The sequence below is a fragment of the Giraffa tippelskirchi genome, chromosome 4 (assembly GCF_054371585.1).
Source record: "Giraffa tippelskirchi isolate mGirTip1 chromosome 4, T2T-mGirTip1v1.2.pri, whole genome shotgun sequence".
Taxonomy (NCBI): Eukaryota; Metazoa; Chordata; class Mammalia; order Artiodactyla; family Giraffidae; genus Giraffa; species Giraffa tippelskirchi.
Window position 1 is genome coordinate 83,152,492 of NC_137278.1, and position 288,358 is coordinate 83,440,849.

The window sequence follows — 288,358 nt, forward strand, 5'->3', positions numbered from 1 at the left end:
ACATTTGCAGTGGCGAGGAAAAGTTAAAATTTTACATAATCTCCTGCTCCTTCTGCCTCTGTAACTGAGCTTGCTCCTTGCAAAGTCTGGATCATGTAGGTCACATAGTCTCAGAAAGTGGGGACTTAACATACTAGGAACTGGAGCTAATCTCACTCACCCTTGTCCTGCTCTTTGCAACTGCCCAGCCCCTGCAAACCTGCAGACCTGCTTGATCATGCCTGTCCCTGTATAAAAATTCTGTAACCCCTTTGTCTGGGGCTCAGAGCTTGGAGTGTTAACTCCTCTGGGCCTGCTGGCATAATAAACCTGAGTTCTCCAACTCTCCGAGTGTGGTGTGTGGTTTCTTGATTACTGGTTTCTGCAACATTTCTGGAGGCCCCAGCGAGATTCCAACCACGCCAGCCCCTTGAGCTGCCAGACTGGTGGCTCAGCAGGGCTAGAGTGAAGGAACCCGGAGTCGAGCGAGGAGGCGTGCCACCTACGGTGTTCCGGGGTATTCCGGGTTCTCTCTCGGACCGGTGTTCCGACTCTCCGGACGGGATGGCCGAGCCCGTACTGGACTAATCGGAGGGACGGACCAATTCACCAGAAACGGCCACAGGATATGGTAAGGCCCTGGGGCTGGTCCCCAGTCAGGACCTACCCCAAAGGGTAGAAGAGGAGACTGATCACCTCCTTGGGCTCCCAGGAAGAGAGCAGCAGTCAAGGAAACCTGGGGACTCGGGAGAAGGGAGGCATTGTGATAGCCTCTGAATGATTGTGAGTGCATGATTACTGATTGAACAGAGTGAGAAAAAACTTTTTTTGGAAGCTGCAAAATCACTTCTTTTTTGCATATACAATTAAAAACAACTAGCTTGTTAAAAGGCCTGCCTAGGGAAAAGCTTGAAGTTAACCCTTTCCATATCCTTGAAATACACAGCCAACTTGGCCTGAGACCTCAGCCTTGGGCAAATTAGAATTTGCAAAGAAAAGAAAAGCATTCAAAGAAATATTTTAAATCTCAAACAGAAAACTCTGTGATCTCTGTCTGTCTGTCTGTCTGGATTTATGTATGTTTCAGTGTATGTCTTTTGTTTTTTTCTGATAATATTGTTGAAGTTGTAAATTAATTCTAATTTAATTGGCCTAAAAAAGTAAACGCTTACAAATCAAACAAGTCTATATACAAGAAAAATTAACCTAAATAAATTTCAGATTCATGTAAACTGGGAAATATTCAGTATTAAATATCTAGTACTAATGTTTGTTTGCTAATCTAGTAAGGAAGTAGGATGTATGTTTTTAATAAAGAAGATATAAAAAATAAAATTACATTTTATAAAGGAAAAAGAAAGTAGGTCTGAATTACAGGTGGCTGTTACAGAAAGTGATTAGAAATTTTGTGGAAAGTGGACCCTGAAAAAAACTTTAGTGCATGGTTAGGACTGGCTACATTTAAAATAAACTTAATTAAGTTTACCTAAATGAGTTTAAAGTAAGCTGGTGCAAAAACTTGAATTTGGCCTTTCTCTCTGTTAAGAGGACATACTTTTTTCAGATGCTGAACTGCTTTTAATAATAGACTTAAGTTTCTTTACCTCTTAATTGATCTGTTCTATATTTACCTTTGAAATCTTTTGTTAACTTTGGCTAAGTGAATAACTATTATTTCACAGTAACTTATATGATCCTACCTGACTGAGTGTTATAAACCCTTTGACATTTATTGACAAAATTTCCTAAATAACTTGACTTCTAGCTAACTTTGGGATGCTTCAGAGTGCCCCTGAGGCATCCCAAAGAGCTATTAAGTTACCTGGGTTCACTGGACATGTTAAAATACATGAGAAGTACTGTTGAAGGGGTGATAAATCTTTTCAGGATATACTGTATGGTTGATGTTACTAATATAGATATCCTAGAATTATGTAAAATTCATATAAATTTGATATGCTCTGATAAAATATGGTCAATTATAATTCTAGTTATTGTATTAAAATATTATGACCAGGTTTCTTTGTCAATTGCAATATAATCAGATTTTAAACATGCCTTCTATGGTTTTACTCTCATGCTTTTAGAAGAATATTGCTAGTTCTTCAAAATTTATGGAAAATATTTTCTAAGATTAAGCAGATAAGCAAATTTTGTTATTAACAGTAAGCTGGTACCAGACTGGAATTTGGTCTTTTCCCTGTTTAGAGAACAAAGTTTTCTTAGAATACAGCTTTCGATAACAGATTATGAATTTCTTTGCCTTTAAGTGATTTACACTTGTTTTTAAAATCTTTTTGTTACTTTGGTAAAGTAAATAAACATTATTTGAGATTATGGTACATGTAGACAAAACTCATTCTGCTTCAACAACAACAAAATAACCCCTCACGGTTAGACTGTTGCTATCCCGATGTCCTGAAAACATGGCAATAGTCTGCTCCTAAATTAGGAAATTAAAAATGGATAAACAACAGCTGAAAATCAAAGAGCCAGGGCTATGGGAAATCCAAGATGGCCACTTGGCTTTTTCCAGCTCCCTGACAGACCTCATTTTTACTTGATGGGTTGAAGCCTTCCCTGGCTACAGTGTTAATGCCCTCACAATGAGTTCTCCAAAAAGAAAAAAAAAATTATGTTTCACTGAATATTAAGTTCTAGTTTTGTTAATTAAGGTCTGTGTTTACTAAGACTCACTTCTGAGATAATTCCTTGTTATGTTATATTGCTAAAAGGTTTAATTAAGTTATTAAAAAGGACACTGTAAGATTGTTTCTAAAGCTTATCTCAGTAACCAATCTTTGGATAAAGGTCAGATGCTTCATGATGTACAACCAGGAGATGAACACTTGGTTATAATCGTTTAACTGAATCAGATGACCTGGGGTATACTGGGCTATACCCAGTGAACGTTCTTGACTTAAATTCTTGCTTGCGACCTTACTAATAACTGCTAGCTATATTATTTTCTACGTAGCTTGTTTCAGAAGATTATTTCTTACATTACCAAATGTGTGACTGAGCCTGTGATAAAATGCTGATATGCAGTTCCATATTAGATCAATAATTGTAATAATGTACCTCTAGATATGGAAATAAGCAACAAGAGGAAATATTTTCCTGGACCAAGAGGCTAGTAAGACAGGTATGGTCCAGAGACTTTTGCTTCTTACAAGCCCTGGTCTAGTGACAACACATTGAGTGGCTTGTCAATGGAATCTTTATTAGACCTGGGAATGAGCCTTCCCAGCACTGTGGGACACAATGACCATGAAATGCCCCCAAAACATGGTCAGATATGTGGCTAGGAAGGGGTCCTGCTGACTGAAAGTTGGCCCTTGCCAGCTGCCTCTACAAAGATTAAATCATGACCACTACAAGATGCTGACCTTCAACACCCCCTTGAAAGGAGTTCAGGATGGAGACAAAAATAAGGCACTCTGTGCTCTGGAAAAATAGAAAAAAGCAGGCCTTCAGATAGTCAGATGTTTTCAGGTAAAGATTTTTATGAATCCAAATTCTTGCATCTTCTCATACCTAGAGAAACACTAATGTCACGAATCAATGTCTGGACCTGGTTCTCCTGGCTAGCCCCTCAGCAGCTTTCCTACGTCTATTAATCTTTGGGCCACATATCTTTAACTCTTGTTAAGTTTGTTTCTCCAAGTAGTAGTACAGCAAGAATATCCCTCAGCCAACACCCAGACAATGCTAGAACAAGCTGCCTTTGCATTCTGTGGACTCTCATCTCCTTCTGTAAATGCACCCTGAGGTCCTCAGGCTATTTTCCCTTTGAGATCTTATATGGGAGACTACCCCAGTGATAAAAAAGCTCAAGGGAGACCACCAGCAACTAGCTGACCTAGAGATGTCCTGACACCTCCAGGTCCTGGAAGTCTTTTGCCATATAGTCTGAGAAACCTTAGAAAGGACACCCATTCCTTTGGGCAATTGTGTTCATCCCTATCGGCCAGGAAATGAGGTATGGGTTAAAGATTGGAAAAAAGAACCATTTCAGCCAGTTGGGACAGGTCCTCACATGGTCGTCCTGGCAACCCCTACTGCTGTTAAAGTTACAGGCGTCATCCCTTGGATCCACCACACCAGAGTCAAGAAGGCAGTGGCTTCCTGTAATGAGGACACCTGGAAAGCAGTTTGGGACCCCCAAAATACCCTCAAGGTCTGGTTCCAAAAACAATGGCCCTCACCCACGAAGGATGCTGAGTCCTGCCGTAGTCACTCCGGGAGCTGATTAGTCAATGCACGGCAGAAACTTGAGAATTCTTCAGCCTTGCTCCAGCTGTGCTCCAGCAGCTAACTGGTCAACACACGACGGAAGCTTGAGGATCTGGCTATCAAAATATCAATGGATTTTCATTGTCAACTCTGGCCTCTACCCCTGATTGGCATTATTGCTATGCTCTTTGCTACAGAACTAGCTTCAGTCACACCCCAGGACTGGGATTTGGATCAGAAGCTGTGGGTAGCTGTCTGTTATCTCACTGTAGTGGGAAGCCTCATTCTTATTAGATGTCTCTTATGATCAACTCTCCCTACTAACTAAATCGCTCCCAGTATAGCTGACCCCCCCTTCACGATAGGCTCAGTTGCTATAGCCGTGACAACCCAAAGATGGGGAGAAAACCTTTTGCTAGTGTTCAGTTATCTGCTATGTGCAGGCTACTCTGCAGCCTTTTGGTGCCCTTGCTGTAACAGATGGTGCTGTTCCTTATCCATCAAGCACCTGTCAACATTACAGTCAACCCTTGAAAAATTGCTTACTTAACCATCAGCTAGAACAATGTATAGATAGCCAATCCTATAGGCCAATCACCTACTGCCTTCATAACCATGCGATGTATATCCAGGGGCCTGGGTGCCAAAAATGTTTTCCAGTTATGCCCCCTGCTGCTGCTACCTTTTCCCCACCAGAGGATCCAAACCCCAGGCTGTATCCTGACACCATTGCATTGCCATCATGCCCCTGTGCCTCCGTCTACCCCAAATGCCATGCAGATGTTACAACCTAAAACAGGTGTCTGTCTGCCAAATAAATGGAAAAACCTACCTGACAGGGACAATAATGCAGACAAATGAAATCATGGACCAACTTTGCCCTAAAAAATCAGGCTCTGCCTGTTGACAGTATGACCCAGGTTATAGAGTTAACTCCCACTTAGACCCTCATCTGTACCAGGTTCTCAATGCAACTCATAGCCTTGTTAATGACACCAACCCCTAGCTGGCCAGGGATTGCTGGTTTTGCTTATGCTTAGGAGCTCCACGCTACTCTAGCTACACCAGTACCGTTAAATAATGCAACAGCCATGGGAACTCCTATAGATTCACTTTACAAGGGCAAGTCTTAAGGATAATTGAGTTAACTCAAAAGGCTCCAGAATGCTTTACAAATGATGGAGGAACTGAACCTTAGGCAATTTATCCAGGGACGAATGTAATCAAACTTTAAAAGGTGAGTGGCCCACTCATCCTCCCACAAACACAATATGGTGCCGCCCCCACCAAGGCCTTTTCTTTGTTTGAGGGACAGATGCTTACTTTTGTCTACCAGTCAACTGGATGGGTATCTGCACCTTAGCTTTCCTCAGCCCCTGGATGAATATTGTCCCTAATAGTCAGACTCTCACTACCTTTGACAACACATACGCAGTCAAAAAGAGTCATCTAGTTTTATACCTCTACTAGCTGGTCTGGGAATTATGGCTGAGATAGTTATGGGAATAGGAGGAATTGCTTCGTCAACCACCTTCTACCATACTTCTATCCTTCCAAGGACTTCACAGACGACATTGAGAGAGTAGCCAAATCTTTAGTGGCATTACAGGACCAACTATATTCCCTAGCTGAGGTGGTTTTACAGAACAGAAGAGGGCTAGACCTACTGACAGCTGAAAAGAGAGGACTCTGTCTCTTCTTGAATGAAGAATTCTGCTTTTATGTAAACCAATCAGAAATAATCAGGGACATGGCCCAACAGGTAGGGGAACAAATCATAAAAAGGAGAGAAAAACTAGCTAATTCCTGGGATAATTGGAACAATATCCAGAGCTGGGCATCGTGGTTTCTCCCTTTAACAGGTCGTCTCTCCGTGGTCTTCGTGGCACTCTTGTTTGGCCTTTGTATCCTCAATGCAATTACCCAGTTCATAACCTCTCAGATTGAATCCATAAAGTTACAAATGCTAATAGCTCAATATAGCCCCCTAAACGATGGGGAGCTCTGAATGTCCTACCGAAACATGAGATGATGCTTTCTACAATGAGTGATAGAAGCATCAAGAGGGGGGAATGAAGAGGAAAAATTAAATTTTACATAACCTCCTGCTCTTTCTGCCTCTGTAACTCAGCTGGCTCCTTGCAAAGTCTGGATCACATAGGTCACAGAGTCTCAGAAAGTGGGGACTTAACGAGGAACTGCAGCTTATCTCACTCACCCTGAGAGCGGGTTTGCACTCACAAGGGTGCAAATGCAAGGGTGCTTTTGGCATTTGCCCAGCCCCTGCAAACGCAAACCCGCTTAATTATGTCTGTCCGTGTATAAAAACTCTGTAACCCCTTTGTTCGGGACTCAGAACTTGGTGTGTTAACTCCTCTGGGCCTGCCAGCATAATAAACCTGAGTTCTCCAACTCTCCGAGTGTGGTGTTTGGTTTCTTGATTTCTTGATTTCTGCAACAGTAGTTGAGAAACAATTTGTGCACCAAGTTAAAGAAGCAAGCTTAATATTATATGAGTTTGCTAGTCTTTCAACTGCAGCAGCTATGTTTACTTTGAAATCTGTGAAATTAGTCAATCGCTAATTAAAGAAAGTTCATTACCAAGCAAATCCAAAAAAAAATGTAATTCACCTTTGAAAGATGGCATTTTCATTACGGAAACAGCAGAAAAGGACTTAGGAAACTAATGAAAGCACAGAAAATGCAAATTACTGCAGCTAATTGTTGTGTCTTCAAACATTTTCTGAATTATTAATTTACAAAGGAGTAAATCTCTTCCTTTATATAAGATAAATGATATCCTTCCCTCATGGTTAGCATTAACATTATAATGTTTTATTCTTCTTTTGTGTAGTTGTATCAAAAATTTTGTTGAGAGAACGAAGAATAAGAATCAAAGAATTCCAATTTTCTTCTAGGTTCTAAACTCTTCTGTTAAATAGCTAGCTATATATTAATAGCTAGCTGTATAAAAGAACCAAACTGAAGGCACACATATTAGTCAGTAAATTCTAAGAGAGAACATCACTTCTGCTTTGTTCACTGTGTCATACCAAGCATTTTCAATGTTTGGCACAGAGCCATTAAAAGAGCTCTTATCAAGGTAATCAACAATTTCAAATCCATAATAAGACCTCATCTTACCTGACATTTGACACAGTTGACCATTCTCTTCTTGAAATACCTTTGTTTGGCTTCTGGGATAAACACCTATTTTCTTCCTGTTTCACTAGATCTCTCTTTATGATTTATTGGCTTCCTTGCCAATTTTCAACATTGCAGGACCCCAGGTGTCACTCCCTCATTCTCCTATTTGGTGATATCATCTAATCTCATGCTTTTAAATATCATCTAGATTTTGAGACACTAGATCTGATCTTTTCCCTGAGTCCAGACTTGTATATCTAACTGTTGAGTCAACATTGCTTCTCAGATATTTGGGATTTCAAATCAACATACAACATTGTGAATGGATCTCAAAAGCATTGTGCTAAGTGGAAGATGTCAGAAACAAAAGACTACACACTGTATACTGTGTGATTTCATTTATATGACAAAGTTATGATGATTCCCAGTGGCTTGTGGTGGGGGATGGGATTGACTACAAGGTAACTTTATGGAGTGATGGAAATCTTCTATATCTTAATGATGTTGGTAGGGTGATGGTTATATGATTATACACTTTTGACAAATTTATTGAACTACATCCTTAAAATGAGCAAATTTTTTCACACAAATTGTTTGAATTAATTATTCTTCAATACATCTGGTTTTAAAAACTGCCCAAATGTCTTCTCATTACAATTAAGATAAAATCAAAATATTTATTCTTCTTGTTTCAATCACATCAGTTTTTGTTCCTCAAAATGACTAAATTCACTCCCATTTCTGTGCTTTAACTCTTCTCTTTGTCTGGACATTTCTTTCTTTGGGTATTTGAATGGCTACATTTATTTCAGTAGCAAGTCTTTCTTTTGTTTTCTAAATAAGTCTTCTCTCTCCTTTAAGTCAAACTCTGTCTATCCCATTACCCCATTTTAAGCACTTAGCACCAGTCTTATTTACCTACATATTTATCCGCTTCCTTGTTTATTTTCCCTCTCTAGTCAGTGGTCTGCAACTGTCTGGAAGAAAAGGAAATTATTAATTGGATTCACTGCTGAATATCCCAAGATAAGGCCCCATATGTGGCATATTGTCAGCATTGAGTACAATCTGTTGAATGAATGAATGAATAAATAAATGAATGAATAGCAGGAACTTAATACATGTTTGTTGACTTGCTGACTGACTGAAACTTAAACCACAATTATAAACACTGACACTTGATATTTAACTAAAGCATCATAGTACAAAGAATGTGGGTCAGTAATGCTAATGAAGTGTGTACATGAAACATACACGTCCATCAATGGGCATTTATTGAAGCCTTTCCATGTGAATGGCACTGAGCTACAGGTGGCAATCACTTATTTTGAAGAAAACATTCTGTCAATTGTTGTGTCCACACAATTGTTTAAACTTTCTCAAGTGAATAATTTTCAGGGAAAATCTTGGTTCAAAATTCTGCAAGAAACCTGTGGAAAGTGTGGACATAAGTTATTTTAGTTCTGTTTTTGCATGAAATTTTGACTTATCGGGTGGCTCAGATGGTAAAGTGTCTGCCTACAATGTGGGAGACATGGGTTCAATCCCTTGGTCAGGAAGATCCTCTGGAGAAGGCAATGGCAACCCACTCCAGTACTCTTGCCTGGAAAATCCCATGAATGGAGGAGCATGGTAGGCTACAGTCCATGGGGTCGCAAGGAGTCGGACACGACTGAGCAACTTCACTTTCACTTTTCACTTTTGCTCTTAATCCAGTTGTTAGGAGGGTTTCATGGATATTTTTGCTAGATTTGAGAAATTCTGAAACCAAGGGTTATTTTCTCTAATAAATCACACTTGGTATGGTAAAAAAAAAATACTCTTTGTTTTTGTAAATAGGTACATTAAAAAAATGTAGCCAACTCTATTTTGAGGAACATAAAGGGTAGTTCTGCCTTGGATAGCTGAAATTATAAGTAACTAGGCAGTAAGTGATCACACCACTGGCACTTAACTGATCATTTTGATAAAGCTCATCGAAGTACATCACAAATAAATCTGAACATATGTGTTTTGTGTATAAACAAATTTGAACTCAGAGTAGAACGCCGTGTGCTAGTCTGAATGAATAGTACTCAGAGATAGAGCAGTGAAATCACCAATAAGAAACACGTCCATGCACACACAGTGGAAAACAGAACTCTTCTTTACTATAGCTGTGGTCTAGTCTTAATTCTTGGAACTTATGTTAATTTATTTTTTGGTTTTGTTTTTGATAGACATATTGGCTCAAATGAATCAAGAGGACAAAGCCTCTTCCTGGAATTTAGGGTTGCTGCTGCACTGAACCCAGTGACTCATTGCAGCAACATCACTCCTTCCTGGCAGAGGATGAGGTTGAAGCAGGTGAGGATAGAGTGGAAGTGGGAGAGGAGTTCAGCCATGCTGATTGTCATCTCTACTCCAGATCCTCCAACTCTCCTTTTTCTAAAAAGTGAATCACTCATACTTGGTGATAGAGACACTGGGTTCCTGGTAATCATGTCTTCTGAAGTAGCACCGGGTCAAGGAAAGTAACAATTCAGCAATTTCATGTATTAGATGATGGTATGTCAGGGAGAGACTTAAAAGTGTCAAATCCTGATCCTAAATGCTTTGCTGTAATTTATATTATACTGTTTTCCTTAGAGTCTGGGTTTAGCTTCACTCAGTAGCATCTGAAGAAAAACAAGTACCTGATTTCATTTAATAATTAACATGTGATTATGTGAAATTGGTAAAACTATGGTATTTTCCCCTTGCTTTTAAGGACAAAATAGCATGTACTACGTACATAGTGTGGCTACATATTTTGTGTTGAACCTTCTGTAGGTAAATGTTAAAGATTTTTTGATGCCCAGTGCCCTCAGATCTAAAAATTGTGGTGAAAGAATAGTACTTTTGCTACCCTGCCAAACAACCATCTCTTGCTTCCTGAACTCATAATTATCAACATACAAGTTTAAAAAATAGTGAAAGCCCCAGTCACTAGTTTTTAGAGCCCTGCCCCCTGAAAAAACCAACCAAACACTGACTTTTTAAGGCCTCCTTTCTAGAGCTGACATTATTTATCCATTTCGATTCATGACCTTGACTGAAGGAGTTTCTTTAACTCTGGATACGTAAACATAGCATTATTTGAAAATAATTGAAATGACTCTACAGAGTGAGAATCATGACAGTATCCTATTCATTTTTTTTTTAAAGAAGAATAAATAGAACAACAAAAGAAAGAAATAGTAAAAATAGATGCTACTTGTACTGCCAGAGCATGGACTTTTAAAATAATCTCAGGAATTCCCTGGTGGCCCAGTGGTTAGGACTACCCACTTTTGTTGCTGAGGGCCTGGGTTCAATCCCTGGTCGGGGAACAAAGATCCTGCGAGTTGCTTGGTGTGGCCATTTTCACAACGTGTAAAGTAAGTGCTACTGAGACTCAGAGTGGTTAGTTTCCTGTTCCCAGGATCAAATATACAGAAAATGCCAGGATCTGAAACAAGTATTTGCTCAGTTTATTCTACCCCCACTTCACTTTATATGTATGATGTACAAATGATACTGTTGCAATTATACTTTTATCTCTTTTAAGGTTCAAATTTGTGTCTTTGTTTTAGGTGACCTTAAGGATTGTCTTCAGTGTCTTATTTCATGGGGCTGCTCCTTTCCCTGTATCAGGACCCTCATTTCTAACTGCAAACAAATGACTGCTCTCTAGATTTGGAATAGCTTGAAGTTTCACAGTGTAAATATACCGCTTACTAACCTGTTGAAGGGATGCAGTTCTTTCTTTCCTATTCTTTCTTCCTGTTATCTCCTGACCTCCAGCACTTAGCATTCTGCTAGTGACTTCTTTTTGGGTTTCAAGATCCTAAAGATCTCTCTCTGAGCTCCCTGGTGGCTGTCCTTGAGTTCCTTCTGGTCAACATTCTGCCTGCCTGGGGTGGAGTTGGGGAGGATGTGGTGAGGGGAGAGACTCTCCTAGGTTGGACCAAAGCTGACAATAAATGGTTGCCATCACAGCTCTTGTGGAATGCAGCTAAAATCTTTGTTTTGCATATAGCAGCTTTTGCTTCTTGCTTCAATCATTTTATGTTCATGAATTGTGAAAGCCCCATGGACAGAAGTGCCTGGTAGGCTACAGTCCATGGGGTCGGAAAGAGTTGGACACAACTGAGTGACTAACATACATGCTTTTCAATCATTTAATGCCCATGAATTGTGTGAGCTACACAATGAATGTAGATTTTAAAACACAACAGACCATCCAAACTGGATTGTCTATAATGTTTTGATTAAAGACATTTCTGTTACTATTTCTGCATTTTTCCTCACATTGATAAAAATTAAAATCTGAAGCACATACCATAATGAAAATAAGTATCTAAGGCATCATCTAAATAATCAAGATTAAATTCAAGCTGCCACCGTGTATTGTATTTTACTTTTCTGAAAGTCAGTTCCCTTTGAAAGATACTTTTGATAAATTTCATCAGATATTTTACTAATCCTAATTCAATGTAACAAACATTTTTAGACTATCTATTATCTGCTTTATTCTAAGCTAGAAACTGGCCTTATGAAGTAAGTATAAGAGTTTCTCTACTCAAGAAGTTTACAGTCTAATTAGAATATCCTAATAAATAGGTGTTTGTGTGTATGTGTGTTTGTACATGAGACAATCAGATAAATACAGCATAATATATGGTTATGCTTTAGAATGTGGTGTTTAGATGACAAGTATGATAGGAAGTCACAGTATTGAAAGCATTTTGAGAGTTTCTTCAATGTGCTAGCCATTCTAATCCCCTCCTCTCAGCTGTGAAGTTTTGACTCAATTTGGAAAAAAATAATAACCTCAACAAAACAATTTTAAACCTGTGGCTTTTTGGTATCCTCTGTTATTACTTTTCTCTCCATGTAATAAAGGGGCAATGTGTTCCTTTATCCTCTTCTTACTCTGGAGTCACTGAGCCATTTTTTTATTGTCTTTTTTGTCTTCCTGCCAGTTGCATCTCATTTCTTATTTTGGTTTTCCTCACTGTTCCAAAAGGCTGATCTAAAGCAAATTATTTAATTTCCTGGGGAAAAAAATAGTTTCTTTCTTATTCTTATCACTTTGTCCTTCATCTTTAACTTTAAAGATTAATTTACCAGTTGGTATATTTTTATCAAGTCCCCATTTAAGGATGATGTAAGGTGACACATACCTCTTTTCTTCAAAAATATTTTTTACAATTTTAGAATTGCAAGTTTCCAACATTTGTGTGTAACATATTTCTAAAAAAAATCCATGGGGAAATTTGACGTAAATCTACAAATATAATATTTAGAATGTTAACTGTAATAAAACCTGAAACTACATCTTTAGATGAAAACTTTTTTTTTGATGATATCATAAAACCCCATCTTATGCTATATTTAAACTTTTGTAAAGAGTAAACTTTGGAGAAATAATCTGAAAATGTGTCTAGCTAGAATAATGGAAAAGTGTGGTACATCATGAATCAATATAAATTTATTTTAGAGGAAAGCAAAATGACCAGGATGGACAATGAAATGTTTCAAGCACTATAAAATGTATTGAGTTCCAAAAACCAGACAATTTTGTATAAAATAACTTTAGAATTGGTTTTCCCCTGGATAATAAACAATGGTGAAATGTACTAAAAATACAGAAAAACATTATATTTTGAGAAGCATATTAAATAAGAGAAATGATATTGTCATAATTGATTCCATAAAGACTCTCAGAAAAGCAAACTTGATATAACCAGTCTGAAGCTTAAAATGGGGAAACCAGCTATCAGGGGTCAATGAGAAACAACTTAAAAATGGCATCAAAAAGTTTGGAAAAAATCTCTAAATAAGACTAAAAACAACCCCCATAACACATTGGCATATATGATTAAGAGGAGGTTTTACAGTGTTTACTCTATTTATTCTGGTAATGTGGCTACTACTGGTCCATGTATTTTCCATGACTCTGTTCAAAGTGACTCCTCCTAGAAGCCTAGAAACTTCTACCTCTCTCTTGAGGCTTGAACTTTTACTCTAATTTAGATTTTCCTGGTCTTGACATTTTTATTGATATGTTAATATTTTGATTTTATTTCATATCTTTTTTATGAATAAATTTTAACATATAATATATGCATAAGATATGATGAATGGACTATAGCCTTAGGGTCTCAATGATCAGATCTCTCTAATGCCATTCAAGTTTTTCCTTATCTAGAAACATAACCTAATTAATAAATGTAAATTTAAAAATAATGAATAATTTTACCCAAGCTATTCTTTTAGAATATGATTTAAGATATAACACAGACTCACAAGCTAATTCTTATCAATTAATCTACGGGTTTAAGGTAATAATTTTGAAGGTAGGTTAAATGATTTATCTGGAATCTTTTACACTTGTTTGGGTGGTGGCTCTTCCAGACATTAGTTTCGTGATATCAGGTACTTTATTTAATCTATGCCTCTTTTTTATCTGAAAATGTGAAAATTAATGGTGCCCATATTGTAGGACTGTTTTGAGGATTAAATGAGGTTTTTAAAGTGTTTGGAATAGTAAGCAAGTATTTAAACATTATTTGTTTGTGTATTATTAGTCATCTCCTAATGCAGTAACTATCTCTCCAGCTATGTCAAATATGTTATTAAAAGCTATCCATTATCCATTGTTTTAGATTTCAGTTACTGAATTTTTCTTTTATTGAAATTTTATTTACTTTAAGATCTCATTGTTTATTTCTTTTGTTTTTTGTTAATACTTGTTCATACTTTCAAAACAAAAAATTTCCTTAGATATATTAAGCACAGTTACTTTATATTCTATGCTCTTTGAAAGCCTCAAGTCTGACACCACTTGAATTTAAATTCTTGGCTTGAGGAGTTTTGGATTATCCAGGAAGAATGGATTTAGACTAGGAACTCATACAAGGGCTGATTTTGGTTGAGAATTTTCCAGGAAATTTTTCTCTTTGTCCTTCTTCACCCAATGCCAAGGTTCAAGATGGGTGGTTTAACTTGCTATTGTTTGGAGCCATGAGTGGGAACAGACATTTCTGCTTCACTCTTTTTCTGAGATCTGAAGGCTCTTCTTTATACAAGAGTCTCCCCATCTTTTGGTGAACTTCTGTCTCAGTTCTCTTAAAGTCCTTGAAAAAAAAAACAACAAAAAACTCAAGTGTGCCTGTATTCAGCAAATGCCCTTTGAGATTAAATTGGCTTTATCTTATTTTTTCCCTCCCAGTTCTTGAACTTATCCTTAAATTTCTTTCTTTTCTTTCTTTTTTTTTTTAACCTGGGGTTCAGAACATTGAGCATGAAACATATCCTCTTAAGTTTTAAAGTTTACAATATATTATTGTTGGTTATAGGCCCTCTATTGTGGAGCAGCTTGCTAGAACTGATTCATCTTACACAAGTGAAACTTTATACCTGTTGAACAGCTGCTTCCCATCCCCCCACCCCTTTCCCTGGCAACTTACCATTCTACTGTCTGCTTCCGAGAATCTGACTCTTTGTTAAGTGAAATCATGTAGCATTTATCCTTATATGACTGGCTTTTTTCACTATAATGTCTTCCAGGTTTATCTAAGTTGTTCCGTGTGGCAGAATTTCCTCCTTTTAAAGGCTGAATAATATTCCATTGTATAAATATATCACATTTTCTTTATCCTCTTACCAATTGTCAGACATTTAGGATATTTCCTATCTGCTTTACTGACTATGCCAAAGCCTTTGACTGTGTGGATCACAATAAACTGTGGAAAATTCTGAAAGAGATGGGAATACCAGACCACCTGACCTGCCTCTTGAGAAATCTGTATGCAGGTCAGGAAGCAACTGGACATGGACCAACAGACTGGTTCCAAATAGGAAAAGGAATACCTCAAGGCTGTGTATTGTCACCCTGCTTATTTAACTTATATGCAGAGTACATCATGAGAAATGCTGGGCTGGATGAAGAACAAGCTGGAATCAAGATTGCCGGGAGAAATATCAATAACCTCATATATGCAGATGACACCACCCTTATGGCAGAAAGTGAAGAAGAACTAAAGAGCCTCTTGATGAAAGTGAGAGAGGAGAGTGAAAAAGTTGGCTTAAAGCTCAACATTCAGAACACTAAGATCATGGCATCCGGTCCCATCACTTCATGGTAAATAGATGGGGAACAGTGGAAACAGTGTCAGATTTTATTTTTCTGGGCTCCAAAATCACTGCAGATGGTGATTGCAGCCATGAAATGAAAAGACGCTTACTCCTTGGAAGGAAAGTTATAACCAACCTAGACAGCATATTAAAAAGCAGAGACATTACTTTGCCAACAAAGATCTGTCTAGTCAAGGCTATGGTTTTTCCAGTGGTCATGTATGGATGTGAGAGTTGGACTATAAAGAAAGCTGAGTGCAGAAGAATTGATGCTTTTGAAGTGTGGTATTGGAGAAGACTCTTGAGAGTCCCTTGGACTGCAAGGAGATCCAACCAGTCCATCCTAAAGGAGATCAGTCCTAGGTGTTCATTGGAAGGACTGATGTTGAAGCTGAAACTCCAATACTTTGGCCACCTCATGTGAAGAACTGAGTCATTGGAAAAGACCCTGATGCTGGGAAAGATTGAGGGCAGGAAGAGAAGGGGAGGACAGAGGATGAGATGGTTGGATGGCATCACCGACTCAATGGACATGAGTTTGGGTAAACTCTGGGAGTTGGTGATGGACAGGGAGGCCTGGAGTGCTGCGGTTCATGAGGTCGCAGAGTCGGACACGACTGAGCGACTGAATTGAACTGAACTATCTTGGCTATTGTGAATATGCTACAATAAACATGAGAGTGCAAGTGTCTTTTGAAAGTACTTATTTCAGTTCTTTTGAATATATACCCAGAGTGGAATTTCTGACTCATATGTTAGTTCTCTTTTTAACTTTTTGAGGAACCTTCATAGTCTTTTTTAATAGTGGCTGTACCATTTCACATTGTCACCAACAACGTACAAGAACTCCAGTTTCTCCATATTCTCACCAGTGCTCTTTGTCTCTTGTTGTTTTTTGAGAATAGCCATTCTAACAGGTGTGAGGTGATATCTTATTGTGGTTTTCATTCATGTATCCCTGGTGATTAGTGATGTTGAGCATCTTTCCTACCTGTTGGCCACTTTTATATCTTCTTTAGAGATGTGTCTATGCAAGTCTTTTGCTCATTTTTAATCAGGTTATTACCATTTTTTGAAATTGAGTTATATGAATTCCTTACATAGTTTGAATATTAACCCCTCATCAGATATATGAACTAGATATTAATTTATTTGCTGTATGTGCTTCGGTTTATTTCCAGCAACTTTAAATGTTGTTCTTTTTACATAATTTTCCACCAGTTTCTCTGGGATTTGGGGAGGGGTGATTCCATGTAGCTCTTCATGTTCTCCTTCCATAAATGAAACCCTTGTATTTACCTTTAAATGATATAGTAAATACATATGACAGAGATGGTATAAATATATGTGAACTAGAATACTGATATTCATTCAATCTCTATATGCTCTTTGTTTATAACATCGCTTGCTTTCTTTGGGCTTCTCTGGTGGCTCAGATGGTAAAGCATCTTCCTGCAATGCGGGAGACCTGGGTTTGATCCCTGGTTTGGGAAGATCCGCTGGAGAAGGAAATGGCAACCCACTCCAGTATTCTTGCCTAGAAAATTCCATGGATGGAGGAGCCTGGTAGGCTGTAGTCCATGGGGTCACAAAGAGTCAGACATGACTGAGCAAATTCACTTTCACTTTGCTTTCTTTACCCCTCAAAGTGACCAAGTTTTGATAGTTCATATTGTTTTCTTTACCTTAAAAAACATTTTAGCAAATAAATATGGAGGCTGAAATATATAATATTAGATCAAGGACTGTTTCCTAAAGATAGCCTTCTAGGACTCAGTTTTTTTACTCACATTATATTAAGACTTCTCCATATTGCAGCATGTAGTTGTAATTTAGTCAGTTTTACTTCACTATAATATTCCACTGTGGATTTATTTATAAATCCTTTCTCCTTTTGATGGATATAGGTTGTTACCAGGATTGGAGGATCATTTGTAGTCAGTCATACTGGTCAGGCTAAACAATTCTTTGAAGCAAACGAGCTAGAAAAGCTAAAAAAACAACAGCTACCTCATATGGAAAGGCTGATTGATAGAAATACTTCCTTGGGCAGTGTGGAGTTGATGTGCATGATGGTGCCAATAGGTAGATAGGGTTCAGAAAATTAGCATTTTGTAGGCACATTAAAGATTTTTTTTCTTTACGTTATTGGAACAAGATGCCACTGGTGACTTTTAGATACAGTGATAAGGTACAGGCAGAAGGTCTCATAATTTTGGGTATATACTTTGGAAACCTCACTTTGGCTGTGTGTGGTTAATATAATAAGTGTGGGGTTCAGTTTTGCTAATTGGTTGAGGGAAACTAGTTAGGAGGTTATTGTTGAAGTCAAGAAGAAATAGATTATGGCTTGAATCAGAGTGGTAGCAATAGAGATGACGTTTGACTCCAAAGATCATTATAATCTATGGTTAATTGGAACTTGCAATTGGATTGGGTACAGGAAATTAGAAAAAAAGGAGGTCCAAGGAACTTCCAGTTTCCTGACTACCACAACTGGATGAATGCAGGTGTTATTGATAGAGGAATGGAATGATCCTCAGAGAAGGCCACTTTTGTTGTCTTTAGATCTGAAAGCTAGTGACCTACATAAGTAAATCCTGTCTTGTGGTTTTCCTCCTTGGAGACAACGAAGGAATGTCTCTTTTGTATATTTAACATTTATTCATCTCTCTTATCATGGCAGCTGTTCCCACGTGGATGAAAACATGGCACTGACAGTTTCTGTCTCCTGAAGAGAGAGTGCTTTGGCTGTCGCTTGGGTGCCAAGTTTAAACATCCAAGGGAATGTGTTCAGGGGCCCAACTTACTCAGGTGGCTATCCTTAGACTAATTAATGGTTACTATGTAAGAACATAGCAGATCCAGTGGGGCCCGTGTGAGTGGAATGGGGTGAGAAGAATTAGGGGATTGTGGGCATATGCTCCAGAAAGTGTCCATGATATACTTGTTGGGAATAGCGGAAAAAACAATACACTCCTCAGAGGCCAAAGCTAGTTTGGTAATGTTTGCCTGATCTTGTTTTGGGTGGAACATAAGCACTCATAGTACTTTCCTTAGTATCATAAAGTACTGTAAAGACCTTGCCTTAGTACTTATCTAAACACAAGAAATAATATAAAGTATTCATTTTGTGTACTGAAGTCTGGGATAAATTGTACTTTCTGGGTTATGGCACATAAAACATTTTATCTTCCTACATTATAATTTCCCTTCTGTAGTTTTCTGTCCTTATTAAAAAAAAAGAAACTTGGTTATAGTAAATGTGGTATGATGCCATTTTACTGCACCAGGAAACTGTCAGTTTATTCTATGAGACTATGAATTTTATGTACTTCCTATCGTGTATAAGGAACCCCCAGAGTTTCAGCTCCTTATTCGAGTAATCTCTGTTCTCTCTCACCGCATCCTCTAAAATCTTGCTCACTTTACTGTAAGAAGTGTTAAATTATTTCTTTGATCCAAAACTGATTCACCTGGGTAATCATCCCATCATTCCACTGGGGTTAAATGAGTATAAAGAGTATGGTGATACTTAAGAAGGGACCTGAAAAGATAAACAGGTTATGACTAAGATGAAAAAACTGAAACACAATTACTTGAGTATAGATGACTTAGGCAAAGGGGAAAAGCCAATAATCTTATGTTGAAAGATTTTGGTCAATAATTTAAAAGCTTTTCTATTTGCATAATCATTTTGCATCAGTGTAGGATTGTTTATCTTTCTGTATGGCCCATATTGATAAATTGTAAGTTGTACTTCCTATAGTGAAGGAAGGATAGTGGCACCATAAGATATCCTTTCCTCTTCAAGTAAACATACTAGTTTATGACTTTTTAAAAGGTAAGAAGGTTACTTATATTATTTTGTATTTTGATTTTTATTTACATATGTTCTTATGTTTCCATCTCGTTATGTTTTCCTTGAGAAACTCAAGGTGGTGTTGGTTTACAAGAATATTGAAATTATCATCGAGAAGATGAGTACCCGTTGATTCTTGATCTGGACCCAGGTAACTGGGAGTTCTTTACCCCCTATCCTTAGAATCCACTTTTTTTCTGCAATGGGAATTGTTTTCAAGGATGCAGCCTTGAGAGTACTGTATTGTTGAGACTGTCTGAACAGTATATGTGATTGAGCCCAGTTAAGGCCTCTAATCTTTGAGATTCTGGTGGGCAGGTTCAATGATCTATTCATCCTGCTGTCTGCCAAGACAAGCCTCCTATGAAAGTTCTCTTGTTTATTAATACTGCCATCTACCAATCTGAAGTGCTCTGTCTTTTTCATCTCTCCTTGCCCTCCTTGTATGGGGGCTAGTTTGAGATTTCACCTGGGAGACTGTCCAGGTTTGTGAATAAACAAAGAGATAAAAAATGTCTTGCAGTTTAGAAAAATAGAACAGTGAAAGTCTCATATTTATGTGTTTTAAGCCATTTGAGATTTTTTTTCCCTAAATTATAGCAACTCAATTGGACACGTATGATATATTGTCATACAGCTGAATGACAAAGAAAAAAGGAAAACACTAGCTAGGATTACTTTTCTACTCTCATTTTATCTTGGGGTATCATCTGAATATTTTCAAATGCCAGATTTAAATAAGTCGTATTTCATATGTTTCTCTCACTCTCTTGTTTTTCATTCATTGTAGTTGCGGGGATATTTTGAGTCAATATTCTCTTAGTTTTTAAAAATTATTCCTTGAGTTAGAAGCAATGCTTATACTAGGAGAAATTTATAAACTCTCCTATTTTGTGCATTTCATAGGTACTGAAGAAAGGAGATTCAGTATATATCTTTCTCACTGATCATGCTTTACATCTACTGTTCATTCAGTTATTCATTCATCAACATCTGTTGAATAACTGTGATGTTTATAGGAAGGGGTAAACAGCAAAGAGATGCAAACCTTGCCCTTGTAGCAAAACCAAGCAAAACTTTGTATGCAAATCAGTTATTACAATAGAGAGTGATTAATATATTGGTGTGGAATGGAATACAGAGCAACAGTGCATGAGCCTTGCAGGGTTTGAGGAGACAAGTCAGGTGAGTGTCCTGTGGGAAGTATTCGAATGTAACATTAGGCGATAAATTGCTAACCATGTGGAACAAAGAGATAGGGTATTTCAGTTAGGAAGAATCACGTGCACAGGTGTGGAAAAGATAAGCTCCTTGGGAATAATGTGTGGGCTTCCCATGGCTAAAACTTCAGATGCCTCTGAGGGGTGGCAGGTGAAACCAGAGAGAAATATAGCAGCCAAAGAAAGTTCAAAGGTGATGGGAAGCAAAGTGTGGGTGTGCGTGTATGCTAAGTTGCTTCAGTCGTGTCTGACTCTTGGCGACTCTATGGACTGTAGCCCACCAGGCTCCTCCATCCATGGGATTTTCCAGGCAAGAATACTGGAGTAGGTTGCCATTTCCTCCTTCGGGAGATCTTTCTGACCCAGGGATCAAACCCATGTCTCTTATGTCTTTCTGTTCTATCCATTAAAAACCATTATTAACCTTTCTTTAATTTTGTAAAATCTCTCCCAAGCAATTGTTTACCTTAGAAGCCATCAAAAGTCAGATTTGTACAGCTTTGAATCTTCCTGATCAACAACCAGTTCTCCATTTCACTTTGTAATGGCTACGCTAGGTCTAAATCTGATAACTATTTCTTTAAAGTTTATAAGCCAAATACAATTCCTTTTCTTCCATCTTAAATACCAGGGACTGCTATTGTGAATTGATGAACCCCTGTGATTTGTGAAATTACCTCTATTGTTACCATCTGACAAATTACTAACCGATACACATCACAAAAATGCCAGGCACTTCGGCTCGTCTAACTGCTTTTCTTCCTTCCCCCCATGATTACTGTCATTTTTTTTTTTTTAGTTCTGTGTTAAATCACCATCTAATTATGCATCATCACAGCAACTCATAACAAGTTGAGCATGTCTCGCTCCTAAATTCTAAAAGCAACTCTGTTGAGCCAGGCTCACAGTGAGAGTGTTGTCACTTTTCTTGACCTTGCTTTACCCTCTGGGGCTTTGGGATTTTTGAGTTTTGTGATTATGGTAGGAACCTGCTCAGAAAGTGGTGTGCTTTGGAAAAGTTCGTTGGTCATTTGGGTAAGGAGACGAATAGGGAACAAAGTCAAAATCATCTCCCAGCTGTTTCACTGCCAACTTCAGATGACCTGATTTGTTTTCTTATTTCTAATATACCTTTTAATAAAAAAGCATTGACTGATGGAAAGCTGGAGGTTGAATTGTGAGTCTTTAGCTAAATATGATAATTTTTAAAATAAATGCTTTGTAGAGCTACAGGCTTCCCAGGTGGCTCAGTGGTGAAGAATCTGCCTGCAATGAAGGAGATGCAGGTTCGATCCCTGGGTGAGGAAGATCCCCTGGAGGAGGAAATGGCAACCAACTCCAGTATTCTTGCCTGAAAAATCCCATGGACAGAGGATGGGTTACAGTCCATGGGGTGGCAAAGAGTCAGACATGACCTAGCACAAGCACGAGTAGAGCTACAGGTTAATTAATCTGTTTTCTCATCTATTAAATTAGCATAATCCTTCCTATCTCACAGAGAAGTTATGAGGATAAAGTATCCTAAGTTATTGCTTGGTGCTCACTTGTTAAAGGCAGACTATTCAACATAGCTTTCAGGGAACATTGCCTTTTCTCTTTGTATAGTTATGATAGGAATTTGAATCTTAGACATTATTATATTATTATTAACTGGGAAATTTCAGGTGGTAGATTTAGGGAGTCCAGCAGAGAGTATCAGTTTTGATCCTATTGAATTTCCATTTAGAATGTGGAATCTAAGTTGACTAGGGCATGAGAAAGCCATTCTCCTCCTGTGGTCCCCAGTGTATTTCAGGGGCTCCATGAAGTCTTTTTTCATTTCTCATATATTTTTATCTTGATGCCTCTATAAAAATACCAAAGAATTTCAATAGGTTCATTTATAATCATAATCTCATCTGGGTTCATCACCTGTTCTCATTTATCAGCATTGCCAAGGAAAAGTGTACATTTTTATTTTTATTTAATGAAGAACCAGCTGCTTTAACAGATGTTTCATAAATTTAGAAGATACCCTGCACTTCTCTATCAGTGAAAGAACACCTTAAAGCTCTCGACATACGCAACAACTGCTGTAAGTACTTTGCTTTCTTGACCATTAAATTTCTTTGAATAAATTATGAATTATTCAACTCCTCAAATCCGTAATCAATATACAATGGCAGATTGCACAGGCCTGTTTATCTTTCCCTTTGTGTTTTATCTTGAAGACCATTATTCAAAAAGTGTTGGCTATAATGCATGGTAATTGGTGCTTCTGTAGATTAGCTTAATCTATAACCCATCAATATATGTATTATTATTTCCATTTAAAGGGGAAGAACCAAAGGCCTAGTGATGCTAAGGTCGTTAAGCTAGAAATAGTAGAGTCAATATTCAAACTCAAATCTCTCTGACTTCAAAACACATGTTCATTTTATCCCTACCTACTCTACCAGCTCGGAGAAGGAAATGGCAACCCAGTCCAGTGTTCTTGCCTGGAGAATACCATGGACAGAGGAGCCTGACAGGCTACCGTCCATAGGGTCACAAAGTCAGACAAGACTGAAGTGACTGAGCATGCAAGCACCCTACCAGCCATGTGTATTTCCATGAAAATTTTCTAACAAATGCATAGGAAATATTCTCTTATAATTCTCTTAAGAGATATGCTGTTCAAGGGACTCACAAAAGTCCTTCTTAATTACCTCAGATTATTGATGCTGATTAATAAAAGAAAGAACTGGGGCTTTTACAGAAACAGCAGAAACAAAAAGGACTTTATATTGTCATATATCCTTAAGAAGTTAGTACATGGGAAGGAGGAGGACTCTGAGATGTGCCAGTGGCGAGTGACCAGTTAGTGTGGGAGGATTCTGCTGTATCCTAGAGTGAGTTATGGACTTGAAACATCATCCTTGATTTCTAGGGACACATTCCCATTCTTAGAGTTCACTGTGCTAAAGATTAGAGATTACTTTTCATGCTCAGATCTTCCAAGTTACTCTGCATCTTTGAAGTCCTAGCTATGCTTGGAGGTGGGAAGTTAGAATATAGTTTACAATTTAATTTCAGAAACATTACCATCTTATTCTGAGCCAGCCTCACACAGATGCTTATTTTATTGAAGCCATCATGAATGTTTTGTTTTGCAAGAAGAAAACCTTTTATTTTTATTCTCATCAAATTAATTAGAAGAGAAGCCAAATATGATTTCCAATTATCTCCCTGAATTTTTTTTTTTTTACTGTCAAAGCTGAGATACTTTCCTGTTGGTGTCTTGATCATTCTATAGAAACAGGTGACCTTGTTTTCTCATTTGCTTCTCTTAAACATTTCTTGCCAGATATCTACTCACTCAGTATCCATCCATCCATTCATTCATCTGTCCAATGCATCCATCCATTCATCCATTAACCCATCTAGCTATTAATTCATTTTTAATTAATTAAATCAGTCATCAGTCATCGTTCAATTTTCACTTCCTTTTTGGACACTGTGTTTATAGTTTATTGAAATATTTTGTAAAAGTACCAGTAATTAAAATGACATGGTTTCTATGTGCAGGTATTTATTTTATTGTAGGAATTAGAGGGTATTATAGAACATCACATATTATCAATACTCATAATATACAACTGTGTCTATACATTCATCAAATGTAATTTGGTAACATGTTTCAAAATTTATAGTGTATCTGCTTTTTGACCTAGTGAATCTGTTACCAGTAATTCATTCTAGAGACATGTTTGTATGTATAGACAAAGACATATGAATGAATATGAAAATAGAAACATTGTTAAACTATAGGTAACATAAATGTCTACCAATAGAAGCCTGCTAATAAATAAATATTTCCTGATAATACTATTTTAAAACTCAATTTAAATTTTTCCCAGATTTACCCCTTTGGTATTAGTTTTGTGAGTTAATTAAATTTAACAACAAATAATAACTTCTCCTATATGATAATTAGCTCTCCCCTTTCCAAACAGGATACCTGTCTGCTCTATTTTTTTTTTCAATAAATTTATTTATTTTAGTTGGGGGCTAATTACTTTACAATATTGTAGTGGTTGTTTCCATACATTGACATGAATCAGCCATGGGTTTACATGTGCTCCCCATCCTGAACCCCCCTCTCACCTCTCTCCCCATCACATCCCTCTGGGTCATCCCATTGCCCCAGCCCTGAGCATTTGTCTCATGCATAGAGCCTGGAATTGTGCCCCAGCCCTGAGCATTTGTCTCATGCATCAAACCTGGAATGGTGTTCTGTTTCACATATGATAATATACATGTTTCAATGCTATTCTCTTAGAACGTCCCACCCTCATCTTCTCCCTGAGTCCATTCATATAAATGAATTTATATATTCATTTAATGTGTTATAGTGTGAATTTACCACATGGTAGGCAGTGTTTGATGTGCTTGGATACAATATTCCTTCCCTCAAGGATCTTATAGAGAAGAGAGACAGAAAATTTACAACAAATTATATGAAAGACAATAAGTAGTTTAGAAAAAATGAGCAAGGCAAACTGTTTGGACCACTGGAGATGAGGAGAATGCTACAGTTTTATATAGGATCATTAGGACAGATTTCATTGAGAAGGTGACATCTGGGAACATATTTTAAGGAGAAGAAGGAGTTAGCCAAGCAGACATCTAGAATGTTTAAGGTCAGTGTAGTTGGATTGAGGAGTGAGAGAAGAATAATAGGAGATGAAGTTAGATGAATAATGGAAAGCCACATCATACGGGGCCTTGTAGAACATTTGAACGACTATAGCTTCTGAGTGAGATGGGGGACCCTTGGAGATTTTGAGCAAAGGAATGACGGGATCTGATTTATGTGTTGAATGGGTGCTATGCTGAAAAGAGATTGCAGGAGTAGATCCACTTAGAAGATTATTATCATGCAGATCAGAGATGGTGGTGGCTTGAATGAGTGTCATTGTGAAGGTGGTGACCAGCAGGTGAAGTTGAGAGTGGAGTTGTCCCAACAGTACTTGATGGAATTGGAAAGACAGGAGCCAAAGATAATTCCTCATCAATTAAAATGGTAAAGGCTGTGGGTGATCAGTTTGGGAAGGAGGATTAGGTGGTCACTTTTGGATATCTTAAATTTGAGATGTCAGATATCTAACTGGAGACTTCAGCTAGGCAGCGAGGAATACAAATCTAGAGTTTAGAAGGGGTTAAGGCCGCAGTTTTAAATTTGGAAGCCATTGGCATGTGATGAGTATTTAAAGCCATGAGACCTGATGAGATCACAAAAGGAATGAGCATAGACGTCCCAACATTGTGAGGTTGGGCAGAAGAGGGGGAATCAGCAAAGAATACGAGAAACCTGTGCTGTACAGCAGCTTCCCACTAGCTGGCTATTTTACACATGGTAGTGTATATGTATGTCAATGCTACTCCCTCAATTTGTCCCACTCTCTCCCTCTCCTATTGTGTTCACAAGTCCATTCTCTACCTCTGCGTCTTTATTACTGCCCTGCAAATAGATTGATCAGTACCATTTTTCTAGAGGGGTGGGGAGAGTGGGAGGGAGGCTCAAGGGGAAGAGGATATATGTATATATATGGATGATTTACATTGTTGTACAGCAGAAATTAACACAATACTGTAAAGCACTTATACTCCAATTAAGTAAAAGAAAGAATGTGAGGAACCACTAGTGAAGTAAGAAGAAAACAAAGGGAGTATATTCTGGAAACCTAATAAAAAAAGAGTTTCAAGGAGAAAGAAGAGATCAATTCTGCCAAATGTTATTGAGAAGTAAAGTAAGCTAAGGACTAAAGGCGGGTCATAGGGGTCATTGACATAGTGGTCATTGTAGTATAAACATTACAGTCTTAATAATGACTATGAAAGGATTTTTGTTTTAGAGTTGAAATCGAGGAAATCATGGTTAAGATATTAAAGGGAGCGTATTAGCAGGATAACATTAAGAAAAGTTGTCGTTTGAGCCAACAGATATTTGGAAACATTTAAATAATAGTACAAAGCAGAATTATATAGATTATATCATAATACTGTTCATTGTTTATAGTTCTTTATGTGAAAAGAATAAATTTGTATCAACAAGGACCTACTGTATAGCACAGGGAATTATATTCAATATCTTATAATAACTTATAATGGAAAAGAATCTGAACAAGAATATATATATATATATATAGGAAGGGCGTGTATTCTGAAACCTAATGAAAAAAGTTTCAAGGAGGAGGGAGAGAGCAATTCTGCCAAATGCTATTGAGAAGTCAAGTAAGCTAAGGACTACTTGACTTCCAGAATACACATATATATATTTTATATACATACATGTAGATATATATTTATGTACATATATTTATGTATAACCAAATCAGGCTTTCCTGGTGGCCCAGACAGTAAAGAATCCTCCTACAATGTGGAAGACCTGGGTTCGATCCCTGGATTGGGAAGATTCCTTGGAGGAGGGAATGGCAACCCACTCCAATATTCTTGCCTGGAGAATCCCCATGGACAGAGGATCTTGGTGGGCTACAGTCCATGGGGTTGCAAAGAGTCAGGCATGACTGAGTGACTAAGCACATAACCAAATCACCTTGCTATACATTGTAAACCAACAATTGTTGTTCAGTCGCCCAGTCCTGTCTGACTCTTTGCGATCCCACGGACTTCCGCACAGCAGGCCTCCCTGTCTCTCACCATCTCCTGGAGTTTGTCCAGGTTCATGTCCATTGCATCGGTCACACTGTCCAGCCATCTCATTCTCTGATGCCCTCTTCTCCTCTGCCCTTGATCTTTCCCAGCAACAGTGGCTTTTCCAACTAGTCGTCTGTTCGCATCAGATGACCAAAATACTGGAGCTTCAGCTTCAGCATCAGTTCTTCCAGTGAATATTCAGGGTTGATCTCCCTTGAGATGGGCTGGTTTGATCTCCTTGCTTTCCAAGGGACTTTCAGGAGTCTTCTCCAGCACCACAATTCGAAAGCGTCAATTCTTTGGCATTCTGCCTTCTTTAAGGTCCTACTCTCACAATCGTATGTGACCACTGGGAAGACCATAGCCTTGACTATATGGACCTTTGTTGGCAGAGCAATGTCTCTGTTTTTCAGCACAGTATCTAGGTTTATCAACTATATACTTCAATAAAAAAAAGAAAAAAGAATAAGTTCGTGATTCAAATTTGTGATGTCATTACTTCTGTGCTTGTTTAGTCTATTCCCTATCCTTATATTTTTTTTGCATATACTTTCAGTATTTATTATTGCAGATATTAGCAAATGCAAATATATACTTATCTTCCCTATATTTGTTACTCAGATGGTAGCATACTATAAAGACTTTTCCATACTTACTTTCTTTGCTAAACAATATAACTTAGAGGTCTTTCCACATCAGTTTAAAGAGAGCTTTCTCATTATTTATGGTTGATGGCATTTCATTGTTTATTTAAACAGTTTTCTTTTGATAGACACTTGAACTTTTACTTAACTTTCAAAAGTAGATAATGCTGTGAGCTTATATGTTTCATATGCGTTCAGGAATATCTATAGGATAAATACCCTGAACTGATTGTCTGGTCAAAGTTTTTGTAAATTTTATGTGCACTGTCAAATTTCCCTCCCTAGAGATTGTACAATGCTGCATTCCCACTGGCCAAGATATGTGGACATGTGAGTTCCTGTTACCCTAAAGCCTTATCAACAGAATGTGTTGTCAAATTTTTGAATTTTTGCCAATGTAGTAGATGAAAAATGATATCTCTTATGGTTGAGACTGATTTGTGGTTTTTTTTTTTCCCCCCTGTGAGGTTTCTGAGCCTGTCTTTACCCATTTTTCTATTAGATTTTTGATATCTTTCTTTTAGATTTTTAGGAACTTTTTATATATTGGGAAGATGAACTCTTGACTGTGATATGTACTTTAAATATATCTTAAATATATATATTTTCTTATTTATTTTCCAGCTTCAATTTTTTTTTGCCATTTAGATGTTTTTCTTTTAAATGATCTATGCATTTGAATTTATAACTTATTTATAGCTTATAGATTTTAAGTCGGTTAAAATGTCTTCTCCATTCCAAGATCGTAAGGGATTTGATGTTTTCTTCAAGTATAATTTTGATCCATTGGGGTTTGGCCTGGTATGTGAATGGCCAGATAGGTACCCAGAGGCTCTAACTCCGCTTATTAAAAGTCCATCTTTATTTCCATTGATTGGAGAGTCAACCTTTATTAGACATCAAAATCTCGTATGTTTGGAGCTAATCTTAGCTTTTCTAGTCTGTTCTATTGGTCTGTCCACATAATCTTCTACTATTTCATGGTTTTAATTATTGTGGCTCTAGATTATGCTTGAAATGAGGTCTGTTTTCATCCTCTTCTCTTTTAGAGTTCTCATGGCTGTATACCATGACTTGAATACTTGTGGAAACATTTGGTATACTTGTAATTATGACACTAAGCAAAATAAGCTGTAAGAATTATTTTTAGCTTGTAGTTATTAAAATCTATTTCATCATCTTTTTATTCTATTAATATTCCTTGAGCCCTTACTATGTGCTCAAGTCACTTTCTACATACTTGGGAACATCTGTTTGTGCTCAGTCATGTCTGACCCCATGGACTGTAGCCCACAAGTCTCCTCCGTCCATGGGATTTCCCAGACAAGAATACTGGAGTGGGTTGTCATTTCCTTCTCCAGGGGGTCTTCCCCACCCAGGGATCGAACCTGAGTCTCCTGCATTGGCAGGCAGATTCTCTTAACCACTGCACCACCTGGGAAGTGGGAGGGAACATCAGTGAGGGCAACACTTCTGCCCTCTTGTTGCTTTGTAACTGTGTGAAGTAGTCCTGAGTCTTTTAAGAAAAAGTTCTATTTGATTATTTTTCACATCATCTGAGATTGAATTAAAGCAGAATGTCAACTTTGCCATCTCAATATTTTATGAAGGAAGAAATCTTCAAAATCTGATGCAACATCTATAATAAATCATCTTTGTCCAGAATAGTAAAGCATATAAAGAGTGTGAATAAAAGAAGAAAGTGCTAGCGAAAAATGAGATACCTTGTTCTTCCACTTATCTCAATTGAAATTAAGTATCCATTGGTATCATAAATTCCCAGTATTATGACCACAAATACATTTCAGCAGTTGACAAGGCTAAAAACTGATTATTCATGCACTGTATCAAGTGTTTTGATTCCTAAGCTGTTAATAATAAAGCTGTACTAGTAATTTTGTTTTGATTGAGTTCAAGATTTATTCTCAAATCCAGGGGCTATGATAAGATACCTGGCATCAACCTTGGCTTTGGCTGAATGCTGCTTTTAACACTTGATCACTTAGTATGCCATAAAAACAGATATTCTGAGGTCCTTTACCATCAATTATTTTTTTCTGAAGACAGAAGCCAAAATATGAGAATAACAGAGGTATAATGCTTGCATATCAGTGGCATGTTAGGATCATGACAAACTTTTCATTAGTTAGGAGTGTTCTCAGCCCCAGATAAGCTGTCCACTGAGCAAAACACACGGAGGCAACTTAGTGGAATTTTGCCCTTCTGCCATATAGGATATATCCCTTTAGCAATAACTACAAACCTAGGATAAGTTGTTTCAGGCCTTGGAGTTGAAAAATCAACTGATTTAAGGATGTGTTAAAAAAAATGTTTAAATAGTGTCTAACATTTAAAACTTCTGTGCAAAATAATTTTTATAGATCTTTATGCTGTCGCTTTTTCCTGGAACCTCCATTTCACCTGCCTTACCTTTCACATCTCAAAAATTGCCTCTTCAAGAGCACTAGAGCACTTTTCTTCACCAGAAACTAGCTCCTAGGGAGTTAAGAACACATCAGTAGTTATCCATAGTATGCTGATTGTGTCATAGTGCTTGAATTAATATGGTGGTTCTCAAATTTGGCCTCTATTAGACTCATCTGGAGGGATTGTTAAGGTACAGATTGGTGGGTTCTACCACCAGATTGCTAACTGAGTAAGTCTGGAATAGGATGCAAGAATTTACATTTCTGACAAGTTCCCATATGATGCTAATATTATTTATTAGCATCATTTTATTTTAGCAACAACTTTATCTAAAGGCAGAATTCTACTATAATATTGGTTTGCAGAATATAGGGGTCCCCACTGATGTTTCTGTTCTTTTCATTAATAGGCCCCCCTCCCCTCTCCCCCCCATCTTCCCCTTCCCAAGTCAGCCTGGAAAGCAAGAGCAAGGTTTGCTGGGTTGACTTTCCTTTACAAGGAAGGATACTCCAAATGGTCCCCTTGCCACAAGGAACTGAAGAAGTTGAGGATAAGCCTGGACAAATGGTCCATTGATTGTAGAGTCAAAATATAGCTTAGGACACTAGGTGCCAGAAGCAAATATTTAGAAATAGATCTGAAAGTAAAGGTTAAAAATGTTGACAGCAACGTATGCATTTAGTTTTCTTCTCATTTCTATTTCTAGGTTTAAAGGTTTTCTTATTGTCTGCCCAGATATTTGTTGACTTGAGAACTGATGAAAGGACAGAGATGAAAAAACCTTTTGTCTGTGACCTTACTCTTTGGCTTATGTTCATTAAAATGATAAAACTGGATGAGGTAATTTTTATTCTGCTATTTTCTTTTCTTTTTCACTCTTCATTCTACTTTTAGATGGCTCTTTCTCTTACTTTACTTTCCCTAGATGCATCTTCCATTGTTAGTACTATCTGTAGTTCAAAAGTCTTTTCAGATGGAAAGTTCTCTCTGGTGTTTAATATCTGGCTTTTAATTTTTAATGTCTTTCTTTTTTCCCCCAAACCTACTACTTGTATTTTTCTTTTCCTTGAATTTGATCTTACCAGCAGCTGGCATTGTCTCCTTTGTTTCATCCTGCTTGTGTAAATATTGTCAAAGCACTCACCTCTGTTTTACCCCAGAGGAGAAACTAGTGGATAAAGAATATGCTACACCTTTTCTTTCCTTCAAAGAACAGATAGATATTTTGCTTGAAATGTCTCTTGTAAATTTCTTTATATTTTCCTTTAATAATTAATCTCGTCTTTGTTATTTAAAAAGCAATGTCACCCTCTTCTAAGATTTGTTTTATGTTGAAAACAATAAATTCACAGAATTCTGTGAATTCCTACCACCTATAGGAAAGGAAAATATCATAAGGAACAGAAAAAGACCATAAGCAAGGAAGAGAACACCATTTCACCTATTGTATTTCTTCTCTTTTTATTTAGGACAATTGTGTAAGATTTCAAATTTTTTATAAATGCTTTAAATCTATATTGATATGATTCTTAGCCCTAAGTATTTAAGTAGTAATAATATTAGACTATATTTCCTAAAATATAAAAAATATCTATTTTTAAAGTAGCAATGGGGTTATCTCTAGGAGACATCAGCTCAATGTGTTCTCTGCAATTTTTGGTCAGTGAGGTTTTCTGTTCTAGTTTTAATGATAGCTTTTGTTTGTGGCATAATTGGGTATCTTGTTAACTCTGTACCTTCCTAGGATCCAACCAAATTATCTTTATATTAATTTTGTTAAGACTTTTCCAGCAGACAGGGAAGGGTAATATTAATGACTTGTAATATTTTGACCTTGTTGACAGTGTGTGGACCAGAATAACCAAAAAAAATTATTTATGTAGAGTAGTTGCTGACAACTATCCCTGTGCCTCAGAACTATCTGGAGAGTTAAATAAAAACTACAGATGCCAGGAGGGAGGATCAAGATGGTGGTGTAGGGGTACACTGAGCTCACCTCCCCGCCATGAACACATCAGAAACTGAGATGCCAGAGCTTAACCCTCAGAAATTTAATTTCGGTTAGCTTTGGGGGAGGTGGCAAGGAGTGAGTATTTTAGAAAATTTCTAAGTTGACTCTAACATGCAGTTGGAATTGTGAACCATTGATTTTTCATCAGATTGATAAACTGTGGATGTACACACAGGTGTGAAAACATCTTCATGGCACTAGGCAAACCACAACTTCTCAACATCTTTTTTTATTTTTTTTTTGGTATATCCCTTGAAGTCCTAGGAGATGACTTGAACTCTGATGCCACAATGGTTAAGTTTGTCCTTGCCTTTTCATTCACATGGTTGTTATATGCTGTTCCTTTTAGAATAAATATAAATGTCCAAATTATTGATGAAAATCAGTGTCAAGGGATTAAAGAGTGGGGAAGGCAGAGGGCATCGATTACAATTGGACAATGAACAAGAATGCATGTGCTTTTGTTTCTGAATTTGGCCAAGTGTGTTGCTAATCTAGTGATATCCATCATGTCAACCTCACCTACAAACTTATTGTTGTCTGTCTATAGAGATGTGACATTAAGTAGCCCATATACTGTGTTATTTATTTGTTTATAGGTTAATTGTTCAGAATATTGATCTTCTGTTCTCATTTTCCCATTCTTTCTCAAGCACCCTTTCAAATCAACAGACATAAACTAGGACAAATTCTTTCACACAGGGGACTCTTAAATGATGCTGATTCTTTACTTGGTGCCTTTTAAAAAAATCACTCTTGCAAGAAAGAATAATCCAATATAAATTTTGCTACCACTCCAGAAACTCCTGCAAGGTTGTAGGCCCTCATTTTTAGAGAGAGGCAGGGAACTAATTGGATTTACTGAGTGGTGCAGTGATAAAGAATCTGCCTGCCAACACAGGAGATGTAAGAAACGCAGATTCAATCCCTGGGTCAGGAAGATCCCCTGGAGTAGGCAATGGCAACCTTCTGCAGCATTTTTGTCTGGGAAATCCCATGGACAGAGGAACCTATGAGGCTACAGTCCATGGGGTCATAAAAAGTCGAATGTGACTGAGCACAAGGAACTAATTGGAAGACACCAAATTTTTGACCACTTGCCCTTTGGATTAATTCAGCAGTGGATATAGAGAGGGAGGCCTTTAAGTTGCCAAAAAATTCTACACATTTTTCAAAGAAATTCCTTGAAGAGAAATAATTCAACTATGTGAGAGCTTCTGTGGAACTCTAAATCTGCCTTTAATAATGCAATAAAAAATTAAAAGCTTAATTCTGAACAGTGGGGATACAGACTGCGACTTGACTCCCCCCTTTTTTTACTTCCCATAGTTGTAATTACACTGTAACTTCCGCCTAAATTTTGTAATGCATTTGTTTTCTTTATTTAGCAAAAAGTAAATTCAGAGCCTGCTGTGTGGCCAGTGGTTGGGTAGGTGAAGAGAAGCTGGGTTAGGGGCTTGCAATGGATTTTAATTCCCTTGATGGGGTTGTGTGTAAACAGAATTGCAAGCCTCAGGCTGGAGGGCTTGCAGGGAGGCAGCACCTGGCCTCTGGGCCCAAGAAATCACACAGAATCTGAGGTGACCTCTAAGAATGAGGGTAGAAAAACTATTATATTCTAAGAACTAGAAACTGAATATGAAGAGAAGGAAGATTCCAAAATTGAGGCCTCAGTAGCAATGAGGGATCAAAAGCAGGAGACAGAAATGTCAATACAGAAAGGAATTCGAGGAGCAAAGATAGCTAACATAGGGGGATGAGAGCTGGCAGAGACATTGGAAGTGAAATGGAATGAGGGAAGATGAGCCAAAGTCCTAGAAGAATTCAGCCAGGCAAGAGCAGATTGCTTTAGTTGTCTGAATTTTGCTCTTGACCTAATGCTATTTTTTACATCTTCTTTTTCCTTTTGGTATTATAATTAAGAAACATATTTTACTCTCACAGGGTCTAATAAACACTTGATATTGGACAAAGACAGTTCCACGGGTGGGCAGTTTATTTCTTGAAAGCACTGTTGGCAGCCTCAGTCAGATGAGATTTTAGGGACATTTTTTAACTGTAACTTCCAGATTTTTTTCTTGTACTAAGGATCTATGTATCTCTAGGATCATATTTGCACTCATGTGCTTTGGTTGAGTGAAATGTGTTTTCTTAGCCATTCACAGGGCACAGATAGAATGGTAAAGGCTAATATGGAACTTTCTGCAACTTCAAAGATCATAGCCATTACTGAAACAGTGGTATCTAATTACAACCAGTGAGAAATGTGTTCTGCTACAAGCAACAGAGAGTCCCTCAAAACTGGATTAAACACATGAAGATTTATTTGTCTCTGGTACCAAGAAGTCCAGGGATGGTCCCTCGTGATGCCATCAGAGTCCTGGTTCTTTTCCTTCTGCACGTCGTTGGTGTATAGGCTTTACTATCATACTTTTGGATGTATGGTCTCTAAGTGACTCTCACTTCAGTGTTCCAGGAAGTATGATGAGGAAACAGTGTTGTGTGGCTTGTATGAAGTTGGGAATCATTTCTTTCCAATAACAGAAATCCTCAGTTTGAATATCAGTTGCTGTAACTATGTCATGCAGTCATTTAGAATTGCAGGCAAGTACAAGAAAGTGAGTATTTTTATTTTGGCATTTTGTCAGGTTAGATGGTGGAAAGGATTTGGATACACAGCTACCAGTGTCACAGAAAAGCTTATGGGTAAATGCAGGAGTAGATGCATTCTTAATATTTGAGATTTAGACCAAATACTGGGCTTTCCAGGTGGCTCAGTGGTAAAGAATCCGCCTGCCAAGGAGAAGATGAGGGTTCGATCCCTGGGTCAGGAAGATCCCCTGAAGAAGGAAATGGCAACTCACTCCAGTATTCTTCCCCGGGAAATCCTGGGACAGGGGAGCCTGGCAAGCTGCAGTCCGTGGAAGTGCAAAAGAGTTGGACACGACTTAGCAACTAAACAACAACAACTGTGTCTAAATTAATAGTGCGATAAATCAGATAATCTCTGCATCAAGCATAGTCCTCCGAATGCAGTTGGATCACCTGGCTCTCTTTATTTATTTGTTTTTTGATTATTTATTTTTTGGCTGTGTTGGGTCTTAGTTGCGATGCACGAGATCTTCTGTTGCAGCACAGGGGCTCTACTTGTGGCTGGGGGCTCAGTAGTTGCCGTGTGTGAGCTTAGTTGCTCTGTGGCATGTGGGATCATAGTTCCCCAACCAGGGATCGAACTCGTGTCTTCTGCATTGCAAGGTGGATTCTTAACCACTGGACCACCAGAGAAGTCCCTCACCTGGGCATCCTGCCCTTGAGAGCAGATCAAAACCATGTATTGGATAAGATCCTGTGGCTTTTAGTCTCCTAGACTGGCTTCAGATTACTCACTAGACTTGCTATCATCTTTTTATTTCCTTGGCTGTTGTATCACTTGAAATTATGGTCTCATTTCTCAGGACTGTCTCAGACTCTGCTTCTTTTGGTGACCTGATTGTCTAGATTACTGGCTCTGGTTCATCCTACCCCTTTTGTTTTATTATGGTCTTTTGATCCTTTAGCTCTGAAGAAAGACATTCTCATGCCCTTGGGACAGAAGCCACGAGTGCTCCGTGATTTTTAAGTGGGTAGAGTTTAGGTGCAGCAGCAATATGGTTTAAATGATGGTCTGGAATACTCTGCTAAAGATGTGTTTGTGTAGAAAGGGTTTAGTTTTTGCTTAGATTCTCTGTTTATTCAGATGGAGGTCAAGGAGACTCATACATAAAGTGTTTCCTATTTGCTTCCTGGACTGGCCGCTGCCATAGATGTAGTAGGCTGGGCCTCTGTGCATGAATACAGTTTATCCTGAGATTATAGAGCAATGTTTGGCAACCTGGTAGCAGTCTAACTTTCTGACCTCTATGTTTTTCTAGCTGCAGTTTTTCTGAATAAAAAAGTAGGCACATCTAAAAAATGTAGAGCAATATTTTTGTTTTTTTTTTAAATGAGGAGGATATATATAGTAATATTTTTTCTTATTCAGAAAAGAGATCATATTCTTCTTTTTATGAGTGATTGCTTAATCCAAACAACATTGAGAGGGTGTATTAGACCTAAGAAGGGAGGTGAAGCGGAGATGGAGAAGGCGATAGCAGGGAATATTAACAGGACAGCACAGTTGGTTACACAGGGAAGGAATGTTTCCATGTTGTGCCGACCTGGGTTTTCTTGTCTTTGATTTTCTGAAATGCTGGCCTGATTCTCATATTTATAGAACTTTACCTTTGACTTAAGAATGGCTGAATAAGGGGTAACATTGATATAAGATCAGAAATCACTCAGAAGAGTTGAAGCCCAAGTATGACTTAAATCTGAGACATGGCCAGGTATCATAAGAAGTGGAAAAGCTGAATCAGCTATATGATTTCTCCAGGTGAAAGGCCACAAAAATCACAGATGTTTAAACTTGGAAGGAAATGTCTCAGAAATGCTTTCTGGTGTACAGTCTGAATATTCTTTTGGAATTAAACAGTATCCCCAGGGAAAACAAGAATCTTAGATAATTTTCTTTAAAAACATTTATTTTAGTCATGAAAAGTAATGTATCTCTCTTATAAATGTAAAGAATACAGAATCTTTCTCACTTTTTTAAATCAACTTTTTCCTTGGACTGATCTGTCCTTTAGGTTTATTTCGTTTACAAACTGATTAAAACTGAGTTAGTGACCTTCAGTTAGGTTATTGGCTTCTGGTCTTTCTCTAGAACCTACCCAACTCTTTAATGTGGTCCTCCCCTTCAGTCTTTTCTTCCGTTGGAGACCACTACCAATTGGTAGAGAAATTCTAGAATGTGTGTTGTTCATTCCCACAGTCTTTTTGCTACTGAGCCTCATTACCGCAAACAGATTGCAAGTAAATCATCTTTAATATTCTCTTGACATGTATTCATTTTGTGTGTCAGTTGGTAAATACCATTATGAAATAAATATGGCATTGTTAATTAAATATAGCTCATAGTTTGGTCATTTTCCCCGTAAAAGTTAGAACGAATAAAAACACATTCTTATATTTTGGTTGATCTGTTACCATCAGGCTAATCATATGGAAAAAAAAAAACAACAAAAAAACCCCAAACTTACATTTAAGTTTGGAGGCCACTGATTCTTGCCTTCCTATTAAGAATTGTTTAATGAGGTTAAGTCAACAGTGCTACATGAAACAAAAGTGTTATGTCCAAAAGGACAGGCTTTTTGGATTCTCCTAATGGGAATCTAGTAGTTGATCTTGAGCACTGTTTAAGATAGTGAAGAATTGAGCTCAAGGGGACCTCTACAATTTGAGTCAAATCCAGCAATATTTAACAAAAGAAGTTTGAACTCAGTATGCACTCAGTAACTGATAGCTGTTTAAGAAAGGAGATGTTGCTCTTTTTACTCATTCAAGAAAGAATGAGTATTTCTCTCTGAGTAAGGAATGAGGGGATGTGGTTAGGATAGATGACAGAAAGAGTTCCTTCTGACTAGGATTTCTTTTGTGGTTTTTGAGCTCTCTTTTCCATGAGGGAAGTGGTTTTCAGCATGTAGAGCCATGAGCATCTAAGTGCTGTTTTATCAGTAATGTGATAGTGTCTGTAATCTGGGTTCTACTATGGACACATGAGTTTCCCAGGTGGCTCAGCGGTAAAGAATCTGCCTGCCAATTAGGAGACATGGGTTCGATCCCTGAGTCAGGAAGCTCCCCTGGAGGAGGAGATGGCAACCCACTCCAGTATTCTTGCCTGGGAAATTCCATGGACATGGGGCTGGCGGGCTACAGTCCATGGGATCTCAAAGAGACACGACTGAGCAACTGAGCACAGCACAGCGTGGATAGCTGATTTACTTGTAATTTAAAAAATTGAGAACCATGGTAAAATTGGGGGAACTAGCAAGTGAGAACAGATGGGGTAGATGACCTGTGGGGTCTTTGAGACCTTTAATGAGAATGATGCCATGGTCCAACATATGAATGAAAATGTTAAAAAAAAAAAAAAAAAAGACTTCAATTTCTGCCTCAAAGTGAACTTATAAGATTTTTAAAAGGCTGATTTACCTGTAAAAAAATTCAGTGAACAATAAAACCATGCATCATATACTAAAAGAATCAGAATCCTTTATGTCAAATATCTCCCGAGAACCCAAATGTTACTGGAAACTTAGTTTCTTTAAGTACTACATCTCCCCCTCTTGCTGGAAAAGACTGGTGGATGGGGACCCAAGGATAGCCCATGTCTGCTTTGGCTATTATCACAAGGTTTGGAACAAAAACACTAACCAAAACACTTTTCTCACTTGTTTATTTGAATTAAGAAACACAAAGAGAAGTTTCCAGTTACTGGTGAAACCTGAGGTCAAAGGGTGAGGATCCTGAGAGCTGGAGCAAACTTACGAATCAGTACAAACCATGAGGCTTCTCTTCAGTGAAGAGCTGAGAATGGAGCAAGCATCCACAGAGAAAATTTCCCTTATATGCCCTAAGGGAGAGATTATAGGTCTTCTCTGCTTTTAGTATCTGGAAACCTCTTGAAAATCCACCATCAGTCTTGAGATTCAAGATACTTCCTGTATTTTTAAAGTACATTTCACTTTCCTTCAATTTTATTTCTTCTTTTTGCAGCCAAACTAGCCATACTAGAGTAATCTGTTTTACTTAAACACAAATAATTTTTGCAGGGATGCATTCAAGAAGCAATATTTTTCACATTCTATATTTCATTGCTTCATTTTACTTCTACAACAAATACATTTTTCCTAATATACAGCATTTATTATTAGTGTGAATAATTTTAAAGGATACATTAGAGACATAAAATTTTGGAAAATGAATGCAAAATACATTTGAATACTTTGATCCATATCAATTTTCTAAGATTAATTTTTATTTTTAGTAATTCCAAGATGGGCTTCCCTGGTGGCTCAGTGGTAAAGAATCTGCCTGCCAATGCAGGAGATGTGGGTCCAGTCCCTGGGGTGGGAAGACCCCTTGGAGAAGCAAATGGCATCCCACTCCAGTATTCTTGCCTGGGAAATTCCATGGACAAAGGAGCCTGGCAGGCTACAGTCCATGTGGTCACAAGAGTTGGATAAGACTTAGCGACTAAACAACAACAACAATTGCAAAATATGCAATATGCTCTTTTCTGAGTTACAAGTTGTATTCACTGGTTAATGGGGATGGTGATGAACAATTTAATGAGGGGGGAAGATGTCAACTTTGTAAATGTGTAGAAGTAACTAGATATTTGAAGCATATGTTCAAGTTTCTGTGTGTATAGATATTGCCTCATTGACCTATAAAATAAACCGTTTTATTTTATTGAATAATGGCTTCCAATTTGAGACTTACATATTTACTTTAAAGTTTTTCTCTTACTATTGATGGGATTTCATCTTGTCCCCAGATGTGGCTTTGGCAGCTGCATGTGGAGGAGGCACAGGTTGACACCCAGCTCTGAGTCTTCCCTTCCCAACAATCCAATTTCTCTGGTGTTGTGGACAAGAAGGAAGTCTGTGGCAGGCATAAATCTTTTGTTGTGCCCATGTGTCAGATTGGAGGTGGATCAGTGTCCTCCCTTAGGCTTAGTCAGGTTCTAGCTGATGCTGGTAGTACCTGCTGGCATAAATGTTTCTGTCCAGATGGTGTGCTTGGTTTCCTTTGAGTGGCATTTACCTTTATCCTCTCTCTCTCTGTCACTGAAGGATCCCCTAGAGAAGCAGATGTGTCTCATCTTTCTTCTCCAGCAGTAGCTACCTCAACCGCTTCTTTGGATTGGACATCCCATCTATTGGTTCAGCAACTGCCTGGGCATTCTCAGCCCATCTCTGCCCTTTTCTGTGGAGCTGAGATGTTTATCTTCCTTCTCTGAGGGTTGTTGGGAGCTGGGACAAGGTGTCTAAAAACACCAAACCCTTAAACTCCCATGGCATGGGCTGCTCCAGGGGTCTCCATCATTCAGATCTCTAAACCAGAAGGAGGCATCGTTCTTTATGTTTAGGATTAAGCTCTAAACTTTAAATCGGTGAAGTACCCACCTCCTCCTCTCCACAGTAGGGGAAGCAGACCAAAAGTGGTAATACAACAAACCTTCAGAGTTCTCCAAAGAACTCTCTCTCAAGAATCCCTTAGTATGATGCTCCTTCTCAGGACATCACCAGCAAGGGCTTGAGGACTCTGTGGCTCAGTTACCCTCCAGCCAGAGAACTAGATGTCTTTAACTTTTTCTGGAAACTCCAGTCTTCATGAATGGCAACCTTGGCTTTTCAGAGAGGAGCATCCCTGATTCCACTATCTTTTCTTCACAAACACTGCAACACCCATCTCATATGGCTCCCCTCTCTTCTTTCAGGATACGAGGATTAGTGAGTGGGGGATCGACCACTTGGTGAAAACTGCACTGTGCCTCTTAACAAGTCCTGCAGTGGGGTGGCTGGCTCCAGCTCCAGCTGAGGACAGCTCCTTGTCAGCAGGGGATAACTTTTGCCTTTTGTCCAGAATAACACAGAAAACCCCACTTTACCTATAAATTAGAGACAATATTTATCCCCAACTCTTAACATTTTATTCAGTGTTTTTCAAATAATTGGAACTTAGTAAGCCTTTGTTAAAAATAAAGATGGGAACAGTTTGGATAAGGCCAGCTTTAATTTCAAGAAAAAAAAATTAAGAAGCTTCCAAGAGAGATGGAAAATGTCTGATAAAATGAAAGGGTATATAGAGGTTAGAATGGATTTATGAGAAGATATCAGGTCCAAGTAATCTGACATAATTCCCTGCTGACATTCTCTGATGAAAATTAATGATTGGAAGATGATGTAGTAAGATACTGTACACAATTTAACTCAGGCAAAGTTGTGCATTTTATAAAATAGTGGTGGAAAGGGATTTGGGAATCAGTATTAAACAGCTAACGAATAGAAAAAATTTCAAGTTTTAGGCTATGCCTATACAGGATGAAAATATCAAATATTCCAACTGTGTCTTTTTTCTAAACTTATTTGACTTTTATTTGACTGACTTGACAAAATTGACTTGCCATTTTTAAGCCATGGAAATAGAGTTGTGATGTGCTATTGGAGGAAACAAAATAAATGCAGATGGGCTTGGCTATTTATGATATGTTTTTATGTTTATATTACTGTTTGTGGGGTTGACTTGTGTAATACAATTACTCATTCACATTCCCTTTAAAATTTCCCAATTTTTTAAAAATGGAGAATTATATTCAGAGTAGAGTAGACTTTAGGAAGATTTGAAAAGAAGAAATTGTCAGTTTCTGCTGACTGTAGGTACCCTGGCCCTCCAAAATTTAATTAAGACTCTCATTCCTTTTAAGAAGAATTCCTTACTAAATTCCTAGTGCATTGGCTCTTCAATGTGTCTCCCAATAGACATGGTAAACTACTTAAAGGTTGTACCCTATTCATCTTTGCATTGCCAGTAATGAGCACAGAACCCAGCACACAATAATAGCTTAATGCATGAATAATTATTAGATGCCCCCATACTAGTCTTACATTCTAACCCAGGTATTTCATATACCTAGAGTGAGAACCTAGTTGTCCAGTGTTCTAATAATGTTGGTTTTTCTCTAACCTCTGATATGATTACTTAGTTCTTGATTCATGGATGAATTCATAACTGGTATTAGGATTTTTCTCTTGCAATGCACCTTGTTTGGGACATCTCTGACTTCTCAGGCCTTGCCACCCACCAGTCAGCAGAGAACCCCACCACCATGCCAACATTTAATATTTTTATATGTCAATTCACTACTGAAAAGCAATGTTTGATTTTCTTTATTACTGTAGTAAATAGTGATATTTTTATGTACTAATTTGCCATTTGTATTTATTTTTTGTAAATTGCCCAATTGTTTCTCTGTTAATCTTTCTCTGATGACACCATGCTTATGGCAGAAAGTGAAGAAGAACTAAAGAGCCTCTTGATGAAAGTAAAAGTGGAGAGTGAAAAAGTTGGCTTAAAGCTCAACATTCAGAAAACTAAGATCATGGCATCTGGTCCCATCACTTCATGGCAGATAGATGGGGAAACAGCGGAAACAGTGGCTGACTTTATTTTTCTGGGCTCCAAAATCACTGCAGATGGTGATTGCAGCCATGAAATGAAAAGACGCTTACTCCTTGGAAGGAAAGTTATGACCAACCTAGATAGCATATTAAAAAGCAGAGACATTACTTTGCCAACAAAGGTCCATCTAGTCAAGGCTATGGTTTTTCCAGTAGTCATGTATGGATGAGAGAGTTGGACTATAAAGAAAGCTGAGCACAGAAGAATTGATGCTTTTGAACTGAGGTGTTGGAGAAGACTCTTGAGAGTCCCTTGGACTGCAAGGTGATCCAACCAATCCATCCTAAAGGAGATCAGTCCTGGGTGTTCATTGGAAGGACTGATGTTGAAGCTGAAACTCCAATAGGACTCAGGGAGTTGGTGATGGACAGGGAGGCCTGGTGTGCTGTGGTTCATGGGGTCGCAAAGAGTTGGACACGACTGAGTGGCTGAACTGAACTGAACTGAAGATGTTTGTATTTCCTTATGATTCTTTGCATTTTAAGAATATAGAATTTTATCTGTCATATGAATTGCAAATTCTTTTTCACAATTTAAAATTTTATCATAACTTTTATTTTTTTGGTGCTTAGACATTTAACCACCATTGCAATGAACATGAACTTAGGCAAACTTCAGGAGATGGTGAAAGACAGGGAGGCCTGGTGTGCTGCAGTCCATGGGGTTGCAGAGTTGGACATGACTGGGTGACTGAACAACAAGAAGACATTTAATAATTTTATATAGAAAAAATTCCTTTTTAGGTTTATTTTATGATATTCTTTTATTGTGTCTACCTTTGCTGTCATTTCCTAAAAGTAATTCTGGAATTATATTCTTGCAGTTTCATAAACTTTTAAAAACATTTAAATCTTTAATCAATCTGGAATTAGTAAGAAGATTCTTTTTGTCTCTAATATTTGGTCTAAAATCTCACTCGTAGTAGGTGCTTAATAAATATTTATTAAATTTAGTTGTCTCCTTTAAAAAAATTTACAGTGGAATCCCTTAGACTATAATAATTACCATCACCTGGAAACTTGCCTGGAGGCTACAGTCCATGGGGTTGCAAAGAGTCAACTGAACACAGGCTGAAAGAACTTGTTACAAATGCAAATTACCCAGCCCCACCCTAGACCTATGGAAGCCCAGCAATCTGTGGTTTAACAAGCATCCAGGTGATTCTGTTGCAGGTTAAATTTGAAAGCCCCTGGAATAGAAAAGGTATAAGGCTACTTCCAGCCAAAATTTCTGAGAATTACGTGTTTTTCCCTGTTAATAAAGCCCACTGCTGTGGAACCATGAGTCTCCTCTTATTTTTAGTAGAGTAGGAAATAGAGAAGAATGTGTTCAAGGCTCTGAATGGTTTCCAGCCCTCTTTCTCCATCAAAAATGCCTGCCTCTGTTGCCTTTTTTGAATCTGCAGTCATAGAGGAGGTTTGCCAGCCCCCAGGGCTCTCAGTGCAGAAGTACTGGGTACTGACAGTTAGACTTACAACCTTGAATGGCTGCCCAGACCCCTGGCTTGTCCTGGGCCATCATGTGGTATCCCTGGCAGCAGTCCTCTTGCAGTCCTTGTGCCCTGACCCTGGCACTCCTGGACCCAGAGCTGCAAATCTCTGAGGCTAAATAACTCTTCTGATCATGATCCAGTGATATTAGCGATCTTAGAGTCTGAGCAAGTATTTTTCATTTATTGTCCTCCAGTCCTACCTACCGGAGAAGGCAATGTCACCCCACACCAGTACTCTTGCCTGGAAAATCCCATGGACGGAGGAGCCTGGTAGGCTGCAGTCCATGGGGTCGCTAGGAGTCAGACACGACTGAGAGACTTCACTTTCACTTTTCACTTTCATACATCAGAGAAGGAAATGGCAACCCACTCCAGTATTCTTGCCTGGAGAATCCCAGGTACGGGGGAGCCTGGTGGGCTGCCGTCTATGGGGTCGCACAGAGTCGGACACGACTGAAGCGACTTAGCAGCAGCAGCAGCAGTCCTACCTACTGTTGTCCACCAGCTTGAAAATATTGTTCTTTCCTTTTGTCCACGGCAGCCCTGGAAGACTCTTCAGGAAGAATTTCAATAGACAGTAGATTGGGGTTCACATTTTAATATGATAATATTTATTTTTCTTCACCTTAGGGTTAGGATGGATCAATCTTCGGAAGGAACTCTTTGTCTCTGTCTCCTGGGGAAATGTTTCAATCCTAACCCGGGAAGTGGACTGGTGGGAGTGGGTGGTAGTCATATTTCTTCAAGGATGGAATAAATGACTCCTTATGCAGCAAACAAACAAACAACTCATTGAGAATAGGTTAGGAATTCAAGCTCTTTCAATATAGCCTGGACACATATTTCTCTGACATCAAAACTGATGTTAACCATGTCAAGAATATGATGGTGTGATTAAGTGCTTGTGTAGACGGTCATGGTAAACAAGGCTGAGGTAGCAGGCACAGGGCTTCAAGCAAGAGGAATAAGAGAATGTCCCCTACATCATAGACTAGGCCTAGTTATCTCTTTTGAATGTGTGTGTGTGTGTGTGTGTGTGTGTATTCATACTTTGAAAAGTCCCACAATGTGCTGTTGCTTTCCTGGGAACCTAGAAATGGCACTCCAACTTCTTAAGGATAAGACATTGCTGCAAGGCTGCTGACCTTGGAGAATATTCTGACCTGGTAGACAATGAGGGGAGTGCCTAGGGGGCTGCTTGCCCACCAGGATCTTCTTTGGAAAGGAATATTTGGCCTGACAACTCAATCACTGCTGCAATTTCTGGCGCTGTTAGTACTGAGTAACATGTGTCTGGGGCTAGAGAGGGAGGGAGGGCTTGGAAGGAGGTGTGCTGATCATTTCTTGAACTCCGCTTTCTCTTCCTTTCTGTTGCTGCAGTTAGGTTTGTTCGTTGGCTATCTATCTCTAATGCAGTGCGCTGACGGGCACTGTCTGTTGCATGTGTCAGAGCCACCTGGTATGGGCAGCCTCGTTCCCTGACTTGACACATCATCCCTCACCCTACCTCAGATCTTGTCATCCTACACTGTCTGCTCTGCCAACAGCTGATAGCGAAGTGACTACAGGGAAGGCAGTGACAGCAATAGCTATTTGGCATTTATTTTACCTTTGGTTTTTGCTTCACAGAAAACTCCAAGATTAATAACGTCTGAACTGCAGAGGAGCATTGGGTTTGAGGAAGGTGGGACACTTTACCCTTTCTCTTCCTACAATACGTGAAATTTGGGACAAGTGGTCTCTTGCAATGATTTGATGCCTCCTTTGTTTAGACATCTGTCCATTAATGGAGCAGCATAGACAGACAGATGCATGGAAAGTTGTCTGTTGTCACTAAGGCTCAGAGACTATATATTTCTGTTCCCTGCAAATCATTCGTAAGACCATTTATAGATTCAGAGGCAAAACAGAGAATTAGGCTCTTCTGTCATCTGCATTCTTGCTGCCTCCTTGTTCTCATTACCAAAGTGAATTTCCATAGGACCTATTTACACAGCTCACAGCTGTACAGCTCACAGCTGTATAAGGAGAAGCAGGTGAGAACAGATGCTTCCCTGCCCTCTAGGAGTTTGTCATCCAGGGAAAATTGGCCTAGAGATGAATCTTACTTCTGTATCCTTTTGTTCTCCGTTACCTGCTGTATTGGGCTTCCCTGGTGGCTCAGTAGTAAACAATCTGCCTGCTAATGCAGGAGACATGAATTCGATCCCTGAGTCAGGAAGATCCCCTGGAGAAGGAAATGGCAACCCACTCCAGTATTCTTACGTGGAAAAATCCATGGACAGAGGAGCCTGGTGGGTTATAGTCCATGGGGTCGCAAAGTTGGACACGACTTGGAGTCTAAACAACAATACAACCTGCCGTATAGTTTGTGTTTGAGGATGGAGTGCATATACTTTATGCTTAGGTCTACATCCCAGGCCTGTCTTGATCATTTACTAGCTGTGTGACCTTGGGCAGCTCATTCAACTCTCCTAAGTCTCTACTTTCTCATTTATAAAATGAGTACAACAACAAAGCCTGTTATAGGGTTTTTGCAAGATTCGGCTTAGTGTTTGTGAACTAAGCCTACAGTGTGTTCAATTCCTGGCAGTTGCTGCCATTTTGGAAAATGAATCTATTGCTGAAACAAAGTGAAAGTGTTAGTGGTTCAGACGTGTCTGACTCTTTGTGATCCCATGGACTGTAGCTCGCCAGGCTCCTCTGTCCATGGAATTCTCCAGGCAAGAATACTGGAGTGGGTTGCCATTCCCTTCTCCAGGGGATCCTCCCAACCCAGGGATTAAATTGGGTCTCCTGCATTGAGGGCAGATTCTTTACTGTCTGAGCCACCAGGGAAGCCCAGGAATCTTCTGCTCTGTGTGTGGATGTCGCATATCTTGTGATGTGTGTGGATGGATTCAGGGCCCTGGATGAGTACAAGGAAGTTAAGTTTTAGAAACCTATTACTATATACTAAATGTATAGGTTAGTAGTCTTCTCTTCCACTGCCCTGTCTATATCCTTTCTCTACTGAATCAGGTCATAAACCTGCCACGAAATACTTAAGTTACCCATATAGCTATTATCTATGTGATATATTCATAGTACATGTTATTTGGAAGGTTAGCCTGAACATAACATCTCAATTAACCAAATTCTGGTTCTGGCAATTTAAAGATGCTAGATTTTGATTAATTCCCCTCAATGAAAGTTTGTAATGGTTGCAGTTACTGTGTGATGTAGCTTATGGAGAGGGTTCCATATGGATACTATTTTTTTAATTAAAAATCATGACTTTAGATATGTTCTCTACTGCATTTATGTATGTAATAATTTAAGTTGATAGTGTGTTTGTGTGTACTATGGTTATCCACTAAGTAAAAGGAAAAACACTATTACAGATTAAATGGTAATTATGTTTAATCCTTTTACACAATTAGCTATGCTTATGCTGGGTACAGCTCAAGTAGAATGATTGATAGATGAGGTGAGATTTTTTTCTTATTGTGGTTTTACCAACCTTATAACTCCATGGGCCAGTTCTCCAGTACGGTCTCATCAGATACATGCTCTTTTGATTTTTTTATGAGCAGGAAAATGAGCCTTCTGGTGGTCTCATGTTTTTGCCTCAGTCAGTTCTCCAAAAGTTTCTTACAGTACTTTCATAGAATTCGTGCTTCTCAAAGTCCTTTCACTTGAACTCCATGACACTGACCCCATTTCTAGTTTCCCCCTGACTCCTCCATATATGAAGAAGAATGCCAACTGCCCAGTGATGTGAGGGAAAAGTGGGGGTAATTCTTTGGAATGTTAAGCATTTTTCCTTAAGAGTTTGAAGGTCCAGTATATTTTGAAAGCATAGGGCCATTTTTGGAAGAAGAGAGGGACGATGGAATTCACAGTGTTGGCATTCTTTCACATTCCAGAAGCTGGAGCATGTGTGTGTAGGGGGACTTCTTAGTTATATCAATCATATTCTACCTCTGTTGTTTGCTGATTGATGTATGAATTACGGAAACAAGATTATAAGCAACTTGAAGTCAAAGAATCTTTTTTAGGAATTTATTTGCCTCAAGATACTTAGCATAGAGTAGAGAAATTAAGTTCTCAGTGGATTCTTGCTGAATGGAATTTAGAGAGACTTTCTGTTTCTCGTTGCCTGCATAACATCAAGTTGCCTGTAATTGGCTCATGGGAACTTGTTCGTTATGTCTGCTCCATAGGTAGTAAAGCAAATGTGTATAAGAAGAAAGGCCAGTGAGAAACAGACAGTCAGGTTAGGATAAATGGGCCATACCCTTTTTTGATACATCATGACTTCAAATTACTTTTAGTAATTGAAGCCCATTAAATTTTTGCACAGTGGTGAAGTGAAAACTGCTTCAAAATATGTGAATTGCTTAAAAATAATGTCTCATTGAAGTTACACTGAAGACAAGAAAAATTCCTGAGACAGAGCTGATGTCTGCTGCAAGGTAGCATGGGGCCATTCAGGGTCTGTTTTAAGAATGAACAACTTCCTAACCAGAGCTGGAGGTGCAGATAAGTAAAACTGACGGTCTGCCATGTACATGCCCGAGAAACATACTTTGATACTGAGATCTGAGAATATTTATGCAGTCCTACCACTGTTAATGTTATCACTTGGTGGCTAAAGAGTGTTGATAAGCAAGAGGCTGTGGGAAAAGAGGTAGACCAAGTATTTTTAAGTGAACACAGTATCTCATTACTAAATATATTCTATCCCTACTTACCAAGATAAATTCAACCCTTTGGGCCAGGAATGGTCATGGAAATGATAATTTCTCTTGTCCAGGTGGTCTATTTATTTTGCTCTTCTTTAGTTTCTCTAAGGTAGTCTGGGACAAAACTGATCACCTGGTAGAATTTCCTTGAAGCAGTTGTGGTCTCAGTCGTGGAGTGAACAAGGGATGTGCTGACTTGTGTGTTTCGGTGGGCTTGGTAGAAAATGGCAGCATCTTTGACATGTGATCCTTGGTTCCACCTCTCCTGATGCTTTGCTCATGACTGACACCTGGGGTACTTGTTTTCCTGACAAATATCTAATCACAGTAGACCTCTTAGGGACATTCCCATGAAAGGGAAGACAGACCAATTCTGTCCTTCTATGAAAAAAAGGGTGATTATGGTCGTCCCAGTGATCAGGTACAGTTGTGAGAGCTGGACCGTAAAGAGGGCAGAGCACCAAAGAATTGATGCTTTCAAACTGTGGTGCTGGAGAAGACTCCTGAAAGTCCCTTGGACAGCAAGGAGATCAAGCCAGTCAATCTTAAGGGAAATCAACCCTGAATTCTTGTTGGAAGGACTGATACTGAAGCTAAAGTGCCTGTATTTTGGTCATCTGATACAAACAGCTGACTCATTGGAAAAGTCCCTGATGCTGGGAAAGATTGAGGGCAGAAGGAGAAGACGGCATCAGAGGATGAAATGGCAGGATGGCATCACCAATGCAATGGACATGAACTTGGGAAAACTTTGGGAGATTGTGAGGGGCAGGGAGGCCTGGCGTGCTGAAGTCCATGGGGTCGCAAAGAGTAGGACACAACTGAGTGACTGAACAACAACAATGGAGATTTGTGTGAAAAGCTAAAATGTGACATGTTTGTGACTAAAAATATAGGCTGGCAATGTCATCTTTAGAGTGGGAAAGTTTTATTTTGTAATTTCCATAACTCAAAAGATTTGGTGTATTTTTCCTCTAAGTTTTAATTTATTGATGTTCTGTATCTGCTTGTAAAATACTGACCCTTTGGAAAGTATTATTTTGATGCTGACAGACAGGTAAAAGCCAAATTTTCTAACTAGAGTCTTAAAGACTCTATCATTATAGTAACTTGAAGGAACAATAAAGTAAACAAGAACTTTGTGACTTCATAAATGGGAATATAAATGATGGTTTAGAAACCCTATAACATCAGGCCCTCTTGTTGTGGGTCCCTTTGGTTTGCTGGTACATCTATGTGGTACATTTTAGGCATTTGACAACACTTGGCTCTTTAGCTTAAATATTAATGTAAATTTAGAAAAACTGTACTCCTGACTTTGAAATGTGATTATAAATTCTAAATTTTGATTATAAAATATCATTCAGTAAAAAATACAATGTTTTAAAACTTATTTGATTTAACACATTGTCTCAAATATTATAGATTTTTCTAAAACTTAAACTATTTAACAAAAAAGCCTACCTAAAAACCCTGTTTAGAAGATCTCTAATCTCTTATCATTTTACTGACATTATTTCCCACTATTTCTTGTGAAAATTTGAGTGCCAGATTCCATCAGATCTTTATCATTTCATGTAAGCCTCTCCCACACAAAAACAAGGAACTGACTCATAACTGTTTCACATAAATTCATACACAAAAATATAAACCCTTATTTGAAAGTGAAAAGTGAGTGAAGTCGCTCAGTCGTGTCCCACTCTGCGACCCCGTGGACTGTAGCCTACCAGTTTCCTCCATCCATGGGATTTTCCAGGCAAGAATACTGCAGTGGGTTGCCATTTCCTTATTTGTAAAGCTAAATATTAATACAGTCAGCCTCAGGAAATTCTTGTTTTTGCAAGACTCCATGGGTAATAGGTTTTAGCCTGATTGCAAGTATATGGCTGAAAAGACACCCACCGGAAGCACAATAAGTTTTGAGACTCTCAGGTACCCTCTCTGTAGTTGGTTTGATTCTCCAATTTTAACTTCTTTCTGACACTGGACCTGGAGTTTTCCCTTAATTCCTTGATTTCATCCTGTACTTGTGACTTAGACTTGGTGACATGAGTCAGACTTCTAGGATAGGATTCCTGTACTCATCTTGAAGCTACTGCATCAGCTCTGCCTCAGATCCCAAGACCAGATTTCCCAGGTCAGCATGTGTCTGGACCTGAATTCTTTTTTTTTTCTCACTGCTTGACTTGACTAAGCTTGGAGTTGGCTATGCTTTGTGTCCTGGTTTCACTAAAACCCCATGAGCACATAACTAAACCCTTTATGGTCACAATCCAGGAATTAAAGAAGTAAGCTCTGGAAAGCAGAGGAGGGAGGATCAAGAGAACTCTGAGAGTGAAAATTTTGGTATAGTCAATAACACCTACATATTTTTTTTTTGTCCTTACTAGATTTTATTTTTATTTTTTAAATTTATTTATTTTAATTAGAGGCTAATTACTTTACAATATTGTAGTGGCTTTTGCCAAACATGAATCAGCCACAGGCGCACATGTGTTCCCCATCCAGAATCCCCCTCCCATCTCCCTCCCATCCCATCCCTCAGGCTCATCCCAGTGCACCAGCCCTGAGCACCCTGTCTCATGCATCGAACCTGGACCAGTGATCTACTTCACATACGATAGTATACACGTTTCAACGCTAGCCTCTCAAATCATCCCACCCTCACCTTCTCCCACAGAGTCCAAAAGACTGTTCTTTACATCTGTCTCTTTTGCTGTCTCGCATATAGGGTCATCGTTACCATCTTTCTAAATTCCATATATATGCATTAGTATACTGTATTGGTGTTTTTCTTTCTGACTTACTTCACTCTGTCTAATAGGCTCCAGTTTCATCCACTTCATTAGAACTGATTCAAATGCATTCTTTTTAATGGCTGAGTAATGTTCCATTGTGTATATGTACCACAGCTTTCTTATCCATTCTTCTGCCGATGGACATCTAGGTTGCTTCCATGTCCTGGGTATTGTAAACAGTGCTGTGGTGAACATTGGGGTACACGTGTCTCTTTCAATTCTGGTTTCTTTCAACCAGAGGACATTTTCTTAGTCTTAGTTTAAATATTTGTTACTGAGTTTACTTAAATTGCAGCTTCTTTCCTAATTTTCTTTTAAGGTTTTAACTGACAGGATAGAGTGACATCCTTGCTCTTTAAATTTTGGGGAAAGAATGGAATAGAGTGGTTGAATGAAGGGAAAGAAGAATCATTGTAAAGAAGCCCAGTGATTTGAAACTATGTGGCTTTGACTGGGACCTTATTTGATACTGGGTGGCTCACTAAGTAATATAGGCAAATCAATGGACCTTTTCATTAATTTGGCTCATAAAAAAGAGTCAATCAGTATGATACCTAAGGGAATATTCACATAAAGTCAGATTCAAATATAGCTAATTAAAAGGAATTTCCAAGAGTAGCTCAGCATAATGCCAAATTAAAGGGCAAATGCACTTGAGGAGCTAGGAGCACTAAGGGGATTCAGGGAGAAGTTGTGGTTAGTACCAGCAAGAGCCTTGGGGAATGAGACTCAAGGTCAGAGATTAGAATCAAGAGAAGTTAGATGAATTTTACTAGTCCAAAGGATAATACTCAAAGACGATAGAATCAAATATCAAGAAGAATCAGAAAAAGATATGTTGAGTATTCTAGGGACTTCCCTGGTGGTCCAGTGGCTAAGATTCCAGGCTCTCAATGCAGGGGCCCCAGGTTCAATACCTGGGAACTAGATCCCACCACAACTCAGGTAGAACTAAAGATCCTACGTGTTGTAGCTAAAAGATTCTACGTGGCTATCATGAAGATTGGAGATCTGGCATGCTGCAGCTAAGACCTAGCACAGCCAAATAAATAAATATGAATATTAAAAGAATGTTCTAAGGCTCTGGTTCCTGCTTGTGTTGATGACCTAGGGAGCTACCTAGGGTAGCATACAGGACAGAAGGACTAGGAAGCCACAGAGGACCAGGAAACTGGGAGAGAGGTAAAAATGTAGCCAGGAAAGGACTCCATATTGACAAACAAGAGGAAATGAATTTAGTAATAGTCTGGCAGTACCAGCAGAAGACAGGAATTTTGGTTGGGCATCAATATTAGTATGTTGAAAAATGTAGGCTGAGGTTTAGGTGAACTCTGGGGTGAATCTTGAAGTAATCATTCACAATAGACACTGAGCACAAACTCTGAGTGAACTGACCAGTGCTGTTCACACATGTGTTTTGAGCATCTACTGTGTAAGCCACACTAGAGTTGACATTCTGAGAAAATATGGAAGTGAATGAGACATGTCTTTGTCCTTGTATAGTCTGACACCTCACAGGCACTTAGGTATTTTTGACTATCTTCTTTTTTGTGTGTCCTGGTCACAGTTGGAGTACTGGAACCAGCTCAGCTCATACAGGCACAAGAGATGTTTGTTAGCATCTCTTCCCAACTCTATGTTAGAAGCTTGAAATTGACCATGATGGAAGTATTTTCATCACAGGTGGAATTTTAGAATTAGTGATTATCTAGAGGATATGAATGACTTTTTGTTATTTTTCCTATGAAAAGTATAAGCACTGTGTTTCTTTCTGTCCTTATGAAGGGTTCCCTTCATAAGCTTTGCAAGCTGGATCTTGGCTCCACCACCTCTCAGGTTAGACATGCAGGGTCATTTTATACCTGCAATTTCAGATACATTAATTTTCTACCTTTGAGATTAGAGCAGGAATAACCTCAGTACTCTGGTAATGCCAATTACCTCTGAAACAGCCAGACTGAAAACAGATAAGAGTCCCTGATGACTGATTAAAATATGGTATCCTGAAAATTAAATGTCTAGTTTGAGTGTAAATGTAGCACAAAGATTTGTTATCTGAATTGACTCAGACTGAATGCTAATATTGGGAAAACTCACTAGGAATAATGTAACTATTACATTCAAGCAGTAGGAATAAAAAAGAAAGAACTTGACGCTTCTGGGGCATGTTAAAGTCAAGAAAATTGGGATTGAAATCTTATGATGAGCTTTTAAGTTATAAAACTTACTAATAAGAGGGCAGAAGTCAAAATAGCAGAACTAAGGATGAAATTACAATTTCTAGGATGATACCCTCTTAGTCTAATTTTACCATTTGACTCAAAATTTTCATAAAAGTACAAAAGAACTTTATGTGGTGGGCTTATTTTGTTTTGGTCAGTGCTTTTGTCTCTGGGTGCCGTCTAGAATTTGGATAATTACCTATTTTTCAGGCATAAAATTGGAAAAGATTTCATGAGATTAGAAAATGATTGGTCTAATGGAATTGATATCAGACTTGGCAGCAGGCTTTAAATATCCAGTTTCTATTTTAATTAATGAAATATCAACATATGGATAATGTTGAGGAATGGAATAAAGAATGGGAAAGGGATATTTGAATTTTCACTTGTTTAAGCCATATCATAGATGCTAAAATGTAGGAAATGTCTATATAAATGTTATAAAAATATCAAATGAACTCATTTTTAAGTTAATGTATTCTTTATTTTTATTGAAGCATAGCTGATTTACAATATTAGATTAGTTTCAGGTATACAACATAGTGATTCAAATTTTTATAGATTTACTCCATTTAAAGTTATTCTAAAATATTTCAGTATATTTGCCATGTGGTATAATATATCCTCATAGCTTATTTATTTTATACATTGTAGTTTGTACCTCTTTGTTCCCTAGCCCTATCTTGCCTTCTTCCCTACCCTTTCCCCACTGATAACCACTAGTTTATTCTTTATATCTGTGAGTTTATTTCAGAGTATAGTTTGCTCCTGCACATGACTTTGAAGTCAGTCTGTCTCCTTTAGATCACAAGTTTACTTAAATTAGAGCCCCAGGTAGTTTTCACTCACAGGTTTTTTCCAGACCCCTCTCATATTTATTGGACCTTCATTCCAGTCACAGCTTTAAGCAGTGAGACTTAGTTTGGTCTATCATTCATGAGACATTTCTGCTCTTTTACTAGAATTGAAGACATTGGGCTACTTCTGCTAACTTCTACTCCTGAACTCCGAAGCAACAGAAATTCTTTCATATATTATATATTGGGTTGGCTGAAAGTTAATTTGGGTTTTTCTGTAAGAACTTAGGGAAGAACATGAATGAACTTTTTGGTCAACCCAATATTTATATAATATATAAAAATTTGCATATATATATATATGAATATCTAGCACTTAGCTTCTAGCAGAATGTATGGCATCAGCCATATATTAAATACTTATAAGATTGAGGTTGATTGACTATGTTATGAACTTGGTTACTAACTTATCATAGTAAAATTTTAAGCTATTATAATGTTTTTCCAAATGAGTTTTTCTTTGTTAAGCACTGTAATTCTGTGTTTAGTTAAAATTATACTGAAGCAAATTTATTTTCATGAACATATACTTTTATATTGGTAATCCAAACTCCATTCTTTAGCTTCAAATGAGTCAAAAGGATTGTATGAGATTTTCAAGATCTTAAACAAGGTCTGAAAGATTCAACAAAGATATTAATACAAAATAGCACAATTATAGGATAAAATTTCCTTTTGGGAAAACATAAAAATCTTTTTTTAAGGAAGTCATTTGATAATTTTACACTAATATATTCACAGTTGGTGATCAAACTTGTGGAAATATTCTGAAAACCTCAAAAATGTGGTAAACAATGTAATATTTATCTGAAAGTTAAAGGAACTGATGTCAGAAAAAGAAAATGATAATTGTGAAGCCATGAACTTTGCACATAGTTGCTTAGTTGTGTCTGACTCTTTGCAACCCCATGGACTGTAGCCCGCCAGGCTTCTCTGTCATGGGATTTCCCCAGCAAGAATACTCAAGTCGGTTGCCATGCCCTCCAGGGGATCTTCCTAGCAGGGTTTGAACCCACGTCTCTGGCATCTCCTTCATTGCCAGGCAGATTCTCACTGAGCCACCAGGGAAGCCCTTGTACCCAGAGTTGCTCTTAATGATCTAATATTATTTTAAGGCAAATTTAATTTTAACTTTGAACATATGGACTGTTATTTAATAAATTTTAGAAAAAATAAAAGAATTGAGGAAACAAAGGTAGTGGGGGATAGGGAAGTTCATAATACCCTTTGACTCTCAAAAATAATTTGTGGTGCATGAGGTTATGTTAAATGAATGAATCAATGCAATGTTTATTTTATTACTATCAGAAAAAGTGCAAGTACTTCCAGTATAATCACAGAGTAGTCAATTAAAAACTCCATATACCAAGAGCCATGAGAACATCACTGTATTAAAACCAAGTATGTTATCATATTTTTCTGAGACTGCCATAATGGTTCTGGAGGCCAGAAGTTGGCAGGGCTGAACTTCCTCTAGAACCTCTAGGAGAGACTATTCCTTGTCTCTCTCAGCTTTTAGTGGTGTTGGCATTCCTTGGCTTGTGGCTGCATCATTTCACATCATTTTTTCTGTGTGTCTCTAAACTCCATCTGCCTCTCTCTTGTAAGGATATTGGTGATGGCATTTGGTGTTTACCCAGATAATCCAGGATAAACTCCTTTTCTCCTCCTTCGAGAGTCTTAACGTGATCACATCTTTTGCCATATTAAGTAATATTCATTCTTTTGCCATGTAAGGTGCTATTCACAGATTCTAGGGGTTAGGATGTTGTATTGATTTACATCTAGGGTTGCCATATCAAAATACTGCAGATGACATAACATAAACAACGGAATTTTATTGTTTCATAGTCCTGGAGGCTAGCAGCCTAACGTTAAGGTGTTGGCAGGTTTTTTTCTTTTGTTTGTTTGTGTTTATTTTGGCTTCGCCGGGTATTAGGTTCGGCACTCAGTATCTTTTAGTTGCAGCATGTGGTATCTTAGTTCCCTGACCAGGGATGGAACCCACACCCCCTGCATTGGGAAGTCTGAATATAATCACTGGACCACCAGGGAAGTCGCTGTTGGAAGATTCAGTGCCTTCCAAGGCCTCCCTCTTTGGCTTGCAGACAGCCCCCTTCTCATCGTATCCTCCTGTGTTCTTTCCTCTTTGCAGATGTGCCCCTGGTGTCTCTTTGTGTGTCTAAATTTCCTTTTCTTGTAAGGATGCTAGTCTGATTGGCTCACCCTAAAGGCCTCATTTTAACTTATTTTCCTCCTTAAAGAACTTATCCCCACATATAGTCACATTCTGACATACTGGGAGTTTGGGCTTCAACATGTGAATGTGGGGGGCCCAATTCAGCCCATACTATACATGAACATATCTTTCTGGGGCCACCATTCAGCCCATTACAAATGTGTAACTTTCAATAGAAATCATAAAGGAAAAAGCTAAATATAATCTACTATGCTCTATTCACCAGTGCAGGCAAGTGTAATACATTTATGAGGTAGTCTCATTAATAGAGTTAAAATTTCAGAGAAAAACAACTCTATCAGGAGTTTCTGACAATTAACTAGAAAAATCACGTTTCTCAGTGAGGCAAGATTAAATGTTAGCATATTGCAAAACCTCATGCTGATATTTATTTGGGAACACAAAAGTTTTCCCTTTCATTTATGGATTTATAGATATACTTGTGAAGATTGCAATGGAAAAGAATTCTCGGATACGACTTAGTGGTTGAACAGTAACAAGGTATCCGTTAAAAGCCCTCAGAGATGGGACTTCCCTGGTGGTCCAGTGGTTAAGAATCTGCCTTACGATGCAGGGGACACAGGTTTGATCCCTGGTCGGGGAAATAAGATCCGACATGCTGCAGAGCAACTAGAAAGTCCGTTAGCCACAGTAAAAGATCATGCTTGACACAATGAAAATCCCACATGCCACAGCTGAGACCCCACACAGCCAAATAAATAAATATTAAAAAAAAAAAAAAAAAAAGAAAAGAATTCTCCCTTGGCTAAAGGAAAACATGCAATTTAAGTTGAGGTGTAATTTATACTATACACTGCAATTGCCTGACTTTAATGAGAAAATAAAGTAAATTTCAATATACTTTCTTGGGAATCATTCCAGCTCTCAATAATCTGTTACAGTGGGATGCCAGGAAGTGGCTGTTCACAGAAAGATGGCCCAAAGTCCATGTCTATACACACAAGTCGGCTGCTTTCTTGGTAGCACTATCTTTGATTATAAAGAAAGTGAACTACTGCTATTATATATATTTGCAGAGATATATCATGCACATACCATGTACATGCTACTAGGACATCTAAGAACATAAAATTACAAATATAAAAAAATCATACTAATTTTGTAGAAGGTCATTGTTTTTGTACTTTGCTTCCTTTATATTATCCTGTCCAGACCTCAGGCTCTTCTGTTTTGCCTTTCATTTCTAATCTGTATGGTTCTTCTATTACCTTCAGAATTATGAACACAGACTTGGGCTGCAAATATAGAGCAAACCAATTTAGTGTGTTTCAGAATTCATGATAATTTAAACACATACAGGGTTGAATAGTGTCCCCAACCCCTAACTGTCTACCTGGAACCTCAGATTGTAACCTTATTTGGAAATAAAGTCATTACAGGTGTAATTGGTTAAATTAAGATGCAGTCATACTGGATTAGGGTAAGTTCAGTGACTGGGGTCCTTGTAAGAAGAGTAAAAAGAGACAGCCACACTGGAGAGAAGGCAATGTGAAGACTGAGGCAGAGATCTAAATAATGGATCAACAAGTCAAGGAATATGATGGGTTGATAGCAACTACAAGAAACAATCTTCCCTCAAGCCTTTGGAGGGAGGATGGTCCTGGTGATGCCTTGATTTCAGAATTCCAGCCTCTAGAACTGTGAGACAATAACTTTCTGTTTTAAGCCACTCAGTCTGTGGTAGTTTCATATGGGACACCTAGGAAACTAATACATGAGCATGATAATTTGAACTTATTAAGAAAGTGTATTCCAGATAAAATGTATTAGAGAGATGAGTGTAGACAAAATATAGTTAGCATCAACCTGAAGTAGAAGCATTCTTTTTACAACTTTTTAATAGATGGTCACCTAGCCCCACCCAGAAGTAAAGGATTACATTTGGGTGAAGTTCTAATTATTAGAATTAGTGACCTAATGTCTGCTTTCCTCTGCTTCTACTGATTCTAGTTGTTCCCTCTAGTTAAAACTCTTGACCCCCTTTTTAAAAAAAGTTTCATGTGTGGTATAATTCACATAACATAAAACATACTATTTTAACCATATTTAACTATACAGTTCAGTGTTTTTGTTGTTGTTGTTATTTAGTCACTAAGTCATGTCCAACTCTTTGTGACCCCATGGACTGCAGCACACCAGGTTTCCCTGTTCTTCAGTATATATAATTCAGTGTATAGTGTAGTGTATAGTCCAGTGCAATTCTCACCATCATCTAGCTCCTGATGGCTGTATAATAAAAGATTAATTAACCAAGTATACAAGATGCAGGGTTAAAAACTTTAAATTTCACCTTAGGCTTCAAGAAAAACAATTTTTATGCCCAAGTTATGGGAAGAATTAGCTACAGACTTCACTGGTCTAGTCAAACTGCATCACAGAAAATGTATTTGATCTTCAAAAGAATGTTAACTAAAATAAGGTAAACTGAAACAACCACCTTCTTAAATTGAAACTCTGTCCCCGTTAAACACTAACTCCTCATCCTTCCTGCCCACACTCTCACCCCTCCGACCCTTGGCATCTACCAGTGTACTTTCTGACTCTTTGAATTTGAATATTCTAGGTACCTTGTATGAGTGGAATCAATAAGTCTGTATCTATTGTTTAGTGGCCTGGAGAAGGGAATGTCAGCCCACTCCAGTATTCTTGCCTGGAGAATTCCATGGACAGAGGAGTCTGATGGGCTATAGCCCATGGAGTCGCAAAGAGTCTGACATGACTAAGTGACTAACACTAACACACTAATATTTATTGGAATGCATTTTTAAGGTTACCTTAAAAAGTATATTAAAAAGCAGAGACATTGCTTTGCTGACAAGTATCCATATAGTCAAAGCTATGGTTTTTCCACTGGTCATGTATGGATGTAAGAGTTGCACCATAAAGAAAGCTGAGCACTGAAGAATTGATGCCTTTGAACTGTGGTGCTTGAGAGTCCCTTGGACTGCATGGAGATCAAACCAGTCAATTCTAAAGGGATCAACCCTGTATGTTCACTGGAAGGACTAATGCTGAAGCTGAAGCTCCAATACTATGGAGCTTGAAGCTTAGGGTGAAATTCAAAGTTATATATATAATAGCAGTAGTTCACTTTCTTTATAATCAAAGATAGTGCTACCAAGAAAGCAGCCGACTTGTGTGTATAGACATGGACTTTGGGCCATCTTTCTGTGAACAGCCACTTCCTGGCATCCCACTGTAACAGATTATTGAGAGCTGGATGCGAAGAGCCGACTTATTAGAAAAGACTCTGATGCTGGGAAAGATTAAAGGCAGGAGGAGAAAGGGACAACAGAGGATGAGATGGTTGGATAGCATCACCGACTCAATAGACATGACTTTGAGCAAGCTTCAGGCGATGGTGAAGGACAGGGAAACGTGGCATGCTGCAGTCCATGGGGTTGCAAAGAGTCAGACATGACTGAGTGATTGAACAACAACAAAAATATATGTCTGGGCTCCCCTGGTGGCTCAGAAGGTAAAGAATCTGCCTGCAGTTTGGGAGACCTGGATTTGATTCCTGGGTCAGGAAGATTCCCTAGAGAAGAGAATGACTATCCACTCCAGTATTCCTGCCTGGAGAATTCCATGGACAGAGGAGGCTTGTGGGCTACAGTCCATGGGGTCACAAAGAGTTGGACACAACTGAGCGACTAACACTTTCACTTTCTTTCACTTTTAATATGTCTTGACCTTTTTCTGGATGTCTTGAAATATCTTAAAAAATCTTCAATTGCCTCTTATTTTGCTCTTTTTTTTTGGGGGGGGGTTAATCAGTTCAGTCTCTTCCAATATATGGAATGGATTCTAAACTACTAGCTATTATGTTTTTCCTCCCCTGTGTATACATATTGGTAAACATACTTTTGAGGATCAAATGCATTTTTTGCGATGCTGTTTGACTGGACTAGTGAAGTCTAGAACTAATTCTTCCTATAATTTGGGCATAAAAATTTTATCTTGAAGCTTAGGGTGAAATTCAAAGTTTTTAACCTGTGCCTTATATACTTGGTTAATTAATCTTTTATTATACAATTAATACATGAGTTTAGTTATTTTGGTAAAAGTTCCATACCATAGATAAATATGTAGAATAAAATAAAAGAGACCCTTCTTCCCACTCCTCCCTCCTAAATACTCTTCCCAAGATAAACATTCAACAATTTAGATCCTTATTTTATGTACTTAAGTATGCACACACACATACTTGTTTGTGTATATATATATACTAATATATACACATCTGTAGTCTTATAAAAATAGGATATTGCTTTGGGTGTTTTTTTCTACATCTCAATTAATTCCCTTATACTTTTCTGAGTTAAATGATTTGCCTGGAACATTTTAAAGCCACATATATTGCTATTGAAATTTTGATACTAGAGTAAAAACTTTGATATTGAATTCAAGACATTTAAAAATGCCATCTTTTTATGTTTTCATTTTGTCAATGAAAATGAAATGACAGCATTGGTTGGGGCAATCAGTATCATTTAAAATTTTAACTTCTGTGTCTAACATATTGATTATCTCCTTCAGTTTTGTACTTGTTAAATTTGAAAAGCATACTACCTCCTACCCTTTGCAGATGTCATTGAAGAGAAATATTGACCAGAATTAGACTAAGGGTGTAGTTCCACTATTAGAGATTTACTTCAGGTATTACTCCATCCTTAATCAATATTATTAACACACAATTATTTAAATAGTATCAAATCTAGGTACCATGCAGTTAGTTATATCAGTTCAAGTTTTTGAGATAATGTGATTTTACATTTCTGGCCCTTGCCCTGTGAGCTAGTATAGAAAGAGATCTATTTGTGTCATTGTTTCTCTAAATAAGACTAGAAGACCTGGACCGAAAAAACTCAATCACTTAAATGCCGCAGCAAATTGTGAAAAGTGTAGTTTAGTTTCATAAATCTTTACCTGTGACTTGCTAAAGTCAAAGTAGGGAGAAGGCAAGGGCAAATGTAGTAAAATTTAGTTTATAAGAAATGGTTAAAAATTTGAAAAAACAGGCATATTCTCTTTATCATGACAGCTATGGGAAAAATCTCTCTTAACAGTAATGTCTCAAAATTTGCTTTTTGAACCGTTGAGGAAGATGATTTTATACCTACCTTCTGGATGGATGTAAATGATGTGTTTACATGTTTGTTGCCTGAACAATGAACAGTTTCTCCACACTGGGTTTTGCTGCCAAACTGATTTATTTAGTAGTGATAAAAAAACTTTCTGTATCAGTTAGGAATCCTGGGTGAGTGATCAGACCTGACTGTGAAATTATTGGAAGGCTATTGGGGGGGAGGGAAATACTCATGAGAAAAAGGGGTGAGTGTTAGGTAGGGGTGCTGTCTAAAGAGTCAGGGAGCATAGAAATCTGTCCACAGCAGAGTGACCAGGGCAGAGCACTGCTTCTACTGCCAACCTTGCAGCTTATATCATGAGCTTTCTCCTAGTTATATCCTGAAGAAGGATCCGTTCTTCTCTTCTTTATAGTCGGAAGTAGAAACCAGATTATATGAATTTTCCAGGGCTGTAGTAATAAAATCTTATAGCCTGGGGTAGGGGCTTAAGCAACAGAAATTAATTTTCTTGAAGTTTTTGAGGCTAGAAATCCAACATCAAGGTTTCAGCAGAGTTGGTTCCTTCTGATGGCTGTGATAGAAGAATCTTTTCCAGGCCACTTTCGTTGATTTGTAGATGATCAGGTAACTGAGTGCTTAAGAATTGATGCTTTCAAACTATGATGCTGGAGAAGACTCTTGAGAGTCCCCTGGACAGCAAGGAGATCAAACCAGTCAATCCTGAAGGAAATCAACCTTGAATATCTATTGGAAGGCCCAATGTTGAAGCTGAAGCTCCAGTACTTTGGCCACTTGATGCGAAGAGCCGACTCACTGGAAAAGACTCTGATGCTGGAAGAGATTGAGAGCAAGAGGAGAAGAGGACGACAGAGGATGAGACAGTTGGATGGCATCATTGACTCAATGGACATGAGTTTGAGCAAACTCTGGGAGATAGTGAGGGACAGGGAAGCCTGGTGTGCTGCAGTCCGTGGGGTCACAGTGTGTTGGAAATGACTGAGTGACTGAACAACAAAGTTTCTCCCCATGTCTTCACATAGTCTCTGCTCTGTACATGTCCGTGTCTGAATGTCCTCTTCTTAAAAAAGACAACATCATATTGGATTAGGGCTGACTCTAATAACCTTATTTTAGTTTACATCTTTAAAGAACCTATCTCCAAATATAGTTACCTTCTAAAGCACTAGGAGTTTAAGACATCAACGTATGCTTTTTTTGTGTGTGTGTGTGGTGGGGGGGAGGCACAATGTAGCCTATAACATTGACATTGCCCTTCTACTGACAGTCCCGCGTGCAGGAGAAGTGACTCTCCCAGATAAAAACTGGGGTGTTCTACAAAGAGGAATGGATTCAAGGCAGCAAAAAATGATAAATCTCTTTCTACTTCTTTTTTTGGTAACTGTAGTTATGGAAGTTAATTTTTTTAAATTACAAGAAAATACTATGTACAGAAGACTTGAAAATCTAAACAAGGAATCAACCACATGTAATATTCAGTGTTGGTAAAGGTACAAGAAAATGAACATGTTCTCCCTGCTGGTGGGAATGCAGGCTTTTATCCACCTGGCTATCATTCTGCTTTTATACGCTGCTGAAGTGGAGTTGTGCCACTTAAATCTCTCTTCAAGAAAAAAATTTGCTATTCAGCTGCAAGGAGTGCACTTAGCAGACCATTTCCTGCTGTTATTGGCTTCAGGATTCAGTTCAGCTTTCAAGCTATGGCTCTGCCCTTTCTGGGCAGCTTCTAGCCAATGAGTAATGTGGCAGGGGGTACTAGGGTGTGGCCATTTCTGTCCAACACTGACCTCCTCTAACAGGGGATCTTTACTTTGGAGCTGCTTTTTGTTTGTCTCAGACTTGGTCAAATCTGCATGGTGATCTGAGCTTTACTTTGCCCAATCATGCTGCTTCCTTCTTTAATCTTTTATCTGCATTCATCCTACCCAAAACGTCTTGAGCTCCTCATTTTGTCTGTCTGCATCCCAGAGTGCTCAGCTCACTCATGCATGGCACATATATTTAATAACATTTTATTTGTTTTCGCACTGTCCTTATTTTTCATAATTCTTTATTATTCCAGTCATGGGTTTGCAAATCTTTGTGCTTTTCAATGATACAAACTCTGTGGTTTTATTGTAATATTTGTTTTCTTTCACTATATTATGCTTAATGACATCATGGATATTTTGTTGTGTATCTTCCTGAAATCAGTTAAATTATATTATTGGCAGTTCACTATCTTCAAGCCTAATCCAGCTTACTTTCTAAGGGAGAGAGATTGAGGCAGGCAGAAAACAGCGAGATGTCTCCCTCTGAATATTTGTATGGTAGAATTTAAAACTGAGTAAATATTGGTGACTGTGGTCTGTACTATGAACTCATGAGCAGAAGAAGGACAGCAGTGAGAAAGAAGAATCAGGTAGATAGAGAAAAGCAGACTGAGAGATGGAGTCTGTTCTCATTCCCTACAGGACTAAAGGACTCTTGGGTTCAGCCTTTGTCTGAGTCTGGGATAGGACACCCAGTCCCAGCTCCATTCCTGAATCTAGGTTGATCTTCACTCTGAGTTTGGTGCAACCCTCCAGAAATTGTCTAATGAATTCCCTTAAAGTTGCATGAAAGTGAAAGTGTTAGTTGCTCAGTTGTGTCCAACTCTCTGGAACCTCATGGACTGTAGCCTGCCAGGCTCCTCTGTCCATGGAATTCTCTAAGCAAGAATACTGGAGTGAGTTGCCATTCCCTTCTCCAGGGGTTGAACCCGAGTCTCCCGCATTGCAAGCAGATTCTTTACCGTCTGAGCTACCAGGGAAGTCCTAGCATTGCATGTATTAGTTCAAATTAGTTGCCATGATTTGAAACTTGGACTATCAGAGCATATCAGCACTTTGCATAATATACTAAGCATTCAGAAAATTTGAGTAAAATCTACATCTTGTTGCATTTTTTAGGTCTTTTACCTATTTCTTCTTAGTGGTCACACAACCTCTTTTACTGTTTGAATTTATACAGACTGAAGCTGTAGATATCTGATAATGCTAAGCATGGTATCCTGTAACCTGTTGTCACTTATATTACTTAGCAAAAAGACTAACGGGGATGGGGGCAGAAGGAAAGAGTGAGTTTTTACTATTGGTCTAAAGGAAATATTTTCTTTTCATTAAAGAATCAGATTTTAGACAAAGAATTTTTGTTTATCTGGAGAGTTCATTTCCCAGTTATTCTTTGGTAGGGTAAGGTTTTAGGTTTACAGTCGGGTAGGGGAACTAGACAGGCACAGCTTCCTTAACTGAGCTCTGAATATGTACATAAGACCAGCAGAGAAATTGTCAATGGAGTTTAAATTATCTGAGAAGGAGGGTGGTATTCTTTTATTTGGATGAGGTCACTAGGTCACCTGGGAATGTAGGATTTTCCATATAGTCCCAGAACAGGCCATAATATTCCACAGAGAATTCTGGAGGCAAAAATTCATAGGGATTAAAATTGGTAGACATGGGTGAGTCCCTTCTGAACAATGATCCAAATATATTGAATAAACCTAGGTCTCTGAGGATATAAGTGCTTAGTTTGATCTCAGATACCATGAGAGCATCTTTTGTCCTGGGCAGTAATCCAGGGTATCTTTCCTTCCCTAGCCGATATCATGCAAGATTTCCTCTTCACTTAAGAGACGAGCTTAGATTTTTGCCCTACTTTTTCCAGGTGTCCCACACTCATATGCCAATCTGGAGCCTTCATGTTGATCCCCGAGGGCAGGCCTCATCTTACATCTGATTTCATGGATTGACTGGAAGTCCATGCTCTGACCATATGTCTTGGAGTCACCTTCCAAGTTCTTTGAGATGGCTCCTCAGCATCTTGGCAACAATGTCTTATCCTTTTTAATCTTGTCACTTTTTGCAGCAAGGCACAGGGGTCCTGAACTTGTTCTCTCAATCATTTTGTTGCCATCAGGAAATGAGTGACATCTGTCTTTCTGCCTTTTTTTTTTTTTTTTTTTGTAGCTGTTGATTATAATGATTCCAGACTTCCTCTCTGATCCTGGAACCTGTCAGTGGAAAATGTAAGCCTATGCAAAATAAACGCCAGCAGTGTTTTCCAAGTGTGTGTGCAGGCTGTATTTCATCTATTAATTCATGGTGATGGTGCCTACAAAACCAGAGGAATCTCTACATCATCTATAAGCCCTTTTAACAGCTGACAAAGATCAGATCTTCTAAGTAACAAATAAGATAGTATTTTCCATACACAGTCCATGAAGCTCATACCCCAAGTCTGTGAGATTTCAGCTGGCATTATCTTTCAGTTATTACATTGACACTGCATGTTAATGCTGTCACTTGGACATCAATAGAAAAATGTGTACTTGATTAGACTCTGAAGTATAATTTCTAAGACAAAATTATTGCAAACAAATCTTACTAATTCTTGATTACATATTAATGGGAGAGAACAAGCAGATGGTTTATTTTGGGGAAAAAAGTGAATAATGCGTCATTCTGTAGTGCCAGTAGCTCATACAAGCGGTGAGAAAGAGTGCTGGACACAGGGCTTTGGAAATCCTTTCCCCTGACTTTCAGTTCCAGTTTTGATCCTGTCTGATTGCATGACTCAACCCCTCTAAACTGGCCACAGTGATCCCTATCTCATAAGGTTTTTGCTAGAATTACATGTGATAATACCTATAATTTAAAAATATTTATACAATTACATTATATATCCAAATAATTATAAAATATCTTGCATATTGTTTGGTGCCTGATAGAGGGTAATTTATTCATAAAAACTTCCTGAGCACATACACTACATACAGATATTTTGTTAGTGCTGGGGATGAGAGGACAGGTAAGTCAAAGTTCTTGTTTCAAGAAGGTTACAATCTAATCAGAGAGACAGGTAGGTATATAAGTGGACATTTTTAGTGCAATGTGGTGAGGGCACTCACAGAGAGAGATATAAGGAAGTTAGAAGCACAGAGGAGAAATATGTAGCAAGGCTTGAGATGGAGGTGTGATCAGGGAAGGCTCTGGGAATAAATGCCTGAGCTGAGAATGAGCCAGAAGATAATGAATAAAGATATGACACATACATTTTCAAGATGATATCACATTCATATATATGACTTCTTTACTTTTTAATTTTTAAAAATTCACATTGAATCACCATCATTTTTTTTGTCAATTATTGGTGGTTCCAGGGCCCAGTTTGTTGGTGTTAGGAAAGGAGGAACCGAATTTCTGGACCATTGTGGTAATTCTTCAGATTGGTCTCTGAAAGACCAGCCACTGAAAGACTAAGAAGAAGAAAAAATAAGACTAGGAAGAATTAAAAGTGGGAAATACCAAGTGTTATGAAATTAGACTCTGGGAAGTATAAAGTGGAGGGAAAATATTACTCGTGTGTCCACATGTTTTCAATCTTGCTTTCCTGAGGTGGGAGCTGTCTAGAAACAGAGGCACCACTAGGTCCACTCTCTACAGCTGGTTAATCTTTTCTTTTAAGGCTGGATTTGTTGAGATCAGGGTTTACAGCTTAGGAGGACCCTGGCTTAGAGTAGGTTAGGAATTACTTTTAACTAATGACTTTAAAGTCCTGAAACATGCAGAGCCCAGAAGACTCAAGGTAGAACTCTGGGAGTCAGTTAATAACATGCAGTTAAATAGACTTTTGTGTACTAAACTTGAAACTTTACCATCCTTTATAATTTTTGTTAATGGGTTGTTGTTCAGTCACCACGTTGTATCCAGCCCTGTGCAGTGCAGTGTGCCAGGTTTCCCTGTCCTTCCGTATTTCCTGGAGTTTGCTCAAACTCATGTCCATCGGTGATGCTATCTAACCATTTCATCCTCTGCTGCCCCTTTCTTCTTTTGCCTTCAGTCTTTCCCAGCATCAGGGTCTCTTCCAATGAGTTAGCTCTTTGCATCAGATGGTCAAAGTATCGGAGCTTCGGCTTCAGCATCAGTCCTTCCAATATCCAGGGTTGAATATCCACGGTTGATTTCCTTTAGGATGGACTGGTTTGATCTCCTTGCATTCCAAGTGACTCTCAAGAGTCTTCTCCAGCACCACAGTTTGAAAGCATCAATTCTTTGGTACTTGGCCTTCTTTATAGTCCAGCTCTCACATCCATCCATGACTACTGGAAAAACCATAGCTTTGACTATATGGACCTTTGCTGGCAAAGTGATGTCTCTGCTTTTCAATATGCTGTCTAGGTTTCTCATAGCTTTTCTTCCAAGGAGCAAACATCTTTTAATTTCATGGCTGTAGTCACCATGTGCAGTGATTTTGGAGCCCAAGAAAATAAAATCTGCCATTGTTCCATTTTTTTCCCCATCTATTTGCCGTGAAGTGATGGGACCAGATGCAGTAATCTTAGTTTTTGGAATGTGGAGTTTTAAGCCAGCTTTTTCAGTTTCCTCTTGTTAATGGGTAAATTCATTCTAACTACCAACAGGGCATTCAGAAAAATTCATCCACAAGTTAGAATAACTTAACCACATATTTTCAGGCCAAGAGATCAGTCTATGGAAGTCTGGAGTTTGTACCTAAAATGCATTAGTGCCATTTAGTGATTGTTTTTTCATTTTTGTGCCCTGTTGTTAACACATTTCCTGAATATTTCATCTCCAGTATCCTCTCAATGCTTTTTTCTTCCTTAAAACAACTTTTTATTTTGTATTGAGGTATAGCTGATTAAAAACATTGTGATAGTTTTTGGTGAACAGCAAAGGGACTCAGTGGTACAAATACGTGTATCCATTCTCCCCCCAAAATGCCTTTTCAATTAACAATTTGGTTGAATAGCAAATCAAGTAGCATTTATGGGATTAAGTGTATAGGGCACATTGCTGAGTAGGTCTATAGAGTAGAGTTCTGAATTGTAAGATGCTTGCACTGTAATGTCTTTCCAAGGACAAACCAACACTTGGGCCAGGCCTCAGGAAATCCAAACATCTGGATTAAAAAATACGTCAGGAACAATCAGTCATCCAATTTTGTCAACATAATGCCAAAGGCCTAGATTACTGAAAATATTTCCAACCAGATTTTATGTAGTTTACGGATGTATCTAGAATCAAAACTGAAAACGCAGACCAAGGAGTAATGTGCATCAACAGTTTTCCATTTGAGTCCATTGCATGCATTTTTGCTTCTTGAATTGGAACAAGAAGAAAGTTCAGAATTTGTGGAGATTATGGAGGTTTTTCCTTACAGTATCGTGCAAGATAATCATTGAAGAATGAGTATGGAATATTTAGATATATGTTGAAAACATACTAGGTGCTAGTGGAAAGCTATAGAGAACTTTGGGATTCTGTAGTATAGATTATTTGGGATTGTGTAAGCTGTCTTTTAGATAAAACAAATGGATTTTTTGTTTTATTCTAGTTTTAAAAATATCTATTTTTGAAATGTTTTTAAATAAAGTTAGTAATGTTACAATAAAGCAAAAATACTTTCAGTGATAATAAGTATGATTTATTGAGCACTTGCTAAGTGGCTGGCTCTGCACTAAATACCTTTCCTGAAAGAAACCCAGGAAATAGGTATTGTTATTATCCTCCTTTTGTAGACTAGAATGCTGAGGCACTGAGAAGTTCAATAATTACTCAAGTGTTCACAGCTTATCGATAGTGAAAAGTGAAAGTGAAAGTGAAAGTTAAGTCGCTCAGTCGTGTCTGACTCTTTGCGACCCCATGGACTGTAGCCTACCAGGCTACTCTGTCCATGGGATTCTCCAGACAAGAACACTGGAGTGGGTTGCCGTTTCCTTCTCCAGGGGATCTTCCCGACCCAGGGATCGAACCCAGGTCTCCCACATTGGAGGCAGAAGCTTTAACCTCTGAGCCACCAGGGAAGTCTTATAGATAGTAGAGTTGGGATTTGAAGTCAGGCAGTTCATTTCCAGAGCCTTATCCACTTAACCAGATGCTCTCTATTCTAGCAGCCCTGTCCTGGGGCAAATATGAAGTAAGTTAACAAGGTCTTCAATAAAACAACAACTGACAGCAACAGTAATAATGCTTAATCAGTTCAATTCAGTCGCTCAGTTGTGTCCAACCCTTTGCGACCCCAGCACGCCAGGCTTCTCTGTCTGTCACCAACTCCCAGAGCTTGCTCAAACTCAAGCCCATGAAGTTGGTGATGCCATTTAACCATCTCATCCTCTGTTGTCCCCTTTTCCTCCTTCCTTCAATCTTTCCCAGCATCAGGGTCTTTTCTAATGAGTCAGTTTTTCGGATCAGGTGACCAAAATATTGGAGTTTCAGCTTCAGCATCAGTCCTCCAATGAATATTCAGGACTGATTTCCTGTAGGATTGACTGGTTTGATCTCTTTGCAGTCCAAAAGACTCTCAAGAGTCTTCTCCAAAACCACAGTTCAAAAGCATCAATTCTTTGGTGCTCAGCTTTCTTTATAATCCAGCTCTCGCATCCATACATGCCTACTGGAAAAACCATAGCCTTGACTAGACAGCAAAGTAATGTCTCTGCTTTTAATATGCTGTCTAGGTTGGTCATAGATTTTCTTTCAAGGAGCAAGCATTGTTTAATTTCATGGCTGCAGTCACTATCTGCAGTGATATGGGGGCCTAAGAAAATAAAGTCTGTCACTGTTTCCATTGTTTCCCCATCTATTTGCCATGAAGTGATGGGGCTGGATGCCATTATCTTTGTTTTTTGAATGTTGAGTTTTAAGCCAACTTTTTCACTCTCCTCTTTCACTTTTATCAAGAGGCTCTTTAGTTCCTCTTCACCTTCTGCCATAAAGGTGGTGTCATCTGCATATCTGAGGTTATTGATATTTCTCCCAGCAATCTTGATTCCAGCTTGTGCTTCATCCAGTCCAGCATTTCTCGTGAGGTACTCTGAATATAAGTTAAATAAGCAGGGTGACAATATACAGCCTTGACATACTCCTTTCCTAATTTGGAACCAGTCTGTGTTTCCATGTCTGGTTCTAGCTGTTGCTTCTTGACCTCCATACAGATTTCTCAGGAGGCAGGTCAGGTGGTCTGGTATTCCCGTCTCTTCAAGAATTTTCCAGTTTGTTGTGATCCGCACAGACAAAGGCTTTAGTGTAGTCAATAAAGTAGAAGTAGATGTTTTGCTGGAATTCTTTTGCTTTTTCTATGATCCAGTGAAAGAAAGTAAGAAAGAAAGAAAGAAAGAAAGAAAGAAAGAAAGAAAGAGAGAAGTCTCTCAGTCGTGTCTGACTCTTTCCAACCCCATGGAGTGTAGCCTGCCAGGCTCATCTGTCCATGGGATTTTCCAGGCAAGAATACTGGAGTGGGTTACCATTTCCTTCTCCAGGGTATCTTCCTGACCCAGGGATTGAACCTGGGTCTCCCACACTGCAAGCAGGCTTTTTACTGTCTGAGCCACCAGGGAAGCCCTGGTGATCCAATGGATGTTGATCCAATGGATGTTGGCAATTTGATCTATGGTTCCTCTGCCTTTTTAAGTCCAGCTTGAACATCTGGAAGTTCATGGTTCATGGACTGTTGAAGCCTGGCTTGGAGAATTTTGAGCATTACTTTGCTAGTGTGTGAGATGAGTGCAATTTGCAGTAGTTTGAACCTTCTTTGGCATTGCTTTCTTTGGGATTGGAATGAAAACTGACCTTTTCTAGTCCTGTGGCCACTGCTGAGTTTTCCAGATTTGCTGGCATATTGAGTGCAGCTCTTTCACAGTATCATATTTTAGGATTTGTAATAGCTCAGCTGGAATACCATCACCTCCACTAGCTTTGTCCATAGTGGTGCTTCCTAAGGTCCACTTGACTTCACATTGCAGGATGTCTGGCTCTAGGTGAGTGATCACACCATCGTGGTTATCTGGGTCATTAAGATCTTTTTTTTGTATAGTTCCTCTGTGTATTCTTGCCAACTCTTCTTAATATCTTTTGCTTCTGTTAGGTTCATATGGTTTCTGTCCTTTATTGTGTCCATCTTTGCCTGAAATGTTCCCTTGGTATCTCTAATTTTCTCGAAGAGAACTTTGGTCTTTCCCATTCTGTTGTTTTCTTCTATTTCTTTGCATTGATCACTGAGGAAGGCTTTCTTATTTCTCCTTGCTATTCCTTGGAACTCTGCGTTTGGATGGATAATATCTTTCCTTTTCTCCTTTGCCTTTTGCTTCTCTTATTTTCTCAGCTGTTTGTAAGGCCTCCTCAGACAACCATTTTGCCTTTTTTCATTTCTTTTTCTTAGGGATGGTTTTGATCATGGCTTCCTGTACAATGTTATGAACCTCCTTCCATAGTTCTTCAGGCACTCTGTCTATCAGATCTAATCCCTTGAATCTGTTTGTCACTCCTACAGAATAATCATATAGGATTTTATTTAGGTCATGCCTTAATTAGTATTGAGCATTAATATGTTATAGTGATTTTATCATTATCTTTAACTTTCAATACTCCTCTTATGCTCATACACTGTACTGATAAGGAGGCTACACTGTGGAGAGACTGGGTAATAACTAATATCACTAGGCTCTTAAGTGGTGGAGTTAGGAGTGATTCCAGGTCTGGATTCAGATGATTAAAGCACTAGGTTCGTGTCTTCACACGCTGGGGTTCTCACAGTCTTTTAGGTCCTCTGAGACTCAGGTGCCCAAGAGATGTTCTGGGTATCTCCTTTGATTACTCTTCCCAGTCCTCCTACATTCCTTTTAGGCAGCTCTTTCTCTGCTCCTGTTCATAGACTGAGTTTGAGAAGAGTCTTACCCCAATTCCTTAGGGCTTTGTGCTTGAAAACACTTCAGTTGCCTGGGTTTGGATTTTCCTTCAAGGTAGAACTTGATGTTCAGAGAAGGTAATGGCACCCCACTCCAGTATTCTTGCCTGGAGAATCCCAGGGACGGTGGAGCCTGGTGGGCTGCCGTCTATGGGGTCACACAGAGTTGGACACGACTGAAGCGACTTAGCAGCAGCAGCAGCAGCAGCAGAAGTTGATGTTCAGCTATGGGGAGTGTGGTCAGTGATAGCCTCCAGCTGCTAATGACTTTAGGATCTACTTCAGTTTTTTAGATGAAGCTATGCTCTTCCTGGGCAATGACTAGCCAGCTACTGAGCATAGAGTTACTAGAACTCAGCCTTTTCTACCTGGTAAGTTATGTTCCACTGCTCCTCACTGGATTGGCAAGACTTTGTCAGATCTGTGTGGTGATCTGATTTTCTTCCTGTCCCATCCTGCTCCCTCTCCTTTTTTATTTCTCATAAACATGACTCTACTCCTTCTCTAATCACAACCCGATAAACCTCTTACACTCCTAACTTCATCTCAGCGTCCGCTTTCTAGGGGACCCACTGGCACTACAACTGACTGAGTGATCTATCCAAGGCAGAGATGAGTTTAAGGAGACTGGTGTGCTTCCCATCTGTGGTAACACATTACTCACTGACAGGAGGTTTCTGTCATTAAGCATAGAGTGGGAAATATGAATGGAAACATTAGGAGGGTGATGGGGAAAAAGAGAGAGAATAAACACATGTGGGTGGTGAGCTCAAATGAAGACTTTCAGGTGGATATTTTTTCTAATTATCCATAGGTCTGTCACTTAGCCCTTCTTCATTTACTCTTTTTTTTTTTAATGAATTTATTTATTTTAGTTGGGGGCTAATTACTTTACAGTATTGTAGTAGTTTTTGCCATACATTGACATGAATCAGCCATGAGTTTACATGTGTTCCCCTTCCTGGACCCCCCTCTCCTCCCCATCCCATCCCTCTGGGTCATCCCATTGCCCCAGCCCTGAGCATTTGTCTCATGCATCAAACATGGAATGGTGTTCTGTTTCACATATGATAATATACATGTTTCAGTGCTATTCTCCCAGAATGTCCCACCCTCACCTTCTCCCTCAGAGTCCATAAGACTGTTCTATGCATCTGTGTCTCTTATTCTGTCTCGCATATAGGGTTATCGTTACCATCTTTCAAATTCCGTATATATGCATTAGTATACCGTATTGGTGTTTTTCTTTCTGGCTTACTTCACTCTGTATAATGGGCTCCAGTTTCATCCATCTCAATAGAACCGATTCAAATGTATTTTTTTTAATGGCTGAGTAATATTCCATTGTGTATTTGTAGCACAGCTTCCTTATCCATTCGTCTGCTAATGGACATTTAGGTTGCTTCCATGTCCTGGCTATTGTAAACAGTGCTGTGATGAACATTGGGGTACACGCGTCTCTTTCAATTCTGGTTTCCTCGGTGTGTATGCCCAGCAGTGGGATTGCTGGGTCATATGGCAGTTCTATTCCCAGTTTTTTAAGGAATCTCCACACTGTTCTCCATAGTGGCTGTACTAGTTTGCATTCCCACCAACAGTGTAAGAGGGTTCCCTTTTCTCCACACCCTCTCCAGCATTTATTGCTTATAGACTTTTGGATAGCAGCCATTCTGACTGGCATGAAATGGTACCTCATTGTGGTTTTGATTTGCATTTCTCTAATAATGAGTGATGTTGAGCATCTTTTCATTTGTTTGTTAGCCATCTGTATGTCTTCTTTGGAGAAATGTCTGTTTAGTTCTTTGGCCCATTTTTTGATTGGGTTGTTTATTTTTCTGGAATTGAGCTGCAGGAGTTGCTTGTATATTTTTGAGATTAATTCATTTACTCTTTTTTTTTTTTTTTTTAATAAATTTATTTATTTTAGCTGGGGGCTAATTACTTTACAATATTGTAATAGTTTTTGCCATACATTGACATGAATCAGCCATGGGTTTACATGTGTTCCCCTTCCCGGACCCCCCACCCACCTCCCTCCCCATCCCATCCTTCTGGATCATCCCATTGCCCCGGCCCTGAGCCCTTGTCACATGCATCGAACATGGAATGGTGCTCTGTTTCACATATGACAATACACATGTCTCAATGCCATTCTCCCAGAACGTCCCACCCTCACCTTCTCCCTCAGAGTCCATAAAATTGTTCCATGCATCTGTGTCTCTTATTCTGTCTCGCATATAGGGTTATCGTTACCATCTTTCAAATTCCATATATATGCATTAGTATACTGTATTGTTGTTTTTCTTTCTGGCTTACTTCACTCTGTATAATGGGCTCCAGTTTCATCCATCTCAGTAGAACCGATTCAAATGTATTTTTTTTAATGGCTGAGTAATATTCCATTGTGTATATGTACCACAGCTTCCTTATCCATTCGTCTGCTGATGGACATCTAGGTTGCTTCCATGTCCTGGCTATTGTAAACAGTGCTGCGATGAACATTGGGGTACACGCGTCTCTTTCAATTCTGGTTTCCTCGGTGTATATGCCCAGCAGTGGGATTGCTGGGTCATATGGCAGTTCTATTCCCAGTTTTTTAAGGAATCTCCACACTGTTCTCCATAGTGGCTGTACTAGTTTGCATTCCCACCAACAGTGTAAGAGGGTTCCCTTTTCTCCACACCCTCTCCAGCATTTATTGCTTGTAGACTTTTGGATAGCAGCCATTCTGACTGGTGTGAAATGATACCTCATTGTGGTTTTGATTTGCATTTCTCTAATAATGAGTGATGTTGAGCATCTTTTCATGTGTTTGTTAGCCATCTGTATGTCTTCTTTGGAGAAATGTCTGTTTAGTTCTTTGGCCCATTTTTTGATTGGGTCGTTTATTTTTCGGGAATTCAGCTGCAGAAGTTGCTTGTATATTTTTGAGATTAATTGTTTGTCTGTTGCTTCATTTGCTATTATTTTCTCCCATTCTGAAGGCTGTCTTTTCACCTTGTTTATAGTTTCCTTTGTTGTGCAAAAGCTTTTAATTTTAATTAGGTCCCATTTGTTTATTTTTGCTTTTATTTCCAATATTCTGGGAGGTGGGTCATGGAGGATCCTGCTGTGATTTATGTCGGAGAGTGTTTTGCCTATGTTTTCCTCTAGGAGTTTTATAGTTTCTGGTCTTACGTTTAGATCTTTAATCCATTTTGAGTTTATTTTTGTGTATGGTGTTAGGAAGTGTTCTAGTTTCATTCTTTTACAAGTGGTTGACCAGTTTTCCCAGCACCACTTGTTAAAGAGATTGTCTTTTCTCCATTGTATATTCTTGCCTCCTTTGTCGAAGATAAGGTGTCCATATGTGCGTGGGTTTATCTCTGGGCTTTCTATTTTGTTCCATTGATCTATATTTCTATCTTTGTGCCAGTACCATACTGTCTTGATGACTGTGGCTTTGTAGTAGAGCCTGAAGTCAGGCAGGTTGATTCCTCCAGTTCCATTCTTCTTCCTCAAGATTGCTTTGGCTATTCGAGGTTTCTTATATTTCCATACAAATTGTGAGATGATTTGTTCTAGTTCTGTGAAAAATACCATTGGTAGCTTGATAGGGATTGCATTGAATCTGTAGATTGCTTTGGGTAGAATACTCATTTTCACTATATTAATTCTTCCAATCCATGAACACGGTATATTTCTCCATCTGTTTGTGTCCTCTTTGATTTCTTTCATCAGTGTTTTATAGTTTTCTATATATAAGTCTTTTGTTTCTTTAGGTAGATATATTCCTAAGTATTTTATTCTTTTTGATGCAATGGTGAATGGTATTGTTTCCTTCATTTCTCTTTCTGTTTTCTCATTATTGGAGTATAGGAATGCAAGGGATTTCTGTGTGTTAATTTTATATCCTGCAACTTTACTATATTCATTGATCAACTCTAGTAATTTTCTAGTAGAGTCTTTAGGGTTTTCTATGTAGAGGATCATGTCATCTGCAAACAGTGAGAGTTTTACTTCTTCTTTTCCTATCTGTATTCCTTTTATTTCTTTTTCAGCTCTGATTGCTGTGGCCAAAACTTCCAAAACTATGTTGAATAGTAGTGGTGAAAGTGGGCATCCTTGCCTTGTTCCTGACTTTAGGGGAAATGCTTTCAATTTTTCACCATTGAGGATAATGTTTGCTGTGGGTTTGTCATATATAGCTTTTATTATGTTGAGATATGTTCCTTCTATTCCTGCTTTCTGGAGGGTTTTAATCATAAATGGATGCTGAATTTTGTCAAAGGCTTTTTCTGCATCTATTGAGATAACCATATGGTTTTTTTCTTTCAATTTGTTAATGTGGTGTATTACATTGATTGATTTGCGGATGTTAAAAAAACCTTGCATTCCTGGGATAAAGCCCACTTGGTCATGATGTATGATCTTTTTAATATGATGTTGGATTCTGTTTGCTAGAATTTTATTAAGGATTTTTGCATCTATGTTCATCAGTGATATTGGCCTGTAGTTTTCCTTTTTTGTGACATCTTTGTCTGGTTTTGGAATTAGGGTGATGGTGGCCTCATAGAATGAGTTTGGAAGTTTACCATCTTCTGCAATTTTCTGGAAGAGTTTGAGTAGGATAGGTGTTAGCTCTTCTCTAAATTTTTGGTAGAATTCCGCTGTGAAGCCGTCTGGTCCTGGGCTTTTGTTTGCTGGAAGATTTCTGATTACAGTTTCGATTTCCGTGCTTGTGATGGGTCTGTTAAGATCTTCTATTTCTTCCTGGTTCAGTTTTGGAAAGTTATACTTTTCTAAGAATTTGTCCATTTCTTCCAAGTTGTCCATTTTATTGGCATATAGCTGTTGGTAGTAGTCTCTTATGATCCTTTGTATTTCTGTGGAGTCTGTTGTGATCTCTCCATTTTCATTTCTAATTTTGTTGATCTGATTCTTCTCCCTTTGTTTCTTGATGAGTCTGGCCAATGGCTTATCAATTTTGTTTATCTTCTCGAAAAACCAGCTTTTAGTTTTGTTGATTTTTGCTATGGTCTCTTTTGTTTCTTTTGCATTTATTTCTGCCCTAATTTTTAAGATTTCTTTCCTTCTACTGACCCTGGGGTTTTTCATTTCTTCCTTCTCTAGTTGCTTTAGGTGTAGAGTTAGTTGATTTATTTGATTTTTTTCTTGTTTCTTGAGATACGCCTGTATTGCTATGAACCTTCCCCTTAGTATTGCTTTTACAGTGTCCCATAGGTTTTGGGTTGTTGTGTTTTCATTTTCATTCGTTTCTATGCATAATTTTATTTCTTTTTTGATTTCTTCTGTGATTTGTTGGTTATTCAGAAGCGTGTTGTTTAGCCTCCATATGTTGGAACTTTTAATAGTTTTTTTCCTGTAATTGAGGTCTAATCTTACTGCATTGTGGTCAGAGAAGATGGCTGGGATGATTTCAATTTTTTGGAATTTACCAAGGCTAGATTTATGGCCCAGGATGTGATCTATCCTGGAGAAAGTTCCATGTGCACTTGAGAAAAAGGTAAAATTGATTGTTTTGGGGTGGAAACTCCTGTAAATATCAATTAAATCTAATTTGTCTATTGTATCATTTAAAGTTTGTGTTTCCTTGTTAATTTTCTGTTTAGTTGATCTATCCATATGCGTGAGTGGAGTATTAAAGTCTCCCACTATTATTGTGTTATTGTTAATTTCCCCTTTCATACTTGTTAGTATTTGCCTTATATATTGTGGTGCTCCTATGTTGGGTGCATATATATTTATGATTGTTACGTCTTCTTCTTGAATTGATCCTTTGATCTTTATGTAGTGTCCTTCTTTGTCCCTTTTCACATCCTTTATTTTAAAGTCTATTTTATCTGAAATGAGTATTGCGACTCCTGCTTTCTTTTGGTCTCCGTTTGCATGGAATATGTTTTTCCATCCTTTCACTTTCAGCCTGTGTGTGTCCCTAGTTTTGAGGTGGGTCTCTTGTAGACAGCATATATAGGGGTCTTGTTTTTGTATCCATTCAGCAACCCTTTGTCTTTTGGTTGGGGCATTCAACCCATTTACATTTAAGGTAATTATTGATAAGTATGATCCCGTTGCCATTTACTTTGTTGTTTTGAGTTCGTGTTGAAACATCCTTTCTGTGTTTCCTGTTTAGAGAAGATCCTTTAGCATTTGCTGGAGAGCTGGTTTGGTGGTGCTGAATTCCCTCAGCTCTTGCTTGTCTGTAAAGCTTTTGAATTCTCCTTCATATCTGAATGAGATCCTTGCTGGGTACAGTAATCTGGGTTGTAGATTATTCTCTTTCATTACTTTAAGTATGTCCTGCCATTCCCTTCTAGCCTGAAGGGTTTCTATTGAAAGGTCAGCTGTTATCCTTATGGGGATCCCCTTGTGTGTTATTTGTTGTTTTTCCCTTGCTGCTTTTAATATTTGTTCTTTGTGTTTGATCTTTGTTAATTTGATTAATATGTGTCTTGGGGTGTTTCGCCTTGGGTTTATCCTGTTTGGAACTCTCTGGGTTTCTTGGACTTCTGTGACTATTTCTTTCCTCAATTTAGGGAAATTCTCAACTATTATCTCCTCGAGTATTTTTTCATGGCCTTTCCTTTTATCTTCTTCTTCTGGGACTCCTATGATTCGAATGTTGGGGCGTTTCATATTGTCCCAGAGGTCCCGGAGGTTTTCCTCATTTCTTTTGATTCTTTTTTCTTTTTTCCTCTCTGCTTCGTTTATTTCCATCATTCTATCTTCTATCTCACTTATCCTATCTTCTGCCTCCGTTATTCTACTGTTGGTTCCCTCCAGAGTGTCTTTTATCTCCTTTATTTCATTATTCATTCTATATTGATTCCTTTTTATTTCTTCTAAGTCCTTGATAAACATTTCTTGCATCTTCTCAATCTTTGTCTCCAGGCTATTTATCTGTAACTCCATTTTGCTTTCAAGATTTTGGATCATTTTTATTATCCTTATTCTAAATTCTTTTTCAGATAGATTCCCTATCTCCTCCTCTTTTGTTTGGCTTTGTGGGCATTTCTCATTTTCCTTTACTTGCTGAGTATTTCTCTGCCTTTTCATCTTGTTTAGATTGCTGTGTTAGGCGTGGCCCTTCTGTATTCTGGTAGTATGAAGTTCCTCTTTGTTGTGGAGGTTCCTCACTGCGGTTGGGGTTGGACAGGTGGCTTGTCAAGGTTTCCTGGTTGGGGGAGCTTGTGTCGGTGTTCTGGTGGGTGGAGCTGGATTTCTGCTCTCTAGAGTGTAATGGAGTGACCAGTATTAATTTTTGAGATGTCTATGGATTTGGTGTGCCTCTGGGCAGCCTGTATATTGATGCTCAGGTCTATGTTCCTGCGTTGCTGGAGAATTTGCGTGGTATGTCTTGCTCTGGAACTTATTGTCTCTTGGGTGGAGCTTGGTTTCAGTGAATTTATGGAGGCTATTGGATGGTCTCTTATTAATTAATGTTTCCCCTGGCTTTCAGTCTTATTCTTGCAGTAGCCTCAAGACTTCTCCTTCCATACAGCCTCAATAATAAAACTTTTAGGTTAATGGTGAAAAGATTCTCCACAGTGAGGGATACCCAGAAAGGTTCACTGAGTTACATGGAGAGATGAGGTGGGGGGGGTGGGTTGAGGTGACCAGGAGGGGAAGAGGGGAATTCAAATGTGGAGAGAGCAATCTAGCCAGTAAGCACTTCCCTCTGTGCTTTCCACAGTTTGGAACCCTCAGAGTGATTCACAGAGATACATAGAGAGGGGGGAGGAAGGTAACAGAGATGAGCATGAGTAGAAAGGGAGGAATTAAGAGGGGAGAGAGAGATCTGGGCAGTATCCTGTTCCTGAAGTATTCTCAGGTACCCAGAACACCCTCAGAGATTCACAGAATTGGGTTGAGAAGAGAAGGAGGAGGGTGGGAGATAGAGGTTCCCTGGGGGAGAAGAAAGAGCATCAATAGGGGGAGAGAGTGATCAGGCCAGTGATCACACTCCTGAGTAAAAATGGGTCCTAAAGATTGGGTTCTTAAATGTACAAAGTTGATATCAAATATGTAAAACAAAAGATTAAAAATCTAGAGTAGAGGTTAGACTCTTATAAAACTTACAATCTAAAAAAAAAAAAAGAAAGAAAAAAGGAAACAGTGTAAAAAGAAAAAAAACAGTAAAACAGTAAAAAAAGAAACAGTAAAAAAATGTAGAACAGGAAAAAAACATTAAAAAAAAAGAAAACACAAAAGGTATAAGATATATGTATGTAGTTTGCTTCAAAAATAGGGGTTTTTTTTTTTTTTGCAAGTTAATAGTGGGTTATGAAAATGAAAGTTAAAGGTGTAATAGAGGACTTGAAGAAAAAGGAAAGAAGAGAAAAAAAATTTTTTTTTTTTTAATTAAAAAAAATTAAAAAAAAAATTAAAAAAAAAATAATAATAATAGTAAAAAATATATATATCCCGGACTTTCTCTGGAGCTGTTGTGAGCAGTGTGGGATCTGCTCAGTTTTAGATAGATCCTTATTCCTGCTTATACTTTTCAAGATCTATAGGTCCTTTTTAATGCAGTCGGTATTAACTACAGGGATCTTAATCTGTTGGCCTGTCCCTTCCAAAGCGCTTCCCTCTGTTTATTTGGCTTCTGTTTGGAGATCTCTTCAGTACCTAACTTCCGCCCTGCAACAAAGCGGTGGAGGTGATCTCTTTAGGTTCGCTTGTTCAATCGTGCTGTGGGGAGGAAGGAACACTGCAATTCTGGCGTGTGTGTGGTAAGCTCGCAGTGTCTCGGCCGCACTGGGTTCGCCCCCGCTCACGGCGTGTGTGCTTTCCCCGTCTACCCTGCTCAGGCTTCAGGTTACTCGGCCGGGGAGCGGGCCCTGAGCTGCGTGCACTTCCCAGGTCTAAGCCGCTCAGGTTCAGGCTCCCGGTTACTCCACAAAGGCGCAGATTCGGTTCCGCCCGCGGCTTGTGCCGTTCCCGGTCGGAGCTGCCCAAGCGGCCAGGAGTTTGGCGAGGGCGCTGTCCCCTGTTGGGGCGGTGCGGCTTATCACCTCCCTGGTCCCCGCCTCGGTTTACGGGCGCGCCCGGCTCCGGTGTGCTTTGTGTCGGTTCTGGGGAGCTGGTTTCTGGCTGCGACCCTCCCGGCGGCTGTCGACCCTCCGGGATCTCAGGCAGTCTTTGCTTAGAAACTGGGAGCCTGTTTGCAGTTTGGTAGGGGGTGCCCTCTCTGGAGCCGAGTTTGCCCCTTTCCGGCTCTGGCGGGCCCCGCCTGCCCGCTGTGTCCGGCGGGGGATGGGGCGGTCCGCAGCCGGCTAGCTCTCCTCTGGTATCGCTCAGTCCTTTGTTCTGTGAGCGGGCCGGCAGTGCCTTAGAGTTGGGCTTTTCGCGGGATAGTTCTCTCTCTCTCGCTGTCCCACAGTTTAGGTTACTATCACACGTTAGCTCCCTCAGATAGCCCTCGGGGCACTCGGGCCCGGTCCTTACCCTAGGAAATGCCGCCCGCTCCTCTCCGTTCAGCCCCCACTTGCTGGTGGCGGATGATGCGAGCGTCTGGGGTTCTTTGCTGGGAGTTGCTTTAGGCACGTAATCTGTGGATTTTATTTATTTTTTCCTCCCAGTTACGTTGCCCTCCGAGATAAAAAATCCTCCCCCACACCCGCCGGTGAGAGGGTTTCCTGGTGCTTGGAAATTCCTCCTCTTTTACGACTCCCTCCCCGGGACGGGTCTCCGTCCCTAACTCTTTTGTCTCTCTTTTTATCTTTTATAATTTCTCCTACCTCTTTTGAAGATAATGCGCAGTTTTTGTGAAAGCCTGACGTCCTCAGCCAGCCTTCAGAAGTAGTTTTGTGAAGTTTGGTCAGCGTTCAGATGTTCTTTCGATAAATTTGTGGAGGAGAGAGTGGTCTCCCCGTCCTATTCCTCCGCCATCTTAGCCCCGCCTCCTAATTCATTTACTCTTAAGCTATAATTTTGAAGAATATTGTAGTTCATAGGTTGAAATAAGCACAAAAAACCTTACCCAAAATGCTATTTTTGGTTTTATTTTTTATCTATATTAGTGAGTTCTCAATAAATATTTGTTGACTAAATGAAAGAATGAATAAATTTTTTAAAAATTCAACACATTTTACTTTTGATCCAGTAAAAAGTGTTATCCAGGATGGCTAATCATGACAGTTGTCCAGTAGGTAGAAAATTTTCAGGCTGAATAAAAGGCAGACTTTGTTTTTGCACAAAGGCACTTGTCGTAGCCAGACGGTATCCCACAGCATAGTTAACATCTGAAAGTCTGTGTAAAGAAGTAGAGTCAATTTCCACCCTCTGGGACTTTCATTGTAACAGGACTTCCTGGTTAAATGAAAAGTCAAGTCACTGTTGCAGCTGAGGAACCAAGGGATGGCTTAAGATGAGGGGAACCCCCAAACAGTCTGAATGTTCATATAATCTCAGAAAAATAGCAAGCTTTCTATGTATGCTGGCCTCAACTACCTTTTCAAATCAGAGAGCTGCCCAGAAGCCCTTCCTATTCAGAAAATCTGGAGGGCCCTTGCATTCTTCTAAGAAGTGTATATTACCTGAATGGGTTGGAGGTTGTGCTGGCAGATTTGAGAACTATCAGAGAGGCACCTTGCATTCTCAGGCTGATATTGGATTAAAGTTCGGAGACACAGCTGTTACTAATGTCCCTTGTAAATTATAACTGGTGTAAGAGTACTGCTATGCAAAATTTCTCATATAATCTCACTTTGTTTTAGTGTTTTGTGATGTAATTTGGTGATGCAGTAAAAGACATATTTTATCCTACTTGAGAAAGAATTTGGACAGAAATACAGTTTTGTTAAAAATTGGAGCAAATTTCAGTTTGAGCAGGCCAATGCAAAATGGTAGAGAGGATAAAAGATAATGTTGAGTCAAATAAGATGGAACAAATATGTTTTCATTGTATCAGATTGGAAATCACTAACGTACTAGTCCTTTCAGAATTAAATAGAATGTTCTTATATTAATTTAAGATTATTAGTTAATAATTTAGATTATTAATATATTAATTTAGATTACAAAATTATTTTTTGCAGTTTGAATGAAACAAAGGTCTCATTGGTGAGGAAAAATGGGGTATTTCAAAAGAAAAAACATTGGCTAAAGAATATTAAAAAAGGATATGTGAACAATAATAAGGAGGGATAGTCAACTATGGCAAATATTTTATTCCAATATAATACAGCAAAGTTGATTTAAAGGAAATTGATAAAAATAAAATAAATTTAAATCTGAGATGTCAATCTTTAACACTGTAATTTTAAAAGTAATGTCAACTAAATCATTTGTTACTGATGTCTGAACATTTAGGTATTTGGGGGAAATGTCATTTTAAAAATTATGCTTCTACTAGGTACTGGTTATGAATTATTCAGCAAATATGTGGGGGTGATATTGTTTACAACACATTTCCTGCTAACTTCTGTTTTTCACTAAATTTTTTGTTTCAAACTTGAGGCAGCTTTACAATGTAATCGGTAATAGAAGCAGATGGTACTTCTTTGACCCTTCTAGGCAATCAGTTATTTGCAAGATATGGGAACAGACAATATGCATTAAAATTAGCCCCATCTTTTTTAGCTGCCAAAGAGTAGACTTGGTCATAAAATTTGAGTAAAGACCCTGAGAGATCTAGTTCAGTTCTTGTATTTTACATGTGAGAAAATGCTTGCTTAGAGAGGTAGTAAATTGATCAGCTCAAGGTTGTATAAGAAGTAAACAGGGCCAGATCTCAGCTACTTGATCTAGTGTTAGAGGTTCTTTGCCCCCACTTCCAATATCAAGGCTGTCTTTTCTATTTGGGGAGATTAGAAAAGTTGTATATTATATAATATGTAAAATTTTAAAACATTTTAAACATCTTGAAAATGAACAAGAATAATATAACTCTGGGGTACTTTCTCATGCAGTTGTCAAAACTTAAAACATTGCCATATTTGCATCAGCTTTTAAAATACATATCATAATATAGTTTGTCTTCTATTATGGATCAGAACCACTACATTTAATTTACACTGAAATGATAGCACATTAGCCATGGATTTTTTGGTAATTCTTTAAAAATTGATTACATAAGTACTCTCAATGCCCTAAAAATAATAAATATGAAATATTATTACTGATATTAGTAACAAATAGACATCATTGCTTTACTTCCTCTATGACAGGCACTTATTTACATGTACTGTATTATTTTATGTAAAGTCACATTTTGTTGTTCTTCTAGGGTTCAACTCATTTTCTTCTAGACAAAATTATCTATCTTTTGTCATTATTCTTTCTCACTGAAATAGTAATGTGTTATATAGGCCTGTTTTTTTCTGTTGGGACAAAAGGCTGCTAATAGCCTTAGTAATTTATTTGTATGGGAAAAACCAAGTGCTTTATTTTGAGGGTGATGCCACCTCCCACTGAGCTCCTCAACTTTGGGAGCAGACTGGTGCTAGATTTCTGCTTCTACCTGTCCCCTCAGTCTGGTACTCTTTGTAGGGCCAACCTATATACTTTATGGTGGTGACTCTGATGGCCAGAAAGAGAGGACTCTCTTTGTGGTAAGAAGTATCATGGAAACATTTGAACTTGATTTTTGATGGGCTTATTGAACTTATGTTTGAATACTGATTATACACAATGATGTTCTGAAAATTCACATCGAAGAGAATGAGGAAAGCACTGTGAATGAAGGTTGGATTGAGGAGAAACAGGGAATCCATCCTGATTTTTCTTGCAGAAATCAAGCTTTCCTTGGAACAGATGCTAAGTTAAAATGATTAGATTTCAAAGCACATTCCTCCTGAGAATGAGATGAACTGAGAGCTGAAGTGACTGAGACGAAAGGAGTGTGATGTTACGAGGTTATAAAAGGTGTTATAAAGGACCAAATGTTATAAGGTTCTTATCCACCTCCAATTATTTCTCTATAATTTCCCTCCTGAAATTTCCCCAACAGAATTAAATAAAGATGGTGACTGTCATCATCACCCACCATGTCCACTGCCTTGTATTTCACCCATTTTATACTTCTCATCTTTTCCCAAAGCAGGTAGAGACCTTTCACACTTCCAGTCATTTATTCATGCCACTTATTTCCTGGCCTGAATTTCCTTTCTTTACTTGGAAAACTTCTACTGCATCAAGTTTTAGGAAACACAACTCAGAGATAGAGTAGTTAAAAATAAGTGCAAATATGAAGAGATAAACAAAACTACATATTTTGACTACTCAGATTTGGACCTCAAAAGTCTAAACTCAAAAAAGAATCTGGTACATAGTATGAGCTCAAGAAATGTTAGTAGCTTTTCCTTATGGTGACACATGGCAGCAAGACGGTGGTGCAGATTTCCAAGGCGGAGAGGTTTGTCACTGATAGCATCTTCAAAGATGAACTGAATGGGTTTCACATTCAGCAACTGACTGAAGATGGCTACTGTGGAATGGGAAGGTCTGAGTTACACCAACCAGGACAGAAATCATCATTCTGGCCACCAGGATGCAGAATGTTCTTGATGAGAAGGGCCAGCAGATCTGCAAATTGACTGCTGTGGTTCAGAAAAGATTCAGCTTCCCTGAGGGCAGTGTCGAGCTCTAAACTGAAAATGTGGCCACAAGAGTTCTGTGCGCCATTGCTCAGGCAGAGTCTCTCCTTTACAGCCTCCTAGAAGGACTTGCTGTGCAGAGGAAGGTCTGCTATGATGTGCTGCATATTATGAAGGATGGGGTCAAAGCCTGTGAGGTCACAGTACTAGGAAATTCTGAGGACATAGGACTAAGTCCACAGAGTTTGTGGATGGCCTGATAATCCAGGACTCTGTTAAATACCACGGTGACACTGCTGTGTGCCATGTGCTACTCAGACAGGATGCGCTGGGCATCAAAGTGAAGTCATGCTGCCTGAGGACCCAAGTGGTAAGACTGGCCCTAAGAAGCTCCTTCCACCCCCATCTCTGAACAGAAGGATGGGAAGCTGGAGCTACCTACCATGCCCCAGCCAGTACTCAAGCATAACAGGTTGTCCTTGGCAGCTGGATCTGGAGTTTGGATGTTTCTCTGTAAAGACTCTTTTTTTTTTTTTTTTTAATAAATTTATTTATTTTAGTTGGGAGCTAATTACTTTACAATATTGTAATAGTTTTTGCCATACATTGACATGAATCAGCCATGGGTTTACATGTGTTCCCCTTCCTGGACCTCCCACCCACCTCCCTCCCCATCCCATCCCTCTGGGTCATCCCACTGCCCCTGCCCTGAGCATTTGTCTCATGCATCGAACATGGAATGGTGTTCAGTTTCACAATAAAATATTTTTAAAAATCCTGTGGCCTGACTAGGCTATATTATCCAGTGTTCAGACTGAGGGTCAGGTCGCCCCATAGGAGAACTACTTGATTGATTCTTAGGGCTACCTGGATCACAGTGTTTCTTTGCTTTCTTTGAAAACCTGTTCATTTCAACTGTACCTGTGAGGCAAGGGCCGGAATGGGAGGACCCAAGCAGAGTAACAAGAGAAGTACCCTGTTCAGGTACCCTGTTTCAGACGATGAAAGCTGATTATAACAGGGAAGTACCTTGATTAATTCATCTGTAGTTCAGAATTATAGCTTTAGAAGAGGGATATGTTTAAGGTGATTATCTGTGTTGCATGTAGAAAATGAATACAACAGTCATCATATTTTGGGGTTATATGAAAAAATATGAGTAGAATGAATGAAGTAGATGATGTTTTGTATGTTTAAGAGTCTTGATAATTTTTGTTGGGCTATAAGGTCTTCTTCTGAAATCTTTTATCTGCAGTTAGGTCCTTGTGTGCCCTTCCATCCAAAAACTTTTGAGATCCCATGAGCAGTGCCTTAACTAAAGTGAGACTCATTGGCTTATGTCATATATATTAATAATATGTGTATCAGGCCCTGGTATGCTTAGCTAGGCCTGGTCTATCTAGCCATGAGCTAAAGGTCCTGCTTCCACAGATGAGCACTGGGGTTTGAGATGCTCATGCCTTCTCTGACCTGGAATGCTCCTGTTCTGTACCATAGCTTGGTGGAGAAGGACATGGGCCCTGGAGTCAGATAAACTTGGGTGGATTCTTGTTCCTTTATATCTAAGTTTAGTGAAGGTTCTCAACATCTCGTTTGTAAATTAGAGCCAACAGTAAATTCTCTTATTGTGAGCATTGTATAATAATCTAGAAGACACTCAGTATGGTGTGCACAGAAGTGATTACTACCTTGTTGACTTCTAAAATTAGGAACGCCATCCAAACCAGCTGAACATCGGCTATTGGGATGGCCTACTAAGATTCTGCTAATTGACCTTTATATGTCAGACCTACTGTTAAGTGAGCAGCTCTTGCAGCCTATATTCCTTTTGTTTCTCTGTTCTCCTCTACGGAGGTTCTAACAAGGAAGGGATGGGAGGAGCCAGAAGCATCTCTCTGTCTCATAATTTGCCTTGGCTTTGGTGAGGCAAAAGACATTGATTATTTAAAGCACAGTAATTAAGTAGGCAGGGTACAAACTGCCAATAATATCAACAAGACAATTCATTAAGCAGAGTAGGTGCTATTGGTTAATAAATGGGCTTTAAACAAAGATTTGCCCTGAGTGAGCCAAAATCTTGCATAATTTGTCTAAAAATAGCAAGAGTTGACTCTTGCCCTGACCAGCAACACTGAAGAAGCTGAGGTTGAATGATTCTATGAAGACCTACAAGACCTTTTAGAACTAACATCCAAAAAGGATGTCCTTTTCATTATAGGGGACTGGAATGCAAAAGTAGGAAGTCAGGAAACACCTGGAGTAACAGGCAAATTTGGCCTTGGAGTACAGAATGAAGCAGGGCAAAGGCTAATAGAATTTTGCCAAGAGAATGCACTGGTCATAGCAAACACCCCCTTCCAACAACACAAGAGAAGACTCTACACGTAGACATCACCACATGGTCAACACCGAAATCAGATTGATTATATTCTTTGCAGCCAAAGATGGAGAAGCTCTATACAGTCAGCAAAAACAAGACCGGGAGCAAACTGTGGCTCAGATCATGAACACCTTATTGCCAAATTCAGACTGAAATTGAAGAAAGTAGGGAAAACCACTACACCATTCAGGTATGACCTAATAGAATCCCTTATGATTATACAGTGGAAGTGAGAAATAGATTTAAGGGACTAGATCTGACAGACAGAGTGCCTGATGAACTATGGACGGAGGTTTGTGGCATTGTACAGGAGACAGGGATTAAGACCATCCCCATGGAAAAGAAATGCAAAAAAGCAAAATGGCTTTCTGAGGAGGCCTTAAAAATAGCTGGGAAAAGAAGAGATGTGAAAACCAAAGGAGAAAGGAAAGATATCCCATCTGAATGTAGAGTTCCAAAGAATAGCAAGGAGAGATAAGAAGCCTTCCTCAATGATCAATGCAAAGAAATAGAGGAAAACAACAGAATGGAAAAGACTAGAGATCTCTTCAAGAAAATTAGAGATACCAAGGGAACATTTCATGCAAAAATCGGCTTGATAAAGGACAGAAATGATATGGACCTAACAGAAGCAGAAGATATTAAGAAGAGGTGGCAAGAATACACAGAAGAACTGTACAAAAAAGATCTTAATGACCCAGATAATCACAATGATGTGATCACTCACCTAGAGCCAGACATCTTGGAATGTGAAGTCAAGTGGGCCTTAGAAAGCATCACTATGAACAAAGCTAGTGGAGGTGATGGAATTCCAGTTGAGCTATTTCAAATCCTCAAAGATGATGCTGTGAAAGTGATGCACGCAACATACTAGCAAATTAGGAAAACTCAGCAGTGGCCACAGGACGGGAAAAGGTCAGTTTTTATCCCAATCGCAAAAAAAGGCAATGCCAAAGAATGCTTGAACTACTGCACAATTGCACTCATCTCACACGCTAGTAAAGTAACGCTTAAAATTCTCCAAGCCAGGCTTCAGCAATACGTGAACCGTGAACTTCCAGAAGTTCTAGCTGGTTTTAGAAAAGGCAGAGGAACCAGAGATCAAATTGCCAACATCCGCTGGATCATCAAAAAAGCAAGAGAGTTCCAGAAAAACATCTATTTCTGCTTTATTGACTATGCCAAAGCCTTTGACTGTGTGGATACCAATAAACTGTGGAAAATTCTGAAAGAGATGGGAATACCAGACCACCTGACCTGCCTCTTGAGAAACCTGTATGCAGGTCAGGAAGCAACAGTTAGAACTGGACATGGAACAACAGACTGGTTCCAAATAGGAAAAAGAGTACATCAAGCCTGTATATTGTCACCATGCTTATTTAACTTATATTCAGAGTACATCATGAGAAACGCTGGGCTAGAGGAAGCACAAGCTGGAATTAAGATTGCTGGGAGAAATATCAATAACTTCAGATTTGCAGATGACACCACCCTTATAGCAGAAAGCGAAGAAGAACTAAAGAGCCTCTTGATGAAAGTGAAAGAGGAGAGTAAAAAAGTTGGCTTAAAGCTCAACATTCAGAAAACTAAGATCATGGCATCTGGTCCCATCACTTTATGGGAAATAGATGGGGAAACAGTGGAAACCGTGTCAGACTTTATGTTTGTGGGCTCCAAAATCACTGCAGATGGTGACTGCAGCCATGAAATTGAAAGATGCTTACTCCTTTGAAGGAAAGTTATTACCAACCTAGATAGCATGTTTAAAAGAGGAGAGATTATTTTGCCAACGAAAGTCCATCTAGTCAAGGCTATGGTTTTTCCGGTAGTCATGTATGAATGTGAGAGTTGGACGGTGAAGAAGGCTGAGCATCGAAGAATTGATGCTTTTGAACTGTGGTGTTGGAGAAGACTCTTGAGAGTCCCTTGGACTGCAAGAAGATCCAACCAGTCCATCTAAAGGAGATCAGTCCTGGGTGTTCATTGGAAGGACTGATGTTGAAGCTGAAACTCCAATACTTTGGCCACCTCATGTGAAAAGTTGACGCATTGGAAAATACCCTAATGCTGGGTAGGATTGGGGGCAGGAGGAGAAGGGGACGATGGAAGATGAGATGGTGGATGGCATCACCGACTCGATGGGCATGGGTTTGGATAGACTCTGGGAGTTGGTGATGGACAGGGAGGCCTGGCGTGCTGCGATTCGTGGGGTCGCAAAGAGTCGGACACGACTGAGCGACTGAACTGAACTGAACTGACTCTGTTTGTTAAGTATTTTCATAACTGAGCATGAAATAAATATTCTTGAAAATGAATCTAGGATTTTTTCTTATAATCTGTGACCATTAAAATGATGCTTTAATTCTGAGGAAGTTGCACTTGTGTTAAGCATATTTCATTGTCTCACTCCAGTGTGTGGTAAAATGACCATAGACTTTTAGAGTCAGACAGACATTGTTTTGAATTCTACTGTGATACTAACTTAATATCACTGAGACCTAGTCTTCTCTTAGGTGAAATCGCTTTAGTTTTCTCTATTTTGCAAGATGGCTGTACAGATTAAGTGTGATAATGCATGTCAAATGCCTTGTGTCATGCCATGCCCAATTTCTATCTTTATCTTTGTCTTTCAGACCTATATGGAGAGCATACTTATGTTAAATCAACTTAGTAAAAACACTCAATCTCTCATCTGATAACTACTAGGCATTCATCTCCTCATATAAGAGACATCAATGTGATATAATTCTCTAAGATAGAACTTTCTGACCATCTGATCTTTTTTTCATTTGGGCAGTGCAACCCAAATTATGGATAGGGAAGAGGGGAAGTGAATGATTGAACTTATTGACTTAGATAAATAGGAAAGGGAGTGCTACTGAGCGTATGTTAATCATGAATGAAGTTGTTACCATGTACTATTTTTATTTTTAGTTTAGACTATATTTTTAATATTGTGAAGTTTCCCAGTTGTGTAATTATATATACAAGAAATAGAAAATAATTTTATTTAGTTTTAAAATTTTTTCAAAAATGAATTTGTTTTGCTGGGTTTCAGGAACCCCCAAAAGAATAATGACATCTCAAGTACATTATTAAAATGCTACATTTGGCAGATGTGTGTGTGTGTGTGTGCTCAGTCACTCAGTCGTGTCTGACTCTTTGTAACCCTGTGGACTGTAGCCCACTAGGCTCCTGTGTCCATGGGATTTCCTGGGCAAGAATACTGGAGTGGGTTGCTATTTCCTATTCCAGGGGATCTTCCTTACCCAGGGATCGAACCTGTGTCTCTAGCATCTCTTGTATTGGCAGGCAGAGTCTTTACCACTGAGTCATCTGGGAAGTCTATAAATATTCATATATCCCCTCTTTTTAGATTCTTTTCCTAGATGGGTTATTACAGAGTATTGAGTAGAGTTCCCTGTGCTGTACAGTGCATTCTTATTAGTTATCTGTTTTATATATTGTAGTATGTGTGTGTCAGTCCAAAATTCCCAATTTATCCCTCCCGCCATGTACTAGTCATGGCACAAATAACTATTAAATGGCTAGTACAAAGGCGCTGACTTAGGTGCTAGGGGTACAACAGTGAATGAAACAGATCAAGTTCCTGGCCTTATGGAACTTAAGCGCTAGTGATGGGATACAGAAAATTAACTCCGTAAAATATATAGTGCTATAGACAATGATCATGATATGAAAGAAAAATAAAAATAAGAGGGACAAGAAGTACTAGGGTAAGTATGGGACTTCTATCTTGTGTAGGGCAGCCATAAAAGGACTCTTCAATAAGGTGACCTTTGGGCAGGGATCTGAAGGGAGTGAAGGAGGATTTGGAGATGTTAGCCTACCCTGACTGATGTGGGCATCCTCCATAAGAAACCAAATTAGATGGTAACCATAACACTATATGCGAGACAGAATAAGAGATACAGATGCATAGAACAGTCTTATGGACTCTGAGGGAGAAGGTGAGGGTGGGACGTTCTGGGACAATAGCATTGAAACATGTATATTATCATATGTGAAACAGAACACCATTCCATGTTCGATGCATGAGACAAATGCTCAGGGCTGGGGCAATGGGATGACCCAGAGGGATGGGATGGGGAGGGAGGTGGGAGGGGGGTTCAGGATGGGGAACACATGTAAACCCATGGCTGATTCATGTCAATGTATGGCAAAAACTACTACAATATTGTAAAGTAATTAGCCCCCAACTAAAATAAATAAATTTATTAAAAAAAAAAAAAAGAAGAAACCAAATTAGGGCCTACTCCCTGTCCTGATCCTTCCCACCAAGGCACCATTCTCTGATACACTCCCTATTTATCAAAGAATCTGCTGGGCCTGATATAGCACAACCACTTAAATCCCAGTTTGGAGGATGCTCTTTATCTATAATTACATTTACCTTTCCAAAATTTACAGCATGTCAGTCTGTTCTGAAAGAACACTCTTAACTGGATCTTTTAAAGACTACACAACTGATCCACATAGCAGCCAATGTAGATATAAAACATATAAAATTCTACTGCTTTCCTCCACCTGAAATACCATGTCATGTTCTTTCTGCATCTCCTGGTACCACTGTTATTCTAATAGTTGGTAGAATTTCAGCTTACCCTGTAGTCGCTTTCTTCTGACCCATGGATACCACCTGCCTGGGAGGATAACAATGGGGTGCACTTGTGGCGATCGACTCCATCAGTCTTCCTCACATGCCTGCAATACCAGTCCTGGGCTCTCTGCTGAAATTCTGTCAACTACACTAGAACCCAATAACTAGTGCTGATTTTCCCGAGATAGCCAAAATGTGTTTGAAAGAGTTCCTCAGCTCCACTGGCTTAATTTTATGCATCGGCAGTAAAGGGTAGAGCCTGCAGAATACAGCTGAGAATGTACCTCTGACTTAGGAGTGTACCAGCCCGGGCAAACCCAGACCCAGACTGGCTAGGGGAGCTGTTCTCCTGTGGTGAGGCCAGCTCCACCTATGGACTTTAAATAAATCCCACCATCCACCCAATACGTTATGCAGTTTCCTCAAACACCCTCCTGCTTACCTTCAATCCAGGCCCTGCTTTCTACCTCAGGGTCTCTTTACATCAATATAAAGACCTATGCCAATGCATCTCTCCAGTTTTAACCCACGTCATATTATTTAGGAGAGGAGCTTAGATGACTCCTCTGGCTTATGCACCTGCAAGTTTAGGTGAGAGGGGCTTCTGCCTCCAACCATCACCCTGGGCGACCAGCTTGCGTGGACTCCCAGCCAGTGCATGTGTACTAGCTAGTGCCAGTCTCTGAAGTCACTCTCCTTAGTGGTGTCAGAGCCAATCAGGGCTCACTAATAGGACAAGCTTACATTTCTCATTTTTGTAGGTTGGCTTGACCTGAAGCCGAGGGTTCACACATGTACTCAAGCTATACTCAGGACTATTTGCTTTTAAATGCATCTACTCTTTCTAAGGAAAATAACTCAGGACTTCCCTGAAAGAGAGGGAGGGAGACTAATACCTTCTGAGAACATCGAGGTCATGATGTTCACGTTTTAAACCATATTAGGGCAGCCAGGATTCTCACAAACTGATGGCTAAGAAATTGCCCTGCTTCTCAGTGACTTTCCAGTGCTTTTGTAGGGCAAGTGCATGGAGGGAATCACAGCCGTTGTGACCACCCAGCACAGTTGCGTCTTCCTCACTTAATACAGCATTTCCATGCAAGGAGAAGGGAACTAGAAGACCAAGATAGAGAGGGGAGCTTTTGTGTCCTTGAGCACTTCCTGGGAGTAACTACCAACACACTGGATATAATTATGATTAGGACACTTGGGAAATTGAACCAGGAAAGTTCATCTTCCGATACTGAATTTTAAGGTGATTTCCAGGCACGGAGCAGGAAAAAAGGTCATTCTGAAACTGTGATCATATAGGAATATTGGTATGAGGTTTTCTAGGGCAACTTATTTAACTGGGAGTTTACCTGGGAACCTTCTAAGAAACAGAATTTTAGAAGAGGGATATGTTTAAGATGGATTTCTGTCTTGCACATAGAAAATGAATACAATAGTCATTATATTTTGGGGTGAAAAAAAGAAACATTAGAATGAATGAAGTGATGTTTTTTATGTTTAAGAGTCTTGATCATTTTTTTTTTTGGACTATCAGGTCTTCTGTAACCTTTTATCTGCAGTTAGGTCCTTGTGTATGGTTCCAGCCAAAAGCTTTTGAGATGCCATGAGCAGAAAGTAAAACTAAAAAGAACAGGTAATGCAGTTTTCTTTCATTATCAGTCAGTTATGGAGATAGAAACATTCAGATTTAGGAATTCTAGATTTTTAATATCCAAAACCTCAGAAGTAATTTTGCTGGCTTCCAATTATAGAGAAAACAAACCAAGTAAACTAAATTGCTAACTTGCCAACAACTTCTGTTTTATTTTGTGATTTGCCTAGACTCCAAGCTGCTACTTTCCCCACATTTTGTGTATATTGATCCAGAATCATTTTTTGATTATTGTTAGATTGACTGAAGATTTTCATTAAAAAACATGAGGAAAAGAGAAGATGTGAGGCTGCAGCAGGAGTGATAATAGAAAGCTCTCTTCCTGCATCTCAGGTACATGGTACATTTTGTTTCAATTTAAAATAAAAAATTGAAAATAATTTAATTCTAGTTCACATCTCTCATCTTTACTATGTGGAGTATAACTGAACAAATAAAGATGAGATGCCTTATTCATTAGTAAATGACATTTTGGTTAAATTAAACTCTTTCTATTTATAAATAACTCGTGTGTGTGTGTACACAGAATCCAGTGACTTTGCACCATATGACCATGATGACATCATCTCCCCCTCAAATTACTCAATGAGATGAATTTTCTGTTGATAACAATTTCAGCTCTAATGGACAGAAATATTTATCTGACACACAATGGCACCTTAGGATTGCTAAAGGAGTAACAAAGATTTGTAAAGGGCCCTAAAACAGACTGGAGATCAGGACTTGTGGGTTCAAGTTCCAATTCTGATCTTGATTGCTGATAACCTTGCCCAAATCACTGAGAACATTGAACCTCAGTTTCTTCATCTGCAAATTGGATGTGATAACATTTCTCTTATCTGCTGCAAGCCTCCTGACTGATTCAAGCTCTCACGTGTCCATCTCACACGCCTTAATTTCCTGTGCTTGCTGTTTGTTCACACAGAGTGTCTTAAGTGCTCTCCTGCCTACTTCTGCTCAACAAACTCATTTGCAGCATTAAGACCCTGGTAAAGAAACTCATTTTTTTACCCTAGCCTCCCAAGTGAACTTTCCTGTGCCTTTCTAAGAGACACTGCGTATCATCTGTAGAGGAGATTCCCTGACATCCAGTGACTGTCTTTACATGGTTGTCTCCTGGACTAACTCTCCACACTTCTGAGCTTAGGAGTCACACATTACCCTACTCTTGCCTCTCCATAGTGCCCAGCAAGGCACCTGGCCCATGGTGGCACTTGATACACGTTTGTGGGTTGAATCAGTGCACGCCCAGCTTGTCCCAGGGCTGCTGTTGGTTGTTTTAAAAACCACAAGAAAAGAGAGAGAGGTTTACAGAAATAATACTAATACTTGGAAAATATCTTTGCACTTCTGGATTTCTGCTTGCAGCGTTGTATGGACGGGTGATGGCAAATCTCACCCATCTCTCACTTTCAGATATAAGAATCTGGTGCAGTCATGTAGCTTTTTCTTTCAGGTTAAATAAGCCCCAGTTCCTGTACTCATGATTTATAGGCCCCATTTTCCAAGTCTTTAATCATTTTCATTGCTTTTCTCTGGAGCTATTCCAAGTTCTCTATTCACTTAAGTTTCAGGCTCCAAACTGAACATGGTATTGAAATACTGAGTGAAAGAACTATCTGTGTATTCCTGTAGTCAATATTCTTATTTATACATAAATATTTTCCCCCTAATCAGTCTACAAATATTAATTAGACACTTATGCTATACCTGGCACTGGACTTCAAAGCTTTTGACAGTTTTAAAGATTATGATTTTTCTCTGTGAGACAGGATTTCTTTGGTGATATTCCATGAAAAGTGTTAGTTGCTCAGTCATGTCACAACCCTATGGACTGTAGCCTGCCAGGAGATCAAACCTGGTTTCCTGCATTACAGGCTCAGATGGTAAAGAATCTGCTTGCAATGTAAGAGACCTGGATTCAACCTCTGGGTCAGGAAGATCCTCTGGAAAAAGGAATGACTACTCACTCCAGTATTCTTGCCTGGAGAATTCCATGGACAGAGGAGCCTGGGGGGCTACAGCAAATGGGGTCATAAAGAGTCGGACATGACTGAGTGACTAATACTTTCACTTTTTTTCATTGCATGGAAAACATATTTGTAAGTGTCTATAAGGTAGTTATTTATGTAACAGTGAAATGGCTTTCCATGTTAATAAGTATGCTACCTCTTATCTGGTTTGTTAACGTGACATTAATTTAACTCCCGTGTTCCATGAATATAGCAAGTTTATTAATCACCCCATATTACACTGTAAATGAAAGAAGCAGAAAATGAACTAGAGATTTTTTTTCATTATACACTTTTTTTTGGTTTTTTTCTGATTTTATTTATTTGTTATGGGCTTCTCTTTTTACTTATTTGTTATGGGTGGCTCAGTGGTAAAGAATCCACCTGCCAGTGCGGGAGACCCGTATTCAATCCCTGGGTTGGGAAGATCCCCTGGAGGAGGGCATGGCAACCCACTCCAGTCTTCTTGCCTGGAAAACACCATGGACAGAGGAGCCTGGTGGGCTACACTCCATGGAGTTGCCGAGTCAGACACGACTTAGTGAAGAAACAACAACAATTTATTACTCTTAGAACGTCTCATTTTTGACTGGACTCAGAAGTTCTCAGAGAAGACATTCTCCATCTCTTGGCAATCTGTTTCCCGTGTTTCTCTTTGGCCACCTTCATTCTCTTGGCCAAAAGTTTAGCATGTTCTGCAGCCTCTTTCTTATTTTTCTTACTGTGCTGTTTCTTCAGAGCAACGCGCCAATGTTTGTGTTGCAGAACACGTGGTGTAACAAGACGGTGAATGCTGGGTCTTTGATTGTAAGTTTCTTCTTTGTTTAGGGGCTTTCTCACAACATGCTGGTGGACATCATCCTCTTTAGAGAGACTGAAAAGTTTGTGGATTCTGTAACTCTTTGGGGCCCCAGGTGACAAGGCATGGAAGTATCAGAGAGTCCAGAAATACCCTTCTTCCCTTTTTTGTGCTGACAAAGTTGAGAACACTCAGGTGGGCATCCACAATGCAACCTCGTACAGACTTGCACTTCCCCCTTGATCTGTACTGGGAATGCCTCTCACTCAGAAGCAAGTGTGCTCTGCCATGGGTCAACACACCCTGCTTCATGGGGAAACCTTGTCAACACTTCTGCTGATCTGTCTTTTTTATGATAGCCATCTTAGTGAGTGTTAAGTGGTTTCTCATGGTTCTTCAATTGAGTGTCATTATGGGTAACAATGTTGAGCATGTTTTCATGTGCTATTGGTTATTTTTTTTTTTTTTTGAGCAATGACTGTTCAAATATTCTCTCCATTTTCATTCAGGTTATAAGTCACTTTACTGTTGAGCTCTAAGAATTCTTTATAGATGCTGAATATATCCTTTATCATATACTGTATTGTTGTTGTTCAGTTGCTAAGTTGTGTCAGACGCTGCAGTCTCATGGACCACAGCACACCCGGCTTCCCTGTCCTTCACTGTCTCCTAGAGCTTGCTCAAATTCATGTCCACTGATTTGGTGATGCCATCCAACCATCTCATCCTCTGTTGCCCTCTTCTTCTCTTGTCCTCAATCTTTCCTAGCATCAGGATTTTCTCCAATGAGTTGACTCTTCGCATCAGGTGGCCAAGGTATTGGATTTTCAGCCTCATCAGCAGTCCTTACAGTGAATATTCAGGTTTTATTTCCTTTAGGATTGACTGGTTTGATCTCTTTGATCTGAAGAGTCTTCTCCAGGACATACACTGCATGTGATTTAACAAATATTTTTTTCTCCTGCTGTGGGTTGGTTTTGTTATTTACCTCAGGTCTGTGCTCTGAAGAGTATTCAGGGTTGTACACCTTCTCCCAGTTCTGTAACATCAAGCCGGCCTGGGATATCCGTGTGCTATCTGCAGGGGTTTGTAATGCTCTCTGCGGAGACTCCCATACACTGTCTGTGGAGGCTCACAGGCACCATCTTAGGGGTATACAAGTAGAGTGCTGGGGCCACATGCCATCCAATTGGGGGGGTGGCTACCAGTGAGGTATCTGATGGGATTTGGGGGCCAGCCTCTAGGGTCTGTGGTCAGTTTTTGAGATCTGCACAGTGGTTTCTGCGACCCCGGCCCTTTTGCCCTGCTCCTACTCCCCCCAAGACCATTCAGCCAGGCTGATCCCCTCAATGCTCTGGATAGGATAAGGCCGAAGTGGGCTTTGGGATCTATGTCCCACTAGGCTGGGGAAGCTGGGTGTTCATTCTGCTCTTACTTTTCCTGGTGGGTAAAATTGTGGGTTGAGAGGTCTCTCCTGGCAGTGAGCTGTGCAGCTGTGGAGGAAGGGTGACACAGGGAAAGTGAAACTCTTCTATTCTTCAGTGCATCTATCCTTGTTTGTTTGTTTATTTTATCCTCAAAGGAAGTGCTCTAAATTCTCCACTGGACTTCCAGGTTCCCACAGGGGTATTCCTGTCCATGAGCGGTTGTTAAAATTGATGTTTCTCTAGGAGTATGAGGGCTTGAATCTCCTACTCTGCCATCTTGCTGACATCCTGCATCTGTATTTCCCTAGAGCAAATTTGATTGGCTTCTCCTCTCCCAAGCTGGGAGGAGACGCCTCTTAGTTCTTCCCATATGCGTGTAGGCTCAGAGTGGGAAATAGTGACCCTTTCTTTGGACACTCTTTGTAACAGATGTGGCGATTCTCTGCAGGATGCAGAGAGAAAAGGGGCCTCTCCCTCTGTCATGATACAAAGCGTAAATCTTTCTGGATATAAGAAGTATGGTACAGACTTGCAGCACTGTCCAATAGAACTTTCTGTGATGATAGAAATATTCCATACCTATGTCATAGGATACTGTAGCTGCTAGGCACATGTGGTATTCAGCTCTTGAAATGTAGCCAGTATGAGCGCAGAACTGAATTTTTAATTTTAATTATGTTTGAATGATTTAAATTTATATAGCTGCATATGGATAGTGGCTACTGTACTGAAGTACTGGTCTAGAAAATCTCTTTCTCTGTGTATATGTTGTCAGCAATGGGAAGCAGTTTGAATTGTTGAGAAAATATCTAGGTAAAATATTCTCTCGGATTGTTAGTCCTTAGTGTCTTAAAAAAAAGTTCTGGTGGTTGATCTAAACAAGAAAAGGGTATTTTTGAAGGTGTTCGAAAGAATTTTAAAAGTTCAGATCGTTATAAATCTATAAGCTTGATTTAATCTAGCCATCAACTTTCAAAATAAACGAACATAGACTTAAACCTTTTCAATTTAAACCATCTTGAGTTTGATGTGTTATCTTTGAGAGAGGGATGAAAGTCTAGAAATTTTGTCCTCTTTTTGGCATTTACAGGAGATAGTCTCTAATACAATTTTTTTCCATTTTGCCTTGAGAAAACTGTATATAAAACTTATTTTTAGTATTAGTTATGGCCTTTTAATAAATTTTGATAAAATTTTCAGGGATTTTGGTAAAAGATTTTTTTGAATACTGTCTTAGGGGGAGTAAACATTGTGAGTTGATTTTTTTTTTTCCCATTTCTGAATACCCTTGAGTGTCTAAAGAACAGCATTGCATGAGAAATGCCTCCCCCTTCGCAGGCAGTTTTTAGTCACTGACCAATATGAAGAGTTAAATGTCTACCTGACTTTGGCAGCACAAGGCTGCAGTCTCCTCTGAATTTTGCTATTCTTTGATTTCATCAAAAGGCATATTTGCATATGGACTGATAAGGCACCTTGGCACTGAGATCTTGGATTTCATACAGGCACAGACTTGGCACAAGACTGATGAAAACTCAATTATGATTTATGTCTATGCAACAGAATTTCCTATTGATTACCTGCCAGAACCATGATAAAGCAATGTTAGGCCTGAAGCCAATTCTTCCCAGCTGTAATCTCTTCTTAGGTTTTGTACTCTATGCCTTTGCTGGAGTTTCTGAGCATTTGTGAGCAAAAATGGTTCACAGCAATGATCCTTAGATATGCAAACTCGTTTGCAATAAAGGATCTTCTTCGCAGTGTCTTGGTTTACTTTGTATTTACCTTTCAACCATTTTGGGTTTATCTAGCACCTGCTTATGTTCTTTATATTGTTCTGAGTTTTATAGGATATAGAAGAAATGGAAAACATGGAACTTGTCTATAGTTACCTGGAGGAGGTCAGTTGTCCAGAGATGAAGACGTTATCCAAGAAGCAATTGCCTTCTATTATTGATACGTTGGTGAAATCGAGCGATATGACACAGTGATCAAAGTGGAGCCAAAACTAGACTGAGAGGCTTCTTGGTACATGATTATTAATGGAGGAAAGACATTAAAAATAAAAGAAATTCTAACTAGGTAGAGAGAATAAGGAATGAGGGTCATAAAGGGGGTTCTTATGGGAAACCTAGCTTCCTTGATAGTTTTCTATTGAGACGTGAACACTTTATTCCTCATATTGAAAAATAGTACATTTATTTTAAATATTTAACTTTGAAACAGCTTAAAATATCTAACATTAAAATAGTGCTCCTGGATGCTCGGCCCTGTTCTAAGCACTTCATACATATTGGCTCATTTGAATCTCAAAACATCTCCATGAGAAAGTTCTATTATTATCTCCATTTTACAGGCTAGTTAACTGCAAACCAGAGACAGTAAAAGACTTGTCTAAGGTCCCACAGCTAGAGGTGGTGGTGCTGGAGTTTGAACCCAGGCAGTGGGGCCCCGGGTTCTGTGCAGTCAACCACTAACCCATACAGCCTCTCATCTGTGGAGAACAACAGAAAGACATATGCCATGGCTTATGTTGTGGCTCCTCAAACAATAAGAGAGCTGTCCCTTTCTCATGATGAGGAATAGAAAGGTAACTTCTTTAGGTACAAGGTCACTGATAGTTGGATGGGCAAGGTATCCTCATTACTGCTTAAAGCTGCCAGTTCTAAAGAGCTTTCAATTCTGTAGAATAAGTTCAGTTAGGACTGTATAGTGGGTTGAATTGTGTCCCCTTGAAAAGATGTGTTGAAGTTGTAACCCCCAGTATCTCAGAATATGACCTTATTTGTAGATAGGGACATTGCAGAGGTAACAAATTTACTTTGTTATGGCAGGTCTAGGAAACAGGTTGAAAGTGGTTTTCAGATATTTGATGTGGCATCCTATTAGTTGAGAACTATTTAAACTCTCAAGAGGGGATCCACTTTCTACATATAGAGAGTAGGACAACTTAAAACCTCCACAGGGAGATTAATGAGATATCACATGCACTAAAAATCTCACGTGACAGCTTAGAACTTCATACAGTTGAAAACTTATTTCAAATTTTATCACTACTTTAAAAACAGTTCACTTCAGAATCTGAGTTAGGCTACTGTATTAAATAATGTATAGTTAGATTCTAGGGAAGTAATTTTTTTCCTCTAAAGCTATTCAAGGACCTTTCTCCTCAACTTTTCCACCATTATTTATGCTATAGGTACAGCTTCACTTGATTGGATGAATAGTATAGTTTATTTTGTATTCTAAGAGGATTGTATTTCCTATCCTAAATTATGTTTTGTTATTGTTCAGTCACTAAGTTGTATCTGATTCTCTGCAACACCGTGGACTGGAGCACACAAGGCTCCTCTGTCCTCCACTATCTCCCAGAGTTTGCTCAAATTCCTGTCCATTGAGTCAGTGATGGTATCTAACCTTTTCATCCTCTGCCGTCTCCTTCTCCTTTTGCCTTCAATCTTTCCCAGCATCAGGGGATTTTCCAGTGAGTTGGCTCTTCACATCAGGTGGCCAAAGTATTGGAGCTTCTGCTTCAGCAACAATCCTTCAAATGAATATTCAGGGGTGATTTCCTTTAGGATTGACTGGTTTGATCTTGCAATTCAAGAGACTCTCAAGGTCTTCTCTAGCACAACAATTCAAAAGCATCAGTTCTTCAGCATTCAGTCTTCTTTATGGTCCAACTCTCACATCTGTATGTGACTACTGGAAAAACCATAGTTTTGACTATATAGACCTTTACTGGCAAAGTGATGTCTCTGCTTTTTAATATGCTTTCTAGGTTTGTCATAGCTTTTTTCCCAGGAGCAAGCATCTTTTAATTTCATGGCTGCTGTCACCGTTTACAGTGATTTTGGAGCCCAAGAAAATAAAATCTGTCATTGCTTAATAAGTTATAGCTATCCTTTATTGGACAATAGCCCTAAATTGTATGCTAGGTATTTTATTATCAAATTAAGAGTTTAGTTTTCATAGACTAATGCTTTATATGTGGAACAGTAAACATTAAGCAAAGTTTATTCCTTTAAAGACCACTGCTAACCTCTTCATTCTCTCCTAGATAAATAGATATGTTAGAGATATTGAATTGTTGGTGTGCTTATTCAAAGTCCCTTGATCTTTATCCTTGTATATAAGATTTGGCTGTTTGAATAGCTCAGTGTAGACCGAGCCCCTCTCTACTGTGTGCATGTACCACTAGCCTGTGTCAAGACTCATTTTAATAAGCAGTCATATGCATCTTGTTGTATGAATGGTAACAAAGTTATAATGATTGCTAATTACACCATCTATTTTGAAGCTCCCAGGGAAAGTTTCTGACTGCTCTGAGTACCAAGAACAAGTTTATAAAACTGCCCCTATTATGGTTCTGTTCAGATCAGAGCCAATGGGAACAATCTTTCAACATGGCAGATGATAGCTTTTGGGATTGTAAAGGATTGTATTTAGCTTTTCCTTCTTTAAAACTTGGCTCTTAATGATCTGGTTAGGCTGACTTCAACCTCTCTCTCTCCTGTCTATAGAGAAAACAAGCAAACACTCTTACATGAATATTAAAGCTCTATTATTTCAAATAAGGAGTGGCCTGAACAAGCCTCTGACCCCGCTGGCCAATTATTGTCCAAAAGAAAGGCCACTTGGCCTTTTCTTCTTTTTTCTCTTTCCAAGCAAGTTATTGTCTTTGCTGGATATTCTTATCTTTTAGCTGGCTTTTAAATAAATAACAATCCCCTACAACTTGTTGCTATTTCCTAGATGTGCATTTCATAATGGTTTGTCATGGAACACACAGTGAGAAATAGTCTGCTCAAAGCTAAAAATGCTTTCAGGGCTTTGTGGATGTTTTATTGTGCCTGAAATGGAAGTCTGGTTATCTTCAGCTAATTCAGACTAATGCTATTTTGTCCATACTAAATGGAATAGAACTGGGACCACATCTGCCTGTTCATCTGGATCTACAATGGGTTCAGAAGAATTTTCTGGGAATCATCCTGGCCTGTCTTGCTAGTGCTTCCTCTGCTCACCTTTTTGGGGGAGCAGGTGGCCTGGCTGTACATCAGACATTTGTCATGATGGCAAGTCTGCAGAGTCCCCACCTTCTGTAAAGGATACGAACTCTAGCCCCAGCTCTGGGCTCTGCTTGGATACCAGAGGATGAACTAAATGACACACAGAATGCTTCTCTCAATGCATTTGCTGTCACCACACAATGTTAATCAAAAGCTGGGAGGAACAATATTTAGAGAGGATTGCCAAGTTCATCCACCTCCTGAAATTCTAAATTAAATTCCTGAGTCAAAACTGATCAGTGAGTCTGGAACACTCTTTTGTTGTGTCAGTCATCCCTGCCTTCTCTTTCTACCTCTCAGAAGGGCACCTTTTCTCTGTATTATGTCTACGCATGTACCACTAGCCTGCGTCAAGACTCATTTTAATAAGCAGTCCTGTGTATTTTGTTGTATGAATGGTAACAAAGTTATAATGATTGCTAATTACACCACCCATGTTGAAGATCCCAGGGAAAGTTTCTGGCTGTTCTGATTATCAAGAACAATTAACCTTTGTTGGAAATTTGGCATGGACACTGTGAATTGAGTGACTGATAAGGTTTCTCTTTTTATGTTGGCTACCAGAAAATTTAGGGCTAGATTTATGTCCACCTATTGCATATGTGCAAGTTGTGGTGATATGCATTTTTAAACTCATTTCTTGCTGTGCTTCATCTCCTCTCTGGTTTTACTTTCTTCTCTTGCCTTACTTTTAACTGTTGCTATTACATCTCCTGTGTGTCATTTTATAGGCTGTTTCAAATCTTTTCAAGAATAGAGAAAAATATGAAAATAAACACATAAACATAAACAAGATAATCTCAAATAAGGTTATGAAGGATGATTGAAGATTGGTTAGTGGAGACAAAATGGGGGTTTTCAGATGCAGGGAGCAACATGAACAGACATACAAAGGTAAAGTGAATGGTTTTGTCAAGAGATCTGATAAAAATCTTCATTATTACAGTAAAAATGATGTAGCAAAGCTGCTCAACTGAGCTGTCTAAACTAGAATATGGAAAAGAGATGCATGATATAAAAATGAAATTGCTTTTAAAATCTCTCAGCCTGATATATTTTATTTCAGGAATAAATTTGTGGAAATATTTCAGTTGCTATACACTGGAAAGAAACCTAGAAGCACTCAGAAAATAAAGCACATTGAGATAAGAAAATTGTATTGGTATCTTTTAGCTTAATACATCTTCCTTTGTTATTTAAATATTTCAGAAAGAGTTAGGTGATGACATTCTTCATTAATTATCCCTTCCAGAGATCCTGCCTACAACTATTTGAGAAACAACATGGGAAAACACTAAACATTTTATGGTAAGATTAAGTGTAAATTGGAAATTCAGTTGAATAATGATGGCAATAATTTAAATACAGACAAGAAACATTATGCCTACTTTCTTTACCTAGGAATCTTCTAATATCAAAGCTTCATTTTCATTGATTAGTTCCATGAGGTTAAGGAATTTGTGTCTAGTTGATTACTGCTATATCCCAGGTATTCAACCCATTTACCAGAATGTGATAGATGATCAGTACATATTTGTTGAATGAGTGAATAAATGAAATGCAAGGTTTAGGCTATGTTTGTAAAATCAGGATGAAATTATTTTTAATAGGTGATTTTTAAAAAATGTATTTACTTATAATTGAAGGATAATTGCTTTACAGTATTGCGTTGGTTCCTGCTATACATCAACATGAATCGGCCATTGGCCAACATGTCCTCTCCCTCTTGAACCTCCCTCCCACCTCCCACCCCATGCTACCCCTCTAGATTGTCACAGAGCAGTGGATTTGAGCCTCAATCAGGATAAAATTGATTTGAACTTGGGGAGGCAATGACAGGGACTTAACTTTTGACCCATTTGGGGAATATAGACTAAGCTAAAATTCCTTTTAGAGTTAATATACTGATAGCTATTCAAATGTTACCATTCTGTGATTACTTGAAGACCTGTTTTCCCTTCACAGTTTGGAGCCTACCCCAAAATGACTGTTCTGTGAAATAATGGTCCTGTTGGTGATAGAATAATGAATGCTGGTGCTGTGAGGACCTTAAAGACCAGCAACCCCTCCCTGCAGAGGTAAGGGGACAGTGATTGGGAGGTGATACCTCTGGTCCAGATCACTTAGGCCCATTCCTAAGAGACTGCATGGCTCTGCAGTGATGCACACTTACTCTGGAGATGGGCAAGTCCCTACTAGAATGCTATCTTATCTGTTAGATGAGAATGGTAGTTCCTACTTCATAGGATTTTTTTGAGAATATGATGAAATAATGAATGTATTTAGAAGAGTGCCTGGTATAATTTAAATCAAGTGTTCAAAACTATGGCCAAGTTATAGCATTAGAAAGTAAGGCACAATTTGCTTGAGAATTCAAAGTCATCTTATATTAAATTTTCCCTGATGCCCAAGTCAAATGGATTACTTCCTTCTCTACAACACTTATTTAGTGTTTTACAGGCCTGTCACTACTCACCTCCCAAATAGTACCCCTTGTAAAGGCAGAGTGTGGCTGCATGGTGCTAAGTCACTTCAGTCGTGTCTGACCCTATGCAACCCCATAGACGGCAGCCCACCAGGCTCCCCCGTCCCTGGGATTCTCCAGGCAAGAACACTGGAGTGGGTTGCCATTTCCTTCCCAATGCATACAAGTGAAAAGTGAAAGTGAAGTCGCTCAGTCGTGTCCGACCCTTAGCCACCCCATGGACTGCAGCCTACCAGGCTCCTCCGTCCATGGGATTTTCCAGGCAAGAGTACTGGAGTGGGTTGCCATTGCCTTCTCTGGCTTCATGGTAGGCAATTTGAAATTGTTAATTTTACTTGCATACTCACCAATATTATCCTTCAATGAAATTAATGCAGTGGTCTGAAACCAAGGCATTGTATACAGAGATGCCTTTAATGATTAGTCCAGTTATTCAAATGATGAATCTTTCAGAGAGGAATAATTTAGTCATAGTGGCTATTTGTCTAGATAAGGGTTTTTCAAACTTGGCACTATTGACGTTTTGGGCTGGATAGTTTTTTGTTATGTGGCAGTGTCCTGTGCATTGTAGAGGGGTTTAGTAGCATCCCTGACCTCTACCCACTAAACATCAGTCCTTCTTCACCAGTTGTGACAATAAAACATGTCTCTAGACATTGCAACAAGTGTCCCAGTGAGCAAAATAGTCCCCAGGTAAAGAACACTGGGATAGATCATAACAAATAGTTGCTTCTCTTTATTACATTTTATAATAATCTATAGAATATGTTTTAAAATAAGATCATGGAGTCTTCCAGAGGCAATTTAAAAATAAAGAATGGTAATTCTCCATTCTGGAATGTGCAGAAGATTGGAAACTTTTGATGTAGCTCTCGGTTCTCTGGATTGAAGATACAGACGTTCCACAAGCCTCTGGGGCAGCCCTGCTCTTGTGTCCATTTAAATAGTATATGAGCTTCATGTTTGCCCTTCTGTGATGTATTATATAAAGACTCTCCGTCAAAATTGCTGGAGAATAGTTATAAATATTGCTTCCTTTCAAATATTTTTTGCATTGTTTGTTCATTAATTTCCTGTTTACCCCATTTGCCTTGTCCTTTCCAGGTGCACAAAGCATTCTGGGTCATTTTCTAGGCCTATAGGATAGAGTAGGACAGGAGGTTTGAGGTGACTGTGACTCACATCTCAGGGCCTCTCTGCACATTGACAGTGGCTAACACACCTGGTGCTTGGAACATCTCCTAGCATGGCTGCTGGAGCAGACTCTCAGCACCCACTCCATTGCTCTCCAGCAGCCCTGCTCCACAGACAATCAGAGCATTGTGCAGAACAATCCCAGTGCTGTTCAGAGAACATAGCCCAGGGCCCAGGGGTTGCTGTTTATTTGTGGCACTAGATCAAGAATGATACGGTAGTAGCTTTGTGGATGTGCTTAGGAAAGACTTGTATCAACAGCACCTGAGGCTCTGGCTGCTCTCAGCCCTCTGTTTCTGTTTCCACTGAAAACAGTGCCGTATGTATCTGAGGAGTTGGATCTGTTCTGGGAAAATATGCATTAGGAATACACGCAAGCCCACAGTGGGCTGTTGCCACATCCCTTGGTATTTCTCTGTCTCATGTGAGGGAGAGTAAGGTTGTGCATGTTTTGTTAGGTGCCTGTTGACTCATAGATCAGTGTGGGGATGGGCAGTGATGAGAGGATAGAAGGAAGCTAAGATGGCTCTGAAAGAACCAGATGCCCCCTGTCTCCATAAAGTGCCCCCTATCTCCAGCTGAAAAGGAGTTTGCATGAAGACCGTTTCCAGACTCTGGTCATGCTTCAATCATACATGTGACCAGATTAAAATAAATCACACTTAAGTGGTGGAGGTACAAACTTCAATTTATCTGAACACAAAATAAAGGTGGAAAAATATTAGTGACAAGGAAGATTGGCTAAAGGAAGGGGCAACAATAAATGAACCATAACTTTTTCCAGACTTATATGAGAAGAAAGCTGAGTGCCAAAGAACTGATGCTTTTGACCTGTGGTGTTGGAGAAGACTCTTGAGAGTCCCTTAGACTGCAAGGAGATCAAACCAGTCCATCCTAAAGGAAATCAATCCTGAATATTCATTGCAGAAATGGATGTTGAAGTTGAAGCTCCAACACTTTGGCTACCTGATGTGAAGGTCTGACTAATGAGAAAGGACCCTAATGCTGCAAAAGATTGAATGCAGAGGGGAAGGGGATGACAGAGGACGAGGTGGTTGGATGGCATCACCAACTCAATGGACATGAGTTTGAGCAAGCTCTGGGATTTGCTGATGGACAGGGAAGCCTGGCATGCTGCAGTCCTTGGGATGACATAGAGTCAGACATGACTGAGTGACTGAACAACAACAACAAATAGTTCTGACTTAAACACAGATAAAGCAGAGTTGTGAACCATGTTTAGGAAAAACATACAAAAGAAATGTCACTTATTGAAGTACTTTTTAACACTAAGTTTATATGAAGCATGGAAGAAAACATAATTTGAACATTAGTGACTTGAGTTGGCACAATGTTTTTATTGACTATTATTCCAAGCTATGGCTGCTATATTTTCCTGTTCTGATATTTAATAAGAATATTTTAAAGAATATTGTTACTATTTTATGGCCAGAGTGCTAACTCTGGCAACAGGAAATTTGTAAAACTGTATGATATAGCCCTTCCAACATGGTTCCATCAGTTATACATCAATAAATAACAGTGATTTCAAGGATGATTAATCATAATCATTATAAAGCACTTTGGCCAAGCCAACATCTGTTTCCATGGATACAGCAGCCAGCCATCCCACTTTTGTAATTTATATGTTTCAGTTATTGTTCCCAGATGACTATAAGGACCATTCCACACAATATGACCTTTTAACTTCAGACCCCAATGGACTCTCCAGTTTACATGCAGCCTGTACTCCTTTTGAGAATTTTTTGTTGAGAATTTTGCGGCTCTGAGGAAATGAAGCAGAATTTCAAAGGTCTTCCCATTACTGCTTCCTTGAAGAGGCAAAGTGAAAAAAAGTACAGTCAGTAACAAGCAACCAGTAGCACTGATGATATTGTCAGTGAGTCAGGGGTATAAAGACTCACAAGGCCTCGGAATGGCCAACTCTATGTCATGCTGAAATTGAGTGGAAAGCTGGTTCACAACTAGGTCTCCTGACTCTCAGGCCAGGGATCATTTTCCCCCTCAATTTTTTTAGACAGATATGTTTTAGTCAGCTCTTTATTGAATGAATTTTTATTGAAACATACTGTGTTCAAGGCTCAGTGCTGGCAAGATAATGGCAAGTCAACAAAAAGTCAAAACTTGTCCTAGTTTCTGTCCTTGTGGCTCAGAAAGAGGCTAGTGGGGGAGTTTTGCATTGAGCAAATAGTCAAAGAGGCCAATGGGCTTCCCTGGTGGCTCAGCTGGTAAAGAATCCACCTGCTATGCAGGAGAACTGGGTTCGATCCCTGGGTTGGGAAGATCCCCTGGAGACGGGAAAGGAAACTCACTCCAGTATTCTGGCCTGGAGAATTCCATGGACTGTATAGTCCATGGGGTCGCAAAGGGCGGACATGACTGAGAAACTTTCACTTTCACAATGGACAGTTAGCCTGTGACAAATGTCGAGTAGGTGAGAGTTATCATACTCTGAGGGCCTGTCATTAGGCATTAGGCCCAGTCACAAAGTTAAGGACAGGCTTCTCTGTGGCAGTGTCACCTAAGCTAAGATCTGAAGAAGGAATGAACTATGTGAAAATTGGAGGAAATAATGTATCAGGAACCAACATGTGCACATTCCCCATGGCAAGAGGAAGCAAGGTGAATTCCAGCACTAAAAGAAGGTCACGGCAGGAGTGTAGAAATATGGGAAAGAATCTGGATTATGCAGATCTCGTGTAGCCCATAATGAATATTCTGTCAATTCTAGTTACAGAAAGGACTCACCTAAAGTAGCCCAACTTGGTTGAGCTGTATCAGAATCAGAAAGAGTAGCTGGGGACTAGTGATTGGAGTCTCTCTAGCTTGAAGGGTAGAACCATACTTTGGTCCTTTGCCCCTTTAAATACTCTACTTTGATTTTTTTCCCACTCACCCCTGCTGTGAAGTCCAGATGCTGAAGATGACAGGAAAGCCTTGATGCTTGTCTGTCATTGGCTACTCTGATTTCATACTCTTAAGTATCCAGGGTTCTGATCTCCTCTCAGCAGAGGAGAGAGGCCATGACCTGAATTGTTGTCATGGGGCTGAAATAATTGGCTTCATGAAGACTTTTCTCTTTCTGTACATAAGATTCAAGATAGCTCTCCCATATACTGAATGTGTAAAACATCACATATGAAGTATACCTGTCTGCATTAGTTTTACATGCTGTTTATCAAGTAACCATATACAAAGCAGATTAAAACAACCCATATGTATTATCTCACAGATTTTTTAGGTCAGGAGTCTGAACACAGTTTAGTTGAGTCCTCTGCAAGGCTTTGATCAAGGTGTCGACCAGGGCTGCATCCTCATCCGGAGGCTTGACTGAGGAAAGGCTCGCTTCCATGCTCATGCTGGTTGTTGGCATAATTAATTTTCTTGTGGCTGTAGGACTTAAAGCAACTTGCTTCTTCATAGGCAGCAAGGTAGAGCAAGTTGCTTAGCAAGGTAGAGCCTTGTCCAAAATAATACAATCCTGGGAATGAAATCACATCATCTTTGCCATATTCCATTGGTTAGAATAAAGTCACAGGTAACCAGTCCACAATCAGAGGGAGAGGATTACTAAAGGGACATGAACACCAAGAGTCAGGGATCATGAAACCATTCTATCTGCCACGCTATTCATGCTCTAACTTCACACACATATCCTCAGGGATTGTCTGTGTAATGCCTGGGTGAATTTTGTATTCTCCCTGACTCACTGGGTCAGAGAGACCTCTGGATATGGTTTGACTGGCACATAAGTGTAACATTGGAAGCTTGATAGCAAGTGAAATTCCCTTGGTAGAAATCCCCTAGCCTGGTTCCTTGTAGAATGGATGACAGATGGAGCACCAGCTACTCTGGGTGATGAGGGGATGGATGAGGTTTTTCTCTAGTTCACCCTCCTTCCCTTAGGAAGAAATCAGCAATGAGGTTGACAGACTGACACCAAGGAAGGAGCAGGGAACCTGGCTCTAAAGACAGGAGAGAGCAAATTTGGGGTGGGAAAAGGCACTGGCTGAATTGGATGGAGTTCTGGCTCTGCTGCCTTTGGTGGGTCACCCCCCTCCCATGGGATGTGCTAATAAAATGAAACAGGCAAATTGGAACAAGTGATTTCTTAGTCTCTATAGTGGTAGGGTGTATGTGTGCATGTGAGAGAGAGACAGAGAGACAGAGATAGAGACAGACATGGAGACAGAGACAGACACAGAGACACAGAGATACAGATACAGAGGGATGGGGTGGAGATCAGTTCAGTTCAGTTCTGTTGCTCAGTCGTGTCTGACTCTTTGTGACCTCATGAACTGCAGCACGCCAGACCTCCCTGTCCATTACCAACTACCGGAGTTTACTCAAACTCGTGTCCATTGAGTCAGTGATGCCATCCAACCATCTCATCCTCTGCCATCCCCTTCTTCTCCTGCCTTCAATCTTTCCCAGCATCAGGGTATTTTCCAATGAGTCAGTTCTTTGCATCGGGTGGCCAAAGTATTGGATCTTCAGCTTCAGCATCAGTCCTTCCAATGAATATTCGGGATTGATTTCCTTTAGAATGGACTGGTTGGATCTCCTTGCAGTCCAAGGGACTCTCAAGAGTCTTCTCCAACACCTCAGTTCAAAAGCATCAATTCTTCAGCACTCAGCTTTCTTTATAGTCCAACTCTCACATTCATACATGACTACTGGAAAAACCATAGCTTTGACTAGATGGACCTTTGTTGGCAAAGTAATGTCTCTGCTTTTTCATATGCTGTCTAGGTTTGTCATAACTTTTCTTCTGAATAGCAAGTGTCTTTTAATTCCATGGCTACAGTCACCATCTGCAGTAATTTTGGAGCCCAAGAAAATAAAATCTGTCACTGTTTCTACTGTTTCTCCATATATTTGCCATGAAATGATGGGACCAGATGCCATGATCTTAGTTTTCTGAATGTTGAGTTTTAAGCCAACTTTTTCACTCTCCTCTTTCACTTTCATCAAGAGGCTCTTTAGTTCTTCTTTGCTTTCTGCCATAATGGTGGTGTTATCTGTGTATCTGAAGTTATTGATGTTTGTCCTGGCAAGCTTGATTCCAGCTTGTGCTTCATCCAGCCCAGCATTTCTCATGATGTACTCTGCATGTAAGTTAAATAAGCAGGGTGGCAATATACAGCCTTGATGTACTCCTTTCCCAATTTGGAGCCAGTCTGTTGTTCCATGTCCACTGTTGCTTCTTGACCTGCATACCGATTTCTCAGGAGGCAGGTCAGGTGGTCTGGTATTCCCATCTCTTTAAGAATTTTCCACAGTTTGTCGTAATCCATACAGTCAAAGGCTTTGGCATAGTCAATAAAGCAGAAGTAGATGTTTTTCTGGAACTCTCTCGTTTTTTGATGATCCAATGGATGTTGGCAATTTGATCTCTGGTTCCTCTGAAGGGAAAGCTAGAAAGTGAGAGGCTTTAAATCCTAGATTATGGCCTTTGGCATCACTTTATCATCCCCCCAAAAAGAGAAGACTCAGCAGAAAAGTGATTTGCTCGAAGTGTTGTGTTAGTTTATCAACAATGCTGGGCCCAGAGTTGACATTTTCTGATTTCCAGTTTGTGCTTTATTACTTTGCCATGAATTGCTAGACTAAGGTTGGAGGAGGACTCAGGGGCTTTCAGGAAGATAGAAAAATGGAAGAGGAGAGGAACTCAAGAAAGAAAATGATAAGACCCCTAACTATAAACCTCACCCATTCAGTAGGGCACTCAGCAGGCCTTACTGCTTTGAACAAAGTGTTTCTACTTTTAAAAATGTGACTCTTGGATAAACATTCTGTCACACTTAGGCTGCTCTTTACCAAGTTACATAGGAAGCAAGGAGCATTTTGCTTTGTATTATTGTGCAACACTGGAAGGCTTGCTAAGTATTGTGCAGGCCTTTTGCCGGGAGTTGATGACCTTACTCAGGCCTTTCTCTGAGCCTTGTAGGTGGTGGCTTGTAGCCCTACCTTAATATAAGTCCCTACTAAGGCAAGGCTGCTGACAGTGCTGTCACCTCTTGTAGCCAAGGCCAGCACCCACCCCCGCCCCATGTGTCACCGCCTGGAGAATTACACTCGGCCTTCCTTGCTTGTAATCTTGAGGATGCAAATGGAAACAACAGTTAGTCACAATTTTCACCATCAGATTGGTAAAAATTAAAAAGACTGAAATAATCAGAGGGGTATAAATGATATAGCCACTTTGGAGAGCAATTTGGCAGTTTCCCAAGAAACTAACAGTGCACACACATTTCATTTCTAAACCCAAAGAGATAACTCTCTAACTGCATAAGCAGACCTGCTTGCTCAAAGCTACTTCTCATTCAGCCTTGTTTATGAAAGTAAAATATTGGAAACATCCCACGTGAAAAAAAAAATGAAATATCCAAATAGAAAAATACATTTGTGTTTGCTTACACAATACAACACAATCCAGTGGTAAAAAGTGGGCACAATCAAAGAGGTTATATATTGATAGATCTCAAAAATATAATGCTAAGTGGAAATACTACAGAACAATATGATTTTATGATGCAATTTATTTAAATGTGAAAAGCAACACAAAATAGCAGTATGTATTATTTACAGATGTTGTTGTCGTTGTTTAGTCACTACGTCATATATGACCCTTTTGCGACCTCTTGAGCTGTAGTCCATCAGGTTCCTCTGTCTGTGGGATTTCCCAGGCAAGAATACTGGAGTTGGTTGCCATTTCCTTCTCCCAGCTATATTGGGATCTTCCCCACTGAGGGATTGAACCCGCATCTCTTGTGTCTCCTGCATTGGCAGGCCACATTGCCACTGAGTGGCAGGCTCTTTGCCACTGAGCCACCAGGGAAGGTGTATATATATCAAAGTGTTATAATGGATTGGAAAGTTGAATAGCAAAGTGCTGGAATTGCTTCTGAGACAGAGCAAGAAAATGGGGTCAGAAGGTAGGAGACTAAGGAGACATTAACTTGACTTATTTCTTTAGAAAACACAGAAACTTAGAATGTCAACATATGATCAATTTTTGTGTGTATGAGGTGGGAATTGGGTTTTTATTTTATCCTTTGAGATTTTCAAAAGTTTTCAAAAATATCATTAATGAAGAAGTTCACCATTTCATAACAACTTGAGGAATTTGAAACATCATAAATCTACCTTCCTATATTTGTGTGATAAGAGTACCCTGAGCTGAAAAGGATGTCAGAGGGTTAGCTTCAGGAGAATTTGGGATAAGGGCATGTAAGGGTATATAATGTGGAGATATAAATGGGCAGCAATGTCCAGAAGTGACCCCTTTGCCAAACACATTCAAATGCCTTTGGAACTGCAAAGCTTTTCAAAAAGCAGTGTGCCCAAGGAAGGTTTTAAATAAACACTTGCTGTATTGGATATGCATGATGATCACAGCTAATTGCATTTTTAATAGATTTATTCTTTGGTGTCTAGGAAAAGGAAGTTGAAAAGCAGGAAATAAATTATTTTTTTACATTAACTTTAGATTTCAGATTGATCCCAGTTGTGATGGAAATTGTCTTGTTGAAGGTTTTTCTGTTGTTCAAATGGGAGCCATGGAACAAAAGCACTTAGTGAGTTAGAGGGGAACCAATACACTTATAATTTTGAAAGCAAAGGCAAGATTTGCAGAAATAAACGTTTCCACTCAATAATGTTCAGAAAACTAGACCCCTTGTCGCTTCAATTGCTAGAATAAAGAAATCCAGACTCTGCTGGACATCCTCGTTGATTTCTTTTAAACTGAAGTGATTGAGATAGTTAAATTATGATGTGATCATAGATTTTATATCCAGGAATCCCTTATGGTTGCATATCAGTAAAGCTAAGTCTAGCTAGTAAAGTATTCCAAAGGTTGTTTGCAGTAATTCTGTGTGTGATTCTGTCTTCAGTGTACATAATCGATGTATCAGTAGATTCGACACTTGCTGTTCAGTAAGGAGGTGTTAAATAGAAATAGGATTACTTACTTGTTTTTCAACTATGTCTTCCTCCTCCTCTCTAATCCATCCCTCATTTTGGTTCTAGATTCTGTCTGTCAAGGAATCTGATGCCATCACTCCCCTTCTTGGAAATGTCCAAGGATGTCTCCCTTTCCACTGAATTAAGGACAAATTTATCAGCCTGTGCTAATGTTCTTCCCTAGTGTTATTCCCCACCATTCTACAGATTGCCAGGCCAAGTAGTTTTGTTTTTGTTTTCTTTTGTTTTTATTCCAACTTTATTGAGACAGTCCAAATGTTTTACATTTGGCATCATTCGTGATTATTTTTTACTGTTTACTCATTCTTTTTTTCCTAACCAGTCATACTTCTGTTCCTTTTTCTGTTCAGTTCACTTGCCAATATGATCAAGAGAGAATTATCTCAAAATTCATGGCCTCAATGAATATATTCTTAGTTCTACCCAGTAGGAACACTTTATATTTCCTATATAGCATTTAGAGAATAGGTTATCTGCATAATATTGATGAATTTTTTTTGACATTCAAAGCCAAAATTTAATGGTTAGCTTGTAAAAAGTCATTTTGAATTGGGTAATTGGGTAAGATAGGCTGCTTTTCTAAGGTCTGCAGAAGACCATTTTTCAAAGTTTAGGCTATTTTTTTTTTTTTTGAATTTGGACTTATTTTAATTTTTTTAAATTTATTTTTAATTGGAGGATAATTGTTTTACAATGTTATGTTGGTTTCTGCCATACAACAGTGTGAATCAGCCATAAGTATACATATGTCCCCTCCCTCCTGAGCCTCCCTCCCACCCCTTACTCCATCCCTTCCCTCTAGGTCATCACAAAGCACCAGGTTGAGCTCCTTGTGTTATTATAGCAACTTCCCACTAGCTATCTATTTTACATATGGTAATATATGTTTCAATGCTACTCTCTCAATTCATCCCACCCTCTCCTTCCCCTGTTGTGTCTACAAGTCTGTTCTCTATATCTGGGTCTCTAGTCCCACCCTGAAAATAGGTTCATCAGTACCTTTTTTTCTAGATTCCATATGTATATGTTAATATACAATATTTGTTTTTTCTCTTTTCTGACTCATTTCATCTGTATAGCAGGCTCTAGGTTCATCCACCTCACTAGGACTGACTCAAATTCAGTCCTTTTTATGACTGAGTAATATCCCATTGTGTATATGTACTACAACTTCTTTAGCCATTCTTCTGTCAATGGATACCTAGGTTGATAGACTTTTGAGTATTAATTTAGTCTTTATCACTTTATTGCACACTTCTCAGCCATCGGACTTTTCAATACTTTCCAGCTTCTCAACATCGACTAACTCATATTTATATCCTTATAGCAGCTAGTTTACAAATATTTGTTGCTTATTTAATTTTTAATTAATCATTACCTGATTGAGTACACAGTCGTATGGAAAAGTTGGCCTTAGTCAGCTATTAACTGACTTGAATTCAGTTGCCAACTTTTCAATTGTCTTAACAAGCTGAAAACTAAGCAAATGACTTTATAATCTGCTACCTACATTGTATATGGCAACTTTCCTGGAATAAGCTCAGGTACAAATGTACTTGTTTTCTTGCTGCAATGACGTGGTGAAGCCAGAGGTCAATAACCTCCAAGAGCTCTATGGGATTCTGCCAGTTTCCTTGGGAGAAAAAAGGTTTTTTTCTGGCCAATGTTTCTAACTCCATGGAGTCAGGGAGATTCTACAAACTATTTATTGTAGAGGATCTTATTTACTGTGGTTTGGGAAGAACATATGCCTTCAGAACAGGTGTATCTGGGTAGGCAGGTGTGATGTAGAATGAAATGGCCTTTAGACTTAGGGTCCTTAGAATACTTCAGGATATCCACTCTTTGCCTGAGTTTGGACCCTTATTTATTAATTTAATTTATTATCTATTCTTTATCTTCTTCTAGAACTCATCTTAAGTTGCTTATGGCCAACTCATATATCAAAGCAGTGAGATATAAGAGGGAGAGAAAAGTGGTAAGACCAGAGCAAATATGAATTGGAGTCAGAGGAAAGTTAAGTCTGGGGGGTTAGAACATGAGAGGAATGAGAAAAACACAAATGTTCACATTATGTGAGTTTTTTCATAGTTGATAGAGATGAACATGGAGAAGGAAATGGCAACCCACTCCAGTATTCTTGCCTGAACAATCCCAGGGCAGAGGAGGATGGTGGGCTGCTGTCTATGGGGTCACACAGTGTTGGACACAACTGAAACGACTTAGCAGCAGAAGCAGAGATGAACAAGAAATTGGGCTCACGTTGGCAACCGATGTGAAAACAAAAGTTGGTCTGGAACATAGGTTTGATGTCTAAGAAAAATAATCATATTAATTTTGATGAGAAACAAATATTTCATTACATTAAAATCTAAATTAAACTGCTCACATGGAACGTCCATTAAGGACAGTGGGAAAAATTCTTGACACTATATAAAGCTGTGTGACTTTAGCATCATTCCTCAGTAAATGATAGGCACAATTCTATTCAAGGCTCACCTCAAGAGCCAATATAACTCAGGACAAGTGTAGACCTTTCTGAGGGATTAGCTTAATTTGAGGGTAAAACCTGAAGTGCCAAGAAAAATGGAAAGACTATCAAAATTTCCTTCATGAATAGCTCCTTGTTCAAGTGAGCTTTGGACATGAGGTAAAAAGCATAGAGTTTATGATTGCAATAATCCCATAAGGGATTCTTTATTATTAATTGAGGGTACCTTATTAATTTTTGAGTGGCCCTTAGTCATGTTGTATATTGAATTATTTTATTATTACCACTTCTACCAACCTCACCCCCATCCTCAGAAAGTATCTTTTTAATGCCCACGCAATATGTACATTTGTTGTTCAGTCGCTAAGCTGTCTCTGACTCTTGCAACCCCATGGACTGCAGCACATTTGTCCTTCGCTATCTCCCAGAGTTTGCTCAAATTAATATCCATGGAGTCGGTGATGCTCACAGTTGGTGATTAATGAACATGAGTTGAATTAACTGTGCTAACAGCCAATTGAAAATAAACCCCAGGTTTATTTCTCTTTAGAAACTAACCATTAAGTACGAAAGATGTATTACAGATGATAAAAGTTTTCCATAATCAAATGCATCAACATGGAATACCTAGTTAGGAAGCCAATGGTAAAATGATCCTAAGAATTGTATCCATGAGGTAGAACTTCAAGAAGTTTTAAAATAAGGATGAAGGGATGGTCAGAAAATATATTCTAATCTATCTATCTATCTATCTATCTACATGTTTGGGAGAAGATATAGTATGGAATAACAATTCTAACCTTATTTCCAGAAGCCCAAGCCCACAAAATGGCTAAAATGGACAATTCTATGATGATGATTTTATTTTAATCAAAACTGTCCCATGTAGTGGGACCTCTACGTAGTAGAGGTTAGTGTATAATGATGTATGGAAAGAGACCAGAGTGGCTACCTGAAGACCTCAGGTTCACAGGACTAGGACTAAGAATGTTTTCTGACTTCACATCCAAAGCTTTAAGAGACCTATCTTCTGCTAAAGATATATTTATAAAGTGATGAATGTTAGACAAGGAAGAGCAAACTTTCCACTTGCCAACTCTCCTCCTCTTCACCATCTTATCCAGCTATGTCATTTTTATTTGACAGTTCCTTCTCATTTGTGTTTTCTTCTTGCCAATCTGTAAAAGTAGAGCACAAGATAGAACGTCTAGTGTGTGTAGGTACTTATGGATTTATTCCTCAATTTGGGGAATGAGGTAAGGAAGCCTATTCTTTGAAGAATGTTACAACAGTTCCTGACAAAGCAAGAAGGACGTGACATATACTTACTTGATATATCAGTTACAACTTGGGTTTGGTTGTAAATATCAAACACCAGAAATAATTATAACTTAGATAGAAAGAGAATGAACAATAAAGATAGAAAATGTACAATGGACATCTAGGACTGGCCCTCCAAAGCTGGGAGCGCAGACCCATGGCATCATCAGATTCTAAGATTCTTCCTGCTTCACCGGTCTTAGTACTGGCTGCCATTCTCTGTGTCAGCCTATGAACTGAGATTGTTTTTGGGTGTCCAGGCCTTCATTATATCCAGTGAAACTGGCAGCAGAGGAAACTGAAGGAGGATGAAAATCTGCTCATTTTTCTTTGTAAAGAATGGTCTTAAAGAGGGATCTAGTGTGTAGTATAAAGTGAGTAGCTTTGGTTTATATTGCATTGCAGAGAGCTTGACCACAGGCTGCAGAGGAGCTGAAAAACTAAGGCTGTTCCTGGCTGGAGGCGGGAACTGTTTCTGGCCATTCCTGCCCCACTGAAAATGGAAGTTCTACTACTGATGTGAGTAACAAAGGGAAGATGCCACAGATGATTTGGAATCAATTATTGTAATTAGAATTTCTAGTTTCTGATGATTACATCAAAAGTAATCATCAGAAAAAAAAAGTTAAAGACTTTTTTTCCCAACTTAAATCGATTTCTCACTTAAGTCACTCTTTTTGGGTTGCATCTGCTCTTGATCTCAGATCTACATAAATCTCATATGTTCTTATAGAAAAAAATAAAGGAAAAAGAACCAGTGGACATCTCATTTCTTTTGTTAACTCTTTAATGATAGTTTTTAAAAAATTCTCAAAATGCTTACAGTAAATTCTGCTTTTAGTATTATGATATTTATTTCTTTCCTAATATTTCTTCCTATTTTTGAATTTATAATCTTCACTGTTTACTTGTATTTAGAAAAATGAGGACTCTTTCCAAACTCATGTGAATTTATATCACTGTTTTTTTGCTTTTGGCAAGAATTTTTGTGTAAGATTAAAACTACTTACCTTCAAATTCTCCCTGCCAAGTTCAATTATGTCTTAATTCAGAATAACTTTTAATGAAAGACGATAAGAAAGATAGCTACTTAGTTATTTTCAGTTTCTAAATTTTACTCCATGGCACCAAATTCCTGACCCTTTTGAAGTTAAACATAAAAGAAAACTGCATCCCACAAATCATAAAGTAGATTAGGAAACATTTTGAACCCCTTTCCCTTTCATTCCTTCATGTTTACCAAAAAAGTAGTTTCTTTCTGTCAGAGGTCCTTCCATAGTTTTCTTTCTTTTAAAAGATGGCTTATTCATTGCATATAAAAATTCCTTGTAGATGAATGTACTCTAGAAATTTTCCATGACTCATCAAAGCTCTTGTAACGTGTTGTTCTTTTAAAGTTATTATTGAAAAATAGTTTAATTTTGAATATAGGCAAAATGAAACACCTAGAATCTTTCAATGTTAACACAGTTGTTTCTTACTGGCATATTTTTTAAATTTCATATTTTATTGCATCTAAGATATATCATTATTTTATGTACCTCTAAAAAAGGAGGGGCTTCTAATTGAAATGCAGGACAATATTGATTATAAGATACATCCTGATTTTACAGCTGTTGACATGTTAAAAATGTGCTTTTTAGAATTGAGAAAATTCTAAATTTACTATTATAATAACTACATTGTCTTCCATCAAGTTGATGTCCTATATTTTTACTAAATCACTTTTTTGTTGTTCTGCATTTAGGGTGCTTCTAGGTTTTTGTCAATAATTACTTTATGCATGTGGGACTTCCCAGGTGATGCTAGTGGTAAAGAATCCACCTGCCAATGCAGAAGACGTAAGAGACGCGGGTTCCATCCCTAGGTCAAGATGATCCCCTGGAGAAGAAAATGGCAACCCATTCCAGTATTCTTGCCTAGAGAATCCCATGGACAGAGGAGCCTGGTAGTCTGCAGTCCATAGGGTCACAAAAGAGTTGAACATAGCTAAAGTGACTTAGCAGGGAACCTTATGCATGTAGATTTTTTATGGTGGTGTGGTGGTGGTGGTGGTTTAGTTGCTAAGCTGTATTTGACTCTTGTGACACCATGCACTGTAGCCTTCCAGGCTCCTCTGTCCGTGGGATTTCCCAGGCAAGAATACTGGAATGGGTTGCCATTTCCTTCTCCAGTCGATCTTCTTACCCCAGGAATTGAACCTGGGTCTTCTGTACTGTAGGTAGATTCTTTAGCATTGAGCTACCAGGGAAGCCAGGTTTTCTATTCTGCTGAGTAATTTAGTTTTTTTTTTTAACTTCCTGGATTGTCTGGATCAAAAGATTAATGATAATTCATATGGTTCCTGCTATTTTTCCATTGCTTCCCCAAAATGTTGTACTAATTTCCATTGCCACTAGCAGCAAATGAAAATATCAGTTCCATGGGAAAATACTCCAAATGATGGGAGCTATTTTTAAAACCCCAACTTTTAAAAAATTCTAAAATGCTTCATAAATATTTCTTTAATTTATGTATATTTGAAATAGTAAGGGTAAATATTTTTCCTCATGCTGTTTATTAAACTTTTCCTTATTAAAGCTTATTTACCAAACACCTATAGTTTTGGTTTCTCTAATTTATGTCCATTTATCACTAGAACAGGGCTTCCCTTGTGGCTCAGTGGTATAGAATATGCCTGCAATGCAGGAGACCTGGGTTCGATCCCTGGGTTGGGAAGGTCCCCTGGAGGAGGGCATGACAACCCACTCCAGTATTCTTGCCTGGAGAATCCCATTAATACAGGAGCCTGACAGGCTGTAGTCCACAGGGTTGCACAGAGTCAGACATGACTGAAGTGACTAAGCAGTAGCAGCAGCATCACTAGAACAGTTGCTCTCTTGTGTGATAGAAAAAAAAAAATCTAGCCTTTATTTTGAATAAAGTTAAGATTATGGTGGTGGCATGGTGGGTGATGTGGAAAGAAAGGTGCTGAGGCTCCTGTTTTAGCAGTCATGTGAAATGAAAATCGCTTAGTCGTGTCTGACTCTTTGTGACCCCCTGAACTGTATGTAGCCAACCAGGTTCCTCTGTCCATGGAATTCTCTGAACAAGAAGACTGAAGTAGGTTGCCAATCCCGTTAGCAGAAAGACCAAGAATTCCCCAAACCTGCATTGCCAGGATCGGTAGGAGGCCAGTGTTTTTGCTTTCTTTTGTCTTTAAAGGACATAGGGTGATGGCTGTAAACAGCACCCCTGCTCTCTATAAAGAATAAAGACTTTGGTGTTAGGTCTATCAGGTTTAACTCTAATTTTGATATTTAGTAGCTGTATGGTGTTGGGCAAATTACTTGAAGTATAATCTGAATTAAGTGTGATATTAATCCTCACCTAGCAGGGTATTAAGAACATTGGAGGAGTTAATGTTTGAAAAGCATCTAATGTGGGGCCTGGTCTGCAATAGTCCTCTTAATTCTCTGGTGGGCCCTGTGGAGGTCGGAGCAGGTCATACACAACATGAGGGTACCACATTTCAGGAGATGCCATTGGGTAATAGTCATTGTGGATTTCTATATTTATTACAATTTGATAGACATTGTAGCTTTTTATATACTACTGTCTTGAAGTAACTATATCAATATATTGTGACAACATTTCATAGGTGTTGAGAACTTTTTCTAATTTGTGCAGGAAAATAAAGCTACCGGTTAGATCAGAGTTTAATGAAACACTAAGAAATGGAGTAGCCATCATGGTCAACAAAAAAGTCCGAAATGCAGTACTTGGATGCAATCTCAAAAATGACAGAATGATCTCTGTTCATTTCCAAGGCAAACCATTCAATATCACGGTAATCCAAGTCTATGCCCCGACCAGTAATGCTGAAGAAGCTGAACTTGAATGGTTCTATGAAGACCTACATGACCTTTTAGAACTAACACCCCCAAAAGATGTCCTTTTCATTATAGGGGACTGGAATGCAAAAGTAGGAAGTCAAGAAACAACTGGAGTAACAGGCAAATTTGGCCTTGGAGTACAGAATGAAGCAGGGCAAAGGCTAATAGAGGTTTGCCAAGAGAACACACTGGTCATAGCAAACACTCTCTTCCAACAACACAAGAGAAGACTCTACACATGGACATCACCAGATGGTCAATACCGAAATCAGACTGATTATATTCTTTGCAGCCAAAGATGGAGAAGCTCTACACAGCTAGCAAAAACAAGACCGGGAGCTGACTGTGGCTGAGATCATGAACTCCTTATTGCCAAATACAGACTGAAATTGAAGAAAGTAGGGAAAACCACTAGACCATTAAGGTATGACCTAAATCAAATCCCTTATGATTATACAGTGGAAGTGAGAAATAGATTTAAGGGACTAGATCTGATAGACAGCATGCCTGATGAACTATGGACAGAGGTTCATGACATTGTACAGGAATCAGGGATCAAGACCATCCCCATGGAAAAGAAATGCAAAAAAGCAAAATGGCTGTCTGAGGAGGCCTTACAAATAGCTGGGAAAAGAAGAGAAGCGAAAAGCAAAGGAGAAAAGAAAAGATATTCCCATCTGAATGCAGAGTTCCAAAGAATAGCAAGGAGAGATAAGAAAGCCTTCCTCAGTGATCAATGCAAAGAAATAGAGGAAAACAACAGGATGGGAAAGACTAGAGATCTCTTCAAGAAAATTAGAGATACCAAGGGAACATTTCACGCAAAGATGGGCTCCATAAAGGACAGAAATGATATGGACTTAACAGAAGCAGAAGATATTAAGAAGAGGTGGCAAGAATACACAGAAGAACTATACAAAAAAGATCTTCATGACCCAGATAATCACGATGGTGTGATCACTCACCTAGAGCCAGACATCCTGGAATGTGAAGTCAAGTGGGCCTTAGGAAGCATCACTACGAACAAAGCTAGTGGAGGTGATGGAATTCCAGTTGAGCTATTTCAAATCCTCAAAGGTGATGCTGTGAAAGTGCTGCACTCGATATGCCAGCAAATCTGGAAAACTCAGCAGTGGCCACGGGACTGGAAAAGATCAGTTTTCATTCCAATCCCAAAGAAAGGCAATGCCAAAGAATGCTCGAACTACTGCACAATTGCACTCATCTCACACGCTAGTAAAGTAATGCTCAAAATTCTCCAAGCCAGGCTTCAGCAATACGTGAACCATGAACTTCCAGATGTTCAAGCTGGCTTTAGAAAACGCAGAGGAACCAGAGATCAAATTGCCAACATCCGCTGGATCATCGAAAAAGCAAGAGAGTTCCAGAAAAACATCTATTTCTGCTTTATTGACTATGCCAAAGCCTTTGACTGTGTGGATCCCAATAAACTGTGGAAAATTCTGAAAGAGATGGGAATACCAGACCATCTGACCTGTCTCTTGAGAAACCTGTATGCAAGTCAGGAAGCAACAGTTAGAACTGGACATGGAACAATAGACTGGTTCCAAATAGGAAAAGGAGTATGTCAACGCTGTATATTGTCACCCTGCTTATTTAACTTATATTCAGAGTACATCATGAGAAATGCTGGGCTGGAAGAAACACAAGCTGGAATCAAGATTGCTGGGAGAAATATCAATAACCTCAGATATGCGGATGACACCACCCTTATGGCAGAAAGTGAAGAAGAACTAAAGAGCCTCTTGATGAAAGTGAAAGAAGAGAGTGAAGAAGTTGGCTTAAAGCTCAACGTTCAGAAAACTAAGATCATGGCATCTGGTCCCATCACTTCATGGGAAATAGATGGGGAAACAGTGGAAACAGTGTCAGACTTTATTTTTCCGGGCTCCAAAATCACTGCTGATGGTGATTGCAGCCATGAAATTAAAAGACGCTTACTCCTTGTAAGGAAGGTTATGACCAACCTAGATAGGATATTGAAAAGCAGAGACATCACTTTGCCAACAAAAGTCCGTCTAGTCAAGGCTATGGTTTTTCCAGTGGTCATGTATGGATGTGAGAGTTGGACGGTGAAGAAGGCTGAGCGCCACAGAATTGATGCTTTTGAACTGTGGTTTTGGAGAAGGCTCTTGAGAGTCCCTTGGACTGCAAGAAGATCCAATCAGTCCATTCTAAAGGAGATCAGTCCTGGGTATTCATTAGAAGGACTGATGTTGAAGCTGAAACTCCAGTACTTTGGCTACCTCATGCAAACAGTTGACTCACTGGAAAAGACTCTAATGCTGGGAAGGATTGGGGGCAGGAGGAGAAGGGGATAACAGAGAATGAGATGGTTGGATGGCATCACTGACTCGATGGACATGGGTTTGGGTAGACTCCGGGAGTTGGTGATGGACAGGGAGGCCTGGCGTGCTGCGATTCATGGGGTTGCAAAGAGTCGGACATGACTGAGCGACTGAACTGAATTTATCATTACTTTATGTGTTTTTGTTGTTACCAAAAAATTTACATTTGTAGTAGGCAAAATAAAGTTCCCTCAACTCCTTGAAAATGTCCAGGTTCCCAGAACCTGAGGATATGTTACCTTACATGGCACAGGGGAATTGAGTTTGCAGATGGAATTAAGAATGCTAAAATCAACTGTCCTTAAAATAGGAAGATTTTCTTGGATTATCTGACTGTGCCCAATGTAATCACAAGGGTCCTTAAAAGTGGAAGAAGAAGGCAGAACAAGCGGTCAGAGAGTTGGAACATGACAGGAACCTACTCATTATTGCTGGCTTTGAAGACGAAGAAAGGAGGTGAGAGCAATAAGCCTAGGGATGTAAGAATTTTCTATAAGCTGGAAAGGGCAAGAAAGTGGATTCTCTCTCTCCTTGAGTCTCCAGAAAGGAACACAAGCCCTCTTGACCCCTTGATTTTGACCAGTGAGACCCATTGGTGCTTGAGTTTTTTTCCAGGCAAGACTGGTATGGATTGCCATTTCCTTCTCCACTAGGTACTTTTAAACTACAATACTGAAAGATAAAAGATTTGTATGTTTAAGGCACTCGGTTTGTGATAATTTGTCACAATAGCGACAGAAAACTAATATAACATTGTTAGCAGGAAATTTAGAAAATATGGACGGGAAAATAAAACAAAGTAAAAGTCATTCATATAATTTCCCAGCTCTGTCTTCTGAGCAGGTCCAGAAGCAGTGACATCCCAATAGCAGTAAGCACCCCTGCCCCCAGACTTTGGTATGCAAAAGGGACAACAGGAACTTTATAATGGAGGCACCTGGCAGACTGCACTTTAACCAAAAGGTCTAGGTTGACATCATCAGTGAAAAGTCACGTTGTTGTTGTATACACCCTGAGCTGATGTAACAAGAAAGGCACTTTTACCTCTTTGATATTCTCCTTAAAAACCTATAATCTCAGTCTAAGCCTGAAAAATAAAATCTGAAAAATCCAAATTGAGGCAGAGTGTACAAACTGTCTGGCCAGTATACCTCAAAAGTGTCAAGGTTCTGATAAACAAGAAAAGACCAAGAAACTGTCATAGGCCAGAGAGACTCAGGAGACATGATGCCCAAGGGCAAAGTGGAATCCTGGAAAGGAAAAAGACATCATTAGAAAAACCTAGTAGAATCGAAATGAAATCTGGACTGTAGTTAATAGTAAGGTAACAACATCAATCTCTGTTTTAACAAATGTGCCACAGTTACGAAAGATGTTTACAGTAGGGCAAACTGGGTGACAGGTACATGGGAGTATCTTTCCAACTTTTCTACAAATTTAAAGTTGTCCCAAAATTAAAAAAAAAAAGTGCCTTTCACACAATCCCATTGCTTGAAAACAGCTATTAATATTTTGTGAAAGTGAGGGACTTCCCTGGCGTTGCAGTGGTTAAGACTTTGCCTTCCAATGCAGGAGGTATGGGTTCCATCCCTGGTTGGTGAGCTAATATCCCACATGCCTCATGGCCAAAAAGCAAAGTGTCAAACAGAAGAAATATTGTAAAAAATTGAATAAAGACTTTAGAGATGGTCCACATAAAAAAATTTTATAAAAGTGAGATTAAATCCCACAAGTTTGGTTCACCAAGTTTTTTACTTGTCAGCATATTAGGACATTATTCCATTGGTAGAACCATGAGAGACACCTGCCTCTTCCTAGTCATTGTGGTTCTTTGAGATCCTTTGGTTACTTAGAGGGACATTGATTCGTCAGCAGAATCTCCAAGTGTATTGGCCATATGACATTTATCATATCATGAGAGGGAGGCTCTGCCTGGCCTTGGTTTGGTCCAAACCTCACTCCACTTGTGAAAGAGAGAAGCTTTAATAAGGATTTCATAAGCTTTAATGTTCATGATACTTCAGTATATTCTTGACTCTTCACAATTGTGCCCTTCCTAAACACACTCAGAATAAGAAGGACTTGAGGAGAGGTTCCTTGTTGCTTTAACACAAGAGCACTGTCTGTCTTTATAATCCATGATTTATGATGCCACCAACAGATTTGACATTGTACTTTGAAGGAAAGAAAAATTCCAAATGACTGTTTACTATTTGCCAGTCACTAAATATTTTATGTGCATCATTTTATTTAATCCTCAAAGCAATCCACTGAAGAAGGGAATATTCTCATCCCCATTTCAAATACTTGGAGAAGGCAATGGCAACCCACTCCAGTACCCTTGCCTGGAAAATCCCATGGACGGAGGAGCCTGGTAGGCTGCAGTCCATGGGGTCGTGAAGAGTTGGACACGACTGAGCGACTTCCCTTTCACTTTTCACTTTCATGCATTGGAGAAGGAAATGGCAACCCACTCCAGTGTTCTTGCCTGGAGAATCCCAGGGACGGGGGATCCTGGTGGGCTGCCGTCTATGGGGTTGCACAGAGTCGGACATGACTGAAGCGACTTAGCAGCAGCAGCGTTTCAAATATTTATAGAGAGAGGTTAAGTAACTTGCCCAAGGATACACAGTAAGAGGTAGAGCTAAGTTTCAAACCAGGCATCATGGCTCTAGCTGGAATACATGATCATTGTACTATGCTGTCTCCTCAAGAAAGTGTTACCTAAATTGTGAGTTTGGGGAAAAGTCACAGAATTTACTCTATGAAAACTAGTTGAGGAACAACAACAACAGCAAAAGCAACAACAAAATTCTTCTGCAATTGTCTTGTGTTGCCTTCTCATTCTGTTTAGAGAAGATACTGTCAGGGCAGGCAGAAGAAGAAGTTGGGAAAGAGTAAACTAAAGAGCTCTCTGCCACTCTACAATGGCATCCTTACTCCAGTTAATATTAAACCTCTGTACTGTGCTTTGTTAAGTCCCTTCAGTCATGTCTGATTCTTTGCGATCCTATGAACTGTATCCCCACCAGGCTTCTCTGTCCATGGGATTCTCCAGGCAAGAATACTAGAGTGGGTTGCCATGCCCTCCTCCAGGGGATCTTCCCCACCCAGAATCAAATCTGCATCTCTTACTTCAGCACTGGCAGGTGGATTCTTTACCACTAGCCCTACCTGGGAAGCCCCAAACCTCTGTATGATTGACTTTAATTTCAATCTGTCCTAACTATTTTTTACAACGTCCTTTTTGATGAATCATCGTGTCTCATATCACAGTAAAAGACCTTAAAACTTCTGCAAGTTCATAAAAGAGAATGTGGCAATATCTTAAAAATTCTTATACAAACTGCAAAATGCTGTGTGAATATTAAACGTTCTATTATAACCTATTTTTAAAATTAGAAATCTTTTTTATACAAATGTTCAGGTTAAACTGTCTGGTTAGTTAATGCTAAAACTAAACAGAACTTAGACGAAATTTTCTCTTATCATTGTTTTCTGTCTTGCACATTTCTTTGTGAGTAGAATTAAATTACAACCAAAAATAGAAATGCATTTGTTAGCACCTGGTACCATTGTTCTGAAAGAAAGATTTTTTTTTCCCGTGATGGCAAACCTTCCCCACACTGAATAATATACAATTGAATTTGCATGTTAAAAAAATGTGTGCACTGCTTTTTTATAATTAAAGATAAGATTAACCTGTGTGTTGAATTTTCCTCCAACAACAACCTGAAACATTTTCATGTTAATTTTACTGAAAACAGAGTAAGAATAATGGGTAATTATTTTCTGCTGACATTTTCTCCCGTTAGATTGAATGTGCATTTTGGGACTGAGCTGTCAGTTTTGATTTCAGCTTAGTTTTCATGTAGAGTTGGTGCACTGAGATTATTTTCCCATTATTGTTTAATACGTGCTTTTTTATGGGAGTAGAAGTAATTTGAGGCCATCCTGTTAATCATTTTTCTCAAAGTTCAGACATATAGACGAGAAATATAGAAAGTCTTGAACCATCTATTTCAAGCAGTCTAACTTATTTAAGTATATAAAGCTCCTGCTTTTGTACCCTTTTTAGAAATGACCATGATTTTAAGCTAAATAATTTAATGAAAATCTATATAGTGCTAGCTAATGTCATGGACTAAAAAGTCATTTAATTTGTTTATACAAATGAATCCATTCACTCATTTTTAAAGTCATGCTCCTATGTATATTACATTAATTGAATGGCGTTTATCTAGTTAGTTCAGAATATAATGTCAACTGATCTCATCTTTTTTTAGTGTTTATGAAAATTTGAAGTTTTGGATCACATGAAGAAATTCTGATTAATATAATTATTAATTAAAAATTAATGAGGAGAACTTTATTTTCATTTTATGCACTGATTGTTTAGTAACAATGTTTTTTATTTGTTATTCATTCTTCAAACATTTATTATGTATCTACTCTATAATCACCCTGTTAGGTGGAAAGAAGGGTCCTAAAATCTATGACAAGGTTTGAGCTCCAGGTACCAATAATTCAACAGCCTGTAAAGTTGTATTAGAGTTTTATTTGATAAGTTTTGGGGAACTAATGAATGTTTTTCATCAGGGACATCAACATGGTGATTTAGACAATTTAGTTGACCATGGTATATAGCTTGTACAACTTAAGGGACAGGTAGGAACACCTCATGTGAGGATGTTACAGCAGTACTGGAGGCAAATGAGGATGGTGGCATTTAGATGTGTGGATAAAAGAGAAACAGCTGGAGTTGAGGAGAGTCTAAATATCCTGACAGTTGACTAGCTACCTCTGAAAGTTTGTATCTCACTGAATGGATGGATTAGTTTAGAGATATAGTTAAGTCTGGGAGAGACTCTGGATCAGAGTGAAGGTTGTAGTTGTTTTTTTTCTTCCAATTTTCCTGAGATGTAATTGACATAGTGTATAAGTTTAAGGTGCACAGCATAATGATTTGACTTACAAATAACATGAAATTATTATCACAATAAATTTGCTCAACATGCACCATCTCATACAAAAATATAGATACAAATTTTTTTTTTTTCCTGATGAGAACTCTTAGTCCCACCTGGTATGCTGGATCTGTGTACTCTCATCCACCCAGGGGTGTGGACCTTGTGGTTATATCTACCCTCAACATGAAACCCTCTTCTAGATTACTTACTTCACACACAAGCATTTGAAATGTTTTCCATCTTTAAAAAAAGTACATTTCCTTAATAGAGTGGTCAATATTTGCTATCTTCACTTCTTAATCTCTTCTCTCTTAAATTCATTTCAATCAAGTTTTCTTCTCCTGAACCAAACCTGTTCCTGGCAATACTATCAGTGACCTCCATCTATTAAAATCCATTGGTCAGTTCTGAGTTCTCTACTCTCCAATAACTTGGCCACCTGATGCAAAGAGCCGACTCATTGGAAAAGATTCCGAGGCTGGGAAAGATTGAGGGCAGGAGGAGAAGGAAAGGATGAGATGGTTGGATGTCATCACTGACTCAATGAACATGAGTTTGAGCAAGCTCCAGGAGATGGTGAAGGACAGGGAAGCCTGATATGCTGTAGTCCATGGGGTCATGAGTCAGACATGACTTAGTGATTGAACAACAACTTATTAAAATGCCAACAAACTTTCACATCATTAATTCTTCTGGAAACCTTTTCTTCAGTTGGCTTCTAGGTTACACAGTATCTAGATTGTTCTCTCTCCCTGGATACACTCTGTCAGACTCTTTGTTGGACCTTCCTCTTCTCTAGACCTCTAAACATTGGAGAGTCCTGGGACTTGTTCCTTGTGTATTCTATGTGGAATTGTCTCACTACTCCTTTGGCTTTAAATGTTAATTAAATGCTAATGATGTTAAAATTAATATTTCTAGACTCAAATTCTTCCTTTAGTTCAACATCTATGTGTCTCTTTAGATATTTAGCAGTCACTGCAAACTTACTAGGTCCAAAAAAGTATTCTGTACTTTTGTGCTCTTATAAACTGCCTCTTCCTCAGTTTTCCTCATCTAATTAACAGCAGAATAATAAACAAAGGGAATCAGGCCTAAGAACGAGGAGTTATCTTTGAGTCCTCCTTTCCCTGGTAGCTCAGACAGTAAAGAATCTGCTTGTAATATGGGAGACCCGAGTTCAATCCTTGGGTTGAGAAGATCCCCTGGAGGATGAAATGGCACCCCACTCCAGTATTCTTGCCTGAAGAATCCCATGGACAAGGAGCCCAGCAGGCTACAGTCCATGGGGTTGCAAAGAATCAGACATGACTGAGCAACTAACACTTTGAACACCTTCCCTAAAATCCCACATCTGGTCTTCCAGAAAGCCCTGCTAGCAATACTCCAGAATTTATCCTGAATTTAACCAATTTTCATCATCTCCACAGCAGCTGTTCAAGACACCATCATCTCTCAACTGGATCACAGCGGTAGCTGGCCAAATTGCCTTCCCACTTCAACTCTTAGCTTTAAGGTTTAGTACTTATACAATGGCTAGAATAACCTTTCAAAATTTAATCAGGGACTTCCCTGGTGGTCCAGTGGTTAAGAGTCTGCCTTCCAATGCAGGGGATGTGGGTTCCATCCCTAGTCAGGGAACTAAGATCCTACGTGTTGAGGGGCAACTGAGCCCATGGCCACAACTGGAGATAGCCCAGATGCTGCAATGAAGACCCTATGCAGCCAACATTAAAAAAAAATGTAATCAAGTCACTTTCTTTGCTCAAAAGCATTCAAAGCTTGCCATCATAATTGGAAGAAAATCCAAAACAAATTCCCACGGCAAGGCTCATCCTTTATGATTCTCATTTCTTACTCTCCTTTCCTCAGCCCCTCCCTTGTTCCTCAAACACAACCACCTTGTTTCTCTCTGTCATGCTTAATTTTTCCCTCACAGGGATGCCCCCCCCCACCCCCAGATCCTCATTTCTTTCAGGTCTTGACCAAAAGGTCATTTCCTTAGAAAGGTCTTTTTTTTTTTTTCTGACTTCTATATCAAATAGCAGCCCTTCCACCTCCTGCCATTGCTCTCTTTCTCTTTCCTTGGATTCTTTCTTTTTCCTAGCATCTATTTGCTGAAACTGTAAGATATATTGTTAATCATTTTTTGTTCTTCTCACTCTCCACACCCACCCCAACCTAGAAAGCAAGTTCATGAAGGTAAGAGCTTTATCTATCCATCTGTATTTGTAGCATCTAGAAAAGAGGTGTCTGCATATAAAGGTGCTCTAATATTTGTAGAGGGCTTCCCAGGTGGCTCAGTGGTAAAGAATCTGCCTGCCAATGCAGGAGATGTGGGTTTGATCCCAATCCCTGATTGGGAAGATCCCCTGGAGGAGGAAATGGCAACCCACTCCAGGATTCTTGCCTGGGAAATCCCATGGACAGAGGAGCCTGGCAGGCTACAGTCCATGGGGTCACAAAAGCATCAGACATGACTTAGCCACTAAACAACAATATTTGTAGAATTAAAGCAAGTTCATTTTTTGAAAAATAATATATTGGAGTCTGCTCATAGTTTGGTCTTGCCTGTAAGTCCCTTCCACGTGTGCTTATCTTTAAAGAGGAACCCATTCTGTTTATACCCAGAGCTTCTCTTTAAGGTTCACTTCCACTATAGGGCTGTTCCAAGGCTGGTCTTGGAGCTAAGTCCATATGTGAGCATTTGAGAAAAAATCTTGATTTATTAAAAAGAATTATTTTTGCATTGTGTTTCCTTCAAGTGAATAGGAAGATGAATTGCAGCAAGTAAGTACAGATTCTCCCTCTGTCATTGAGTTTTATGGCTGAATGGCTGAGACTGCATAAGTTTTGCTGGCAGGAGTAGCAGAATGAGGACAGGAGTCAAGGAGATGCCTTTCTAATCCTAGCACTGTTAGAAAAAAGAAGGAGGAAGGTGACTGATTGCCTAATTTCATAATCCTTAGTGCTCAAGTTTCCTTTTCAAAATTAGGAATTGCACCAGAGACTGGATAATATCTCTGGTGCCTTCCTGCTCTAATATTATCACACAGTTCTTCTGTCAAAAAAGACACTCCAAGATGAGCCTTAGCCTTTGTTGTCAGATATTCTATTCAATTGCTTCATGTATAATGCAAACATGGACACAGTTAATCCCTGTGAACCATCTGGATTCTTCTGAAAAACAGAAACCTGTGGCACGCTGAACGACCCCCTTGCTGCTGATTCCAAGAGCTGTTGGATAAATGCAGCCGAGAGCGGGAGCTAGTGCCTGAAAGCCAGTCATGTGTCTCTTCCCAACTTTTTGCTCAGTCACATCATGCTGTGTTGGTACATTGAAATTGGCCAAAGTGAAGTGAAGTTGCTCAGTCATGTCTGACTCTTTGTGACCCTATGGACAATAGCCTAACAAGGCTCCTCTGTCCATGGGATTTTCCAGGCAAGAACACTGGAGTGGGTTGCCAATTCCTTCTGCAGGAGATCTTCCCAACCCAGAGATTGAACCTGGGTCTCCCGCATTGTAGGCAAACGCTCTACCGTCTGAGCCACCAGGGAAGAACAAAATTGGCCATGGTGGTATTTAACAGTATTTGCACCAAGGAAGTGCTACAAATTAGAGTTTTTCTCTCCTATTCCACTTCCTGCCAAGAGTCAGTTGTTAAATTTATTTCTCACCATACCACCAGGTAAGTGTGAATGGGTATCACCATCATTAGATGAATAAATCAAGGGATGTCTGACTTAGAGTGGTACATGGGAGTACATGACACAACTAAGGTACATAGAAAACCCACATGTACAACCACCACCACTACCATCCCTCTGACAAACTTGATAGAGAAGTTACTTACTGAGGCACAACAATAAGGATTTTATGTGACATTTGACACTGCAACGGTTCATGAAGTTATTATTATTACTATAATTTTTCTAGACAAGGAAGCAAAACTGGGGTTAAATAATGTACCCAAGATCATACAACTGGCAGGTGACAGAATGTGAACTTGTGCCCAGGTTTCTCTGATTCCAATCCTGAGGCTACACTGTTTCCCTGACACATGATATACATACAGACACATTCTTATCTATATGTACATTTATGGGTTTAAAGATATTGCTGTTCTCTCTGCTATGGTAATTGTTTCTCTCTTTCTTCACAAAGGGCAAAAATATCATAAATACCAGTATCACACCAGAGACTTGTTTGTTCTCCAAAACATTCAACACATTCCCTAAGGATTAGTTCAGAAGTGGGCCTGAGGATCCTATCTGAGTTGATGTCATCAGAAAGGCACAGTGATGTGGAAGATGCCCACATTTTTGATCTTGAAAGTTTTATCTCTTCTTGCTGGCAAAATAGCTGAAAAGGAAGCTGCTTAACCTTAGGCAGATCACTTTATCCTCAAAATAAATTGCTTCTTAAAAAGTGGTTGCATAATCTTTAAATTAAAACTCCAAACCCACAGAGGAAAAACGTTACCAGCACTGTGTTAGGTTTAAAGGAAAGTGTCCATTAGCTTCCAGGACATGCTAAGGGAGCTAATCTCGGAATGGGATGAAAGTTGTGGGAGTAACCATTATGCCTTTGATCCACTACCCATATGGCATTCTCGACAGGATTATGTAAATGACCTTTAAAAAGTATTTTGAAGCAGGCAGACCTGGAAACATTTATAGATTTTCACATCTGAGTATCTGATAAGATGAAAAGGAAATTAAGCTTTTCTCCATTAACTTCAACCAGAAGCTCCCTTTTCTAATTTTTCCTTACATAAGCGTCTTTAGAGATAACAGTGGCAATACTGCTAGAGAGGCCTGCAGTAGGTAAAGAAGGGGAGAAGAGAACACTTGCTATAGAAATAGTTGGTTTAAGCATATTGATCAGCTTTTTCTCCTGGGGTATTTGGTTGAAGTAGATGGCAAGGGGTTTGAAAAATTAGGTCAGGGATTTCCACCAGGTGGTAGCACTTGGACCAACTGTAACATCTGTGTCAAAGGGTTTATAAGAAATTAAATATGCTAATGAATTTGGCTATTGTTCTGGGGAAATATATGAAGTATTTCTCTGTAAGAAATCTGTCTACTCTGTAAGATGGAGGAGGATCATTTTCAGTGTGATTTTTTTTTTTTTTAATTTATTTGGCTGCCTCTGGTCTTAGTTGCAGCATGGGAGGATCTTTGTTGCATCATGCAGGATTTTTTATTTCATCTCGCAGACTCTCAAGTTGTGGCATATGGGCTCAGCAGTTGCAGCACACTGGCTTAGGTGCTTTTTGGCATGTGGGATCTTAGTTCCCTCATCAGGGGTTGAACCCATATACCCTGCATTGCGAAACAGATTCTTAACCACTGGATCACTAGGGAAGGCCCTTCAGTGTGATCTTGAGTTGTTTATAGACTGATTCTGCTGGTCCAGACAACAAACTTTTGAGAAACATTGGTCTATGGTTTTCAACTTCAACTTTACATTAGAATCATTGCAGCTGAGAGAAAGAGATTGCCAGAGAGAGAGAGAAGCAAAGCTTGGAACCTACTTCAAGTCAAAATCTCTGGGATGGAGTTGGAACATCTGTGCTTTTTACAAGCTTCCTAGGTGATGTTCATGTGCAGCCAGGGTTGAAAACTATGAATCTAGATCAACCTCTTCACTTTCAGTCTTCAGAGATGTAATTTGTGCCAGGTTACACTTAATTTAGTTCAATTCAATGAATGTTTATTTGCCCAGCTGTGAGTTGGACTCTGCCTCTGAGCTCAGGGGCACAAAGATGAAGGCACTGTTCACATAGAAGAGAAGTAGGTTTGTTCTTCCCCAACCTGGCTGTCCTTGAATTCCTCGCAGACCTCCTGGGGCTTTGTAGGATATTTCCATTATTTCAAAAATCGTTTAGAGGACTCCATGTTTTCCCATGATAAGTTGACACAGGCTAACTTCATGATCTAATTTATTTGCTATTCATTGGAATTCTATTAACTAGATGTGTGGCAACTCTGGTGTTGTGCTCAGCAGGAGCTCCAAATCTGGGAGCAGATATCACAGTAGTGGTTGTGAGCATTGGCTTCTAGAATCAATCAACTACGTCAAGTCCCCAGCTCCTCCATGACTTGTTTGATTATGATCAAAATAATTTTCTTTCTCTGTGCTTCAGTTTCCTCAAATGAGATGGTGACAGCTTCTTAGACGTGTGTAGTACATGTGTGTGTCTGTGTGTATGTTAGTCGTTCAGTCGTGTCTGACTCTTTGCGACCCATGAACTGTAGCCCACCAGGCTCCCCTGTCCATGGAATTTTCCAGGCAAGAATACTAGAGCGGGTTACCATTTCCTACTGCAGGGGATCTTCCTTATCCAGGGCTCAAATCCAGTTCTCCAGCATTGCAGGCCGATTCTTTACCATCTGAGCCACCAGGGAAGCTCTTAGATGTAGGGTTGTTTTGAGAGTATCTGTAAAGAGCTTACATTTTCAGAAAACAGCACAGCATCGATGTCAGCTATTGTTAACTATTGTTCCTTTCTTCTGAGCTTTTACTAAACTCTCTACCAGTTCTATTGCTAGGGAATGAATGCATTAGATTGCCAATCACTGCGCATCTCTAACTTTCAATTCTGGTAATTATCAGGTGGGCTAGAAAAATATAAGCCACACATTGTACTTTTTCTCTTTGTTGAATGCAGTCAATTAACTGAAGTGACAAGAACTTTCTGATGTTTAGGCGGAATTGTGCTGGGGCTCAGCAACTGGGGAAGGGAGAATTGCAGGGAGAAACAGTGGATTCAGTGACAGTAAAAGTGAATGTACTTTCCTTACTTTAAATAAATGTTTGGAATAGACATCTCCAATGGAGCATAATTAGCATAAATTGAAGCCAACACAATAAACTGATATTTTTAATCACTGTGCCCACCCTATTGGACAAATTAAAAATAATTATTACTTAGAATTTTGTAATCAGGAAGGAAATCTGGTTAAAAGGTTAACAAGAATTGGATCATTTCGTGCAGGATATGTTTATAATATTTGCTGATCCTTTTTCAAATTGATGTTAAAATCACACAATATTCTTAACTCATATTCTTAACACATGCATATTCTTAACTCAAATAGGTCTCATCAATAATTAGTGATTGATCATAATTCATACCTTCAGGATGAGAAAGTATGGTGTCAAGTGAGAAATCTTTTATGTGCTGTGCTCTGTGTGTGTATGTGTGTGTGTAGGAACAACTGAATTCCCTCTCTTCCAGAACCCATGGAGTAGTAACTTTTAACCTTTTCTTTGTCTGGATGTGTTTGACAATCTTGTGAAGCCATAGAGCTTATTCCAAGGAAAACATGTTTCTAGATGTATATTCATGATTTTCATGCATCTATAGCTCTTTCAAGGTAAAACAAACTGTTTAGGTTTTACCTACCAAAGTTTATGTTTCCTGAATTCTAATCTACATAAAAAAGGGGAATGCTAGACATTTCCTAGATGAGAACCCACCTATATAACTTTAGGGCCCTCTGGCTTCTCTGAAGGTTTGAGCAGGTGTACACAGGCACTGCTTCTTGGCAGTTGTCATAATAGACATGAAATGCTGGTTTGAACCATCTTTCTTTCTCATCAAAAATAATTTATTGAAATTCTGCTAACCCTGAAGATATAGTTAGTTCATGACCATGTGCAGAGAACTATGGTAGTGAATTCCCTAGAAGTTGAGGTTTTGTTAGTTTGGGATAACTTGGTAATCTGACACCAAATGTGGAAGCCAGACTTGGAGATGGTACAGGCAGCACTGGCTACATGATTTGTGGGGCTCAGTATAAGATGAAAATGTTAGACCTCTCATTCAAAGAGAATTCAGGATTTCAAGATGATGACCACAGAACATTAAATCATGTGGGGGGCCCTTCTGAACATGAGGTCCTGTGCAGTTACACAGGACAGTCACCCATGAAGCTGGCTATGACCACAGAGACATAGAGACAGTGATGGGTCTCAGAAAGTGATACAAAATTGAACTTTGCTTAGAGGGGAATAAGTCTTGTTTTTGGACAGAGAGCAGAGTCTGGAGATAGAAAGAATGATGGAGGGATAAAACTTCATAATTCTGTCTCTTTTCTTCCCCCCATGTTTTTTTTAAGATAGACCTGAAAGTGGAAGTTCAGTGTGTGTGGGTCACAGCTGTTTCCCACCCCTGCTCACACAGCCCAGGTGAACAGGAGCCTGTGGGGATGAGGTGTGCAGTGGTTCTCTGGGGTGGAGAACTCATTGGGAGGTGTACAGGTAGACAAGCTGGAGCCTCCATGTACCCTTCATTCCTTCCCAGTCTTCCTGCACTTGGCAATTATGGAAAAGGTGGCTGCCCCACTACTGCTTAGAGCAGTGCCCTGGGCACGGGTCCCCTAAGATCAGGACCAAGCAGGGAACTCGGATGGGGGCTGGAATGGGTAAGGGCAGGCTGCAGCAATAAAATTTTTCAGCCACAAAGTAGACTTTTTCTCCACTCTCTGAAGATTGGGACTGGGGCTAAGGCTATTGCCCTAAAGGAATGAAGAATGTGCTCTCAAGAAAAAAAGATTAGATGTTGGAGGAACATAAGCTTCAGATGAGAAAGAGAACCGAAATTAAAAGCCTTTCCAGAGGAAGCAGAGCTAATGAAACAGAATATGACTTTAAAATGGCCTTAATAAATATTCTCACAGAGAGATAACGGAAAATTTTGAAATCACAGAGCAAGAAAAAGAACGAATTTCAAATTGGGGGTATTAAAACATAACTGTTGAGATTGAAAAAAGGGAAAAACCAGCTTGTGAGATAGTTGGAATCACTGAATGGGAACAGCTCAAGTACCAACTAGTGAATCAAAAGGTTGGGTCACAAAACTTTTCTGGAAGACATCAGAAAGAGATAGAACCCCTGAAAAATGTTGAGAATGAAATACAGAAATGAAAGTGTCAAAGTCTATAAGAGAGAATTTCCAAAAGATCATAAAGGAACCAACAGAGAGGAGGAAGCATGAATCAGAATGTCCCAGGATTAAAGAAAGATAAAAAAGCTAAGGATTAAAAGGCTAATGGGGTGCTGAACAAAACAGATAAGAAAACTAAAATCAATATTCAGACAGCCAATGTTAAACTTAAGAACATTAAGACAAAGAGAAAAATTTTAAAGATTCCAGAGAGTAAGAAAGACCTGAGCAAGTATTGGTTTTCTCAGCAGCAGCAGTGGATAATGTCTTCAAAGTTTTAAAGGCAAAGAACTTTGAACTTAGAATTTTATATCCAGATAAACTACCATTTTAATAAAGAAATTCTCTGCCTTATAAAATTTAAAAAATTTCCCCACTCAAAGACCCTCTTCAAAATGCTCTCAAGAGGTGCTCTGAAAAAGAAAGGTCAGTATGGAGGGATAAATGAGAATGGGAGATAAAGCATTTGCAAAGAAGTTGATCACATTTATAATATATAAAGAAGCAATAATTAAAAATTTTTTTCTTATAATTTTAACAATGAATTAATGGCCTAGATGCTATACCACCAAGACAAGTACAAAGCAGGTGGAAGGAAAAGTGTGCTCAAGTTTTTGCCTTGTTTGGGAGACATGGATATTGATCAATTTAAACACTGAGAAGGAAAACTAAGCATATCAATACATTTTTAAAAATTAGGAATAATCTTCAGAAAATTAAAGAAAAAATGGATAAGTTTAAATGGCAGAGGAAAATTTTAATCTAAGCAAGGACTTGCTCTAGGTCATGGAGATTAAAACACAGACAAAGAGATAAAAACACTTGTGTTCAAACATTGATTGTGTTACTAATCATTGTGAAAAGACAGGCAAATAACCTTTGTGAATCTTGGTTTCCTATCTGCAAAACAGAATGGCAGTGACTACCAGGAAGCATTGATGTGGGGATAGAATAAGATACTGTTAGTATTGGGTTTAGCATTGGGCCAGGTGATAGTAAATGCTCAACAAAAGGCAGCTAGTACAACCTGTGTTCATATTTCCAGTGCCAATCTAGCCTTTCCTGGCCCTTGCTGCCAAGGACACTAAGTTTATTGCTGAGATTTTTTTTTTTCCCCCTAAGCCATCTGGACTCCACCAATTAGAAAGATTGACTACCTTTCAATTTCCTTAATTATAACAAAGGACTAAAAGTGCTACTATTTCTTATAGTTATTATGAGAATTAACGTAATAAATATAAAATAATTATGGCTTATTAAGTGCTTTAAATATTAATCATTATAATTATCTTCATGCTTAGTCTTAGATGGAAACTTCCAGAACATATCACCTGCTCCTTAGAGAATTCCCTCAATAGAGTTGTAGTACAGTTGTAATCAGTCTTAAAACATTTAAGGCACAAGGGCAGTGAACCTCTTGAACACTCACCTAGTGTGGTCTCTCTGACATGGAAGTCATTCATCAACGAAACAACTGCAAGTTCCACTTTTGTGAAGAAGTAGTCTTCATCTTGAACTTTGGCATATGCTTCACTGGACAGAAGAATAAAATAGCTTTTAAAGATAATTTACCAGTCAATTAAAATCACCAGTTCCAACATGTCTTCCTTGCAGAGTGCACATATCACAGTAGGATTCTCACCGATAGCTCAATTTGACGTAGCCTTCGGCCTATTTACATGGTGTTCTCCGTGAATTCAGTATGTTTCTACTGATTTGCTGTTGGTAAACATGTGCTTCAAAGACTTCTCCCAGGCGCAGTGAATCCATCCTTTCCCTGAGAAAGACACAGTTATGATAACTTAGCAGTTAAGGCAAATGTTGGATCCAGCCTGATCTGGTTTTATGTTCCAGTTCACTGACACTGGCAAAGTCATTTAATGTTAATACACCTCTGTTTCCTTCTACTGTGGCCTGTACTATGACACTACTGACAGATCCTCTCTGATTGTTTGATTTTGATGATTAAATGAGATGAGACGTGAAATGCCAGAAGCAGAATAAATGTTCAGTAATTGTTAGTCAATGGCACCCCACTCCAGTACTCTTGCCTGGAAAATCCCATGGATGGAGGAACCTGGTAGGCTGTAGTCCATGGGGTCGCTAAGAGTTGGACACGACTGAGGGACTTCCCTTTCACTTTTCACTTCCATGCATTGGAGAAGGAAATGGCACCCCACTCCAGTATTCTTGCCTGGAGAATCCCAGGGACGGGGGAGCCTGGTGGGCTGCCGTCTATGGGGTCGCACAGAGTCAGACACGACTGAGGTGACTTAGCAGCAATTGTTAGTTTGATGACAATAAGATGGTGAGAACCATGGTCACAAAGACAGGGTGTGGTCTATGGATGTAGGGACCTTTCTCCTCTGTCCTCCTCCTCATTTCTGTGAAGTTAAGAATAAGATACTGTAATTGAACCTAATACTTTAATTAGTTAATGTAAATATACCAAATGCTTGTGAGCACAGCACAGCATAACATACTTGTTTCTTTCTTTTTTTTCTCTAATGCTCACATAAATAATTTCAACTTTGCAATTGCTAATACCTGCTAAGAGATTAGAGCAGGTATTTTTTTCTGCTTTCAGATGGGGTGAGATGCCTTATCCAAGGACACAATCAGTTCAGTTCAGTTCAGTCACTCAGTCGTGTCCGACTCTTTGCGACCCCATGAATTGCAGCACGCCAGGCCTCCCTGTCCATCACCAACTCCCGGAGTCTACCCAAACCCATGTTCATCGAGTCGGTGATGCCATCCAACCATCTCATCCTCTGTCGTCCCCTTCTCCTCCCACCCCCAATCCTACCCAGCATTAGGGTCTTTTCCAATGAGTCAACCCTTTGCATGAGGTGGCCAAAGTATTGGAGTTTCAGCTTCAACATCAGACCTTCCAATGAACACACAGGATTGAACTCTTTTAGGATGGATTGATTGGATCTCCTTGCAGTCCAAGGGACTCTCAAGAGTCTTCTCCAACACCACAGCTCAAAAGCATCAATTCTGCAGTGCTCAGCTTTCTTCACCGTCCAACTCTCACATGACCACTGGAAAAACCATAGCCTTGACTAGACGGACTTTTGTTGGCAAAGTAAAGTCTCTGCTTTTAAATATGCCATCTAGGTTGGCCATAACCTTCCCTCCAAGGAGTAAGCGTCTCTTAATTTCATGGCTGCAGTCACCATCAGCAGTGATTCTGGAGCCCCCAAAAATAAAGTCTGACACTGTTTCCACTGTTTCCCCATCTATTTCCCATGGAGTGATGGGACCAGATGCCATGATCTTAGTTTTCTGAACGTTGAGCTTTAAGCCAGCTTGTTCACTCTCCTCCTTCACCTTCATCAAGAGGCTCTTTAGTTCTTCTTCACTCTCTGCCATAAGGGTGGTGTCATCCGCATATCTGAGGTTATTGATATTTCTCCCGGCAATCTTGATTCCAGCTTGTGTTTCTTCCAGCCCAGCATTTCTCATGATGTACTCTGCATAGAAGTTAAATAAGCAGGGTGACAATATACAGCCTTGACATACTCCTTTTCCTATTTGGAACCAGTCTGTTGTTCCATGTCCAGTTCTAACTGTTGCTTCCTGACCTGCATACAGGTTTCTCAAGAGACAGGTCAGATGGTCTGGTATTCCCATCTCTTTCAGAATTTTCCACAGTTTATTGTGATCCACACAGTCAAAGGCTTTGGCATAGTCAATAAAGCAGAAATAGATGTTTTTCTGGAACTCTCTTGCTTTTTCGATGATCCAGCGGATATTGGCAATTTGATCTCTGGTTCCTCTGCCTTTTCTAAAACCAGCTTGAACATCTGGAATTTCGCGGTTCACATATTGCTGAAGCCTGGCTTGGAGAATTTTGAGCATTACCTTACTAGCATGTGAGATGAGTGCAATTGTGCGGTAGTTTGAGCATTCTTTGGCATTGCCTTTCTATGGGATTGGAACGAAAACTGACCTTTTCCAGTCCTGTGGCCACTGCTGAGTTTTCCAGATTTGCTGGCATATCGAGTGCAGCACTTTCACAGCATCACCTTTGAGGATTTGAAATAGCTCAACTGGAATTCCATCACCTCCACTAGCCTTGTTCGTAGTGATGCTTTTCAAGGCCCACTTGACTTCACATTCCAGGATGTCTGGCTCTAGGTGAGTGATCACACCATCGTGATCATCTGGGTCGTGAAGATCTTTTTTGTACAGTTCTTCTGTGTATTCTTGCCATCTCTTCTTAATATCTTCTGCTTCTGTTAGGTCCATACCATTTCTGTCCTTTATCGAGCCTATCTTTGCAGGAAGAATGAAGGTCATGTTCCTTATGAGACCTGGGAAGCACACTTTTCCCACAATTTTTTTGACAAAATGTGACTCCATGTCAGTTTTCATGCAAGATTTATTAAATTGTCACAGAAAGCCATGCATATTCTAGCAAAAGATACTAATGATGATTCTCAAGATGCAATTCTTTTGTAACCTTCAGGCAGTAAGAGGCTAGAAACCAATGCCTGACATCAAACTCCCAAGAAGATTTGAGACAGAGTAATGTGTCAGTAAAAGAGAAGTTGCAGATTCATTTTGTCTGCTCTGTAACACTTTATTGTATAGAAGTGACTCTGAATAGTGAAAGAATCCTCAATGTATTTGGCTGGAGGCAACCTTATGGATATACTGAAAGTAAAAAGGAACCAGCATATGAAGAATAATGGGGAGACAAAAATGCCTAGGCAATCACCACGGCATAAAAAAAGAACAATCACATAAGCCTAGAGTGCTTAAATAGAAGGATGAGTGACACACAAACAGGATGGCAGAGTACTAACAGGCAGGCAAGGCTAGAAGGCAGAATTCCTGGGTGTATAATCTCATGAAGGAAAAGGGTTATTGCTAAAACAGCCAACAGATAATTGAGTGCTTATGATGTACCAGACTTTCTAATAATTATTTTATAGCTATTAACTCATTTTGTTCATTTATTTGTTTTGGCTTCAACAAGTCTTAGTTGCAGTACATGGGATCTTTGGTTGGGGCATGCAGGATCTAGTTCCCTGACTAGGGCTGTAACCCCCGACTCCTGCGTTGGGAGCGTGGAGTCTTGCTACTGGGCCACAAAGAAGTCCCAATAACTACTAACTCATTTTGTTCTATAGAACCTTATGAGTCATTTTCAAATATTATCATCATTTTATAGATGAGGAAACTGAGACCCAGAAGTGTCTTTGCAAAGGCAACCCTGAATATTCATTGGAAAGACTGATGCTGAAACTTCAATACTTTGACTACGTGATGTAAAGATCCAACTCATTGGAAAAGACCCTGATGCTGGGAAAGATTGAGGGCAGGAGGAGAAGAGGGTGACAGATAATGAGATGACTGGATGGTATCACTGACTCAATGGGTATGAGTGTGAACAAACTCTGGGAGATAGTGAAGGACAAGGAAGCCTGGCATGCTGTGGTCCATGGGGTTTTGAAGAGTCAGACACGACTGAGTGACTGAACAACAATGACAACACATGTTTCTGAAAAGAAAGTGCTGGGATCTGAGCCCAGGAGATCTGGTTCTAGTGCTGAGATGCAGTGAGATATCATTCAAAGATGGGGAGAAGGAGGTGGAGAACAGCCAGAGCCCTTGTGCCCAGCCACTATGCCATATCACCTCCAGCTGACACAGCATCAATGGGCCTATTTTGTAAGTCCTCCAAGAGAAATGAATGTCCCGTGGGGGATTTTATAGTATCTGAGACACAAGAGCATGCTGCTGTTTTCAATTCCCAATAGTGTTATCATATATTCTAGTTTGTCCAAGACTGTCTGGTTTATGCTGGCTGTCAAGGTGTAATCAATGAGTGCTTTAAAATGTGTCCCGATTTGGAAGATAAAGTATACAGTAACCCTGTGTGTCACCAGTCAAATGGTTAATCCCTAGGCAAGACTAAGCCCACTGGAAAGCCGAAGTTCTTGGCTAATGATTTCTTATATACACAGGAGATGGATGAGGGTCAGGGAGGGCTTGTTGTGTAGGAGGAATACTAAGGAAGTAACACCCCTCACACCCAGGAAAAAAATAAAATGGAAACAAACACTCAAGAGCAAATAGCAGAATCCTCAAAATAGGCAGCATAATTAGATTTCATAAAAAGTACTCCAAAGAGGGCATTTTCACTGAGCTTACTCTGCCAAAGGCATAGCTAGGATAAAAGACTGATTTCCTCGGAGAAAATTTGAGGTGAATTCCAATCATGTCTGAGTAGTTTTAATATCTACCCAGGCTTTAGAACCCAGCTTTAAAAATCAGGATTGGGGGAATTTGCTATATGACTCGGAGCTCAACTTGGAGCTGTGTAACAACCTAGAGGAATAGGAAGGAGTGGGAGATGGGAGGGAGGGGACATGTGTATATCTGTGGCTGATTCATGCTGATATATAGCAGAAACCAAACAGTACTTGTAAAGCAATTATCCTTCAATTTGTTGTTGCTGTTGTTCAGTTGCTCAGTCATATCTGACTCTTTGCATCCCCAAGACTGCAGCATGCCAGGCTTCCCTGTCCTTTACCATCTTTCAGAGTTTGCTCACACTCATGTCTATTGAGTGATGACATCCAACCCATCTCATCCTCTCTCGTCCCCTTCTCCTCCCACCTTCAATTTTTCCCAGCATCAGGTCTCTTCCAGTGAGTCGGCTCTTCACATCAGGTGGCCAAAGTATTGGAGCTTCAGCTTCAGCGTCAGTCCTTCCAATGAATATTCAGGGTTTTTTTCCTTTAGGATTGACTGGTTTTATCTCTTTTCTCTCCATGGAACTCTCAGGAGTCTTCTCCAACACCACAGTTTGAAAGCGTCAATTCTTCAGCACTCAGCCCTCTTTATGGTCCAACTCTCACATCTGTTACATTACTACTGGAAAAACCATAGCTTTGATTATATGGATGTATGTTGGCAAAGTGATGTTTCTGCTTTATAATAAGCTGTTTGGGTTTGTTACAGCTTTTCTTCCAAGGAGCAGTGTCAATTAAAAATAAATAATTTTTTTAAAAAATCAGAAATTAGAAGATATGGGGTGGAGTTAATTTATTAAAGTTTGTCCCCAGCTTAGTGCTGTGAACTGACTTCATTTTACCAAAGTTAATATGTTAATTCTCAGAGGGAGTTCACATGTGGGGTTTGTCATCCCTAAATTTGTGTACAGCAACTATTAAATTAATAAACTGATTATTATATTACCTCTTGTGGAGGAGTTAGTTCCTCCTTATTTATGCCTATCCTCTATGTTTTCATACTTAAAATGACTACAGATAACATAGTTGAAGATGAATTCATCTTACTATCAGTGAGCTATATTCTAAACCATAAAGCTCAACTTTTCTTGGCCTGTCCCCTGGGTCCCAGACTAGAGAAGGCTGGAAGCTACAGACTTCCTCACATAACTTGCTATGGTGACTATGGTAACATTTCTCCTCTAGGCCACTAAAGACTACTCATTCAGCAGTTGTAAGATGCAGAACCACTAAATGTGAGAACTTTAGTTGATAGGTCCAGAAGTTTTTGGCAAATCCATTTTCTTTGCCACATAAATGTGCCAAGAGTTCTCAAGGCCAGAGTAGGAAGCTTGAGTCTTTGGGACCCCCTTGAGCAGACTGGGTAGAAGGGACTCTGGAAGAGATCTCTGTATTGTCCACACATGAAATCTCACAGTAATAGATTCTTCATAAGTGTCTCACTTTTTTATGTGAGACTCATTCTTTCCACCGTAAGTTTGGAAAAGAATATACTCAGCAAATTATAAAATGAGGTTTGATCACAAAAATTGAGGTCCTATTGTTTCTATAGCAGAATGGAGCTTTGGGGGGATATATTGCAATGAAAAAGCATCAAATTTTGGTAAGTGATAGACATGCTAGACTTCATTCCTTCAGAATTACCAGGGGGGAAATTTCTTAGAAAGTTGTAGAAAACTGGTCAATTATCCCTATTTATTTGCACTGTTTGATTATGCTTTGTTTCCCATTTAACTTTCTATTAGTAAACTTGGTGCTGAGACAAAAGGATTTTTGTGCTACTAATGTACACTGTGGTCTAGTTTCCAGAATATTTTAAATAATTGCTCTTATATTGGCTTAAAATTGTGAACCAGAAACCTTTTGGGACCTTTCACTTAATCTGAGCTGTTTCCAAGCCTATTGCTTTTGCTACCATTTCCAGTAGAATTTTTCCACCCTCCTCTTTTTTTCCCCAGGTAATCCTTGTGAAAACTTTGTAGGTAACCAGGTGCATTTAGCTGTACTGTTCTTGCAAATTAGACTCCTTCCTGTAGCTCCATGCCATCTTTCATTCTCATCTTCTTCACCATCTTCAAAGGCATTTAGATTCCCCTCTGCACATAGGACTGTGCTAGACTCTAGGCAAACAATTTAATGGAAATGAATCCTGCCCCCTGGGGACTTCATGTCTATGTTGATCAGAAAAACCTGATGGCTATAACAAATAACCTCCAAATCTCAGCAAGTTAACACAATAGAAGCTCTTTTTTCATTTATTTCACAATCTAGCAGAAGTTGGTAGGGGCTGGAGTCCATGCATGCATTTAGGGATCCACATTGCATCCATTTAGTACCACCTGCATCCCGTAAGGCTTCAGAGGCTTCTACTGCAAGCCCTGACTCCAGCCAGCAGAAAGGAGGAAAGACAGCATGGATGGAGCACACAAGAGGTTTTTAAGAGATCAGGTCTGGAATTTACAGTCTTATCTAACTAGTCAAAATAATAAATAACCCTAGCTAGTCAAAATAATTGTTCCTGTATTTGCTGTTGTTGTTGTTTAGTAACTAAGTTGTGCCTGACTCTGCGACCACATGGACTGTAGCCCACCAAAATCCTCTGTCCATGAGATTCTCCAGGCAATAACATCAAAGTGGGTTGCCATTTCTTTCTCCAGGGGATATTCTCGATCCAGAGATCTAACCCGTGTCTCCCGCATATCCTGAATTGCAGGTAAATTCCTTGCCACTGAGCCACCAGAAAAACCCCTGCTATATACTAGTAGGCATATGGCAAATCTGATTTGATCAAGTCATAGAATCTCAGTGAAGGGTGTATATAAAATATAATTTTTGAAGTTTCCTGTAAATATAATAGTTAAATAAAACTTGAAAAAATGACCTGATAGCCTGAGTAGGGAAGCAAAGTTAATGGCAGAGACAGAATGTCAAGGGTAGAAAAGATATTTTAGATCATCTTAATTTAACAAAGCATTTGGAAGAGGAAAATAAAGGCACAGAGAGACAAATCAAATAGTCAAATATTCAGACAAAATAAACAATATTTGCCTCAAAATGAAAGGTTTATTATTCTTAATCCAATACTTTTGTCCCAGATTATTCTTAGAACATTTTTTTTCCTGTGAATTGAAGAGAGGGGGAGAATTCAGGCATAGATGTAGTAACAACCCTATAGTAAATTTATGTAACACATCCCAGGACTATTAATCTTAATTTTCTGGTTAATTCCTAATCCGTTATCTACAATTTCCCTATATACTACACAAACACACATTCACACACACAAACATCTTGCCCTTTTCTCCTCAACATGCTATCCACAGTCTTCCAAGATGAGTAGGATGAAACTCAATAAATTAAGTAGCCTGAAAAAGTTTCATGGCCAACAATTGGCAAAGTCTGACTTGAAACCTCCATTGATCTGATAGCAAAGCTCAAGCTCTTTCCATTACATTCTGGTGCTTTCTTCTCCGAGGAGTGGGAAAGCCCCTGAGAAAGGTAAGAGAAGGAATATCTAGAAGCAGTCAGCTGAGTGAGTGAAAAATATTTCTCAGGGCACCAAAGAATAGTTTGCAAAATATTGTTTATTGCAAAATATTTCTCAGGGCACCAAAGAATTATAGTTTATGCCCATAAATTTCTATAGAGCTGCAGTTCTTAAGTGAGTGAATCTGAGGTGCAGTGGGCTTTCTGTCTGTAGTTTTAGGATCTATCCTTTGGAAAAAGGATTTAAATTGCTTATTTTATTCCCTTGGCTAACTTTTTGCATGATCAAAATATTCAGTTAAATGATATGTTAATTTGGTGAGACCATGGCACTCTGTCTTGCTTCAGCCCTCAATGTATGTAATAGTATCATTGACCATTGACTGTATCCTTCCTCTGTGCCTAGTAGTATAATACATTACATTTATTATTTCTATTTCACACCACAACTTTGGCAAGGAAATATCTCCATTTTACAAAAGAGGAGTCTAAGGCCCTTTTACCTGTCCCATACCTCCAAGGTCAAATGTAAAATTGATACAATTTATAAGATGTAATTAGTATAAAAACATATTTATATTAAATAGCACTGTCAAAGGTAAACGTGTCTCTTATAATGGATTTTTATCACCATTTCATTTCATACACTTGTGCAATCATTTCTGGGTATAATATAGCAAAATGTCTACTAAGTTAGAGAGTGAAGTGAAGTCGCTCAGTCATGTCTGACCCTTTGCGACTCCATGGACTGTCGCCTACCAGGTGCCTCAGGAGGCAGTCCATGGAGTTTTTCAGGCAACAGTACTGGAGTGGGTTGCCATTTCCTTCTCCAGGGGATCTTCCCAACCCAGGGATCGAACCTGGGTCTCCCACATTGCGGGCAGACGCTTTACCATCTGAGCCACAGGGAAGCCCAAGTTAGAGAGAGACCTTTTCAATAATCTATTTAGTTACTGCAAACCTAGTAGAAATATAAAGATGGAAATGAACTGCAGTTGTACTTGTGGAATTCTTCACCTTTCTGTTCTTCCCTCCATTTCCTCTTGATGTTGAAACTGTGGTTTCCTGGTTTTCATAGTGTCTCTGTGAGTCCACTCTGACCCACCTGATGGTCCCTGGTGATACAAAGAGACCACACAGAGGGACCCTGAGGCAATAGCTCTTTCACTTCCAAGTGAAGGCCTTAACAACACCTAGTTGGACTCAGGTCTTTGGTCCATTAGCATTGAATATAAGGCCCTTTGCCTTCTCCTTACCAACCAGAACTCCATCAGTTATCAGTGGAACTGAATAAAGATCATAACTGATCCCCCCACTCTCCTTACTGGGTCTATATTGTTAAAATCAGCTCTGAATCCACAAGTCTGTTGATTCATTTATGCATTGAGAATGCAGAGTCTTAGCCACTGGACCACCATGGAAGTCCCTTGTTGATTCATTTATATCTACAAATACTTCTCTCTTTGGCAGAGTATTAGTTGACAGGACTTCCTGTATGATGAGGATGATGATTTGCAAAATGCTCTTCATGCTCATATGTATATCACTGTTGTTTACCATTGGGAAGTAATGGAGGGCACTCTTCCCAGTCCAGTGTCAAATAGAAATAAAACAATCTATTCTAATGAAATGTAGACTATTATTTTGTTTTGCCTCCCAGTCAACTATTCAGGCTGAGTTAATTTCTTACTAATAACAGCTGATGTAATGTCTTCAGTATTTCATTGGCACAACTGTAAAAGGGAACACACCAAATGAGAGAAATTAAACAAGGCATAACCAAGTTGACTGTTTTAAGTGCTTTAATGAAACTGTCTAATATATGTAAGTTGGAATCAAGCTCTATACAGTAGTGAAACACGTATATTCTATTCCTTTAGAATTATTTAGCAAAAAATGAAGCTGCAGTTCAGGAAAAACATAATGGCTGCTTCCCATTTAATGACTAACATTCTTCTCCATTCCCCATGGTGTGGCTCATGCTTATAAATATTAAAAATCTGGTAAAACCAAGCATAATCAGCCAACACTTACTCAGCTTCTACCGAGTACCAATCATGTGAAATGCTAAGGAAATGAATTAGACACAGTCCCTGTCCTCTTTAAAAGCAAGAAAGAGGTAAATAGAGACTTTATACATCAATAGAAATTCATAAAGCTACAGAGAGGGAGTGATTAACCATAGACACTGGAATTTGAAGATTGGATAGGATTTCACCTAGAAGAAGGGCAATTGATTACATTATTTATGCAAGAAGTACAGAATCTATAGAGGCATAATGGTGAACCAACAGGGTATGTTCAGGAAACTCTAAATATTAGCTTTCTGTTTTTTAAAGTTATGAAAAATATTTATACAATGCATATTTTAAAATAAATAAAAATTTGGACTGAGAAGACATAAACCTATAAGCATAGTTATTTTAAAACTTCTGTTTTAATAATTAATAGGAACAAAGAACAGTCTCTTGGGATATAGATACTTGAAAAACTTCTCAAGTTAACCAACGTGACTTAATTGACATTTCTAAAACACTATACTTAACAGAAAGCGCTTTCAGTTGCAGTGTACATAGAACTTCCATCAAAATAAACCATATGAAGATAGCTTCTTTTAATTGCTAGAGGGAAAAGGGCTGAAGTGAGTGTGGAAATATGGTAGGAAACATTGCTGAAGAGGTAACCAGAGACTAGATGGTATGGAGACAGAATTCACTGGGTACTCAGCATTATGTTAGGTACTGTGTGGGATACAAAAACGTCTTAAGACTTTTTGCTGCTCTTAAAGAATTTATGATCAAATTGAGATGAGAAACCAACACACATGAAGAAATTAAGACATAATTAAAAAATCAATGATGAGTTACTGACTCTAAGTGCAGTTGGGATTCAAAGAAGGTACAGAGATCAATACAGTCTGGAATAATCAAGGAATTAAGAGAAAGTTGAATTTGAGCTGCTCCTTGAAGAATGGGAAGACTTAGCTCAATAGCTCTTAACCAACCAGTACTACCCCCTAGCGGACATTTGGAAAGGTGTAGGTTGATTTTCAGATGTCACGTGGGAAGGTGAGAGGGTCATTTTAGGAACTGCTTTGCGATGCATAGAAGAGACCTACTCAACGAAGAATTGTCCTTCTGAAAAGTCTAGTAGTGCTCCCATCCAGAAGCACTAACTACATAAGTAGGGGGCAGAGAGAGTAGATTCCAAATGGTGAAAACAAAACAAATATAAGAATGATGGAGATGTATCACTCTGGGTCATTAAAAGATTAATTCAATAATTCAGAAATAAATCCTATTCAGTTTTAAAAATTGATTAACTTTTGCAACTTATATCAGAAATTACATGGTTAAATAGGTGTTTTATGGGATTGCAATCTCAAATATCATTAGGGATTAGAAAGTAGAAACAGTACGTTGGGGATTTAACCAGCACTCATCCCTCAGTCCCATCGCTTCCCTGGTGGCTCAGACGGTAAAGCGTCTGCCTACAATGCGGGAGACCCGGATTCAATCCCTGGGTTGAGAAGATCTCCTGGAGAAGGAAATGGCAACCCACTCCAGTATTCTTGCCTGGAAAATCCCATGGATGGAGGAGCCTACTAGGCTACAGTTCATGGGGTTGCAAAGAGTCGGACACGACTGAGCAATTTCACTTCACTTCACTTCATCCCTCAGTGCTGCAAAGTCATTCTGGATGCACGCAGCTCAGCACTGTGGCTGTATTATCCCCTCTCCAAGCAGTATGTGCCCATTTGCTGTTTCTGACCATCCACCAGGGGGTGCATCAAACTTCTAAGTCAACTGCCTGTGTCATTCTTCTGAACTTATGGCTTCTGCCTGCTCTTGGCTTCTGTTTACTGCTTTTACTGTTTACTCTCAGATTTCTCCTGCATTCCTAACTACCATATATCTACACCTCCCTTTCAAATGCCCCAAGATTGGGTATCTGATCACTTTGTTCCATGGCTCCGTCCCTGACAGGCAGGCCCTTAGGCTCCATGGGCTTGTGGGTCATTGGCTGACTTGTGGTTTGCTTGCTCTAGAGCCTCTACAGTCAGGTCATCCCCCATCAGTTTGCTGTGAAGGATCAAGATGGTCATAAGCACAGGGGAACTCATGTAAAAATGACAGGGCCACAGCCTTATCAACAAAGGCAATGGCTTTTCAAAAAGGACTCTGGCTATGCTGAAATAAGGTTCAATGAAAGTGGAATTACAGGATCTGCTACTCACAGTTGCAGTTAAAAAAAATCAAATGCCAACTTTGCTGAGCACACAGCATGGAATAAACTGTTCACCATTTAGAACTCTTCCATCACATTTATGCATATAGATTGTGGTCACTTTCAAGTTCAGGTGACACTACTTTCAAATATAAGGGTCATGCATTTACTGTCATTTCAAAGTCAACAACTACAAAATTTATCTCATAGATTTCTACCAACACTAAATTGCCCTCCAAACTTCTCTATTTCCAACCATCATAGTAGGAATTTTATAGGGAGTATAGAATTAATTATTGAGGGAAATATATCATGGCTGTGAATTACAAGTATTCTAGGTTCCACTTACTAAGAGTGCCCCCAGGTCAAGCCTGATGGGAAAGAAATACCTTAATAACCACATAAAACAAATTTTATAACCTGACGGCCTGCCAGCCAAATTGGGCCGAGAATGTTTTTCATTTTGATGAACACTGTATATTATAAATATTTGAATTAGAATGGCATGTGAATTAGGATTTCAGTGGCCTCAACCAGTCCAGAAAGGTGTAGCTAAAGGAGAAGCCATAAACAAGTACCAATTTGCAGGAGATGAAGTACAAGTATATAACACTAGACAAGGCCAGGTGATGAGGTCAGGTGGGTGACATTTTATTTGGCCTATGATTTTAAATGCTAACACTTCACTCCTTTTAAGGTGATCATGCTCATCAGCCACTGTCTGACACCTACAGTCACACACTGTCTCTTTCGCCTGCATGTAAGCCTGGTCCAGTGGGAAAAATAAATGTGCACTTAGAAGTCTAATTAAAATACACACTATCAGCAACACAGTACTGAAAGCCCCATTAAGCATCTTATGAATGCCCAAGAGTGCCCTTGACCATGTTTGGAGTGACACATTTTGTCTTGGTTGGTGAAAATTAGGATCAGGCCCAGGACACTGGAGAATATGCACTGCATCCCATATGGCCTGGTGTGTAGGTAGATTGCTCCCTGGGTGCCTGAAACTCAGTGAAAAAGCTTTGGGTAGGAATTAGAGGAAAATGATGGAGAATGCAAATTAGCACACTATGGATGTATCTGTATCATGTATGGCTACATTATGGATTGGATTCAACTGTCAGATGGCTATGTATTATTCATGATCAAATTCAGGGTAAAGATACCAGATGGCAAAGGCATATTCATGGTCAGATCTTAGTTGTTAGATTAATTATAAATCTACATAAGAATTGGATAATAATAATTTAGACTGCTCTCAAAAGGATACTCTGTAGGTCATCTAATCAAAAGTATTTTTAAAATAAGGCATATAGGTTATTAGGTGACAGTAAACATTTTATGTGGCCATAAGTTATTTTCCAAAAAGACTTTCCAGTAACATAAAACTTTTTTCAGATTTCACTAACCTGTGGCTTTGGTCTTAATGTTTGATAGAGCTGGTCGTAACAGTGCCATTTTGTTAAAGGATTGCAGATGATTTACATGAACCAGAATGTCAAGGGACCAGCAAAACTGTAGACAAGAAAAATGTTTTGTCTGCGTAGCTACGAATCATGTACTCATATACTCATGTACTCATCATGTACAAAATGGCTCTGTGATTTCAGGTTCTGTGTAAGTGTCATCAGCATTATGTGGGCTGGACATTTTCTATTGGTCCCTTTGGATTCCCTCTCTATCCTTCCACACCTTGCTTTGTGCCCAGTGAGGATGACCTGGAAGCCTTGCATCAGTGAGCTCACTTGTCCTCTAGATTTCAGCTGCTTGGCCAATGAAGGGTATCAGTGGGAGATGGGGTGGGGCAAAGTGGATATTCTGTTAAGTCCCTCCCTGTATTATTTCCTCTGCAAAGGACACTGCTCCTGTTGGGGGGTCCTCTCCACACAACTGTCTTTCTGAATTCTGGAAGCTTCATAGATGGTTGTGGTTTTCTGTTGTTACCAGCCTTGGGGCTGTTCAATATTATCCTTTGTGGTTTCTCTATATTCTGCCCACAGCTTTGTGAATGGTTCTTGTATTAAGTTCTTCTTAAATATCCACTTTGAGTGTGCACCTGTTACCTTCTGTGATCCAGACTGAAATACAGTTGACCCTGGAACAACACAGGGTTGAACTGTGATGGTTCGTCCACATGTCAAGGATATTTTTCAGTAGTAAATGCTATAATACTGCATGCTCTGCCATTTGTTGAATCCATGGGACCATGTATATGAAGGACTGATCATAAATTATACAAGCATTTTTGACTGTGTGAAGGGTTGCTACCCCTAACCCTCAAGATGTTCAGGGGTAAACTGTACATTCTAAACCCAGAATCAGAGAATCAAACAACATTTTAACTGAAAATAATGGACATGATCTGTTCAATCTTTCTCATTTTACTGATGAAGAAACTGAGCTGGAGGAATGTCAAGGGATTTTCCCAAAGTTACCAGATACTTTGTCACAGTCTGGAGGACCAGAACCCAGACCTTCTGCATATCTTTAGTGCATTTTCCCAATTGAATCCTCTGCAGAAGGTCTTGGGCATCAGTAGGTGCCCACTGAAGGTGTCCCACAGTAGGTATCCACTGAAGGTGTCTGTCTGGGACAGTTAACCCCAGGGAATTGGCCAGGAGGAATATTTTTCTACCTACAGAAGCTTCTGGTCAAAATGTTGACAGCAGCTCCAGGAAGGGACTCAGTAAGGAGGATGAAGCTACTGAAAATCCAGCAATCCGTAGAGTAGTTTCCAGAGATCCTAGCTAAACTCAGCTCCCAGAATTATACTCCAGTCTGAAGGGATAATAAAGGGGAAATTGAACCAAGTGGAGCTTCTAACACTCAGTGCCCAGGTGTTCTCCACAGACAGGTGGAGGGGATGGGCAGGGGAGTGGTTGCGTTAGGTGAGGAAGGTGTTACTATATAGGTATGAGAAAACAGAGGCACGAGTAACATAAATACCATGAATTAAATGGCCAAGAACTGCACAGTGGTTTTCCATTCACTATTTTATATACTCTCAGCCATAATCCTCATTTCACAGATAAGAACATTTATGCAAACAAGAAGTTATACCTATAGTGAATGGGGAAAAAAGCCCCAGAGGAGACACAGAGTTCAAGACACATGGAGAACACAGTTATGGTGGCAAAAAAAGATCACAGAATGTTTGTTGTTGCCCATCACTGAGTCAGGTGCTGAGAATGAATGAGAACCGAAGATCAAGAAAGAAGCACTATGACTTAGAGAGACTTAGCTGCTGGCACGGTGTCTGTACCTTATGGGCTCTGGGGCTGTGGGCATAGGAGAGTGTGCAGATGACTAGGATTTAGCTTAAAGTGTTATGATGGGGAAGTACAGGGTTCCATGGGGACCCAGTGGAGGGGCAAGCATCACAGTCTGGTGAGAGAACAGGGCAATGAAGGTTTCACAGAGAAGTGACCTGTGAGTCTTACGAGGGATGAATAGGAATTGGCAGATTAAGTGGGAGGAAAATGTGGTTCAGGTAGTGTAACATGTGCAAAGGCCTGCTGTTAAGAGAATTCCTGGCAAAGAGGTTCACTGGAGTTGATCATAGTAGTTAGAGGGAATTAGAAGGCTGAAAAGCTAAGTCAAAGTCATATAAGCTGAGTTTGTAAATCCTGTTAAGGAATTTGGATTTTTCCTCCCATCAGAGCATTAGGGAGACACTGAGAGTTTCAAATAGGGAGAGGAGGTGACCCAATTTCAGGGGTCACTGATCCTTGGTCAGAGTTTGCTGTCTGCTCTGGTTTTGTTGGATGAATGAAAAGACTGCTGTCTGTTTAGGGTGAGTCTCTAAGGCAGTCAGCATGAGGTTGACTCACACGGGCCCATGGGTGTTGTTAATGATCCCTGATTGAGAGCCAGGCCCTCCGGAGATCTCAGTAGTTCATGTCACTTACAGTGCTTGGCTGTTGTTTGTCAGTATATTTACACTTTTTGCCCAAATCCAAGTAATTTGTATTCACTTTTTCATCTTGCTTGCTTCAGAGTTTTGTCCTGTTTTGAAAAGAACCCAAGATACTGTTCAACAGAGATGGTGAATTTTCACTGTGTGATAGTATAAGTAACTGGCATTTCTTCTTAACCAACCTCTATGCTTTGTTTCCTTTGCATTTTCCATTCTATACATTCCAGCACTGAGCTGAGATAGTGGCTCAGGATATTTAGCTGCCTTGGATAGATCTGGAAAACTTGACTTTGAATTTGAATCTAGCCATGTGATATAATGGGCTTCCCTGGTGGCTCAGTGGTAAAGAATTCACCTGCAATGCAGATGTGGGTTCGATCTGATCCCTGGGTCCGGAAGACCCCCTGGAGAGGGAAATGGCAACCCACTCCAGTATTCTTGCCTGAGAATTCCCATGGACAGAGGAGCCTGGTGGATTACAGTACATGTGGTAGAAAAGAGTCAGACATGACTTAGCACTAAACAACAACAGCATGTGATATAATCAGACTTTGCTGAACTCTGAGACCCACAATGTTCATAAGAAAGGTATTTCCAGGCAGGAGGAAAGCAGGAGAGATTGCTTTGTAAAATGTGAATGAATACAGAGCTCAGACCTAGGCTGTATCTGCATGTTCAACTGTCTAGAGAAGTTACTTAAAATATGCTTACTGTATAAAAGAGGGAGGTGCTTGGCTATTCTTTATACCTGAAGTAAAATGTTCATGAAGTAATAGCTACTCTTAGCATGTTCATCATCTGCTTCCCTTTCCTTCCCTCTCCTTTTTTTTCCCCCAAGTCACTCTATTGAAAAAATATGCTGGTTACATAACACTAGCAGTTGGAGAAACATTGTTATAGAGGATTTAACCAAAATGTACTTTTCCTAGTCTCTTACTGTGGCAAAGAAACTATTTCTATCTGAACTATGAAGTTACTAAGTTCTACCTAATTGTTGGGGTGTCTGAAGATTGGTGAAGATTTCTGCAGAGACTCTTGCCTCATTGGAAAGGTAGCAATTTAATCTTTTTTGAAGCTCTATCTTTTCTTTTTTTGCACACATTGACACATTTTATTCTTTTTTTTCTTTTTAATTAGTTTATTTTCTGTTTTTAACTTTACAATATTGTATTTGTTTTGCCATACATTGACATTTTATTCTTAAGAGGAAAAAGTTTTAATTGCTGCTATTTTTCAGGGAGATAGTAATCTACCTAGTGTCACACAATGCAGTGTTGGAGATAAAACAAAATTCAGGTTTGACCAATTCCAAAGCCCACATTTTGGAACTTCCTGGTGGGCCAGTGGTTAAGATGGTGGTTACACTGCAGGGGGCACAGGTTCAATCCCTGGTTGGGGATCTAGAATACCACATGCTGTGTGGTGTGGCCAAGAAATAAAAACAAAAAAACTAAAAAACAAAGCCCATATCCTTTTACATCTTGCCTTCTGGTGAGTTATCTACTTTCCACCTTCCATGCATAGGCTTGAAACCTTATCTTTATGTGATTATGAGATGGAAAACTCTTGAATCCCACTGTATTCAGGAGGTATTTTGTACTGTTTGATAGCGATCTATGGGTTCCTTCCCACGAGGAATCTATTTTCAGTTCACATTCGAATCAGAGAGTTATTCCTCTCAATTGTTATGGTGGACATATTGCTGGTCACTAACTCTGAAACAGTTTGCTAGAATTCAGAATGCTGAGATCAGAGAGAGAGAGCTGCAGGACTAGGCACATAGAAAAAACTGCCATCCCTGTGTTCTAAAGTCATTAGAAGCACGAATTTTAAAGATTCTATTGAAAGGAGCTATTCCACTTAGCATTATTGTTAATTGTATCTTAGACTTCAAATAAGTAAATGAGTAGAGACTTGAGAATTTTTCATGTGCCATGATGGAAACATAAAAACCTTTTCAGTCCCAGCAGTTGTGGAGTAAAACCATGGAAATGAGGGAACCTGAGAAGAGGATTGGAACCATAAGGGCAAGAAGAAAATAAACCTGGGTGAACAGACCAGAACAAAGACATCTTTTCTTAGCTTTCTGGGCTAAGAGGTTTCTTCCAATTCCTTTTTTTTTTTTTTAAGATTTACTTATTTATTTTGGCTATACCAAGGTTTAGTTGCAGCATGTGGATTCTTTAGTTATGGCGCATAAATTCTTAGTTGCAGAGTCTTAGTCACTGGACCACCAGGGAAGTCCCTCCTCCAGTTCTTTAGTGAAGGAAGAATTAGACATTGATAGAACATCAGGGGCTTCCCAGGTGGTGCTAGTGGTAAAGAACACGTCTGCCAATGCAGGAGACTTAGACACAGGTTCGATCCCTGGGTTAGGAAGATCCCCTGGGGGAGGGCACAGCAACCCACTCCAGTATTCTTGCCTGGAGAATCCCATGGACAGAGGAGCCTGACAGGCTACAGTCCACAGTGTCATGCAGTCCTGGACATGACTGAAGCGACTTAGCACACACCCCAGGAGAACCTCAGTGTAGGTGCTGGTTATGTCTGTTCATACTTTAAATGAGTGAGCCTTCAGTATCACATGCCTCTCCTTCTGCATGGTGGACTCAGCTTTTCTCCCAAGTTATTTGTGTAGCATTTATAAATCATAAGTCTATGATCCAAACTAAAACAGACAAACCGATTCTGAACAGATGCTGTCTTGTTCTAGATGAGTATAGGTTGTCCTTGGCAATCAACAACTCTAACTTTATAAAATTTCCCTTCTTATTGTCGTCTGAACATATTTGTACCCCTACAATTCATGTTGAAATCCTAATCTCCAGAAGTGGTGGTTTGTAGGGGTGTCTTTGCGGGGTACTTCAGTGAAACTCTCATGGTTGGGAGTGGTGCCTTGTAAGACTCCAGAGAGAGCCCTACCACCTTCTGCTATGTGAGGACACAGTGAGAGTGTGTGACCCGGGCAAGGATCCCTACCTACCGATGCATGGACTTCCAGCCTCTAGAACTATAAACAGTCAGTTTCTGTTGTTTATAAGCTACCTAGTCTCTGATGATTTTTCACAGCACCCAGACTAAGATACTTACCTTAGAACTTGAATTATTGGAGATTCTCAGCATCAGCCTTCAGGAGGGAAACTCATAAATGTACATTCTCCATGCTTGTTCTCTGCAACATTGTGAAGTGGGCATTGTGTGTTTGCTTGCTAGGTCTCCTTGTTCTCTTTCTCCAGGAATCTCTTTCCTTTCAGCCTTACCTTTCTGAGGAGCCCAATTCTTGAGCTACTTTTTCCTGTGTGCTGGCTTTTGACTATTATTTTCCTCCAAAAGCATAGCTGTGTGTATTGTAGTGTCTCAGAACTAGGGTTAATCTCTTTAGAATTTTTGCAAAGATATTCATACATTTAGAATAACATTTCTTCTGGAAAACATCTTCACTTTAACGGAGGCCTTCTATGCCCTAACCCACGGATTAGACATAATTAAACCAACACTTTCATTTCTCAATCCTGATGAAGGATCTAAGGCTCAAAGACCTTGTTAACTTGTCCTAGTTCCTCCTCAGAAGGAATACCTTACCAGCCAAAATTTTAAGTTTCTTCTTCCATTACTAAGATATATTTTTCTAGGAGGAAAAAAGGACAAGATATTTTTCTGAGCTTCCTGTATTTTTATAGAGATTGTTAGTGAATTTATTCTGGTTTGTATTGGAGCACTAAAACTTGGTTTGCAATGTATTGTGAGGATTAAAAGGAAACAAGACTGGAACACTTCAGTTAAATATATTAAGTTTTATTGCTTCTCCATGTTCATTACTTATCTAGAGATTCTGTGAGATACACAGATGAAATATAAGAAGAAAATGGGAAAATAAACAAACCAACATCTTCCAACATCTACCTATTTCACAGGCTTATGCACACAGTTTCACTTAATTCTCAGTCAATATTTTAGCTGAGTATTATCTACATTTTATAGAAGAGGAAATTAAGGCTCATGTACTATTTTGTTCATGGCCACATGGATCGTAGAAGTAGGATTTAAGTTTGGTTTTTGCTGTCTCTAAAGTTCATACTCTTTCCATTAATCCATGAAAACCACTACCTTTCACAAACTTATAATTCAGACGGGGAGTATTTCTGACATTAAAAAGGAAATAACATATATTATGAAGCAATATATATTAAATGTCTAAGAAATGAGGGATCAATTATATTGAGATAAGATTGGATAAGTAAACCGCAGTTGATTTCACAAATAAAACTCTTCTAGTTCCCACTTAGGGAACTAGAAAGAGCATCTCTCAGATTCTTACAATGAAAAAAAAAAAAATTACACAAATTGGAAATTCATGACTTTAAAAAAAATCTATTAGAGAACTTGTCACAGGGTAACCACCTGGCCCAGCATCTAAGGAGAGAGAGACCATGACAGGGAGAGACCAGACATGGGCACTGGCTTACTTGGTATAGACACAAGTGGACACTGGCTAGAATAGCTCCACTAGGGGAACAGAGAATTGGTGGAGGCCAAGGATGTGCAGGTGAGAGAGTTCTGAGTCCTAGTGGCCACAGAAATTGGGTGAACCTACAGTCTTTTCCTTGGTAGCTCAGCTGTAAAGAATCCACCTGCAATGCAGGAGACCCTGGTTCCATTCCTGAGTCAGGAAGATCCCCGGCAGAAGGATAGGCTACCCACTCCAGTATTCTTGGATTTCCCTAGTGGCTCAGATGGTAAAGAATCCGCCTGCATTACGGGAGACCTGGGTTTGGCCCCTGGGTTGGGAAGATCCCCTGGAGGAGGGCATGGCCACCCACTCCAGTGTTCTTTCCTGGAGAATCCCCATGGACAGAGGAGCCTGGCTGGCTATAGTCCATGAAGTTGCAAAGAGTTGGACACGACTGAGTGACTAAGTACACCACAGTCTTTTCAGGATTTTTCTCCACAAATGTACTGAACACTTGCAGAAAAGATTGGAAAGAATCCTAAGAAAGTGTCCGAATATGGAAAGGGAACTGGGAGACGCTGAAGGATGAGGGATGAACGATGAAGGATGGAGCTGCTGAAGGATGGCCCCAGGATTCCACCTGGACCCCTCTCACCAAATTTTCCCAAGGGATGAAAACTTTAATTTGTAGGGGAAAGGGCAACAAACAGAGGTGCTTATAGTACACTAGGGAAAACCCACTGCAGCTGGGGGAAAGGAAAAAACACCATGCCATTGGGGGAGGGGCAGAAATAAGAGAGATGATGGGCCTGTAACTATGTCAGGGGAGGAGCAGAAGTATGGGAATGACCATATCCTTGAGAAGCTACTAATGCTCAGATGCCATTCTTCAATAAGAGAAATCAGAGTTCCTTAGAAAGGCGGTCCATTCCAGGGCAGAAGCAAGGAAAATACAGGATGATCCTGGAGCATTTTGAGGTGTCAAAAAGCAAAGAAGTGAGAAAAAAATTAGTTTCATTTCAAAAGGGCACAAGAGCCGAAAGAGCTCTTATTGGCCAAATTTGCAGTAACTTTTAAAAATATTTATTTATATTTGACTGTACCAGGTCTTCGTTGCTGTGCAGGCTTTTCTCTAGCTGTGGTGAGTGGGGGCTACTCTCTGTTGCAGTGCATGGACTTCTCATTGTGGTGGCTTCTCTTGCTGTAGAGCACAGGCTTTAGGACTTTCAGGCTTCAGTAGTTGTGTGAGTGGGTTCAGTGGTTGCGGTTCCCAAGCTGTAGAGCACAGGCTCAATAGTTGTGGTGCACGGGCTCCATTGCTCTGTGGTACATGGGATCTTCCTGGATCAGGGATCAAACTGGCATCTCCTGCATTAGCAGGTGGATTCTGCACCACTGAGCTACCAGGGAATCCCCAAATTTGTAATAATTTGAGAAATGAAATAAATAATGATAGTATTGGATTATAACCCAAAGAATGAAGTAAATATCCGTGAGTCTATACTGACATAAATAAATAACTGAATAAGTATATAAAGGGAGAAGGGATAAATCGTCCTTTTAGAACAACTTGAAATAATAAATGTTGAAGGATTAAGGGAAGTAGAAAAATCACCATTAGAACACACAAAATCACAGTAAAAATTGTTGCAGTCAAGTTCCACTGATGGGTAGTAAAAATCAGTGAATGAATGTTTAAGGAGAAACGAGATATTTATTGCATCTCAAAGTATCTTCCTCTAAATGTTTATTACTTTAAAGGAAAAGATAGGAGCTTTAGAGTGCAGAAATCTGGAAAATCCACCTTAGCCAAGTGATCTCCAGTAATTTATACCAATATCATGCAGTCCCTGATATGATGCACTGCAAGGAGCACCCTTTCTGAAGTGGTATTCTTCCAAATAGAGCATGACCTCAATCTGATCATACTGTATATCTTAGCATCTCTGTCTGTGTAAAATGTATGTCTAAGCCTATTACAAGCTATTTGAAGATAAGGATGTCAAGTGTTTTTTGTTGTTTTCAGTGCTTCTAAAAAGGACATAAAATGGAATATAGTCAAAGCTTTAGAAGGAAAAAAGTACCATCCATGTTAATATAATGCTAGTTTTTGAATATGACATGCAGTTCTGAGCATCATTGCTCCCAAGATAAAAGAGAATCATAAGGAATAAACACCAAACTTCATGAGGCCAAAATTTCTAACCAATATTTTTTCTTTTGCACTGCTCTGTTTTTTTTTTTTTTTTTTTGAAAGAGGGGAAAAAGGCACCTATAATCCCACTCCTTATTCCTCTTTGGATGTTCATTCTTGCACTGTTTATATATTTTATACATCTGCAATCACAGTGTAGGTGTCATTTTGTGTTGTTTTACTCACTTATATTGTAAACATTCGGAGAAGGCAATGGCACCCCACTCCAGTACTCTTGCCTGGGAAACCCCATGGATAGAGGAGCCTGGTAGGCTGCAGCCCATGGGGTCGCGAAGAATCGGACACGACTGAGCAACTTCACTTTCACTTTTCACTTTCATGCACTGGAGGAGGAAATGGCAACCCACTCCAGTGTTCTTGCTTGGAGAATCCCAGGGACGGAGGAGCCCGGTGGGCTGCCGTCTGTGGGGTCGCACAGAGTCGGACACGACTGACGCGACTTAGCAGCATAAGCAGCATTGTAAACATTTTCCATATTTCTACATAGTCTTCAGAGTTATTATTTTAATGCTTGTATAACGCTCTGTCATGTGAAAATGTCATAATTTACTCATACATTTCCCTATTATTGGACATTTAGGCACTTAATGTCTCTTGATACTAAGTTCTGGAAGACTTTTTTATGTAGGGGTCCCCAAAAGGGACATGGGGCAATGAAAGAGATAATGTCACTAATACACTTTTACACAATACAGAAAAGAATTTCGTGTGAACATTGCACATAATCATTCTCCATCAGAGGTAAGGACAGGGTCTGAAAATGTAAACCGATGAAGTAAATTTACCAATGGTTCAACTATTGCAGGATGGATTTGCGGGAATTGTATGTTTCTGTTTGCCTTTCAGTGTTTAACACTGAATCTTTCACGTAACTGATGCTGAGTACTTGCATTGATGTAGATGTACTCCCATCCTCATTATTCCACCTCTGTGTCTGTCTTCACTTTGGAGGAAAATTCACCTCAAAATGACCAAAATGGGTGGGATGGGAGAGGAGGGAGCTGCAAGAGGGAGGGGATATATGTATGCATATAGCTGATTCACTTCACTGTACAGCAGAAATATACTCCAATAGCATTAAAAAATGTATTATTTCTAAGCTTTAACAATAGAGTTGTATGGTGGTAAGAAGCAAAGTACTTATATGCAAGAAAGGAAATATGAAAGTGCCTTTGGTTGTAGAGAAGAGGAAAACAAAAACAGTCTCAGAGCTACAGCCACAAAGAATAAAAATGCTTTTCGTTGTGGAGCAAATAATATTCTTTAAGAATCCGTGCTTTTCCAGTCCTTCTTTCAAAACTAGATGAAAAATAAGCAAGCTTTTCAATATTTTCAAGTTGTTTATGGGGATAATTGGAAATTATTTTAATCTGTTGGGATATGAGAAACTCTCTCAAGTCTAGTAAAAAAAATCTTTGTAAAGAAATCAAGCTTTCTAAAGGGCCAGGTGTGTGCTCATTTATATAAAACTACATGTTTTAAACTCTGAATTCATCAAGGAGTTTTTAATCTTCACTGATATGTTTTCCTTTTAAGTATCTTTCCCCTTTCTTTTTGATTATGTTCTTCATGGTTGGAGTGATGATTAAAAATTTTTTTAACAATATTCCAGCTTGGTAAATATTTTAATTTTTTGGTTTTCTAGCCATGAAATTATATTTTCCCCTTCTTTGAAAGTTTTATTTTGCTAAGTCCTAGAATTCACCTGTGAGTCAACTCAAAATTTATATTTCTTTAATATATTCCAAGATAATATGATAATGTCTTGGGCATTCTGTAGTTTCAGTACTATATGTTTGGTATAAAACTGGTATGAATTCTTTCCATTTATCCTTCTTGTGAGTATGTGAGTTGTTCCATCTAATTATTGATCTTTCATCAACTCTGAAAAATTATCAGCTATTGTGCCTTCAAATATTACTTCTTTATTATTATTTATGTTCTCTCCTTCTGGAACTCTGAGTAAATAAGCATAGAACATTATTTATTTATTTGCTTTTGGCTTCACTGGGTCTTCATTGGTTTGCCCAGTCTTTCTCTAATTGCGGTGGCTTCCTTTCTTGCAGAGCACAGGGTCTAGGTGTGCTGGCTTCTTTAGTAGCATGCAGGCTCCTCAGTAGGTGCAGTGTGCGGGCTCTAGGGTACATGGGCTTCAGTAGTTTTGGCATACAGGCTCAGCAGTTGCGCCTCCTGGGCCCCAGTCACTCAGTCATGTCGAACTCTTTGAGAACCCATGAACCGCAGCCTGCCAGGCCTCCCTGTCCATCACCAACTCCCAAAGTCTACCCAAACCCATGTCCATTGAGTCAGTGATGCCATCCAACCATCTCATCCTCTGTGGTCCCCTGCTCCTCCTGCCCTCAATCTTTCCCAGCATCTGGGTCTTTTCAAATGAGTCAGCTCTTTGCATGAGGTGGTCAAAGTATTGGAGTTTCAGCTTCAACATCAGTCTTTCCAATGAATATTCAGGACTGATCTCCTTTAGGATGGACTGGTTGGATCTCCTTGCAGTCCAAGGGACTCTCAAGAGTCTTCTCCACCACCACACTTCAAAAGCATCAATTCTTCTGTGCTCAGCTTTCTTCACAGTCCAACTCTCACATCCATACATGACTACTGGAAAAACCATAGCCTTGACTAGACAGACCTTTGTTGAAAAGTAATGTCTCTGCTTTTTAATATGCTATCTAGATTGATCATAACCTTCCTTCCAAGGAGTAAGCGTCTTTTAATTTCATGGCTGCAATCACCATCTGCAGTGACTTTGGAGCCCCCAAAAATAAAGTCTGACACTGTTTCCACTGTTCCCCCATCTATTTGCCATGAAGTGATGGGACCAGATGCCATGATCTTACTTTTGTGAATGTTGAGCTTTAAGCCAACTTTTTCACTCTCCTCTCTCACTTTCATCAAGAGGCTCTTTAGTTCTTCACTTTCTGCCATAAGGGTGGTGTCATCCACATATCTGAGGTTATTGATATTTCTCCTGGCAATCTTGATTCCAGCTTGTGCTTCCTCCAGCCCAGCATTTCTCATGATGTACTCTGCATATAAGTTAAATAAGCAGGGTGACAATATACAGCCTTGATGTACTCCTTTTCCTATTTGGAGGCAGTCTGTTGTTCCATGTCCAGTTCTAACTGTTGCTTCCTGACCTGCATACAGATTTCTCGGGAGGCAGGTCAGGTGATCTGGTATTCCATCTCCTTCAGAACTTTCCACAGTTTATTGTGATCCACACAGTCAAAGGCTTTGACATAGTCAATAAAGCAGAAATAGATGTTTTTCTGGAACTCTCTTGCTTTTTCGATGATCCAGCAGATGTTGGCAATTTGATCTCTGGTTCCTCTGCCTTTTCTAAAACCAGCTTGAACATTTGGAAGTTCACGGTTCACGTATTGCTGAAGCCTGGCTTGGAGAATTTTGAGCATTACTTTACTAGCATGTGAGATGAGTACAATTGTGTGGTAGTTTGAGCATTCTTTGGCATTGCCTTTCTTTGGGATTAGAATGAAAACTGAACTTTTCCAGTCCTTTGGCCACTGCTGAGTTTTCCATATTTGCTGGCATATTGAGTGCAGCACTTTCACAACATCATCTTTTAGGATTTGAAACAGCTCAACTGGAATTCCATCACCTCCACTAGCTTTGTTCATAGTGATGCTTCCTAAGGCCCACTTGGCTTCACATTCCAGGATGTTTGGCTCTAGGTGAGTGTGAGTGATCACACCAGCGTGATTATCTGGGTTGTGAAGATCTTTTTTGTACAGTTCTTCTGTGTATTCTTGCCACCTCTTCTTAAAATCTTCTGCTTCAGCACGTGGGCTTCAGTAGCTGGAGCACGTAGGCTGAGTATTTGAGACTCGTATGCTCTCTGGAACATGAACTCAATAGTTGTGGTGCATGGGATTAGTTGCTCTGTGGCACATGGAATCCTGTTGGGCCGTGGATTGAACCCGTGTCCCCTGCATTGATGGGTGAACTCTTATCCACTGTGCCACCAGGGAAGTCCAAGCACAGAACATTTTTGTCTGCCCTTTATGTCTTTGAACTCTTCTTTCATATTTCCCAACTCTTGTATTTGTGGATAATTTCTTAACATCTATATTCTAAGCCACCAATTCTTTTCTCAACTGTGTATATTGTGCTAATCTGTCCACATAATTTTATTATTTTTTAAAAATTTTATTTTTAATTATTATATTTTATTTTTTACTATGTGTAATTATAATTTATGTTTGTCTTGTTTTGCCATTTTCCTGAACCAATTTGTTTGAAAAGTCTCTGTGTATGGGCTATGTTATTATTTTAACTCTTAATAATCTGTCTTCCTAAGTAAGCATATATAAAATAAAAATATTTTAAGAAAATAAGAACAAATAATTCTTTAGTGTTGAGCCATGAAATATCTAGAATATATTTGTAAAAAGAAAAGCATTTGTTGTTTATCTGAAGTTCAAGTTAAACTGGGTATTTCACATTTTCATTTGTTAAATCTGGCAACCCTAGGAAATGTTGAGGAGTAACGTGCTGAGTAATGTGACATTCTTTACAATAAAGTCAAGGGATACTTTGTCAGTTTGCAGTAGTCAGGTCCTGTAGAATCTAGATATTTTGCCAATAGTATGTCCCAGTTCTTCAGGTATCCCCTGATTCATAAGCATGGAAATGTTAGCCCAGGTACCTGACTTTCTCCCAGATCATACACGTGTCATAAATCATGTATAACCTAAACATATTCTCATGCTTCTAAAGAATTCACTTACCAGCTTAATGGCTTGTTCCTGACAGTTTTGCAATGCAAGATTCAATTAATACCTTAGAAACATGACAAATTATTACTTGTCATAGACCTTTCCAGTGGGTTGCAAACTGTCACAATCATAAATGTGAAAAAGATGTGATCCTTGTAGCAATGACTTTCATGCTGTGGTTTTTTGAGTCCCAGGGATCCAGTGAGATGTTTGTACGGCCATCATTAGGGTAAAGATTCATTCCCTGATCGAATTCAGGTTGCTCAGTTTTTATCTGTAATATACATCTGGGTTCTCTACATATTTCATTTGAATAAAGTGTTCTGATGTTAATACATGATTTGAAAACTGATAATTTGGAGACATATAGGCTTTGCTGTGAGAAAAACTTGTATCTTACTCTGGTTTTGGCACTTATATTCTATGCAAACAGTGACTGTTTACTTAACCTCTCTAAACCTATTTCTCAAATGAGAAGAAAGATAATAAAAACTTTCCTCATAGGTCATTTTATTTTTTTTTCTTTTTGTTGCATTAAGAACACTTAGCATGATTCAGCAAAAACCACTACAATATTGTAAAGTAATTAGCCCCCAACTAAAATAAATAAATTAAAAAAAAAAAAGAACACTTAGCATGGGATCTACCCTTTTAAAAACTTTTAAATGCACAATACAGTATTGTCAACTGCAGACATTATGCTCTACAACGGATCTCTAGAACTTACTCATCTTGCATGTAGGAGACATTACACTTACTCCCATTGAAGAGTGATTCCCCACTTTTCTCTCCCCCAGCCTCTGGCAGCCACCATTCTACTCTTTGTTTCTATGGGTCTATTTTAGATATCTCATAAAAGTGGAATCATGCAGGATATGTCTTCTGTGACTGGTTTATTTCACTGAGTATGTCCTTCAGGTTCATCTATGTTGTTGCATAAGGCAGAATTTCCTTTTTTTAAAGACTGAATAATATTCTATTGTATGTATATGCTATATTTTATTTATCCATGCATTTGTTGATGAACATTTAGGTTGTTTCTGTATGGCTCTTGTGAAATAGTGTTGCAATGGACATGGAAGTGCAGATAGCTCTTCAAGATCTTGATTTTAACTTCTTTGACTGTGTACCCAGAAGTGGGATTGCTAGATTATATGGTATAAAAAAATGAGATAATTCATTTAAAATGTTTAGAATAGCAGCTGGTACATAGTAAATAAACAATAAATGTTAGCTACTGTAATTATTTTATATTAAAAGTAATCTTTGATTCATTTAATAATTTGTTGAACTAATATTCAACTAATTATAGTGTCTATTTTGAGCCAGTAATGAATATACTTTTTCTCATGTAGTCTTCACAAATATATGCTGAGGTAATTTCATCCTCATTCTATGGGGAGGAAATTGAGACCTGGGCAGACTAGTGAGTTGCCATGTTCATTCAGCCGTAAGTGGCAGACTGGAGATTTAAAATTGGGTGGCCTGAGTTCAAGTACAATATTTTTCCTATTAAACTCAAGCTATCTCCTCCAGAGTCAACAGGAAGCACATAGAACATGTGATTTATGATATAATTTAGATTTTTAGATCTATGGCTTTTGTAGTTTTGCAGAGAAGTTGTATTATTAAATGATTGCCCAGTGTCTTCTTTCTAAGCATCATAATTAATGTAATTAATATAAGTCATCAGAAAAAATTTTGAGGGCCTTTGTATCAGGTGCTCTCTGATTACTTACTTCCTGGATTCTGGAGGACTGTTATTTGCTTCATTAATTCATACAGACTTCAGGATTGAAAGAAAGTTCTTTGTTACCTCACCCTTTGAATGGCCTTGCTTGACTTTCCTACAGTTATTTCTGTAGGTTAATGATATCAAAGAGATTCTGTAGTAGAAAAATGAATTGCTTCTGATAAATAGATCATCGTGGCAAATCATACCAAGTAGGACTTCTTTTCTACACTGCTGAAATACACAAATGCCTTTTTTCAAGTATTAAAATATTTTCTAATTATCTCATACTATAACAGGTTATTTCAGTCATTAGGAATGGCAACCAGAGTCACTTCACAGGGATTTTTTTGTCTGCTGGTGAACTGGCATCAATTTGAAATTATCTTTCTTCCACTGAATTTGCATATCCAATGAGTAGTCAATATAACAATCATCTCCTCTCTCTTTAGTTCCTATAACATTGTTGCAGTGTATGAAGCATCATTTTGTGTCTGGTGCTTTATATAGATTAATTCACTTAACTTTTATTACAACTAGGCAAGGTAGGTCTTATTCCGCTTAAAGATGAGGAAACTGAAGCCAAGGGAGTTAAAACTGCTCACTTGAAGTTTCACTACCTGTGCATGAAGCAGCTAGAATTGATTCTCAGACGTTTTTAGTTCTAACGCTGATGATCCTTCCTGATGTAAATACAAATAAACTCAAATATTAAACAATTTCATAAATGATATATATGGTCACAAGTATATAGGAAAGCACCACTTAGGGTGCAATGAAAATCAATGTGATAAATATGGTAACAGTGAACAGTTTTTGAGGGTTTATTATGAGCTAAACATTGTGTAACATATTACAGATACTAACTAACTTATGCACCTTAAAAGCCCGTAAGGTATTTTTTTATACTCAAATTACGTGTGAGACAACTGAGGTGTAGATAATTAGGTGTAGATAATTAGGTCACTGTCACAACATTCTGGGCTTCCCCGGTGACTCAGGTGGTAAAGAATCTGTCTGCAATACAGGAGACCTGGGTTCCATCCCTGGCTCTGAAAGATCCCCTGGAGAAGGGAGTGGCTACCCACTCCAGTATTCTTGCCTGGAGAATTCCATGGGCAGAGGAGCATGGTGAGCTGTGGTCCATGGGGTCGCAAAGGGTTGGACATGACTGAACAATAAACACACACACACACACACACACACACACATACACACACATGATATTCCACATTTATTAGGTGGGGGAAACCTTGGATTTTGACTTGATTCTGTGTGTTCAAAGGCCTTATTTTCACTCCTGCATGATCCTAGATTTTGGTTCTAATCCTTAATTTTGGTTCTTTCCTTAATTAATATCTTGCCAGGTCCTGAATCTGTGCCATATTTTGGATGCTGACAGAAACTTTGTATTGATTTAGCCTGAAGGGTGAAGTCTTGTTTCTAATTGAGGCTTCCCTTGTATCTCCTGGAAATAAGAAAGTTCTTCTATCCTTAATCCAGTATCTTTGCTGCATGGCTTGTAAATAAGGCTTAGTTTCAGTTTGGAAAATGTATTTTTCTATCATTTAAAAATAACCTTGATTATATTTTTAGAAATACATGTTATTTTCCAAATACTTTTATTACTATGCATTATTTACAATTTTTTTTTGGAAAAAGCTCTTTGTGGGAAACCTGTATTTTAAAACTAGATTTTTGTCATGATTTTTAAAAATACAAACCATTAAATTCCTATTCTATTACAAATCTTTTAACCAATTTCTATATCTTACTTTCAATTTTCTTTTTTTTTAGGCATTAAAAATTCGAATGTCTTTATGCATTAAAGACAAGGTAAAGGTAAGAGAAACCCAAGTAAGACGGTAGGCATCAGAGAGGGCATCAGAGGGCAGACACACTGAAACCATAATCGCAGAAAACTAGACAATCTGATCACACGGACCACAGCCTTGTCTATCTCAATGAAACTAAGCCATGCGGTGTGGGGCCACTCAAGATGGACGGGTCATGGTGGAGAGGTCTGACAGAATGTGGTCCACTGGAGAAGGGAATGGCAAACCACTTCAGTAGTCTTGCCTTGATAACCCCATGAACAGTAAGAGAAGGCGAAAAGATAGGACACTGAAAGAGGAACTCCCCAGGTCGGTAGGTGCCCAATATGCTAGTGGAGATCAGTGGAGAAATAACTCCAGAAAGAATGATGGGATGGAGCCAAAGCAAAAACAATACTCAGTTGTGGATGTGACTGGTGATAGAAGCAAGGTCCAATGCTGTAAAGAGCAATATTGCATAGGAACCTGGAATGTTAGGTCCATGAATCAAGGCAAATTGGGAGTGGTCAAACAGGAGATGGCAAAAGTGAACGTCAACATTCTAGGAACCAGCGAACTAAGATGGACTGGAATGGGTGACTTTAACTCAGATGACCATTATATCTACTACTGTGGGCAGGAATCCCTTAGAAGAAATGGAGTAGCCATCATGGTCAACAAAAGAGTCCAAAATGCAGTACTTGGATGCAATCTCAAAAACAACAGAATGATCTCTATTTGTTCCAAGGCAAACCATTCAATATCACGGTAATCCAAGGGTATGCTCCGACCAGTAACACTGAAGAAGCTGAACTTGAATGGTTCTATGAAGACCTACAAGACCTTTTAGAACTATTACCCAAAAGAGATGTCCTTTTCATTATAGGGGACTGGAATGCAAAAGTAGGAAGTCAGAAAACACCTGGTGTAACAGGCAAATTTGGCCTTGGAGTACAGGATGAAGCAGGGCAAAGGCTAATAGAGTTCTGCCAAGAGAACGCACTGGTCATAGCAAACACCCCCTTCCAACAACACAAGAGAAGACTCTACACGTAGACATCACCACATGGTCAACACCGAAATCAGATTGATTATATTCTTTGCAGCCAAAGATGGAGAAGCTCTATACAGTCAGCAAATCAAGACTGGGAACGGACTGTGGCTCAGATTATGAACTCCTTATTGCCAAATTCAGACTTAAATTGAGGAAAGTAGGGAAAACCACTAGATCATTAAGGTATGACCTAAATCAAATCCCTTATGGTTATGCAGTGGAAGTGAGAAATAGATTTAAGGGACTAGATCTGATTGACAGAGTGCCTGAAGAACTATGGACGGAGGTTGTGAAATTGTACAGGAGACAGGGATCAAGACCATCCCCAAGGAAAAGAAATGCAAAAAAGCAAAATGGCTGTCTGAGGAGGCCTTACCAATAGCTGTGAAAAGAAGAGAAGCAAAAAGCAAAGGAGAAAAGGAAAGATATCCCCATTTGAATGCAGAGTTCCAAAGAATAGCAAGGAGAGATAAGAAAGCCTTCCTCAATGATCAATGCAAAGAAACAGGAAAACAATAGAAGGGAAAGACTAGAGATCTCTTCAAGAAAATTAGAGATACCAAGGGAACATTTCACGCAAAGATGGGCTCGATAAAGGACAAAAACGGTATGGACTTAACAGAAGCAGAAGATATTAACAAGAGGTGGCAAGAATACACCGAAAAACTGTACAAAAAAGATGTTCACGAGCCAGATAATCACGATGGTGTGATCGCTCACCTAGAGCCAGACATCCTGGAATGTGAAGTCAAGTGGACCTTAGAAAGCATCACTACGAACAAAGCTAGTGGAGGTGATGGAATTCCAGTTGAGCTATTTCAAATCTTCAAAGATGATGCTGTGAAAGTGCTGCACTCAATAAGCCAGCAAATTTGGAAAACTCAGCAGTGGCCACAGGACTGGAAAAGGTCAGTTTTCATTCCAGTCCGAAAGAAAGGCAATGCCAAAGAATGCTCAAACGACCGTACAATTGCCCTCATCTCACACACTAGTAAAGTAATGCTCAAAATTCTCCAAGCCAGGCTTCAGCAATATATGAACCATGAACTTCCACATGTTCAATCTGGTTTTAGAAAAGGCAGAGGAACCAGAGATCAAATTGTCAACATCCACTGGATCATTGAAAAAGCAAGAGAGTTCCAGAAGAATATCTATTTCTACTTTATTGACTATGCCAAAGCTTTTGACTGTGTGTATCAAAATAAACTGTGGAAAATTCTGAAAGAGATGGGAATACCAGACCACCTGACCTGCCTCTTGGAAGCCTGTATGCAGGTCAGGAAGCAATTGTTAGAACTGGACATGGAACATCAGACTGGTTCCAAATAGGAAAAGGAATACGTCAAGGCTTTATATTGTCACCCTGCTTATTTAACTTATATGCAGGGTACATCATGAGAAACACTGGGTTGGAAGAAGCACAACCTGAAATCAAGATTGCTGGGAGAAATATCAATAACCTCAGATATGCAGATGACACCATCCTCATGGCAGAAAGTAGAGAAGAACTTAAAAGCCTCTTGATGAAAGTGAGAGAGGAGAGTGAAGAAGGTGGCTTAAAGCTCAACATTCAGAAAACTAAGATCATGGCATCTGGTCCCATCACTTCATGGGAAATAGGTGAGGGAACAGTGGAAACAGTGGTTGACTTTTTTTTTTGGGGCTCCCAAATCACTGCAGATGGTGATTGCCGCCATGAATTTAGAAGATGATTACTCCTTGGAAGGAAAGTTATGGCCAACCTAGATAGCATATTAAAAATCAGAGACATTACTTTGCCAACAAAGGTCTGTCTAGTCAAGGCTATGGTTTTTCCAGTAGTCATGTATGGATATGAGAGTTGGACTGTGAGGAAAGCTGAGCCCCGAAGAATTGCTACTTTTGATCTGTGATATTGGAGAAAACTCTTGAGAGTCCCTTGGACTGCAAGGAGATCCAACCAGTCCATCCTAAAGGAGATAAATCCTGGGTGTTCTTTGGAAGGACTAATGTTGAAGCTGAAACTCCAATACTTGGACCACCTCATGGGAAGAGTTGACTCATTGGAAAAGACCCTGATGCTGGGAAGGATTGGGCCAGGAGGAGAAGGGGACGACAGAGGATGAGATGGCTGGATGGCATCACCGACTCAATGCACGTGAGTTTGGGTACACTCCGGGAGATGGTGATAGACAGGGAGGCCTGGCGTGCTGCAATTCATGTGGTCACAAAGAGTTGGACACAACTGAGTGACTGAACTGAACTGAACCAATGCATTAAATACTGTGTCTGGTATTTTTTAATGAGCTTTTAGCAATACTGTCCACACTTGATGCTTTCACAGTACTGTAAATTACTTATCTTTGGGATCTACCCCTAATGATCAAGGGATTTTGTAATAGTAAGGCTCTTGTTTAAATAAAAATATCTCAAAATAACAATGACTCTGACTTATGTAGTGTTTCTGTAACTTGTGCCAGGTACTATTCTAAGTGGTTTATACATACTGACTCATCCTCAACACAGCATATGACAGATGGAGAAAGAAAGTTACAGGACGGTAGTGGCTGCCCAAGGCATGTGGTGAATGAGGGTCGGCTGGACTTGAAACAAGGCAGGCATCCTCTGGACTCTGCCCTCAACCATTACATCATATAGCAACACATAGTAATGAAAGCAAGTAATTGAAAGCATTAAAATCAGTTCATGATGTTTCCAGATTGTCAAAGGATAAATCTTGTAGAATCCAGTTTATCATTGTAGCACCAATAACTCATTCATCCATTGAACAAATGTTTATTGAGCTCCTGCTGTGTGCTTGTTGCTGTGTGAGGCATGTGTGTATGTTGAACCCATGTCTCTTATGTCTCCTGCATTGGCAGGTGGGTTCTTTACCACTAACACCACTTGGGAAGCCCTGCGTGAGTCATAGATGGTGCAAATAAATAGAATCCTTGATTTCATGGAAGATTCAGCCTGTTTAGGGACACTGACTTTTAAACAAGATGTTGCAGCATGATGTGTGGTAAGACAAGGATGTTCAAGGGGATGGAGGACTTAGCTATGTCTATGCATCAGGAGGGCTTCTTTGAGGAGGTAACATTCCCATTGAAATTTGAAGGATGAGTTAGAAGTAAGTCAAAGTGAAAGTTGCTCAGTCATGTCCAACTCTTTGTGACCCCATGGACTATACAGTCCATGAATTCTCCAGGCCAGAATACTGGAGTGGGTAGGCTTTCCCTTCGCCAGGGGGTCTTCCCAACCCAGGGATTGAACCCAGGTCTCCCATGTTCTTTACCGGCTGAGCCACCAGGGAAGCCACCAGGAAAGTAAATCAAGCAAGAGGCAATAGCAACAGTATTTATAGGTGAAGGTAGCAAGCATTGGGAGTGGTTATAAGCCAGAGAGAACCATCTGGAGCCAGCAGACAAGGGTCTATGTGGAGAAACAGGAGAAATGAGGTTGAAGAGCAGAGCAAACCGGCTCCTGGGAAGCTCTGAAGCCATGTTAGTGAGTTTCCTCTTTATCTCAAAGGCAAAAGGAATTCCCATGGAAGTGTTAAAATGTGGGGAATGACCTGTTCAGATTTGCATCAGAGAAAGAATGTTCTGGCTAACCTGGAGAGTAGATAGAAAGCCTGTGTGTATGAGGGACATGTCTCTAGTTAGGGAAGCCAGTTAGGAGGCTATAGTCTAGTAACAATGGTTGTCAGGTCTAGAGCATTAGTGAACATGTAGAGAATTGGAGGAGCTTCCCTGGTGGCACAGATGGTAAAGAATCCGCCTGTAATGTGGGAAACCCGGGTTCGATCCCTGAGTCGGAAAGATCCTCTGGAGAAGGGAATGGCAGATCATGGCATCTGGTCCCATCACTTCATGGGAAATAGATGGGGAAACAGTGGAAACAGTGTCAGACTTTATTTTGGGGGGCTCCAAAATCACTGCAGATGGTGATTGCAGCCATGAAATTAAAAGACACTTACTCCTTGGAAGGAAAGTTATGACCAACCTAGATAGCACCTTAATAAGCAGAGACATTACTTTGCCAACAAAGGTCTTTCTAGTCAAGGCTATGGTTTATCCAGTGGTCATGTATGGATGTGAGAGTTGTACTATAAAGAAAGCTGAGCTCCAAAGAATTGATGCTTTTGAAGTGTGGTGTTGGAGAAGACTCTTGAGAGTCCCTTGGACTGCAAGGAGAGCCAGCCAGTCCATCCTAAAGGAGATCAATCCTGGGTGTTCGTTGGAAGGACTGATGTTGAAGCTGAAACTCCAATACTTTGGCCACCTCGTGCAAAGAGTTGACTCAATGGAAAAGACCTTGATGCTGGGCAGGATTGGGGGCAGGAGGAGAAGGGGAGGACAGAGGATCAGATGGCTGGATGGCATCACTGACTCGATGAACATGAGTTTGAGTAAATTCTGGGAGTTGGTGATGGACAGGGAGGCCTGGCGTGCTGCGATTTGTGGGGTCACAAGGAGTTGGACATGACTGAGCGACTGAACTGAACTGACCCACTCCAGTATTCTTGCCTGGAGAATTCCATGAACAGAGGAGTCTGGCAGGCTACAGTCTATGAGGTTGTAAAGAGTTGGACACAACTGAGTGCTGTTCACTTTCACACTTTCACTCAGAGAATTGGAAAGATTTAAGAGATACATAGAAGGAAAAATTGGTAGGACTTAATAAATGACTGCGTGTGAGAATGAGTTGAGGGTCAGATGTTTCTGGCTCTGGCTAAGAGGAAGATGCTCATGCCATTTCCAGAGATAAAGAACCCTGTATGCATAGGGTGTGTGCATAGGCCGTGGAGGAGAGGTGAAGGAAATTGCATTATCTCCATGTACTGAGGGTTAGGTGCCTCAGACATCTGAATGTAGATGGTAAGAGCCTACATCAGTGCACACGTGCACAGCAGGCGCTTAATAAATATTACTGAGTTGAATGAATGTATGGTTGGCAGTGGGATGTATGCATTTGGAGCTCAAAATCAGGCTTGCAGAGATAGAGATAAAATTTCTAAAATAATAGCATACAGATGACAACCAGAGCCAAGATAGTACTGAGATGTGGGAGTGTTACAAGTGAGAAGAGCAGAAGGCCTGGGATGGAGCCTTGGGCAATGCCAACATTCAAGCACTAGGCTGAGGAAGAGGAGACTGTGAAGAAGTAGCCAGCAAGAGAGGAAGAATATCACAGGAATGCTGTGTCACAAAATCAGAGGGAATGAGCTGTTTTCAGAGGTTAGAGTGTCAAATGCCTCCAGCAGATCAAGCAGCATAAAGACTGAAAAACATCTCTTAGATTTAGAAATAAGAAAGTCACCGATGACCAAGTAGCATCAGAGAGGGATGAAGACTGAAGCCAGATGGGAGTGGGTTGAGAAAATGAAGACAGAAAATATGGACAACTTGTAAGGGAATATTGGTTTGAATGGAAGAAGAGATAACAAGAAATAAGATCAATAAAAATGTTACAACACTTTCATATTCTTTTCCCCTTTCCCTTCTTGAATAATTCAGTTTTAAAGCTATTGGGTGGGGGTAAAGCAAGAGAGCTAGTCACACGAGAGGGTGGCTGGTGGGGGACGCTGGAGCCCAAGCAGGGTGAGGCGTGCAAACTTGTGGGGAATGGGGGTGGAGATACCTCATTTGCGATGTCCTGCATTTTCCAGTAGTCATGTATGGCTGTGAGAGTTGGACCATAAAGAAGGCGAAGTGCTGAAGAATAGATGCTTTCGAATTACGGTGGTAGAGAAGACAGCAAGGAGATCAAACCAGTCAATCCTAAAGGAAATCAACCCTGAATATTCATTGGAAGGACTAATGCTGAAGCTGAAGCTCCAATACTTTGGCCACCTGATGTGAAGCGATGACTCATTGGAAAGATTGAAGGCAAAAGGAGAAGAGAGTGGCAGAGGATGAGATGGCTAGATAGCATCACCAACTCAATGGACATGAATTTGAATAAAACCTAGGAGATAGTGAAGGACAGGGAAGCCTGGCATGCTGCAGTCCATGGGGTCGCAAAGAGCCAGACACAACTTAGGGACTGAACAACAACAAACCCAAAGAGAAGAGAGGGCTGAACAGGACAAGTTTGCTGAGGAGTGGGCTTCATGGGCTATTGGAACCTGAGCAAGGTTAAGTGGGCATCTTAGTCTGGATTCTCCAGAAAAATGGAATCAATAGGAGATAGAGAAGTAGAGTCACTGAGAGATATTTGCTATAAGGAATTGGCTCATGTGATTAGGAAGCCGAGAAGTCCAAGACATGCAATCAGCAAGATGGAGACCCAGAAGAGCCAATTGATATAAGTTGCAGTCCAAGTGCAAATGCAAATCCAGGAGAAGTCCAATGTGCAGCTCAAAGACAGAAAGGCAGAAAGCAAGAATTATTTTGCTAAGCCTTTGATTTCATTCAGATCTTTGACAAACTGAGTGAGGTCCACCCACATGGAGGAGAGCAATCTGATTTACTTAGTGAATGAATTCAGTGTTGATCTCACCCAGAAACTCCCTCACAGACACACCCAGAAATAATGTTTAAACAAGTATCTGGGCACCCCAGGGCCCAGTCAAATTCATACATTAAATTAACATCACAGTTATCAATATATGAGGATATATCATATCCTCATATATGAGGATATGTCATTATATGAGGAATTTGAGAGTCCAAGTCAAGTGAGGAGTGTGACTGTGTGAAGGGGTGGGGAGAGAAGGCCTAATGTTAGGTGCTAGAACCCACATGAGGTAAGAAGGGCATCTATGAAGAGGGGAGTCTGGTGTAAGGGTCACAGCATGGCAAGGTGAGCATGCTGTCCACACAGAGAAGTGACTTATGAGAGGGATCAGGGCCCAAGCAGGAGAAGCGGAGTGTTGACACCGGGAAAGGCTCAGCATGTGGTATAGGAACACAGTGATGTGGGGTATGGGGAGGGTGTCATAGAGAAGAGAAGATGGCTGTGGTGCTGGTTTAATGTTAGGTGCTAGAACCCACATGAGGTAAGAAGGGCATCTATGAAGAGGGGAGTCTGGTGTAAGGGTCACAGCATGGCAAGGTGAGCATGCTGTCCACACAGAGAAGTGACTTATGAGAGGGATCAGGGCCCAAGCAGGAGAAGCGGAGTGTTGACACCGGGAAAGGCTCAGCATGTGGTATAGGAACACAGTGATGTGGGGTATGGGGAGGGTGTCATAGAGAAGAGAAGATGGCTGTGGTGCTGGTTTATTGGTTGCACTCAGGAAGGTTGATCAAATGTGTAACATCTCAAACTGGGCTTTCCCCAGTGTGGACATGCTCTTCAGACTTATTTGGCCTCTGACATCCTACACCAGGCCAGCCATCCATGCAGCCAGCTCTCTTGCTTTGCCCCACCCAATGGTTTTAGAACTGAGCTATTAGAAAGGAAAAGGGAAAAGGAAAAGGAAAAGGAAAAAGAAAAGGAAAAGAAAGAATTGTGGTTTTTAAATCAATTTTATTTTTTGTTAACTCTTCACAACCAACATCCTCCTACAAGCTGTCCATATTTGATGTAAATATGTGTATACATGTGTTGTTGTTGTTTTTGTTTAGTAGCTAGGTCATGTCCAACTCTTTGTAACCCCATGGACTATAGCACAGTAGGCTCCTCTTTGCATAGAATTTTCCAGGCAAGAACACTGGAGTGGGGTGCCGTTTCCTACTCCAGCAGATCTTTCCTACTCAGGGATCGAACCTGGTCTCTTGCATGTCCTGAGTTGGCAGGTGGGTTCTTTACCACTGGTGCTATACAGGGATTCATTCCCTAGCTCTCTCCAGGGGAAAGGTCTTGGAGCAGCAACCTCCACCAGAGCAAGGGGAACATCCAGAATCTGCATCTTGGTCTCTAATACCAGGAACCTGGAAGTGTGGCAGGCTTGGCAGAAAAATCATTTTTAGAATGGTAGAATCTACATGTAGTAGTTCTGTACACAGAAAGCAGAGACCAGTAAAACGGAAAAGGCTGAAGAACAAAAGAGCAGGAGGTGGGGAATTACATTGATAAGTCCTCTGAATGCTTTTATGGGGAGAATGGTTTTAAGTTTATGACTGATTGGCAGCCCTTGAAACAGATGAAGGCCATATTTAGGTAGTAGAAGAGAGTGGCTAAGAACTTGGGCCTTGAAGTCAGGATGCCTGAATTTCTGTTCTGGTTCCATTATGTTTAGACATGATATTGGGAAAGTAACTCAATTTCTCTGCCCTGATTCTTTATATTTAAAATGAGGGATCATAAAAATACCCTTATCAAACGATTAAATGAATTAATACACATAGGAACCCTGGAAAGTACCTGACTCATGGTAACAATAAATGTTGACTATTATTTTTTGATGGGCTAATCAATCTATTAATAGAGGGATCTGAAAAGCTTTTTCAATAGTTAAAGTGAGAGACAATGAGCACTTCAACCAAGGTGGGGACTAAATTGTTGTGCTAAGAAGGGGCTAAATTTGAGATGTATAAGGAGCTGAACATGGGGAGACTTGGTAACTGGATTGGAGTAAAGGAACGATTTTGTGGAACCTGATGGGTGGTATTGCCACTCATTAAAATGGGAGATGGTGAGCTGAAGAACCTGAATTCAGTTCGGTGTGTTAAAACTCAAGTGTAAAGGTAGAGATGCCACACAAATAGTTGCGTATCTGAGTCTGAATTCTGGAGAGAAGTAATGAGCTACAGCCTATAGCTAAACCATGAGACTAGATGAGGACATTGGGCAGAAAGTAGAGCTGAAGATTTGAGGTATGTAAGATCAGTTTGGCACGGAAAAAGAAAACTCAAAAATAAACAAAAAAGCCATGTAGGGGGCAGTTGTGGGTTAGGATGAGTTAGAACTCCAGTTCATGCCAAGGGACAGATGGTGTTCCAATTCTGATGATGGTAAGGTAGCCTGAGAGTGAAAAGGAATGTCTTTAATACATAGTGAGAGATTTTAGGAAAGTTAGATACAGTTTTCATCAGGTTATCCCAAACACTAAGGCTTTAAAATTGATTATGTTCACACATTATGGCCATAGTGTTTTTCATTGGCTCATTTTGCCCAGAGCTAGATAGAAAGTCAGACTGGGAAGACCCATTGTTGCAATCAACATGGCTAATGTTTGATACCATTTTTGGTTGATAGTTATGCCTCAAAAGTCCTGGCCAGGCACCCCTATGTTTCACTGTGCCTTCCTAGCAGATGGGAATGAGGGTAGTTATTCAACGACTTGGTATATGCATCAATTTTAATGATTAAAACAGGATTTTCTGTGCAGAGTGTCTAGGCATGAGGTTTAAAGGATAAAATGTCATTATATCTGCAGCATGGAAATGGATTAGTGCTGAAAACTTAACAATTGCTTATGCAAGTTAAAAATTTGTTAAATTTCACTCTGGGTTTGTGTTCATCTGGGAACTTATGATAATGAATCTTTTTGGTCCCAATTTGGCTCTCTAGAGTAAGAACATTTACAAATCCATTTAATAACCCAGACTGACTTTTATCTCTGAACTGATGAATCAGGTGCAAAAAAGTGGAATGTAGATCTTTGTGTGTGCCTTTCATCGCATTGCTTTTGCAGAAGACAGCATAATTTTGGAGCTGTTCTAAATGTAAGGAAGATCTAATGTACAGCATGGTGACTAATAAAACTGTATTGTAAAATTGAAATTTGCTAAAAGGGTAGATCTTAAGTATTCTCATGTCACACCAAAATAATGGTAATTGTGAGTGATGCGTGTGTTAATTAACTTGATTTTGGTAATCATTTTACAGTATATACATGCAGTAAAGATCACATTGTATACCTTAAACATATACAGTTTTGTCAAGTATACCTCAATAAAGCTGGAAAATAAAATGCAGGTAAGGGGAAATACAAAATTAAAGAAAATGTATCAAGGATTTCAGTATAATAAAACATTTTAAAGCTTGAAATGTATAAACAATAATAAAAATTCCCCACAGAGTGAGAATGCTATGGCCATGTTTACACATTTAAGGTAAAAATGAGAATTCAATAAAATTTGCAGATAATTACATGAAAAGGAATTTTACTCAATTACAGTGATTTTTGGTTAAAATTCCTTTCTGCATAAGGTTTTTCAATGCTTTATTTTGGTTTTCTGCCTCTTATAGTATACTACCATATATGCATATGTATGTATATGTAATATATATAACTATATGCATGCATGCTGAGTTGCTTCAATTGTGTCCGACTTTTTGTGACCCTATGGACTGTAGCCTGCTAGGCCCCTCTACCCATGGAATTCTCTGGCAAGAATACTTGAGTGGATCACCATGCCTTCCTCCAGGGGAGCTTCCTGACCCCAGGGATTGAACCTGCATCTCTTATGTCTCCTACATTGACAGGCAGATTCTTTGCCACTAGCACCACCTGGGAAGCCCATGTATATAGTTATAATGATATGTGTGGTAGTATATTTCAGTTTTCTATTACTCTGTAACAGATAACTCCAAAACTTAGGGCTTGACATGATTGTTTCTTTTGCTCATGACTCTATGGGTCAGGAAGGACTCTGCTTGGTGGTTCAGCTCTGCTGCATATGTTGTCTGGCAGGCTGGTTGGGGCTAGAGTATTCACTTCCAAGGTGACATCATCTCTCATGTCTGGTGCTCCTTAGCACACCTCTCTCATTCTCAGCTTCTTTCTCTCTCTTTCATTACACGGTGAATTACAGGCTTCAGAGCCTTTCCATGTGACTTGGGCTTCTCACAGCATGGTGATGTCACTGTAGTCTCTTGATTTAAAGAGGCAGGAAACAAATAATTCCTACTTAAGGGTGACACCCACACCTGGCACAGCATCAATTCTGTATTCTATTGGTTGAGGCAGATACAAGGCCTACTGGATATAAGACAGTTGAGAAATAAATTCCACCACCTTGTGGGAATATGACAAGAAAGGAGTGTACATGGGTGATATTGCTGCTATCATCTTTAAAATATGCAGTAGGCCACAGAGCAGAGGCAGGGAGACACTGCAAGGATCCAGTGGTTCTCCTAAAGTGTGAGCCACAGACCATCTGTGTTAGAATCACCTGGAGGGGCGGCGATTTAATATGTAGAGATCTGAGCCTCATTCCAGACTTTCTGGATCAGAATCAGAATCTCTGTGAGTGGAGTTCTGTGGCTTCAACAAGCCCCCCAGGTGACAATTATGTGCACCAAGGCAGTAGAGAGTATTTCTGAGCCTGGCTCTAGAGACTGAAAGACCTGGATGCAGTGTGCCTGCCATCAACTAGCTGTGTGGCCTTGGAAGTGCCTTCATTCTCTTAGGGACAGTTTTCTCATCTGCAAATTGTGCCAAGACAGTACCCGCTTCCTGTATTGTTTCTAAGAACAAAATACATACCACAGAGTCTGGAACATTGTCAGTACATTACTAATGAATGTTTAGTGAGTTAGTGGGTTTCATTCTTCAAACAGATGATTCTTCTTTAGTGTGTAGTGAGGTTTTATCTGCATAAATGACCTGGACCTGTATTATGGCCACAATTAAATTCACCAGTGTGCCCATCTGTCAATGACATGTGTACACTTTCTCACTAGAAGCCAACAGATGAACGAGTATGGACTTTTCTGTCTGTTTGGAGTTGAACTGATTCATTTATAATAAAGGACTAACTTACTGAACTGTAAGAAGCACGCTAGTTGACAATAACTTTGAAATTGTTGGAAAATTGTTCAGTGAAATCAGTGGGTGCAGTTTGGACAGTAAAACACTCTTGGCATTCCATAATTGGATGAATTTCAAATATGTATTGACATAATCACTACAAACTCAAGGCCTGGTATTAACATGATGGTAGGACTGAAGCATTTGGTGAGAGAAAAAGGAGGGCTGATGTAACAATTAGCTATATAAAATCTGATTACATGGACCACAGCCTTGTCTAACTCAATGAAACTAAGCCATGCCGTGTGTGGCCACCCAAGATGGACGGTTCATGGTGGAGAGGTCTGGCAGAATGTGGTCCACTGGAGAAGGGAATGGCAAACCACTTCAGTATGCTTACCTTGAGAACCCCATGAACAATATGAAAAGGCAAAAAGATAAGACACTGAAAGATGAACTCCCCAAGTCAGTAGGTGCCCAATATGCTACTGGAAATCAGTGGAGAAATAACTCCAGAAAGAATGATGGGATGGAGCCAAAGCAAAAACAACACCCAGTTGTGATGTGACTGATGATAGAAGCAAGGTTCGATGCTGTAAAGAGCAATATTGCATAGGGACCTGGAATGTTAGGTCCAAGAATCAAGGCAAATTGGAAGTGGTCAAACAGAAGATGGCAAGAGTGAACATCGACATTCTAGAAATCAGCAAACTAACATGGACTGGAATTGGTGAATTTAACTCAGATGACCATTATATCTACAACTGTGGGCAGGAATCCCTTAGAAGAAATGGAGTAGCCATCATGGTCAACAAAAGAGTCTGAAATGCAGTACCTGGATGCAATCTCAAAAATGACAGAATGATCTCTGTTCGTTTCCAAGGCAAACCATTCAATTTCACAGTAATCCAAGTCCATGCCCCGATCAGTAACGCCGAAGAAGCTGAAGTTGAATGGTTCTATGAAGACCTACAAGACCTTCTTGAACTAACTCCCAAAAAAGGTGTCATTTTCATTATAGGGGACTGGAATGCAAAAGTAGGAAGTCAAGAAACACCTGGAATAACAGGCACATTTGGCCTTGGAGTACAGAATGAAGCAGAGCAAAGGCTAATAGAGTTCTGCCAGTAGAAGGCACTGGTCATAGCAAACACCCTCTTCCAACAACACAAGAGAAGACTCTACATATGGACATCACCAGATGGTCAACACCGAAATCAGATTGATTATAACTTTGCAGCCAGAGATGGAGAGAAGCTCTATACAGTCAGCAAAAAAAGACTGGGAGTTGACTGTGGCTCAGATCATGAACTCTTTATTGCCAAATTCAGACTGAAATTGACGAAAGTGAAGAAAACCACTAGACCATTCAGGTATGACCTAATTCAAATCCCTTATGATTATACAGTGGAAGTGAGAAATAGATTTAGGGAACTATATCTGATAGAGAGCCTGATGAACTATGGACACAGGTTCTTGACATTGTACAGGAGGCAGAAATCAAGACCATCCCCATGGAAAAGAAATGCAAAAAAGCAAAATGGCTGTCTGAGGAGGCCTTACAAATAGCTGTGAAAAGAAGAGAAACAAAAAGCAAAGGAGAAAAGGAAAGATATTCCCATTTGAACGCAGAGTTCCAAAAAATAGCAAGGAGAGATAAGAAAGCCTTCCTCAGCGATCAATGCAAAAAAATAGAGGAAAACAATAGAATGGGAAAGAATAGAGATCTCTTCAAGAATATTAGAGATATCAAGGGAGCATTTCATGCAAAGATGGGCTCAATAAAGGACAGAAATGATATGGACCTAACAGAAGCAGAAGATATTAAGAAGAGGTGGCAAGAATACATAGAAGAACTGTACAAAAAGATGTTCATGAGCCAGATAATCACGATGGTGTGATCACTCACCTAGAGCCAGACATCCTGGAATGTGAAGTCAAGTGGGCCTTAGGAAGCATCACTACGAACAAAGCTAGTGGAGGTGATGGAATTCCAGTTCAGCTAATTCAAATCCTGAAAGATGATGCTGTGAAAGTGCTGCGCTCAATATGCCAGCAAATCTGGAAAACTCAGCAGTGGCCACAGGACTGAAAAAGGTCAGTTTTCATTCCAATCCCAAAGAAAGGCAATGCCAAAGAATGCTCAAACTACTGCACAATTGCCCTCATCTCACACGCTAGTAAAGTGATGCTCAAAATTCTCCAAGCCAGGCTTCAACAGTATGTGAACCGTGAACTTCTAGATGTTCAAGGTCTATTTAGAAAAGGCAGAGGAACCAGAGATCAAATTGCCAACATCCACTGGATCATCGAAAAAGCAAGAGAGTTCCAGAAAAACATCTATTTCTGCTTTATTGACTATGCCAAAGCCTTTGACTGTGTGGATCCCAATAAACTGTGGAAAATTCTGAAAGAGATGGGAATACCAGACCACTTGACCTGCCTCTTGAGAAACCTGTATGCAGGTCAGGAAGCAACAGTTAGAACTGGACATGGAACAACAGACTGGTTCCAAATAGGAAAAGGAGTACATCAGGGCTGTATATTGTCACCCTGCCTATTTAACTTATATACAGAGTACATCATGAGAAACGCTGGGCTGGAAGAAACACAAGTTGGAATCAAGATTGTCGGGAGAAATATCTATAACCTCAGATGTGCAGATGACACCACCCTTATGGCAGAAAGGGAAGAAGAATTAAAGAGCCTCTTGATGAAAGTGAAAGAGGAGGGTGAAAAAGTTGGCTTAAAGCTCAACATTCAGAAAACTAAGATCATGGCATCTGGTTCCATCACTTGATGGGAAGTAGATGCAGAAACAGTGGAAACAGTGGCTGACTTTATTTTTCTGGGCTCCAAAATCACTGCAGATGGTGATTGCAGCCATGAAATTAAAAGACCCATACTCCTTGGAAGAAAAGTTATGACCAACCTAAACAGCATATTAAAAAGCAGAGACATTACTTTGCCAATAAAGGTCCGTCTAGTCAAGGCTATGGAGAAGGCAATGGCACCCCACTCCAGTATTCTTGCCTGGAAAATCCCATGGACGGAGGAGTCTGGTAGGCTACAGTCCATGGGGTCACTAAGAGTCGGACACGACTGAGCGACTTCACTTTCAATTTTCCCTTTTCATGGACTGGAGAAGGAAATGGCAACCCACTCCAGTATTCTTGCCTGGAGAATCCTAGGGACGGCGGAGCCTGGTGAGCTGCCGTCTATGGGGTCGCACAGAGTCGGACACGACTGAAGTGACTTAGCAGCAGCAGCAGTCAAGGCTATGGTTTTTCCTGTGGTCATGTATGGATGTGAGAGTTGGACTATAAAGAAAGCTGAGCACAGAAAAATTGATGCTTTTGAAGTGTGGTGTTGGAGAAGACTCTTGAGAGTCCCTTGGACTGCAAGGAGATCCAACCAGTCCATTGTAAAGGAGATCAGTCCTGGATGTTCATTGGAAGGACTGATGTTGAAGCTGAAACTCCAGTACTTTGGCCACCTCGTGCAAATAGCTGACTCATTGGAAAAGACCCAGATGCTGGGAATGATTGAGGGCAGTAGGAGAAGGGGATGACAGAGGATGAGATGGTTGGATGGCATCACTGATTGAATGGAAATAGGTTTGGGTGGACTCTGGGTGTTGGTGATGGACAGGAAGGCCTGGCAGGCTGCGGTTCATGGGGTCGCAAAGAGTCAGACATGACTGAGCGACTGAACTGAATGGAACTGAAAGCTTCAATTTCATGTGGTTGTAGACGCTGTGTTATAACAGAATTATAATTTACAATATTAGGCATGGGCAATTATGAATACGTTTTGAAAAACCTAATATATTGTTGGAAAGCTTCATGCTTAGAATGTCAACTGAAGTCTCAGAAAAGGCTCAACATATTTGATTGTCTTCTAGGATCAGCTGCAATAGATACAAGGCTGTAGCGTCTGAAACCTGGGTACCGTGTGTTTGTGACAGTGAAAGAGTGTTCAGAAGAAGATGGAACACTGGGATCTGTTTCCTGTCCCTGAAGAGTACCTGAGGTAAGGGTCTTCTTTAAAAGTCAACTTACTTGAACTCTTGTCCTTAAATGTGTTTTGTATGACTCAGGACAAAATAAGAAAGTGGTCCCGGGAGAGGTCCATTTAGAATGATAGACTGAAATTTCACACACCCTATGAATTTTCTGTGTGTTGTCAGTCCTTTTTAAAAAAAATAACCCTCTTATTTATGCAGCACCTGTTCTTCTAAAGCACTTTAGGCTTTGTGGCTGACAGTGATCTATATATACCTATGTAACAAATTTCAAAAGTATTCCTAATTTCTATTTCTTTATGTTCCATCATTTGTTTATTCCTTCTCTTCCTTTTCTAATTTTCTGAAACTGCTCCTTAGATTTGTTTGGTTATCTTCTCTATCCATTTTGTTTTGACCTCCACCCATCCAATTTATCCAATATTTGCCCTTGGAAACAATGACAGTCCAACAACAACCAAAACACTAACAACAAAATCAGTTAATTTTGTTGAGCATTTGCAGTGTATCAAATGCTACAACTTCCCTTCTTCCTCTCCTTTCACCAGTGCTTCTCTTCCCATACAGACAACTATGTCTTTGTTTAATATATGAGGAAATTCATTTTTTTAAAAAAAGTTTATTTGTTTTTGGCTGCACTGGGTCTTTGTTGCCGCCCTCAGGTTTTCTCTAGTTGGGACAAGTGGGAGCTTCAAGTTGCTGTTTCTCACTGTGGTGGCTTCTCTTGTTGTGGAGCATGGATGCTAGGTGTTCAGGCTTTGATGGTTGTGGTTCCTGGACTCTAGAGGCTCAGTAGCTGTGACACATGGGCTTAGTTGCCCTGCAGCATGTGGAATCTTCGCAGAATAGGGGTTGAACCCATGTGCCCTGCATTGGCTGGTGGATTCTTAACCACTGGATCACCAGAGAAGTCCCAGCCGCTTCTGTCTTATACTTTTAACTGTGGAAGTGAATTTTCCTCCTTTTGTGATATATGAAGTACAAATTGCAGAAGTGAGCAGAATGTAGATTCTCTCTGAGAGAGTTCATCCTTGATAATTCTTTCATGTCTAATATTTTTATGAAATCATGGTAGAGCTCGACCATCAAAGTGTATCCTAAAGAAATTTATTTAGATGTATTCTGTGCAGGTACAAATTATGAGACTAACAAGAGGTCTTTGTTTACCAAGGTTTTCAAAAATGAAACAGAGGAGGAAATATTTTCAACAATTTTGGATAACGGTAAAATTAAGCCTATCTAAGAAGTTGTGTTTTCTGTACTGTTGCTTGAGAACCTCCTACTTCTCCACGAAACTTTGATCTTAGCTGTCAGGAGAGGACATAAGCATGACTCAAGCAATTTGTATTTCAGGCAGACACATAAGTTCATCTCTAAAGAGTCAGCAAATGGAAGGAAGCTGCAATGATGGTGGCTTGAATGAAACGAACAAGGAACGATGGGGGATGCCTCATAATAGAGTCTTGCTCAGGACTAACTGCTGCCATAATTGATTACTTTGGAGGCCTTTGAAAGAGCCTTGACTTCAGAGGGAAAGGGAGAAAGAAGGGCGACATAAATTAGCATGAATTACATCAGGTGTTTTCTACCTGTTACCTTTACTCTAGTCAATGAAGCCAATAGTATTATCCAAAATTTGTAGTCAGTGAAGTCACATTATTGCTAAGTGGTAGAGACAGGATTTGAACTTGCCTCTCTTAAATGTGTGCTTATTCCACTGCTTTTTGCTGCTTCCCTGAGAAACTATGTACTTAGAATTTCTTCCTTAAATAATTGGAGCTACTAATAACATCGAGACAGGTAATTTTCTAGCTCCGATTTGAGCCTGGAGTAGTTCTCCCTATCCTTTTTATGTATGTGTGTGACCCAGTGTACCAGGCTTACTCATTATTAGATAAACATTTAAACTGCAGTACATCTTGCCTAATTTTGCTAACCCAAATAAACTTGGACTTTTCCCCCTATGTTTCTAGATCTAATGATTATTCTACTATAGAACTTTCATATGTTTTAAAGGCATTATTGGAGGTGGGTATTTGTTGTGCTATTGTTCTAGATATTTTGTTTCACTGGAAATTCCCACCTAGTGGAAACTTGATGGCTCCATCACGTCCTGCAGAAATTGTCAGCTTGCCTAAGCAACCTTATGCTCTCATGTCAGCATGGAGTTTGTACTCTTAAAGAGGGGTCATCTTCATTTTGGTCCAATCTGATTCATGATGTAACACCTCAAATAAAGGAGTGTGGCTGTTCACTAGAATCTGTGCCAGCCCCTATCCATATCATGTGGTTACTTCATAATTGATGCCCTGTCACTTAAAATGGGATTTTGCATGAGTGCATCATAGAACTGCATTACCCTGTTGCAAACAGTTTATTTTCCTCCAGATTCGTAGTCCAAAAAAAAAAAAAAACCCACAAGAAATGACATATTAGATGCCTCAGTACCTTGATTTCATTTTTGGCTTTGTCACAGCTTGCATATGATTATAGATGGCAGAAAATTAAGGTGCCCAGCCTTCAATTTTTTGACAGTTATAATCTTACTTGTGCAAGAAAGGGACTTATCAAGAAACCAGCACTGGTCATTCTTTTTCCTTTCCTCTGCACATCCTGAGAATGAATCAAAGGCCTGGGAGCTAATCTTCAAGGGTAAGAAAACCTGAGCAGCTAAACCTGTTTGCCACATCTATGGAATCTGGACTGTTTGCAGCACCTGATTCTGGAGCTGTAGACGAGTTAATATTTAAAATATGCTGTGATCTGTCAGCCTATGTTGTGATATACTGCTGCTGGAGGAATTGACACATGCTCTGAGAGCTTCTTTTCAGGATAAATTCCAGTGACTCTCCTCTATTTTAGCAACTCAACATTCAGCATTTGGACTTAACTGTATTCTTAACCCTCCGCTCTAAATCTTTCTCTTTTCATGTATTGATATTGTTTCTATTAGGAAAGCATATCTATCAGATTTTTCTCTCTGGAGGAGACTGTCTTTTTGCTTCTGCATTATTTCAGACTCACAGATGGGCAGATTCAGAGTCAAGGGAACAATTTGCAGGGCTCACTTTCTCTCCTGGTATTAGGTATGATCTAGCTGTGGTTTGTATCTACTGCTTTTCATAAGTGGTAATAGACACACGCCATGAAAAAGTCTAATAAATTTTTGTTTTCAAAAAGATTTCCTGAAAGCTAGTTTCTTACAATATACACAGGGGATCACTCCCTAAATTGAAGCAGTCAACATGCTGCCTTTCAAAAACACTTAACCATCTGACCTCTAGTCTCATTTTTACTCTCTTTCCCCACACCCCAATATCTTAATTCAGTATTTGCTGGATCATTTCCATAGCTCCTTATACCTCACTCCTCTTTCAATACTAATCCATTTTCTCTTATTGAAGGTAACTTTCTAAGAAACAAACATGATCACATTAGTTCCTTTGCCTGAAATACTTGTGAGTATCCCCTTTGCCTGTAGGATATATTGTGATTTTCATTGCATGACTGTCATCATCTGACTACAATCTGCCTTTCTCTGATTGGTTTATTTGTATTTTTATACCATTACATTTTGGTAACTCTTAGAAATGCATACAATCTACCAAACTAAAAAGGAAAAAAAGGAATCAAATCAAAGGGATTAATGACACTTTATTTTCCTTTTTTCTTTGCCAAGTCGATGAAATTGTCCTGTTAAAGTGGCGGGAAAATCATTGCTATATTGATGCAGGCAGCCAAAGGAAATTCTACATGAGTGCTCCATAATGAAGTAGATAGCAGAACTTACTTGCCCATTCTCCCTTCTCAAATCCTATCTTTTCTGACTTGGAATCTATTGATGTTATAGCATAATTTACATGCAAATGTTTGTTTTTGTTAGTATAATGTCAACATTAATATGCAGACATTGCTTTTCTAGCAAATGAAGAAAGATAATATTGTAAGTAATTAGCCCCCAACTAAAATAAATAAATTTATAAAAAAAATAAAAATAAAAAAAATAAAAACAACAACAACAACAACAACAACAACAAAAAAGAAAAGTTTAAAAAGAATTTAGGCAGTGTATTGTTTTCCTTGATCTGAGTTAGGGCAGAACCAGAAATTAGATTAAAGCTAGTGGGTCTGATATAGATGCAGAGAAAATTAAGATGCAGTATTTGATGGGTAGGCATAATCCATATGGAGCAGGGAATTTTAAGTAAAAAGGGAACAGGGAACAGCACAAGAAAATGCATAAAAATTGAAAAACACATTATATGTTTAAATTATGGTGAATAAAAATGTTTGGATAAAAAGGAAATTATATATCTGGAAATAGAAAGCAATATGGGCAGAAATGGTTTTGAGGACAGAGCACAGAGGATCTGAAATGCCAGAGTAACGGGTCTGAACATGGCTCAATAGGCAATAGGGTACTATTGGAAGAGTTTCTACAATTTTCTACTTCTTGTACATCCAGGGCGAGGTTCTGGGTGGGATATCGGATATATGGGTTTGTCCTGATCCCCGTCCTTTCCAGGTTAAATTGAAAAATTTCAAAGTTGCCATTTTTGAATTTTGGGGATTTTCCGCTATGGAGAGACAAATCTGCAAAGTTAGACTCCTGAATGAACAAGTTTGGTAACTAAGTGATAAACTTTCAAATTCCATCTGAGATGATGTGCCCGTGTGACCATCACCCTCAATCTCGTCCGTGTTTTCATTCATAAAATGAACGCGTAGGAGGGATGTGAGTGGAATATGTGAGCAGGTCACAATACTACAACTGAGGGGCTTTGCACAACATGAGAAGCTGGTGTCAGAGGCTTCCTGGGAGCTTTCACAGGCAAGCAGAAAACCAAGCCGTTAGAAGCGAGAATATTCTGAAGAAGGAAGAGATCACCAAGGGTGGGAGGCTGAGCAACACTATGCTCAGCACCTACACAGCTTTTGTAATATGTTATATTATAAACCAGCTGTGTTAACTGGTTAAAAAATAAAAATAATCACTTGTGTTGAAAATTTGGAAATTACAGAATAAGTGTTTAAAAAGAAAATAAAAATCATTGGCAATGTAATCCTCCTATGGTAGCCACTATGAACATTTTGATGTATATATAGGCAAGATTTTTTTCCCCTCCACGCATTGAATGGCATAATCCTGTACATATGCAGGACTTTATAACCTGCCCTCTTCTTTAAAATGTACAAGGATATTTTTCCAGATAAAACATTCTTTTTTTTTCCTCTCAGAAATAATGGAATGGAAATCTGAAGTCAGTTTCCTTCTGGCATAAGCAACTTAGGGCAAAATGCCATATGATTGCGATTGAGTATTTAGTGAAAATTTTACCTTATAAAATCACAAGCTGGGTCATACTATCTACACTGATAGAAATCACACTGTGATAAACATAAATTCTTTCATATATTTATTTGCCTCTTTAAGATGAATTCCCCAAAATAGAATTTATAGGTCAAAAAGTTGTAAACAATTTTAAGTATGTTAATGAATATTTCCAAATTGTTCCCCAGGAGGTTTTTGCGATTTACATTCCCCTCTTTCCTATGTACAGGTCAATCTTGAGATTTAAAGGATGATGTCTTAATGGGTGGTTTGGTTAACAAGTTCTATGAACGTGCAATAGCACTGAAATAAACATCAGGCTGAGCTGTTTGCAGTTGCTGGATGTAGATTGTCACTCTCACTGATAGCTTAGAAACATTTAAGCAGGTGCTTAATAGATGATAAATAGCATATATCATATCCTATGATTAAACATAAAATATTTATTATAAGTCCTGAAGGTATTGGAAAAATCAGCAAAACATATGAAAATACTTAATCTGGCTAGTTACACATTTATAATGTAAGAGGTACTTTTCGTGTGTTTATTAAAGTGGAATCAGATTGCAGAATTCTCAATAATTTAAATGAAATGTTCCCAGGAAAGGCCCCATATGCTACCATCTGCATTTCGTATGTTTTATTAATTCAAGGGGAAAAAAATCTTAAGAGCTACAGGAAAAACATAGTCAAATTTAACTGAAGCATTTATTTGGTCAAGTCATTAAGGGGATATATCCTTATGGGTGCAAAATAAATATTATTGGATTAAGTTTTTAAATCCATAAAGGACCCAAAAAGGCAAGACCTATTTTCCGAATTAGAAAGAAATGCAAAGAGAACTTACTCTCTTTACCAAAAAAAAAAAAAAGAGAGAGAGAGATTGATTCTATGGGAATATGATTAACTCTTAGAACTTTTTATATGCTATTTTATGCATTTGTAAAGAATAATTCATGACAAAATTGATGAATTTATTCAGACAAATTGCTACCACTCAGGTATCACTACCGTTCTAGAGATCCCTAAAGCTTTTGAGAGAGCAAAAAATACTTTCCTTCTCTGCACTGACAGCATTTGGTAACAGTTTCTAGGAGTTGTGATCTGGTATAGGGAGTCTCATTTGTTTAAATACCAGATTTTAAACATCTGTTACCTGTCCAAGTATTGGGTTAATTGGCACGTGAAATTTTAGTAAATGAGCCTTGCTGGACTTTAAGGGTCTTAAGAATATATACCTCATTTGGAAATTGGATTCTCATCATTATTTGATAATGGAAGTAAAGTGACCATATGTACATAAAACTTCTGGAGCTATACCTGTGTATTGCAAACTCTTAACAAATGTTAAGCTGTTTTTATATTAATATGGAAGTAATAATACTTGTTTTGCTGTTGCTATGGCTGTTTCATCTTGATTGCTTTTATTATTACAATCAGGAAACCAGAGTCAACTTTTCCACCTTTTCAGAGAATTGCTGATTAATATAAACTCCTGAAAGTCAGGAAAATTCTTGAGATGAGGGCAAGTATCAGCTGAGCACTGTTCTAGGAAATGTCATTGCATTGAGATCCACACAATAGGCCTCTTCTGTTCTTTCACTTCTCAAAACAAAACAACACAAACAACAACAACAGAACAAGACTGTCTCAAATGCTAATTCCTATACTGATTGTTGGAGCATGAATGATGCTCCTCTGGATGGTGTCACTAAGGGGCTCCATACTCTCTTTCATAGTCTATCTTCCTAGAATTGTGACAAAGCAGATATCAGTGACACAACCTGTCCCTGTTCCTGCTTTACCCTCATGACAAGATAAAGTTAGGCCCACCATGTCAAGAAAGGTCATATGATGAACATAGGCATGTTGTCTCTAAAAGTAGTTCAAATGTCCTCATTTTCTTTCCTCTTTTAAATTGCATAAAATAAAGAAATGCTCTGTCTTTATCCTACATCTGTTGTTTTTGTCTTCTTCTTTAAGGGGTTAAATAGTCTTTGGTACAAGGTGACATTGAGAGTGAATGTGGAAAGGGCATGTATGGAATTGTCTCTTCAGCAGCACCCTCTCTTGTCCGCTTTCTTCTCCATAAGATTCCATATGGCTATTTCAGGGTGATCATTTTTTCACATGACCCTGTTCTCCTAGTTAGATTTCTTAATGTTTGGAGAAAGGTGGTCTGTGGTGGGAGAGAAGGAATCCAGTATGAGACAAGTACAAAGAAAAGGGAGAAAGAGAAGGGAGAGAGAGAGAGAGAGAGAGTGAGAGAGATTCATCACCTGGGTCCTAGTCTTAGTTCTTCCTGAGGCTCATTTACATCCTTCTGTTTTTTGTTTTGTTTTGTTTTGATAATTCAACTGTAACTTGAATTTCTTGAGACAACTAATTTATCTTTGATGTTTAAGATGGTTTGGGTTTGCCTTGGGTTTCCAGTAGTGTAACAAAATAAGTTCTGACTTCTCACTGTTACCATCCTCTCTGACTTCTCATCGTCATTCAAGCTCTTGAAATTCTCCAGTCCAGAATACTGGAGTGGGCAGCCTTTCCCTTCTCCAGGGGATCTTACCAATCCAGGGATCGAACCCAAGTCTCCTGCATTAAAGGCAGATTCTTTACCAGCTGAGCCACAGGAAAGCCCAAAAGACTCAGAATCATCCATCAAATGGGCTATACTTATTGTTCCAAGCATTAGATGTACCAGTCTCAGCCTAAGCATCATTTCATTGCAACATAAAGATGGGTACCATTGATCAGCCCTTGGTGCTGGCAGAGTCAAGTGCGCTAATTCAAACACCATTATTTATCCAAAAGAGAAGCCACATTCTAATCTAGTCTGTATTTCAAAAGCTGAAAAACTTCATGTTCTAGCAAATGATCATAAGTGACATGTATCCCACTCATTTATGCCAGTTCTCCCACTTATTTTCCTCCTCCATTTGTCATGTGGGAATATCACTGTGCAGCTTTTTTAAAGACAGTTAACAACTTTCATAACTTAGCAAATTGTATTTCCAATTAAATTAAAAACCCATAGGAAAGATATTGATGTCTGGACACATCTCAAATCAGTCTGCTGGAGATATTATGATTATTTGGGGTTTGGAATCCTTTAACACACTAACATTAACTATTTATACTCTGTCTTATTAATGTAACCATTATGCAGGAAAGAATCATGAATTCAGATAGCCATTCATTTTATGTGGCTTTTTTGTGGGCTTATTGTCTGAATAACAGGCTCCCTGATTCTCTATCTCAACCTGTGTTATAAATAAACCAGGCAACACAGTCAACATTGTTGGAGTTGTTGAGATTCAGGGCTGGGTCTAAGGTGAAACAAATGAGACAGTGAGGGTGCAAAATGAAGGAGACACTCACTCTCAAGATTGGGCCAAGCATCTCTTACCTCACCTCGTCCTGGCCCTGTTGAAAGACTAGAGGCTAGTTTAGCAGATATTCACATGTATCAAATTAGAAACCTAGCCAGCAGTATATTTGTACCAACTGTAGGATTAATAAAAGTCAGAAAAAAAGAGAATTGATTCATTAGCAGATCTGCCAAGTTTACCTTCTTCTTTCACCCATTAGGAAAGGCATCCCCCACAGCTTTCAGCACCCGTCTGTCCCAGGAAGCATCACGTGGCATTTGGAAGAGCACCTGGGACTCAAGCTCATGTCTTTGAGTTACTCTTGACTATCGAAAATCAAAATAGCCAGATGATATCTAATGTTCTTTTCAGCTAGGTAGTTCTGGGTCTAAAATATTTTCTCATTGGTGATTCCACAGTAGGTTCTTGATTAGTTGTTGGCAGAGAGTAGAAGACTGCCCTGGGCCATGAGGATGTGAGTGACATTTGTTTTCAGCTGCCCTAACGTCTTTATTGTGTCCTCCTTTTTCTTCTTGATGGTTCATCTTTCCAGCTCTTTTGAGTTCCTAGTGCCCTCTGGGGCTCTCTCATTGCCTTACTCATAGACCTGAGGCCTGTCTTCACAGTGTGGGAATGACTAGTGACAATTTGAAATAGAGTTCCTCTACAGGGGATGTGCAACTGGAAAGGCATGAGTAAGACCTGAGTTCTTAATAAGTAGTCCGAGAAGTGGGCTGCATGTACTCAGAGGTGGGCAAATTGGACATGAGTTTAGGACAGATGAGCCAGGAAAGGTAAGTTCAAGGTTCAGCTCTAAAAGTGATAACCTTTAATCTAAGGACAAAGACCAGATCCTCTCTGACAGTATTCCAAGGTTGGGCAAAGGGGAGCTGATAGTGAAAGAGGCAATGTGTGCACGATCAGTCCAACTCTTTGTGACTCTATGGACTGTAGCCTACCAGGCTCCTCTGTCCATGGGATTCTGCAGGCAAGAATACTGTAGTGAGTTGCCGTTTCCTCCTCAAGAGGATCTTCCTGATCCAGGGATCAACTCAGATTTTGGGAGTCTCCTACACTGGCCGGCAGATTCTTTACCACTGAGAGAGACAAGGCTCACCTCAAATCTCCATAAGGACTTGTAGCAACTTACTTGGATAGAGCTGCTAAGATTACCCCCAATTATTTCATATTTGGCAATATATTGTTCAATTTTAGCTCTGTTTTATGCATTTAAAATTTGATTCCTCCAACTAAGATTGTAATTGAGGTCATGTATCTCCCATTTCACCTGGTACAATGTGAAGAAGGTAGCTGGTGGTCAATATTTGCTCACTTTAATTGAATTCTATAACAGGCAGGGTCTAGTTCTCTCACATGCATATATGACCCTCATGTCATATACTATTAATGTTGGTACTGCTTGTAAAGATCACAGTGTCATTATTTTAACATTTATTTTTCTTCTAAGGAAGTTATACTTGAATGTCCCTTTCCTTTTGCTTCAATAACTGTATTAAAAGAACTCTCCCAGAAGTTTAATCACATAGGATTAAAGAATAATCACATAGAATAATCAAGAGACTTCATTCTTCATCCTGAGACAATGCAATGTGTCTTTTCTGGCTCATTCTATCTGCATTAGCTGATAGGATTTTTGTAAAAATAGCAATCTGAGTTCTTCAAGAGCTTTACTTAGGCCAGACTTCAGACATTGCACCAATTGACAGTTTCAGTTACCAGCTCTGATTCTTAATAACTACCCGATCTGCACCCCTCCCTTGCCAAAACAAATGAAAAAAAAAATACTAAGGAAGTCATCTCCAGTGTAGGACTTGGTGTGCATGCTAAGTCTCTCAGTCGTGTCTGACTCTGTGTGATCCCATGGACTATAGCCCTCCAGGCTCCTCTGTCCATGGGATTCTCCAGGCAAGAATACTGAAGTGGGTTGCCATTTCCTCCTCCAGGGGATTATCCTGACCCAGGGATCGAACCCACTTGTCTTATGTCTCCTGCATTGGCAGGTAAGTTCTTTACCACTAGTGCTACCTGGGAAGCCCAACTTAGGACTTTGATTACTTTTAAAGCACACATGCTGATAATATAAACATGTGACCAAATTTTCCCTCCAGTAAAGTGCCTGCCACAGAAGTGAATTCTGCATGTTTGTTTTAACCATGCAGTGCATATGCCATCTGGCAGATTCCTCATGAAAATGAAACTGCTTTTATGGCTGAGTAGATGTCAAAATGGAATTGTATAACAGTAATAAGGCCTTTTCTGGTTCATGAATATACCTTAGGTGCTGTTTCAAGCATGAAACTATAGATGATGCTAAAATAGTCACTTTTTTTTTTCTCTTAGAGGTAAAGAATATACTAAGAGTGAAGTCACTCACTTCTATGAGTTTAGAACCTTCTATGAGTTAGAACCTAACATGATTTTTAATGTCGAGAAAAGTAGTTGCAAATTCTTCATCTATAATTTTTGAAATGTAATTCCAGACTTTAATTTAGCTCTGGGTTTATGCCTCTCCAAAATAACAAATTCAGAAGAAGAGACTGGATCTTTTTGCCTTCAAAATGAAGAAAAAGTGAGGTCTGGTTTCTAGAATATATCAAATACACTGATGCTGGACAGAATTCCCTCCTCCTTTTCCATTACTTTAATATCAAGCTGCCAAATCCCAAGCCACACCCTCTTTCCACATTCCCTAAGTACTCTATACACCTTAAGAAAATGGATCTTACCCATGCCACCCTCCAGGGTGCTGATGTAGGTTTAAGGAATTTTAGAACACTGCATCAATTCCAGTGGAACATACTTCTCTGGTTGAAGAGGTGTCAGGGATGGAAATAATCCTTCATGATTAAAGGTATTTGCATGTCTGCCATGTTGTACAACCTAATAGTATATTCTCCTCTGTCTATAATAATTTATTTTCTGGCAGACTTGGGACTCAACATTTGTCATGCTTGGTATTCAGCTCACACAAAATGGTTCTCTTAATGCAGCTTTATGCATGTGATACATGTTTGTATCTTTTCCCAGCATACTTTTAGGCTCAGTAGAGTTTAGTAATAACTGTTTCCTCTGTTATTAGGACCTATATCTATTGCATCAATGCAGTTTTCAAGTCTTTCAAGTGATATGCCTCAAGAACTTGCTGCAACACAAGCACAAGTGCCATCAGAAATGAGGCAAGCATCTATTTTTCTGGTCAGTGTACCTCCAATGTATATGCGTCCCTTTGCATGCACCTATGGAGTCATTGATATCTCAAATGACACATTCTTACAAGACACAATAGAACTTTATGTTGAACAGCTATGAGAGATGCTTGGAAACTTGTGCTTGCAAACTAGGTCTCTTATTTGCTTTATAATCTAACACTTAAGTGAAAGAGAAGAGTGAAAAAATTGGCTTAAAACTCAACATTCAAAAAACTGAGATCATGGCATCCGGTCCCATCACTTCATGGCAAATAGGTGGGGAAACAATGGAAACAGTGAGAGACTTAATTTTTTTTTTGCTCCAAAATCACTGCACATGATGATTGCAGCCATGAAATTAAAATACGCTTGCTCCTTGGAAGAAAAGCTATGACCAACCTAGACAGCATATTAAAAAGCAGAGACAGTACTTTGCCAACAAAGGTCCATTTAGGCAAACTATGGCTTTTCCAATAGTCGTGTATGGATGTGAGAGTTGGACTAGAGAGAAAACTGAGCGCCAAAGAATTGATGCTTTTGAACTGTGGTGTTGGAGAAAACTCGTGAGTCCCTTGGACTGCAAGGAGATCCAACCAGTCCATTCTAAAGGAAATCAGTCCTGAATATTCATTGGAAGGACTGATGCTGAAGCTGAAACTCTAATACTTTGGCCACCTGATGTGAAGAGCTGACTCATTGGAAAAGACCCTGATGCTGGGAAAGATTGAGGGTGGGAGGAGAAGGGGACGACAGAGGATGAGATGGTTAATAGCATCACCGACGCTATGGACATGAATTTGAGTAAGCTCCGGGAGTTGGTGATGGACAGGGAAGCCTGGCGTGCTGCAGTCCATGGGGTCTCAAAGAGTCGGACACAACTGAGGGACTGAACTGAACTGAACTGAACTGAATCTGACACTGGGAAGCTGGTGGAGAGATTGCCCCACTGTCCTTATCTATTGCTTTCAAGAGGGGATATTTCAACCCAGGCCTGCAGGCTTTTTTTGATAGCTGTTGATGAAGAAAGTGCCACATGTTGGCATAGGGTTTTTGTTCAGGGCTTCTGATTATAATTGTTATTAAAAATAAGTGTCTCTGAGGCGTATGGTGGCTTCCCTTCACTAGTGATCAAACTGCAAACTGTGTGAGGCAACTGGGCTGTAGATGAATGAGAGATTGGGGTTTAGTCAGTATTTTGCAGGAACTGGTTTCAACCTCAGAGGTCTTTGATGAACTAGCATTTGGATTCTAGAATACCTGTTCTTTCTTCCAAAACATTTTATGCCGGAAAGAGCATTCTCCCTGCCTCTAGTGTCTAGAGAAGGATGGGACATTGTGTAGGTTTCTTGCACAGGTTTTTATAGCTGGAGATGAAAGCTTATAGCAATACTAACCTTTTAGTAATTTAGTTACAAGCTTGTCATTCACATAGGACTTCTGATTATTACTTTGAGTTTTATAGTTCAATTAGGCTTTCAGGGTATAAAGATTATAGCTGACTGGCAGCTCCTAGTCATTACCTTGTTTTGCTAGGCTTCTATCCATTTTAGAAAATCCATTTCACTCCTGTGAACAGAAATTACCCTGCTTAGAAGGAGCAGCCCCAAGATCCAAGTGAGACGTGTGCGTGGAGCTGCCATTTTGTCCTTTTCACAACTTGTAGATGGTCTCTTTGATGAAATGCCCAGTTTGAAGGTGATTCTGTGGGGATGGCATCATATCTCTGGATGTGTAGATTGCCTTGTAGATGAAACAGCTGCTTTTTCAGCTGATTTTACATTGGATGGAATCACATCTGCCTGAGAGCCAGAAACAAGTCATTGTGAGCATGGGAGAATACACATGTTATATGCAATGTGGCATAGGCTGAAAGAGATTTAACAGTGAAAATTATTTACTTATGTTTTCCCCTGCTGCTTCCTCAACTGATATGCTGCATTAAAGATAAGCTTGGGATAATCTACAAAGATAAAGAGTTTTAAAATTCTAAAGACTATATCAGCACCTCATTGGCTGACATTTAAAAGTTTTTAATTCACTATCTAAAATGTGTGGAGAGAGTGGAAAATGGAACAGAGATTGTGAAGATGCTTGGGTTTTGTCAGCACAACATACAAATAAGAGGATGCTAAGCGAGAACCGTTGTCAACCATCCAATGTTGTACAGAAACCCAGATCTCTCTGTAGATGGCAACATCTGGGCATTTGGCATTGGGCACAAAAATATTTTCTAATGAACTGAATTGTGTATTTATTTCTTCAGATACTTTAGAGTCATGTAGTCCCAGAGTTAGACTAAAACCTCCAAATAGCTTTGCAGTATTTCTACCAATTATTATTAGATACACTATTATTCATCCATTAAGTCAGTTAACAAATGTGTATTGAGCATTTACCAGGAATTATTTCAAGTTCTGTAGATCCACTGGTGAGTAAGTTACACTGGTCCTTCTTTCTTGGAGCTCACACTTGTCTTTGAATAGGAGGCTTCCCTGAAAGGATGCTTGATAGGGTCACCTCTCTTTTCTCTAATACTTCATTGGCAGTAATCAGGGATAGCTAGCTTTATATGCATAATCTGTAGACCTCTAATTTTATCAAGTACTTTGTGTTTAGTCCAACAAGGTACTTTTACATGTGTTTTTCCAGTTGTGTCTAATCTGCTATTTAGTCCAACAGGGCCACCAAGACATGTGTTTTTCCAACATCTTTATTAAAAACTTATTTTATTTTTCCTATAAGCTCTATTTAATTCTTACCCAAGTTTATTTCATTATTTTCATAGTCTTCCATCTCTTTTTGATATTTAGACAAATACTCTTATTCCTGTAATCATACTAAACATAATTTTTTAAGCTAAACATTTGATACTTCTAATGTTTGCAGTCTTTCTGGGTCTATTTCATTTTTTAATTATGAGTACATATTTTTTGAAGCATAATTTGTGGAAATTCTTTTGAGCACCAGTTTTAGGATGTTTTTCTCTAGAAAAGAGCTGTAGCCTGGCCCTGTTGCAGATGTCTGTCTTCAAGGAGATTAAGGTAGGTTATGGTGCTAACCCTACTCTTTGGCTGTAAGTCTTGGTTTAGTTCACTTCTGAGTCAGAGAGTATGGGAAAAACAGAGAGTATGGGAGTCCAGTAGTTATACATCAGATGTTGCATGATATGTTCAGAGTATTGCTACCTATCCCTCTCTACATTTTCCTGGCTTTAAATCTGTATTTCTTTTCCTCTTTCCTTCTCTAAGTGAACTAATCCCAGTTTGTAACTTTGACTCTAACAATAGCCCTGAAACTGTGCCTGGTTGATTTCTTACCTCTTTATAATAGCTTCCATACCCCATTGCAAGTCCCTAACTTGAATCTGTGCTTCCTGTTGTTATTGTTTTAAAAAATTACTTGTTTTTTATTTCATATTTATTTATTTATACCACAGTTATGATTTGCCTTTTTTCTCTCATTTGAAAAAACAAAAAGATGAATTTAGGTGGAAAAGTATAAACAAAATCAGTCTTCTTAATAAATACTTTGAAATATAAACATCCTCTGTTTAAATAGCATAATCTTATTAAAGCAAATGTTGAAAACAAATAGAAAAATAGAAGAAAAAAAATCACCTATAATCAAGCCACTCAGTCTCAGTTCTGCTATTATAGCTTTTTGATCCTTTTATAAATGCCTAATTTTGTTTTTTCTTACTATATATATACATGCAATTTTAAATTCTTTTAAATTTAAAAGGCTTAAAAATTTTTTTATTATACTATGTTACTATTATATAATAGATATATTATCTCTTATAGATATATATTATCTATAATATTATCTATATTATGCTGATAATATAGAAGATTAAAAAATTAAAATTTAAATGGATTTTTCATTTATTATCATTATATCTTTAAAAACACTTTTGAATATAGTCTGTCATGACTGCATAGTATTCCAGTTAATGGATATATTTTCCTTAGAAATTCACCTACTGTGAACATTTGCATTGTTTCACAAGTCATATGTTCATATAAATATTTTTAATAATTAGTAATGTTGACCATTTTAATGTGGCTATCTGTATGTTTTCTTTGGAGAAATGTCTATTTAGATCTTATACCCATTTTTTAATTGGGTTGTTTGTTTTTATGATATTAAGTTGCATTAGCTACTTGTAAATTTTGTTGACTAACCCCTTGTAAGTCACATTGTGTGAAAATATTTGCTCCCATTCTGTGATTTGTCTTTTCATTTTGTTTATGGTTTCCTTTGCTGTGCAAAAGCTTTTGAGTTTAATTAAGTCCCATTTATTCATTTTTGTTTTTATTTCCATTACTCTTGGAGGCAGATTGAAAGTGATGTTGCTGGGATTTATGTCTGAGAGTGTTCTGCCTATGTTTTTGTCTAAGAGTTTTATAGTGTCTGGTGTTACATTTAGGTCTTGAATCTATTTTAAGTTTATTTTTGTATATGGTGTTAAAGAGTGTTCTAATGTCATTTTTTACATGGAGCAGTCCAGTTTCCCAGCACCATTTATTGAAGAGACTATCTTTCTACCATTGTGTAGTCTTACCTCCTTTATCATAGATTAGTTAACCACAGGTGCATGGCTTTATTTCTGGGCTTTCTCTTCTGTTCCGTTGATCTATATTTCTGTTTTTGTGCCAGGTTTATATGGTTTTGGCTCCATCTACACTTTTCTTTCTCATGGAGGCTTTGGCTATTTGGGGTCTTTTGTGTCTCTATACAAATTTCAAGATTTTTTGTTCTAGTTCTGTTGAAAATGCCATTGGTAATTTGATAAGGCTAGCATGGAATTTATTAAAGAAATGCAAATCAAAACTGTAATGAGGTATCACCTCACACCAGTCAGAATTGCTATCTTTAAAAAATCCACAACTAATAAATGCTGGAGAGGGTGTGCAGAAAAGCAAAACCTTCTAAAATGTAGGTGGGAATGGAAACTGGTAAAGTTACTATGGAGAATGGTATGGAAGTTCCTTAAAAAACTAAAAATAGAACTACCATATGATCCAGCAATCCAACTCCTGGGTATATCTAGAGAAAAACATGGTTCCAAAGGACTCATGCAGCCCATTGTTCATTGCAGCAGTATTTACAATAGTCAGGACATGGAAGCAACCTAAATGTCTATCAACAAATGAATGGATAGAAGATATGTGGTACATATGTACAATGGAATGTTACTCAGCTATTAAAGAGATGAAATAATGCCACTTAGAGCAACATGGATGGACCTAGAAATTATCATACTGAGTGAAATAAGTCATATAGGGAAAGATAAATATCATATCATATGGCCTATATGTGGAATCTAAAAAACATGATACAAATGAACTTATTTTTAAAACAAAAACAGACTCACAGACTTAGAAAACAAACTTATGATTATCAGGGGGGCAATGGTGTTGGGGGAGGAATAGTTAGGGAGTTTGGGATTGACGTGTACACACGACTGTATTTAAAGTGTATAACCAACTATGTAGCACAGAGAACTCTGTTCAATATTATGTAACAACCTAAACAGAAAGACTTTGAAAAAGAATAAATACATGTATATGTATAACTGAATCACTTTCCTGTACATCTGAAACTAAAACAACATGGTTAATCAACTATACCGACATGCAGATAATCAGTTCAGTTCAGTTGCTCAGTCGTGTCCGACTCTTTGTGACCCCATGAACCACAGCACGCCAGCCCTCCCTGTCCATCACCAACTCCCGGAGTCTACCCAAACCCATGTCCATTGAGTCGGTGATGCCATCCAACCATCTCATCCTCTGTCCTCTCCTTCTCCTCCTGCCCTCAATCTTTCCCAGCATCAGGGTCTTTTCCAATGAGTCAGTTCTTCACATCAGGTGGCCAAAGTATTGGAGTTTCAGCTTCAACATCAGTCCTTCCAATGAACACCCAGGACTGATCTCCTTTAGGATGGGCTGGTTGTATCTCCTTGCAGTCCAAGGGATTCTCAAGAGTCTTCTCCAACAACACAGTTCAAAAGCATCAATTCTTCAGTGCTCAGCTTTCTTCACCGTCCAACTCTCACATCCATACATGACTACTGGAAAAACCATAGCCTTGACTAGATGGACCTTTGTTGGCAAAGTATATAGAAGGTTAAAAAATGTTTTAGACTCATTCCATAATCCATATTATGTGTTATGTGGGATGTCACTCTGAGGAAATGAATTAACCCAGAAAAACTTGTTATTAGTTGAGTCAGAGTTGGCTGTGAGATGCTTTTAGGAGCTATGCTCTGTATTGGATCACATTTTGGGAGGCAGTCCTAGGGCTGAGGTTGGGTGTGTGCAAATGTAAGTATATGCATTAAGTGTATGCATCAAGTCTGGAAGCCTTCCTCTATAGAGATTCATTTGGGGTTTATCATCTCACAGAATATGGTGGGGATCTGTTCTTTGGTGCTAGAAAAACACACATCTATATTTTCCAAGTAAAATTTTATAGTTCAAGAAAATACCAATTTTTTTCCAGTTTTATTGAGAAATAATTGACAAACATCACTGTATAAGTTTAAGGCTGGAATATTAAAATGGAAATGAAAATAAGAATAATTGGAAATTCCTTTTATATCTCTAATGAGATCTGAAAGTGTTATGTTCAGATATGCAAATTCATGAAAGAAAGCAGTATTTTCAAGTGATGTTGCTTCTGAGGGATGTCCCTGTTGCTTGGAGGTTCATTTAAAAAATGTAAAGATTTACAGTTCTTAAAGTATGAGATCAGAAGTGGCACTGATTCTCCATTCTATGATGCTTGTATTTCAGAGACTGAATTTAAGTTGTAAACAAATAGCTTCATGGGACATATATCATGAAACTAAGATTGATTAGTTTATTTTTATCCTGGGAATCTTCTTAAAGATATTCTAAATCAGCCATGATTCTCTTTAATGAAAAAATCATTTCAGCATTTCTCTCTGAAACTTGTGCTAAGAAATTAAAAAATGAAAAAAGAAAGAAAAAAATTAAATCTGTAAGGGGAAATAATCTGGTCCTGATGGTAAAAAGGAGAACAGCTATGTTTTATGAAATATCTTTGCTTTACTGACATAGAAGTGACATCATTTTCCTTTTTAAATGTCCTTCCAGAGTAGTATAAATGAAAACATATTTTCCCCTCACTTCCTTCCTTCTAACTGCTCTTCACCCTGCCTTTGGTCTTTCTGCTCTTATCTGCCATTTCTTTTGTCCCTTCTTGGGCCCTCAACCCTATAACTTTGATCTGCATTTCCTAACAATTTCCACTCCATTCTTCTTTAATTTGAAACTTCCTCCTTTATTTCTCTAGCTTCTTTTCTCTCCTCTGCTTGAGTCCTTCTTTTGAATCAAATAGTCACATTGATTATGAAAAAAGGAAAACAGTGTCAGATGTTTTTCGCTCCCCATAAATAACACCCCCCCACAGACATGAGTATTAAAATGTTTTTCTCATTTTAAGAAAAGAGATTTGTTGGATGTCTTTGATCTGTGTGGCTTTATCGTAGACTATCTGCCTTTGAAGAATAAGAAAGATGGTGATGTAGAGTTCTGTTGGCACGTATTGATTGATAGTTTTATTCAAATCACTTCTCATTGAGGGAGTAAACTTACAGAGATGACTTCTCCTTCAAATTAAGGGATCAGGTTGATTGGTTATTTTCAATCAGTCAGGGGTTCATGGAGGAAAGTGATGACGCTGAAGATGGTCTCTTGAAAGTTAAGTAATAAATAATACTTTATATCAGGGAAGCCATCTATGTGTCTTTCATACTTTCACTGCTACACTTGGTTCTCATGATAGACGTCACTAATTAACCAGATCATTCTTTCTTGCTTGAAGATGGATATGGCCTTACGCTCTTTCTAAGCATATTACAGTTAGTCACTATAACTTAACTGAATATGTTACTTAAGTTGAAATGGAATTTGCCCTCCTTGCTTTGGACGAGGTCATTGTGTATGCCTAATGACCTTCCATCTCACAGATGCTACACTACGTACAACCTATAAGCAAGGTATTATTTTCTAGGAGGAAATTCTGTGTCTCAGAGGGATTTAAGTAACTCACCAAAGTCACAAGCTGGTAATAGGAATAATTCAATTCTTTTGACAAGATTAGTATTATATTCTTTATAGTTACTTAAATAATTAACTGGATGTGTGCCTCAGAAGTCCTAAAAAATAGTTAGCAAATAGTAAAAGAAAATTCTAGTTGTGTTGGGTGAAGTTCTTGTTCCAGGATCATAGCAAGGTGGCACTGAGGTTTGGTGTTGAGTATAAGTAAAACAGACTGTCACCTACTTAAGGTAGATGGGAAATGGAACCTAATGGAATGTTCCCATACGGAACCTAACATTTTCCTGAAACTCCAATCCCCATCAACACTTCCATGAAGACACATTTCACCTCCACAGTGATTGGAATCCTAGTGATATTTCTTTAGATTTGGGGAGTCCTTTTATTTCTTATAATGCTAGTCACCACTGATGAACCAATAAATCAGTTTATAGCTCTTAATGGAAAAAGATTCATCAGATCATTTATTGTTACATTGGAAATCCACAACAGTGCTTGCAGGTGGTAAGAATCCAAAAAAGGGCATTACTTTAAAGTTTGGAGGGTTAAGGACAAGGGCAGCTTAGATGTGCGTGATTCAAAAAAGCCCAATACATGCATCGAAGAGAAATATTACCTTTAAAGAAGACTGGTTCTACAGCAACCCAGGGAAGACTCCCCTCTCCTGATCCTCTTTCTTCCAGGTCCTATTCTCCTCTTGCCTTTTTCACACAGTGAGTGGCAGAAGGACACCGTGTTTTCCAAACAATCTGGGCAAAATCCCCCCACCTCATAACCCAGCATTTACAAGATTAGATGTTCATTCTTTTAAAATATTTTAAGATATTACATAGTTTTGCATATTTGCATAATGACAAAATCCACTTTTTCCTTAACAAACTGAAAAATGCCATACAAACGTAAGGTGAAATCAGCAAAGGGCTAACACATATAGCCAATTTGATCTTCCCTATCTTTCCAGGTGGTGCAGGTGGTAAAGGACCTGCCTGCCAGTGCAGGAGACATAAGAAACCTGGGTTCAATCCCTGGGGCGGGAAGATCCCCTGGAGGAGGGCATAGCAACCTACTCCAGTATTCTTTCCTGGAGAATCCTGATGGACAGAGGCGCCTGGGGGGTTGGGGCTACAGTCCATAGAGTCACACAGAGTCGGACGTGACTGAGGCTACTTAGCACACACGTACGCGTATTTCTTCGTTACTTCTCCAGAATCCTTGTCCAAAGCACTTTTCTTCTCCATTGTCGCTAATCAAAAAACCAACGTCTTAGAATAAATATGATATTTCAAGAGGCATCCTATTATTCTTCTCTAGAACACACTTTCTTTCTCATGCTATTTTCTTAATATGAGTTCTTGCTAGGAAGAAGCCCTACGATCAACAACCCATCCTCTTAAAGCAGCATGTAGATCTCTGAGTACATGTTTGAATCAAGTGGTTATTTGACTCTACAATTGTGTATTGAACTTGTAGTTTAAGAATTTTCTATCTTGAAGAGGATGACACTTACGTAAGAGTGCAAAATATGGTATATACCATGTTTTTATGCTGATGAGTCAGTATTATCTCCATGTAACTTTAATGAATCTTTTCTAAAAGAATTATTTGTAGAAATGGCTTGCTTAAAAATCAATTATGTGAAAATTAAGATCCTCTCTGCATCTCATTCTGCTAGAAATCAACAAATTTGAAAATTAATATCTTTATTATTCACAATCTTCTTCCCTTAAAGAGATGGAAACGGAAATTTAATTTTAGAAAATGAGATTTGCTAATTGATCTCTCTAGAGTGAGCTGTTGAGGAAATGAGAGTATAAATAGGTTAAAGAAAAGGACATGCTGCAATGCAAATTTATGAAAATGCATATAATTCACAGCTCTATTACATATTCCAAGAACTTGCATTAATTCATTTCTATGGCTTTTAAGACCTCTTTCAAAGTAAAGATCATATTTGTTTATGTCAACATTATTGTTTTTATTAGTTGTTATGTGAACATTGGAACTAAACATTCTTTTGAAACAAATGTTAACTTTCTCCAGATCCAGAAATCCTAATACAAAGAAATAAAATCCAAGGCTTTGTATGTACATGAATACATAAAAGTCTTTAATTTCTGGGAGACTGAACAATAGGAAGGGGTATGCTGTCACTGAGCTAATGGTCAGTGTGCTCTTTCAGGATCCCTAGCTGGGAAACTGGCATATAGTCTTCAAAATCAGAAACATCTTAAACTCTCTCTTGTGTGTGTGTGCTTAGTCCTGTCTGACTCTTTGCGACCACTTGGACTATAGCTTGCCAGGCTCCTCTGCCCATGGAATTTTCCAGGGAAGAATACTGGAGTGGGTTGCCGTTTCCTATTCCAGGCGATCTTCCCAACTAAGGGATCAAACCTGCGTCTACTTCCATTTTCTGCATTTGCAGGCAGATTTTTTACTACTGTGTCACCTGGGAAGCCCTAAACTCTCCCTTATACTATAGTTCTTAAAGAGCAGAGGGGAGAGAAATAAATATGTAATATTCACACGTAACTAGAGGGAGCTACAAAACTATCTTTTGAGCAGCAGGTAAATCAGTAAATGTTTCTTTTGTTGAAGAATAGATTCAGTTCAGTTCAGTTCAGTCGCTCAGTCATGTCCTACTGTTTGCGACCCCATGGACTGCAGCATGCCAGGCTTCCCTGTCCATTGCCAACTCCCGGAGTTTACGCAAACTCATGCCGATTGAGTCGGTGATGCCATCCAGCCATCTCATCCTCTGTCATCCCCTTTTCCTCCTGCCTTCAATCTTTCCCAGCATCAGGGTCTTTTCCAATGAGTCAGTTCTTCGCATCAGGTGGCCAAAGTAGTGGAGTTTCAGCTTCAGCATCAGTCCTTCCAATGAATATTCAGGACTGATTTCCCTTAGGGTGAACTGGTTGGATTTCCTTGCAGTCCAAGGGACTCTCAAGAGTCTTCTCCAACACCACAGTTCAAAAGCATCAATTCTTTGGTGCTCAGTTTTCTTTATAGTCCAACTCTCACATCCATACATGACTACTGGAAAAACCATAGCTTTGACTAGACAGACCTTTGTTGGCAAAGTAATGTCTCTGCCTTTTAATATGCTGTCTGGTTGGTCATAACTTTTCTTCCAAGGAACAAGCATCTTTTAATTTAATGGCTACAGTCATCATCTGCAGTGATTTTGGAGCCCCCCAAAATAAAGTCTGTCACTGTTTCCACTGTTTCCCCATTATTTGCCATGAAGAATAGATTGGCTTTCATATTTACTGTCTAGATTGACTGAGAGAAAAAAAAGAGAAAACACGCATACCTAACCTACAGCTGCTTGAGTGTTATCATCTTCTTGATGCAGTTGAGAGTTTGTATGCTTACCTTCAAGACTCTCTAGCTTTCTATTCTTGTGTACCACTTTGAGGATCTGTCAAGCAGATGTTCTTCTAGTATAAATCCATGTGCCTCGAATTATTTTAGCCGCTCTCAGTAAATCATTCCTCTCCAATCCATTTCCAGGAAGCACTCCTTGTGGAAAATGTGAACACAGTTGATGACTGTGCATCGGGGAGTAGGATGGAGTGAATCAGGAATCAACTGTAGGGCATTTGCCTCCAGTCCTCAGTGTCCCCACTAGCACCACACACATCTTTGATCTTTGAGATGAATTAAAAAAAAAGAATAGTGTTTCACACGTAAAGAAGAGAAAGAACTTAGAGGCTATTTATCCAAGGTACCTTAGGACAGAATTCACAAATGGTCTGTTTTGAGGTGGAGGCTACTGTGACCTTGTGTCCCCTGTACCTCCAGGGGGCATCCCATAGAAGGGACATGTGCTGCTGACAGCTGCCGTCATTGCCCCTCACCCAGGGGGACTGATGAAGAAGGAATATCTTGCCCATCTTTGTCTTACACTATCAGCAGACTGTCCATTCCTTTGCTTGCATGACCCCCCTAGTCCCATATAACCCACTTTTTAAGGGAATTTTCCTTTAGGGCAGAAAATGGATATTTTCTGCTGAAGATTTTAGAACTCATGGGAACAAAGTCACTCTCTGGGTTGGCCAGATACACTCCTTACTTGTTAGAAAATGATGTGACTCTTAATTTCATTTTCCCAGCGTGACTCTTGCCACTGTCTGCCGGGTACCCTGGAAAACCTAATTAGACACAGGGGGTGAACATTTTGCTTTAACTTAAGAGAATATTCCTCCTGGATAAATCACTCTGGGATCCTGAAAAATAATGATGTTTGACTGGCTTGATTTTTAAAGGACTGAAAGAGCCCTCAGATTGTTTGGATTTATTTGATACTTCAACACAGGATACAATCTATAAGATATATGGTTGGAAAATCTCTTGAGGGCAATTTTTATTTTAAACAAGTGTTCTAAACAGCAAGGCTAGGTTTGATCAAAATTAAGAGTGCAGCTATGTATCCTATCCCAGGTTCCTATAGCTTGTTTTATATGATGAGAGAATCAGTTTTCCCTCTTCCCTACTTAAAAATGAAGATTTTAAAGATGATCCTGTCCTTTGGCAAGAGATACCCAGGACACGTTATTTGAAAAGCTAGCTTATACCTTTATTTGCCTGAATCTTTTTGTTTATTCATTGCATGTAGGTCTCTTCCATGTGAGTGGGTAGTTTGGAAGGATTGTAGTTGGGGGTGGCCACAGAAACTCTCTAATCTAACTCACTGTGTCAGCTTGGGACCCGCCCTTCTCTTGTGTGGCTACAGACTGTGTTTGGCAGACCCTGACCTCTCAGCCCTGCTTGACTGAAAAGAGATGGCTCCTTTGCTTAGGTTTAGCCCCACCCAGCATCTGATCTGGTGCTGAACAGACCAAAGAACGCATGGGGAGTCTCATTTTCCAGCAGTGAGCACAATCCAAGTTATGTTTATGCAGTCTGGTATTCAGTGTGATTAATGTAAGTTCAGAGCTACAGCTTCATGGGGTTTCTGCCTTTCCCTAAGTCCTGCCTTATTAGTCTCATCTCAGGTTTTGGTTTAGTATCTCAGTTCCCCTGCAGAAATTGGGAGCCTGATTCAACTCTCGCTTGCTTAGTCGAAGCTCTTCCTTTCTCTAGTGATTGACTCTGAACCTGAACTCTGTCCTCAGCATCACCTAGTTCAGAGCCCAATGAACTGATCTCTACCTCTTGTTTACCCTGCATTGACTGATGATGTTTTCATTCCAACTGTTTTTAAAAATTGCTTGGAACCCATGTTTGAACCTTTAAACGTTGTGCATCAAATTGAACTGACTTAGATGTTGATGCCAAACTTTGTGAGGTCCAAGCTCACTCACACTCAGAAGAATGTAATGAGCTGGTGGATGACCCTCTTACCCACCTGTAGAGGCTGATCATGCACAGTCTGCCTTTTCTTCCTCTTTTCAAACTCTGACATTTCAGTGTACCTGGAGGGAAGATCCTCTGAGTTTCACTAATTCTTCAGTATTTTTTGGTGCACACTCCTGTTCTTACCTCAATGTCTAGGATGAGATCAGTTGTGAACAGGCTCTTGTTGATGAAAGAGAAAGGGGAAAAAGTGCAATAAATGATTTTATCTAGAAAGCATCACAGTGGAGGCAAGAAAAGCAGGTTCTTGTCTCATTTCTTCTACTTAGTAATAAAGAACTCTGGGCATATAGTGGGTGGGTCCCCCACTTGCACCCCTGGCAGAGGACATGGCAACCCACTCCAGTATTCTTGCCTAGAAAGTCTCCAGGGACAGAGGAACTTGGTGGGCTACAGTCCATAGGCTAAGCAAAGAATTGGACAAGCCTGAAGTGACTTAGCATGCATGTACACCCCTACTTACAAAACTGGTCTTACTAGCTGCAAACATGATACTTATCTAATTGACTCACCATGTTTGGAAAGAGTGACAAACATGATTTTGTTCCGTAGTACTATTTAGGCAATACTATACCATGGGCATATTATTATTTGAACAGCCTTCACTGGAAACATGAGAAACACATCTCTTAAGTTCCACGGATACCATCCCAGCCACTTATGTACAAGGGACTCTGTGCTGGGCATTTCAGGTAGACAGCTGATTGATCCAAATCACTCAACAGCTGAGCCATGCCCCAACTGCTGAGCAGTTCCATAGGGACACTTGATACTGTTTTCCCACTTGCATGATCTGCGCAGATTTTGTTTTGGTGATTATTTTATTTTTATTACTTCTCTGCTCCTAGGGAAATTTCATTGCCTGTAGACATGAGTAAAACTCAGCCATATGTTGTAAAGTAGATGTAGTTGACTTTCAACTCCTACCTCTCCAACATTCTCCTGCAACAGGCAGCCAGAAATAAGTTCATGTTCCTCTGAATTACTGTTGCACTCAGTTGGCAGCATTCATCTGTGGATTGTCAGTGCCTGGCACAGTGTTGGAATGATATGAACACTCAATAAATGTTGTTGAATGGATAAATAAATGAATATCCTATTTTTAAAATAAGCTTTTAATTTTAGGTCCGTTATCAGTTCAGTTCAGTCGCTCAGTCGTGTCCGACTCTTTGCGACCCCATGAATTGCAGCACGCCAGGCCTCTCTGTCCATCACCAACTCCCGGAGTCTACCCAAACCCATGTCCATCAAGTCGGTGATGCCATCCAACCATCTCATCCTCTGTCGTCCCCTTCTCCTCCCGCCCCTAATCCTACCCAGCATTAGGGTCTTTTCCAATGAGTCAACCCTTCGCATGAGGTGCCCAAAGTATTAGGTCCGTTATAGATTTATAGAAAAGTTGAGAAGACCATACATATACCAGCATCCAGTTTCTGCTATTAGTAACATTTTACATTAATATGTTACATTTGTCACACTTAATGAACCAAAATCAATATACAATTATTAGTAGAGTTCTATACTTTATTCACATGTCCTTGGTTTTTATTTAATGTCCCTTTTCTGTTCTAAAATCCTACCCAGGATGCCATTACATTCACTCATCATGTCTGCTTAGGCTCCTCTTGACTCTGCTGGTTTCTCAGACTTTCCTTTGCTTTTTACATCCTTGAAGGTTTTGAGGAGTACCTGTCAGGTGTTTTGTAGAATGACCCTCCATTTTGGTTTGTCTTCTTTTTCACTTGTGATTAGTCTAGGGTTATGGGATTTTTAGAGGAAGACTACAAAGCTTAAGTATCATTTTCATCACATTATGACAATATACTGTCAACACGACTTATTATTTGATCTTGACCCTGATAATCTGAGATAGTATTTTTCAGGTTTCTCTGGTGTAAAGTTGTTCTTTTCATCCCATCTTTTCGTACTGTACTCTTTGAAAGGAAGTCACTGTGTCTAGCCCATACTTAAGGAGTAGGGAGCTATGCTGGGTACCTCCTTGAGGGTAAGAGTAAATATAAAAGAATTTGAAATTCTCCTGCATGAGAGAGTTACCTGTTATCCTCATTTTTCTTTATTCAATAATTTACTTAAATAATATGAATTTATGGGTGTTTTCCATTTTTATCCCAATCTACTATTTTTTTCACATCTGGATTGAGCATTCCTAGGGAAGTAGAACTGATTCTTCCCATCTGTCTCTCTAATTGCCTGACACAGAAAAGATGACCACCAAAATAGTCATTTGTTAATAGAACTAAAATAAGAATTAAATTCCCAGTGTCTGTAATGATATCCCAAAACAGCCTCAATGGTCTTTTGATGTTACCTTATTATATTTAACTGCCCTTCTGTAAAAGATGTCAGAAATGGAATGCTCTTTAGAAAAATCTAGTGCAACACTTGCATTTACAGATGGTGAAACTTAGGACTGGAGAGAAAATTTATAGGATGAGAACCTACTTTTGCTAACTTCCATTGTGATGCTATTTAGACCTACTAAAATGTCTAACAAGTCTAATGTACTCAACAGTTTGGTTGAATTTGTATCTTTAGGCAAAACAAGCCATCAAAGAGATTTTCTCTGTTCCGTATTTGTTTTGCAAAGTGAATTTTTGCTTTTAACTCATCTATGAGGCAGAAATGCAAGGAGTGTGAATAGGCATAAGAATGACGATGGAGTGATCAGCTCTTAAAGTGGACCAAGTGAGCGACTCTAAAGGCTGGTGCCACTCCACTGGCAGTGGAAAGAGAAGAGTAGATACACTGAGAGGCATTTTAGAAATGGAATTATTTTAATCTGTAATCAATTAACATGGGGGCGAGGAAGTAGGAGATGCCAAAGTTGACACTGGGGTCCCTGACTTGGGCAGCTAGATGGAAGGTGATATCACTAATCATGACATAGTAGGTTTGGAGAGGAAGATGAACTTGTTAGGTGGGAGATGGTTGTTAGGTTTTTCATACTTCCAGTAGGTATCAGGAAGGATGTGTGGAACTTAGAAGAGAAATTAAAGTCCAAGATATTAATCTAAGAATTAATGTCAGTTGGCTGATGAAGCCATTGGAGGTAGTGGGATCACCTAAGGAAAACAGTGAAAAGACAGGACTGACACCCGAGTTCAACAGGAATAGAAGATAGAAGAGAAAGAAAAAACTGTCAGAGAATCAAATATGGAGTGGTGTGTGGAACTTGTTAAGGAGGTATGGTGGGTTGGTTAAATTCTGCAGTGAGCTCAAATCAGATGAGGATTTAAAGGCAGTTGTGAATGACAATAATCAGGTCACGGATGAGCTTAGCAATAGTCATTTTAGAGGAGAGGTGGAGGACTTTCTGTGAAATAAGAGACACTGGAGAAACAGAGGGCTAAATCAATACACGGCCATTTTCATTTTCATTCATCCTGGCTCAAATTCCCTTCCTTTGCAAAGGTTGCAGGCAATTACATGAGAAAAGACTCAAGTTAAATAAGAAGAATGTCTTAATTGTTTTTATGAGACATAGGAATAGGTTAATGGGCTTTTTGAATCTCTCATTTTGGGAGAGTTTTGAGAGTAAAGATGTAGCTATTTTAAACTGGAATAAGTTAGTCTTACGTGAATGAGAAATGTTTCTGAATTTCTCTTTAATTCTTTGGCTCTTATTCCATAAGGCTGAACATATTAAAACTTCAAGGAGAGAGTGTTTAGTTTTTCAGTGTGCTTAAAGGATAAATTTGCCCTGTCTGAAAATATTGAATTTGCTAACTAGTTGATTTATTCAGAGGTCTCTGAATATTTTAGTATGCAATCAATTGTACTTTTAATAAGCCATAAACCATGTTTACTGCCTTATTTATTGAATTTAATCAAAGTGACTTGATGGCTAACTAGTACAGTGCTCTCAACAGGCCTCAGACACTGGGTCTCATTACTGGAGACAATAATATAGCAAGAGGATAAGATGATTTTATTCTTGAAAAATGGAAAAAGAACAGAGCCAAGTCAACAATGTTTGATTTGTTTGTCTGGGAGCAGAGTTGGTCTGGAAGATACAAGGCCAACGCTGTGAAAACCTTCCTGTGGCTCTTCTTCTCTCTTAAGCAGGTGCAAGTAACGCAAGATTCCTCTTAAAGAATAGCCTTCACAGCTCCTCACAGCCTCACTGCTGTGTTTGCCCAGAGGTGTAAACAGATTCAAAGGTCATCTGCTCTTAATATCCCATTTTTCTCCTCTTGGAGCCCTTTCTGTTGAAGTTACAGGCATTAAAATGAGGCAGCTCCCCAGTCAATCTGAGAAAATGAAAAGAGCCCTTATACCCCCTACAGAGCCTTTCAGAATCCTCTGGGTCTTAACACTACAAATGATTTGATTATGTTTGATTCTACTTGCAATATTGATGGGAGTTAGAGGTGGCCGGGAAGAGTCGAACTGTGCTTTATGTCTCCTTGTAGTCACATAGATCAGATTGTTACATCTCTATCACCTGCAGGAAAGATTCCCTGTCATCTTTGTAAAAACAAAATGCATTGCAAAAACTTTTATAGACCCAAAGAGAGCTTTGAAAAAATGAGCTGGCACAGTAATAATTTGGTTTTCATGAAGCAGTTTTCTTTGGTGAATAAATAGCACTGTGTTTACACACAGAATGAAGATCACTGAAAATCCCTTTATTTGGTTTTGACAAGTTCACTGAAAAAATGACAAGAGAAGCATTTATTTTAGATAGTGCTGACCAATCCAGTCAAGATCCTGCTGAACTAAATTTTAGGTTTTGTTTCATACAAAATATACACCCACAGACTGGGGAAGGGAAGTTGTTTTCAGTAGTTTTTAATATTTACCCATCAAACATCCAAGGATGAATTGTTTTCTGAAATATATAAGCTTTAGGTTAGAGAAGACTGTAGCATGAAGGATCAAGTTGGTATTGGGAGGGTGTCACATTGTGTACTTGGCGTGAGCCCTTCAATAGCAGAGAAATATACATCCTAGCAAACACTGCACTGTTCCATTCCCACCTGCAACCACACGGTTCCATGTTGTAGAGAGAAGTTCAGCGAAGAGAAGCCATGGGATCTAGAGGATGATGATCGTGAAGCACAGCTTCTCTGTTTTTAGGGATTTCACACTGTGTGCCATCCCATATCACTCCCTGTATCTGGAGAGGGAGCAGAAGATATACATGATTCCAGATGGGCCTCTGTGTCCGCCTTTGGCATGTATCTGGGCTTGTGTACAGGGAAGGGAGAGTCAGGTAATATGGCCCTGAGAAAAATTAAGGGTCCCTTTCCACTCAAAATGTAGTACTTTGCTGGGAGATCCATACTTTCTTAGGGAAAGTAGAAAGATAAAATGAAAATGAATTTTATGTCATTTTATTCTGAAAACACATTTATGTTTACTAACTTCTATAACAACAAAATAACTTTGACAAAACAGTTATATTGTATAGAAGCAAATGTGATTTAACTAAAATGGCATTGTACTAGCTTTGAACAAAGCAAACATTTGACAAAAGATAGAGGACAGAGAAAAATTCTTTTTTCTTGTCCCACACAAATCATAGCACATGGGAAATAGAAAATACCTTTAGCAAGAAAAGCAATGAACTAATAAATGAAAAAGAATCACTGAATTGCAAAATCTTTCATGAATACAGATATTCCCCAAACAGGAATTGTATCTAAGCTCTTCTTACTTTCCACAGTGCCTAGTCTTTGGTGTGTGTTCAGTAGATACTTTTTTGAATGGATAAAATGCATTCCAATGTCTTAATGATGTTTTACTTGCTTAAGGGAACTTTCTCAGGACAAATTCCTTTCACATGCCAAAGGGAGATTGGGCACGAGATTATAGGGTGCAAAAGAACAGGGCTCAAACAAGGAAAGACAGACAGGAGCAGGGCGTGAACAGGAGGCAAGGTGTTCTAGGAGGTTTGTGTTTTTGTTGAGGGGGCTCAAGTCCAAGAACTTCATGGTGTGAAACCAGAATGCCCTTGAAGATGTGATACCCAGTAGCTCAAGCACATAGATGATCATTTGGCCCCATTTCATCCCGAAGAGCCTGCATCAAGCCCTGAGCTTTCTGATAGTAAAATCAGTTTGGAGACCCTGCCTAATCTACCAACTCTCACAGCACCTGAATTTCAGCACTGGCTTGGGAAAAAATGGGATTTCAGGGTCAAGGGGGAATTTTCCAGCATCATTCCCAAATATCTGCAATTTGAATAAACTTTTCTCTGGCATTTAAATTCTATTCAATAGGACTTCATGAAACTTAAAACTAGAAAGTATGTGTTAGTCACTCAGTCATGTCTGATTCTTTGCGACACCATGGACTATAGCCCACCAAGCTCCTTTGTTCTTGGAATTCTCCAGGGAAGAATATTGGGGTGGGTTGCCATTTCCTTCTCCAGGGGATCTTCCTGACTGAGGGATTGAACCCAGGTCTCCTGCATTGCAGGCTGATTTTTTTTTTTTTTACCATCTGAGCTACAGGGAAGTCCTGAAGCCTTCAAAGTTTTGCCCAAATCTCACTTGGGGAGATAGTAAGACAAATGCAGAGAAGACATTTATGTTTAACAGAGGCAGCAGACAGGACTTGTCTGCTATGTACAGTACACTGATGTGCTCCAGATTTCTAAAAATCTCTGCTGATTAATCAAGGAACATGAGTCTGCTTTACTCCCCAGGTGTGTGTGTGCTAAGTCGCTTCAGTCATGTCCCACTCTTTGTGACCCTATGGCCTGTTGGCCATCAGGCTCCTCAGCCCAGGTAGGTGCTTGTAAAAGAGGGAAAAGGCTCTTCATGTCCATCTTCTAGCTACAGCCTTCTCTTTCTTCCTTTTAGTCTTTCTGCCTCCTTTCTCGCCTGTCATTCATTCCTAAACCTTTTTCTAAGAACCTATCATGAAGATGTTAGATGATCTGAGGTATATGGGACACAATCCCTGCCTTCATGGAAATAATGATGTAAATGAATGTTCAAATGAGGCCTAGCTGTGTTATGTCCTTTGTGTGCAGTGGGCTTGTAGAGAGGACAGTTGAAACGGCAGGAGGAGCACCTAGTGGAAGCTCTCTAACCTGAAGGGTGAGCACATGGACAGTGGCGGCAAGGGAGCAGCTGGACATTTTGTGTGCATGAGTTAGGGTGTTCTTAACAAGGAAATGAAAAAGAATGCTCAGTTCAGGACTCTGGCATCCTGTATGGACTAGGAAGGCTTATGCTGAGTATATTTCAGAGGAAATAAATTCAAAATGCAAAAGAGGAGAAGCTAACTTTGTAATAGGGGCTGTGCAAATTTCACCTTTATTATTTCAATTAGCTCTCGCAATAACCCTTAAAAGACATGAATTCCCCATATTTCTTTTCAGTTGTAGAAACAAAGGCGTAGGGGGAGATTTACACATTGTCTAAATTAAACTGTGACTGTAAACATAGATTGTCTGACGTTCACGTTTCTTTGGTATTAAGGAGGTTGGAAAAGGTGATAAGGGAATCTGACCAAAAAAAAAACAGATTAGCCAAGGACCTCTTTTGTGTGTCATCTCACAATGCTAAGAATATGACAGAAATGGCTTTCTTATTTCCAGTGCTCTATTACACACAACAAATCCCGTTGTAATAAAAATTAGGCACTTTCCTCTAGTATCTTTTAGAGTAGTCAAACAATTCATTTTCCATAGCAGTCTTCAAACTTAACCAAATCCTATCCATCCCAGAGCAGATTCAGATATGACTGCTGCTGCTGCTAAGTCACTTCAGTCGTGTCCGACTCTGCGTGACCCCATAGATGGCAGCCCACCTAGGCTCCGCCGTCCCTGGGAGTCTCCAGGCAAGAACACTGGAGTGGGTTGCCATTTCCTTCACCAATGCATGAAAGTGAAAAGTGAAAGTGAAGTCTCTCAGTCGTGTACGACTCTTAACAACCCCATGGACTGCAGCCTACCAGGCTCCTCCGTCCATAGGATTTTCCAGGCAAGAATACTGGAGTGGGGTACCATTGCCTTCTTTGTCAGATATGACTAGATATCCCCTAAATTGAACAGATCATAACCAGCCTAAGAAACACAGTTATGAACCCAGTCTAAATCAAATTTCATATATGCCTTTTACCAATAAATAAGGTGAACCATTTACTGCTTTTCCAAACAGTTAATTGAATATTTCAGAAGAATTTCTAATTGCAGTGTTATTGTCTTGCCATTCCTTAGTGCTTAGCCCTCTAATTTGAGATCTACTGGAGGGCAACGTTTGCAAATTAGAAAGTAATTGAAATCTGCTGCTGAATAAATTGATATTTACTGCTACATAAAATTAGTGGAATCATTTCAAATGGTATTGAATCTATTTTTTTTTTCCACTTCACTGGCTTCTTGTTTTTCTTTGATGAAATTGTGGTTGGAGATTATCCTCAGAAAAAGCATATTCTCTGCTTTACTGTATTCCCAAATAAGCAGTAGGAGGAAAGGAATGAGGACATTGCTGGGGAATCATAGACTATTGTAGTTCTCCACAATGAAGTCCTCCTCACTTCCCTGAATTTTGAGCCAATCTAAATTAAAGATATTATTAAGAGACTAACTCCATCTGAACAGACTTCTAAAATTAGGTGATTGAAAGATGTGAACAAGAGTAATTTTGCACTTAGGCCAGTATGAAAATGAGGCTAAATTCACTGGTGTTGAGTTATTACACTCAAAGTTTAAAAAACAAATGAAATCTGCAAAGCACACTGTTAAGAGAAGGAAAAGACAAGCCACAGATTGGGAGAAAATATTTTCAAATCACGTATTTGATAAATATTCAGAATATACACATCCAGAACACACACACACACACACACACAAAGACTTCAGTAACTAAGCAAAAAGAAAACAAACCCTAGTAAAATCGGCAAAAATGTGAATAGATATCTCAGCTAAAATGATATGCTGCTGCTGCTGCTAAGTCGCTTCAGTCGTGTCCGACTCTGTGCGACCCCATAGACGGCAGCCCACCGGGCTCCTCCGTCCCTGGGAGTCTCCAGGCAAGAATACTGGAGTGGGTTGCCATTTCCTTCTCCAGTGCATGAAAGGGAAAAGTGAACGTGAAGTCGCTCAGTCGTGTCCGACTCTTAGCGACCCCATGGACTGTAGCCTACCAGGCTCCTCCGTCCATGGGAGTTTTCAGGCAAGAGTACCGGAATGGGGTGCCATTGCCTTCTCCGTAAAATGATATACAGATGGAAAATAAGCATATGACGTATCATTTGTTGTTAGGGAACATTATCATTTGTTGTTGTATGAAGTGAAAGTCACTCAGTCGTGTGTGACTCTTTGCGACCCCACAGACTGTAGCCCACCAGGCTCCTCTGTCCATGGGATCAAGTCAAGAATACTGGAGTGGGTTGCCATTTCCTTCTCCAGGGGATCTTCCCTACCCAGGGATTGAACCCAAGTCTCTGGCATTGCAGTCAGAGTCTTTACCATCTGAGCCACCAGGGAAGCATTTGTTGGTAGAGAACTGCAAACTGAAACAACAATTATACGTATATACTAGTACAGAACAAACATGTAAATCAATGTATGGATTGTGGGAGCTACTGATGGAGTAAGAGGTTATTATAGATATGCAGAGGGAGAAGGCTAGAGTAATTCATATAGTACTGGACTTTAGGGGGATACATTGAAATGGACTCATGTTAATATTGATACAGATGGCTAAATATATAGCAAGATATGGATATGTGTGTATACATGGCTTAGTATACCTGCATGTATTTCTAAGTTCTGTGTGCTGTGAGGGCTTAGAAGCAAAGTCATCCCAGTAGCAATAAACACACCCAAAGTCCATATATTGATTTCTAATAACATTCTCCAGTAAAAAGAATCAGGGTTCCTTGGAGAAATGGTTAAGTCTAGGGTAGGTGCAGTGCATACACAAGATGAGCTTGGATTATACTGCAGTACCCAAAAGTGCTCATAAAAAAAAAAAAAATCTGAGGGGGGTACTTCAAAGGGGTGGAAGAACCAACTGAAAGAGCTCCCAAATGGCTAAAATTTGAACAATTTGAGCAACAAAACAAATAAATAGTATGGCATTATAAACCAAAATATAAAATAAAGTGCCATGAGTCTATTCCGATATAAAGATTTGATTGAATATATAATTGAGGAAGAATAGACAAACTTCCACTGCAGAATTCCAAATAATTTGTGTAGCTTCTTTACGGTCAAGAAGGTAAAGCATAACTGTGTTCCCTCTCCTAATTATCTCTTAAGAATCATCTAAACAAAGTGATTTCCTTCCAAAGTGTATGGAATGAAAAGAGGAGAAGAAGAAGAACTGTACAGTATGAGAAAAACTACCCCAGCCATGTGATCAAGCTTAATGTCAATAGTGGATAGTGTTTACCTTTGACAGGGCACTTTGTTTCTATGCTCTTTCTTATGAAAACTCATAATCCCAGTCTAATCATGAGAAAAAGAGACAGACATAAATTGAGGGACATTCTACAAAATACCTGATTATTATTCCTCAGAGTCATCAAAAACAAGGAAAGTCTGAGAAACTGTCACAACATAGAAGAGCCTGAGTAGACAGCCAAATATAATGTGGCGTCCTGAATGGGATTCTAGAATAGAAAAATGGTATTAGGTTAAAACTAAATGAATCTGAAAAATGTACCGGCTTCACTTAGCAATAATGTATCGGTATTAGTTGTGACATTTGTTGTGATGTACCACACTAATATAAGATGCTGAAGCTGAAGCTCCAATACTTTGGTCAGCTGATGCAAAGAGCCAAGCTGACTCTTAGAAAAGACCCAATTGCTGGGAAAGTTTGAGGGCAGGAGGAGAAGGGCAACAGAGGACAAAATGGTTGGATGGCATCACCAACTCAATGAACGTGAGTTTGAGCAAATTCTAGGAGATAGTGAATGTCAGGGAAGGCTGGTGTGCTGCAGTTCATGGGGTTGCAAAGAGTCAAACATGACTTAGCAACTAAACCACAACAACAATACAAGATCTTAACAACAGAGGAAACTGGATGCTGCATGCATGGGGACTTTCTGTACAATCTTTGCAACTTTTCTGTAAATTTAAAACTAACTTAAAATGAAAGACTTATTCTGAAAACAAAGAAACAAAAAAGAACTGTGCATGTGAGTATAACCTGAATCCAGCACATAGAATGTTTAGGAAGTAATTGTGATACTTCAACACAAGTATCAACACAAAGGCAAAGGAAGACAGATAAATGTCAAGATGGAAACATCTCCATAATTCTGGAATGACAATGAACACTTTGGTTTTACATCTGCTTGGGGACATGCTACAAGTTTGAGAATTGTCTTTCACATGTGAAATAGAGTTTCTTTTGATTGTTACTATCAATTCTCTATTCCTAGTCTTTTAAATCATATATATTCCAAAATTACCTTTTCATTCTCATTTCCTACTCACTTAAACAAATCTGTTCTCCAGGAAAACTGGTCTTCTCACCATCTGCTAAATATGCACAAAAAAAGATCTTATGCTCAAAGTTGTTCTGCTCCCTTGAATGCACTTTCCTCTTGCAGTTCTAACTATCCAGTAAGAATTCTTTGGTTTTTCTTGATTTCCTCAGCTGAAAGATATCCCATCTTCTTCTAATCCACAAAGTTGCTCTCTACTTCTCAAGTCAGTCATATACTACTTTGTATCATGGTATTGTTAAAAATTAATTATTTTTTTGGCTGCCCTGGGTGTTCGTTGTTGCACGCAGGCTTTCTCTAGTTGCACTGAACGGGGGCTAGTCCCTTGTTGTGGTGCACAGGCTTATTACTGCGGTTACTTCTCTTGTTGCACGTACCATGGCATTTTATGTGTAGCTTCCCTATTGACTATTAAATCCTTTGGGGATGGAGCCCTGATTTGTGCATTTTTGCATTGCCCATGGCTTCCTTCTTAGACATATACAGAAGGTTGATCTAATGAATTTTATCAATATTGAACAGTCATTTTAGTTAAGGGAAAAACTTGAGACCTAAATCAACTGGACTGAATTAAAAAGAAAATTTTAATTATTTATTCCAGAAGTCCTTTGATGGAAAGGGACTTCTACATTTTCCCACCATCTGTTATTATTGTGGTCTCTCCATTTGCAGTTGATGATGCACCAAGTCAATGCTTGTCAGGTAATGCCTCTTATGTGTGAGCCATTATTGCAATAATTAATAACAATGGCAGCTCAGCTGATAGGAACTTGGCAATGTGTGTATCCTTATCTTCAAAGCTCCAAATGGTTTGGTATTTGGCTTTTTGTGAAACCATTTAATAGGAGAGTGTGTGTTTAGAATTTGTTCCTAGCTCAAAGACTGACCCTTATCTATAAAGTCCTTAATGAGAAAGCATCTGACAAATTGACTGGCACACTCCACTCCTCCAAGTAATTTCCCTTCCTGCCAAATGAGTCTCTTGCAGCCTCCACTTTTAACTTAGAAACTGTTGAATGATGAACAGTCTGAAGCCAATGTCTGAAGCTTCAGAAAGCTCTCTTCAAAAGGTGATTTCACAAAGAAAAATTAGCTTATTGAAAAGGTAGGAAATCAATCAATCCTTTTTTTTTATTGTGCCAATTAGCTACTTGATGAGTTTGACTTGACTAAATTGACTGATGGGTTTTGTACTCCACAGCTGCCCAGAAAGGAATCTTCATTATAAACTGGCATGGAGTTCTTTTGCTTAATGAAAAATAGTCCCACAGAATAGCATTGCAAATATACAAAAATCAAATATAAGTTTTCACAAGTTTTATTTGAAGCTACTCATAGAAAGCGTTAGTTGCTCAGTCATGTATGGCTCTTTGTGATCCCATGGACCATAGCCCACCAGGCCCCTCCATCCATGGAATTCTCCAGGCAAGAATACTGTAGAGGGTTGCCATGCCCTCCTCTAGGGGATCTTCCCAACCCAGGGATTGAACCTGGCTCTCCCACATTGCAAGCAGGCTGTTTACCATCTGAGCCACCTGGGAAGCCTAAAAGGAAGCCCAGCAGAAAGCTACTCATAAGGGCTTCCTAATTAGGATTTCTTTTTAATTTAATTTAATTTGTAAACTAATTTGTTAAACCAGGCAGATAGTCAATAAATACCTAAAGTGGATAGAATTAATACTGTGACAAAAGTGCAAAAGAAAATAGCTGGCCTTATTTCATTGAAAGCAAATTAGAACATAAAAGCAAAAATTTTCAGTTGAAAAGAATTGATCAGAATGAGACTAGAAAAACTATAATCACTGAACCAACTGTCCCTATCAAAAGAAGTAATTAGTAGTTTGTTAAACCACAAAATATTTCTATTATATAATAGAAATAATAATTTCAAACAATATGGAAATTTGGGAAATTTTATGTAATCTTTAAATCATGTGTTCAGAATATTATTTATGGAAAACATTCAAAATATAAGTTTAAAGGTTTTTTTTTTTAATTAGTGGGGAATCAAGAATTGATAATGTGATATGGCATTACTCTTTCAAGAAGCTTGGCTGAAAAGAAGGTGATCACAAGGACAGTATATAAATAGAATCAGAGAGGAAAGGGAGCTTTAAAAAGACGCCTATAGAATATGCTTGTTTTAATAAGCTGAGGAATTGTGTTAGTGATGGAGTCTGAAGATTAGGAGAGAGAAGGAGTAATTGATCAGAGTGAATCAACAGCAAAGACACAGAGATTGTCCTGAAATAAAATAATGTTTCTGCATCCTTCAGATGGAAGGAGGAGGGAAACGAAGGTGAATACATGGATGTTCTTTGAGGTCAAGTGCTTGAGGGAAAGGTGAAGATTTGGGAAAATGGTTAACAAAATAAGAGGAGGAGATAACTGAAGATCAATAAATATATTGCAGAACAAGACTGGACGGCCCATACATTATAGATGCCCTAATCTGTACGGTAGTTTTATGATATTATCTTGTTATGCCCAACAATTTGGATATAATAACAATAGTGATACTTTATTGTGATAAACACTTATATTAGCTCATTTAGTCTTCACAGGTAGCCTCTGAAATAAACACAATTACTATTTCAATGAGAAAAAAATGTTTTGAGGCTAAGAAATTTGCCCAATGAACATAGTTGGTAGGTATTAAAACCAATATTTATTTGAGCCCAACCCATCTGAACTAGAGACCCAGCTCATGCTGGGCTGGTTAGGTTCCTGTTTTAAATCAGAGAATTCTATGGTTAAAGGCCAAAAATGACAAGAAGTTTCAGTAATGCAAGGGGATTGAACTGTTCTGTTGGGTTGTAAGAACTGTTCATGGGAACAGCCAGGCAGCCAGGCTGAAAAGAAAGTGAGGTCAGGAAGGATGGCCAATTGGTAATACTTGGAAGACCAAGGAACTGATGGTCTATGTCTGGGGAGAAGTTGTGAAAGGGATGAAGGCACAACATCTGTATAGGAAGAGGAGGTTATAATTAGAGGACAGCATATTGGAAGTTTCTGAGGTGGTACATTTCAGAATGACGGCAGGGTGCAAGCTGTAGCCATTGGTTTGAGTGGCTGGAGTAGATGAAGCAGAGAGGAAATGAAGGACTCATGCTCATATGAGAAGTTAAGAAGTGAAGATGGATTCCAACATCTGTGTGTAAGGGATATTTATTTTTGAATGATAATTTTCAGTCTGCAGATATTTATGTCTCTGCCATAAGATAGGTAGAGTTTCAGGCTGTCAGGTGTAGCAATGGGCAAAGCAGACAAATCTGCTTCCCTCAGAAGTTTCCATTCTGGTGTCAATATGAGAAAAATTAAGCCGGGAAGGAGAATAGATATTGTCAGGTCAAGGGGTGTGATTGCTATAAAGGGTGGTCAGAAACCAGTGACGCACCAGTGTGGCTTGAAAGCACTGAGTGATTATCTACAGAGATGGGGGAGTGAGTGGCAGGTGTCAAATTTTGTTAGGGTCTGAAAATAAGGAGTTAGACTTTTGACCAGTTAATTTTGAGATGCTTATCAAATGTCAAGAGGACAAATGAGTATTAAGTGCAGGTTGAATGTAAGATTCTGGATTTCATGTATATATTCAGAAATATGGGCTGGAGATATAAATTTGAGTTATATAGATGTTACAAAAAATGAATGGGATTTTTAAGGAAGAGAGGGTAGGTAAAGATATGAAATACTCAGATAACTCTATGCAGGGACACTACTAAAAGATCAGGATATGAAAGAAGTACAGCAAAGAGATTAAGAAAAAGTGACCAGAGAAAAAGGAGAAGAACCAAAAGAGTGATGCCATGTGAAGCATGTGTTTCAAGATAGAAGAATGATCAATTGACACAAATATTGCTGAGGATTAAAAGAAAAATGAAGATTGAGAACTTACAGTTGAGTTAGCAATGGCCAGGTAAATAACAGCTGTGACAGAGCAGCCTGGCTGGCGATGGTTCAGCAGAGAAGGGAGAAAATGGAACGGAGAGAGTGAGTATCAACATATCCTCCTAGTTTTCTATCTAACAGAGCAGAAATATAATGATGGTTAGGAAAAGATGTGGGATCAAAGGAATTTTTAAAGTTGAAGGTGGGAAAAGTTGCAGCAAGCTTGTAGGTTGATGGAAGCTAACCAGCAGAGAAGGAGAAACTGACGATGCAAGAGAGAGAGAGACAATTGGTGGAGCATTGCTGAGACATAAGGGAGAGGAGGTGAGATGCAGGCACAGGTTGAGAGGTTGCTCTTGGGAGCACAAGCAGTCCATCCATAGTTGCAACTTTCAAGTTGTTAAGAGGCTAGAACACTAGTTCGTAGGTGGCAGAGACACTGTTTATTCTGAATCTGCACATACCGAACACTGCTCAATGTTGTATAAATTTCAGTAAGTAATGGTTAATGAGGTTGAACACGGAGAAGACCCATTGGAATTGCTCTTCTGCTGTCAAGGAGAACATGACTGAATAGCTGAATGAGCAATGTTAATAACTGTGACAATTAAAAATCTGTGTGTTAACCTACCAAATGGATATTCAGTGTGATTTGCCCTTTCGGGAGTGAGATTCCTTTACTGAAAGCTACAGTCTGTGAAATGGGTTTTATTCCCTCCTCCCAATCCCCATCTCTTCTACTAAAGAACAAATAAATCTTCTTTTCATCCATATTGGTGTTCTCATTATATTTCATGGTTGTTTAAAATTTTCTCCCTCGTAGCCTATCTCTGTAAATAGAACCTATTTTTGCAAACAGAGGGAAACTGTATGTTCTTTTACCTTTTTATTTTCAGAAAATAAGGTATGTTAGAGTGGGAAGAAATCTGAAATGGGAATCAGGACACTGTGCTTCTTGCCCTGGCTCTGCTACTGACTCGCTGGGAATTGGTTTCATCTCTGGAAAATGAGGTAGTTGGTCCAGAGGATCCATAAAGTCCCTTCTGAATCCAAGTAATGAAATCATAATAACAATCTAAATAATTCAGAAATTCACAGCTGATGCCCTTTATTTTTATGTGCCCATAATATTCTATGTCAAGAAAAGTCACATTTATATTGTTGAGAGGTTACCAATCACCCAGGCATTAATATCTTACAGGGTTATTGTGAAGATTAAAAGAGAAAATATGAAAGAAATTCACAAACTGTAAAGTGAAATACTACCAGTCATTAATAACCTGTAGACACTGAAATGTTACATCTATTATTATCATGCAGATTCTGCTTTTACTATATGGCTTTTGGGATATCAAATAAAGTCAGTAACCAAGGAATACAAATGGAGAAGGAGGAGATTCTACTTGAAGAAAGCGTACAAATTGCCTTTTTAACTTTTGTGTTGTTGTTGAAAAATGGCCTTATGCTAATACAGGAGTAAAAGGACTTTAAGACCCAGTGAAAGGCAGTGAGATAAGCACATAAGGGCTGGATGTATTGGTATTAATTTACCATCAAACATTATGTCTACATCAGAATAGCATGGAAAGAAACATCACCAGGTTTTAGAAAACATTCAGCTCTATTTTAGAAATGGAACGCAAGCTAAGTAAATTGAAAATTTCAATTAATGTGATAATTTTAAGGTTAAATCAACAATCTAATAATTCTAATCTATTATCATAATTATATTTTTACTTCCTTCCAAAATTATTTCTTTTTACATAATTCTAATTTTTTTCTGTTTGCATATATTCTTTTATTCATTCATAGGAAGAAATCTAATAGTAGGCACCTACCTGGCAATCTGCATTTTTTTCTTATAACAAGAATTGTGCTTCCTACTGAATAAACTGATGTAACAGATGTATTATAACATCACTGATAACAATGGTAATACATTTTACATTTGAATAGCATTCAATCTTTTCAGGGCAGCTTCACAATTATCTCACTTTATTATGGCAAATATACTTATTTGCTGTATAACCAGGCAAGTCACTCTCTGCCCCAGTTTTCTTATCTGAAAAATGGGGATCATATCAATACTTTGTTCAAAGAGTTATGTGAAGATTAAATGAGTTAATCTATGTAAGACATTTACTAATCATGTTGCCATAATTGTTTATTATAATTACCATTATGATTATCACTCCTTCTTAGTGGTTTGGCAATTATACATGTATCAGTTCCTAGTGCCATTTTACAGTAGACCCAATTACTGATCAACCTTAAGTGGGATAAGCTCAAACTCTAAAGTCATCCAGCAGTAACATAAATGAATACCATATGACAGGGGCAACTATGGAAAACTGAGTAGCTTACACCTCTAAAACCAGCAGTCCTGCTCAGCCTCAGGTGACGTTGCCATATAGGAATACAGGGGTACAGTCCTAGTCTTGCCACACTATCCAATTCTCAAGAAGATAGGAATTTAGATTTTATTTAATCTCCTGACTTAAAAAAAGGTGAGTAAGTTATTTGCTTTTTGGTAAAGCATGTTGTAGGCCAAACACATGTAAGTCTGCAGGCAGGTTTAGGACCATGATCAGCAACTTCCTTACGTGTACTTGTCACTGCACCTTGCACAGTAGGTCCTTGATATAATCCTAATTGACTATAAGAATTGGGAAATCATAGTTAATTGGAGAATTGAGGTACCATTAAAATAGATATGTGAACTTCTTAATGGGTGTTGATAATGGATAGATTGGAAAAATCTAAAATAATACATGAAAATGAATGAGGCATTGTCTAGATGCCGCAGATGCAATCCCTACCGTGTTTCTAGGATGAAGTAAACTACATCTTTATAAGTTCCTTGTCTTCTGGGAAGAATGGTGAAGGGCAGGAAGGTAAGGCAGGACGATAAGAAGGATAGCAGTGGGGAGGGGGGGTTGGTGGAAATCACAAAACAAAACAAAAAATAAATCTTCAGACACCAAAGTCCATGCTTTTCTGTATCATCAGGCTGCTTCTAAATGAAATTAATGATTGTACAACTCTTTCTAATCTACAGAACATTTGCTGAGTCTTGCTTGGGGATTCTAATATAGTATTTATCTGCCTTTGAAATCCAAGGCGGTGATTATTGAAGCTCTGCCTGTGTTTAGGGAGGTAGATGTTGAAGGTACCATTTTACAGCCAGATAAATGTGATTCTCTGATTCCATTGATAGGAAAAAAAGCTTGTCAGTGATGCAGACAAGTGACTCATCTTTGATGAGATTCAGCTTTATGGAACCTACCCTTCTTTATGACTTAAAAAAAAAAAAAACATTTAAAATCACTTAAGTCCTAGGAAGAGTCTTAGATAATTGAAAAAGGGATGAGTCATAATGAGTTTTCACTGATGCATGTTGCCTCTCATCACTAATTCCACTGATATCCTATAGGGAACATAAAGAGCCTCTCATCTCACTGATTGGTGGGATGAAAAGGCATACATCTGACACAGAGTTTAACTCTGCCCTTTCTGAACCAGATGGACTTGCCTAGGGACAGAAAGGAAAATGCCTTTGTTCTCTGGCCCTCTTTCCTACAGGAGCTCTAATCCAGTCAATGTTATTCCTGGTGGATTAGAGAATCCCAGATGTCATGCTCCATCATTATCCTTCCAGATATGTATCCCACATTTGCACTTGCTCTCAGTTGCTATTCCTTTGGGACTGTTAGAAGATTTAACTAACCATGGTGTAATTCCACATTTAGTGCAAAAGTTCTCTTTGGTTTTGATATATTAGCTATTCCACTGCCAGTTCACCTGATAGTTGGTCATAAGACAGTTTTTTTTTTTATTTTATTTTAGTTGGGGGCTAATTACTTTACAATATTGTAATAGTTTTTGCCATACATTGACATGAATCAGCCATGGGTTTACATGTGTTCCCCTTCCTGGACCCCCCACCCACCTCCCTCCCCATCCCATCCCTCTGGGTCATCCCATTGCCCCGGCCCTGAGCCCTTGTCTCAAGACAGTTTTACATTTCAGTCCCACAGGAAATTGCGAAATGAGTGTTTAAAATATTGTAAACAACATAGGGATCTCTTTTCCCCTTAATTTTTGTATTCTCAAAGCCTGCAGTGCCTGATGACTATAAAGTGCTCAATAAGTGTTTACGGAACCAAATCAAAATCTTAAGCAATTTTCATTCCAGAAATGTTTGTAAACTTTTTTGGATTTTAGAGACACATTTCTACTTCCCTGATGGCTCACTTTTTTTGTGTGTGTGTGCATTTCTTTTCATGGGGATGGTCCTGATCCCTGTCTCTTGTACAATGTCATGAACCTCTGTCCATAGTTCATCAGGTACTCTGTCTATCAGATATATTCCCTTAAATCTATTTGTCACTTCCACTGTATAATCATAAGGGATTTGATTTAGGTCATACCAGAATGGTCTAGTTGTTTTCTCTACTTTCTTCAATTTAAGTCTGAATTTGGCAATAACAAGTTTATGATCTGAGCCACAAGCCACTGGTCTTGTTTTTGCTGACTGTATAGAGCTTCTCCATCTTTGGCTGCAAAGAATATAATCAATCTGATTTCGGTGTTGACCATCTGGTGATGTCCACGTGTAGAGTCTTCTCTTGTGTTGTTGGAAGAGGGTGTTTGCTATGACCAGTGCGTTCTCTTGGCAAAACTCTATTAGCCTTTGCCCTACTTCATCCTGTACTCCAAGGCCAAATTTGCCTGTTACTCCAGGTGTTTCCTGACTTCCTACTTTTGCATTCCAGTCCCCTATAATGAAAAGGACATCTTTTTTGGGTGTTAGTTCAAGAATGTCTTGTAGGTCTTCATAGAACCGTTCAAGTTCAGCTTCTTCATCGTTACTGGTCAGGGAATAGACTTGGATTACCGTGGATTGAATGGTTTGCCTTGGAAACGAACAGAGATCATTCTGTTGCTTTTGAGATTGCATCCAAGTACTGCATTTTGGACTCTTTTGTTGACCATGATGGCTACTCCATTTCTTCTAAGGGATTCCTGCCCACAGTAGTAGATATAATGGTCATCTGAATTAAATTCACCCATTCCAGTCCATCTTAGTTCGCTAATAAATGCAAAAAAGCAAAATGGCTGTTTGAGGAGACCTTACAAATAGCTGTGAAAAGAAGAGAAGCGAAAAGCAAAGGAGAAAAGGAAAGATATTCCCATCTGAATGCAGAGTTCCAAAGAATAGCAAGGAGAGATAAGAAAACCTTCCTCAGTGATCAATGCAAAGAAATAGAGGAAAACAACAGGATGGGAAAGGACTAGAGATCTCTTCAAGAAAATTAGAGATACCAAGGGAACATTTCATGCAAAAATGGGCACAATAAAGGACAGAAATGGTATGGACCTAACAGAAGCAGAAAATATTTAAAAAAGGTGGCAAGAATACACAGAAGAACTGTACAAAAAAGATCTTCATGACCCAGATAATCATGATGGTGTGATCACTCACCTAGAGCCAGACATCCTGGAATGTGAAGTCAAGTGGACCTTAGAAAGCATCACTACGAACAAAGCTAGTAGAGGTGATGGAATTCCAGTTGAGCTAATTCAAATCCTGAAAGATGATGCTGTGAAAGTGCTGCACTCCATATGCCAGCAAATCTGGAAAATGCAGCAGTGGCCACAGGACTGGAAAAGGTCAGTTTTCATTCCAATCCCAAAGAAAGGCAATGCTAAAGAATGCTCAAACTACTGCACAATTGCCCTCATCTCACACGCTAGTAAAGTAATGCTCAAAATTCTCTAAGCCAGGCTTCAGCAATACGTGAACCATGAACTTCCAGATGTTCAAGCTGGTTTTAGAAAAGGCAGAGGAACCAGAGATCAAATTGCCAACATCCACTGGATCATCGCAAAAGCAAGAGAGTTCCAGAAAAACATCTATTTCTGCTTTATTGACTATGCCAAAGCCTTTGACTGTGTGGATCACAATAAACTGTGGAAAATTCTGAAAGAGATCGGAATACCAGACCACCTGACCTGTCTCTTGAGAAACCTGTATGCAGGTCAGGAAGCAACAGTTGGAAGTGGACATGAAACAATGGACTTGCTCCAAATAAGAAAAGGAGTACGTCAAGGCTGTATATTGTCACCCTGCTTATTTAACTTATATGCAGAGTACATCATGAGAAATGCTGGGCTGGAAGAAACACAAGCTGGAATCAAGATCACTGGGAGAAATAACAATAACCTCAGATATGCAGATGACACCACCCTTATGGCAGAAAGTGAAGAAGAACTAAAGAACCTCTTGATGAAAGTGAAAGAGGAGAGTGAAAGAGTTGGCTTAAAGCTCAACATTCAGAAAACTAAGATCATGGCATCTGGTCCCATCACTTCATGGGAAATAGATGGAAAAACAGTGGAAACAGTATCAGACTTTATTTTTTTTGGCTCCAAAAGCACTGCAGATGGTGATTGCAGCCATGAAATTAAAAGACGCTTACTCCTTGGAAAGAAGGTTATGAGCAACCTAGATAGCGTATTTAAAAGTAGAGACATTACTTTGCCAACAAAGGTACATCTAGTCAAGGCTATGGTTTTTCCAGTAGTCATGTATGGATGTGAGAGTTGGATGGTGAAGAAAGCTGAGCACTGAAGAATTGATGCTTTTGAAGTGTGGTGTTGGAGAAGACTCTTGAGAGTACCTTGGACTGCAAGAAGATCCAACCAGTCCATCCTAAAGGAGATCAGTCCTGGGTGTTCATTGGAAGGACTGATGTTGAAGCTGAAACTCCAATACTTTGGCCACCTCATGCGAAGAGTTGACTCATTGGAAAAGACCCTGATGCTGGAAAGGATTGGGGGCAGGAGGAGAAGGGGATGACAGAGGATGAGATGGCTGGATGGCATCACCGACTCGATGGACACGAGTTTGGGTAGATTCCGGGAGTTGGTGATGGACAGGGAGGCCTGGCATGCTGCGATTCATGGGGTCGTAAAGAGTCGGACACGACTGAATGACTGGACTGAAATGAACTGATGGCTCACTGGGTAAAGAATTTGCCTGCAATGCAGGAGACACTGGAGACACAGGTTCAGTCTCTGGGTTGGGAGGATCCTCTGGAGAAGAAAATGGCAACCCACTCCAGTATTTTTGCCTGGAAAACCCCATGGAGAGAGGAGCCATCCTGGTGGGCTACAGGCCAAAGGAGAACAGAGAACTGGATGTGACTAAGCATCCATGAACACAAAGATGTATTTATATTTTTATAACCTCATGAACTTAAGGGAGTCTGATTAAGACATTGCTGAATTAATAAATTATTCCCTCTGATACAGAATAGAGAATTCTGGTGACTATAGCTATATAGAAGTATTAATACAACCAGAATTTCTTATGTAAATGAACAATGACTTCTAAATAGCAGGAAGGGTAAAAAGCTGTCACAAAGACTATGCACATTACAGGAGAGGTATATAGTATTAAAATCACTGAATTAAAGAACTTAGTCTTTAGTTTCTCTCTTAATCTTCAATTCTTTTGGTTCAAGGGAAGAAAAGATATTTGTTCTATTAAATAATGGTAGTAGTGGGAGAGCAGTGCTGTGCTGAGCATGCTGGAGGCTGAGACAAAAGGAACAATTAGAATATTGCTTTTGATTTTTTTTTCAAAAAATCGATATTTTGTTCACCATGGAGTTTATTCATTAATTTTGATTTTTAAAAATATTTTATTAAAATAGTATTTATCTGGATTACTGAATTTTTTGATCCACCCTTAAATTTTGCGGCCAAAGTGAGTATCTCATTTGCCTTACCCTAGTTCCTATCCAGGATGTGACAGCAAAAATGTTATTTTCTGGCTGGTGTAACTTAGAAAAAACTTAACCTCACATCTTATTGTGATGCTGAGTCATTAAGGAACAAATGTAAAAAAACATCTAATCTACTATTTTTATTAAGGGAGGAAAAATATCCTATTTTAGGGAGATTTGTATCAGATAAAATAAACTTATAAAAGCCTTTTGTTTAGAAATGCTTTCAGCTGTAAGTAATGGCATATTCAATGTACATGGGCTTAAAATTATGAGTCTGTTTTTCTTACATAACAAGTGGTCTTGAGGTAGGCACTATGGAATTCCTTCCCTTGGTCTCCTAATGCTTGTTGCCTCATAGTTGTGAACTTTCTACTCCAGTTCTAGCAATTTCTTGCTTTTAAATGCAATAAAAAAAGGGCAAAAACCTTGATAAGAATATATATCCTCTTTATTACGGGTGCCCATGTCTTCCCAGAGGCCACACCAACATGTCTTTGCTTGTATCCCCATTCAGAATAAAGAGCCAAGATCTCTTAAGAAGGCCGGGAAAGCTAGCTCTCACACGGGCCCAGTCACCTCCTTCCCTGAACAAAAGAGCCTTAAGCCAGAAGGAAATAGTATGGAGATAAGAGTGTCCTGACATGAGTTAGCTCCTGTGGAATTTGTGTAAAGGATGCTGTAACTATCTGATAGTAGACGAGCTGTTGTGTTTATAAGCTCATCTTCAAGGATGACATTCTTGAAATTGGTCCTTTTTAGAGACTTTGTAGTTTTTATTACTTTTTATTTAGAAGTGAGTACCAATTGCCTCTCCCTAACATTCCCATCGGTAAATCTTAAAATGTAAGTGACAACAAATATGTGCACAGATCTGCCAGAAAGAATAGGTAGATGGTACATGTTAGCAACTGTGTTTAAAATATTGATTTCTATGAGTTCGATTTTGTTATCTAGCATGCTTTAGTCAACAAGCTCTCATCCACCAGCATTTGGGGTTAAAATATCAATCCATTGACCTTCCTTTTCAACAACGTGGAAACATAGGTTGGCCTCTTTGGACCATTACATATATGACAGTATTTTAAGCAAACCATTTGCTACCAGAAAACTATAGAACTGTTTTAAAATAAGAATATTTACTCATTCTTCTACAATGTTGACTTTTTCAAATTATTTTGTTCACAGGTGCTTCTTACCTTTTAAATTGTAAATACCTCCTATTTTTCTTCAAATGACTTAATTACAGATGCTCCTCAGCTTGCAATGGGATTATGTTCAACTAAACCCATTGTAAGTTGAAAAATAAAAGTTGAAAATGCATTTAATACACTTATCCTACATCATCATGGCTTCCCTGGTGGCTTAGGGGTAAAGAATTTGCCTGTCAATGAAGGAGATGTGGGTTCGATCCCTGGGTTGGGAAGATCCCCTGGAAAAGAAAATGACAACCCACTCCAATATTCTTGACTGGGAAATCCCATGGACAGAGGAGCATGGCAGGCTACAGTCCATGGGATCCACAAGAGTCAGACATAGTGACTAAACAACAGCAACATCATCATAGCTTAGTCTCGCTTACCTTAAATGTGCTCACAATGCACCATAGAACATACATTTTTCACCCTTGTGAACACTTGGCTGACTGGGAGCTGTGCTTTGCTGCCACTGCCCAGCACCACCAGATAGCATCGTGCAGCATACTGCTAGCCCGGGGAAATGATCAGAATTCAAAGTATGTTTTTTATTGAATACACATCACTTTTGCATCATCATGAAGTCAAAAAATCATGTCACACCATGGTTAAGTCAGCAACTGTCTGTGTATAGTATACAGCCATGTGGATACAAGGATGATCTTTCCAAAAGTCCATAGAATAGGATAGTAATTCTTTTCTCTAGCTTGTGAGTCACAGAGGAAGGATCAGCAAATTTCAGCTGGCCAGTTGGGCTTCCTGGAGGTTTCACAGGTTTAGGGAGACTAGGGGTCAAGTTCTGGAAGCATGGACAATCACTGTAGATTTGATGAGGCAAGAGTTTGGAGATCTTCCTGACATAAAGTGTAACATACTAAAATAGGTACACATCATGGTAATTAACAGAATGGATTTTTGTTTCCTTTGTTGGTTAATTTTAGGATTATTTTTGTACCCCAAGAGAACATTATGAGTTGAGTGATAATTGTAGTAGGACTAGCATGTGCTGGGACTCAAAAGACCTGGCTTAGCTATAAATGACTGCTAATATTTATTTATACAACCTCAGCTTTATTGCTCCATCCTTGGGGTTTGGCGTTCAGTTCAGTTCAGTTTCTTAGTCATGTCCGACTCCTTGCGACCTCATGGACTGCAACATGCCAGGCTTCCCTGTCCATCACCAACTCCTGGAGCCTACTCAGACTCATGTCCATTGCATCAGTGATGCCATCCAACCATTTCATCCTCTGTCGTCCCCTTCTCCTCCCACCCTCAATCTTTCCCAGCATCAGGGTCTTTTCCAATGAGTCAGTTCTTCACATCAGGTGACCAAAGTATTGGAGTTTCAGCTTCAGCATCAGTCCTTCCAATGAACATTCAGGACTGATCTCCTTTAGGATTGACTGGTTGGATCTCCTTGCAGTCCCAGGGACTCTCAAGAGTCTTCTCCAACACCACATTCAAAAGCATCAATTCTTCAGTGCTCAGCTTTCTTTATAGTCCAACACTCACATCCATCCATGACTACTGGAAAAACCATAGCTTTGACTAGACAGACCTTTGTTAGCGAAGTAATGTCTCTGCTTTTTAATATGCTGTCTAGGTTGGTCACAGCTTTTCTTCCAAGAAGCAAGCATCTTTTAATTCCACTTATTCACAAATTGATGGCTTTTTTTAAAAGAATAATTTCTTTCTTTGAATCTAATCTGGTAGAGAAACTGCATACATTTGGACTGATGAAAGCAGATCTACTCTACTTAAAATTATGCAGAGGGTCATTCCCAAACCCTGCCACTGAGTCTTTCTCTTAGAACCTGTCTTAGACTTTGAAATTCTGCTGCAAAATCCATGGGCTGCAGGGGAGAATGCTTAAATGCTCAGAGGGAGGAATGAAAACTGTGAATAAGGTCGTAAGGGATTAATCAAAACTCATTTCTGTTGTCACTTTCCTGACATTTTTTCTTTTTTAATTTTTTGGATTCCCTAGAAGTTCTAAGAAATTGCTTTCATGGCTTACCTTATGATTGCTTGAATTAACTTGTTTTGAATATATAATTATCTTCATTCTAATCATGTTTCTATGCATGTGACATCCACTGACTTTTACTGACATGCAGATGCAACATCTGGAGAAGGCAATGGCACCCCACTCCAGTACTCTTGCCCGGAAAATTCCATGGACAGGGGAGCCTGGTAGGCTGCAGTCCATGGGGTCACGAAGAGTCGGACACGACTGAGAGAGTTCACTTTCACTTTTCACTTTCATGCATTGGAGAAGGAAATGGCAACCTACTCCAGTGTTCTTGCCTGGAGAATCCCAGGGATGGGGGAGCCTGGTGGGCTACCGTCTATGCGGTCGCACAGAGTCGGACGCCACTGAAGCGACTTAGCAGCAGCAGCAGCAGCAGCAGCAGCAGATGCAACATCTGCATCAGCAATTTTATTTTAATGATTTAACCTTCTTATTGTGCAAAGAGCAAAAATGAATGTGTCAATGAATTTGTCACAAGGCAGCCATCCATGGAACCCCTGACACAGTGCAAGAAGTAGAACATTGATAGAGTTCCAGAAATGAAATTTGTGGCCGTCCCTTCTCCCCATTCCATGCCCCCACCGTTTGCTCCCTTTGTTATTCAGGTTCAGGATGGTGATGGGGTGCTACTGTTTCCACATCTGCGGCTTCACCATTCCTTTCAGCTCCCCTCTCCCTGCAGGCACCTCTTTATTCACCTCTGTTCAATTAAACTGCTTGCATTTGCTCTGTTTCCTGTCAGAAATCTGAAGGACACAAAACCTCTGTAGAATGTTTAATAGACATGGTATTAGCAGTCTTATTGAAAAGCTTTTTAACATTTCATGATTAAATATGATTCTTGCTGAGGGCTTTTTTTTTAATACACATGATTTATCTGATCAAGGACGCTTTCTTCTTTTCCTAATTTCCTATATAGATTTTTTAATCATGAATGGATATTGAATTTTATCAAACCATTTTCTGCAGTGATTGAGACCATCATGTGATTTCTTTCCTTGATTCTGTAGATATTTGAATTACATTAATAGCATTTCAAATGTTAAGTTCTGTTGAGTTCCTAAAATAAAGCCGTTTGGTCTGGTGTGTTATTTCCTGTTTAAAATATTACTGAATTTAATTTGCATATATCTTGGTTAGGATTTTTTCATCTATATTTTGAGTGAGAGTTATCCATATTTCTACTCCATTTAAAATATGCATTTAAAGCTCTAGTTTATTCCCTACACTAGCGATTAGTTATATTATGCAGATTTTGATATATAGTATATTTGTCATTACCATTTATTTCAAAATATTTTTCTAATGTAAATGATAGTTTTATCACCATGCATTATTTGAAACTGTATTTCTTAATTTCAAACTATGATTATTTTCTAGTTATCTTCTTGTTATTAATCTCTAGGTAAATGGCATTGTTGTCAAACTAGATATACACAATTTTAATTTATTGATATTTGTTGATGCTGGCTTATTACTCAGAATATGGTTAAATTTTATAAATGTTCTGTGTATGTTTAAGGATGTTTACTCTGCAACTGTTAGATAAACTATTCTCTATATATTCGATAGGTAAAATTGACTGTGCTCTTGAGATATCTTATATTCTTAGGGAAAAGCAGTCTTAGTGAAAAGCTTTTTAACAAAACACTGAATATTTGTCTGCTTCTTTTATCAGTTCTAAGAGAGATGTGTTGAAATGTCTTCTAGTGTGATTGTGAAATTGCTTATTTCTTTTTCTTCTGTGAAGATTTTGCTTTAAAGGTTTGCAGGTACTTTATTAAGGGTAAAAGTAGAACATTTTTATATCTTCCTGGTAAATCAGATATTTTATCTTTATGATATGTATTTCTTTATCTCCAGTAATGCTTTATTTTCTTTAAAATTTGCTTTGATATTAATGTAGTCACCCCTGCTTTCTTTTGGTTAGTGTTTTCTAGATCTTCTTCCATTCTTTGCTTTTCAAGTTAAGTATATCCTTATTGTTTTATGAACAAAATATAAAGTTATTTGAAACTGCACTCTGGCAATATATGTCTTTGAATTGGAACATCAGTTCTTTCACCTTCACAATGTACTCACTGATATATTTTGGTCTAAGTTTAAAATCTTAGTGTTCCTTGTTACTTTTTCTTTTCTATAAATAATATAAATTTTTATATCCATAAATAGATAATCTATGCATTCTATTTTTCTTCTGTGTACTTATCAGATGTACATTCTTTTACCATCCTCTCAGTGGTTAAGTATAGTTTGCATCCTTAAGTTACCAATAGTTCATGTTACTTGGCATGAACCCAAGACAATGTACATTTACCCAGACAATGTACTGGGACACTATAGGATGAGATGGTTAGATAGCATCACTGACTCAGTGAACATGAATTTGAGTAAACTCCATGAGATAGTGAAGGACAAGGGAGCCTGGTGTGCTATAGTCTATGGGATTGCAAAGAGTTGGGCACGACTTAGCAAACAAACAACATCCTCTGCTAACACATATGTTATTGTTTTTTGTGTTTTATTTCATTCTATATTTTAATCTCAAGGCATAATTAATGTTGATTCACTCAGCCAACATGTTATATTTTCTTGAAGACTTGTTATTTTAATATTTATTTTCCTTTTTCCATCCCTGAGCTTCCATCTGGGATCACTATTCTTCTGCCAATAATATATCTTTAGTATTTATTATAGTGTTAGTTTGATGATGGTAAAGTCTCTTATATTTGCTTGTCTAAATTCTAGTTATGGTTACCTTAATATTTTCATTTGGAATAAAGCTTTACATTATCTGAGTTCCCCTTGCCACAGCATTTTGAAGATATTCTGTTTTCTGAATTGTATAGTTTTCGTTGATGAGTCAACAGACACTCTAATTGTTGCTCCTTAAAAGATAATCTCTTTGTTTCTCTGTCTTTCATCTCTTTTAAGATTTACTTTTTGGTATTTAGTAATTTTGCAATGATTGTCTATATTTATTTTATTTTACTTCTTTTATCTTGCTTGAAGTTCTCAGAGTTTCTTGATTCTGTGTTTTCTACTATTTTTGGAAAAATCTCAGCTATTATCTCTTTGCTGCTCCCTCTGTCTCGTCCTCTCTTCTCTGCCACTTCATAGGTATGTATATTAGACTTATGGATATATGCTACATATATAGATATTTCCCTTATTTTTTAATGATTTTATTTACTTATTTTTGGCTGTGCTGGGTCTTTGATGCTATATGGGCTTTTCTCTAGATGTAGAGAGTGGGACTATTCTCTAGCTATGGTACATGGGCTTTTCACTGCAGTAACTTCTCTTGTTGCAGAGCCTGGGCTCTAGGCTGTGTGGGCTTCAGTAGTTGTGGCACATGGGCTCCGTAGTTGTGGCTCCAGGGCTCTAGAGTACAGTCTCAGTGATTGTGGCACACGGGCTTAGTCACTCTGCTGCCTGTGGGATCTTCCCAGATCAGAGAATGAACTGGTGTCTCCTGCATTGGCAGGCTGATTTTTTACTACTGAGCCACCAGGAAGCCCTCTCTTCCTCTTATTTTTTAAGTGCTTTGCTCTTTTTATATTTCCTTTGAAGCCTTAGAATTCTCAGAACTCAAGACCTGTCAATTCAACCATTTCTTGAATTATCCTCTTGATATTCCGAAGTTACTTTAAACTCCATGTATCTAAAACCAAAATAATATTTTCCCAAAATAATATTTCTCAAACCTCACTCTTCCAATCATTCATATTTAAATAAATATCATTATTTTCCATTTCCTCTTAATGTATATGAAAAATTAAAATAAAGTAGACTTTATTTCTTAGAGAAGTTTTTGTTCAGAAAAATTGAACAGAAAAATATGGAGAGTTCCCATTTAATCCCTTTCCTTCCACCTCAGTTTACCCTGTTACTAATATTTTGCAAGATGTGGTACATTTATTTAAATTGATGCACTAATATTAATACATTATTATTAACTAAATTTCATAGTTTACATGAGGGTTCATTCTTTGTATTATATAATTCTGTGAATTTTGCTAAGTGTATAATATCATGTATCCACTATTATTGTATGACACAGAATACTTTCACTGCTCTGAATATTCCCTGTACTCTGCCCATGTCTCCCTCCTTCCCATCTCCTGAAACTACTGATTTGATCTTTCTACTGTCTCCATAGACTTTACCTTTTCCAGAATGTCATATAATTGAGATAAATTATATGAAAGTAGGGGCTTCTCAGGTGACTCAGTGGTAAAGAGTCCACCTGCCAGTGAAGGAACTGCAGGAGACACAGGGTCAGTCCCTGAGTCTGGAAGATCACTTGAAGGAGGAAGTGACAGCCCATTCCAGTATACTTGCTTGGGAAATCCCTTGGACAGAGGAACCTGGCGGGCTACAATCTATGGGGTTGCAAAGAGTTGGATAGGACAGAGCAACTGAGGATGCATGCATAAGAAACATATGTTGCCTTTTCAGATTGGCTTCTTTCACTTAGCAACATGCATTTAAAGTTCCCCTTTGTCTTTTTTGTAGCTTGATAGATCATTTCCTTTTATTCTTAAATAATATTCTGTTGTCTGAATGTACAGTTTAGCCATTCACCTACTGAAGGACATCTTGGTCGCTTCTAATTTTTTGGTAATCATGAATGAAGCTGTTAACAAAGTGTGCAGGTTTTTATGTGGACACAATTATTCACCTCATCTGGATAAATACCTAGGAACATAGTTGTTAGATCTTATGTTAAAACTGTGTTTAGCTTTGTAAGAAAGTGCCATACTGTCTGCCAAAGTACCTGTACCATTTTGAATTCCTACCACTGATAAATGAGCATTCTTGTTGTTTCGCATTCTTTCCAGCCTCTGGTGCTGCCATGTTTTAGATTTTAGCCATTCTAGTAGGCATGCAGTGGTTATCTCATTGTTCACATCCATTAGCCTTTACAAAGCAGACTCTTTAGCCCTCTTTTTCTCTCCCTTAGCTCTTATCATTAATCTCTTTTGTAGATTTTCCTTCTACACATCTTTCCATTTTATCTATTCCCATCTTCATAGCTGTTATCCTAGCCCAATCTGTCATTACTTCGAGATTACCTCAAAGCTCTCTTATACCCTAAATAATACAGCCATAGCAATCTTTTCAAAAAGCAAGTGTGATAATATCACATCATCCACAAAACTTGCTGGAATCTTCACAATACATTTGCATTGTGTTAAGATAAAACCAGATTTTTTTTTTTTTTTGTCAAGACCTACAATGTTCTGTATGGCTGTCCCCTACTTACATCTCCAGTCTCATCTGGAATCATACCTCTGTACTCCCTGTGCTGACCCCACTGGTCCTACTGAGATTCTTGAAAACACTTCTTATGATGTTCCATTTCTTCTGCTAATTCTGATGTTCTTCCCCACCAAGTCCCACTTCACCCCACTCCCTTTGCCTAGTTTGTTCCTATTCATTCTCTCACTATATGCACAAAAGTTATATTAATACATTAGAGAAAGTTCCCCTGAGCTCACCAAATAGTGGGTTTTCCTTTATCCTTGAATGATACCATATATCTTATGTGAAAGTTGTAACATTTTACACTTGTTTTATGATTAAATTAGGTTCTAAGTTTGAAGAGGGGTTTGATATTTGTTCTATATTTCTTTATTCATTTATTTTAACTCAGTACATCCTTGGCAACAAACACACTGCCTGGAATCAAGTAGATGCCTCATAAAAAACATTGAATAAGTTCTTTTTACTAGAGAATAATGAGATTTATTAGAAATCAAAAGTTAGGGGCTTATGAGCTATATAGTCAGAGAAATCTAACTGGCAATTAGATATAAAGCAAAAGATAAAAAGAGGAAAGAAATAGAACTATCATTTTAATGCATAGTATTTTCTTTTTCTTATCACATGTAAGGAACCTATAGGAGAAAAACAGCTACTTAGGGGAAGCATCAAGGATCTTAAAAATGATGGCAATTAAAAATATATCTTCAATTAAAAAAAAACAAAATGCTTCTTTTATTTTCCAGTATCCTATATACCCAAGAGGTTTTTTTGTTTTTCTACTTGGATAAAATACAGAATTTGTGGTTTTTCAGTGGTCCTGTCCATATGCATTAATGCTCCCTTAATCATGATGCTTCTCTACTTGTATTATCCCCAAGTTAAAAAAACACAAGAATATGCATGTCTGTGGCCCAACAGGTTACAAGAACATAATAGAAAACAGCCCATTGTCATCCTTTCAAGCCCATTCCCAGATGTCTTTTCCATGCACTAAGGTTATTTGCATGTGATGAGATTTTGGCTAAACTTTGGACCATATTGTGCCTTTATAGTATTGCTCACTCTAAATAAAGGGTCTGCATTTCCTCTGAGATCTGAAAAATAGCCAGCAAAAGTTTCTGCACCTTAAGGAAATTTATGAATTATAATTAAGGCAATGAGAAGAAAGTGTGTTTTGGGATGGTTCTTTTAAGAATCATCATGAAGCCTTTGGATATGCATTCTTAGCCTCTGATATAAACCGAGTCACAGTGAAATCTTCTGGTAAGTCTAGTTTAGCCTGACTTAGTGCATTTATGTTCAAAACTGAATTTTCTGCTGGAAATGGTTGGGGATAAACTGGATTGCAGAGAACTGTTTACAAACTCTTTGGGAAGACATCACTTATTTCAGTGGAGTCTGGCATTTCAAAATTTCAAAAATCTTTTTGGGAACTAGTCATGTGCCAAGTGTAGAATTAACATGTGGGCATAAAAAATGATTTATTTAGCTTACAAATGACAAAGGACCTACATGTGCAGTGGACTATGAACTGTGTGAGAAAAAAGCCTCAATTAATGTGTGCATTGAGGTCAGGATTTGGTCCCATTCTATCTATGTGATCTTATTTTGTGTTTCACTTGGCTAGTAATTTACTCAGAGGAACTCCAGGGAGGAAACTCTGGGATTCTGGGGAGGGTGTTGTCAAGGGGCAATTCACTAGGCAGCCTCCAATCTTTCCCTCTCCTCCCCTTTGTACTGTAGTAGTTTTGTTTTTGTCAACAACAAAAAAAATGCACAATGTGAGAGTTTCAAGTAAGTTTTATTTCGAGGCAAAAGGAGGACTGCAGCCTGGGAGACAGCACCTCAGATAGCTCTGAGAAACTGCTCCGAAGAGGAAGGGCGGAAGGTCAGTATATATATGATTTTGGTGAAGGGGTAGTTCATGCAATCAAGCACTTATCTTTGCCAAAGTTTTCTGCTAATCACAAGGAGCTGATGTCACCATGAAGAGATTAAGTACTTTTCTAGATATGAGGGGATACAGGGATTGGGTTCATGAAATCAGTTCCTGAAAATATCTAACTATCTGAAGACGTCAGTTTTCCCAGAGCAGAGAGTGCCTCATTCCTGATCTCCACCCAGAACTCCCTTCAGGGGTGTTGAAGGTCAGCAGCTGTAGCAGCACACAGTTTGATCCTTGTAGAAGTAGATGGCAAGTGCCCATGGCAAGTGAAAATTTGCCGTTGGTATTTGTTTTACATATTGTGTTCTTTCATCTGATTTTATTGGAAGGAGTGAATGACTAATACATTTTGAAAATTCTGATTCCAGGGTAAACCATCTCTTCTAGTTAGACTGCTCATCTTTATTGTCACCACTCCTCAATAATATATGTCACAGTTGTTCATGCACCTTTGCTTGCTGTTTCTTTTTTCTTTTTCCAACTTGGAAAAATCTATGTTTTCCCCATCTATCATGTTTCTGCTCATGGAAGATCCTTCCTCCAAGGTTTGATTCCATGGAAGCTTCCTTAGTAACTCTCACCTGAGTCTATAATTGTTGTCTTTTCATTAAAATGTTGAACATAACTCATTTCATACAGTATCTTTAGTAGATATTTACTGATTAAATGACTATATAACAGAACAAAATATGAAAGAAAAGAAGAAGTTATCTGAAAGGTAACCCCTGTGAGTTCAGCTGTAGAAAGCATACAGATTTTCATTTTTCAATCTTATTTTTGGAAATTTTATACAATTTCATTTCTTAAAAGAATAGAAAGAATTGGGAAGGGAAAAACTAAATATATTCAACCCTCAGTGTCCCTGGGAATTGGTTTCAGGAAACCCTGCAGATATAAAAATCTGAGATTCTCAGATCCCTTATATAAAATGGCATAGTATTTGCATATAACCTAGGAACATCTTCCTCTATACTTTAAATCATCTCTAGATGACTTATAGTACCTAATACAGTGTAAACGCTATGTAAATAGTTTTGAATACAATGTAAATGCTATGTAAATAATTACCATCGCACAGCAAGTTTAAGTTTTGCTTTTTGGAACTTTCTGGAATTAAAAAAAAAAAAAAACTTTTGAATCCACAGTTGCAGACCTTGTGGATGTGGACTGACTGTAGTTTCGTTCAATGGAAAGCAGTTTCAATCCCTAAGAGCTATGCTGTTCTCAGGATTCCTGAGTGGCTGTTTAGCCTTAAAGAAAGACACCTGACCAGTATGACAGATATTAGAACTCTTTTTAGAATTTTATAATCTCTAAGGGAAGGTTGTCTTTTGTTATAATATAATTTCTTCTATTTCAACAATTGAGTAAAACTTTTTGTGTATCTATGTACTCTGAAAAGGATAAGGGAAATGCAGTAGGTTGAGGCATAATTTCTGCTTCTAGTGACTCACAATTCGGTGAAGAAACCGTAAGAGAAGAAACACTGCAGCCTATGGTAAAAATTAGAGTCAATGTAGAAAGTGCAATAGTAAACAGAGGAGGGAGAGGTTGGTTTTTTTCTGAAGGGATCCCTAATAGACCTGATATCTCTATCTGATACCTCTACCTACCTTCAGCACTGCCTAAAGACTGTGTAAAAATTCAAAAGGGGGAAATGAGGTCAGAGTATTGAAGGATCAAGGGACATCATGGGAAAGGCACAGAGTCAGGAAATTACAGGAAATATTTGTGATGCAGTGAATCGTATGTGTGATCCCAGCACCAGTTACAACTGGGGTGGCATATAAGATGTAATGTGGAAAATTCATTACAACCAGTTCATAAAGGATATTTGATTTGATGTGCAGGTAGGGGCCACTGAATGTTTCAAGAAGGAGCTTTATATGACATGGTAAGGCTTTGGAGTTTGGTGACAAAACAGAAGAGGAAAAAAAACTTATAAAACTGTTGGAATGCTCCTGACAAACTTAAATGATGACTGAACCTCAGACAATGGCAACGGGACCAGATGGAAGGATTGATGGTGAGAGATGCTTCAAGAACCAACCCAGAGGATTTGATACCTCTTTGATGGGATCGAGATAGAATATATTTTAATAGAAAGATAAAGTACTTAAAGATGTCTATGAAGTTTTGAGCTTGAAATACTGGGGGCTAGTGATTATATTTATTGAGATAAAAAATATAATAGAGGAAACCTGGGGGTAGAGAGGAAGAACTAGTGGAGAAAGATGGTGCATATGTTAAATTTCAAATGTCTATATGTTATCCATGAAGTGGTGTCCCATGGGGATTAAAGATGCATGGTCTGAAACAGGAACAGAGAACTTATTTGGGAATCATTACTTCAGAAGGTCACCTGGAGAAAGGATAGGCTACCCACTCTAGTATTCTTGGGCTTCTCTGGTGGCTCAGATGGTAAAGAATCTGCCTGCAATGCAGGAGACCTGGGTTGGATCCCTGGGTTGAGAAGATCCCTGGGGGAAGGCATGGCAACCCACTCTGGTATTCTTGCCTGGAGAATCTCCATGGACAGAGGAGTCTGGCGGGCTACAGTCCATAGGGTCCCAAAGAGTTGGACATGACTGAGCGACTAAGCACTGCAGAGTCAGACGTTATTTTCTTGGTCTCCAAAATCATTGCAGACAGTGACTGTAGCCATGAAGTTTAAAGATGCTTGCTCCTTGGAAGAAAACTTATGACAAACCCAGACACAGCATATTAAAAAGCAGAGACATTACTTTGCCAACAAAGGTCCATCTAGTCAAAGCTATGGTTTTTCCAGTAGTCATGTATGAATGTGAGAGTTGGACTATAAAGAAAGCTGAGCACTGAAGAATTGATGCTTTTGAACTGTGGTGTTGGAGAAGACTCTTGAGAGTCCCTTAGACTGCAAGGAGATACAACCAGTCAATCCTAAAGGAAATCAACCCTGAATATTTATTGGAAGGACTGAAGCTGAAGCTCCAATAATTTGGCCACCTGATGTGAAGAGCCGACTTATTGGAAAGATCCTGATTCTGGGAAAGATTGAAGGCAACAGGAGAAGGGGGAGACAGAGGATGAGATGGTTGAATGGCATCACTGACTCAATGGGCATGTGTTTGACCAAAGTCTGGGAGATAGTATAGGATAGAGAAGTCTGGCGTGCTGCAGTCCATGGGGTCACAGAGTCGGACACGACTGAGTGAACAACAACAATTACAAAGTCATAATTAAGTCATAGAGGAAGGAAAAGAGCCTCAAATCCTTACAGATACTCATGGAGAGTCTGGCTGAAGAAAAGATGTTGACCAAGTCCAATCATGCGACCAGGAAAATACCCTCTCAGGGAAGCCAGGAGAGGGAGTTATGAAAAGCAGACAGGATGAGTAGATGAAGAATGTGAAGATTTGATTCTGCTAATCAGGCAGGTGTTAATGATCTAAAAACGTAATTTCCCTAGAGGAAATGGGGGGTGGAGGGTAGAACTCAGATGCAAGATGTTATGGAGTTCATAAGAGGGGATTGATGAGATAGGAGCTTGCGGAGGAAAAGGAAGAGGACTGATTCTTGGAACATGCTTTGAATGTGTTTGTAGGGGCAGGGGGAAGAATGAAAGAATCATCACAGGGAATAAGCTACACACAAAATAAATTCTAATCATGTTGTAGAAATAAGTAGATAGAAGCAAATGAAAGTAAGTCTGCCAGAGAACAGACCAAAGGATAAGAGCAGTGGAAAATAGATAGGTCAATTTAGTATCAGTGGGCATCAGAGAGCTCTGCCGGAAAAGGATATTTGGCTCTTAAGCAGTTTTGATCACAGTGATTTTGGTCACATATGGTGTGCACACATTTGGAGGGGAACCAACTAGCTAGAGTTTTATCTCCAAGGAAGGACTAAGAAGGGGTGAAACAAGGGAGCCTGGGCGCCAGCCACTCCCCATATTATGATGACATGATAATGATAGTAAGTGTGGCCTGATCTGGCTCCAGGGCAAGAACCTGGAGGAAGTCCTGAGTAGGAAGCCTGGACGGAGTAAAGAGAGAACAAAGGAGGGAGGGGTCTGGAGTTTTGCAAAAGCACACAAATCCAAGCTGGTATCCTGAGATGATCTGGTATTACAGACTTGGCTTGCCAACCTTACTCTAATTTGGGTCCAAATCAGTATTAGGTTAGACATCATGTATTAAATAATTGTGAACCAGGTCACTTACTTTTTTACTCAACAGCATTACTGACTGGAGTAAACCTTAAACCAGAAGGTGGGGACATGGGACTCTCCAGGCAGCCTGTATAAGAGATCTGACTCAGAGAAGCCACAAAAGCCTCCTGCTTAGGTCACTCTCCCTGTTTTCAGAGTCCGGGAGGGTTGGGGCTTATCCATCTGAAGGGGATGGAGGAGAGGTAATCAACGATGGGAAGAAGTGGAAGTTATGAGAGGCTGAAAGGAGATGGCTAATTAGCTACTTAAGAGAGTCAGTCAAAAATATGGGTAAAGAGGAAGCTATTGGATTTGGAATGAAGCAGAACAAATGGAAAGAAAATACAGTAAAGGGTTGGATGATTAAGATTGAAAGGAAGAGAGCTAAGGGAACCATTGGCTTTAAATTTCTCTCAAACTGTCGATGTGGATAAGGGTTTGGGAACTTGGAAAGAACTGAACAAGGTTTTCCATAGTTTCCATGGGACATTCAATGGTGTGCTTGAAAGTGGGTTATCAGGACTCACGAGCAAAGAACTGGAAATGTGAAATGCTAGTGGGGGTAGCTGAGGAAGTTGATGGATGCTGGGAAAGAGCCAAGAGATGGAGGTCAAGGTCCAGCAGCTGAAGGATGGACTTAATTGTGGTTAAAGAGTGGGACAGTAGCTAAAGTCTTGGACTGCATTTATGTGCTTAAAAAGTGGGACGATAGTCAAGGTCTTGGACTGCATTCTTCTCTTGAAGTCAACATTAGAAATATTTTGCGCTTTTTCATTCAGCTGGGTTAAGTGTTCCTTGAGTTATTTCAGTGACTGCCTGAGTGACTTCCCCCTGCTATTGAGGGGAAGTGCAGAGAGATACAAATAGATATTCAAACCCCCAGAACAGTTGTCCAATAGAAACAAAGTGTAGATTTCATTGATACTTAAAATTTTTTCTAATAATCACAATAAAAATAAATTGAAGCAGTTGTAAAGAACATTTTATTTAATTCAATATATCTAAAACATTATCATTTCAACTCATAATCGATATAAAATCATTATAGATATATCTTACATTCTTTTTTTCTAAGTCTTTCAAATCTTGTGTGTATTATTTGTTTTCAGCACTTCTCAATCTGGATCCTAAATTTTTATTAGAAGTACTTGCCCTGTACTTAGATTTCATATAATTTACTGCTGAAAAAGTAGGTTCCAGGTTGTTCCAAACCTAATTAAAATTTTAGAAATTTCAAAGTTTAACTTTATATTCATTAAAATGAAATAAAATAAAAAATTTAGTTTCTCAGTCTCATAGCTATGTTCAAGTGCTCAGTAGTCACTTGTGCTCAGTGGCTGCTAACATCGGGCAGCACAGCCCAACACATTGGGTACCTACTAATGTTTCTAAGTGGTTATTGACTGTTATTGGGATTTATGTATTATTTTACTGAGATTAAGAGGTGAAAATTGGACTCTGCTCTTTGGGAAATAAAAACCACAAAGGCATGAGAGAGGAGCATATGATTCTTGTTGTTTGGGAAAGTGCCAGGAGACATACCTGTATCAGCATAGCCATACTCTGTCACAAAGAAAGGTCCTGTGTTTTGCTCTCATATTCAGATGATTTATGAAGCTGGCCATTCTTCTTAAAGTATAGTCCCACCTTAAGCATTTAAATGTAAATGATGATAAGTATATGATCAAATTATTCCCCCTATTTTCCAAGTCCTTTTGCTAGACTGTGGACCATTGCTAAGAGGCTTCTTGGAATTACCTTCCATTTTCATTATTTTTAAAAGCATGTGGCTCTTGCTCGTGCCCCAATTAGTAAGCCTGGATAGAAGGAGCTGGTGGAAAGAAGAGAGATCCACATCGTTGTTAGCGTGATTTACACTGCCTGCTCTGTCTCATCTGTATAGAGCTCATAATGAATTTGCACATAAAGTTGATTGAGCTCTATGGGAATATTTAGATGAAAGAAATGCTGTAAATGCCAGGTATTTATTGTCTCCATTATGGTCATATAATGTGGTAATAACAGAAATGTTACAATTGATTTAATGGAGCTCTGTAATTTGAAGCAAGTTTTAGAGTTATTAATGCTAACTTATTTCCTGAATTTGATGTTATTCATGCATGTTGTTTCATCTGTGAACTTTTTCTGTGACTGGATGCTGAGTAGATCTGGTTTCACTTAGAGGAATATCATAGTGTCCTACATACACAGTTTACGAAGAAAATTTAAATTGATTTGTCTATTATTAGTTTCTTACAAAGTAGGGAAGCTTGTGTGATCAGCCTTACTTTAGAGGTGAAAAAAGTGAGGCCTAGAGACATGTAGTTTGAGATTACATAATTAATTAGTAAATAGCTATGTGAAGATGAGTACTTATCCCTTTTTATCAAGAATTCACAATTTGTAAATTATGTGCTAATGAATAATATTCTGGAAAAGCAATATAAAAGAATGGTTAAGACTGCAGGCTCTGAGTGCAATGGCCCTGGTTCAAATCCCACTCTGCCTCACATTCTGTGATCTTAGCCAAGGTACTCTCAGAGCTTCTGTTTCGTTATTTATAAAAAGGGAAATAATGATGATTAAATGAGATTTTTTAAATATTAGGCTGAAACTATTATTTGATCATAATTTGTAGTTGAATACATATATTTACAAGTATACATATATTTACAAGGACTGATGCTGAAGTTGAAGCTCCAATACTCTGACCATCTGATGTGAATAGCTGAGTCATTGGAAAAAACCCTGATGCTGTAAAGATTGAGGGCAGGAGGAAAAGGGGGTGACAGAGGATGAGATGATTAGATGGCATCACCGACTCAATAGGTATGAGTTTGAGCAAACTCTAGGACATGGTAAAGGACAGGGAAGCCTGGAGTGAGTGCTGCAGTCCATGGGGTTGCAAAGAGTCAGAGTCAGACATGACTTAGGGACTGAATAACAACCAACAACATGGCATGTTAAATAAATGAATAACTGGAGACGTGAACATTAGGTATAAGCACCACTGTGGCTACCATCTGAGCACTCATTTTCTCTATCAACAGCAGCTCAAGCCTCTCTGCCTCTTATCCTCCCAACCCTACTAGCCTCTTTTTTCAGAGCTTTGAAATTGCTAAGCTCTTTCCCTTCCATGGGCCTCTCTGGTAGCTCAGCTGGTAAAGAATCTGCTGGCAATGCAGGAGATCTGGTTTCAATCCCTGTGTTGGGAAGATCCCCTGAAGAAGGGAAAGGCTACCCACTCCAGTATTCTGGTCTGGAGAATTCCATGTGCAGGCCTTGGGATCACAAAGAGCAGACACAACTCGACTGAGTGACTTTCACTTTTGCTTTTCCTTCTACAGAGCCTTTGCAGAGGCTGGTCCCTCAGTCCAGAATGCTCTTTGCTGGGCCCTTCCTTCCTTCCTTTTTTGCTTCCTTCTGGTCCCAGGTTAAATGTACCCACCTCACGAGGCCTTTCATGACTATCCCATCTAAAGAGACTCCCTTTATCCCCCAAGTCTCTGCTTCTGCATAGCCAGAATCACAGTTTACTAAATTTTTGTTACTGCCTGATTCGATTTGCTTGTCCTCATAAGATTTTCCCAGTAATATTCTGAGAACCATATACAGTGTGTGTCTGTGCTTGAAAATGTTTGCTGCTGTTTAGTCCCTCAGTTGTGTCTGACTCTTTGCGACCTTGCCAGGCTCCTCTGTCCATGGGATTCTCCAGGCAAGAATACTGGAGTGGGTTGTCATTTCCTTCTCCAGGGGATCTTCCTGACCCAGGGATCAAACCTTTGTCTCTCGCTTGACAGGCAGATTCCTTACCACTGAGCCACCGGGGAAGCATGCTTGAATATGTGTATATCCAATTTTGCATTCTGCTTTAATAACCTAGCATTTTACACTGGATACTTTCCAGTGATTAAAATAGGGGATGCTTATAAGTTTTTAATGTTTGTGTCTTATTTGGTCACATGAATCACACTGGCTTATTTGTTCACTTTTATTTCATTGTACATCTTTTCACTTTTAAAAAACTATTTTAAGAAGCGTTGTACTTAAGTCCCTATTTAAACCTTTGTGCTAAATTTCTTTCCATAGAGATTATAACAATTTGTATTCTGTGATGGTATTTGGGAATACCTGTTTTAAATACTGTGAGCAGCACTGAATGTTAATCTTCATAAATTATGCAGTTTTCCAGGCAACAAATAGCATTTCCTTATTTTAAGTTGCATTTATTTGATTACTCAGGAATAATCAAGTTTCCATGTTTACTAGACATTGATATTTCTTCTAGATATGGGCTTTTATTCATTCTTCCATTTTGACTTATGTTTTTCTCATTAATATGACCAGTTTTATGTTAAGGATGTTAAACATTGTCTACATTAATAATGCAAATATTTTTCCAATTTCTTGCTTGATATTTAATTTTGTTTATATTTTTGATACATATGCTTTAAAATTTTTAGACACTCAAGTTGACTGAACTTTACTTTTATGTTCTTTTTCTTCATGTTTAGAAAGTACTTACCTATGACAAGATCAGCTAAATATCTATTATTTTCTCAAATATATTTGACATTTGATGTTTTAAATATTTTTTTATTTATGATTTTAACTTACTAGGCCTTCTATCCTGGGGCTCGATGTCACATGATGTATTCTAATTTGTCTTTTTTTTTTTTTTTAAGAAAAATAACTATATTTTCTAAATATTCCGTTTCCTCCTCATTGGCTTATGATGTTTTATCACATATTCTGTTCTTATGTATATGAGAAGGCTAGCTGGATACCTACACTGGTGCCTTTTTTCCTGTAATTACTGTAGGTTTAAATTGTAATTTAATATCTAGTAAGACAATTTCCCCCTCATTACTCTCCTTTTCCAAAGTTTTTTCACCTGTGATTACTTGTTTACACTTCCAATAAGTAAGTAACAATTATGGTAGGCTGAATTATGACCCTCAAAGATATCAAGGTCCTAATCCCTATAACCAGTGAATGTTATCTTATATGGAAAAAGAGTTCTTACAAGATATAACTAAATTAAGGCCTTTTTAGTGGGAAAATTTTCCAGGGTTATCTAGACAAGCCTTAGATGTAATCATGAGGGTCTTCTTAAGTGGGAGACAGAGAAGAAAGCCATGTGAAGATGGAGCAAAAAGAGATTTGAAGATTCTGTCTACTGGCCTTGAAGATGGAGCAAGGGACCATGAAACAAGGAAGACAAAGAATGCAGGTCTAGAAGCTGGAAATACAAGGAAAAGGATTATCCCCTAGGGCCTCCCAACGGAGTATGGCCTTGCCTACACCTTGATTTCAGTTTAGTGAAACTGATTTTGGACCACTACCTCCAGAAGGTATGAGAATAAATGTATATTCTTTTAAACTATCAAGGGGTAAGTTATTCCAGCAGCCATAGGAAACTGATATTTCAATTTAATAAAGAAATGCTTGAGATGTTTGTGAATATTTATTAATGTCATCCATAATATTTAAAGAATTGACACATTTAAATATTCAGTATTTCCTTCCAAGAAAATATAGCTCTTATTTTTGAGTAAAATACATGGCTTTTGGGGAAGTTTCTTTCACTAATACTTTCAATGAAAAAGATTTTCATTTTTCAGAGAATCAGCAGTATATTTTTTATAAAGCAATTTTCTGGAGGGTAAACATAGAGGGAAAATGAGTGTCATTAAGATTGGCAGGAGCTGGGCATTTAACAGGTCAATTTCTATAATACTATGTAAGGAGCAACAATTTGGTTCCTTAAAAGAGGTTAAAACTTAAAGAAACAAACTTACAATTTTCCCCAAATTATTCGTTTGGAAGGCTCTTCCATAAGCAGGTTTTGTTCACTCTATCATTATAGATGATGAATAAATGGAAATATAAAGCTGCATTATCTCTCTAAAATACATTTTTCTTAAACACTGCATCATAGTATACCCAAAATAATTTTTAAAGACAGAAATAATGTTTTCCACCAAGATATTATAACTCTGAGGTTTCTGGCATTTTCTATATACTCATCTTCTCTGGTTAGCATATGATTTTTTGTTGCCCTTATTTTGATAACCAAGTTACTATCAATGCAGACATTAAAACTTCTCTGTGTTTTTTGGAAATATTTACAGGAGGAAATTTGGACATGTTAGGAGTAGAGTTAATTTACTCGTAGATTTTTAATATGATTTAATGAGACATTTTTGGCTGGCAACTTTTCTAGTAAGTGTTTCTAATAGGAGGTAAACAGCAGTATCCTACAGGAAACTTGAAAATGCAGATGCCTTGGTCTTCCTCAAATTATACAGGAGAGAAGCACAGCATTTGTATTTTTAAAAAGCTCTAGACGTGATTCAGGGGTGCACAAAAGTTTCCTCACCTCGGATTGTGTAGTAAAAACCCCCAGGAAGCAGAGATTTTCCTGAACTGTCAATCACCCCCCTCCCCCCTTGCCAGGCCTACTGTTTGTCATCTCACTGACATCACTGTGTCCCCTTCTCTTTATGCTGCAGCTGCTGCTGCTAAGTCACTTCAGTCGCGTCCATCTCTGTGTGACCCCATAGATGGCAGCCCACCAGGCTCCGCCGTCCCTGGGAGTCTCCAGGCAAGAATACTGGAGTGGGTTGCTATTTCCTTCTCCAATGCATGAAAGTGAAAAATGAAAGTGAAGTTGCTCAGTCGTGTATGACTGTTTGCAACCCTATGGACTGCAGCCTACCAGGTTCCTCCGTCCATGGGATTTTCCAGGCAAGAGTACTAGAGTGGGCTGCCATTGCCTTCTCTATTCTTTATGCTAAGAAGAGTCTAATCACTCTTTTTGCCCTAGCAGTATCTCTTAGAGTTTTCTCTTAAATAGTAAATCTTATTAAGGATCAGAAGGGACAACTTAAAATATTTAATTAATTTTACATTATTTCATGGGGAAATTTTTATGATAGTGCAGCATTTGTGAACTGAAAATTAGAGAGTTCTCTAGTGTATCTCTTTCAAAGGTCAAGGGTATATTATTTCTAGTTTATACTGAGGTTGTGAATGTAAGTTTGATGGGAAAATGGAAAATATCTTACAAACAGTGATTTTAAGAAATGGAAGTATGTCATCTTTTCTTTCTGACCTCTTAATCCTAAATCTTCTTCAAGGAACTGTTTGAACCCAGCCCTTTCCTTAAAGACTTCTCTTTCAAAAAACTTTATTTTTTAATTGGGGGATAATTGCTTTATGATGTTGTGTTGATTTCTGCCATACAAGAATGCAAATCAGTCATAACTATATGTATATATATATAAATATATATCCACACATACATATATATTCCCTCCCTCTTAAGCCTCGCTCACCTCATCCTACCCTTCTAGGTTTCCAGGTCATCACAGAGCACCAGACTGGGTTCCCTGTGTTACAGCAGCTTCACACTAGCTATCAATTTTACACATGATAGTGTATATATGTCAATACTACTTTATAATCCGTCCCACTCTCTCTTTCCCCCGCTGTGTCCACAAGTCCATTCTCTATGTCTGTATTGCCATTCCTTTCCTGCAGATAGGTGTATCAGCACCATTTTTCTAGATTCCATATATATGTTAATATATAATATGTTTTTCTCTGACTTACTTTTACTGTGTGTAGCAGGCTCTAGGTTCCTCCACCTCACTACAAGTGACTGAAATCCATTCCTTTTTATGGTTGAGTAATATTTCATTGTATATATGGACTAACACTTTATCCATCCATCTGTCAGTGGACATCGAGGTTGCTTACATGTCCCGGCTACTATAAATAGTGCTCCAGTGAATATTGGGGTATGTGGGTCTTTTTGAATTGTGGTTTTCTCAGGGTATATGCTCAGCAATGGGATTGCTGAATCATGCGGTAGGTTTTCTTCCTAGTTTTTAAAGAAATAACATACTCACCCTTTCTTATTTCTAATTATAAGGCATTTGCAATTATTTTGGTGCCTGAATATTATAGCTTCTATTTTGCTTCATTTAATGTGCCAAATTTTCTTCTCAACAAGTTTGGGGCTCTTAAAGGCTGAGATCTTTAGCACCCTATGCAGCACTGCAAAAACAGTAGTTCTTCCTTATCCGTGGTTTCGTTTTTTCTGGTTTCAGTTACCCATGGTCAACTGTGGTCTGAAAAATATGGCATAGAAAATTCCAGAAAAAAACAATTCGTAAGTTTTAAATTGCAGTCATTCTGAGTAATATGATGAAATCTCTCGCTGTCCTGTTTAGTCACACTCGGGACATAAATCATCACTTTTCCCAGCATCTTCTGCCCATTAGTCACTCAATGGCCATCTGGGTTATTGGATGACTGCTATGTTATGGCAGTTCTTGTGTTCAGGTCATCCTTATTTTCCTTGATAATGGCCCAGAACACAAGAGGATGATGCTGGCAATTTGGATATGCCAAAGAGAAGCTGTAAAGTGTTTCCTTTAAGTGAAAAGTTTCATGTTCTCAAATTAATAAAGGAAAAAAAAAACTGTGTGGTGAGGTTTCTAAAATGTGCAGTACAGGATGAATCTTCCATTTGTGAAATTGTGAAGAAAGAAAAAGAAATTTATTCTAGTTTTGCTGTCACACTTCAAAAGTTATGGTCACAGTGTGTGATATGTGCTTAGTTAAGATGGAACAGGCATCAAATTTGTACAATGAGAGAGAAACCACATTGGTGTAACTTTTATTCAAGTATATTGTTATAACTGTTCTATTTTATTATTTATTTTTATTAATCTCTTACTGTGTCTAGTGTATAAAATAAACTTTATCATAGGTATGTATGTGTAGGAAAAAATATAGCATCTATAGGGTCCAGTCAGTACTATCCTAAATTTCATGCATCCACATAGACCCCATAAGTGAAGGGAGACCTACTGTATTGTCAAGTACATTTTAAGTGTATGAAATTCATATATTGAGTTGAATGAAATAACATTTATCTTAATAGAGAAATTGATTCAATTGTCATGTACCTATTTTTTTTTCTGTATAGTTAGAAAATTTAATGAAACTAAAGAAAGTTAGCACTTTTTTAATGCAGTTGGTCCTCAAAATATGATTGCCATCTTGGTATCATGCATTGTGTTTTTTAGAACAATGCATTTCAAAAGCTATTGCACTCATAGGTAAACAGCAAAACCAAACTTTGTAGCTATGGTAATGTGCTTCTGGGCTGTACATACATGTTCTTATGTCTGTGTTTGGTTTACATGTGTGTGAGAGGTGAGAGGAGAAATTTCCTTAATGTAAATATAGAAATAATACTTAGATGAGAAACAACAGGTATATGATTTGAGATCATTTAAATCCATTATTCAAGAAATTTGAATCTTTCAACTTAACACATCACCTGTCTGAATAATTTCTTGGCAATACTGGCTGAACTTGTTGTTCAGTTGCTCAGTCGTATCGACTCTTTGCTACCCCATGGACTGCAGCACGCCAGACTTCTTTGTCCTTCACTGCACTGTCTCCTGGAGTTTGCTCAGACTCATGTCCATTGAGTCAATGATGCCATCTAACCATCTCATCCTCTGTCACCCTCTTCTCCTGCCCTCAGTCTTTATCAATATCAGGATCTTTTCCAATGAGTCAGTTCTTCGCATTAGGCAGCCAAAGTATTGGAGCTTCAGCTTCAGCATCAGTCCTTCCAATGAATATTCAGGGTTGATTTCCCTTAGGATTGACTAGTTTGATCTCCTTGCTGTCCGAGGGACTCTCAAGAGTCTTCTCCAGCACCACAGTTCAAAAGCATCAATTCTTCGGTGCTCAGTTTTCTTTATAGTCCTATTCTCACATCCATACGTGACTACTGGAAAAACCATAGCTTTGACTAGACAGACCTTTGTTGGTAAAGTAATGTCTCTGCTTTTTAATATGCTGTCATAAATACAGGTTTAGATGGTAAAGAATCTGCCTGTAATGCAGGAGACCTGGGTTTGATCCTTGGGTCAGGAATATCCTCTGGGAAAGCGAATGGCTACCCACTCCAGTATTCTTGCCTGAAGAATTCCATGGACAGAGGAGCCTGGTAGGCTCCAGTCCATGGGGTTGCAAAGAGTCAGACATGATTGAGCAACTAACACTTTCAACACACACGGTGTTTGTTAAAAGAGTGTCATTGTGTCTCTTCCACCTTTATGAAAGTGGAATTAAAATGGCTTTATAGAATACAACATTCTTTTTATTAAACTTTGCAGAAGGGCTCAGTGAAAATAGGCTCTCATCATAAATTCCTTTCCTCTTATCTTTCTTTCCAGCTGTTCTGATTCTCTTAAAAAGCAACTTCTCTTGATAGTTTCTGCTAACAGGTAGTAAGACTAGTGATTTAAATCACTGATTACCTTCTTCTGGCTTTCAAGCTATTCTAGCATGCTTCTAGTTAGAATAATGATTGCAGTGATAAGTCAATGTGAGAGTATGGTAATTTTATACTTTAATGCTCATCGAGCTTCTTAGATTTACATTAGCTCCTGTGATAATAAAAAAGTTCTAATAGTAGAAGACATATTTATGAATATGTGAAATATATATGTGCCTTCTGGCAAAATTAGAGAGCTTCACAAACCATGTTGGGATTCATTTTACTGCACCAAAATATGTATATCCAGGACGGGCAATTGGTTAACTTAGATTACTCTGGTGTTCGTGTATTCTTTCTCAAAATGGTGTATTTTGATCAAGTCTTCTAGCTGGGTCTTTAGAGCTCTTTAAGGGGAATTCACGTATATTTATAAGACAAATTTAAAATAACTGCAAATGGCTACTCCTCCATCTTTCCGCCCTCAGGTGCACAAGGGCACACAGACATGCTTATATTTACTACGTTTGTCCACAGAGTCTCCGTAACTTGGTGACTTGCTCTGACACGTCTGGTAACAACTCTGACATAAAGGAAGACATATACTTTTTAATTGAAAGTAACTACATTTTCAGATTCTTTAGTGAACCATTACTTAGCATAAAGTCACTTTGGAATCAATTAAATATGAAGCTTTGTCACATCAGTATTCATTGTAAAGCACTTAGGTGATTAAAGACCCTTGGCTTCTAAATATTTGACTACTTACCAGCACCAGCCATTTAGAAGCTCTTTACACTTCCAGGGCTGGCAGCATGAAAAAGTAAAACAAAATGAGAGGAAACATAATTGCCTTCAAATGAATTTTCCTTCAGCATCTACATAGCTTGAGCTATTCTAGGGTGCTGCTATTCTCTCTCCAGCTCCTCATGCCTTCTGCTAACTTCCGGGGGTTTCAGAGCTCTCTGCATCTACATGGAGTATTTTTACATAAAAATACAAGATACACATAAATGAATAAATTTATAAATTTTCATCATCCATGTGGAATTGGGCTAAAATATACATTTTACATCTAGCAAATGAAGCAAGTAAGAGCATTTTTAATATTTCAAGAGCTTCCTTGAAACAAATTTTTAAACATGTTGGAATAAATGTAAACAAATATATAGGAACAAGTTAGTTTTAAATCATAATTTATGATACTAATCATAGTAACTACTCTATTGAAGGAATTATATGTGAAGCTATGTGGCACATATGTGTTTCTTGCATATTCTCAACACCAATGCTATGAGATCCCATCCCTTTTTATGTATGAGAAAACTGAGGCTTGGAGAAGTCAATTAAATAATGCAGGTAATCTATAGAAGATTATACAGTGCTCTAATTTGGATTAGAATCCAGGTTGGCCAAACCACTATGTTTTGTTTCTTGACCACTAAGCCCAATGATTCCTCATAAAGGTTCTGTAAGAATCTACAAAGAGATTTCTTTTTTGTTTGTTTGTTTTGTTACTATTATTGTTGTTGTTGTGGCCACATTGAGCAGCATGGGATCTTATTTGCCTGATCATGGATCGAACTCATGCCCCTGAAGCGAAAGTGCAGAGTCTTAAACAGTAGACCTCCAGGGAAGTCCCTAAAGAGATTTCTCAGAAACTGTTTTAAATTCCTAAGTGTACAACTACTCTTTGCCTAGGCAGTCACTAAATAAAGTTAAAACTATCTATTTTAAGAATATCTTCTGCTCAACTTGTTTATAATTCATAATTTTACCTGTTCAGATGGAACTTTCTAGTCATTAAATACATGATGCTTTCATGAAGTCCAGTCTCTTCATATACGAAGACTGTAATATATAGTCTGTATATTTAAAAAGACACATGGTTTTGTAATCATGTATTTGGCTAAATGCTTAACTAAAATTTACAAAATGCTTACCTGTGCTTCATTTGGATAATCAATGTCATTTAAAAACATTCCACATAATAAATATCCTAATTTAAAAGGAGAAATGTTCTTTAATAAACTGAAACAAGTAATTATAAAAAGGAGATACATTTTTCTCCAGTAGGATAATAATGACCATTGACAGTCATTAGTGAGTAGCTAATGGCCAAAAGGGAGCATGAAACAATTATTATGAGACCATGAAATTGATTAATAATAAAAAGGAATGATATGCATTGGCAAAATTTTTAGAAAATGTCCTTTGATGTATTTGAAATTAATGATTCTTTCCAAGTTTATAATTCTACATTTTCCCTTCTCTCTAGGACACATTTTTTTAATTCTACCAAAATTATTTTAAATTCAAATCATATAAAATTTATATGCTTATTAATATGACTCATGCTTGATGAGAATTAAAATTTGGGATTTTCTTGCTGTCAGTGAAGTCCTCCAATTGTCTCAGTTTTGTAAGATTACTGCCAAGTCATGCAACTTTGTTAGGAATGTTATGATAAGTATTTACAGGCATGGAGAGTACTATGCTTGAATTTTTACACAATATATTGTTCTGTGTATGTGTGTGTGTGTGTGTGTGTGTGTGCGCGCGCGTGCGTGCGCTCAGTTGCTCAGTCATCTCTGACTCTTTGCAAGCCCATGGACTGTAGCCTGGCCAGGTTCCTTTGTCCATGGACTTTTCTAGGTAAGAATAATGAAGTGGGTTTCCATTTCCTTTCTCGAGCGTATCTTCCCAACCCAGGGATTGCACCCACGTCTCCTGCATCTCCTGCATGGGCAGGCGGATTCTTTACCACTGAGCTATCTGGGAAGCTCTGTATTGTTCTGTAACTTTATTTAACCTGCAATGTCATAAAGCTTCATATTTAATACCAAGCTTTAATTATGTTGCACATTTTATTTTTTCCTTTCAATGTTCAGTTTTCTTCTATTTCATACCTTTTAGGTCAGGCACACACATTACACTTCCGGTTACCACCTGGGTGCTGAGTGCATTGCTATTTGGGGACTCACATGGCATCTGACCATCTCACGGAGTCCAGGTGGAGAAGGGAAATATCTTTTGTGAGGCAAGATGCTGGAAGGATGAGAATGTTTTAGGTCAGTCATAGATCACAGCAAAGTGAGGTGTGAAGAATTCCACTCAAATATTTCTATATTCTCTGTGGAACAAAAGGTGATATTATGGCTTATGGTGAAGAGCTGGGAAAGCAAGCTTAAAAGGGATCATAACATCTTAGAACAGCTACCACAGGGAATGTGGAGGGGGCTGACTAGGGACAAAGGAATCGATGATAAGGAATCTTCCAGCCCCCAGACTCATTTAGCCTGCATAAGTTTGCAATATGGACAGAATGTCACTTCAGGATGAATGTTGATAAAACTGCCTCTGGGCTGCCAGTGCTGAACTATGCCCAAATATTAATTTGGGGGGATAAAAAAGTGCCATTTTCTCATTCACACTACTCTATTAAATTAGACATATATAATAAGATTCTTTTTCTATAAGACTGAAAGAAAATGTTAATTTTGAATTTTAAAGTAATATATAACATATCAATGCAATTGAATACTATATATATTTAAAGGATAAGAAAGAACTGTATATGTGCTTACATAAGAGGATTTCACAGAGATATTAAATGTAGTTGCAAATGGTACATGCAGTAAGTCCTTTTTTTTTTTTTTTTTTTGTGAAAAAGTTGTAGTTGAAACGTGCCCCAGTCTATAGGTGTTAGGTAGAAGTTTATAGGCTGCAACTCTGAAAATTAGAAATGGCTTCATAACACCATATTCTTTTGTTTCCAAGGCTGAATGCCTAACCATCCTTTAAGTATATATGATAAACTTATAGTATATAAACTACCCACCTTAACTATATCGGATATCAGTAGGACTCTGGATGGAGTCATTTGACTAAGTATATGGGCGTGGCTTGGTGATTTAGATCTGGTTAGAGGAGGTCAGTGGAGAAGGCAATGGCACCCCACTGCATTACTCTTTTGCCTTGAAAATCCCATGGACGGAGGAGCCCGGCAGGCTTCAGTCCATGGGGTTGCTGAGTTGAACACGACTGAGCGACTTCACTTTCACTTTTCACCTTCATGCACTGGAGAAGGAAATGGCAACCCACTCCAGTATTCTTGCCCGGAGAATCCCAGGGACGGGGGAGCCTGGTGGGCTGCCATCTATGGGGTCGCACAGAGTCGGACACGACTGAAGTGACTTAGCAGCAGCAGCAGCAGAACAGGTCAGAGCTTTATCGGAAAAATCTGTACTTTCCCAGAAAATGGAGGAGCCCTCAAATTCTCACTATTAGTGAAACATTGTGAGAGAGGAGAGAGAGAGGCAGTTGATTATACAATTGGGCATCCAAACCGTGTGATGGCTTTGCTCAGAGCTTACTTGTGTCCTGAAAGTAGTCCAGGGGTCATCATCCCTTTGAGATTGACTGGTGCGCAAAAGAGTTCCTGAGATAAAATGGAGTGTTTAGTGAGTTGCTTTTTCCTGCCTTTCATTCCCCCAACACACAGACACACACAGACACACACAGACACACACAGACACACAGTGGGAGAAGGAAGAGAAAGGAAACCAGACTTTTCTTTGTTGTTTGAGAAGACTTAAGGATCTCAGCATAGGAGAATCGGTATGTTTCTTCAAGTGGGAAGCCAGTTGAAAGAATCACAGACCAGAGTTATGAAAGAACAGAAGAAATGCCTTATGGCATTGGAGATAGTAGAAGGCAGAGATATGAGAGCATTTCCTCTGGATTCTGAAAGGAGTGGAGAGAATCAATTTGCCCAAGTAGGAAGTAGAAGTAGTGGAGAAGCAGGGCCAGGATGCCTGCCGAGTATTTGAAGAAGCATAAGTTGAGGGGAAAATCACAATCCCATAGCAGCGGTGAGGAGTGGACATTCTGAGTCATAGTCAGCCTTTGTGGTGGAAATCTCTAAGAAGCCCTCCTCCAGGGAACACCAGCTGGGCTGAGAGCTGAGGAAGCTCTAGGACATGGGAACAGATGGGAGGCGCATATCTGTAGGGTCCCAACGATGACCTAACAATGGCCCCAGTTCCTTAACAATGACCCTAGTCAAAAAAATGATCTCTTTTTTATTACTGGGATGGTTAATTTTATGTGTCAATTTGACTTGGCTAAAGGATAGCTGGTAAAACATTATTTCTGAGTAAGCCTGTGAAGGCATTTCTGAAAGAAATTAGTATTTGGATTGGTGAAGCACGTAGTCCTCCCCTATGTGAGTGGGCATCATTCAATCTATGGAGAGCCCAGATAGAACTAAAAGATGGAGGAAAGGTGAATTCATTTTGTCTGCTTGAGCTGAGACATCCATCTTCCCCTATCTCCAACATCAGCCTTCCTGGGTTCTGGGACTTTTGGATTCAGATCAAGACCAACATCATCACCCCTCACCCTATCCCTTGCCCTGTTCTTAGGCCTTCAGACTTGGAGTGAATCATACCACTAGCTTTCCTAGTTCTCCAGCTTGCAGATAGCAGGTCTGGGATTTCTCACCTCCATAACTGCTTGAGCCAATATACATGCATATGTATATGTTAATATATATGTATATATAAAGACTATTGGTTCTATTTCTCTGGAAAAGCCTGACTAATACATTGACTAACTCTCTAACCCTATTGGGAAGTAGGCTAGCAAACCCATAAGAACATAGATATGTTAGAGAACAAGTGGATATAAAGAAAAACCTGGACATTAATGCAAAGCTAGGATGTGACTATATCATAAACCTAAACCTGTTAAGAAATCATTGTACTGGGTTGAAGGAAATACTGAATTTGGAGTGAAATGTACATATTAGTTAGCTAGCATATCAGAGACAGTTATAAATTATAACTGATTATAAAAATTAAGGAAATTTGTGTAGAATTTGTTTAAATTTGTTTAGAATTTTGACTATAATTCTTATTATATCAGCATGTATATACAGAAAGAGAAGCTGAAGAAAGATTATACCAAACTGCTCCTGGTGATTTGGGGCTGGGATAGTGTGGAGTGGAATGGGGATGTGGGATTATAGCAATATTCTTTTAGTACATTGTATGTTTCTCAAATGCTTCAATTTTGTATAAGAATAATAATTTCTTTGGAGTAAGGAATAGATCCTTCCAAACACAACAAAGATTAGCATTAACATGGGGCAATGGCCTGAGTAATATCATCATGACCTTCCTCCTACTGGGGTACTGCACTGGCAGTGAAGCCTAGCATGGAACTGGGACACAAAGAGGAGATCCCAAATGTTACATATGAGGCTTCAGATTCATTAATGAGAAGATGCATGCTCTGGGCACCACTGTTGTCAATGCTGAGATGACCAAGGGCCCAGTCGTTTAAGTGTCGTTCTTCCTCTTTGGAAAAGCCCATGGTGAGAATCTGACTCATGGCTAAGGTGAAATCTGAGTTAACACAGGGAGAAGCAAGGACTGTCGTCTTGCTTCACGTGTCCGTGAAAGAAATGCTTTTCCTGCTGACAAGAGTTGTCCAAGAGAAACATTCAGGTAGAGTAGAATTACCACCTCCCCCGTTTAGCTCAGGGAGGATACTTGTCTATATAGGAGATGCCTCCTGGCAAAGTGGAGAGGAGTTGATTTAGCTCTGTCACCTCCCATCTGATGATGGAGAAAATGTTGTGTCTTTCTCTGCCTGACCATCCTCTAATGCTGAAGAGCTGAGGTGAAAGCTCACACTGAGGAGACTCACTTTCTGACAAGAGCCAGCAAGGGAAGCTCAAGTAGGAGACAGAGCTAAAAAGTGGAAACTGACGGCTCTGATGGAGAGGTTGCACCAATAAAAGTGAAGCACAGAATTAATACTGCTTAAAAGGGAGTTTGTGATGAGAAGGTTAAATGGAGGAACAACCTTTCAACACAAAGGAGAAACACTAGGAAATGGAAATCATGACTGAAGATGTAACAGACATGGAGGATAGTCCCAGGAGAAATAATGTGCAAATAATCAGCATTCCAAGAGGAAAAAGAGCAGATGGAGGTGGAATCAATAATCAAAGCAACAATCTTCAGCTCCCTGATCTGAAGAAAGATCAAAAGGTCTTACTGATTGTGAGGCAAAAGTGTCAGTCATATATCTAGACACATCTTTGTGAAATTTTTGGCCTCTGTGGAAAGAGAAAAAATATGTACGTTTTTCAAACAGATTTTAAAAAGTTCAAATATAATGGAGAAGGAATGTTTGCCTTCTCACATGTCACACTAGAGGGGCTTCCCAGGTAGCTCAGTGGTAAAGAATCTGCCTGGCGATGCAGGAGACCCAGGAGACACGGGTTCAATGCCTGGGTTAGAAAGATCTCCTGGAGGAGGAAATGGCAACCCTCTCCAGTATTCTTGCTTGAAAAAATCTCATGGACAGAGGATCCTGACAAGCTGCAGTCCATTTAGGCACAAAGAGTCAGACACGACTGAGTGACTGAGCAGGCATGCAACACGCCACATTAGAAGCTAGTGGAATACTGGTTATAAATTTTGAGAGAGAAAGCACTGTTATATAAAAATCCTACACTTGTAAAGGTTATTCATATGATGACAAAAGAGGACTTTTTTTGATATGTAGGAACTCAAAGTATTATACTCAAGTTCTCATTCAGAAGCACAAGGATATCAGTTCAGTTCAGTTCAGTCACTCAGTCATGTCTGAATCTTTGCGACCCCATGGACTGCAGCACGCCAGGCCTCCTTGTCCATTACCAACTCCCGGAATTTACTCAAACTCATGTCCATTGAGTTGGTGATGCCATCCAACCATCTCATCCTCTGTCATCCCCTTCTCCTCCCACCTTCAATCTTTCCCAGCATCAGGGTCTTTTCTAATGAATCAGTTCTTCGCACCAGGTGGCCAAAGTATTGGAGTTTCAGCTTCAACATCAGTCCTTCCAATGAATACTCAGGACTGATTTCCTTTAGGATGGACTGGTTGGATCACCTTGCAATCCAAGGGATTCTCAAGAGTCTTCTCCAACACCACAGTTCGAAAACATCAATTCTTCAGCTCTCAGTTTTGTTTATTAGTCCAACTCTTACATCTATACATGACTACTGGAAAAACCATAGCTTTGACTAGATGGACCTTTGTCTTCAAAGTAATGTCTCTGTTTTTTAATATGCTGTCTAGGTTGGTCATAGCTTTTCTTCCAAGGAGCAAGCATCTTTTAATTTCATGGCTGCAGTCACTATTTTCAGTGATTTTGGAGCCCCCCCAAAATAAAAATCTCTTACTGTTTCCATTGTTTCCCCATCTTTTTGCCGTGAGGTGATGGGACTGGATGCCATGATCTTAGCTTTTTGAATGTTGAATTTTAAGCCAACTTTTTTTACTCTTCTCTTTCACTTTCATCAAGAGGCTCTTTAGTTCTTTTTTGCTTTCTGCAATAAGGGTGGTGTCATCTGCATATCTGAGGTTATTGATATTTCCCCAGCAATCTTGATTCCAGCTTGTGCTTCATCCAGCCCAGCGTTTTGCATGATGTACTCTTCATATAAGTTAAATAAGCAGATATAAGAATATATCCCAGCATAAATGATAGTAATTGCTAATAGAGATCTAAAGCAAACTGAAAATAATATAATAAATAGCAGTGAGCAATGAATCCAGTAAAATATGTAGGTAAACTTAAGTGGATGAGGAAAAAGTGATTGCAAATTGTAATATCCCTGATGAATAAGTACACTGAGAAGAGGCATACCATAAGGAAATAATATGGAATTACATTGCTGAAGTACAAAGTTCAGAAAAATCTAGGGTTTGGACATGGTATGAGTGAGTGAGACAGTAAAATATTCTGAAGGTTTTGCCATTTTAAAAAAAATTACAAAAATGACTTTATTCAGGTCATTTTCTGTTCCTATGTGCTATATAGCCAAATAATGCTAAGACATTGTATCATGAATGATAAATGTACTACTAATTTTAATAGAACAGCAGATAAATATGGGTTTTAATATGACTGTTTAAAACACAGGCTGATAATATTCAAGCAAATAAAGAAACATATTTCAAAATTACTGGTAGGGGCAACTGAAATGCAAAACAAAATAAACTGAGCACAAAAACAACTTGTTCAAATCAGTGAAAAAACATAAGTGAAGAGTATAATAAACTAAAAATTATATAACATAAAATTAGATGGAAATGTGAATAAATACATCACTTTTCATAATAAATGTAAATAGACTGAATTCTCTAATTGAAAGACAAAGTCAGTTATATGAATTTTTATAAAAAGCGTAAATAAAATTTTTAAATAACACACACGGGCTATAAATACAAGGAAAGGCAAAGACATATAAAGTAAATGCAAAGAAAATGGGGTGGTTATCATATCAGAAAATGGAGAATTCCAGGCAAAAATCAATCAGTAAATGTATCAGAGAGCTATCATTTAATAACAAATTTTTTAAAAGCAGCAAACTACCTGGTGTATGTAGCAGGAAGGGTCCAGTCAGGAGATAATATTCACAGTGATATGACAGCAAATCTGGGAAATTTAAAAAATTTTAAAAATCAGCAGTGGCCATAGGACTGGAAAGGGTCAGTTTTCACTCCAATCCCAAAGAAAGGCAATGCCAAAGAATGTTCAAACTACCACACAGTTGCACTCATCTCACACGCTAGCAAAGTAATGCTCAAAATTCTCCAAGCCAGGCTTCAACAGTACGTGAACTTCCAGATGTTCAAGCTGGATTTAGAGGCAGAGGAACCAGAGATCAAACTGCCAACATCTGCTGGATCATCGAAAAAGCAACAGTTCCAGAAAAACATCTACTTTTGCTTTATTGACCATGCCAAAGCCTTTGACTGTATGGATCACAACAATCTGTGGAATATTCTTAGAGATGGTAATACCAGACCACCTGACCTGCCTCCCCAGAAATCTATATGCAGGTCAAGGAGCAACAGAACTGGACATGGAACAACAGACTGGTTCCAAATCGGGAAAAGAGTACGTCAAGGCTGTATAGGGTCACCCTGCTTATTTAACTTATATGCAGAGTAGATCATGTGAAATGCTGGGCTGGATGAAGCACAAGCTGGAATTAAGATTGCTAGGAGCTATCAATAACCTCAGATATGCAGATGACAACACCCTTATGGCAGAAAGTGAAGAGGAACTGAAGAGCTTCTTGATGAAAGTGAAAGAGGAGAGTGAACAAGCTGGCTTAAACCTCAACATTCATAAAACAAAGATCATGGCATCTGGTCCCATTGCTTCATGGCAAATAGGTGGGGAAACAATGGAAACAGTGAGAGACTTTATTTTTTTGGGCTCCAAAATCACTGCAGATGGTGACTGCAGCCATGAAATTAAAAGACGCTTGCTCCTTGGAAGAAAAGTTATGACTAACCTAGATAAGCGTATTAAAAAGCAGAGACATTACTTTGCCAACAAAGGCCCATCTAGTCAAAGCCATGGTTTTTCCAGTAGTCATGTATGGATGTGAGCATTGGAGTATAAAGAAAACTGAGCACCGAAGAACTGATGGTTTTGAACTGTGGTGTTGGAAAAGACTCTGGAGAGTCCCTTGGACAGCAAGGAGATCTAACCAGTCCATCCTAAAGGAGATCAGTCCTGAATATTCATTGGAAGGACTGATGCTGAAGCTGAAACTCCAAAACTTTGGCCACCTGATGCAAAGAACCAACTCATTGGAAATGACCATGATGCCTGGAAGGATTGAAGACGGGAAGAGAAGGGGACGACAGAGGATGAGATGTTTGGATGGCATCACCGACATTATGGACATGAGTTTGAGTAGGCTCTGCAAGTTGGTGATGGACAGGGAAGCCTCACGTGCTGCAGTCCATGGGTTTGCAAAGAGTGGGACATGACTGAGCAACTGAACTGAACTGAACTGGATTTAAATGGGGAAAGTTTAATATAAGACATTTTTAGTTAGTAATGGGATTAGCTATTAAGACATAAAGTGAGCTCTAAAGAATGTAGGAAGGCACATAAAGGGAACAGCAGCTACCTCTAGGGCTGAGTTTGAGAGGGCTCCCTTCCTGCCCTCCCTCCACTCCTTACCCCAGACTGAGATTTAGATACCATTAGAAAAGATATGACGATAGCCCCTGGATGGTGATGTTCACCACGGTACTGCAGATTGCAGCTGACAAGCAGGAATTGCTTGGTGGAAAAGGAACAAGAGTTGCCAGGAGGCTGCCCACATGGGGCTGTTGAATCCCCTTGGAAGCTATCTACGGTGCCTGTGAAACCTAAGTGGAAGCCGGCTGGGGTGCTGTGGAACTCAGCTGAAAGCTCCCATTAAAAGAACTGCTAAAATTTGCTAGGGGCCGGTTCCGCTGGGAGTCCTGCATGCCTGCTGTCTGGCAGAGGCGCAAGAAGGGAAGCTCACTGGAACCAGAACGAGAAGTCCCTTTCCCCTGCAGTGTCCCTCTACCGCCCTCTACCGACAAAGGCTAATATCGTGCCTGATGCGGAAGGAGAAACGTCCACAGGCTGCAGCTCCAGGATCACAAACTGAGCAATGAAGGGTAGACGGACAGCTGAGAGACAATAACTTCATGATTGGCATAGGATTCAAGGAGAACTTGATCAAAGAGATTTGAAACAGTGGGACTTAAATATCCCTCTTTCAGAGTGTGATAGATTACATTAAATGTGATGCAGTTAAAAAGATTTCAGACAGAAAAGGTAAAAAACACAACAAAATTATCACGTACTTGACCACAAAAATAACTCTTAAATCTTTCAAAGTGTGGCTATTTAAAGGTCGTTATTTGGTGACAAAACAAAAATAAACAAAAACAGTACCTCAAGAATGAGATAACTAAAAGTTTAATCACGTCTTAAAACAATTTCAATTGAAATTGAGAGGTTTTTAAAATATCTGGATCAATTAGAAAACAAAGTAAATTGTAATCTTGAAGTTGATAGAAATAAGAACATTCGTTATAAAAATTCATGGGCTATAGAATAAAATTTAAAATGCATAATCAAGGATTTTATTATTAGCAAAAGAGAGACAACATATATAAGTGTTCAACTTTAAAAATAAATAAAACTCAATAAAATAAAATGTATAAGGTTAAAGCTAAAATAGAGGATTAAAAGCAAAATAAATAAAAACTTGAATGAAGCACTAAATAAAAGCAGGAGCAGATAGAGAAATAAGTGATTTTAGCAATCTATAAAATAAAATAATTACACAGAAAGAGACAAAATACTTGAAAAGATCAATGTCAAATTTTTCAAAATATTTGAACAAACCAATTTTTGTGTGTGTGTCTTCCCAATTCTCTAACATTAAAATGTATAAGGTTTGGCTGGTTTTATAGTTAAGTTCTAACTCACCTTCAAAAAAGTCATTTTCTAGGTATTTGGATTTTACTAGAGCATGGGAGGAAAAAACACCTTTAAAAATTTATTTTATAAAGAGAGCATAATCTCTCACACAAAAACTTGATAGTGCAAAATTTAGTCTAGGTCACCTGTGAATATAGACATAAATACCCCAACTATAAATAGAATTGCAGCAGTGTTTTAAAGTAATAGTATGCTGTGGGCCAAATAGTTTATTCCAGGGACACAAGAATGTTTCAAACTTAAGATCTAGCTATACAGTTTGTAATATTAAATTTCAAGGAAAAAAACACTCTCATTATCAATAGAGTCTGAATAATTTAATTAAAATAATCAATTTAAAGGAAAAATAAATTGTGAATAAAAATGGTTGATTTTGTTTTCTAAGAAAAAGAAAGAAAATTCTAATGAATGATAAAATAGTGAAGCTGTTGATTTTAAGATAAAATACAAGGGAAGGTTGCTTTCTATAAATCACTATTTTCAACTTTATTTGATATTTCTAGTTCGTGCAACATAACAAAGGAATAAAGTAAGTTGTATCAGTATTTGAAAACAAAAAATAAAACTACCATGACTTTCATATAATTTGTTTGTATGCCTAGAAAATTCCACAGGTCAGAAAAAAAGACTATTATCAATAACAAGAGGATATAGTAAGTTACCTGGGTACATGATAAAGATACAATTTAATGACTTTCCTTTATAGTTAAAAATCTCTGTTAGAATGGAAATTTAAAAAATATACTAATCTCAATAGCAGCATTAATCATACTCTCCTTAGGAATAAACTAACAAACTAAAATGTTAACAAACTTGTATAAAGAAACACATTCGTTGAAGGACGAATAAAAAGTGATGATGTTCCTGAGGGGAATATTTACTAACAAGCATATAAATCCTTCCCAAATTAGTATTTGCAATTAGCATGTTTCCAGTTCTAGTCCCAATGCTATCTCCTGGGTTCAATTCCACTGTTCCTTTGCATATAATTAGTTTTCTGGCAGAAAGCAGATGGCACATTCAATTGGTGTAATTGAGGAAAGTTTAATGAAGAGAGAATTTACCAAGGTTTTGGTAGGGTGATCTGAAAACCACAGGAGATGGTGAAGCCCTCCAGACTCATATTACCATTCTGCTGCTGCTGCTGCTGCTAAGTCGCTTCAGTCGTGTCCGACTCTGTGCGACCCCAGAGACGGCAGCCCACCAGGCTCCGCCATCCCTGGGATTCTCCAGGCAAGAATACTGGAGTGGGGTGCCATTGCCTTCTCCATTCTGAGTCCTAAACAAATGGGAAAGGGGAGGGAGTGGAGAACAGAGAGTTCCAACTCCAGCTATGGGAGAGGACCACCCAAGGAGAACTATGGTACACTGGATGGAAGCCACTGAGGATTGAGGACTGTGGACTGTAGCCCTGCTGGAAAGGAGCTGGGTGAACAAATGCCCTATCTTTCCGTTAGTCTCCTGTTGGTGCCTCTCATTGGCCAAACTCAAATGGAAACAAGAGGCAAGAGATTCAGGGTGAAGCAGTCCACGGATGCCCAGCTCCCAAGATAAAGAGGCAAGTGAACCTGAAGAAGCAAGTACAGATGTCGGTTCTGTGTTAAAGAATCATGCATAACGAAAATATTGACTACTACATGTAATAGAAGAGGACTGATCCCATTCCCAGAGAAGGCAATGCCAACCCACTCCAGTACTCTTGCCTGGAAAATCCCATGGATGGAGGAGCCTGGTGGGCTGCAATGCATGGGGTTGCTAACAGTCGGACACGACTGAAGCAACTTAGCAGCAGCAGCAGCAGGTCCTATTCCAGATCTTGAAATTTTCAATAAATGCACAGATTGAGAAAAGGAATAGACAAGCAAAGAACAGAATTGAACAGAGATCCCAAAATAAGCTTGAGAATGTATGGAAACTAGATATATGTTAGAGACTCTATTCCATTACATAGAGGAAAGAATGACTTACTTGATAAAAGCTTTAAATGTTTTTAACCATTGATTTGGAATGAAAGAAAGTTGATATTCAACTCATACAATACAAAAATAAATTACAGACTAATGAGAAAGCTAACTAGAAAAATAAGAATATAATGTATCTGAAGAAATTATGGTGGATAATTTTTTATAATTATGACTTTGACTGAATTTCCTAAGTAAGACATGTCATAAAGAAAAAATGTAATGGATTTGAGTAGATAAAAATAAAGTTTGGATCACAAGAACTAGCAAACAAACAAAGATTCATGACAGCAAGAACATATCTGTGACAAAGTAATACACAGAGGATTAATTACTATAAAATAAAGCTATTCCCTAAAAATATGTAAAAAAGTCATACCATTAAACAGAAATGGGTAAATTGTATGTATGTATAGATGATGTGAGAAGAGGAAATATAAATAATAAGGATATGAATACATGTTAAACCTAATAGAAAAATTCAGAACTTGAAAGCATCATTATCAGAATGGAAAAGGTAAAAAAATATTAGTAACATCTAGTGATGAGAGTGTGCAAAAACAAGTGATTTCCTACTTACTGTTGGTAGGAGTGAAACTATGGCATAATTTTACAAATTACTTTTCAAGTATCTCTTAAATTTAAAATGTGAATATAGTTTATTGTATAGTTCTACTTGGAAATATTAATATATTCTATAGGAATAAAATAATTAAACTGTAAAGGATATCTTTTCTTTCCTTCCTCCCTTTGGCCCTCTCTTCCTCTCTTCCTTCCTTCCTGTTAATGATTTTTAATAAAGAAACATGCATTTAACATGGTTTAGTTATTAATAAATGTGCTTGAGCAATGGAAGGCTGTATGGCAGAAACTGTTAGTGCTTTCAAGTACTCATACTCTCTCCTATGCTTTCAAACTGCATTGCTTTAGCTTGGGACCACACAGCTACCTCTGGCCAATGAATATATAGCAAAAGGACAGACCATGGAGGCAGTTGGCAGAAGTGTGACTCTTCTAACCTTCTCTTTCTCTTCCAAGTGTGCCTTGGAGGCCATGTTTCCATAGATGGCATAGTTACAACATGGAGGAGAGCTGCCTGACCCATGTTGGATTTATACCATCAAGAAATGATCTGTTGTGTTATGCACCTGAGATTTTGGAGTTTATTTGTTATGACAGATATGTTAGTTTTGCTCTAAAGTTCTCAACTGATTGGCTAAGTCCCACCTGCAATGTCAAGAGTAATAGTCTACTTAAAGTCAACTGATTGTATTTTTTAAGTTCATTTTTAAAATTTTGGGCTTCCCTGATAGCTCAGTTGGTAAAGAATCCACCTGCAATGCAGGAGACCCTGGTTCAATTCCTGGGTTGGAAAGATCCCCTGGAGAAGGGATAGGCTACCCACTCCAGTATTCTTGGGCTTCCCTTGTGGCTCAGCTGGTAAAGAATCTGCCTGCAATGTGGGAGACCTGAGTTTGATCCCTGGTTTGGGAAGATTCCCCTGGAGAAGGGAAAGGTGCCCACTCCAGTATTGGGGCCTGGAGAATTCCATGGACTGTATAGTTCTTGGGGTTGCAAAGAGCGGGACACGACTGAGTGTATTTGGCTGCTCTGGGTCTTTGTTGCTGTGCAGGGACTTTCTCTAGTTGTGGGGAGCAGGGGCTATTCTTTCATTGCAGTGCATGGGCTCTTCATTGAGGTGGTTTCTCTTGTTGTGGAGCACAGGCTCTAGAGTGTGTGGGCTTCAGTAGTTGTGGCGCATAGGCTCAGTTTCCCTGTGGCAACGGGATCTTAATTCCGGAACCAGGGATTGAACCCGTGTCCCTTGCATTGGCAGATGCACTGTTAACTACTGGATCACCAGGGAAGTCCTAAAGTCAACTGATTATAGATATTAACAAATCTACAAAATACTTTCACAGCAACATCTTGATTAGTGTTTGACTAAATAACTGTGTGCTATAGCCTAGCAATGTTGAAATATGAAATGAACCATTATATAGATCTATGTGTACAGGAAAAAAAATGTCATGTTGGTAAGTGGAAAGAGGCAATTGCCAATGAATTGTTCAAAATATGAGGCAAGTACTTGTGGTTGGCTTAAGTTCTATTCTAACTTTCTTTGGGCATGCCTCTGTGTACTTCTGGGACTGGGAAGGGAGAAACTACTTTCCAAGCTCATGTGAAGCTTGAGTTCCAGATGTGACAAGGTTCTCCTGGACTGACACAAAGAGATAAGGAAGAGCAAGGTGAGACCAGGCTCAGGCATGTGGGAAGGTCAGCTCTTCTCTAATGCATGATGTTGGAGACATTTCTAGGGCAGCTCTGGGATAGGTTCAAATGTCAAGTCCAGTATTCTGGCTGCCCAGGTGTGTAGTTTCAGCAGTAGAATATCTGCTAGACTAGTCTGTGGTGTAGATGAGCCTTTCTCTTGGACCCTTTTAATGACAAATCTGTCCCCATGGCTTTGCCAGAAATTCCCTACTAATTCTCTATTAATGCTCCCTAATAAATTCTTTCTGTTTAAATAAGCTATATTTGATACTGTCTTCCATTACTAAGAACCTTAGCCAGTAATGTACAATCTATGACTGCAAAAAGAAATAGTCCTTTCTGTTTCATTTTTAGTATAAATATATATAAAAATTTATATGTATCAATGCAAATATTAAACAAATAGGAAATATAGAGATTACACTGCTATACAGGTAGTGTGTAGTAGAAGAGGGAGGGAAATTAACTCTGTTAGAATTAATCAGAGTCCAAACCAGTCAAGAAAAGTTTAAGCCACTCAAAGCTAGAGCCACACTACCTCTGGGACTCACTGCTATTTATGATAAACATTCTCTTTTGGTTCATTACATTGAGTTGGGATTTCTAGTAACTGCAAACATAAATTTTACAAATTTATACTGATAAATTGTTGAGTGTGTATTCATATTCAAAATACTAGAAGGTTATATCATATGCAATTAATCTAAATGCAGTTTACATAAGTACATCTACTTATATTTATTTAAGATGCTGTTGACATCCTATAGGAATTCAAAGTTCACCTTGCAGTAAATGTCACAACTTTAGTTAAAATGTGATGTGTCTATGTTAAAATGAAAAGATTCTTATGAGATTTTACTGCTTTATTTTACATTTGTTATAGTTAGTTCTCTATATCAGATTTGTTATCAGTTATTTGGTTAATATTATCTGATATCTATTTATAATACTTAAGTATTTTTAAAGCCCTGAAAAATATCACAGTCCCACAATATTAAAGAGATGGTTACTGAATAGGACCCTCTCCTCATGGTCTCTCCAAAGCCTGTAGTGGGCAATTAATAGTTTTAATTTGAAGGTGTGTGTGTGTGTGTGTGTGTGTGTGTGCTAAGTTGCTTTAGTTATGTCTGACTCTTTGCGACACTATGGTCTGTAGCCTGCCAGGCTCCTCTGTCCATGGGATTCTCCAGGCAAGACTACTGGAGTGAGTTGTCATTTCCTCTTCCAGGGGATCTTCCCAACCCAGGAATCAAACCTGCATCTTTTATGTATCCTGCATTGTCAAGCAGGTTCTTTACCACTAACGCCACCTGGGAAGCCCAATTGAAAGGTAGTTTGACTGATTTTCAGCCCTACTTTATTTGCTCAGCACCCCATCTACAATCCTTGCTGAGAAGGTCCCCAAGAGTGGAATGGCAGCCTTGAGTTTTTCCACAACCTCGGCCCTCTCCAACCTCTTGATTTGTTTTTCTGGTGTATGAGTATTCCCATGACTCTCATTAGGCCTGGAGAGTTTTGAAGTTGGAACTAGAGAAAATAGGAGTCAATTCTCCCTCTTGGATGAAGATGTGAGGTTCTTACCAAGTTCATCATCAGTATGAGGGAAGGAGACTGATGTTCAGAGAAGAGATAAATAATGGTGAGTGAGAATCCTGATGGTATGTTTGGTTGCCTGAGACTGATTGCTTAACATGCAATTGAAATATGAGTTTCAGTCACTTGCAACCAAAAAAGACTCAAGTAATGGAATCTCTGACATAGCTTTAGTTTTCTTGAGATGAGTTAGGCAGAAAACAGAATTGCCTGTCCTGCAGGATTTAATAAAAAATTAACTAGCAGCTCTGAATTGGGGGTCAGGTGGTTCAAAGTGCCGAGTGCTATTTGGAGCCATGTTATCCACAGGTAGGTGAGAAGGTCTCCACTCAAGGGAAAGTAACATGGAGTCCATGCACCCCCATTTTATTTGTCCCCAGATGGAAGCTTTCTCTCCCCTCCTCCTGGGACTCCCAGACACTTCAGATTTTTACTCTCTTCCTCCTTCACTGATGCCCCCACCAATCCCCCATCACCCTCCTCCTATCCCCACTCTTACCTGGTTTGGGGGAGCAGAAACCCTCTTGAAGCATGAAGGAGCTGCATGATCATGAATAAGCAGCCTCATTTCATCTAGGATCATTTCCTAATGTACAAAATGGAAGATGTTGGCAAGGTCACTTCTAATAGTCACCTTAACCTAAAATTATGGATGATGAGGTGGAAAGGATGATTTGGAATGTGAGGTACTTTTCAAAAAATAGGTATGTAAAACATAAATTTTAACTTATGCTTTCAAGCAAAACAAGAAGGACGATCGGTGGAGACAGGGCAGTGTAGGGTTGTGAAAGAACTAATTGCCAAGAGCAGCAAGAAGACAAACATGGTTGTAGTGATATGTGTCAGCCAGGGCTGTGCAATAGGAAACATGGCGGTAGCCTGCTCTGTCCCCAGATGGTTGTGACAGGGCCAAGGAAAAAAAAATTATTCTTAAATAAATACCCTCTTTATTAAGAAGGTCTCAATTACCCAACATTTGAACTTAGAATACTCCATGTGAGGAACTACTCAATTGCATAAACTCCCAATTATTCTGGGAAATTTATATTTTGTGACAGTATTTGACCAATTTGCAAAATAACAGAAACAACACTTTGCAGAAGTATTTGAAAAGCTTAAAATAGGGAAAAATTAGAAGCTCTCTCATTCATAAATAACTATCATGACATAAAGCTGAAGTAGACCGTGAAATAATTTTGTGAACAGAAAGTTTATAAGAGAAAATATCTATGAAACATCCATAAAGGATAATAGAAGGGGGTTATGTGAAATAGAGTGAAAACATTATAAATTAAAAGGTAGTTTGACTTTTTTAAAGCCCTACATTACAATTATTTGAAAGTAATAGTCGTATATATATATATATATATATATATATATATATATATATATATATCTCATTTGATTCACAATTTTTAATAATTAAAATACATGAACACTTTCATCCTGAAAGTTTTTTCTCCTAATTGGTTCCCATAGTACAGAATATATGGTGTATTTCATATTGGCACTGGAGAGTCAACAATCTGGATAGATGAAGGAAATCCTGTAAAATCAAGGAAAGGTGAAGCACAAAATTAAAAATAATGTGTAGGAGACACTGTTGGTTGTCCATACAACTGCCTTGTATCCTGCTCTTCTCTATTAACTGATTCTGATTTTGTTTCAGAATTTAAGCGTGTGGCAATGTGCCCAGGGTAGGTGAGTTCCTTCTCAGGCTTCATAGGCTGAAACAAGACAGGATAGTTCTTTGCCAATGACTGATTAGGAGAGGTGGGACATGTGACCCAGTTCTGACTCATGACTTAGAAAAGGGTGTTTGCTGCGGTATTCTGGGAAACATTTTTCTTCCTGATATAACTGGACACAGGTAGGAAGAGCACCCTCCCCATTTCTCTTTAACCTTTGGATGTTGTCATACAAAGAGATGATATTTGGCAACATGGCAGCAATCTTAAGATCATGAGGAGAAAAGCCAAAACATCTCAGATAATATAGCCCAGAACCCTGTCATTGAAGAGCTCATGATTTAACTAACCCTGGAAACAAGTAACTCCAGTCCTTTTGTTATTGAAATAGTTAACTCATCTAAGTTTTTGTTGTTCTTATTTGCAGGCAAAGCCGAGCAATCCCAATCTTGTTAATGTGTGTTCACTATGCAATCAAACAGTCCTGAATTTGAATAGTAGCTTTATCAATGAATACCTGTATGACCTTTACAGATAGTTTACCTTTTCTCATGTCTAAAATGGGGATGATAATGGAGTCCAGCTCACTGGCTTCTTGAGAATATTAAATGGCATACTGCATTTAAAGCAGTTAATAAAATGCTGGCCACGTGGTGAACACACAGCAGAAGTTAGCTATTTTTTAATTAGAGTTTACATTGGTTATTATTAAGAAGCTTGTGACTGTAACATATGCAGCTCTATGGCAGCTTCATCAAAGCAAGTTAGAGAAAAGTAAGCACTCTCTTCTGACTTGCTTACCCCTAATGAGCACTCTTCCATTCACAAAATGGCCCTTTAGCTTCCTCTTTAATTGCTGCAGAAGATTGAGAACAAAGGAAGACTCAGGGAAAACCGTTCATTGGAGGATAAATAGACCCTAAAGGCTGACAGTGTGGGAAATTGGGCACATTGGGATGGGTTGTTAAGATGGGGTTGTGGGTGATTCTGGAGTTGAGCAAGACATGGGGGCATCTGCAGATAAGCAGAGTCAGATTACTGAAAAGATTGTGGTAGAGGAATTTTTGAGAAACTGACAGAAAACTAAAGAGATGAAAATAATATTTGGCGGTTGGAGAATATAGGATAGGACATTTCCACATTATTTTACTGCTCAATTGTCTGTATCTCTCCTGTTCACTTTCATTTTTGTGTTCAGTCCAGGGTAAATAACAAGGAGTGAAATGGTACAAGGAGGAGGATTTACAAACAGTTCTTTCATCTTTCTGCCCTGAAACTTTTTTCCTCCATAAGCTCTTAAAGTGATATTGACCCCAATGGAATCTCTTGGTTTAAATAGATTCTGCTGCTAAACTTAATGTGAGGACACCAGAAGTGTGAGCAAGTGTAAGTTCGAGCTCTCTAGCCTTTGTCTCAAAGTGGGATTTAGTCAGTCACTCTGAAAGGCATGTGGCAACAGGGTGCCATCTCAGCATCTGCATCTTTGCCTGTTGTCCCGTCTGCCCTCAAGGTTGTATAGCAACTCAGGGGAACTAGCAGTTTGGCTGAGTGGTCTTAGGCAATCTGATATGGAGTCCCCTGAATTTAGTACTTCACTGTGAAATCTAGCTCCATACATTCCCAGCCATTTTAGTCACCTTAAGACTGCACAAGAATCACCTGTAGTGCTTGTTAATGGTATAGATTCCAGGAGCCTTCTAGTTCAGAGCACTTGTACAAGTCCCAGGAATCAGTGACTTTCATCAAAGCATCCTCAGTGATTCTAATGCAAGAGGTCCAGGAATTACATTTTTAAAAACATACTCTAAGTACCAGGACTGCCATCATGTCTTTCGATTTCTCTCTTTTTCCTAACTCCTAAGATGTGTAGATGCTACTTATGAATAACTGTTGAAAAATTCTCTTTAAAAATTAAACTCAACTGGGCAATGTTCTGAAATTAGAGCTTTCCCTTGGAAGACTGCGTTACTATCAGAAGGAACATGTCTCTCCTGGGAAAAGCTGACACCAGTGAAATACTCAAGGACCAACTAGCCCTGCTTCCTTAATCCTGGCACTCACTCAGGGGGAAAAAGCCCTCTTAGAAGTCGGAACCGTGCCAAAGGGCAGTGTGAGTGGGGGAAGTGTGTCCTGCAGGGATCAGAAAAGTCACATTCAGGCACATCCATTGAATTAGTAGATTAATGAGATTTTATAATAATTAGTTTAGAGACAAGCAAAACTTTAGTGACATGATAAAGGAACCGATCTGTGCTTTCCCCCATGTTAGGAGGACACAGTTGTAGCACTGAGCTTGGAAACAGTGTGCAAGGAGACTTCCAGGCAATTGGTACCCAGCAGGGTGTTTCTGAGAGTGGGATAAGAGGGTAGGACAGAGGGAGGAGAGACTTCCACTCTAAAGCATAATGACCATATATGTTTGCACAGAGAGTTTTCTTCTACAAACTTCATCACACCCGTGGTGTCATGGGTTGAATCCCAGAAGAGAGATTTTTTTTTTTTTTTGAGGGGTAGATGCAGCCTGGTTTGCAGGATCTTAGTTGTCCCAACCAGGGATTAAACCTGGGCCTCTGCAGTGAAAGCACTGAGTCCTAACCACTGGACTGCCAGGGAATTCCCCAGAAATTTTTAATCTTTTTTTTGACATAGATCATTTTATTGAACTTACAGATTCTCTCTCCAAGAAGTATGTATGTAGGCATGCCCATGAAAAAGTTCCATATCATTTCAAGGATTCATGAACCTCCTGAAACTCATTTGTAGACCCCAAACAAAGAATGTATGCTTTAGAATAAATATGGCAGATCCTGGAGATGGAAGTCAATGCAGGATAGGATAATTCAATAAAATAAACTTTTGGTTGAGTCAGGTGTTGATTTCACAATAGCCTCTCCCTGAAGCCAGACTACTTGGATCAAATCCTGCCTCCTTCCTGGTTTCCCAGCTGTACCGCTTGAGGCAGCAGACTTCCCTCGCCTCCCTGGACACAGTTCCACATTTCTAAAATGAGGATGATGACATAGACACAGTTACTGGGAGGAGTGAATGTGTAAAGTTCTTACTGCCACATAAACGTTTGCTGATGTGTGTGTGTGTGTGTGTGTGTGTGTGTGTGTGTGTGTAAAGTTCTTACTGCCACATAAACGTTTGCTGATGTGTGTGTGTGTGTGTGTGTGTGTGTGTGTGTGTGTGTTTGGACTCTAGCCTGCCAGGTTACTCTGTCCATGGAATTCTCCAGGCAAGAATACTGGAGTAGGTTGCCACTCCTTTCTCCAGGAAAGGTTTGCTGATACTATTATTTAATTCTCTTTCTCGGTGAATGATGTCAACATCAACCACTTATCCAACATGTCTTGCTTATTATCACTTAAATTCTTACGCTTCTCCTCATGGTGTATTTTGTTAAATAGAATAAAGACTCCATGAGGATTGATTTTAACATTTTAGACACTGCATTTCATATAGAGCACATATTTAATAAAAATTGTTGAAATAAATGAATTTGTGGAATGAATTTGACTAGGCCTCTCTAAACATCCCTGTAATCTTTCCCTTCCTTTTTACCTTCACTCAACAGCTTTAATTCAGGACTTCACTACTTATCAGGCTTCTCAAAACAGCCATTGCCTAAAAGCATTTCCGAAATCTGTCCATATATTAGAGTCACCTGAGTGGGGGGCGGATTTTAACTGTAGATTAGTGTCCTCTGCTTCCCTGGTGGCTCAGATGGTAAAGCGTCTGCCTGCAATGTTGGAGACCTGGGTTCGATCCCTGGGTTGGGAAGATCCCCTGGAGAAGGAAATGGCAACCCACTCCAGTACCCTTACCTGGAAAATCCCATGGACAGAGGAGCCTAGTCGGCTACAGTTCATGGGATCGCAAAGAGTCGGACATGACTGCGTGACTTCACTTTCTTTCTTTCTTTCTATTAGGTATATAGGATTAGCAACTCTGAAGTGGTAGTACTGAAGAACATAGAATACTTCCAGAAGTTTCTCATGTGATTTTTCTTAATCATTCTTTTTGTTTCAAATTTATTTATTTGGCTGCATAGGGTCTTAATTGTAGGCTGCGGGACCTTCTTTCTAGTTGCAGAGTGGGGGCTTAGTTCCCCTGCATTGTGTGGGATCTTAGTTCCCCAACCAGGGACTAAACATGCGTCCCCTGCATTAGAAGGCAGATTCTTAATCACTGGATCATCAGGGAAGTCCTTTCTCATGTGATTCTTAAGTATTGCCAGTTTTTGGACTACTTGGTCTATGCTAAAAAAAAAATCTAGATTCCTTGTCCTTACATGAAAGACCATTCACTCATTTCCATGTATTTCCCCAAGTATTGGCCCCCGCCCCATGTATCCTATACTCCAACCATACAAAACAACTGCCTTGTTTCCTAGCACTGTATTCTTTCATGGATGTGCTTTGTGCACTTTTGAACTTCGAATATAGGTCAATTTTTGTTTGTTTTGTTTGAAGTCAGATGTTAAAAATATTCTCTTTCCTAGATTCATACCCCTTTAGTAGTCTCCGAAAAAGTTCCAGTTTTCAGTTTTAAATGTTGGGTTCATTGATAGAACAAAGATGAATTTCATCCCTTGAACCAAGTGAATCATTCTTTTTCCCAACTGCCATGTGATTTGCATGCCATAACATCCTCTCTATTAAAATATAAAACTTACTGATTTTTAGTATATTCTCAAATTTATAAAACCATTACCATTATCTAATTCCAGAATATTTTTATCATCCCCAAAGGAAACCTTTTATATTATATTGTAAATCACTCCCCATTTCTCATCCCCACCCTCAAAACCTCTGGCAGCCACTATTTGCTTTTGGTCTCTGTGGATTTGCTATTCTGGACAGTTCATATAAATGGAAAAATACAATATATGGCCTTTTTTTTTTTTGGTCTGGCCTCTTTCACTTGCCATAATGTTTTCAAGAGTCATCCATGTTGTAGCATTATCAGTATTTCATTTGCTTCAATTGGCAAATGATATTCAAGTATGTGGGTAAACACATTTTGTGTATCCATCCTTCTATTGATACACATCAGGGTTACTTCCCTTTTGACCATTATGAAAAATGTTGTTATCGACATTGTGTACAAGTTTTGTGTAGATATATGTTGTTAAATCTTTTGTGTATACATTTAAAAATGGAAATGTTGGGCCATATGGTAACTCTATGTTTACCTTTCTGAGGAACTGCCAAGTTGTTTTCCTAAGCAGCCCTATCATTTTGCATCCTCAGCAGCAATGGATGAAGGCTCCAAATCTCCACATCCTAAGGACACTTGTTATTTCTATCTTTTTTTTTTCTTTATAGCCATCCTAGCAGATGTGAAGTGGTATCTCATTGTGGTGTTGATTTGCATTTCTTTAATGACTAATGATAGCATCTTTTCATCTACTTACTGGCCATTTGCAAATCTTCTTTGGAAAATATTCAAATTCTTTGCTAAATTTTACATTGGGTTATAAAATGTTTCTTTATTATTGAGTTGTCAGAATTTTTGTGTATTTTGAATACAAATTACTAATCAGATACATGATTTGCAAATATTGTCACTGATTCTGTGGGTTGTCAGATTACTTTTTACTTTTTCAATACTGTAGTGTCCTTTGACTCACAAAATCTTTAAAGTTTGGTGAAGTCTTATTTTTCTTCCATTGCTTGTACT

The 288,358-nt window shown here is 38.9% G+C and overlaps 1 long non-coding RNA gene and 2 pseudogenes across 1 annotated transcript; 2 read left to right on the forward strand and 1 right to left on the reverse strand.

The window, feature by feature from the left end:
- Nucleotides 1-424: 424 nt before the first annotated feature.
- On the forward strand, nucleotides 425-191,350 carry LOC145547236 (uncharacterized). Its single transcript, XR_014083676.1, has 7 exons — nucleotides 425-610; nucleotides 95,077-95,171; nucleotides 105,398-105,453; nucleotides 106,111-106,223; nucleotides 120,051-120,164; nucleotides 172,663-172,707; nucleotides 189,267-191,350. It is a non-coding gene; the product is annotated as an uncharacterized LOC145547236 (long non-coding RNA).
- On the forward strand, nucleotides 86,345-86,662 carry LOC145544517 (small ribosomal subunit protein uS3 pseudogene; annotated as a pseudogene).
- On the reverse strand, nucleotides 97,430-100,669 carry LOC145544523 (small ribosomal subunit protein eS6 pseudogene; annotated as a pseudogene).
- Nucleotides 191,351-288,358: the final 97,008 nt, after the last annotated feature.